The sequence below is a fragment of the Melanotaenia boesemani genome, chromosome 3 (genome assembly GCF_017639745.1).
Source record: "Melanotaenia boesemani isolate fMelBoe1 chromosome 3, fMelBoe1.pri, whole genome shotgun sequence".
In the NCBI taxonomy this organism is placed as follows: Eukaryota; Metazoa; Chordata; class Actinopteri; order Atheriniformes; family Melanotaeniidae; genus Melanotaenia; species Melanotaenia boesemani.
The window spans coordinates 3,698,768-3,987,125 of record NC_055684.1 but is presented as its reverse complement, the minus strand read 5'-3'; the positions used below and the strand labels follow the sequence as shown (position 1 = coordinate 3,987,125).

General features: G+C 40.1%; 1 protein-coding gene across 1 annotated transcript; it reads right to left on the bottom strand.

Moving 5' to 3' along the window:
• Positions 1 to 61,281: 61,281 nt before the first annotated feature.
• Positions 61,282 to 233,089, bottom strand: LOC121637467 (contactin-4). The gene is made up of 24 exons (XM_041981668.1): positions 233,023 to 233,089; positions 138,672 to 138,734; positions 128,622 to 128,767; positions 121,153 to 121,276; positions 120,772 to 120,947; positions 114,789 to 114,884; positions 111,026 to 111,229; positions 110,189 to 110,291; positions 109,919 to 110,103; positions 105,428 to 105,570; positions 105,206 to 105,335; positions 104,769 to 104,919; positions 96,132 to 96,259; positions 95,408 to 95,580; positions 87,308 to 87,425; positions 81,507 to 81,665; positions 79,468 to 79,617; positions 78,837 to 78,907; positions 76,191 to 76,425; positions 75,969 to 76,081; positions 66,140 to 66,320; positions 62,776 to 62,888; positions 61,744 to 61,912; positions 61,282 to 61,481 (listed from the first exon to the last, which is right to left on the bottom strand). Exons 3-24 carry the CDS (start codon positions 128,680 to 128,682, stop codon positions 61,396 to 61,398), a joined length of 3,069 nt encoding a protein of 1,022 aa, XP_041837602.1. The 5' UTR covers positions 128,683 to 128,767; positions 138,672 to 138,734; positions 233,023 to 233,089; the 3' UTR covers positions 61,282 to 61,395.
• Between the last annotated feature and the right edge of the window lie 55,269 nt (positions 233,090 to 288,358).

Genomic DNA, 288,358 nt, shown 5'->3' with positions numbered 1-288,358 from the left:
AAGTCATACTCACTTCGTGTATAGCTGGATTGCAAACATGGTTTATGTGGTGAATTGGACAATATATTCTGCAGATGTTCATCCAATCCTTGCACTGATGTTTGCCATACATTGGCTTGTAATAGGTCAACAGTGGATCCTGGAAGTGAGAATAACAGGGATTTTCCTGCAAAATCTCTCCTCAAAACGAGACTCAGCTTTTTGTTTGTTTTTCCACTTCCCATCTTCTTTGACAAGTAGACATCTTTTCCTCTGCAGGTGTAGTCAGTGAAGTCAGTCCCCACAATTACAAACTTTTGGGCTTCATGAATCAGCTGCAGGGGGTGAACCTCTTACAGACTAATTTACAAATCAGTCTGTAAGAGTCTGTAAAGTATATCTGTAAAGGTCTGTAAAATTACATAGCACAGTCTATGCAGAAGTTCTGACATGGGAGCCATGAATTGCCTTAGAGTGGTGGTTGGCAACTAGTGGCCTGCAGGCCAAAACTGACACTGATGGGGAAAAACAAAAACAAAAAAACAAAAAAAACAAACAACAAAAAAAAAAAACAGATTGCAAGAGTTGTCTCAGTTGTGCAGAGACATGAAGCTGTTTACATCACTTTGTTAAAACAACAGTGTGGCCCCTTTAAGAAATGAAGAGGAGAATAGATGCACAGTGCAGGGGAGGGGAGGGGGAACATCGGAGTAGATAAAGTTGCTGTGAGAATCTTCCTGTTTAGCAGTGAATGTTTTACTACCAGCTTCAGCAATAAACGCCACACAGCTCTGCTAGTTCCAGCAGTCCTGTGTCTGCTTCATCACTGCTGGGTAAAATGAAGAAAGCTAACTCTGAAACTAGCTGCTGCTTCACCCTGGAGTAACCACCTCTCCTTCGCCCCCAGGGCTTGGTTTGAAAGGGGAAGCATAAAAGTTTATCAGCAGAGTTTTCGCAGACAGTGAAGGCAGCAGAACAGAGCAGCACTGTTACTAAACTGTCAAAGAACTGTTGCTTCAGGAGCAAAAGGACCAAATGGAAGACAAGGAAAATAACTTGTTGCTGTGGACACGGTGTTAAATTCACCTGGCAAAAAAAGCCACCCCAGGTTGAATTTTGATGTCTCCCTAGCCCATTTTCTTATCTACTTGCTGAACAATAAAGGACACTAGCAGTGTTGGGCAAGTTACTTTAAATTAGTAACTTAGTTACAGTTACTAGTTACTCCTTCCAACAGTAACTTAGTTACTTTGGTTACTCATTACTTTCAAAGTAACTAGTTACTAGAGAAAGTAACTTTTTTCCATCCTACTACAAGTGCAGTGCGCCATCTAGTGATATACATGTACAACTGCAGTAGAGCAGTGTAATAATAAATCAAACATGATAATGTCTCTTTTCCTCTCATTTATTTTATCCTTCTATTTTGATACTTTTCTATTGTTCCCCACCTTGTACAAATGCACACACATTATTTTGGAGTTGATGTGGCACATTGCTTGATTTAAAAAAAACTTGATTGTACCCAATAGTATTATGATGAAGCAGTGGATCAACACAACACAATATACAGTATGTTGAAACATTTGATTGATATATTTATTTTAGCCATTTAGACAAGTATAAAACAAACTTAAAGCAGTGCTAGCATTAAACTGCACCTGGGAGGATGGGGTACGTGAAGGTGGATGTTTGGTGTAGGAGAGGGAGGACGGTGTATGTGTAGGAGAATGATGTATGTGTGGGAGGATGGGTAGTGGAAGGATGGTGTGTGTGTGTGTGGGAGGTGTGAAGGTAGATGAATGGTGTATGAGAGGGAGGATGGTGTATGTGTGGGAGGATGAGTGGTGGAGGGATGATGTGTGTGTGGGAGGATGGGGTAGGTGTGGGAGAGTGTATGGTGGAAGGATGGTGAGTGTGTGGGAGGAAGGATGGTGTGTGTGTGGAAGGATGGATGGTGGAAGGATGGTGTGTGTGTGTGGGAGAACAGAGTATGTGAGGGTTGAATGGTGTATGCGTGGGAGGATGAATGGAGGAGTGGAAGGAGAGTGTGTGTGTTTGTGTGTGTGTGTGTTGGTCTGGGGGGGGGCAGGACTGGTTCTCGGGGTGTGCGGCTGGGCGCTGGGGTGTGGGGCTGGCCTCTGGTGGTGGCCGTCTGGGCGGGCCGGGTCTCCCCGGGTGGCGTGCTGGCCCTCGGCCTGTGGGGGTGGGGGGTGTCCCTGCGCTCCTGGGCCCGGGCCCTCTGCCCCGTCTGTCCCGGGCGGCCGGTGCCCGGGGGGGTCGGGGACTGCTGGCCTCGGCCCGCCGGGGCCGGTGCCCTGTGTCCGCGGGGCGGCTCCTGCTGGGGTCTCCTGCTGCTGCCTTCCTGGGCGGGCGAGTGGTCGTCTCTGTGGACCGGTCGGGATCTGTTGCCTGCGGGGGGGCTGGTGGCCTGGGTCTCGGGACCGCTGGCCTGACTCTGGCCTCTGTTCAAGTGAGGTGGCATCTGCATGATCACTCTGCATGGTCACTCCTTCCTGAACGTCTCCACACAGTCTTTGCGTCGCCGTGTGGCCGAGTTCTCCAACACATCCACACAGGTTTCTCTGCGCGTGTTCTTGAATACAGCAGTTTCACTTATATCTATTATCATATTTTTTTTTTCTTTTTTTAATTATTTCTGTTCTTATTATTATTATTACTCTTACTCTTATTATTATTATTGTTACTATTACCAACTAGCTGTGTAATGACCTACTGGCTAGGATGATCTTAGCTATATATGTTGTAAGTAGTATGGATTACATGGTCTTCTGTATGATGTTTCAAGTCCCCACCCGCACTCCCCACACCCTTTCTGTCCCTCTCTCTCCCCTCCCTCTTCTCTCTACTTTCTTGTCTCTCTCTCTCTCTCTGTCCCCTCCGGTCGAGTCCAGCATTAAGAGTCTGATTTAATAAAGTTTTTCATGTCATCAAGAGGGACTTTCTACATGTAGTATAAATCCCTGCTTGATAGAGTAAAATTGCCCAGCATCAGACGGCAGCCAGACAATCATTCTGTTTGCAACGATGCTGGACAAGACAGGTTAAAAAAAAAAAAAAAAAAAAAAAAAAGCATTAAACTGCACCTGACACCATTTAGCAAATGTAAGAATCAATAATAATACAAAACTGATTCCGTCGATTTTTCAGCATTAACACAGTGACTTGACTCAAAAAAGCTCAAAAACTTGACTCCACCAAATAGAAACAAAATCAATAATTAAAAAAAATCTGCCTAACAAACAGTTAATGTTAAAAAATATATATATTTCCTCCAGTCTGAGGATGAGAAATAAAACAACGGATGAAATTAATAACAGTGGATAAAGTGGTTTACTAACTTAAGTCATACATTTGGAAATTTCACTTCGAAATATTAACCTGCTTGACATTGTGGAGCATCCTGTGGAGCATGCATCCCAGCAGCACATCATATCAGTGCTAATCAACATTGCTAGTTGTCAAACCAATGATTGTACCTCAAGAGGAGAAGCTTCTCAAACTTCTGATCTGACAACCTGTTCCTCTTTGGAGAGAGAATCAGGTTTCCCAGGCTAAAGAGCCTTTCTACTGGGGCACTGGAGGGAGTGGCTGCATTAAGTTTAAGAGAGAGTTTCTTTATCATTGGAAATTGATTCAGAATGTCTATCCCTGTTGCTGCTGATTTAAGGTACTCTGCTACCTCAGCTTCAGCAGTCGCATAGGTGTCCTCCTCATTCTCCATAAAAGAGAAGAACTCATCCTCTTTGCTAAAACCTGGGCGCTGTGTTGTGTTGGTGGTGCTTGTACCTGGTTTTAGCTGCTCTTGCTCAGGGAGAAGTTTTCGACATTCTGCCAGCAGACTTGCCTTTGCAGCGTCCTTCCGGTCCTGACCATGCAACCACCGCACCTTGAATTTTGGTAGTGTTACAGCAGCCAGGAAAGCATCTTCACATTCAAGGACAGGTGCAAACCTTGTTTTGACTGCCTATAATGACATCAGTAAGAGTTCAAAATTATTGCATGACATAGGCATTGATTCAAGAACAAAGTCAATAAGCATGTTGTAAATGTATACAATGTATTTTGATTTGTAAATAATGTGTGGGCCTAGTCTATATGTTGCATTTATTTTATTTATTATTTGAGCATATCTCAAATGGTAACAGCATACACTCATGTGTTACAGATCAACCGCAAATAGCCTGTACACATTCAGAAGACCAACAGCATAATATGAATAAAAATGCAATTGAGTTATTAATTTCATTAAAAATAAACACAAAAGAAAATACCATGTCTTACCTGGATAACTGCATCTGGTAGCCCAACAAGGATTTGCAGACCATTTTTTACTTCCAGAGTCTTGGTCATCAGTGATTCCAGTGTAGGTAGAAGAGTTCCATAAAAACAATTCTCTTTTCCCTGAAGAATGTCCAGTGCAACACTAAGTGGATTCATGACAGCACAGTACTCTCTGATACACTGATGTTCCCTTTCGTTGAAACATTTCAACTGTAGTGTGGAAGAGAGGGTGTTCAGGTCCACCAATGGTATCTTTGAAATTCTCTCCAGAGCATCGTAGTACGAGTTCCACCTGGTTGTGCAAGGTACGAGTAGCTTCTTTGCAATGATGTCGTCCACAATCTCAGCAGCCACTGTGGAGCGACTGGCCTTGTTCCACAACCCTGCACATTTTGTGGTGGCACTTCTGTAGATAGCTTTCGTTTCAGGTTTTGAAAAAAGCCACTTATCCACATCAGTGCAAGAGATGAGGTTTAAAGTGTGTGAAGCACATCTCTGATGCGGAGGTAAAGAAATCGTGTCATCAACATTATCAGCACTGCTCTGCAACACATCCCCAACGGAAACAAAAGTCGAGTCATCCTCCCCTTCTTCCGAGTCGTCTGAATCAGGTGTCGCCTGGTACACCTGGAAGGCCTTAACAAAATTGGAACCGTTGTCCGTTACAGTTGCTGTGATTTTGAAGGATAGGCCATAGGATGAGTTAATGTTGTCCAGCTCACTTGCAATACTGTCATACGTATGTCGACCCTTAAATCGTCTGCATGCCAGGCCTGCTTTCCCACGCTTCATGTTCTGGGGATTTATCCAGTGTGCGGTTACACCAAGAAAACTTTTATTATGCGCAGTCCAAATGTCTGCTGTTGTGGAGACATGTTCCAGCTGACCAAATTGCTTTTTGAGCTCTAACTCCATGTTGGCGTATTCTTGGTCCAGATAACGGGAAAACGTCTTTCTGCATGGGGCTGGCGTAGCACCGTCTCTCCCTCGCAACGGGATTTTGCTAACTAGCTTTCTGAAAGCAGGGGACTCGACCGTTGAGATAGGTTGCATGTCTTCAACAACATACCTGGCAATCAATCTGTTTAGTTGTGTCTGGGTGATGGACTGTGAAACAGGCTTTGTGAAATTGTCGAGCTTTCGTTGTTTAGCTGGAGTCGACCGTCCTTCAGCGTCAGTGGAGCTAACGCCAACAGCAGCATCACCAGGGTGTTTTTCAATTAGCTTAGTAGATGAATGCTGTTTCTGAAGATGTTTCTGAAGGTTGGAATTGCTAGTCTTCGACGTGGATAGAGTTTTTGAACCTCCACAAAGATTACAGGTCACCAAAATATTCATGTTGTCTTTTGCTGACACAAAAGAAAAATAATGCGCATATTTCCATGATAGAAAGCCCACGCCTGGGCTGTGTTCACCTGCTGCCATGGTTGTTTTCTTGTTTTCATTCACCTGGATGTCGACTGGCGGTCACATGCTCTCTCTCTCTCTCTCTCTCTCTCTCTCTCTCTCTCTCTCTCTCTCTCTCTCTCTCTCTCTCATCCTTAAGTAGCGAATAACGAGTCTTTTTAAATCACAATAACGAGTTTGCTTTTTACAAACTAATTAGTTACAGCGCAAGTTACTGTAAAATTAACGTAGTTACTGTAACGCGTTACTAAATAACGCGTTAGTCCCAACACTGGACACTAGAGCCCACGGATTATTAAAATATAAGAAAGTAAAAACAAAAAAACCTTGTGTATGAAACACATGCATTATAAAAATAACATCTCACATGTTTTTATAATGTATTCACGATCTCATTCTTTTGGTCACTACCCACAGCTTGTGACCACACACACACACACACACACACACACACACACACATATATATATATATATATATGTAGACCGGGGATGGTTGGAACATGGGGGAGAGTTGGAACACCACCAATTACACCAGTGAGGAATGACACAGGAGTCAGATGATCATTTCAGTGTTTGCCCACTTCCCTCTCAATCTCACATGGCCGTGAACAAGGCTGAAAGCACATGTATGCTGATTTTATTGAGTAAAAACTGATTTTTAAGAAAGTTAGTTTTTTACCAACCAAAAAAAAAATGGGGGGGGGGGGGTCCTTTTAAAGCATGTCTAGGCAATGGAAAAGAAAGAAAGAGAGAGGTGTGCCTGCTGAAGTTTTTTTTAAAAAAAGCATCTGATGAGATCTCAAAGAAGGGAGAGTCAGTCAGATCAGGGACATGGAATCTCTCATGTAACATACTTCAAGGAGAGCTGCAAATCCCTGCAGAAGCTGAGAGACCAGGGATACAGTGATCTTCCCAGAGTAGGCTACAATAGAATAAAGAAAAGCAGAAGAAGAAGCAGCAGCAACACCCCTCCACCAATAAATAAATAAATAAAAACTTTGAAAGGCAATGCTGAAGATTCTGAGATCTCAGATGATAACATTTGTATTATCTCCATGGAGCATCTTGCAGCTCAAGGCCAAAGGAAGTGTGGGTAACATGTACCCAATGTAGTCTTTGAGCCCACCAAGCTTGCACTCCAGGGCTACCAACTTTTATTTGTCAATATTGTGATTCAGATTAAGAACACAGTCAAATAAAACATGCACACACTGGCCCTGTTTTTTTTTTTCTTTGTTTTTTATATGCAAAAAGTATATAAGCTAGATATAACACCTGTATCTTTTTTACACAAGTGCAGAGTGTACATTAAGCATCCCTACTGTTATGAAAGTTTGTTCAAGTAGACCTTTTTACACACAATGCCACACACTCCTGAGTTAAACATTGAATGTTTGAGCTGTAGTCGGTGAAAGACAATGATTTTGTCTGGATTTCTTTTTCCAATAAATCCATTTTTGAAGCATATTATATGGTGTGGCATCTGTTTATGCTTCTTTTGTCTAATTGATACAACTCTCCCCAGTATGTGTTACACCCATACTTGCCATCTCTGTTGTGAAGGACGTGGCTACAGTCCAATGTTTCGCTACGGCTACCGACCTGTGGTCAAAACGAAAAAGATTTCAATGTGAAAACAAAATGTCTCCAGACTCACTTTTTCAGATCACACCAGGCAGAACATAGCTGCTGGTCTGAGCCAAACAATAGCTACTGGGACCTGGGTGAAAAGAAACTAGTCCAGGGGTGCCTAAGTCAAATGTCATCTGCATGTCGATCAGCTCTGCAGAGACCTGATAATGAGCCAGTCATTTGATTCAGGTGTGTTGGAGAAGGGTTGCATCTAAAAGTTGCAGGATGGTAGATCTCGTGGACCAAACTTGGGCACCCCTGAATTACCACAGACATCGCTTCAAACGCCACTCTGGTTGCCTGGCCCCACCCTCTCTTTCTCTAATTGTGTTAAATAATCGAGATCTCAACTTCAGTCAAAATAATCGTGATTAGCATTTTTCCCATAATCAAGCAGCCCTAATATCTATACACTATTACTGTCAGATGTCTTATTCCCATTCATACAACTCCAAGTACAAAACCCACATCAGCGATCTCAAAACCGAACTTTTCTGTATCATCCAGCATGGCTCTTGTAAATGTCAGATCACTGTCAAACAAGTATTTATTAATGATCTGATTTTAGATAATAACATTGACTGTGTCTTTTTAACAAAAACTTGACTTAGCACTAATACATTAGTAATTCTCACTGAAGCTTTACCCCCAAATTCTAATTTTTTATTTTCTATCAGGGGAGGTAAAAAAAGACAGTGGAACAGCTTCAATTGCTCAACATACAATATCAGCACAAATAATCTCATCTACTAATTCTTCAACATTTGAGCGTCATTCGTTTTTAACAGCCTGCCTGTTTTATGTGTCACAGTTTACAGACCACCTTCCTGTTTTATTAAAGAGTTTTCAGACTTTTTTTTTTATCAGCCATACACATTAAATACAGTAAGATTTTAATAACTGGTGATTTAACCTACATATCTATAACAGCAGCAATCTCTACACCAGTAAGTTTTTAAAGGATTTTAAGCAACATTTAACACAGCCTACTCACAAAATCTGTAGAGGACACACCCTGGACCTGATCGTAACCTATAGTCTGTCCACTGGTGTGTCCTCTGTTGTCGACCTGGTTGTGTCAGACCACTACTGTGTGTTTTTTAACATCACCGGTTTTAGCCAACAGGAGACCTTGGTGAGAACTGTGAGGAAACGATATATTACTTCTGAAGTGGCTGCAAATTTTATTGACATTTTACACCAAACTCCTGCTTAACTTTTACCTGCATCATGTGATTTGATTGTAGATCTGATCTGATCTGATGCTGCATGTGAGGACTTTGCAGACCACTTAAGAAATAAAATCGATACTATCAGATCCAGTCTCTTTCTGAACCTATACTTTTACCTGAGGAAACACTGAAGAGTTTTGTCCTGGTTGATGCAAAAATGCTTGGTCAAGTTTTCTCCCTGCCTTTTAGACCCAATTCCCACATCACTTTTAAAAACATTTTTATAGTTTCTTTGAGTATGAACTTTTAAATATGGTGAATTGCTCTCTCCAGACTAGTGTTTTCCCATCTGCCTTCGCAAGGGCAGAGGCGAGGCCCCTTCTGAAGAAGAGTAATTTAGATCACACTGTTTTTAATAATTACCGACCAAACAATTTCACTCAATGGAAAAATAAAGGAATAAAACAGAACATATAATAGAAAATGGAAACTTCTTCTCATTTAATATTCTCACTTCACAATATGGAATCAACAGCAAAATGTTTTTTGAATATCACCAGCCGAAATCTATTATATGTAAAAAATATACCATTAATCAATTAAACTTACAGCTACATATTAGGGTGGCAGAATTCATGAATCTCAATGCCCCAAAGCTATTATCAAAAACATATAGACTATTATCTAAACTAGAAGACTCAATCTGTCTTCCAACTTCAAAATGGGAAGCTGACTTATTCAGTAACTTTAATAAAGATAAATGGTCACAAATATGTTTAAACACCTTTAAAATGACTAAGAATTCAAATATGCAATTAATACAATTCAAAATTCTGCATATAACTCATTATACAGGACAAAGGATGTTCAGGATGGGTCTGTCACAATCAAACATCTGCTCACACTGCAATGAAAACACAATCTCCATGCCTTGTGGTCCTGCACACCTCTCCGCAGGTTCTGGCTTCAGGTATTTGAAGACATGTCAACGTGGTTTAAATGTAATATTCCTGCAAACCCTATACTGTGTCTACTAGGTGTCAGGCGGATCCCAGGAAGAGCCAGACACAATCGCAGGTAATACTGAAACAAGCTTTAATAAAGCTTCCAGGTAACAGAGAAGATGTGAAGAATGCAGCCATAAAGCAGAATAACACACGAAGCAGTAGTCCAGGACTGGGGCTTATGTAGGGAGAAGACCAGGTGTACACTGATGATGATAGTGATTCACGGCAGGTGTGTCCAAGATGTCTGAAGCTGAGGGATTGTGGGTGTTGTAGTGTTGTGGCCAGTGATCAGAACTCAGGTGAAGAGGAGCGCACCCGTGAGGAGGGTGCAGGCATGACAGTACCCCCCCTCCGAGGCACGGCCCCCGACGTGCCTCGCCAAGAACCAGGAGGACGGCCCCTGGGACGGGGAGCTGGGCGATCAGGGCGAGCCCGGTGAAAGTCCCGAAGTAGGTGGGGATCCAACACATCCTCCCTAGGGACCCAGCTCCGCTCCTCCGGTCCATAGCCCTCCCAGTCCACCAGGTACTCGAGGCGACCCCGGCGCCTACGGGAATCCAGGAGGGACCGGACAGAATAGGCCACCGTCCCCTCAACCTCCAGAGCAGGCGGGGGTTCCTCCGGCGGTACCTCGTCCGACAGCGGTCCCCTGATCACTGGCCTGAGGAGGGAGACATGAAAGGAGGGTGAAACGCGGAAGTGCGATGGCAGTTGCAGTGTATAGGTCACCTCGTTTATCCGGCGAAGGATCTTGAATGGTCCGATGTAGCGGGGGCTCAACTTCCTGCACGGAAGACGGAGACAAAGATCCCGGGTCGACAGCCAGGCCCGATCACCTGGTTGAAAGACGGGGGCCTCCGAGCGATGGCGGTCGGCTTGGATCTTCTGGTGCCGGATGGCCATGTTGAGTTGGACATGCGTATCCTGCCACACCCGTTCCGCTCGGTGAAACCAGGCGTCCACGGCCGGTACCCCCCCCTGGTCAGGAATCCAGGGACTCAGTGGAGGTTGATGCCCCAGAACACACTGAAACGGCGTCAGGCCCGTCGAGGCATTCCTGAGGGAATTCTGGGCGTATTCAGCCCATGGCAGGAATCGAGACCAGTCGTGTTGGTTCCTAGAGCAATGTGCCCTCAGCATCCGTCCCAGCTCCTGATTGGTCCGTTCCGCCTGTCCGTTGGACTCCGGATGATACCCAGATGTCAGGCTCACAGCCACCCCCAGGCGGCGAAAGAAAGACTTCCAGACACGGGAGACAAACTGCGGGCCCCGGTCCGAGACTATGTCCTCTGGCAGGCCAAAGTTCCGGAAGACCTGGCCCAGTAAAGCCTCTGCAACCTGGAGAGCAGTGGGGAGTCTGGCAAAAGGGATAAACTTACAAAACTTAGAGAAACGATCAACCACCACTAAGATCACCGTAAAACCATCTGAGGCTGGTAGGTCAGTCAGGAAATCTACAGCGATGTGGGACCACGGTCTCTGGGGAACAGGCAACGGCAGGAGTTTCCCCGCTGGAGGTCGGCGAGAAGATTTAGTGGTGGCGCAAACAGAGCAGGAACGAACACACTGAAGCACATCCTCAGCCAGGCGGGGCCACCAATACTTCTGGGCGAGCAAGTCCGCCGTGCGTTTGGCTCCTGGATGACCCGAGGAAGCCGATGTGTGTGCCCACCTGATTACTCTGTTCCGGAGGCTCAGTGGAACGAACCGCCGGTGGGCAGGGCAACCGGGAGGCGCAGGAGACCTCCTCAACATCCGGTCAATATCTGCATCCAGATCCCAAAGGATGGGATTGAGGAAGATAGAGGCAGGCAGGATGGGCGTTGGTTCTGGGGCTGATTCAATCTGGCCATCTCGACGTGACAGTGCATCAGCCTTAGTGTTACGGCTGCCGGGTCTGTAAGAAATGGAGAAATTAAAGCGGGTAAAGAAAAGAGCCCACCTCGCCTGACGGGGATTCAGGCGCTTGGCCGCTTGGAGATATTCCAGGTTGCGGTGATCCGTGAAGACCTGGAATGGATGGTGAGCCCCCTCCAACCAATGCCGCCATGCCTCAAGCGCCAGTTTCAATGCCAGCAGTTCTTGATCCCCCACATCATAGTTACGCTCTGCAGGTGTAAGCTTCCTGGAGAAGTAAGCACATGGGTGGAGTTTCGGTGGATCACCCGAGCGCTGAGAGAGAACGGCCCCCACCCCAGAGTCACTAGCATCCACCTCCACCACAAATGCCAGATCGGGGTCCGGAAGACGCAGGACCGGCGCTGTAGTGAAGCGGTGTTTAAGATCCGCAAAAGCCTCCTCAGCAGCCCGCGTCCACACCAAGGCTCTAGGCTTGCCACGGAGCAACGCGGTAAGAGGGGCCGCCACCGTGCTGAAGCCCCTGATGAAGCGCCGGTAAAAGTTGGCGAACCCGAGGAACCGCTGGAGGTCTTTCACAGACTTAGGAGGTGGCCAGGAGGTGACAGCCTCGACTTTAGCCCCGTCCATTCGCACCCCGTCAGGGCCGATGATATACCCCAGGAAGGAAACGGAGGACTGGTGAAACGCACACTTCTCTGCCTTTACGTACAGATGGTGATCCAGTAGCCGCTTCAGGACCTGTCGCACATGCAGGACATGCTGGGAGCTGGTCTGGGAGTAGATGAGAATATCGTCAATATATGCAATGACAAATTTCCCCAACATGTCCCTAAGAATGTCATTAATCATGCCCTGGAAGACGGAGGGAGCATTGGCCAGCCCGTATGGCATGACGCAATACTCGAAGTGCCCTGTAGGAGTGCTAAAGGCCGTTTTCCATTCATCCCCTTCTCTAATGCGCACCAGGTTATAGGCGCTACGCAGGTCCAGCTTGGTGAAAACCATGGCGCCCCTGAGCTGGTCCAGCGCACTCGGCACTAGGGGAAGGGGATATCGGTATTTCACAGTAATGTTGTTCAGTCCCCTGTAATCAATGCATGGACGAAGGCCCCCATCCTTCTTGTCGATAAAGAAGAACCCGGCAGCAGCCGGGGAGGAGGACTGACGGATGAACTCCTGTTTCAGAGCCTCCTCAATATAAATCTCCATAGCGCGGTGTTCGGCTTGAGTGAGAGGATAAATCCTACTCCGAGGGGGTGAGGTGTTGGGCAGAAGATCGATGGCGCAATCCCATGCACGATGAGGCGGCAGCTGCGTAGCTCGGGTCTTGCTAAATACCGCCGCCAGGTCCTGATAAGCTCTTGGAACCGCAAGATCTGCTGCTGTGGACGGGCTCTCTACGGATGTGGACGCAATCTGGAGAGCTGGGACGGTCCTGCCAGGAGCTGCTGGAATCCTCACCTCCTTGTTCTTCCAGTGTATGACAGGCTCACGAGACACAAGCCAGGGCAAACCCAGAACCAGGAGGTGGCGGGATCGAGGAAGGACGAAGAAGGTGAGGTGCTCCTGATGACTCCCCAGTGTCAGTGTGACGGGTCCGACGAAATGGGTTACCGTGCCTCCGCTGATGGGCCCCCCGTCAATGGAGCGCACGGCGACAGGATGAGGAAGAAGGTGGAGAGGAAGATGAAGCCGCCGAGCCAATGCGGGAGAGGCGAGGTTGCCGGCGGCCCCCGAGTCAACTAGGGCTGGAACAGATAGACTCAGATTACCAGCGTGAATGCTGACGTGCACAATAAACTGCTCAGTGCTATATGTGGGAGGTGTCGCACTCACCCTGGGGTCGGCGGACCGCCGACCTCTCTTATCCCCCTTTCCTCTCGACACATGCGGGCAGCTTTGCAGGAGGTGATCCCCCTCCCCACAGTACATGCACAATCCATACTCTCTTCGGTGCCGCCTCTCCGCTGCTGACAACCGGGCGCGTTCCAACTGCATGGGTTCATCCTCGGAGTCCGGGTGGGTTGGAGAGCGGACAATGCGGCCATGTCTCTCTCTGTGGAGATTGTCCAATCTGATCGCCAAAGAAATCAGCGCATCCAGAGATAAGGTGTCATCCCGACAGGCCAGTTCCGTCTTTATCTCTGTGTTGAGGCCCTGCCGGAAAGCGGAGATGAGAGCCGGCTCGTTCCAACCGCTCGCTGCAGATACTGTCCGGAAGTCCAGAGCGTACTCCGCCACAGTGCGGGCTCCCTGATGTAAGCGGAGCAGTCTCTCACCCCCCTCTCGGCCCTCTGGAGGATGATCAAACACCGCCCGAAACAATGACACAAAACGGGGGTACTCAGAGAGATGGTTACCTCCTCTGCTCCAGACAGCTGTGGCCCACTCCCTTGCACGTCCTCCCAGCAGGGATATAACAGTGGCTATCCTCTCGCCGTCCCGAATCTCCGGTGATATGAGAAAAAGAGATCACACTGTAGGAGGAATCCGGCACAACCAGAAGAGTCCCCATGATAAACCTCGGGGAGCTTAACAGGAGAGGCAGCAGACCGACCAGCAGAAGATAAAGCAGCCGCACCCGCTGGTGGCGATGGAGTTACCGGTGTTGGCGAGGGCTGGGGATTTGGTTGGATACGCAGATGTTGAAGCAGATCTGTCATCATCGTCTCTTGTCTCGCTATCCGCTGTTCCAGGGCGGTAGCGACAGCAGTCAGCTGGGAGAGGATGACCGCAGGATCAGGAGGAGTAGCCGTCAAAGTGGAGGGTCCCTCTCCAGGGGAAGAACCTGCTGTGTCCATGTTGGTGTGTTATTATGTCAGGCGGATCCCAGGAAGAGCCAGACACAATCGCAGGTAATACTGAAACAAGCTTTAATAAAGCTTCCAGGTAACAGAGAAGATGTGAAGAATGCAGCCATAAAGCAGAATAACACACGAAGCAGTAGTCCAGGACTGGGGCTTATGTAGGGAGAAGACCAGGTGTACACTGATGATGATAGTGATTCACGGCAGGTGTGTCCAAGATGTCTGAAGCTGAGGGATTGTGGGTGTTGTAGTGTTGTGGCCAGTGATCAGAACTCAGGTGAAGAGGAGCGCACCCGTGAGGAGGGTGCAGGCATGACACTAGGTGACTTGGGTGACATTAATATGGCAATTAACTCTGCACACATGATATGCACAGCATTATGCATCACAAACAAAACTATCCTTGTGAACTGGAAAACCAAAAATAATCTGTGTATTCAGCAGTTTAGGAATCTCTTACTAGACCACATCAGTAGTGAGACAATGTCTGCCTCCTCAAAGAATCATTTAGCTGAATGTCATTCCCTCTGGTCGCCTGTGCTTAGCTCCATCACTTAAGGACAATGTCCAATGTACAGGACAAGTGCTTTACATAAAACAAAGGCCTTACAGATATTTAGAAATAGTAAAAGGCATCAACACCTAATCACAATAAAATAAAAAATGACATTAAAATGATTAAAAGCAAGATAAGTTAAAAAAGTTAACATGCAGATTTCATGCATAGGCGCATGAGAAAAGAAATGTTTTTAACCTGGATTTTAAAATGTCTACATTTGGTGAAAGTTTAATCTCCACTGACAGTTTGTTCAACTTGATTGCAGCATAACAGCTAAATGCTGCTTCTCCATGTTTAGTCTGGACTCTGGTCTGGACTCTGGTCTGGACTCTGGTTTGGACTAGTTGAGTCTTTGGATCTAAGAGCTCTGCTAGGTTTATATTCTCTGAACATATCACAGATGTATTCTGGGCCTAAACTATTCTGGGATTTGTAAACAATGAGAAGGGTTTTAAAATCTATTTTGTGACTGACAGGAAGCCAGTGTAATGATTTCAAAACTGGTGTGATGTGTTCAGATCTCATAGTCCTGGTTAAACTCTAGCAGCAGTGTTTTGGATGAGCTGCAGATGCTTACTGCTCTTTTTAGGAAGTCCTGTTAAAAGACCATTACAGTAATCCAGCCTACTGGAGATGAATGCATGGATGACTTTCTCTTGGTCTTTTAGGGAGACTAAACTTTAATTCTGTTGATGTTTTTGAGCTGGTAAAAAGCTGTCTTAGTGACAGCTTTGATGTGGCTGCTGAAAGTCAGGTCTGAGTCTATCAACACTCCAAGGTTACCAACTTGGTCGGTGATTTTAAGAGCCCGAGTCTCCAGGTGTTTACCAATGCTGACCCTCTTCTCTTTGTTACCAAACAGAATAATCTCAGTTTTGTCTTCATTTAATTGTAGAAAATTTTCCTTCATCCAGGTGTTTATTTGCTCCAGACACTGACACATTAAGTCTATTGGACTGCAGTCATCTGGTGACAGAGACACATAAAGTTGTGTATCATCTGCATAACTGATAATTAATGCTATAGTTCTGTAATATTTGACCTAAAGGGAGCATATACAAGTTGAACAGAAGAGGTCCAAGGACTGACCCCTGGGGGACTCTACAAGTCAATGCCACTCGCTCAGATTCATAGCTGCCGATCGTAACAAAATAACTTCGGCCTTCTAAATAGGACCTGAACCAGTTAAGGACCGCTCCAGAAAGTCAAACACAGCACTGAGATCCAAAAGAACCAGGGCTGATACTTGACCAGAATCAGTATTCAACCTAATGTCATTTAAGACTTTGACCAGAGCTGTTTCAGTGCTGTGATGAGGTCGGAAGCCGGACTGAAATTTATCAAGATTTCCACTTTCATTTAAAAAAGTCATTAAGCTGGTGAAATACAACTTTCTCAATAATCTTGGAAATAAAAGAGAGGTTAGAGACAGGTCTATAGTTGTTCATTATAGAGGCGTCTAGAGTCCTTTTCTTTAGGAGTGGCTTAATAGCAGCTATCTTTAGCAACTTGGAAAAAATGCCTGATGCCGGCGAGCTGTTAACTATTTGTAGGAGATCACTTTCTACTGAGGTAAAAACTGTTTTTAAAAAGTCGGACGGTATCATGTCCAGAGTGCATGTTGTTGATTTCAAATGCCAAACTGTTTCTTGTAAGATTTTTAAATCAACCATTTTAAATTGCGACGTAACATCAGAATTATTTTCGGGTTTTAGACACAGACTAGTTTTCTTGTTTGACTATGTGGAATTAATATTTTGCCTAATTGTTTTAATTTTTTGGCTAAAAAAGTTGGCAAATTGGTTACATTTCTCAGTGGAAAGGAGCTCTGGACTTATCTGTATAGGAGGATTAGTAAGTTTTTCAATCATAGCAAACAGAGGGCGAGAATTGTTGACATTCCTGTTAATCATTTCAGATAAATGCAGCTCTCTGGCCTTGCACAGCTCATTGTTATAGTTACGCAGGCTTTGTTTGTACAGCTTAGAGTAAATTTGAAGTTTATTTTTCCGCCATTTCTGCTCAGTTTTTCTGCATTCTCTTTTTAAGCTGGTGACCACAGTGGTATTTCTCCATGGAGTTTTCTGTTTGCTCAAAGTGCTCTTGATACTCATCGGTGCAACAGCATCCATTACATTCAAGATTTTCTGATTGAAATGATCCAGGAGTCCATCAACTGACTCTGCACTGGTTGTTGGTAACATAGCTATGGCTTCCACAAACTTAGCACTTGTTCTTTCATTAATGTACCTCTTCCTAGCAGGTTGGTTGGACTTTCTGAGTGATCAGTAAATCAAACAAAATACAAAAATGGTCAGACAAGGCCGAGTCTTTACATTGGAAAGAATCTTTAAATAAGGCAGCTTCTCCTCCGCCATTCCTCCCGTTTCCACATTTATTCATAAAACTAAAATGAGGGGGTGCTGTTTCATTAAGAACGGCAGCACTTGTGTCTTCTGTTCACCATGTTTCTGTCAGAAAAAGAAAATCTAAACTGTGAGAAAAGTCATTAACTAACAGTGACTTGTTGGACAGAGATCTAACATTAAGTACAGTAGCTTTATTAAGTTTACACTGGTCTGTGTTGTATTCTGAGTTATACAAGGCACAGTTAACAGATTAGATCAATTCACCCCACAAACTGACAGTATTCGATTCCTTATTTTACTAACTAACACAGGAATCCTACTGGGTCCAGGCTTGATCTCAGAACAGCTGTCAGTAGTCGGAAAACTACAGCAAGGACCCTGAACGCATCATGGCATGTTATCTTTGTTGTGAATTCTGCTGCTGCTCTGTGAACCTCCTGCACATCCTCCCGTGCCCTGCTCTGCTAGGACAGATGATCTAAGAGAAGGATGGGGAGGGGGAGGAGGGGGAGCCCTGTATTTCTTGGTAGATGGTGGTCGCTGGGGTTCAGACCGGGATAGAGACATCCTTTGAAGACCTTGGGTGATGTGGAGAAGAGGGTCTGGTGAGGGGGGAAAGCTTGGAGTTGATCGCCTCTCTGTGGTGTCCTTCGCTCTTATCTGTACACTCATGTTTGGGTTTGCCGTCCCAACAGCATGACGCAAGTGTGCACCTATTAATCTGCATCCAGTTAGATTTGGATGCACACCATCAGGTCTAAATCGCTCCTTACAGTTCCAAAAGATACTGAAGTTATCAATGAACTTTATCCCAAGGGTGATACATGCCTTTAATAACCATATGTTCAGGCCAAGAAGTCGACTGAAAAGTAGGAATGGGGCCTGAAATATGAACATGGTGTGCTCCAAACTGACACAGTCTCTCCAACAATAGAGAAAAGTCTTTTTTCAGGATCTCGGAGCCAGTTTTCCTCCTCAGAATATCAAAAGGCTCTGTGTGGACAATAATCTTCATACCATCTGGATGTGAAGACAGAATGGTCGGCAAGATCTCTGTCAGTTCCCTGACTGATGTATCAATAAGTGTTAGATTTTCCGTCTTTACCATTCTCACATGCTGTGTTATGGAGTCCCCAATTAGAATTGTGTCTATTTGTTTTTGTGCGGAGGCTCCGATAGCTTCTCTAGTCCTCCTGTTTGTGGAATTTTGGCCTCTCCTCCTGGTCTGGTTAGTCCTGGGCTGAGTTTTATGCAACACATCATATTTATTATGCAGTGAGACTTCAGGTGGTGGAGTGAGTGCTGGAGCTTTAAATTTCCTGCTGGATTTACCTCTGCGACGAACAACATCAGACCAGGTTCTGGCCGGGGTTTAATGACTTTGGTCTGGCACCAACACTGTTCCAGTAGGAGAGATCAGTCTGATGGTCTGGTTTGGGATTTTCCCCAGCTATTCCAACGTCATTTGAACCCATCCGACGAAGTGTATCAGCCAGGTCTGTAGCGGGAGGCTCCACATTCAACATGCCTTCGCGTATGAAGATTTGACTCGATCCATTTGACAACTCAGTAGCTTGTACAGAAGCTACAGTAGAGTCAATAAATTCTTCATTCACACAAATGTCTTGCAGTGTTTCAATCCTCTTCTCCAGCTGTGTTATCCTCAAAGAAAGTTGCTCACACTCACAGTGCAGCTCACTGATGCTGCTGGGTTAGGAGACATCATTCCACTAGTTCTCCGATGGCAATCAACTTAATTTATCAAAAAAAATATATTCGTTCCAGTAATTTATAGGTGACCAGGAGTCCTTGTTCCTAAATTTCTTGCCAGTAAAGATAAGAAAAAAGAAGAAAAAAAGAAGAAAAATGCTAGCAGAAAGGAGAGCAAAGAAGGAAGCGTCCACACAGCAGTAAAGCAGGAAGTAGGTGGAGGACTGTGACCTTGTCATTTTGGAGATTAGAAAATTGGGAGGTGTGCACGTCATGCGGGGTATAGCCGAGGGGGCCACCCAAGTGGCGTCCTTGGCTGCACCCTGTGGCAACTCGCCTCTCAGTTTTAATTACACTTAGACATCAGAACACAAACACAACACATAAACAACTTCTGGGGGTGTGTCATGTAGTGCATGGAGGGCGGGACTACTAATATGACCTTGCTCCCAGCATGATATGGTCACTGCCCCTCAGTTTTACTTACTTGGGGTCTGGGCTTTGCCTCTGTCCTCCTACTCTGTATGGCCTCTCCTGCCTGTCTTGCCTTGGGGGACCTTCCGGGGAGCGGGGGTGCCTAATGCCACTAGAGGCTCAACATCCAGAGGGAAGTTCGCTACTCGGGCCCTGGGCCATTTGCTTGGGCTGCCCTGGGTGGCAGGTCCCTGGCAGGGCCGGCGGCTGCCGATCTTGGCCCGCTGAGACCTGTGCCCCAAGACCGTGGGGAGCTCTTGCTGGGGCTCTGCCGCCCTTCGGGTGGAGTTGGAGTCATCTTCAGGGTGGGCTAGCTTGGGTTAGTGCTCCGGGGCTTCTGCTAAGGGCTGCTCTGGGCTGCACTGGTCTGCCTCTGACCCCATAGAGGTGTGGTCGCATTTGCATGATCTCACTCATCACTCTTCATCACTGATCACTTCTTATTCCTCATGCTTTGCATGCTGACACAGTCATTGAGTTGTCCAGTGGGTTTATATACTAAGAGATCATTCTTTTTTTCCTGTGAGTTAGTATCTGGTCGCTGTTGTGCTACTTTCATGCTATGTCTTTTTGATTTGGTTATTATTTAAGAACTCTTAATGACTAGCAGCTTTTTTTGTTTTTGTATCCTTTCTTCTTTCCCTTTTGCTTCTTTTTGCTATTGTCCATCATTTTCTGTCCCCTCCGGTCAGGTCCAGCAAGATTACATATATTCTATGATTCAACGTAAATAAATAAATAAATTAATCAGATTATCAAGAGGAGCCTTATACCCATAGGCCTCCCCTTAACAGAGCAAATTTGTTCAGCACGATACAGCAACCAGATTATCATTTTGCTTGTTATGATGCTAGACAGGACAGGTTGAATTTTTTTTTTTCAAATTACATTTATGATGCAGGTAATTTAGTTATTTGCTTTAATTTATAAAATAAATATAAACAGATACATCTCAGATTGGTAGCAGTTTATTTAGTGTTAAATAATTTTCTTTTCTAGTTGCTGGGTGCTCCTCCCTGAGCCGCCACCTTATTGTGGTGGAGGAGTTTGTGGGTCCTGACGATCCTAGCGGCTATGTTGTCAGGGGCTCATGCCCTTGGTAGGATCACCCATGGCAAACGGGTGTCTAGGGGAGGGACCAGACGAAGTTCAAATCACCCCTATGATGAGGAGAAAGCAAGGACCAAGGTTTCCCTTGCCCGGACGTGGGTCACCGAAGCCCCCCTCTGGAGCGAGGCCTGGAGGTGGGGCACGGAGGCGAGCACTTGGTGGCCGGGCCTTTGCCCGTGGGGCCTGGTCGGGCTCAGCCCGAAAGGGTGACATGGGCCTCCCCTCCCGTGGGCTCACCACCTGCAGGAGGGGCCATAGGGGTCGGGTGCAGTGTGAGATGAGCGGTTGCCAGAGGCGGGGACCCTGGCGGTCTGATCCTCGACTAGCCATCATGATTCACTGAGCAACATGAGAGAGGGGAAGGAAGCAGCTGCTGCACAAACATGGAGACTAATAGAGAGCTTCTAGAGCAGACACGTTGGAACTACTGCTCCTGGAGCTGGCACAGGGGAAAGATTTTCAAATGGCTTCACGAAAGGAAAGCAGACATAGTACTCCTACAAGAGACTCATTCATCAAACTCAACAACAGCCCAGTTTCCACATGTGTACTCAGCTTGTTATAATTGTAGGAAAAGAGGAGTAGCAACTCGTATTAATAGGCAGGTAAACTTTGACATAAATAAAGCAATCACAGATCCAGAAGGCAGATTTATAATAGTTACATTATCTATTTAAAATGTTATGTATTGCAAATATAGCTGGTTCAAACATTGATGACCCTTCGTTCTTTCGCTCCCTCTTCACCTCACTCTATTGTCACTCAGATAACACACTAATTATAGGAGGTAACTTTAACATTGTATTGGACAAATACAAAAGCATAAACTGTTAAACAGTACATGACGGATTTTGGTCCTTATGATGCTTGGCGCTCTCACCATCTCACACTAACACCGGTCACGTTATGGCTGTGCCACGGTTTTGTTCCGACCTGCGTAGCGCGGTGTTTTATACCGGGAGCGTGTCAGATGTGGAGCGCCCGTGAGCGCATTCCATATAACAGGATCTGTGAGATCATGAAATCACAGGAAAGGTGGAGAATCTTCTGAATCTTGTGATTCTCCACTTCCGGGATAAACGTCTCATCATCTAAGATGAAGAAAAAAAACAACAAATAAAAAACAACGCTGAGACCCACTGACCGGTTAAACACAGAATGTTTTCATGGTTCAGCAGTGCAAATCTGCACGGGGGCTTTTATTTTATTTTACACTGCTCCCGTGTCTGATTTCCTGTCTGCCCCTATCTGAACTGCGAAATTGATGCATTATGGGTGCGTGAAGCATCAAAAATAGACTTGGCGCGTAAATTTAGTGGAGCGCCGTGACAACGCACTTCTGGGACGCTTCTGAAACGTGCTGCGACGCACCCGGTATAAAACAAACCATTGACTAAAACGGCACATAAGAGCCATAAAGTGACACACACGCACCCAGTATAATTCAGCCTTAAAAGAATAGACCTTCTCTTCAGTTCACCATTCCTATTCTAGATTAGATTATTTCTTAACTAGCAGTTTGCTAATGAGTGACATGTCAGAAATCAAAATCCATCCCATTTGCATCAGTGATCACGCACCAAGGCAAGGCAAGAACAGTTTATTTGTGTAGCACATTTCATGTACAGGACAATTCTTTACATGTGCTTTACATAAAACAAAGGCATTACAGATATTTAGAAATAGTAAAAGGCATCAACACATAATCACAATAAAATATGTACCATCACCAGTATCATTCACTCTGAGAATTAAGAATAATAAACCAGCAACTAGAAACTGGAGATTTAATATGTCAGAACTTAAAGATCCTGAGTTTTTCATCCACTTTAAAAGAAGATGGTCCTTATATCTAGAAAACAACTTGCCAGAAACTTTAGCGTGTGTTCTATGGGAAGCAGAAACAGCAGTAATGAGAGGGAAAATAATTTCCTTCTCTTCCCATAAGAAAAAGAAGGAAACTTTGAGAATTTCAAAGTTAAAACTCAGAATTAAATCCTTAGAGGACACCTACCATGTCTCCCCAAAAGCACTTACACTGAACGATATAAGGAAAGCTAAACTTGAACTTAACGAAAAAATAGACTGAAAGACACAATTCTTGGTACAAAGACTTCGCATGGAGAACTGTGAACATGGAAATAAATCTGGAAGGTTCCTGGCTAATCAGTTAAAAACAAAGAGAAAACAACAATTTCCTCTGTTAAAGACCCAGACGGTAAGATCAACCATGAACCTAACAAGATCAATAAGATTTTCAAAAAACTCTATAAAACATTACATAAATCACAACTAAACAAAATTGATGATAATATTGATATTTTATAGTAACAGCAATCTCCCAAAATGAAAACATGAAAATAAAATGGTCTTGGATTCATCTCTTTCAGTTGGCAAACTCCATGAAGCTCTCCAGCATATGCCCAACAATAAAACCCCAGGTCCAGATGGTCCAGCTCAAGATGACCCAGGTCCAGTTAGTCCAGGTCCAGATAGTTATCCAGCAGAATTCTACAAAGAATACTGGACAACAATGGCACCAACTTTTCTACAATATGATATTAGAAATAAAGGAAAAACAAAAATACCTTCAAACACGAACTTAGCTAAAATTACACTACTATTAAAACCTGGAAGAGACCCCACACTTCCATCCAGTTATTGTCCAATTTCATTAATAAATATAGATCTTAAAATAATTAGTAAAGCTTTGGCCAGAAGGATAGAAAATATAACCCCTCTAATAATACATCCTGACCAACCAGGCTTTATAAAAGATAGACATTTCTCTATTAACATGCGTAGATTAATTAACAGATTATTCTACCCTACATAATCTGGAATCACAGTCATTTCTTTAGATGCAGAAAAAACATTTGACGGAGTAAACTGGAAATTTGTAATTGCAACAATAAACAAATTTCAGTTTGGGTCATCTTTCATAGACTGGATAAAAATAGCAAGATGAATGATCAATGATCAAACTTCTCCAAGCTTCTGTTAGCAGAGAGGCACCAGGCAGGGCTGCCTGCTTTCTCCTTCATTTTTTGCTATTTTTTTGAACCCTTAGCTGCTGCCGTAAGACAAAATAAAGAGATTAAAGGAATCCACACAAAAAATATATAACATAAATCTTTATGCTGATGATGTATTACTTTTCCTCCAGAATCCACCAACATCTCTCCCCCCAGACAATCACACTCATTAATTAATTCTCAACAATATCTGACTACTCTATTAACTGGTCAAAGACTATAGTTATGCCCGTTAAATGTGACTCACAAAACAAACCAAATATTACAATACAGTCTGGAAACATTAGATATTTAGGCATAAACATTTTCCCCAGGTTATCAGAAGTAACAAAGCTAAATTATGTCCAGATACCTAAAACAATAGAGAATAATCTCTCACGGTGGAGGCGCTTACCCATATCACTCATGGGGAGGATTGCCACCATGAAAATGATGGTTCTACCTAAAGTAAGCTACCTGTTTTCAGTGATAACCACTAAACCATCCTCCAGCTGGTTTAAGTCACTGGACTCACATATATCTAAATTTTCTTTGGAAAAACAAGCCATCACTTATCAGTCTAAAAACTTTACAACAGACTAAAGAAAGAGGTGGATTGGCGCTACCCAACTTTAATCACTATTTCTTAGCTAACAAGCTGCGATATAGCTCCAAATGGCTTAAACTTAGCGGTCTGGATGAACCATGGTTAGATGTAGAACAAGCATTATGTGAGGAGCTAGTTATCTCTGACCTGCAATTCATCAGCTCAGCCATCAAACCACATAAGTGCTTTAGGCTTGGTAGGAATATCTAAAAATAACCAAGTCTTCAATTATTCCAGGTAATCTTACACCTATCTGGAACAACCCTGACATCCTGCAAAACAAAAAGATGATTAACTTCATTTAGACCACATCCTTCCTTCATTTGATGCCAGAGCGTTGAAATACTAACACTTGGCCTCATTTATTAAGCTGGTGTAGGAACAAAAACTGGCGTACGCCAAATATAGTCAACTTTTGGGATTTATGAAAACCAAACTTGACTGGAAAATGTTCTCATCTCCATGCAAACTCTGACCCAGGTGTATGCACAGAATCTGGGAAAACGGGAAACTGCAACACCAATGGTACAGAATAAAATCAAGGAAATGATGTGAAATGTGAGACATTTGTGCACAATCCACTATTACCTTTCACACCACATGTTAGATATTAAATTTGTTTGCAGAAATGAATAAAGACACACATTTGATATTAATTCTAAGAGTCCGGAGTCGGGTTGCGGGGGCAGCTGCCTAAGCAGCAAAACCCAGACTTCCCTCTCCCCGGCCACATTCACCAGCTCATCCGGAGGGATCCCGAGGCAGTCCCAGGCCAGCCGAGAGATGTAGTCCTTCCAGCATGTCCTGGGTCTTCCCCGGGGCCTCTTTCTGGTGGGACGTGCCTGGAACACTTCACCAGGGAGGTGTCCTGGAGGCATCCTAACTAAATGCCCGAGCCACCTCATCTGGCTCTTCACGATGTGCAGGAGCAGTGGCTCTCCTCTGAGCCCCTCCTGGATCACCGAGCTTCTCACCCTATCTCAAAGGGAGAGCCCGGCCACCCTGCGGAGAAAACTAATTTCGGCCGCTTGTATTCGCGATCTTGTTCTTTTGGTCACTACCCACAGCTCGTGAGCATAGCTGAGGGTAGGAACGTAAATTGACCAGTAAATCGAGGACTTTGCCTTTTGGCTCAGCTCCTTCTTCACCACGAAAGACCGATACAGAGTCCGCATCACTGCAGATGCCGCATCACTGCAGACGCCACACCGATCCGCCTGTTGATCTCCCGCTCCATCCTTCCCCTCACTCGTGAACAGACCCGGAGAGAGCACTCCACCCTTTTCCGGCTGAGGACCATGGTCTTGGACTTGGAGGTGCTGATTCCCATCCCAGCCGCTTCACACTTGGTTGTGAATCGCTCCAGTAAGAGCTGAAGATCACGGCCCGATAAAGCCAAAGGAGCCACATCATCCGCAAAGAGCAGAGACCCAATCCTGAGGCCACCAAAGTGGATCCCCTTTGGCTGCACCCAGAAAACAGAATCGGTGACAAAGGGCAGCCTTGGTGGAGTCCAACCCGCACTGGAAACGATTCTGATTTACTGCCGGCAATGTGGACAAAGCTCTGACACCGGTCATACAGGGACAGCTCGTACAAGTGGGTCCTGCACTCCATACTACCAGAGTGCCCCCCACAAGAGTCCCCGGGAGACACGGTCGAATGCCTTCTCCAAGTCCACAAAGCACATGTAGATTGGTTGGTAAAACTCCCATGCCCCTTCAAAAGACCCTGAAGAGGGTATAGAGCTGGTCCACTGTTCCACGACCAGAACGAAAACCACACTGCTCCTCCTCAATCCATGGTTTGACTATCCAATGGACCCTCCTCTCCAGCACCCCTGAATAGACCATATCAGGGAGGCTGAGGAAAGGGATCCCTCTGTATTTGGAGCACACCCTCCGGTCCCCCTTTTTGAAGAGGGGGGCCACCACCCCAGTCTGCCAGTCCAGGGGAACTGTCCCAATGTCCATGCGATGCTGCAGATGCATGTCAGCCAAGACAGCCCTACAGCATTCAGTCTTAAGGAACTCTGGGCGGACCCCATCCACCCCTGGGGCCTTGCCAGGAGGAGCCTTTTAACCACCTCAGCAACCTCAGCCCCAAAGATAGGAGAGCCAGCACCAGCTACCCCCGACTCTGCTTCCTCATTGGTGGGATTGCGAAGGTCTTTGAAGTTTTGCCTCCACTGCCTCACAACGTCCCGAGTCATGGTCAGCAGTCCCCCATCCCCACTGTACACAGTCTTGACGGAGCTGCTTTCCCCTCCTGAGCCGCCGGATGGTGGACCAGAATCTCCTCGAAGCCTTCTGGAAGTCATTCTCCGTGGCCTCTCCAAACTCTTCCCATGCCCGAGTTTTTGCCTTAGCGACTGCCTAAGCTGCGCTCCGCTTAGCCCACCCATACCCATCAGTTGCCTCTGGAGTCCCACAGGCCAAAAAAGGCTCGATAGGACTCCTTCTTTACCTTGAAGGCATCCCTTACCCCCCGTGTCCACCAACGAGTTTAGGGGTTATTGTCACGACAGGCCCCAACGACCTTATGGCCACAGCTGCGGCCGGCCGCACAGCTGGGGCCGGCCACAACTGCGGCCAGCCACAGCTGCAGCTGGCCGCCGCAACAATAGAGGCACAGAACACAGCCCATTCTGCCTCAATATCCCCCGCCTCGCCCGGGACATGGTTGAAGCTATGCCAGAGATGGGAGTTTAAACTCTTTCTGACAGGGGACTCTGCCAGACGTTCCCAGCAGACCCTCACAACAGCTTGGGTCTGCCAGGCCTGACCAGCATCCCCCCCCACCATCTGAGCCAACTCACCACCAGGTGGTGATCAGTTGACAGCGCCACCTCTCTCTTCACCTGAGTGTACAGAAAATGCAGCCGCAAGTCCGACGATACAACTACAAAGTCGATCATCAAACCAGAGTGTCCTGGTGCCAAGTGCACATGCGGAAATTCTTATGCCTGAACAAGGTGTTCGTTATGGACAAGCCATGAAGAGCACAGAAGTCCAGCAACAAAACACCACTTGGATTCAGATCAGGGGCGCCGTTCCTCCCAATCACGCCCTTCCAGGTCTCGCTGTTATTGCCCACGTGAGCATTGAAATCCCCCAGCAGAACGAGGGAGTCCCCGGAAGGAGTGCTCTCCAACACCCCTCCAAGGACTCCAAAAAGGGTGGGTACTCTGAACTGCTATTTGGTACATAAGCACAAACAACAACCAGGACCTGTCCCCCCACCCGAAGACGGAGGCTACACTTTCATCCACCAGGGTAAACCCAAACGTACAGGCGCCAAGTCGGGGGGCAATGAGCATGCCCACACCTGCTCGGCGCCTCTCACTGGGAGCAACTTCAGAATGGAGGAGGGCCCAACCCCTCTCAAGGACAGTGGTTCCAGAGCCCAAGCCGTGCGTCGAGGTGAGTCCAACTATATCTAGCCGGAACCGTTCAACCTTGCGCACCAGCTCAGGCTCCTTCCCCTACCAGAGAGGTGACATTTCACGTCCCCAGAAGTAGCTTTCAGCTTTTTTTCTTTTGTTGCATTTGTTTATCATTCAGCTGAGAAGAAGGAAATTAGCGGTTCATGGTTCACACTGTCACATATTTACCTTAAAGTATTGTTTTTGGCAGGGCCGTCTTTAACACAGTACTCGACTGGTGGTAGACAGGGTTTATGCTTCAGCTATGCAGGGGCGGATCTAGAAAGGTTCTGATGGGGGGCCAGGCAGAAATACTGACCAGGGAAAAGGGGGCACAAATGAGACCTTTTTTTAGGTCTAGATTTTATGAAATATTGAACTAATTATTGCAACTAAAGTGATCATCTAATTTAAAAAAGTGAAGAAAGGGGGGCGCTAGCGAGCAGCCAATGGAGTAGGTTATGTTTTGGGAAGCTCTGCTGAATGCTGTCATAAAACTTCCAGAGCTTCAGCTAACAGGGCTAGCGCTGAACCCAAGAAGTCACCGACCAGCAAGCTAACCAAGACCATGACCGACAACCAAAGGCTGAAATCCTTGCTTCAATAAAGGAAGATATCTCTGTGCTGCTTAGGTCAGAGCAGAAAGATATACTTGCTCAGGAATTTGAGGGAGTGAAAAGAGAGAGATAATAAAGTGGTTTATAACATTTCACTGCTTCATTCTGATCTGGACTCTGTGAAAAGTAAGGTAACTGATATGGAGCATAGTCTGACCACATGCTTGAATGACGTATCGAATCTGCAGTCTACAGTCGGTAAACTTCAGGTAGAGATTAGAAGCCTACAGGAGAAGTGTATTGACTTGGAAGAATTAATGAGACGATCCAATATATGGATCCTGAATGTACCAGAGGAGCCCGACTCGAGCTCTCTGTCTTTCATCACGAAGCTACTGAAGGAGGTCTTTCACATGGACAGAGAAGTGATGATCGATAGATTTCATCAGAGCCCACAGTTACAGCGAGTCAGGGGGAAACCACATCCTATCATCGCAAAGCTGCACTGCCACCAGGACTGTGTGGACATATTACGCTGTGCTAGACAGACAGGCGGTAATCTGAAAGATGGCACAATGCCTGTCTCCATCTTCCCGGACTATCCTCCCATTCAACAAGGTTAAACGACTTCTGAGAGGTCAGCCGGGTGTTCGTTATGGAGTCATTCACCCAGCGAAGTTTCGCATCTCACCTAATGGAATTGAAAAAGACTTTCTGGACCCAGATAAAGCGATGTCCTACGTCAAAATGAGCGCCATCACTGCAAGTCCCGCTAATAACGGTGACTGGGAGCCCACGCTCTTTTTTCTGTTCATATTTTGTGGTGAGTAAAAGAGGACTTCAAACATAAGGTAAATTTGGACAGTACAAGCAAGTAACCCTTTTTTAGTTCTTTAGTTTTATACCAAATTGAGTACATGTATGCGTCTATGCATGTGTATATATGTGGTGTGTATGTATATATGTGTGTATATATGTGTGTATGTATGTCCATAAATATATTAGTGCTGGGCAACGATTAAAATTTTTAATCGTGATTAATCACAGCATGTAATGCGATTAATCGTGATTGTTACATGCAAAATGTGTCTCCTTTAAAAGAAGGCCTACTGCTATTTAAAGAAAATGCAGTAAATTTTGGTTTATAAACACTACTTTAGGGGTCTCCAACCTGCAACTCTGGAGCTGCAAGTGTCTCTCTGAACCTTCCACAATCCCTCTAAATAGGTGGCTAAAATATTTTATTAAAATCTATCTTTCTTGTCATTAGGTTAGAAACCAAGGACTGTTTTTTTTTGTTTGTTTGTTTTTTTTCCACAAACAACTACATTCCTCAGAAGAAAGTCTGAAAAATATGTAAACACAGATGATGTTTCCCCATGAACACGAACAAACGGCTCCTCTACTGAAAGCTCACATCTCACAGATTCCACAGCTGGAAGTTTCATCTCGCTATGACCAAGATTTACCAAACCAGAGGCAGAAGAAGGCCCGATTTATGCTTTATGTTTGTAAAAGTCAGAAAGCATGTCTTACCTTTGCTGCCTTGCATAAATTACAACCGCATTTATAAAAAAAATAATAACAATAAATAAAAAAAGTTTCTCGTTGTCTTATGGGAGCAGTTTCCCGTCCAAAAATCACGATTTTCTGCCATCTGCATGGGTTTTGTCAGGCAAAGAGAAAAATCGGTTTTTCTTCTTCTTTCTTAAATTCCAGACAGAAAACGTCTCTTCATTTTAATAAACCCGCTCTATCCTGATTACATCAGACTCACTGCTGCAGCAGGGAAGGGAGACAGGAACACCATTTTTCTGTCATTAAAGCCAGATGCCAGCAAAAAAAAAACTTAACACGTGATTTGAAAAAATTAACGCCGTTAATTAAGCGTTGCGTTAACGCGTGATTAAGAGTGACCTAGAAAAGCCGTTTACAGAGTTAGAACTTCAGTCTGCTGTGAAATCTATGCAAAATGGTAAAAGCCCTAGCCCTGATGGGTTCCCAAGTGAATTCTTTAAAAAAATTTTACCAATGAGTTAACTCCCGTATTATTTTCTCTATACCACAAATCCATCTTTTCTAGCACGCTACCTCCAACAATGCGTCAGGCCACTATTTCTCTTATCCTTAAAAAGAAGATGAATCCATTGGAGTGTGGTTTCTATCGACCTATTTCGCTACTAAATGTGGATAGCAAAATACTAGCTAAAATGATAGCTGAGCGACTTGAGACTGCACTAACCACACTGATTTCTGATGATGAGAGGGGATTCATTAGGAATAGACAGCTGTCCTCAAATATACGCATGCTCTTTAATGTCCTTTATGGTCCCACTCCATCCGAGGCTTCAGAGGTAATAATTGCTAATTTTTCTCCACTCATAACCAGCTTAAAGAAAGATCTGCAGGGGTCTCATTTATAACCGTTGCGTACGCACAAAATGGGGCCTGAAACTGGCGTACGCCTCTTTTCACGCAAAGGTTGTGATTTATAAAAAACAAACTTGACGTGAAAATGTGCGGTCTTTCACGGCAGCTCTGACCCATGCGTACGCTGGTTTTGGAGGCTGGGGGAATTGGCGACACAGATGGAGAGGTGGGGAATAAACAACACACTGCATCCAGAGTCCTCTTGTGGCAGCGTGGGGTCCTGTCACCATGTCTCCAATTAATTTTGCGCTCTGGCTGTATGACCGCAGATGTGATTTCGGCTCACTGGTCAGCGTGCATGACTTCAACCCGGCAAGAGTTCATAACCCGTCTCCGCTGTCTATGCGTCCTGCTACACTCTTCCACATCTAATTTCCCTAAATATCAAATATTAATAGATAGAGAATAGATATACTTTAAAGTATAAGAAGGATTCATAACAGCAGTGTTATATGCTGCACAGGTGAGCTATAACCACACAGCCTAAGGACCTTCCAAATAAATAGAAAGCTAAGAAAAATAAATCTCCTATCAACATATAATCAATTTGCCCACCAACGCATTCTCCTCCCCAGTGATCACCAAGGTGATATATTCACCAATGTTAACACTGATTATGACAAGGTGTGAGGCAATCAGGCTGATTGTAACTATTTAAATTTGGTGATGACAGGTGCTTAATGTTGCGAGATGGATGCTTTGGCACTGTTGGAAGACATTGCGAACCGGAGAATCAGGAGAGAACGTGTTTTCCGAGATCACCAGGATCTCTTGGCCCATGATGATGACTGGTTAATAAGCCGATTCAGGCTCCCGAGAGCATTACTCTTGGATCTCTGTGCTGAACTGGGTCCAGTGTTAGAAAGAGCGACCCGCCGGAACCATGCCATCCCTGTTCAATTGCAGGTTGTAACAACTCTGGGGTTCCTGGCAACCGGCTCCTACCAGCGTGAATTAGCTGACAGGTATGTTACCGCATCTAATGTAGGCTTTACCTGAACCCAAAACAAAATAATTGTATGGAATTATCCACAGGTCTGGGATATCGCAGCCAGCACTGAGCGCAATAATGCCTGCCGTCCTGGATGGTATTGGTAATATGACCAGCCAATACATCCAATTTCCCTATATTGCAGGAGAACAGGCCGACATTAAAAGGCAATTTGCAGCAATGTCCGGTTTTCCTAATGTAATCGGCGCAATTGACTGCACTCATATTGCTATAAGGGCCCCATATGTCGATGAATTCATGTATGTCAATAGGAAGCATGTGCATACTATCAGTGTTCAAGTCATATGTCAATCCAACATGATGTTGACAAATGTAGTTGCACGATGGCCTGGCTCTACACATGACTCTTACATCCTAGCGCAAAGCAGTGTAGGGAAGAGACTGCAGGCAGGCGCTGTACGTGATGGCTGGCTTCTTGGTAAGACAATAACTTTATATTGACAACCAGCTTAGCCAGATGCAGACCACTGATGCACTGTTTCATTGAAATGCAGGGGACAGTGGCTACCCCCTCCGGCGCTGGCTCCTGACCCCCTTCCCAAACCCCCAGAGCGCAGAGGAGACCCTGTTCAATACCGCTCACTCCCGTGCGCGCTCAACTGTAGAGCGCGCCATCGGCCTTTTAAAATGCCGGTGGCGGTGTCTGGATGCGTCAGGGGGTAGATTATTGTACCATCCCCAAAAGGTGTGCAGGATCATGAGGGCGTGTGGCGTGCTGCACAACCTGGCACTGAGGCACGGCATCCAACTACCTCCTGGCCTCCCCCCTCCTCGGAATGCCGACCCTCACCCACAGCCCCCTCCCAGACACAGGGAGTTCCAACACGGGGCACGGCTCCGTGAGGAGGTCATGCAGCGATTAAGCAGACAATAAGGTTCACTTTTTCACAAGCTCTTTTAATGTGTTTGAAATGTCGAACATAATGTCACACAAATTATGCAGTGTTGTTCTGATTTCCTTCAGTTCATTGATGGTTTCTTTTTGATTTTGCAGAACCGCATCTGTCAGCACCCGTCCTCCAGACACGCTGCACACTTGGGGCGCGCTGGTGCTGGGGACAGCTGGATCAGTGATGTCCACCGCCGCCTCACCCGGGCTCTCCTGACTTGGTCCCACCTCGCCACTTGCGGACTCAAGAGGACCTGAAAACACGAGCCCACTGAGCTTGTTATTGTACACATTTAATAAAATATACCATTGCTTTACCTGGCTCATCTGTGGCCGTGGCGAAATTGGTGTCTCCCTCCTTCTCTGATATAATGCCAGATACGCTCGTCTCCCCCATTATGAAGGCCATTCTCCTTTCAAAGGATGTTAGTTCAGGTGCACCCTTCCCACCTCCTGTGGCCAACACGCTGTGGCGATGGCTTGTTAGTCGCTTCTTTGCTTCCACCTTCAAATCTGACCACTTCTTTTTGATCTCGCCATGGTCCGCTCTGTCCCGCTCACAGAGTTAACTGAGGTAACTATGTGTTGCCACTCACGACACTTACTCTTATTTGTCACGCCACTACTGTGGCTACCAAACAAAATAATTTTTCGACTCTCCACCTCACTCACTAATGCATCGATTTCTGCCTCTGTGAAGTTGCGTTTTTTGGTTCGCTTCCCTGCGGTTGCCATTGTTCATGGATCACAACATGGATCAGCTGGCTCATTTTAATACACGCTGAGGTACTTTGCATTGACCATTTATGGTGGAAAGTGGGTGTGTAGTGGGCGGAACATGAGCCAAATTCACCTGCGCAAACTTCAAGGACGAGTGTGATTTATAAAGGGGAAATTGCTTGCACCTGTGCGTACGCACGGTTTTATAATTCAGAATATTTTATGGCGTACGCCAACTTCCGGTTTTGGGCGTAAGTACACTTTTAATAAGAATCCTACGCACAGTTTTATAAATGAGACCCCTGGACCTTTGGAATCTCCTGCCACTGTCTCTAGGGGGAAGAATAAATTGTCAAAATAAATATTTTGGCACATTTTTTGTTTCTTTTTCAATGCATACCTATTTTTCTAACCAGATTTTTTTTCTTCCATAGACAAAATCATATCTAGCTTTAAATGGAACAAAAAACCTCCCCGAATACGAAGAGATTTTACAACGCCACCGCCTACATGGTGGGCTAGCTTGCCCCGTTTTTCAATATTATTACTGGTCAGCTAACATCAGAAACGTGCTACATTGGCTTAATTTATCGCAGGGTGACCACGGTCCAAAGTGGCTACAACTCGAACATGCATCTTGTCCATCGGTCTCGTTACATGCTTTGGCCTGTTCTAGTCTGCCTCTATTAGAATCTAAATCTACATATTGTAACAATCCAGTTGTGCGACACCCCTTTAAAATATGGAATCAGTTTCAACCCGCCTTTTCTTTGACTGATATGTCAAAAAATGCCCTATTACTCAGGAATAATATGTGTCTTATATCCAAAATGTTATTATTACTATGATTTTCCTTTGTACAGTTTGCTCTCCTTGTTATGATAAACTGGTGCAGTAAGAATGGGTGGTGGATGGACTGCAGGATGCTGTTGTTTATTGTTAATCACTGTTTGCTATATATATATATATATATATGTAAAAATTAATAAAAAGAATTAAAAAAAGAGAAAAAGTGAAGAAAACTTATAAAACAAGCAACCAATGATCTATTTTATCAACAGGTGTTTACTTTGGGTGACGCTACTGCAGGACTTTTACCACTGCTTCACAAACACTCACACTTCAATAATAAAAGTAAAAATGTGTTTTTATTCAGGTCATCAATTTTCCCAGAGTTTCTTCATCAGTGTTGGTTGTTTGACTTCAGTCGTCACATCTGCTGGTTTTATGACAGATATTATCACCCAAGGCCGGCTTTACGCAGGGGCAAGAGGGGGCAGTGCCCCCTCAAACAAACATTCTGCCCCCTCAATCAAATGCGCCGAAATGGGCAAATCTCTCCAAACGCTCTCTCCCCTCTGTACTGAACTCTGTGTGTCGGAGCTTCACAGGATCCATTGTACTGTCTTCAACAAGTCCTTCCCACCACCACAGAAAACAACCAATCAGTGTTTAGTATGCAAATGAGTTGACATACAGCCTGATCTTGCGGTGTCATATTTCTCCCCCTCGTAGAGAGAGCGGCTGCTGAGCTCCAGCGGTAAAACTTATAGAGTAAAGCTCTGTTAAATGTGTTGTAGCGATACTGAATAAATACTTATAATAACAGACGTATTTATTGCATCTATTCTGTCAACTGGGGTTTGTTTCTGTTCTATTTAAACGCCTGTTAGTAGGAGCAGTGATCAATCACGCACGGGCCATAGATGTGACTGCCTCCTCGGTACTAGACTGAGGGAAAACGAGCTGCGCATATGAGACCCCTCAAGCTCCGCCCAGCCTTTAGTTCAGCATGCTAGTTTGAAGAAAAAAATAACAGAAAGTTTCACTCTACATTCCCGCTGCTTTCAGCAGTTCAGCTCAGAGCTTCATGTATGCCTTGTTGGTTCTTAAAATTTTGATGAAGGATCATTTAGTTTTTACTCATTTTCATTTATTATTATCATTATTTCCCCCTGAAGGTTCACTGCCTTATTTTGGTAGGGGGTTTAATTTTTTGCTCTGTTATTGTTGTGCTTGATAGTTATGATTCTTTAATCATTATGGTCTATATACAGACAGAAACAAACACACAGATAGTTGAGTTTATTGTTATTAGTTTCAAATTTATTCAAAATGCTTAGACATCTAATGGCTGTCCAATAGGGCAATTGTTATTTTGTTGGTTGTTAAAGCTTTGATAATGGATCATTCTTTTCTTTTTTCTTACTTCATTTTTGTTATTGATATTTTCTGTTCCCCCCCTGAGGGATTGCCACCTTATTGTGGTCAGGGGGTTTGCGTGCCTCAGTGACTCTAAGAGCTATACCAGCAGGAGCTTTGGTTTCAGGTGGGACACCCAAGCTGGACAGGTCTTAGAGTAGAGGCCTGACAAAGTGCAATCCATTTCTTTGAAGTTGGACTCCACTAACAGCACAGTTCCGTTAAAGAAACACTTAAAAAACAACAACAAGAAAATGCTGAAGTATGTACTCATAATGCCCCCTTCAAATTTATGCCTGCCCCCTCATGTATGCATTCCTAGAACCGGCCCTGTTATCACCATGGATGGTTGGTAAGATGATAATATATCAATTCTGAATTATGATCTAGAACATTGATTTAGAACAAAATACAAATGTATTTACATGCTGCATTTACTGACCTTTGGAGATCTGATGTTTACCCAAGAGAAGGTCAGTTAATAATAAATATTTGCAAGCATTGGCTTGTTCTGTTGATACAATACAGTAAAAACAGGCATATATATATATATATATATATATATATATATATATATATATATAAAGAGTGACAGAGATAAAGAGAGTTTGGTTGCATGAAGTGTGGACTGTATCCTTGAGTGAAATAGCTCAGACTGAGATGTATTTGCTCAGTGATGCCGCAATAGAATTTACTACCCTCACAGATGGCTGCTTCCCCGTAGCCTGGGGGAACATAGTCAAGTCTGAGCTGCTTCTTGTTAACTGTTACCCAGTAAGGTGTCTTCAGTTGTGTCAGTATTACAATTATCTAGGGAGAGAAGTATCTATTTCACTCTTCGTGTTGAAAATGAGCGAGAGGACACCTGAACGCTAGAAATGAAAGCTTAAAGGTGAATGGCTGTAGGTTTTGTACATCTTCCTGTGGCTTGCTGCACTCCCTTTTTTATTACTGCTGGCCTTGTTGTGGCAGTGTGGAAGACCCACAGGAAAGTTTTCACCATCATTTTTCTGTTAGACTTTGTTTTTCAGTCACATTCCTCAGTATTTTATTTATTTATTTTTATTACTGTTTTGCCTATTTTTCAATCTATTTGTTCTATTTGTTTGCTTGTTTTCTAGTGAAGTCTGGAAGTTTTGTCAGGAACTTTCAGAAGCTTTTATCCATCACAATAGGCATGATAAGATGAATCCAAGACCGTTCGATCAAATCAAACCTTTCAGTCAAGCTATTTTTCAGTGTCACATTTCTTTATGTTTGATCCATGAGGTAAGTTTGTCCCACAGGCTTCATCTATCATAATAAAGTGAAGCTACTGGGCTCTTCTGACCGCTCTCGGGAGACAGATGCCTCGGAGGAACATCTGTCAATCAAAGGCTGGCAGAGGCTTTGCTGCATTTCCATCTTTAATGAACCGCAAAGAAAGTCATGAATCTTATACAATGTCCTGATGCTTGGCTAGATGTGGAAGCAAGTGTACTGGTGTTGAGTGCAGGCATGCAAAGGAAATGAAAAGGAATCTCACCTGCAGTCATATACTGTGCATTTGCTTCTGTGTAAGAATCTCTTTGACATCCTTGTTAACCACAAAAAGATTTTAATATGCCAGGCACAGATGTGATTCCTGAGTCAGTTTTGTTAAAAGCATAGCTCAGAGCCAAAGAGGAAGAGGAGGAGGAGGAGGATGCCTCAAAGCCTTTAGAGTAAACAGTAATTCTTGCTGGCACCTGCATGTGTTTGCTGACGGGAGTGGAAGAATGTGAAATGTGAAAACATCCTTTCTCATTGTGCATTGAAGAGGTGCAGTAATAATCTTTTCAATTTGCAGAAGAAAATACTTTTTCAAACCTTTAAAGGTGCAAGAGTATCAAATCATTTTCTTAAATGAGAATAATTTTTGAGTTACTGTGAAGTCTTTTCAACGGCAGGTGCCATCTACATACAAAAATCTTTGAAGCAGTCTGCTTAGCAGGAAATATCTAAACATGCCAGCCCTGCTCGCCTAAACCTTAAACCTAAACTAAATTTCCAGAGTTCTTGAAATGTATGTATCTCACTGTAGATGATGAAGTGCTGACTGTCAGTTTGCAGCAGGAAAACTCATTAAGAGAGGAAGAAAGAATAGGAAGCACAACAAAACTTGGGCTATTCTGAGTCACCAAAAGTCCAGCACCATTTCGACATGGAAGACGATGATGTTAATTGGGGTCACTTCTTCTTTTTTGTCACTTGCCCACAGGATGAGAGGAAAGATTCTGCTCTAATAGGAAGTAAAGTAGGAAAACTGGAATTGTTTCATGGAATTATACCTACATTAACATCCAGCAAATCTCTGTTTGCCAATAACAAAAAGTACTAGTTGCCAAGTCCCAAACACCATGTCATTAATCTGTTTAGGCAACACTCAATTACTCCATTTTCTCGGAGGAGTGAGGAACAGACTGTGGCCTTAACTGTGGTTTCATGGTTTATAAATAGAAAAACAATTATTAAATTCCATGATTATCACTGTTGCTACACAGCCACACATAACACGCTGCTAGAGTGTCTTGCTTATTTCCCCCCACTCACCTTCAAAGTTCATTTGGGGCTAATGAACACGGCTAAGAGCTACATGCTCCCGGATGAATGGGAAAGATATTACATTGTTTATGTTCACCATATGTTTGGTGCACCTTTTCAGTGGGGACCAGGGAATGGGGTTACCTTCAAAAGAGACCTCTATGTCCTGCTTCGTCTTTGTACACGCATTTTTATTTTCGACAAACACAAGCCCCTGATAATTTAACCTGTGTTTTTCAAGTGACTTTGAGTGCACTGTAATAACTGCCAGCATTGGGGGTCGCCAATGTTCAATAAGGATTTTACATTGTTCATGTTCTTCTAACATATTTTTTACATTTATCAACGTGCAAAGGGCAAAAAACATTTTTTTTTTTATTTATTTGTTTATTTTGTTTGGATCCCCATTAGCTTCCACAACTGTGGTTGCTAATCTTCCTGGGGTCCAAAATCAGCATACAATTTTACAGTTTATTAATACATAAAATATAAAATTATTCAATAACTGTAAAAAACAGCAATATACAGTAACATTATCATAATGGAGAACCATGCAGAACAAAATACTCTTTACACAATAAATAAATATCAATAGTTCATCTCTAAGAATCTCTGCTTTATAATTTTCTTAAAAATTAATAGGTTTTGGATTTGCCTAACACTGGATGGGAGTGTATTCCATTCTATAGGTGCCCTATATAAGATGGTTTTCTTCATGTAATTAAATTTTGGGCTTGGAACTATGACCATGCTGTTACTGACTTGGCGTGTCACATACTCATGACAATGACCACTGAATAATATTTTGTCTTTAAAATAATTCTGTGTGTTATTTGCCAAGACTTTATACATGAACAACAGAAGACTACATTTTACTTTTGCTTTCACAGTTAGCCAGGACAGTTTATTATGCATCTTCTGGACATTAGTGCGAAAAGGACAATGCAAAACTACTCTTGCTGCTCTGTTCTGTGCGATTTGTAGTTTTTGTAGATAATTTTGGGCTGCACTGGACCAGACTACTGGGCAGTACTGTAAATGACATAAGACAAGACTTTGAACAACATTTTTTAATATATCGGTTGAGCAATATGCAGAGCACTTTCTTGCCATAGCGATGCCCCTGCCCATCGTTCTGACAATGTGATTTAACTGATCAGACCAAATCAAGTGGTTATCTAATCTGATGCCCAGCAGTTTAAATTTGGTGACCTGTTCAACCAAAGCACCATCTATATATAACTTTGGTGAGGAGACATTTGGCAACATATCTCGTTTGCTAAATATCATACACTTAGTTTTAGTAATGTTGAGTACCAGTCTATTCATTTTCACCCAGTCCACTACTGTGTTTAGCTCATGCTGTAGGCTCCCATCCAGTTCAGGTATTGTAGATGCTGCAGTAAAAAGAGTGACATCATCAGCATACATTACAACACTAGCCTTTTTGACCACATGAGGTAAATCATTTATAAAGATTGAAAATAAAAGTGGACCCAAACAACTTCCTTGTGATAGGCCACATGATGTTATTATACTGCTAGATAGACTACCATTAAAAAAGACCTGCTGTGTCCTATTGGATAGATAACTATACATCCAGGTCAATGCTGACTGAGAGAAGCCATATGCTTTAAGTTTAGCAATAAGGAGACTGTGGTCAATTACATCAAAAGCTGCAGTAAAATCCAAAAACACAGCTCCCGCTAGTTTCCTCTCATCCAAACATGTCAGCCATTCCTCAGTCATGTGTGCCAGTGCAGTATTTGTAGAAAAACCTTGTCTGTATGCATGTTGAAATTTTGTAAGCAAATTGTTTGCACTAAAATAGTACATTATTTGATTAAAAATTATCTTCTCCAAAATCTTGCTTAGTATTGGTAGTAAATTGATTGGTCTGCTGTTTGATCCAGTAAAACCTGCTTTTGGATCTTTAAGTAGTGGTATAATTTTTGACTGTTTCCAAAGCTCAGGAAAAGTACCACTTATTATTGACGTGTTAAAAATATGACAAAGAGGTTTGGCCAATTGTTTTGCCGCTACTTTAAGTATTTTTCCATCAAGATTATCTATACCTGAAGATGTATCCTCAGAAATGCACTGAAGCATCTTCTCAACTGCATCCTGAGTTACTGTTTTACATTCAAATTGGCAGGTTTTACCAGTCATTGTATCATCAATCAATTTACAACATGAGGGACTGTTAGGAATATCCATACCAGCCTTTAGTTTGTTAACTTTGTTTGTAAAAAAGTCATTAAAATAATTTGCAATGTCATATGGCCTAGTGATAAACTGCCCCTCACATTCTACAAATTTTGGGGTTGACTTTGACTTTTTGCACATCAATACATTTAACGTTTTCCACAATTGTTTACTGTCATTAGCAGCATTATTGATTTTTTGTTTAAAATAATCCCTCTTTTTACTATGATTTAGTTTAGTGACTTTGTTTCTCAATTTGCAGTAAGTCTTCCTGTCTTCAGATAATCCTGATTTCTGAGCAGCTGTTTTAGCCATATCCCTTTGAAGCATGAGAGATCTCAATTCACTGTCCAGCCATGGTACACTGTTACTCCTTACGGTCCTTTTTCTAAGAGGGGCATGCTTATTGACCAAAGTCATTAACTTGTCCATAAATATTTTTAAAGCTACATTGACTTTTTGTTCTTCACAAACGTCTGACCATTGCATATTATTGATGTTTGATATAAATACATCTGGGTTAAACTTTTTAAATGACATCTAATACATCTGGTTTTGAAGTGCAAAAATAAAGTGTTTTTTCACCATTCAGTTTAAGTGACTTCACTACTTATGGGTAATAATAAGCTCAAGATCCAATTATTGAAGGAAACATGCACATTTGTATTGAGCCATCCACACCCAAGGGTGGATACAGCTCCTTGTTTCCTCTCTGAAACACAAATTTACTATAATATCCCCAAATCAAGACTCTAAAACTAATAGCAATAACTACTGGACAGAAATAAATTAGCAGCGCCACCGGCCAGGGCAAATGTATTTGTATAGCACATTTCAAGTACAGGATAATTCAAAGTGCTTCACATAAAACGTTAAAAACATTACAAATGGTGCAAAGAAAACAGTAAAAAGTAAGACAAAAATAGCAAAAATCACAATAAAAAAAGATTTGGTGGATGGATGGATGGATGGATGGATGGATGGATAGATAGATAGATAGATAGATAGATAGATAGATAGATAGATAGATAGATAGATAGACTACAGTAAATAAAGAACAGATATATATAAGAAAAAAAATGCACACATACAGAGAAATAGAAAATAAACTCAATCCTCCTGTCCATCTCTGATACATTAAAATAATAAAAGCAAGATAAGTTAAACATTCACTGTGCAGAATTCATGCATGACAAAAGAAATGTTTTTAACCTGGATTTAAAAGTATGTGCACTTGGTGAAAGTTTAATCTCCACTGGCAGTTTGTTTCACTAGTTTGCAGCATAACAGTTAAATGCTGCTTCTCCATGTTTAGTTTGGACTCTGGTCTGGACTCTGGTCTGGACCCTGGTCTGGACTCTGGTCTAGACTAGCTGACCTGGGTCCTTGGATCTAAGAGCTCTCCTAGGTTTATACTCTTTGAACATATTACAGATGTATTCTGGGCTTAAACCATTCTTTGTAGACCATCAGAAGTGTTTTACAACCTATTGTGTGACTGACTGGAAGTCAGTGTAAAGATTTTAAAACTGGTGTGATAGCAGCAGCATCTGGATGAGCTGCAGATGTTTAATGCTCTTTTTTTATAAGGAAGTCCTGTTAAAGACCATTAGAGTAATCCAGTCTGCTGGAGATGAATGCATGGATGAGTTTCTCCTGGTCTTTCTGGTACACTAAAGGCTGTTACATACTCTGAGAAGCGAGCACTTTTTTCTTGTTCTTGAGGCCAAAATAGTGTCAATATTCTTACAGATGTGATGGGTACAGCCTGTGGCTTGTTCTCGACACATCAGCCAAGCAGAACTTTCTTCTTGTGGGGCTTCAAGAAGTATTGTGTGATTGGTCGGACATTTGAGGTGGGCGTTAACGTGGAAAAGAATGAAGCGGAAAGTTTTGGCTTACGCATTTTTCCTGATAGGTTGAGTGGATAGTTCATAAAAACACATGAGGGATTTAAAGACACAGACACCGCTTTGAGCACAACCCCGGCCTGAAACGGATAAAGTTTCTCGTTAAATATGAAATAACTCGGTTAGCTGTTGACTGGTCTGATCAGTCACTATTCAAGTTGCACATTAATTCCTCTTTGTTGGTTTATTTGGTTTCTTTTGTTAGGTCAATTTTGCTTTACATGTTAGTTTGAGGTTACTTTAATAAGTTGAGGGCACTGTTCTTTTTGTATAAACTTTTCCATGTCCTCCTTGTGTCTATATGCTGGACCAGCTCGGTCCCTCACAGTGCTCTATCCCATAACACAGTGGGTTTTATAGTGTATAATTTGAAGCTCTACAGATGAACATGAATGGCGGATTGAATAAATCTTTCAGTTCTGTGTTTGTTGGCTTCAGTCCACTGAGGTTAAATGTGCTGCTACTAGCAATTTGCAGCCCAGCCTCATGAGAAAATCTGTAATACATATTTATGACATAGTTGTAGTCATCAACTTGTTTCTTTTTCTTTTCCCAGCTGGTAACCCTGGCATGGTAATAAATGATAAATACACAAAAAATATTTTTATTTATTATTTTTGTTAATTTTGTTAAAGGGTCAAATAAAGACTTCAGGTTAAAAAACAGACTTTTCTCCCCATGTTTTTCTTGGGTTGGGCTATGGGGGCTCGAAAGTGCCTTGAGATGACTTTGATGTGAATTGTTGCTATACAAATAAAGGTGAATTAAATTTAACGTGTATTCCACATTTGTCAGCATTTCCAAAACATACAGAGGTCACATGACATTATCGGAGTCATCACAGCATAATCATGTGACATGGAAAACAAACGGTATTTTTGTCTTAGACGGTGGCATGTCAATATTTAAAAAAAATATCTAAACAAATATTTTGACTGGCAGATTTCAAAGTGTCCGCTCCAGATTACAGATATCTTAATCCTGACTGTCAGCTATCATATGTATGAAGTGCACAACAGTGTCAGCTGTTTTTGATAATATACAATAGTCTAAACACATTTCCAAGCTTTTTTCCTCCTCTCCACAGTCGAGCAATATGGCTAAGAAGCTTTGTTGTCCCTGCAACATCTATGACTCTTAATGAGGCTACAGACACTGAAAGTCTCAGTAATTGCATCTTTGAAGACAAAATGCTTTACAGAGAATGTGAAGCCAGTCCTTAGATTGGTAGTTAGAAGAGTACAGTCAAAGCCAGGATGTGATGATTAAGCACATCCTGTCCACTAAAAGATGAAGAACTGAGAATTGTGTTGATAGTGCAGAGGAGGTATCACAGTAGACCAGTTACAGAGAGGGAAGGACAGTCCATCCCATCTTTCTCTGTACATTCACATTAAACATTCCACACTCTCCTGCTCAGCAGATGTGCTCCCAAACAAAAGTGCTCCACATTATGCAAAAGACTCACTAAGACAGCCGATACTTCACCTTTCACACTTGGCTGGTTGATTTGAGTTGCAGAGGGGGCCACTCGTCTGTAAACATGTACTGAACTTAAAGAAGAAGGAGGAAACATCAAGGGGGCAAATAATTCATTTAAAAAGCTTCAGGCTGTGAAGAAAAGCAAACATGGAAAAAAAAAATTTTAAATAAAATGTGCTAGCCACCAGAATAAGTCACTGCCAAACGTTTGGTGTAAAAGTTTAGTAAACAGTCTGAGGCACCCGAAAACATATGGCAAGCAAATGAAAACACAGTTGCATTTCTTTCAGGGTTCGACCATTACTGATAACATTAAAAATGGTCTACAGCTGTGATGTACACAGGAAACATCATCACTACCACTGAGCAGAGTTCCAGTATCTGGTTTTTATTGTTGCTATTAGAAACAGCTGAATTGTAAGAAAAACTTTGCTAAAACGCCTCAAGCTGAAATAATTATTTTAACGATTCTTAAAGCAGAATAACAAAACTTTTGAAGGATGAAACTGCTCACTGAAAAAGGTCATTTCAGGAGCACTTACAATCAGATTATTATTGCTGCTGTGGCCTTGCTTTTAGGCTCAGATATTGACACTGAATCAAACGTGTACATCGCAAAGGTGAAAACAAACTGGTGTTGTCCCACTCTGGTGGGCCTTATGACATACATACACAACACAAGGAAATGCAGTTTTTTTTATAGAAAATTTCATGTTCAAGACAACTCAGAGTGATTTAGATAAAAATGAAAAACAATACAACAAAGTGCAAAAGAAACATTACAAATTGGATTATTACAAAAAAAGAAATAGAATAATAAAATACAGCATCTGTCATGCAGTCTGACTGTCCAGTTTTAACCATAAATCTCTCCAGCTGGATTTCTAGTGTTTTATCATGACATTTAGGGGCTGAGTTATGACGAGGGCAAAACTGCTGCGCTATTTAACATTTGCTGCGCAGTTTTGCTCTGGTTATGTTTCTACGATTAGCGCCTGATCTATTAAGACTGCTCCTGTTATCATTTGCGGAGCAAACAGCAGTATTTAAATGAGGATTTAGCGGCGCTGTTTGCTCTGTCATGTAAGGTTCTGGAGAGCAAGGAAACCGCAAACGCAAAATTAACTTTTATCCGATAGAAGTTGAGACAAATAAAGGAGACAAATAAAAATATTGCGGAAGTCGAGGAAAAAAATCTAAATGTCACCAGAAATGCTGCAATATAGTTTCATATTCAAGTTCAATTTATTTATAAGGCACACTAACAACAACCTTTAGGAACCAAGGTATTGTACATATAAAAACATGCAAGGAACAAATAAGAAATAATAAAGGTTTAAAAGCTATAAAGAAATAATAATAATAATAATAATAATAATAATAATAATAATAATAATAATAATAAAAGACAGGCATGATAAAGTCTTTAAACTTATCCAGCAATTCTAATATTGCAACGCTGGATCGTCTCCACAATCCTCTTCTCTGGCATTCTAAATATATTAATATAATAGAAAAAAATGCATTATCTTAGTCGCCTTTCATGGTGTCTGTGCCTCCTCCTTAAAATTATTACTGCAGCCATTGCGCGTATACTGTTGTGCCAATTAGCACCTGCTTTTCAGAAACGCTATTTTTAGAGCAAACATAAACACCGCAAACTATTTGCGGGCTACATGAATCCCACTGCTGCGCAAACCAGATTTATTTGCATAGTCTCCTCCCACTAATGTGCACTTTCTGGCCGGAACGCCCATAATGCATATGCAGTAGCTTCAGAAACGCAAAGTGGAGAGCGGCGCAGTTTTGCCAGGATAACTGACGCAGTTCCATGTTTGCGGCTTTGATAGATAAGCTTGGGCCGATTTTAGCGGAGCAAAGCCGTCTGCACCTGTTTTAGTACACGCAAAGCGTTAATAGATCAGGGCCTTAGTGTTTCTGTTCCCCAGGCTAAAAAAGGAACATTTCACTCTAGTTCTCACATCTCTACAAACTGATTTTACAATGTTGCTGCTGGTGAACGAGGCTCTGAAAGGTTCTGGTCCAAAATCCATATCTGATCTGCTGATGCTACACGAGACATCGGTAATTCTCATCTGGGTCAAGATTGATTTCCATCCTGAGAGTTCAAGCTAAACATTTATTTTTTATGCTGCTGATATGTGGAAAGAACTACCATAAAAACCTGAAGTCTGATCCAAACCGCAGTTCTTTTAAATCAGGTCTTAAAACTTCTTTATTTGCCACATCTTTTAATTAGGTAGAGTTTTTTCTCTTTGAATATATTTTCTTGTACATGTACAGTACATTGATGATGATGATGATGATGATAATGCTGTTTTATGTCCTCACTGTGTGTATTCTGTTGTCTGTTTCTATTTTCTGTTCTGTCTCTATTTTTTTGTTCTGTTTCTATTTAATTTCTCTTATTCTTGTTTAGTTTGTTTTTTATTCTCCATTCAGTTTTTCTTTTGCACCTCGCTGTAATGCTTTTAATGTTTTATGTTAAGTACTTTTACTTATCTTGTATGTGAAATGTGATGTACAAATAAACCTGCTTTGCCATCTGAATGGTGTGTATAGAAAACCAGAGTTAGGTTTGCCTAAAGTTGTACTAAAACACAGCTGTTATCATGAGCCATGCTTCTCCACATGCACATAACAATGAAGGACAACAAATCACCACCAAACTTAGGCAATTCATCACAATATTTAAAGTCACAATGCAGCATCTACTCTTTATATGCCTATGGTCAGGCCTGTGATGTCCCATGTCATGTGGTGGACAGGAAGTGTTATTTGGAGTGGAACAAATCATTTATGTGAAGTCAAATTTATTTAGAAATTTATTTATTTAAAAAAAAAACCCAGTTGGCCAAAGTGCTGTACAAAGCAAAGCAGATAAAATACCCAGACCATCATTAAAATAAAAGAAAATAAACCAATGTATCTCATAAAACAAAATACAAGAATGCATGTGGCATCTTATGGTGACATCTGACTTTTTTGTAAATAGTTGTACAAAAACTGCCTGAGAATAAGTGCATTTTCATGTAAATAGTAAGGCAGTGAAAAATAACACATTAACGACAGTAACTAATTTATGTAATTAATTGTGTTAAAATTTTTAACACATACGCAGCATCCAACATTAATGACGGCGAGACATGAAGGTGTCTGGAGACAATATGGAAAAAGTGAGTCGGCTGGCTCTATGCAGGACTTGAGGGCATCAAACCAGTGGGGGGTGAGGATGCTTTAACACCCGCACTTTTACCACATAAAAAAAAAAAAAAAAAAATCACGTAATTTGCACAAACGTCACTGCTCTTGTGGTCTGCGCCCTGCACAGCGTGGCAGCCACCTCTCCCCCTCCCTCTCCTGTTGTGAATCTCGATGGCTGTCGGTGGTCAGCTGATCTCCTTTTCTGCTGCTGGTATCGTTTCTCTTGTTGCATTTGTTTATCGTTCAGCTTAGAAGGAGGAAACTAGCGGTCCATGGTTCACACTGGCACTTGGACTTGGATTCCCTAGCTAAAATAAACAACATTTCTCATGTCAAATCAGATCCATGTCACTGTGACGGAAACAAGAGGATCTCTTCTCTAAATCATTGGTGCTGTGCAGATGTTGGACATACAGGTCTGATTATGTCACTAATGTAGTGAGGGAAATTATAAACAGAATCTGGGATATAAACTAGAGGAATTCTGCTCTATAATAAAGTAGCTGACAGGTGGTAGAAAGGATTTATGCTCCAGATATACTAGCGGGTCTAGAAAAGTTTAGGTGTGGACCAGGAAAAGGTTGGTGCAAATGAGATATACTTTTTTAAGGTCCTGATTTTATGTAATATTGAAGTGATTATTGCCACTAAAGTGATCATCTAATGTAAAAAAAGTGAAGAAAACCTCTAGTAAGCGTTGGTTTGCTCTTTCTGTTGATACAATATTGTAAAACAAGCAGATTTCAGGCAAAGTCAGGAATGGTGATTAATCATGATTAATCATGACTAATTAATTTGTAAGCTGTGATTAATCTGATTAAAAATTTCAATAACTTAACATCCATCCATCCATCCATTCTCTTCCGCTTATCCGGCGGGTCGCGGGGTCAGCTGCCTAAGCAGGGAAACCCAGACTTCCCTCTCCCCGGCCACATTCACCAGCTCATCCGAAGGGATCCCGAGGCGTTCCCAGGCCAGCCGAGAGATGTAGTCTGTCCAGCGTGTCCTGGGTCCGCCCCGGGGCCTCCTTCCGGTGGGACGTGCCCGGAACACCTCACCAGGGAGGCGTCCAGGAGGCATCCTAACCAGATGCCCGAGCCACCTCATCTGGCTCCTCTCGATGTGGAGGAGAAGCGGCTCTACTCTGAGCCCCTCCCGGATCACCGAGCTTCTCACCCTGTCTCTAAGGGAGAGCCCGACCACCCTGCGGAGGAAACTCATTTCGGCCGCTTGTATTCGAGATCTCGTTCTTTCGGTCATTACCCACAGCTCATGACCATAGGTGAGGGTAGGAACGTAGATCGACCGGTAAATCGAGAGCTTTGCCTTTTGGCTCAGCTCCCTCTTCACCACGACAGACCGATGCAGAGTCCGCATCACTGCGGACGCCGCACCGATCCGCCTGTCGATCTACCGCTCCATCCTTCCCTCACTCGTGAACAAGACCCCGAGATATGTAAACTCCTCCACTTGGGGCAGGACCCCATCGCAGAACCGGAGAGAGCACTCCACCCTTTTCCGGCTGAGGACCATGGTCTCGGATTTGGAGGTGCTGATTCTCATCCCAGCCGCTTCACACTCGGCTGCGAATCGCTCCAGTGCAAGCTGAAGATCACGTCCCGATGAAGCCAACAGAACCATGTCATCCGCAAAGAGCAGAGACCCAATCCTGAGGCCACCGAACCGGATCCCCTCCACACCTCGGCTGCGCCTAGAAATTCTGTCCATAAAAGTTATGAACAGAATCGGTGACAAGGGACAGCCTTGGCGGAGTCCAACCCGCACTGGAAACGATTCTGATTTACTGCCGGCAATGCGGACCAAGCTCTGACACCGGTCGTACAGGGACCGGACAGCTCTTATAAGCGAGTCCGGCACTCCATACTCCCGGAGTACCCCCCACAGGAGTCCCCGGGGAACATGGTCAAATGCCTTCTCCAAATCCACAAAACACATGTAGATTGGTTGGGCAAACTCCCATGCCCCCTCAAAGACCCCAAAGAGGAGAATAACTTAACAGCCCTAGTAAATACTTTATAACTTTATAATAGCTCTCCTAGTAATAGTTACTTTATAATAGTTTTTATAATAGACTATTCATATTTGCTTTCTAGTTGTACAATTAACATGTAAGGTTGTGCTGAAAAGAATGATAAAGTTCCCTCCCCCCACCACCCACACACACACCGAACACACAGAAAAGGACGCAACGGTGGCAGCATCGCACTCTCTGAACACTTTTCTCCAAGAAATTTGAGTGATTATGATATTCGGGGGAATTTCGACAATTTCAAAGCAGTCCATGAAAAACAAGGCATGAAGGATGAAGAGTCACAAGATTTTGCTTGAATTGACAGAAGTCTTGCTGTTGACTACTATACAAAAGAAAAAGACAGCCCTGTGTTGACCCTGATTTACAAACAAGGAAACAGCGTGGTGAATTTCACCATTTAATTATGGACCTCAAGGCTGATCCAGATAAATCCAGGACCTACATTAGGACAAATTCACTCTGGTGCCAGGTGGCTGCCTTTTTATTTACATTTCTATAACCTTTGAGTGAAGCATGGTAAAGAAAGGAAAAGTCAGACACAGCTAAAATGATCTGTTCCTTCATGTTGAAGTGTTTGCAGAATGCACTGTATAGCCTGCTCTCATTGGTCAGTCAATAAAACCCCTAGCTGGTTGGTTGTAGTGCCATGCGACAGGGACAAAAATTAAGGTTTTTCTATTTTCTTGTGTTGCATCGCAAGCCCCTGTGTGCACATATATGAGAACAAGTGTAACATTTCACATGCACAAATGTCACCTGTCGCTTGGCTAGAGAAGGGCAGCGATTTCCGCTTCATTGCGCAAGTTCCCTAGGAAATGAATGGCGAAGGAGCAACATCGCCTCCCGTGTGTCCAGCCCATAAGGCCAGACATTGTAGGCTCATGTTGTATATCTCAACTGCAAACTATATATATATATATATATATATTAATTTTATATTCTCCCCCCTTATTTTTGAGCTAATCAACAAGCACTGTAATAGATGGAGATCAAAATGTTTTTTTTTTATTTTCAGCTACAAATAAAAATTCAGGATTTCAAAGATATGAGCCTAGAATCCGTTGACACAAACACAGTGTCTAAAGATCAGTTTTAAATATCAAACTGCAAATTGGAAGAAAGGACACTAGAAGTACTTAGTTAGGAATAATGGTGCGTTTAATGCTCAGGCACACGCAAGATGACAAGCAGGCAGTACATGACAGGATATAAACTCATGTTTCTCTGATCAATAATTTACAGAGAGGGCAGCAGCATCCACATCCCAGAGGATGTCCAAGGTTAATGGCATACACGCATTAATGGGCTGAAATGCTAGAGGTCGCTTGACAAGCCATGATAGATTTGAAGACGTTATTGTTCTGGTGTGAGTGACGAGCACGCAGATAGTCCAGGGTGCTACGAGCCGGCGTGAAAAGACAAAATCCTCAGAAACACCAAGTGTCAAAAATGGTAAATCTCTTTTAAATAAGAATCACGACTACAGATTAATGAGATGATTTCCTGCTGTTAAAGCTCTGCAGTAGGTAATCAATAATGGAAGGCTGACACACTGGCTGCTGCATTTACTTACCAGGATTTCACATACAGTGTGGAGACAGGCTGCAACACATGACAGTAGATTTGACTTGAAAGAATATTTTCATAATAAAGAATGATATCAGCAGCTGTGCTGTTTGTACTGACTTTCGGAGTAAAATAGGCCACATTCACTGCTTTACTCTGTACTGCTGCTTACATCTGATTTGTCTCCATGTTTTCTTCATAGCTATTCTCGGATGTAACCAGTATCTGAGACCAATCTGAACTGACAGTCATGTTGAAAAGAGTTGTGTGCGGAGTGACAGTCACCAAAGATGTCACATTTCTGCAGCTCACTTTGAGCGCGCTCTGGTTTTCATACCTGCCCTCTATTTTTGGCTTGAACTTAGGTTTTTTCCTCAGAAACCAGTCAGGATATCAATTCCACCTCCTCACTGCATTTCTTAAAAGATATTTTACTCATTTCTTTGTTTGATTATTTTATTTTTGTCCATCAAATCTTTGCAGAACCAAACGTTTTAACAAAGGCCTGAAATGAAGTGATTGTAAATTTCATGTTGAGATTCTGATGAGTTAAACGTTTTTTTTTTGTTTTTTTTTTCTTTTCAGATATGCAAGGAGCATTTATTTTCTTCTGCATATTCCAGGCTGAAATATCTCAACAACTACTGGATCGAAGGAAATTTAATAAATGTCACCCTGAAATTGTTCAAATGGTTGAAATACTGAAGAGAGGATTCTTTGGAGAGTGTGGGTTCAGATGGGCTGGAACTTAGTTCTGTGGAATGCTAGTCACCAGTGAAATGCTAATATTATAATGTAAAAGGATAAATGTATGCATGCAGGGCTGCTGCTATCCATTTGGGGGCCCTAAGCACACCTGCTTTATAGTGTCCCCCATTTCAAAAATGTTATTAGTTATTTCAAAACATAATTTTACATTCTGTTATGTAATTTTTTTTAGTTGTACAAATAATTGAAGGATTTTACAGTCTTTCAGAAGGCTGTAAAATGTGTAACTTCAGATATGCTGTGATTATGATTAATCATAATTATTCTGGTTCAATTTCTAAGCTCAAATCACAGTTTCATATGTTAGAATTTTAAAAGAAAATTGCAAGAATGTAATAAATTTTTCTAGATCCAAATTTGCAATTTCTGAGTCTGAATCACCAATCAAACCAATTCGAGACATGCAGAACGATGGTTTGTGTGCCCAGTTGTGCAGGACAGATTAACGCTTATGAATGGCTGCTCTTGATAATTTAAGTACTTTTTTATTTTATTCAGTTTCTCTTTTTGTTTTTGTTTTTTTGTTTTTTCTTTTTTCTTTGGTTTTTTTTACCCCTCTGCTGTAAGTTGAAATATTAATTTCAAACTTCACAGGAAGAACAAAGAAAAAGAAAAACGAAACAGAACAGAAATGAAATGATATGTTATGGAAAGGAGAGGAAGAAAACTTGTGAGGCATTGTTGCTGTCGGCATTCCTAATTGCAGTGAACAACTTCTTTTTTCTTTTTTTCCGGGACATTTCCACCACGTTTTGCTTTATGCACCATGTCACATGCTGGCAAGCGGGAAAACGCACAATATGGCTGATTCAGCAAACTAGACATTATCAGAGGAAGAGAGGACCAAGGAAAGGGGTGTGTGGAGTGGTTCTGAAAAAAGGGCAAACTGTTTAGTTCACGTTTTCCTTTTCTACAGCCGGGAGTTAAAGGGAGCAGGAGCCCAAATAAGCAACTACACCTAAGAAAATAAAACCTAGAAACCCTGAGCTGGGAAATTTACTAATGACCTAAGACAAAAAAAAAAAAGAAAAAGCTCAAAACTGTCTATACACCGACCTGGCAACACCACCCACCAACTGTAGAGAAATTAGCAAATCCAAAGTGTCAAAATGTTAAAGCTTTGGCGTTTATTTATTTTATTTTTTTGTTGTTGTAGTTCTGTGTTCATTTGTTCATTTAAAGAAAAATGCACAAAAATAAGGCTTTTTATTAAAACACTAAAAACAGAAAGAAAGAAAATATACAACATACAAACCGTTAAGTCTAAAATAAAAGCCATGAGTGACACTAAATGAGGAACTTTCTGGGAGCCAACAGAGACAAATCTTTGACAAGAGTCGGATTTCCCAGCACTGACGCTTCCGTGTAAATGGAAAAATCCTTAATTTCACCCATTTAGTAAAGTTCCTCATTTTTTGTTTTAGCCATCACCTCATACCACACAGAAACTCAACGCACAACAGCAGTGTGATATTAACTAACACCACATTAATTACATTTTTGTGTGCGTGCCTTTTCCGCTTGTTGAATAAGTATATGATGAATTATAAGAACAATACTTTATCCTCTTGTGCAGTCAGGAATGTTATTTCTGATGTTTATCCAGATTCATAATATAAAAACCTTGCCTGAGTTTGGTGAATCTCCACTTGCTTGCAGCATAACAGCTCCACTATTCATCTTAGAAAACCAGGAGAATATTTAGACTTTAATAAAAAATAAATAAATAAATAAGAAGAAAGAAAAGTACAGAAAGAGAACTTAAAGTACATGACAGATATCAGCATCTCTTTTAGAAGTGAAGATGACAGTCATGGTGCTGTGCAGCAAAACATCCCACAAACATCCAAATCTTCTGCAATACTGAGGACAACTAGATTACTCTGATGGTCATAGCTGCACTTCTATATATATAAAAAAATTAAGGCTGTCAAAAATAATGTGTTAATGGCACTGTGGCACTGATAAAGAAGAGGAGCGCACAAATGAGACCTTTTTCCTAAGGTCTAGATTTTATGGTATGTTGAACTAATTATTACAACTAAAGTGATCATCTAATGTAAAAAAGTGAAGAAAAACACAAGTGAAAGTCGATTAACATTAAATATTTGTAGGCATTGGTTCTTTCTGTCGATACAGTACAGCATAAATGGGCATATTTCAGTAACTGTCGCAAATGGTGATTAATCATAACTAATTAATTTGTAAACTATTATTAATCTGATTAAAATTTTATTCATTTGACAGCCCTAAAAAGATACAGAAACAATCCTAAAACTATAAAATTTGTGCTGCTGCCCGCTCACATTCACATACATGTATCATAAAGGCGCCATATCACCACAAAGCAGCTGTTGTGTACCTGACTGGTGGAATGACTTAGCCAGGTCTAATGAGTGTGAGGGAGGGGCTGCAGACAGACATATGACATGCAGACACACCCACAGTTTGAGTTATGGATCATTCTCACGTTTCATCACTGATCACATGACTCATGGCGGGTGGTAAAAAGATAAACAAAGCAGGCGTATTGCTACGGGGCTCAGGGCTACAACTAAATGTTTTAAAAAACATGTGGGTTGTGCCTTTGGATGGTACAATCAACATCCTAAGAATGGAATTTTAATTACGAGACCGTCTGCTGACAAACGAGATGACTGGAACTATCAGAAACACTCCACGTTAGTCCGTTGTCAACGGACATGGGGGTTGGTTAGGAGTGTGTGGGGAGTGGTGTTTCTGGGGTGTGCAGCTGTAACATTGGGGTTGGTGCTGGCCCACACCTGGTGGCTGTGGTGGGGGGTAAGGAGAGTGGACCAGAATGTCAGATGCTACAACTGAGTGGTTAATTGTATGTCATACATGTAATTTCCATAAATTAATTTCTTAGCACATTAATTTGGAAAGCCCTAAAAATGACTAGGCTGAAATCTGTGTAAACTTTATAAGACGATAAAATATAACATACCTCAATGTTTTGCAACTTCCAAAATAGTAATTAGTGCAGCTGTAAACAATCTCAGTGTCTCATATCTTTTGGTGGTTTTGCCATTATTACTAGTAAAATAATTCAGTCAGGATTCATTGTTGAGGTTCAATAAAACCTCCTTACAACTCAGACAAACTCTACCTGCTGTAGCTGTTTGCTTGTGTAACATTTTGGCAGCATTCCCTGTCAAGTGCAACTCCAAATTAAACAGCTTGGACAGTCTATTGACTGCTGTAACATGTGCACTTGTCTCACTGCCTTTTTCTTGACTATCAGACCTTTTGATAACAATTTTGTTACCAAAATTACTACCATTACTTAGCAGATAAATGTGTTATGGATTAAAACTTTTGCTATGGATAAATTTATTTGAGTAACAGTGGTCTGTGTCTCCCTGGATTAGTTTTTCCATGGAATTCATGAAGTTCTGGGATTGTCTCTTGACAATGGCCACAATAAATTGTGTAACAGAATAGGTAAGTGAAGAAATGTCAGCATCCACAGACCACTGTGAAAAATGAAAGTAATGAGTGCAGCGTTTGTTAGTTTGAGCTTTCAGCACTGGTCTTCCACATAGAGCCTTTTCCCTGTGAACCTGGGAGGAGAGCTCTACAGGCTGCCTGTCAGCTGTCCCATGGTGCTTGGAAAGGGCTCCTGGTCTTTTTAATTCCCAGCCAATCTTCTGTCCATCAAACCACTTTATCCCTACTTTAGAGCTCAGCTCAGGTCCACACACTGTCACTTTTCTGACATATCTCACAGCCTGCACCTCGACAATACTAAAAAAATATTGTCAGCTCCTCCCCCGCCCCTGGCTCGCCTTCAACATGAACAACAAATCATATTTCCAAACCGGGTGTAGAAGCAGAGCCTCCCACCTATCTCTCCACACCTCATACTCTCCAAGATTGACTTCTTCTTGCCAGCATGTGTGTATAATAGTGATGAAACCCCCAAAAATGAGAGATTTGGGTTTAGCTAATGACAAACCACACCATGCTTATCAGGTGACCCAAGCAGTTTCTTGGGGATTGTCCCACAAGAGGCATCTCATGTTGATTATAATGAGCGGTGGTGGATTCTGCACAATGTGCATGCCCTGCAAAGGTACGGAAGGCGCTCCTCAAATGCTGCCATTCTCAGGAGATTTCCATGAATAAAGGATTAGCTGCAAGCTGTGAGTCAAGCTCTGGTTCTTCCAGTTGCTTAACATATTTAAGGCTGAATTTTTCACCAGCAGAACAGGCGGCTTAAAGCCAAAGAAGATTGTGCAGCAGTTTTGCACAGAGGAACTAGTCTGACAGGAGTATAGGGGACTGAGTTGCTAAAGCTTTCAACCAATATGCTTTATTAGGTTTTAATTTAGCTTGTGTCAAACAAGGTGGAATAAACTGCACAACTTATTCTTGTCCATTTGGAACTTTTTCTGTAGCTATACAAAGTCATGCCTTAAAATACATAGTCATATTTTCTTTACAGTGACTCAATGTCATCTCAGCACAGATCAAACAGCTTCCTGTGAGCTCTAGAGGAAGCCATATCGGTTCTGATTTTATCTTCCTGTGGTTAATGCATGAAGTGCCTGCATAATGAATTTATTTGGCTAAACCAATTAGAGAATACCTCTGATAAAAGATAGTGGCTCCCTGCAGGTAATTTAATGAGACAGTATCTTGAAAAACTCTTTGTTTGGTAGTTTGATTTCCTTGTTGTGACATCCTTCTTTTCTTTGAGCTGTTTAACAGCTGACACAACTCTAGTTTTGTTAGAATGACAGACTCCTGACAACTGGCACACTTTTAAAGTTGAAAAGAGCTCCAGCTCCTGGATCTTATTTACCTGTAGGTAGGCAGGTAATATGAGACATTGTGTGTATATTAAAGTGTTGACCTGTTTTTGCCTGCATTCATTGGTCGTGTCAGCTTGTAAACTGTCACATTAAATTATAGCTGATCTGTTTTTAATGGACAGGAGAGTTGCTAGCATGGCTGAATTTTTGGGGGATTGCACTCCTCAGCCTTATTCGCAGGGTCTCTCTCTCTCTCTCTCTCTCTCTCTCTCTCTATATATATATATATATATATATATATATATATATATATATATATATATATATATATATATATATATATATATACATGGTTCAGTTTTAAAGAAGCTGAGATGGACGAAGCTCACTTCCTCTTCGAACTACACATCAGTGGAACAGAATACCACCTAAAGTCATAGACCTGGGGAATTAAAATACATTCAAATCCTGTTGAAAGAATGGGTTGTGGAGATCAGACTCGTCAGCATTGATAATACATAAATTTTCGCCCGTCCATCCAACATTTACAGTTACACCCCATGTTTCATGTCTTTTATAGTGTGTACTATAGTTGTTTTCTGTCTGTGTGGGATCAGGCTTTATTTTTTAGCTGTATGTGTTATGTACTACTTTTATTTCAAAGCTCTCTGACCTTTATTACATACCATTTATATACCATTGGTTGGTGCAATGGCAGACATAAAATAGCCATATGGTTTATTCTGGCACATTCACATTTTAATAGTTATCAATGTGCACGTTCCAACTTTAATAAACCTTTAAATAAATGAAAAGAGGAAAAGGCTAAAACTACTACTGCAAACTAATTTTTAGTCGGTCCACTTGGTCCTGAGGGAGCTTCAGTAGTTCAGCCACAGGAGTAGGCTTCTTCCGGAAACATACTCACCATATTTGCCTGGATTCGCAACACCACTGCAGTTCTGCAGAAACGTCTACAGGCCAACTTGCACAGAAATAAAATCCCATCTCACAATGCACCATTCAAAGAAGACAAAACACAATAGATAATTAAAAGGTTTCAACATGAAACTTTATTCAGTATAATCTCACAGAGATATCTTAATAATACAATAGTATCACATTACTGAATTAAACTGCAGATTAAGTTAAAGAAGGCATGTTTTTTGTCATGAAAACCAATTTGGGATATCATCATTATTCTCATATTCTATATATTCATATTTAACTATTATACATTCAGTACGTACGATATAAATGAATATGGAAAATATGGTTATAAATGAATTTAAATAAAAAAATTGTGTATGAAATTTTAAGTGGTAGTTGTTAAATAGTAAATACATATTTAATGATCATGTCACAAAATAAAATGTCCTTAAATAACTAATACACACAACTACACATGTTGAAACCAGTCTACACTCTAAACTGCACCTTAAATTTCTCTTAATAACAAAATATTAGTCATATTTCAGTGTGGCATATGCATAATAAATAAAGTAAAAATGGTGTAATATAATAGAATAATTGTGTGACACAGTTGTGTTTATTGGATGAGTTTGTGTGAAAAGGCCTCAAGTAATATGAACTGATGGCTGAAATTTAAAATCCAATATTTTTTTTTTTCCAGTGGTATGAAGATGAAATCTGGTAGAAAACAAATTTCATTTTCTGCATAAATAAAGTACATCAGTGAAATGAAAATTGATTTTAGTTTACATGTTTCTGCAAAATATTCCCCAGCCATTAGAAATTTTGCTGTGTGTTACAATAAATATTTTAAAATCATTTTTAAAACTGCTCTCATCTGGTTATGTTGGGATGCAGTTTAGCTTCAGTAATCTTTATGTTTAATATTTCATCTAACGTTTGTGCTATAAAAGAACACTTAATGTGCAAAAGCATTCCTCATAAGAATTTTTTATTTTTATTTTTTTTCTGTATAATAGTTGTACACAATCAGCCCTAACATTATGAACATTTGTCTCATATTCAATGGGTTCTACTTTTGTTTCCAAAGCAGCCCTGACGTATCAAGGAATGGACTTCAATGCACCACTGTGGTTCCAGGCTCTATGCTGTCAGTAGTAGAGCCTGTAGATCCTGAAAGTTGCAAAAGATCCAAATTATTAGCTCGGCATGTCCCACTGATGCTCTATTAGACTGAAATCTGGGGAATTTAGATGCCAAAGCAACATTTCTAATTCACCAGAGTTCCTCAAACCAATCTTAAGACTTTTCCAGATAAAAGAGTACACTTCCTGTTTGGGATGATGGTCGGGGTCACAGTAACATTGAATTGGTGTAAAGAAAAGCCTGATACATCAGACCAGACCACCTTCTTCCACTGACCCATAGAGTACAAGGGTCAGTCGGCTCATCGTCTTCTGTGTACATTCAGACCCTTTTCCCCTTTAAAACAAAAAAAAAAAACATGTTTACTCAACCAAAGTAAAAATTTATAAAAAAAAAAAAAAACTGTTATCCCTTTTCCATTTTATTACTCAAAAAAAGAAGAAAAAAGAAAAAGAAACAGAAAGAAAAAAATGTAATTTTGGATTCATCATCTGTGACCAGTCTGCAAAAATATGACTGCTTAGGGTCAGTAGCAAATGCACATGCAGGCCAATCCAGAAAAGGCTGACATTTGCCGTTGAAAGCTGCAGCTGGTTGGACAGAGCAACACTGGGCCTGAACAGACAAGCTTATGTTAACTAACACATTTAGTAAATAAGGAATTAGTCATTAGTAGACACAGTTTACGTTACAGCAGCAAGTGTCCATAGACGGCATAAAAAGTTGGCCAACTATAAATGATCAGTCCAACTGCTCCGTATTCACGGATACAGGTGGACATTTTTATGGATTTCTCATTTTTTAATGGACATGTGAAACAAGATCTGGAAATATTCTGTGTGCAATTGCTATGATGATCAAATGAGTTCAACACAGCTGTAGATGTGTAGTCAACGCTACACAGATGGAGCAGCGATACTCGCAGGTCACTTACGTTGATGAAAAAATGTGAAAATGATTTAAGCACGCTATCCGTTTTTTCTGATTTTCTTTCTTTCTTTTGTGAGCATGAAATCTGAAAATATAAAATGGTCAGTTATTTGGTTTTTCATTTTGGTTAGAAAAAAAAAACATTTTCTCCTTCAAAGGAAAAAACTGCCTGAATGTATACAGACCCACCTCGACCCATCAGTTTTCTTTTGTCTGGACCACCTTGGGTCAGTCCTGACCACTCCTGACCAGAAACATCCCAAAAGAGCTGCAGTTGTGATGTAATGACTCAGCTGTCCAGCAATCCCAATTTATCAAAGTATATCCCACAAGGTCAAATTCAAAGGTGAAAACATTGTGAGTGTTTTCCCCATCTGTCAGTGATCATAATCTTATGGCTGCTTGGTGGCCAGTTTTAGTTTTACTTTTCTTATCTTCTATTTTACCTCAAATACAAAAAATCCTGTACAATCAATTCCAAACAAATTACTTACACTATTAGAACTAAAATACAGAATATAAGACTCTACATTTTGCCCTAGAAAAGGCTGCCCTTTGTAAAATGACCACATTCAGTTTTAGACTACTTGACAATCAGCTTGAAGTGCAGAACCAGTAAAGTTCGAGCCATCGACTCCTTCGCTTTGAATAAGCAGGTCTGTTTAAACATTTCACTGATACAACATGAACTTTTTAAGGCAAAGCAGGCTGAACTTATCGCAACTGGATTCACTGGGTCTCTGACATTAAACCCTTTAAACGTGAAGTCAAAAAGTTTCTGGATGTATTAAAGCTTTTGAAAGCTCGGCCAGGTTTATTTTATTTTATTTATTTTTTTATATTTTGTATACCAGTAACAGAAGGAAACCTTTACAGCTTCGTCATCCTGCTTATAACTTTATGGTACATATTAGCTTGCATTAAGAGTGTTGACCAGACAAACGGTCAGCTTTTATGGATTTGGCAAAACTTCACTCCATCATGTTACCTGTTAGCCAAACAGTTAAATGAAATGTATGCAAAGCCACTGAGTAATCTTAGTTAAACCAACATGTTTATAGCATTAAATAGCATGAGACACATGGATTATTAGAGTAAATCCAATAACAGAAATGGTCAAGCTGTTAACGGACCCATCTTTTCATTAAATATAACTGCTTAGGCCACATTAGCCATCAGTCATTGTAATGTGATTATGTTCACGTGTGTAATGGTCTGGGTAAGCTGATTAATATGCAGCTTTTCCTGCAGCGGACAGTTGGAGTCATCATAGCCAGACAAGCACAGCTGTGATTAATAACATTAACAATGAATCTGCTCCACTCAGGTGTGTGCACAGCCAGTCACGCTGAGGAAGGACAGTGCAGATTCTGCATCAGATTTAAAACTAAATTTCATCCATTTTACCAGTTTTGGCTCTCATAGATGGCCTCTTAATTTCTGCCCCCTATTTACAGAGTATGGTAATTGGGTTAAGTTTTAAGTCTTTGTTTAGGAACAGGTTTGATTTTAAGCCTCTTTGTTTGATGTTAGAAACAATCGTCATTATCTTCAAACAAAGCAGTTTTTGGAAAAGAAAAGATGGGAAATATTGTTTTTTTTCCTCTTAAATATGTGTTTCCAGTATAATGAGTAGGGTATCAGACTGGAAGTGATTGGGGTCATAACTAGTCATTGGCTAAAGACACTCTTCTTGCAGCTGATGCCAAATCGGAAGGACCCATACATTTGCTTTTCTATCACTACGAAGTGAGAGGACCAAGAGATAACTGCTCTATTTTTCCCTCAATTTTCAAATATCTGCAATGAGAGGATGAATAAAGCCAACAGGACTTAGTGTGCAAAGACCAACATTGCTGTTTTTAAAGTAGGAGGTTTTGACTAGAAGCTGCAAGTAATCTGAAATGCTTCAAATGAAGTCACTTGAGTCCATGCTGGACCTGCTATTAGCTTAAGGCTAGCAAACCAGGACAATATTAGCTGCACTTACATAACTTCTGAATCTCTTAACGGATGTCTGGTGGTCAAGGAACATCATGATTAATGTAGCTGCTAGGTTTGTGGATTTAAAAAGACAGCTAAAATCCTATATTTGTATCTGAGATTTAGGGTAAACAATATCACTATCATATCAGTGCATGCTGATGAGCTTGCTGTAAAGAAGCAGACATAGAAACAGCCAGAAAGCAAAAATCTCTTTTCCTAAAATGTCAAATTATGTTTGATTTTCTGACTTATAGCAACTTAGTTTTTATATAGAAAATACCAAGAACAAACATGTTGTCCTCACAAAATGAACAAATACTGTAAAATGACTAAACAGTAACTTCCAAACCGCATGTGCAGAAAGAGAAAAGTGCGAGTTAAGACATAAATTGTAAGTTGAAGCAAAATGGATGAAATTGGAGATTGGAATGAACAAACCAGGACACAAACCTGTGCTCTGGGTTACTTGTCAGTGTAAGATAGTTTAGTTTTGATAAACAAACAGCTGAGAAACATTCTAGTTGCTGCTGCTCATTCCAGAAATTTGACACATAGACTGTACATCCCAGTGTCCAGGGTTGAATGTAAAGGCATCAGCATAAGCTATAAAATGAGCAAAGAAAACATAAAAAACATAAAAGAGCAAATATTTACTGGAGCCGGACCCACACATCCTTCTGAGTTAAGACCTAAAAATAACAGAAAGAAAGGGGAAACAAAGTCAGCAATATAAGTATTTCTATACATTTTCATTTTTTTCTGTCACAAAATCAGTCATTGAGGAGAATGTATCAGGGAATATTACAGCTTTGAAACAGAAAATACTGTCTAAAATGTCAAGTACGTACAGTTCACTAGCAGAGTAACTGCCATAGCTCCCATCTCACTGCTTTTCTATCTAATACTGCCTAATAAAAAACATTTGTATGCTGCTGAGTCTTTGAAACTTACTGGACATCTTTGGTATGCGAATGGGACCACTGCTGGTGCCATCACCTCCTTCCGTCAAAGCTTTGATCTCAATTACATAGTCCTCTCCAGAATGGATTTGCAGTTCCACGCTGGTCTTATTGGTTTCCAAGACTGAAGTCCTACCATACCAGTTCTGACGATACGCAACCTAGAGGAGAGGATGGATCCGGAGCTGAAATATGGATTCATCAGCCCTGGCTGTGAGAGATTAAACCTTTTATTATGTTCATAGTGTTTCGAAAAGAGTTCCTACTCAGCTGGCATCCTTGAATAAGCATGGGTTATGAAAGATTGAATGACTTCTCAGCAAGCAGATGTGTCCTAAATCAACATTATGCAAGAAGATTATTTATTCCAATGACTCGACACAGAATGTTGAGTGTTGTAAAACAGGTTAAAACATCCTTATAAATGAAACACACACACACACACACACACACATAAACATTCAGTCATGCAATTTCATCTTTATTAAAACATCTGGTTTTGTCCCTGGCATGTGACACAGAGAGGTAAACTTTAAGTTAGGTTTTGAAAATACGAAAAATATAATCCATTTTGTCTACACATACACAGATTTAGCTTTGTTGAATTATTACACCAGTCGTGTCTACAGTTCATGTGCTGTGTGCTTCCATACAGCCATGCTCCACAAAAGAAGGATCATTAAATGAACAGGGCTGCATATCTCTGGAGGAAGAATAAATATATCTGTGCAATATCAAGACCCGTGTTTTTTTCCATAGAAAACATGCAAAGTGGATCAAAGAAGATCCATTGTTGTTGTAAAAAAACTGAACTCTCCTTGCAGTATGACACCCTTCATTTTATCACCTACAACAGATCTTTTAATTTCGAAAGACCAGACAGGGCCAATCCATAACGCAGCACTGGAGTGCTGAGGTCGATCTTTTCACTGCACTGAGAACGCCGTTTATTGAGATGACAGCTGCTGAAGCTGGATTTGTTTCCCCAGTTCTGGGGTTCCTGCCTTTTCACTGACAAACTCACCTTGTATCCTGTCACCTCAGACTCATTCTCCATTGCTTTGACATGTTCCCAATTTAGAAAGATTCTGGAGTTGGTCAGGTTCCACTCAATGCTGCCAGGAGGATGACTCGGTGCTGCAAGATATGCAATTACATGGATACAAGGTTGACAAATGAACGCCTATGCTGCTTTCATCAGTAGTGTTCTTTAACTCTGCAGTCAGCCATGATTTAATCAGCAGGTGATTGAATTGCAGCTGATTTACCTTAAAAAAAAGAGGTCAAGAAAATGCTCGTTGATTAGCCTTTTGTTTATGTGCGTAAAAATCTGCTAACAAGGAAGAGATGAAAAGTTCACCCTGAAGAAGCACACACGCTTTTAATGCATAAATTTTCAATAAACAGCATCAGTAGTTCACCCTTGGGCCCTACAGCCGTAACATTCAACAAAAAAGAATAGAATGGTCCTGGAGATGAGGAGAAAATCAATCAAAGACAGAAATACCACTAAAATAAAAGTCTTTCTTCTCTAATTTAATGCATCTATGCCATGAGTGTTGTTAAGGACTAAATGCACTAATGCAAATGTCACAAGGATAATTTAATTAATTTAAATGAACATGTCTTGAAGGAGAGGTCCACAATTTACTAAATTTGACAAGAAAAATGGTTTTTGGCACCCATTAGAGATACCTTCCTAATGCATTCCTACGTTTATTGCTGAAGTCTTGACCATTTCAACAATAATGTGGGTTATAGTGTTCTTAATACGACATCCCTGCTGCTGCAGAAGGATAAAACTAACAGAGTGAATTTTACATGAAAAAACTCACTTTTGAAAAGCGTTATTTTAATCCAATTTACACTGAATTCATATAAATGTCTGAATGCAACGACTGTAAAGTTACATATCCAGTATGCATTAGTTCCAACAGTCCGAAATGTTTTCCAGTGGTTACTTTAACATCTTAATATTATTTTAGGAAAGGTATGAACGGGATGATTCTTTAAAGCTAATTCAGAGATTTGCATGGAAATGTAATGGGTCTTTTAACATGTTTAAATTACTATTGTCTAATAACTACAATTTACTGTTGTACAGTTGAACTGTTAAATAGAATTTAATCAATTTTCTGCTGAAGTTCTTTAGGACAAGACAAAAATCTGGAAAGCCAACCTCCCTTCTTACACTCTAGTGTTCTAAATATACATTTTATCATACATTAGTCTGGTTCCTGGTCATGCCATCCAGCTGTGTATGTGACCAACTGGCTTTCTAAATGTTCTGTTTTCATCACAAAAATGCATCTACTTTTGAAACTAGAATTAAATAAAAAAGAAATGAATGGAAGCTGAAACAGATCTGGTAGCACACCAGCTCAGAGAATCAGATTCATACTCATTGGACTGAAGAGGCAAAGTTAAAGATCTCCCCCTGCAGTTTGTTTCAGGACTGTATGCACATGTAATGAAGCTTCACACAGTGGATTTACAGTATCTTATGAATGGCAAGCACCAAACTCTGGAGGTCAGACTACTCTGAAAACTAGTGTTAGAAGACTAAACTATTAACATACTGTTGTAGATTACTACCGATATCTGCCTCATTTAGAGACAGCTGGGATAAATGAATTTTCACACATGTGCAGATAAATATACGACAGTTTATTCCAGAGCTGGAGAGTGAAATATTCCACATGTAGAGCGTGTATTTATGATTTTACATTGAATCAGTTTAGTTTGGTTAAAATAAACCATGTTTTAACTGTTTGGTTCTTTTTAACTAACCAGAGATTTTGAGTTGTCTGTTATTTGAGAACACTGGTGATTTTTTAATTATTTCAAAAGTTTTCATAATGATTTCAAAAACTTGTAAGATTAAAATGAACACAAAAGGTTCACAATTAACTTCTCTGTGATTTGACAAACCCAAATTACACATTCATTCCTGCCTAATGAAACTTTAAAGTGGAAATGAAACAGTCAACCAAATTAACATTATTTACTAGACCAAGTCTTATTCGGATCAATAAATATATAATAAACGTGACAAAAAAGAAAATTTAAAAGAAAAACAAGTTTTATCTTTCATGGCAAGGGCGTCGCCATCTTGTAGTACTATAAACTGACGTCACGAGGTTGGTTGGTTTTGCTCTCCTGATTAGAGTCCCTTGTCTGCGTCAAAGTGAGAGATAACAGAGTGAATGATAGAGTCTGGTGAACCCAGGGAGAATAGAAAACAAAGAGTGGCACGGCTGTATTGCTCTTTGGTGTAAAAACGAGTTTTAGAGTTCAGGCCGAGGACAAAACAAACTTCTGCTGAAACGGAGAAATGTACTGCTAAGCTGGTTGGCAGCTCATTTTAGAGCAAAGCTACGAGAGCTCAAGCAAACTCATCCTGTTTAACTTTAACTCTGTAAATCCTCAAGAAAACATCTGCAGCAAACAAAAACCTAACATGCTAAAATAACGTCAGTAAAAATGTAACTGTGACTTACTACACTTAGTAAGGATGAGTCGGACTGAGTTTAATCTAGCTGCATATGAGTGCTCTCTGATGGTTGCGAAGGTACATTATTGCTGTCTTGCTAGGTCTCGTCACATTGCTGGAATCATCCGAACTTTTGGGAGTGGTTGATTCTTGCAGCGTGACACCTGACACGACTTTCTTCATGTTACTGTTGAACCATTTTCTCCTGTCTGTTGTCAAACGGTACCAGTCTGCTGCTACTTCATTAAAGCTAGTCAATGGCGTCATGCCAAATATCGCAATAACTTACAACATAACGCACCTTTTAAGGTATCATGAGAATTGATGATTATATACTTAGATTTAATATAGAGACACATACACACATCTTGCAAACATCTGGAGAGATCAGTTTTCTCAGGGCTGAAAGAGCAAAAACAAGAACAGATTCTAATTCTGATAATATAGTACCACTGTAAAATACCGCCGGGTGCAAGCCACTAAAAGTGTGGTTGAAGAAGAGTGTATTTTTACCTTAAAAGGCTGAAATTTAAATTTGCAGTTTGAAGTTCCACAACTACATTTTCACAAGATACCCACAAATTTAATAATTTAAATAGCTTGTAGATGAATGTCGACATATTCCCTTAATATGCTCGCAATGTTGTCATTTTGCTTTTGCATTTAGTTTTCCTTTTTAACTATGAATCAAAAGCATGAATACAATTTTAGAATAAAATGTGTGTGAACATGAAGCTCAACCTCCTTCCCATCTCATTAGCATCCCTGTCTAGTGTCATGGCCCGTAGGACATGCAGGCTGAGTCTGGCACATACTTTATGGGCTGCACTTGAACCAGTGTAAAAGGAGTATTTTAAGTCATCAAATGAAATACTGTGTCTGTGTTCAAACTCACGTGGTTTCTTGGTGGTGATATTTAAAGCAGGGCTGAGAGGTCCAGCTCCAGCGCTGTTCTGGGCTCTGACTGAAATCAGATAGACTGTGCTGGCTTTCAATCCAGAGAGCAGAGCTGAGCTGTTGATAACCTTCATTTTGTCTGCTTCACTCCGCTGAGAGCCCTCCTCCCAAAAGAAAACCTGGGCCAAAGAGACAAGGGTTACCACAGACTCCAGGACTGGTGTCTCCTTTTGTATTTAATCAAGCTGAAAGCTCAGCTTATCACATAATTCCTATTTACCTAAACAGTGACTGTCAAAATGCATCATACCACACTTATGTGCACATGTGCAAACCACTGACTTGTAAGAAAGCATCAAAGTTTTGATATAGTTCAGAGATGATCCAATTAAAAAGAAAAAAAACATTGAAAACCACATTGTTGCCTCTTCTGGATCAGTTGTGCAGATAAAAGTCCAGAAGAAATCCAACATTTTTAAATTCCCAAATGATTCTGCATCTGAAGATCAGCAATATGAAAATAAGTCAGTAACAGAAAAGGGACTTTGATATTGACAGAATCTGTGTTTATATGGAGATCATTTACAACCCCAGTATGAGATAGCAACACACCAGGCGGGAAAATGTCGAACAGATGGCTTGAGAGCAGAGGTGCTTATTTATTTGGCTGCACACAGGTTCTCAGGGATCTTGCTCGTGAGAGGCAGATTAGCTGCAGAGCATGGAGTTGCCGATAACAGATGCAACTAGGGTGTTTATTTCTTTGTTTGTTTTTCTTTTCATCAAAGCCCTGTTTCCAGATTCTTGAGAACAATTCTAAAATACCTGAAAAGAAGCCTTTTACAGCTTTGATACCACATCTGAATAAATTGGCTCAAAGACGGATGAAAAGGGGATTTTAGAAGACTTCAGCTGTCATGTTGAATCTTAGACAGAAGACAAATTTCCTGGTTTGAACGAAAATATAGGTTAACTAATTTATCCCGTGATGTCACAAATTTGCAACAAACCTATTCTGGTCTTTGTTTTATATATATATATATATGTGTGTGTGTGTGTGTGTATTTAGAGCTGGGCACCTTAACCTGATAATAACACGTTATTAACGCTTTTATGCATTAGTTAATTGACGTCTTTTTTTTAAAATCTCGCTTTAATGCAGTTTTGTTTTTTGTTTTTCATCTAAAACTGGTTCTGAAGTCTGAACAGAGAGACCACATGCCGAGGCTTGCAGTCCAATTATTCCTCCATGTCTGGTCCTGCTGCAGCTCAGCATGATCAAGAGAAGAGAACAGGTTTATAAAAAGTGACTTTTTCTGTCTGGCACTCAAGAAAGGAGACAAAGAACAGACATTTCTCTTTGTCTGTCAAAACCCATGGAAATGGGCAGAAAATAGATTTTTGGACAGGAAACTCCTTTTTTTCTACTAAATGTAGTGTTACCCTATTAGATAGAAATTTTGAGGCAAGGCAGCAAAGATTAGACATTTTATGAATATGTTTCACAAACGTGCAGCATAAATCGGGTCTTCTTCTGCCTCTGGTTCGGTGAATCTTGGTCATAGCGAGATGAAACTTCCAGCTGTGGAATCTGTGAGATGTGAGCTTTCAGTAGAGGAGCCGTTTGTTCGTGTTCATGGGGAAACATCATCTGTGTTTACATGTTTTTTCAGACTTAGTGTAGCTGGTCTTTCAATTATTTGTTGTCTTAACTGTGTTTGTTGGTGATAGAAATGGTTTTGCTGAGCTGGTAGCTGAGATTCTGGACTTTCTGTGGATACCACACATGTTTATAGTTACATCTACAGACCTGACTCTACACCTGGAAAGGAGATGTTAACCCTTAACTCCCTGTAGCGGAGGCTGCATGGATGGAAGTTATTGTGCATATAGTGAATATTTCTCTCTCCTCACCATCTAGAAGCTGTGAGATTCTCATCCTGCTTTCTGTCTGTTCACCTGATGCAGATATTCATCACATATTGTTCCTTCTGTGTTTAGAAGGAAGCAGCTTCACAGCTTTAAATTCATCCTGCTGACTTTTTACCTTTTAGTTAGTAAATCCTGAACATTTCATCCTTCTTTCTCATAAATATGTGATTTTATATATTAAGAAATAATAACTGCCTACCGTCATTAAAGGAATTTCTGATTCGTATTACTTCTTTAAATAGATCCAATATCTTTGTAAGTTTTATTAACATCAACACCTTATCTGAAATATGAACTTTAAGAATATTTAGAGTGACTCCACTTCTTTCTGTCCTGTGGGTTTTTTATTAATTTATGTATTTAGTTATTTCCATTACAGCATTTCTGGCTCTGAATCTGGGGAAATACTGTGTTTTTATAGTACTTCAGAAATTAATGTAGATGTGTCAGATCAGATTATTACAGTAATCTGATTACTCCCAGAGAACTAATTTTGATTGTCAAGTAAATGCACTCAGTGTTTTATAAAAAAAAAAGTCTAAATGAAAACGGCTTTAAAATAAAAAAAAATAGGTAATGTTACATAATTACCTGTAAATTAATTAATATCAAATCAAATCGGATTTAACCTAAATCGAAATAGGCTGTTGTGAATTATATCGAATCAAATCAATTCAGGAAATTAGTGATGATACCCCGCCCTAGTGATTAATGATTAAAAAAATAAAAAATTACACACACCTACAAAAAAAAAAAAGATAAAAATATATATATATCTTACTGGTACTTTTTATATTATTATTTTGTGGAAATTCAATGCAATTATTAAACCAGGTATAATAACCAGGTTTTCTGAATCTGGGTATGTGCATGTTCATGTAAATTGGTTATAATCAGCTGTCCAGTCACCTTCAGATGTTACCAGCAGGTTAAAAACTGGAAGGAAATATGACAACATACAAAAAAGACTGTGAATGTGTAAATTAATCTGCCACAACATCCAAGCATGGTGATTCATGGTTGATGTTTCATTGTGTGTTTCCAATTAATTAATTTACTGCAGGTTTGTTATTTAAGCATGTGAGAAAGTTTCTGTCAGATGTAACTCTGGCTGTTAAAGATGCTTTTTGCTCATCTTGCACACAACTTGCACACAACAAAGAACTAGAAGAAAAGTAATTAAAAGCAGAAAGTGGGATTACTGTAAGTGTCTAGATGAACTTAGACCGAGTATTTTATAAGATGAATGTGGCTAAGTGTGTGGATTTGTTGGAAGAACAGATGGAGGAAGATGGGACCAGATTCACCCCTACATTTTACTGATTTGATTAAGTCAATCACGCTGCACCAAATACATTGTGTTCCATTCAGAAAGTTTTTGTTATAAACTTGTAGAACAGGGACAGGCAACTCTGATCCTCGAGGGTCACTGTCCTGCAGGTTTTAGATGTTTTCCATTATAAAACATATCTGATTCAAATTAATAGGTCATTGTGCAGAATTTAACAATTTAATTTAAGTCCCAGATGCTTGTATGTTATTGGGAATCAGGGAATAGGGTAATTTTTCTTGTTTGTATATGTGTCTGGTGGTGATATTGGACAAGAGGATTTACACAGCAAAAGACAAGCCAGGGCTCCACTGAATATCGGTATATGCTCACAGATTCAGAGAGATTTGATTGGTCAGGATGAGGGGCTTTTACATGTTTGACCTCTTATCTCTACTTTCTCTCTACCGTCTATTCCAATTAAAGGTTGCAGGGGAGCTGGAACCAATCCCAGTAGTCACCAGGATATATGCTGGACAAGTCGCCAGTCTGAGCTCTTATCATGCAGAGCAGATTAAGTTCCATAACTATGGAATGAAAAATGAATCCGGAAAAGAATAGGGACATATGTAGACAAATATATAAAAGACATATTTTTTACATTTTTTTCATTTATAGATTTTCATAAAATTTCATTCTTATATTTTTAGTAGTGCTGGGCAACGATTAAAACTTTTAATCGCGATTAATCGCATGACATGCTGCGATTAATCACGATTAATCGCATCATTACTTGCAAAATGTCTCTTTCCTTTAAAAGAAGGCCTACAGCTATATAAAGAAAATGCAGTAAATTTTGGTTTACTAACACACATCACTGGTGTTTAACCTGCGACTCTGGACCTTCCACAATGTCTCTAAATACGTGGCTAAAATATTTTTTTTAAATCTATCTTTCTTGTCATTAGGTTGGAAACCAGGGACTTTTTTTTTTTTTCTTTTACAGCATTTTCCACAAATATCTACATCCCTTAGATGAAAGTCTGTCTATCCTCTTTTTATAAAGGTTTTATGTGTTTCCTTTATTTTAAAACCTTAAAAAATTAAATTAAAAATGTGGTTCTTCAAAAATAACAAATATCCTATGGTGGCTCTTCATTAAAAATATATATTAAGTTGCCTTTTTTGACAAGTCTCCTAACATATATGTCTCTAAAGGAGTTTTATTTAGCTGGCTGAGGGAAAAATGTCTCTTTGGATTGGAAAGGCTGCAGACCCCTGCACTAAACACATAAACAGGTTTAGCAGCAGTTTTCTCTTTAAACAGCAACAGTTAAAATATTTCTTCATATATATTTATAAAATCAAACATTTATGAGAAAGAAGGATGAAATGTTCAGGATTTACTAACTAAAAGGTAAAAAGTCAGCAGCATGGATTTAAAGCTGTGAAGCTGCTTCCTTCTAAACACAGAAGGAACAATATGAGATGAATATCAGCATCAGGTGAACGGACAGAAAGCAGGATTAGAATCTCACAGCTTCTAGATGGTGAGGAGAGAGAAATATTCACAATATGCACAATAACTTCCATCCATGCACCTTTATGCTTCATTATCCAGATTTCTGGATATAAATTCTCTAAACTTTCATTTTTTGTTTGACTGCAGTCTCCGCTACATGGAGTTAAGGGGTTAACATCTTGTTTCCAGGTGTTGTTGTGCTGTTTCTCTCTATATATATCCTTACTTTTTTCCAAATTTATTTTGTGCCACTCCTGTAATTCCATATACAACATAAGTTGCCATAGTGATGCTACCCAGTAAGAAGTGAACTAGTTTGTGGTACTCAAGTAATCTCAATAAGCTAATTGCGCTCCGTTGTCAGGGTTCAAATTACAGGGGAGCTAAGGGGAGCGTCAGGTTACTTTCAATGTTTTCTACAGAGTCCCAGATGTTTTTTTGAAGAAGAACAGCATTAATTTGTCAGTGCTGTGTGTTTACTTTAATTTAATACAATTAATTAAATCTTCAAAATGACGCAGGTCATGAAAGTTGTGTTTCCTTCATCACCGTGAACAGCAGCATTGATTGTTGTGTGCTGTGAGCGTCCATACGACCACCTAATACAAAAGCTTCTTTTGTGGTTGTCAAAAGAACTTTCTATGCCTGTTTTTTAATTAAAGGAGTTGCATGCAGTAGTTGCAAGTTCTTGGCAGTAAAATATTTTTGACCATGCTATACGTGGACTAAAGCCTTGTTTCCAGATGTGGGTCGGGTCGGTACGGCTAAGGTGCGGATATAGTTTGTAAACTGTAATCTCATTGCATTTCTACAGTCATCTGTAGGAGGTGGAGAATCAGCATGACGCCATTGCAGTGCAGCACCTTCCTTTAAAGACCCACTCCAGTGAAAATCATGTTTTTGATGTTGTTCACATGTCCATGTGGGTGAAAAATTTGATCAAAATGGCTTTTCTGAGTATTTCTGCAGTGTCAAAGGGGGAGGGCACTGAGCAGCACTGACTCCGCCCACAATTTGGTGGCAAATTGCTGGAAAGGGGCACAGGTTTTGTGATTCTTGCCAAAAACTTCATAATCACAATTTAAAGACCACTGAGAACATTTTAAATAGTTCCAAATAAGCATTGGAGTGGGTCTTTAAGTATAACCAGAAAAATGGCTCTTTAATCTAAACAAGGATTCCTGCCATTCCTGCTTTGTTTTTATGCCATGTTGCACATGAAGTGACTTTTTTTTTCAATGGTTTGTAGTGTGGCAACCTTTAGGGTTGGGTCAGTTGGTACTCCAACGGAAGGGTCCCAACAAAGTAGGACGGGTCAGGTCGTCTTTTATTTAGCTGGGCTGAGGCAGGTTTTGCATGTAAAAAAAAAAAAAGAAAAAAAAGTGTCCCGACCCACACCCGTCAGTGGAAACGGGGCTTAATATATCTGCCTCCAAAAATATGGTTCCTCAAAAGCCCTGGTTTAATTCAAGACCTGTTTGTAGTGCAGACTCGTGGTCCTGGACCAGACGACTTTCTTATGTTCTGGTACATAGAAAACAAGATTTGATGCTTTTGTTTGTATTATTTTATCTTAACGTGACTGAGTATCAGAACCCTGAAAAACTGAAGGAAAAAGATGAAATGTAATAATCTATTCAAGAGTTTAATTGTTGCTGTTCTTCGCTAACAGCAGCAGATCAATATATCTCCACTAAAGCAAAAGGCGCTTTGATCAAAAGATTACAAAGATTCAGGATGTGAAAAAGCTGAGAAGTTGTGGTCCATCTCCTGCTCTGGTGTGTGGCTGTGGTGGACGTGCCTGTTTCCCCGGCAACCAGGATCTTCACCAGCACTGTATCCGCAATCAGCAGCAGCAGCAGTATTTAGACCAGCTTGGCCTTCTAGTCATCACCAGGTTGTTGGTTTACCCAGTGGTAACAGCCTTTTCTGCATTTTTGGCCGTCTTGTCCTTCAGCCTGCTTACATTAACTTTTACTTTGCTCCGCTCAGAAACCCAGACCTGCCTGCCTGCCACACTCTCTTCATTCTGCTGCTCACTGCCTGTGGATTACAGTAAAACTTTATTTTATACTCAGCCCTGTGTCTCCGCTTGGATCCTGGTTTCACCCTGGACACACAACACAAGTGACCATTGAATGTGCTAAAGTATGTTTTCTTGACATAATTTAGTCTAAAAATGCTTTTAAAGTGTTTCCTGCTGCAGTATTTTGGTTCACATATGTTAATCTGACCTGTGAATGAAAGGTTACATGGAGTGGTTGATAAACTGAGGTGTCTGTTGATGATACATTTTTCTGTCAGCACTGAAATATCCCTTAGAGGTGGAGTCAGTGAAGCTGTGATCCCTTTGAAGTTAACTGTTACACGGTACACTTTTTATAGATTAAAACAATATTTTTGTTATATATTGTACAAATTAGAAATCTAATGGGTAAAAGACGGTCTGGAAACGACTGCTGCCTGTTGTAAGCAGGAATCCATTCTTTTCTGTTTTATGCTCTAATAAAATAAGTGTTGCAAAGCTCTGCAACAGGGTGGACAGGACATAATCAATGAGTACAGCTCTTAATCGCCCCCCCTTAGAGAGCAGAAAGCTGTAGGAGGATTTGGGTATCCTCTTCAGGGAGATTCTGGATTAGGTACAGATGGAGGTAATTTCTGTTAATTCTCCACCTGACAACACACAAAGTTTTATATTCCACCTACTTTCCAGGACTCAGGAAAAGTGAGTGATGTAAATTAATGTATTCCTTGTAAAGAACACACCTGCTTTTGTGTCTCTAAAAAAACAGAAATCTAAGAAATGCAGATGACATCCTCTTGTTTAAATTGCTGTCCTCATTTTAAAAGCAGCAACTCAGGACCTGCTTATGTTCACAGTGATGAGTGAGAAGCTAAAAGGTGGCTGCAAAAACAGTTCAGTCTGGTGGTGTTATGGTGTGGGAGATATGGTGTTTATGTAATTCCAGATATGACCACACTGTTTTCAACACATCAGCCAAAGTCTCTACCTACAAAATCTCAAAATTCCAAGCCAGCAAAGTGTGACTAGCTGAAGGTAAGAGAATTGATAACATACTTGTCTCCCCGTGATATGTGTTTTCACTCCATGGTACCAGTTTACAACCATGTATGACATGTGCATGCTCCGTCTTCATACACTCGGCTGGTTTTAAAGCACACCGGGTTCAGAACTCTTGGTTCACTTTGGGACCCTTAGTACCAACGTGTCCTGGTTTAACCAGCACAGCCTACCTGAGTATTGTTGCTGACCATGTCCATCCCTTTATGACCACAGTGGAGCATCTTCTGATGCTACTTCCAGCAGGATAATGCACCATGTCACAAAACTCTGATCATCTCCACCTGCTTTCTTGAACATGACAATGAGTTCACTGGACTCCAACGTCCTCCACAGTCACCAGATCTCAATCCAACAAGCAGCTTTGGGATGTGGTGGAACGGGAGATTCTCATGGATGTACAGCCAACAAACCTGCAGCAACTGTGTGATGCTGTCATGTTGAAATGGAGCAAAGCCTCAGAGGAAGGTTTCCATTACCTTTTTAATTCAACTACACCAAGAACTGAGGTTCTTTTGAAGCAAACAGGCGGTCCAACCTGGTACTAGCAATGTGGACCTTTTCTTCAGGGGGTGGTATACCAAAATAATATTAAATTCTTAATATTGTTCCTCAGGTCTCCAGTTTCACATAAGATGAAATGAAATGTAAGCCTCTAACATATGCTCTTATTTCCTTAACTCTAATACAAGTGAATGCATTGGAGTCATGAGTAAATGACCAACATGTTGTGTCTGTTAGTTCTTGTGCTGTTACCCCTCACCCCTAGGTGGTGTTGGAAGAACTGATGGATTTCCGGGTGAGATCCAAGCTGGAAAGATAGAGATACGTATGTGGTACGCTATGTGTTACTTTCAACCTTTGAGACATCTGCTATTAAAAAGGCACCTGTTTAACATTAAGACCTGTGTTTCATTCTGCCCAACACTACACATCAATCCTTAATTTTTCATATAATTAGTTATGTAGAGAAAACTTGCAGATTCTGTCAGGAGCCCTTTTGTTCATTACTCTCATTTCTTTTTTCCCCTCATTTATCGACACCTAGAAAATTGAACAATGAAAAACTATTCGGGGCACTGTAGTGCCTACAAAAAATGAGTTTTTTTTTTTTGTTTTTTCTTAGACAATTGATCAAAATACTTAATTTCAACTTCACTTTAATCTTGTATTTATTTATCGTTATAGAAAACAAGATGACATGAAAAAATTTGAAATTAAGTCCCTTAATGGCATTTGCACGTTAATAGTTAATAAGTTAATAGTATTAATATTAATTAGTAGAAATTAATAGATAAGTAATCTTAATTGTTACTTCACAAGCTTTACACATCTAAGTAACAAAAAGAAAAAAAACAAAAACAAAAAATGAAACACATTTTAAAGACCTAAAACTTTATTTGCTTAGGAGGTCAGTATTGTTATTCTTTTCCATATGTTTCCACTTAACAGACAGGAATCGTCTGGGCTAAATTGATTTGTTTTGCTCCCAAAAGTGATGCTTCAGACTCATGTCGTACAACAATATGTGCACCAGACAATGCAGTGAGCTGGAAGCTTGTCTGCACAGGTCAGGCCATCTGGGTATAACCTCCCATGTAAAAAATCTGGCTTTTAAAGAAGGATGCTATTTTTATCTCAATTTTCTGCTCACAAATCTCAGGAGAGTGTTTGCTGTAGATGGAAGTGATGTGTGATGTTCCCTCTTTTTCTTTTATTTCTTTTTCTTTTTTTAAAAAAAAAATGCAGCTCTCAGGCAAGTCTGGGCTCAGAGTACTTAAGGATATTGAAACAGCAGCCAGCGGACCTTTTCATTCCTTATCTCACCCACTGAAAAAGACGTGCCCGCCCAACAAACTCAATCGTCTAACATCACAGTATTTCCAAGTTGTCACCACTGGCAGGTATATTCAGAGGAAAGCCACTTTATTGTACTGTCAGTCATGCAGGGGATTAATGTCGGCTCCTTGTGTGAATATTCCTCTTGTCACTATTACTTCTTCTGTTCTTTCTCATACCTCATATGCAATGATCTCGCTGCTGGAACCCAGAGGAATTGGATCCCAGTACACCTCGATCTCAGAGGCTGACACAACCCGAGCCCAGACTCTGGATGGTGCTTCAGAGGGTTCTACAGAAGTAAGATGGATAACGCATAGATGGAATTAAGTATAAAAGTGTACATCTTCAGGAATTAACATCACCACTGTTATTTCTGTTTCCAGCACACAAACACACACCTTCCTCTGCAGAAAGCACTTTGACAACACGGCTGAAGGGCCCCTCTCCCATTCTGTTGAACACGCCCACAGTCACTTCAAACTGGCTCAGGGGTGCAATGCTGTCATTTCTGTACACATATCTGGATGCGTCAGGTGAAGTCAGTACTGTTTGGATCCAGGTGCTGCTGCCAAGTGGGCGGAAAGCCACGACATAGCCAAAGTCCTCTCCACTCTGCTGTTCCTCTGGAACTGTCTGGGACAGGATTGGAAAAGTAATGTCTTTGACCAAAGCAGCAGTAAGCAGAAGCTGAGTTACAGAACTGTAGTAAAAGAGGACCAGTGTATTAATGCAATGCCAAGGAGGCAAGACATCAACAGTGATTTTAACGAAAGGAACTGTTGCAGCCCATCTACCTGAGAAATTTATAATCTAATTTCTAAATTATATAGAGATTATCATTCTGCAAAGAGAATGATTATTTCCCAGTGGAAAACATTCAAGACAAGTATTAATCATCCCAGCAATGGACGTCCCAGCAAGTTCAGCCTAAGGTCAGACTGTGCAATGATCAGAGAAACTGCAAAAAACCCAAACGCTACATCTCAAACTCTCTAGGTCTCAAGTATCCTGTAAAATATTAAAGTTCATGACAGGATATTACAGTCTCTTGTCTGACAATATTAAAGTTCATCTTTACATGTAGAAAAGGACTGATCAAATATGAGGAAATGCTGCAGAAGTAAGCATCTTTAAAAGGAACATGGGATGATAACTTACGGTGTGCAAAGAGGCATCTGAATGGACCACAAGACTTCTGCAGCAAAGTCCCTTGGACATAATGACCCTTTCCCGCTAGTGCCCACTAAGCCTCACCTTAATTCATCTGACACCACAGCACCCTGATTTCAGTTACTATTCCAATAAAGGGCAATTGAGGATGCGTTCAGTGTGGGCAGAGTCGTCTTAGCAAGGCTACTAGTAAGTATCATAAAGTCATTTATTTGCGACACACACAGAACAACAGTGGAGGACATCGAGCTTGTGATTCATGTGCTGCTTGGTTTAATGCCAAAGTCATTATCCACAGTCGTGTCTTCGGGGTTTTAAAGATGGTGGGGTAGGGAGTCGCTCCCAGGACTGATTCCATATCATCAAATTCTGGCCAAGGGTTAGGTATAACTTCTATCATGATTTTCGGTCCAGCGCCGCATCTTCAGAACCCTGACGAAGTAGGTGATAAAAGTGTATCTGCTCACCCTGGGAAAATCCTGATAGGAAAACCTACAAATTGCTAGGGGATGGTGTTGGGCTGGGCTAGGTGGGTACTAGTGGGAAAAGGCCATAAGAGACCAAAGGGCTCGTTTTTGCTCCCTTTATGTAGTTAAATTTGCACATCCTTTCAAAAGGTATCAAACATCACTGCCCTGATACTTCCAAGCATCCTTTACATTGGCATGATTGTTAGGTAATACATCCACCAGAGGGCAGTGCAGAGATGAGAGTTCACCTCCAAGTTTCGTCAGTTTGAGACAACAACAACAAACATGACTACGATAGAGGAGATTGCGATAACGCTCATTCTCAGAAAGACACATAAAAGGAAGCATCATGGCTTCTTCTTTGGTGTTATTCCTTTTGCTGGTCACGCATCAACTACAGTATACTGCTGAACCCTGCCCTCATGGTTTGCGGTGGTACTATTCGATTTGCAACACTGGGGTACACATCTGTCCTGAATATGGACCACAAAATGTACATAAAGGACACAGAAAACTAACTAAAGGCTCTGTCTCCCTCTTTAACAGAGCATAAATTGGCCTTGAGGTAGGAATCTTTGTTTATTATGCACAACAGCACTTTGGAAAAAATCTGCGCTATCAAGGCAGAGGTAATGAAACCTTGCAGTCATTAAGTGGACCATGAACTTTGCTGTATACCAAAGTATTTTAGACAGGACAAGGAGTCCAAACATAGCAGCAGATCTACAACAGAATGCTGACAAAAAAAAAAAAAAAAGAATCAAGGTGTTGACATGATGGTAAATGGTAAACAGTCAAAGTCCAGACCTCTACCTAATCATTTGTATAAGCAAATGTCCATTAACCTCAATGATCTTAAACAATGTTGCGAAGAAGAAATTCCTCCTCGATGATGAGAGACACTGATAACATCATTCAAACAATTATTTCTTCAAGTTATAGATGTTAAAGGTGTTTTTACCAGCTGTTGAATCATGGGATTAACTTAGTTTCTTCTTTTTTACAGTGTATCATGTTATGAGCTGTTCTTTATCTGACTTATTTTCCATATTTCAAGATTTAGAAAGAGGAGGATCATTTTAAAAAAAATATTAGAAGTAAAAGAGGACACAGTTTATTCTAGCAAGTTCTTAAACAGTTTCACCAACAAAGCACTTTTCAGCACAAACTTGTTACCTTACTGTAGACTCACACATAGGAAATGTGCACTAGCGCTGTGTCTTTATTAAGTTACAGACCATGGGGAGTCAGCAAGCAGCAAACCAGAAAAGCTGCACCTTTAATTAAAAGCTATTCCACTGAAGCCAGGCCACAGCAGACACGGTACCGCTGCCAGAGTTCAGTTCTCATCAAAGGAAGGATGCTTTCTCACAATGGCTGCTCAGTCAACAATCCTCCACTTACCTCCCACATAATAACAAGTTCTCCTCGAATTCCCCCACCACCGCTCACATTAACGGGTGCAACCTTGGGAGCTAAACAGAAACAAAAGAAAGGTACTGAGAGACAGATGCAGGTGCTGAAGATTCTGTTACACCACACAGCTTTCAATTAGGCCATCAGACCCACAGTCTACAGCTTCTTACCAACACAAAACAAGTTAATCACACAGAACAGGCATTAGTTTTGTTTCTGACAGCAGCATTACCCCCGTTGTAGGGTGCCGTTGCTAGTCAGACACCGAATGCCGGTCCCATGTGAGACACAACAGGATACATGTTCCCCTGTGATTCAACCAGCAGGATGGAACTACTTAACTCAGCAGCTCAAAGAAAACTCGCTCATGTCGCTGCCTCATGGCGTCTTCTCTAATGCTGCTTTTTCTGCAGCTACTAATTAATACTCCCAACTTCCAGGGTGATACCATGACTGTTGACACTTTACTGTCATTTGGTGTCCTCATACTGTAAATGTGGCCTTGTAATCAAAGCACCGGCATGAAAAAATACATGACAAATAGCAGTTATGAAAAGTGACACTAATCAAACAGTTAGGTTCTTCTTTCCAAGTGGGAAATGACAAGCTGGGAGAATACCTGCAGCTTTGGTTCGAATCTGCTCAGACGGCATGCTGGGTTCTCCAACACCAACACTGTTGATTGCCACCACCCTGAATTCATAATCCACCCAGGGGGTCAAATCTCTCACTGTTGCTTGCATCATCTGTCCAGGCACAGAATCAGGAACTAGGATTAAAGAATAAGAAGAGTGTTTTTTTTTTCACATTTAATAATTAAAAAATCCAGTTTTACAGTTATTTAGCAGACACTTTTCTCAAAAGCAACTTACATCTGAAGGTGATGAGGCAGTAACGTTAGGGGTCTTGCTTAAGGACCCAAATGGAAGGTATTAATATATCTACCCTGTGGGATTTGAACTCGGGCCTCCCATATGGGATAGTGTTGCCCTGTCAACTGAGCTCTCCAGCCACTTATAAAGTAAAGTAAAGTAAAAAAAAAAAAAGCTTTGAAGAACATCAAACTGATGCGGTAAAATTTGCTCATCCTTAAATACTTTTCCAAATGGGCTACGGGTTGTCACCCGTCCCACAAAATCTGTTGTCAGAGTATTTTTGGCATCTCACGATGTAAATTAAAAACATGTTATCAATCAAATAAACAGAATTAAACAGCTGTTAAAGGAGGTCATCTCAGTTAATGTGACTAAAGTGACAGAGCTAAATATCCTGAAATAACTGGCTTTCAGTTTGAAGTCTTCAGCAAGATAAAACTTAGGTTAGAGAAGTGAAAAACAGGTTTGGCTTGAAAGAAAATATATTTTTATGCTTTTTGTGCTACAGCTTTTTTAAATTCTTTTTTTATTACTTCATTATAGACTCAAAGCCTTGAGCTACTTTTCAGATCTTTATATTTTATTTTCAAACAGCCAGACTTTGTTGTCATCGTTTTAAGTGGTTTTGAACAGTTTTCCAGACTCTGTGAAGGTCTTTAAGTGTCTGTCTTTGGCTGCTTTTTCACACCTTTTCAGTCCAGTTCCTGACTATTCATCCACCACTACATGTTCAGGATGAGGGAGCGAACTGAAGAGAAGATTTGATGCAATTGATTTCCTTAGTTAGGTAATTATTTTCTAATAATCAGCTTATATGAACTCAGTTTTATAAATTTATAAAATGAATTGACTTGTTTATTCAGCCACTTGACGCTGGTTAAGCTATTGAGGCGTTTTCTTTAAGATTAAATGTTTCTTAGATCAGTGTTGAAGCCACACAAAACAAACAACTTGATGAACCAATCTTAAATGTGATCTTTAGGCACTTTGTTGGTTACAGTCTGTCACAAAGACACATCTTTTGTTTCATTTTTTTCTGTTGAATCTATAAAAAATTAAAAAAAAAATAATACAGACAGAAAGAGTATTTGCAGCAACAATGTGATTCCCTGAGAGCTAGTAGCTGAAAACTTGGCATATCTCAGGTGGTATACAGAATGTCCCTAAAACATCTGTAACAACTGGACAAGTGGAAAACTAAAAACTATCTACAGCAGATGAACAGTATCTGAAAGAAAAGACATGACGCGGGACCTGTGAGATACTTCTGGACCTTCAGGTGATCCATCTACTGTTGGCCAAAGCCTCATCAGAAATAGTCTTCATAGAAGGGTGGCTGTCAAGAAGCCATTCTTAAGAAAGGGAAACAGAGAACTGGACGGAAAATCAGTGGAAACAGGTCTGTGGGAGAGATGAATCCTCCCCAAAACCCAGACCTAAACATTATCGAAGCAGTGTGGGATTATCTAGACAGACAACAGAACAAACGTCAGAAACATTCACAGAAGAGCTTTGGGAAGTCCTTTGTGAAGCCTGGACTGTTCCTGAAGCCTGCAGAAATTCCAAGAAAGCTTGAGTAAGAAGGTTGAGACCAAGCTGAGGAATAAAGATGCCCAGACCAAATATTCACCTCAAAGCTCAATCCCAGTTCAAAGTTTTGGCCTTATAGACATATTTAGGTAAACTTTTTCACCTTTTGTTCTAGTTTTCTTGGCAATATATAAAGAAATGAAGAGTGGCTCAAGACTTGCTCTTGTATTTGGCAGGTTTTTCAGCAGCTTACCTGTCCTCACAGTCTGCCAGCCAATAGAGAAGGGGGTTCTGGCCTGCACCATGTACATAGTGATGGGACTGTGGTTGTCAGATCCAGAGCCCCAGGACAGCTGAACAGTGGTATCAGTAATGTCAGTCACCAGCGGGCCCTCCGGGGCCCCAGGGGGTCCTGCATCAAAGAAAAGAAACAAGAGAAGACACCAGAATAAGCTTCATGGCACAACAACAGTCAGTATAAATGAGGTTATTTTAAATTAGTGTATTGGATTGTGGTGCAAGGCTCTGCCACAGGTAGTGAGTGACTCATAATTCAGGCTCTGTTAGGAGCTCTGGCCTCATCAATGATGAATAAAACAGTTCAGCAGGAACTCTGACAAACAACAGGGGGTCCTAGATGCAGGACACAAAGAGTTAGGAAGAAATGGAGACTATTTTCTTTTGTCAGGGAGGGGAGGTGGGTGCCGAGGGAAGCTGTTGCCTGCTGAAAGTGGACAGAGCTGGACGACAGCAGGTGGACACGAAATGATCCACTACAACTGTAAAAACTGGCTGGAGTTAAAAGTTCAAAGAATTGGAGTTGGCCTACTGAAGGGTGGAGGGGTGGATGGATTATTAGTTTGCAGACTGATCAGAAACCTGGCAAAGGAGCGTCACATCCAATACACAAACACACACATAGAAACAGAAAAGAGGAAGCAAAAAAAAAAACAAAACAACAAGAAAAACAAGGAATAAACTAGAGGCAAGGCTATGATATGACATGATATGAACTCTAGTTAGCCCATCAGCTGTATCACATCACTGATATGTGTGCAGGCATGGGAAAAATAAAGTATTCCTTCTTTCATTTTAAGGTTTAATGTGTCAGGAAATCTTTTCTAATCCAGTGGTGCTTACTAAGTCTTAAAATGAGGTAAATGTAACCTCAGCTAAACAATAACATATGACATTACATTATCATTCTTTATAGGACAGAAATTACACTGAAATGCAGAAGCATTGTGTGAAAAACTAAATTCCCCTCATGATTTATCAGCTGGTAAAACCACTGAAGCAACAATAACTTCATGGAATTATTTTCTGTATGATGTTGTCAGTCTCTCGTGGTTGTGGAGGAATTTGGTTCACTCTTGTACAGGGTCGTTTTATTTCATTAAGGTTTGCAGCATTTATACACAGCCCTCTTAATGACCCAACACAGCATTTCAGTCAAGTTGAGGTCTGGACTTTGACTGGACCATTGCAACACCTTGAATTTTACCTCCGCCAAGGTGGAGGTTGTGTATTCAGGGGCGTTGGCTTGGTCTGTTTGTCTTCAACATAACTAAAAAAGTTATGAATGGATGAAATTATCAGGAAAGCTCAGAAATGGGATAAGAAACAAGTGATTAGATTTTGTAGATCTGCTGCTATGTTTGGGATCATTGTCCTGTTGTACGAGCCAGTTTCAGCCAAGCTTTAGCTCCAAGACACATGGTCTCACATTTGACTCTAGAATACTTTGGTATACAAAGGAATTCATGGTTCATTCAATGTTTGCAAGGTGTTCAGATCCAGTGGCTGCAGAACAAGTCCAAATCATCATCCCTCCACTACTGTGCTTCATAACTGGTATAAAATGTTTGTTGTGATTTCTTTGTTCTTTCTTTGTCTCTTATGTAATAAGAACATTGTTCAATAAATCTTGTGGTTCTTTTAAATGCAACTTTGAAAAGCTATAAGAAAAAATGCTCTGCTGGGATGTCCACACATAAGGAGATTGGCATAAGTTTTGAATGTTTTTGATGTCTTTTCTCCTTGGAATTGCGTCTTCACACTTAATGCTGACAACGAGCAAACTATCAAAATTTCTGCTTTTATAGAGGTGCTTATACTTACTGTTGATCAGTATGAGCACCTGGCTGCTTCTTACCTGATGGAGTCAGGCTGTGTTTAGTTTTTCACTCACTTTTTCAAAATTTTGGTTTAATTTGTGTTAAAAAAAATGGCATAGTGTAACACAGGGATCCCCAACTCTGTCCCTCAAAACCTACTGTCTTACAGACTTTCAGTGTTTCCCTGCTGCAGCACACCTGATTCAAATTAGTGGGTCATTAGCAGACTTGTGCAGAGCTTGTCAGAGATCCATTTAATTTGAATCAGGCGTGTTGCAGCAGGGAAGCATCGAATACCTGTGGGATTGTGGGCCTTAGGGACCGGGATTGGTGATCACTGGTGTAACAAAGTGTTATCTGTGGTATCTAAAAGCTGTACAACCTAAAAAGGTGGACTTGACTTTTCCAGTAAGGCATATTGATATGCCTTACATAATTAAGTTGTTAAGGGCCATAACCATACAAATAATTCTGCTGTCAAAGAATTTTGTGAAATTGTCCATTTTTTATTATTATTTTTGTTTTTTTTACTGATAGGATCAAGAGTTGTTTGTTGTACTACAAACCTAAAACTGGAACAACACGACAGTATATGATGCTGTCCTATATGAAATACAAAAATGTGGGACAAAGAAAGAAAAAATGAAGCTGTCCTTATGGAACCATGGATCATCATTCTAGACAAGAGAACGGAGAGATAATTATACCAATGGGCAAAATTTATAGCCTGTTTGTTTTGATTTGGAATTACACTGAAATTAGTAGAAGTTGTAAAACAAGATTTAAAAAAGTCTGGAATTTAAAATATAGGTGTGAGATTTCCAAAGCCTTCCAAATCTGTAAAAAGCACTGCACCCTCGGAGGGACTAAACTACTCCAGAAAGAAGATAATTGAGCATTAACAACATTTGTCTTCAGATTACATCTTTTAACAGTGAATTAGTATCTAAAAGCTATACAACCTAGATTGGCTGCAGACTGCTGCTGATCAGAACGTCCCAGACAACATGTCAGTTCCCTGCTTAGAAACTAGGTGGACTGAAATTTCATCTCTGCTTTTCATACTGTATTTCTACTGTGCCTGGGCCTTGCTTTCAGAGTAATAACTGTGGACAAATTAAAGACCCACACATTTTCAAACAAATCTAATTTTGGCAGTGTCACATGGTGATCGGTAAAAGGTATGAAACTTTAAGCAGGACAAAAAAAGAGAAAAAAACAGCTAAGGCTGCTAAAGCAGAAAATACAATAACTGTTACATAAAAGTCAGAACTAAAATTCATCCATATTTCATTAACAGTTGCAATGCCATGTCAATGGAAGACAGGTAAGATTAAGACTAAACACTGTTAGAGTAGCTAGAAACTAAATTAGTATTCATTCATTTTCTGTAATGTATAGTCCGATTCAAGGTAGCAGGGAAGCTGGAGCATATCCCAGCAATTAACAGACAAGGGGCAGGGTACACCTGGACAGGTCGGCAGTCCATCGCAGGGCCAACACAAAGACCTTGCTGTGAGGTTGCTTTGTTCTTCTTTCCCATCCATCCATCCATCCATCCATCCATCCATCCATCCATCCATCCATCCATCCATCCATCCATCCATCCATCCATCCAAAAGACATCCTCAAGCATGTCTTCCTTGGGGTCTCTTCCTGGTGGGATGCACTCAGAACACCTTACCAGTGATGCTACCAGGAGGTATCATAACCAGATACCCGAACCTGTAGATCTGGCTCCTTTTGATGTGGAGGAGCAGCAGCTCTACTCTGAGCCCATCCCAGATGGCCGAGCTTCTCATCTTATCTCTTAGGGAGAGCCACCGTGCAGAAGAAAACTCAATTTGGCTGCTTCCATTCACACAGCTCATGACCATAGATGAGGTTAGGAATATAGATCCACTGACATGTTACTTTGCCTTTTAGCTCAGCACCTTCTTTACCATAACAGACAGTTGCAGAGTCTGCATCAGAGCCGAAATCCCCACCGATCCGCCTGTTGATCTCCTGCTCCAGCCTTCCCTTACTAATGAACAAGACCCTAAGATATTTGATTTCCTACACTGGGGGTGGGATCTTATTCTTGAGCCAGAGGGGACATTCTGCCCTTTTCCAGCTGAGGACCATGACATGACCATGACAGTCCTGCAGATATTAAATCTTTCCCTGCTCCGACCCACCTAATTCAGATTAAATGGCTCTACTCAACAGCTTGTTGTCAAGGTTTGGCCAAGCATGTTGATCCATTAATTTGATTCAAGTGTGCTACAGCAGGAAACGTCCAAGACCAGCAGGACTGCAGCCACTGAGAACCAACTTTGCCCATGGTCTAAAATTTGGAGGTGCACATCGTCAGCCTGGCTGCTTCACACTTGACTGTGAACATTGCTTTTTTAAAGACGCAGTACTAGAGAAAAAGTTTCAGATGAACCAAAATAAACTAGGAATCCCGAAAGCACTATTACTAATGAAGGATGGTAGCCAAAAGTTGGGATGGGATTCATGAAACTGAACTAATATTTCCTCTGAAGTAGTGAACACATGGCACTGAGCTGGAGCCTGAGCTCATCAGGACACTTTTACACTGATTATGATCATTTTGTACCTGCAGTGTTATTACATGCAAGTACTCTTCACACATCTGAGGGCTGCATTTCCCAATCAACAATACATTGCTGATTCTGTTTATTTATGTGATTATGTGTTTTCCTACTGTGCTAAAAAATTATATTATTAATAATAATAATAATAAATTTGATTCGTACTGCACTGTTCAAGGCACTCAAAGTGCTTTACATTGTATTTATTTATTCATACTTGGTGATGAGCTACATGTGTGGCCACAGCTACTCTGGGGCAGACTGATGGAAACTTGGCAGCCAATCCACACCAATGAGCATTCATTCACATTCATACGCCAAGGATACCACTGGAGGCAAGGAGGGTAAGGTGCCTTGCCCAAGAACATTTGAACTGCCAACTTTCCAGTCTTTGGACGACCCACTCTGCCACCTGATGCAAAAGTAATATGGCATAATTTTAACTTTATGTATAAATTTGTAATGTTCACTCAGGAGATTTTTGAGGTTTTACTTGATTTAAAAGGTGAAAAGCTGCTATGTTAGCTGTAAAAATCTTTCAAGATGATTGTGTTCTTACTGCTGCTTACTGCAGGTAGGAGACCAACTCTTTATAAGTACTTTACATAACCCCTATATATATATATATATATATATATATATATATGTTTACATTTAGTTGATGGGTGTGGATTAGATTCCAGTAATCTTTAGCATGAATACACCACTCAACTTAATTCTAATACAAGATAAGATTGCAGATGTTTATGATACTTATGTTTATGATACTGTTTTAACAATGTAGATCAGGGGTGCCCAAGTTCAGTGCTTAAGATCTACTATTCTGCCATCTCTTCTCCGACACACCTGAATCAAATGGCTGAATTCCCTCATCCACATGTCATTCAGCTCTACAGAAGCTATTCATTTGATTCGGGTGTGTTGGAGAAGTGAGGCGTCTAAAAGTGGCAGAATAGTAGATCTCGAGAACCGAGATGGGCATCCTTGTTGTAGATGTTTTACATAGCATACACAATATAGTGTAAAGTTTGTTAAAATCTTATCCTGGAAAGTTTTTCATTGTTGCATAAGATTTGTCTTTTGAAGAGCGTTGTAATTATTTAAGAGTACTGTACATTGTTTAGTTTTAAAAGTTAAATAAAACTGTAGTTACCAACTGATATCTTTGGGATACAGCTCTCATTTAAGAGCTGTGACAGCTTCATCTAAAACAAAAAACAAAACAAAACAAAACAAAAAAACACTTATATAAGTGTTGTCCTGAAAAAGAAGACATGAGAAATTTCAGTGGCACTACAAAACAACAGGTAGTTCAAGTAAGGAAGAAACAGGCATACCTCTGACAATTAAGTCTGCTGCTGCTGAAACTGTGTCAACTTCAGTGTGTACCATACACACATACTTTCCAGAATGCTTTAGCTGGATGTTCCTCAACATCAAATCACCTGCAAATCCCTGATGACACAGACACAGACATTGGTCCATCAGGACCTGAAGAGGGATATACATACATACATGCATATTTATATATATATATATATATATATATATATATATATATATAAGGGATATGCATAATCGACATAATCGACTAATTGACTAAGTAGTCAATTAGATGGTGTGCAAAGTCAACAATATTTTTTAAAAGTCAATGTTTTTTATGCATTTTTTTTGGAAGTGTTATGTCTCAGTGCAGAAACATGGTGCTGTTTACAGTGCTGTGTTAAAAGAACAGCATGGCCCCTTTAAGATCCGTCGAGCCGAACACCACACAGCTCTGCTAGATCCAGCAGAGTGCCATGTCTGCTTCACCAGGGAGTTAACCTCGAAGATAACTGCTGCTTGAGCCAGGAAGCAATCACCTCTCCGCTGCATCCTGACCTCGGTGTGGAGGTGGAAAGTTTTCACCAATAGTGGAGGCAACAGACCAGAGCAGCATGGTTACTAAACCCTTAGAATATTGCTTCAGGAGCAATAAGAACAGAAATAAAAGAAGTAACTGGTTTTCTTGATGTTGAATGCAGACACGGTGTTTAGCTCATGTTCGCTAATCAATATAAACACACCCAATAAAGGACACTAGAGCCCACACAATGTTAAAAATATAGCAAAGTAAAAAAAACTGTGGTTTACACACACTTTATGCAAATTACATCTCACACATGTTTTTCAATTTCCATTTAGAGATAAAGTATTTTTTTTTTATTATTGATGACATCATGGTGACAACACCACTAATCGACTGATCAATATTGAAGTTGACTTTAATAAAATTACCTAAAATTCCCATCCCTAATATATATATATATATATATATATATATATATACATGGAAATTAAAGTCCAGGGATCCCAGTGTCCTGCAAGGCTTCAATGTTTTCCTGCTGCAACATACCTGGTTCAGCCTAAACAGTTCTCCAACAGCTTGATGTCAATTTCTGCACGTCTCTTAACAATCCCATTAATTTGAGTCAGGTGTGTTGCAGCGTGGAAACATCAAAAAAAATGGCAGGAGTGGCTCAAGAGGTCCAGAGTTGGTAATCCCTGGAGTAGTTAGTGTAAATTGGATAGCAGTGTAAATTTACTGTAGTCTGACAAGACTAGTTTTTACCTGTTTGTTTGTTTATGTCCAGCATGTGTGGTGGCAATCTGGTGAGGATTAGCAAAATAATTGTGTCTTGCCTAAAGTCCAGTGGTAGCATCATGATCTGGGGCTGCATGAGTGCTCCCAGCACTGGCAAACTATGCTTCATGGAGGGAAACATGAATACCAACATGTATATGATATTCTGAGCAGAATCTGATCCTCTCCATTCAGAAACTGGGCCACATGACCCCAAACACACCACCAACATGACAACTTCCTTGCTGAGGAAGCTGAAGATGAAGTTGATGGAGTGGCTAAGTATGTCTGCAGACCTGAAATCAGTTGAGCACCTGTGAAGCTTCTCAGGTGGAAGGTAGAGGAGCAAAAGGTGTGTAACATCCACCAGCTGTGGGATGTGATGGTGGAAGACTGGATTAAGATTCTATTCCCAACCTGTGCAGTTCTGGTGAACTTCATGCCCGAGAGGATGAAGGCTGGGCTGAATAACATGGTGTCCACACAAAATATTGACACACTGTCACAATGTGGATAACCACTGTTAGGTGTACTCACTTGTGTTGCCAGTTATTTACACAAAAATGGTTGTATGTTGAATGATTTTCAGGCTACAGTAAAGCTACTCTGCTAAACAATTTGTATGCTGACTATTCTAAGTTACACCCAAGTTTTGTTTCTATAGGTTTGTTCTATGAGCAGGTAGAATAAAACTGGTGCTGAAACTGAAAGGGTGTACTCACTTTTGTGAAATACTGCATATATATCATGTATATATGTATATTGAATGGTTAGGCATGTCAGAAATTTTAACTGCAACTGTAAATGAATAAACAAGTAAAAAAAAATGAATAAATGAGCATAAATTATAATAACAAAAAAAGAGAGAAAGAAGTAGTCCTGAAAATCCTCAGAAGCACGATCAGTTATTTTCTCAGTCTTGTGCTGTAAGTTCTCCATCATAGAAAAAAAGCTTTCAGAATTCTTCAGTAGACAGCCAGAGAAAAAATAGTCTGACAGTCCAGAAAAACCAATTCATTCACTTTTACAAAGTAAGGAAGGTTACATAAAAATGACTTCTTTTGAAAGAGTTGTTTTCTCTGGATGCCGCTGCTGTGTTTACACTCATCCTGACAGCTCAGATGAATGACTGTGGCAAGAATTTTCAGAGATGCTTTTATGCTGTGTAAAAACACACACTAACAAACAATGATTTTAAAGGTTTTTCCCCTCCAGCAAAAAACAGCATTATCCCTCTTCGTTTTAAAAAATGTAAAAGGAAATTAAATAACTGTTCCTTGATGTTTGAGTACAACAAATCGGTTATTTTTACAATGAAAATACCAGGTTTGTATAAGGAGCTCAGTGAGTCTGGTGCACTCAGCTGGAGGGAAAATAAATCTTCGTCTGGGTTTGGGGTAAACTGACTGATTTGCTCAAACAGCCTGATCACCTCCATGCTGGAGAAAGTCCTCCATGTTTTCATGCTTTCTCTTCAGACATGCAGTTACATCTGCTGCTTTCTCTAAATGAAGTCTTCCTGGTGTTTGAGACATGAGCTACAGGAGCAAGCCAACACCTACCTCGGTGCTGTCATGTTCTTATCCAATTAGTTATTTCATACTTACAGGAAGAGAGTCACGTTGTGTGGTACCTATATTTGCTTTCTTGTAGAGAAAGTACATTGGGCCTCATTCACCAATATCTTCTTACGAATCATCTTAAATTTGTTCTTAAGTTGTACTTGAGCAGATTTTTACCCTCCATCAGAATCATGAACTTGTTCGTAGACCAGGCAATTTTTCACATCTTTCCTCTTAGATTAGTGAATAGTAAGTTGAAAGGACAGACCAGTTGGCTGTACTTTGCATAGGTAAATGACCAAAAAGTGCCCATAAAAAGTCAAGAATCAGACAGAGTTGAGACAGACAAGGAAAAATAGTGACAAAATGATGAATGAAAACAAAAATTAATAATAAAGATGTGCAATGATACCTGGTTTTCTTTATTTTTAAAGTGTTACTTGATTATAAATAACCACATGGTGAACTGTGAATAATGTACAACCGGCTTAATGTACAAGCAGATCATTAACTACTCTGATTATTATTGTATTTTAATGAACAGAACAGCAGAAAACATCACAAATGGAGATTTTTTTTTTTTAAACATGTTAGCAATTACAGGGAGTGCAGAATTATTAGGCAAGTTGTATTTTTGAGGATTAATTTTATTATAGAACAACAACTATGTTCGCAATGAACACAAAAGACTCATAAATATCAAAGCTGAATATTTTTGGAAGTTGGAGTGGGGCTTTTTTAGTTTAAGTATCTTTAGGAGGATATTTCTGTGTGTGCAGGTGACTATTACTGTGCATAATTATTAGGCAACTTAACAAAAACCAAATATATACCCATTTCACTTATTTATTTTCACCAGGGAAACCAATATAACAACTCAAAATTTACAAATATACATTTCTGGCATTCAAAAACAAAACAAAAACAAATCAGTGACCAATATAACCACCTTTTTTTGCGAGGACACTCAAAAGCCTGATATCCATAGATTCTGTCAGTGTCTTGATCTGTTCACGATCAACATTGCGTGCAGCAGCAACTACAGCCTCCCAGACACTGTTCAGAGAGGTGTACTGTTTTCCCTCCCTGTAGATCTCACATTTGATGAGGGACCACAGGTTCTCTATGGGGTTAAGATCAGGTGAACAAGGAGGCCATGTCATTATTTTCTCTTCTTTTAGACCTTTTCTGGCCAGCCACGCAGTGGAGTACTTGGATGCGTGTGATGGAGCATTGTCCTGCATGAAAATCATGTTTTTCTTGAACGATGCTGACTTCTTCCTGTACCACTGCTTGAAGAAGGTGTCTTCCAGAAACTGGCAGTAGGACTGGGAGTTGAGCTTGACTCCATCCTCAACCCGAAAAGGTCCCACAAGCTCATCTTTGATGATACCAGCCCATACCAGTACCCCACCTCCACCTTGCTGGCGTCTGAGTCGGAGTGGAGCTGTCTGCCCTGTACTGATCCAGCCACGGGCCCATCCATCTGGCCCATCAAGACTCACTCTCATTTCATCAGTCCATAAAACCTTAGAAAAATCAGTCTTATGATATTTCTTGGCCCAGTCTTGACGTTTTATCTTGTATGTCTTGTTCAGTGGTGGTCGTTTTTCAGCCTTCCTTACCTTGGCCATGTCCCTGAGTATTGCACACCTTGTGCTTCTTGGCACTCCAGTGATGTTGCAGCTCTGAAATATGGCAAAATTGGTGGCCAATGGCATCTTGGCAGCTTCACGCTTGATTTTCCTCAGTTCATGGGCAGTTATTTTGTGCCTTGTTTTTTCAACAAGCTTCTTGCGACCCTGTTGACTATTTTGAATGAAACGCTTGATTGTTCGATGATCACGCCTCAAAAGCTTGGCAATTTTAAGAGTGCTGCATCCCTCTGCAAGACATCTCACTATTTTTGACATTTTTTAGAGTCCGTCAAATCTCTCTTCTGACCCATTTTGCCAAAGGAATGGAAGTTGCCTAATAATTATGCACACCTGATATAGGGTGTTGATGTCATTAGACCACACCCCTTCTCATTACAGAGATGCACATCACCTGATATGCTTAATTGGTAGTAGGCTTTCAAGCCTGTACCGGTTGGAGTAGGACAACATGCATAAAGAGGACGATGTGATCAAAATACTCATTTGCCTAATAATTCTGCACACACTGTAGATGTTCGTAAGAGCTCGCCTGAGTTTTCGTGGGATTTGTTCTTAGCTGAGAACAAATTAAAAAGATACGAAGATTTTGGTGAGGGTTGGACTCTGCCAAGGCTGCCCTTTGTTCTGTTCATAACTTTTATGGACAGAATTTGTAGGCGCAGCCGAGGTGTTGAGGGGATCCAGTTTGGTGGCCTCAGGATTGGGTCTCTGCTCTTTGCGGATGACGTGGTTCTGTTGGCTTCATCGGGCCGTGAACTTCAGCTATCATTGGAGCGATTCGCAGCCGAGTGTGAAGCGGCTGGGATGAGAATCAGCAGCTCCAAATCCGAGACCATGGTCCTCAGCCGGAAAAGGGTGGAGTGCCTTTTCTGGGTCTGCAATAGGGTCCTGCCCCAGGTGGAGGAGTTCACGTATCTCAGGGTCTTGTTCATGAGGAAAGGATGGAGAGGGAGATCGACAGGCGGATCGGTGCGGCGTCTGCAGTGATGCGGACTCTGCATCGGTCTGTCATGGTGAAGAAGTAGCTGAGCCAAAAGGCAAAGCTCTCGATTTACCAGTTGATCTACGTTCCTACCTTCACCTATGGCCATGAGCTGTGGGTAGTGACTGAAAGAACAAGTTCGCGAATACAAGCGGCCGAAATGAATTTTCTCCGCAGGGTGGCCAGGCTCTTCCTTAGAGATAGGGTGAGAAGCTCGGTGATCCGGGAGGGGCTCAGAGTAGAGTCACTGCTCCTCCACATCGAGAGGAGCCAGATGAGGTGGCTCGGGCATCTGGTCAGGATGCCTCCTGGACGCCTCCCTAGTGAGGTGTTCCGGGCACTTCCCACTGGAAAGAGACCCTGGGGAACACCCAGGACATGCTGGACAGACTACATCTCTCGGCTGGCCAGGGAATGCCTCCGGATTCCTCTGGATGAGCTGGTGAATGTGGCCAGGGAGAAGGAAGTTTGGGTTTCCCTGCTTAGGCAGCTACCCCTGCGACCCAACTCCGGATAAACGGCAGAAAATGGATGGATGGATGGATTTTGGTTTTTTGTTTGTGTGTTTTTTTGTTTTGGTTTTTTTTTTTGTTTTTGTAAAATGGTTGATGAATGAGACCCATTGATGTTAGTCAAATGCCTGAGAGTCAAAACAAGGAGATGATGAGCATAGCTTTCCATAAAAACACGATACAATTTAAAACCATTGCTACCTGCAGCTCTAAAACACTTTAAATAAGAGGTTTTTAAGCTTTCATATAATGTAAAATTATAGCTAGGAGAAGGGTAGCTAAGCTTAGCTTAGTGTAAAATTGCTCTAATATATTTGTGTAATTGATGTTTTGTATTAGGCAAAAAATAAATAGTAAGACCATGTCATTATTTTATCATAGTTTTACTATTTGCTCCACAAAACCTAATTAGTGAGCTTGTGAACCTCTCATGAATATTTTCCATCTGTTTCTGCCGTCTTTACAAAGTACGAAACTATTATTTAAATTAAGGTAATTTATATTCCAATTTGGCTCTGACTAATACTAATGTTTTTTGCTTTTTTGTTTAGGTTTTGTGTCTTTTTCGTTACGTTGGTTAAAATATATTATTGCAGTGGCTCTGGGTGGAAAACAAAGGAACACAAAAGGAAAGGTAGCATTTTTCAAAGTAGAACTACGTTTCACAATTTTTATTTTATATATATTTTACGTTTTTCATTTTTACATAATGGAGAAGACAGCAGTTCTTACTTGTGATTGGACAGAACCCACGCAGATATTATTTTCAACCATAAATAACACTCACACTATTTTTTGGAGCAGATTCTACCAATTCTGGGTCAAACAAGTTTGACCAAATTTTAATAAATATAACTGGGCCTAATGGAGGTGGAGGTATGTCTATTAGCTGTAGTGCTGATGGATAAATTACTGTTTGTCAAGAAATTTCTAATTGCAACCCACTGCAGCTGTGTTATTTGGCATGTCTGACAGCAGTAGACTAACCCAGGAAAACACCAGAAGTACACAATCCACTATTGCTGAGGTGGCATGACACAGAAAATATACTAATTTTCTTAACGTTGTCAAAAAAATCTGGAAGACTTGTGCATTTCTTGCAAAAGAAAGAAATGAATATGAATTACACAGAGCTTTATTCCGTGTCAGTTGCCACTGTCTGTGTCTGTCGGTGTGATACTAAGGGGAGCAGTGGTTGACAGCTTAAAGTGACACAACGGAAAACGTTTGTTACGCTAGTTAATGCTAACAGACAAGAGACAATGGGCTCCGTGCTGCTGAGAGTTAATGACTAATTTGGGAAATATTGTCAAATGAAACATTTTTAACTTTTATCAGGGCATTGTTGTGACCAGAAAATAGAAATCATTCGGTCGGTGACACAAACAAATCACGTACGCATAACAAAACTGAGGAGAAAATGAACAGCCTTTGCAAAGGTTTTAAACCATCCCCTCACTAACTTCTGATAACCTTAAATTATAAAATTTGTGTTTTATATTACAGTGCTGATTGTCAGCTATTAAAAGCAGCTTCTGCTTGATGAAGCAGTTTACATTAAAGCACTGATGTATAGCCAATATGAAAAACTAAATCTCCAGATCTCCAGGTAATATACACTTATCTGTAAATGTAGACCAGTGTCTAGCATTGTCAGGTCCAGATATCCATGCTGCTGTGCATGTCACCAGGTACCAGGTAATTAAGACTGTCACCTCAGTAATGGCCATAGGATTTGTCTATAAAAATAATCATTTATTCACCAGAGCAAAAAATACTGGTTTTGTAGATGCCAGTGTTGAAATATATCATAAATCCAAATAAAGTAAATGTAATTTATTTTTTTCTGTTTATTAATCATAAGAAATAAAACAAGTTGATTTATTAGCTTTAAATATTTGAAAAAGCAACTAGCTAATTTCGCATATCTCATTTACACAGCTAAGCTGTGTCAATAATAATAATAATAATAATAATAATAATAATGCAGAGATACAACAATGGGCATCAAGTTCTCAGCAAGAAAGCAGACAAGCATAGTCCCAAACATGTCAAACTCATTACTGCACATTTTATATCTAACAAAAATATTTGACATACCCCTCCGATCATCTCAAAGTGCTCCTGCCGACTGAAATCAATGGCTTTACCGTTGAAAAACCACTTGAAAATGGGGCTCAGGGATGAATCACTGGACACTTCACAGGGCAACACGAGACTCTGCCCCACTGTGGCATCTGAACTCAGAGGTGGAACAATGATCTTTGTGGACTCTGCAACGATACGGGAGATAAAGGAGGAATAATTTGTTACTGTAGGAGAGACTGTATCCCTATAAAATGAAAAAGGTAATAAAGCTTAATTTTCCCTGAATGGTGAGACAGATTCTGGTCTATTAGCGTAATTAAGTGCTCTTAAATAACTTCACTCAGGAAGAAAAAGCCCTCTGAAACTCAGTGATGAATTTTTAAACACACTGCAATCACAACTAGAGAAAAATTAAAGTACTCCCTCTATGAAATCATTATTATTTTAAAAATCCAAATCTGGAAATGCTACAGGAGCCCCTTTTAAATGAAATGAAAATTTTCTTTGGTCAGAGCTGTGGCGGTGGTTTGCCTCACTCTGCTACATGAGCAATAACTCAAAGCTGACAAAACCATGGATGAGTTATATGTCTGTCAAAAGCCGGCGGGAACATAAAACGGCTTTATATTTCATTATCAATTTCATGCTTCAGCTATTTTTTTTTTCTTCCCCACTAACAAATGTTTAAAACCTTGGGTTAGAAGACAGTAAAAACATGTGGCAAAAACAAGAATACCTTTCACCACCACTGCCCCTGTGCTGCTGGATGCTCCAAAATGGTTTCTGGCCACACATATGTACCTGCCTTCATCAGATTTGGAGATATTGGTGATGCGCAGAGTCCCGTCCTCCAGGATCGTCTGTCTGAAGAGAGCAACAGCAGACCATTTCTTATGTCTTTAATCAACTGACTGGTGATAATAATCAAATGAAGTAGTTTTTTGCTTTGATATGATTTTTTATGATTTATCAAACTATCTGAACCCCTCCCGCCCATTTCTTTTCTTTCAGGATAAGGCTTTAAAATGTGTTTCAAAAATCTATTTGCACACTTCAGAAGATAACCGTTATCTTTGCTGAAGCAGAACAGATTTGCTATGGGGTCAGCATAGTGTAGACAGCACAATAGCTTAAATGCACATAGTAATTGAACACACGCAACTGGGCACCAGGTTAAGGGTGGGAAGGTGATAAGAGCAGAGCAAAAGCAAAGAGGGGCAGTTTGAAAAGGGATCTATACTTGCAGACTGATCCCTCTGCAACACACAGAGATGGGATTTACATTCCTGAGAGGCTGGGCCGCCGAAAAGGGGGGTCGAATGAGAAGGATTCTAGGGGCCCAGAAGGGCCCTCAATGTAACTGTAATACTAACAAAATTATCTAATACTCACTGACAAACTTACAATCATGCAAACACTTTAGTTACAATGCATTAGTATCACTAAGTTTCTTTGTTTTGGAAACATTTATGAACACCCACCCCTTTCTATGTTTCAGTCCACCTGCTTCATCAGCTGCAAAGCAGCCCACAGACAGGCAGCGAGTGGAGGCTAAGACGGCAGGACGCCTCAAAAATTGGGAAGTTAAAAAAAAAAGAAAAAAGCTGAGACTGGAGAGAGAACAGAGGGGTGGATAGTACGTCACCCAGTTCTTTCAGAGGTGAGGTGGTCAGTTAGTTTGTCTAACTGAAAGCTGTGGAACATCAGCTTGTTGTCTCTTCTAAACTTTGTTCATATAAGCTAGCTCACTTTGCTCCCATATTAGCTCATATTTCATTCATTCATGGATTTTATTCATTTCACTGTTGTATTAGTCCAGTGTTTCTCAATCCTGGTCCTCGGGGACCACTGCCCTGCATGTTTTAGAGGTGTCCATCTTTAACGCACCTGACTCAAATGAATGGCTCGTTAGCAGGCTTGCAAAGAACTTGACAAGCAGTTCAATGAATCTGAATGAGGTGTACTGGAGTTGGAAAGAACTAAAACATGCAGGACAGTGGTTCTTCAGGACCAGGATTGAGAATCACAGTTTTAGTCAAATAAGCAAGGCAGTCAAACTATTTGCCAGCTTCTCTGCTAAAATAAACCACGCATGTTTAGACACAAGAGCAGCCGAAGCAGATGCTGCCAGACCCTCCATCCCCGCCCCACCTGAACATGTCCAGGTGGCCCCTGAGGAAGGAGGTGAGCAGCTCAGTGTTGAATTAACAGATTATTGTGGAGAATAAACATTACAGAAAAAAAATCGTTCTGAATTAATAATAACAAATAAAAAAATTGTATTTATTTTAGAAGGATTTGAATGGTTCAGAAAATCCTCAGCTATCACTGTAATGTAGGTTGGGTCAGTGGTTTGGACTCAACAGAGACATTTCTAGTGCAGCAGACTGGATGACTGCTTTCAATCCAATTAGAGAATTTACATTTTCTGGATATCAGAAGATTAACTAGCAGCAACCATATAGCATCATGTATGTTTTCCCCACTAATATAATGCTTCACCTGCGAGTCTACAGATTTGGAGATAAGTTGGACTCCCTCATGTCAATGATGTGGATTATTGGTAGTCAGATCAGTTTCTCTTGACATTGTTGGTAAAATCACTGAACACACTTTTAAGTAAAACAAAATAGTGGGAGGCCACCAGAAATGAGAATTGTGATACTATTGCAAAGGACACTATATACTCAGAACAACTGATAGAATAGAAAGCTGGACTTCAGTACTTGATAAGTGATCTTCCAGGGAAAAAGCTCCACGTTGGGCTCTTGGTGAAAAAAGCTGAGCAAGGGCCAGAATGGGACTGCAAGAGCTTGACTCAGCAATAGTGTACCTTTACCGCTCCTTGATATCTTATTACACAAAGTTCTACCTTTTAAAATGTGATTATTTAAATTTAAAGACAGCTCCCACAGTGGTTTGCTTGTGACCGCATAATACAAAATACCATGTGCGGTCCTGGTAGTTTTGGTTTCTGAGCCTACCTAATTTATTTTACCATTTGCTTCTGATTTTTTTTTTTCTATTTATTTTTATTTATTAATTTTTTTCTTGCCTCTTGTTCAGTAATAATGTTCAATGATAACGCTCACTATACAATAAATCTGTAAAAAAATTGGCTATTTTGTTTTTCATGGTGTTTTAGCTGAGATTTGATTTGTTTTTCCACAGATTATAAATGCATTTCATTTTCACAGAAGAGGTTATTTTGTATTTAAGTTTTGTATTTTAAGTAATTGATCTTGAGATAATTAATTGTTTAAATATTTAAAAAAAACTTAAGTTTCTTTTCATGGGGCTCAAAATCCATGGCAGCACCACTGCTGAGAGGTAACATCAAGGAATCCTGCGTATAGAGGAATTTCACTTGGATAAATGCATGGGTGGAAGTTTGATGAGAACACCAGAGAACGCTTGGATAAAACAATGATTACCCTGAGGAATCCATGACTGTGTTGTGTGAGAGTATCAGCTGGTGGCTTACTTATACAAACTACTTTTCCTTTTTTGTTTTAATCACAGGGAAGAGGAAGATGATGTTGAGGTTGATTTTGGAAGGGATGCAATGGCTTTCTGTAATGAAACTGAAAACGAACAAACAAATAAACAAACAAACAAAACAAAAATAGCCCCAAAACATTAAAAATATGTCATGATCCATAGACAAGGGTTTTCATTCTGCTTTGGTTTAGTTCTTGTTATATCTCCCTTTCCAGTTGGTTTTTAGTTTAGGCTGTCTTTCTGTGTTGCTGTTTCTGGTTTTATTTTGCAGAATTCATCCCTTGGGGGGAATTCCATGAAGCTGGATTAAGGGAAAGCCTGGCTTATCTTGATGAGTCTGGCTCATTTAACCTAGAGTTCCGTTCCATCAACAGAGCTTATGTGAATGCCCGCTGAGTAACCATGGTAACTTATGCACCAGAACTAGCCTGCTCGGAGGCAAGCTAACATTGAAGCTTAGCTTAGCTGTGTCTCAAAGGTCTGATGGGCTGACACAGACCCCTAACAGAAAGTTCCACCTCGTAAAAAAGCAATAAATCGGGCTGCTCCAATATAACTAAAGAAACTCAACTACTACTGAACATGAAATTAAATGAAACAGAACATAGCATTCATTAAAACTAATTAATACCTTATTAACCCCCCTTCCCAATCCAATCCCCACTGCCTCTGGTTGGCTAACCATAAAACTGGGATCAGCTGAGCCCCGTCCATACAGGCCGAGGGTATTTAAAGAGCGAGATAGAGAAAGGGAAAGCTGATCTAAAGAGACAGACCAGGGGTGCCCTGCTCCGGTCCTCAAGGGCCACAATCCTGCAGGTTTTTAATGTGTCCCTGCTCCAAAACCACCTGATCAAATTGATGAGTCATTGTGTAAAACTTAATAGGCTGTTGGATCTGTTTCATTTGAGTCAGGTGTGTTGACGCTGGAAACTTTGGAAAATCTGCAGGACAGCGGCCCTCGAGGACCGACTTTGGGCACCCCTGAGATAGATGGAAAAAGATATAGATAGAGACAGGGTTCCTTTTTGGTAATCATGGCTTGTCTTTTATTGATGACCCTGCAGAGGGCGCACACTTAATTCAAAGCGCATTCAGGCCACCAGACCCACGGGTTTTCAGGGGGAGGACCCCCACCAGAAGCAGTGGTCTCTGACGTTGTCTTGGTAGCTACAGTGCAACATTTACAGTTTAACACATTTAGAATAAACACATTTCTTCAAAAGATACCTCCCACTCTGAAATATGTTCTGGTACTTTATCTTCACCTGCTGTCAAGTACGCTTTGGCTGGTAAGATGCTGCTGTTGAGATGTAATAGTGCAGAATTAATAGATCTCACGCACATGCACAGACGCGCACACACACACACGATAATATATTCACAGAAATTATGCGTATTGATTATTAGGTTATTCATAAATTGAGCAGGGCCAGTACATCTTATACAGAGACACTTCAGCTGCTATGTAAACAGATTTATAACACTAAAGGAGAACAGAAATAAATGAGGACACTGAAATCAACATATAACAACTGACAGCAGTAACATGAGGTCAGGAGAGGTGTCATGATAAAAAAGAAAAAAAAAAGAGAAAAGAACATGAAATAAATAATATAATAATATATATTTATATATAAATAATATCCAAATAATGTTTCTCACATGTTTATCATTGTTCATCAGTTTACAGTTTATGGCTGAGTTGTTGTAACACAATATCAAAAAAATCTACAACCCTGTCCACATACAGCCTTATTTGGTCTTCCAAAAGAAAGAAACAAGCAGCCGAAAGTGTCACAAACCCGGAGATTGGACTCAAAAGAATCAGGATTCCAGTGAAAGGTAAGTCTCAACATCCACCTTACTGGCAGCAAAACAACGTTAACTTTCTCCATCTGATATCCAGTGGCTCGTTTCTCAGGCTTGAAAACACAAATGATTCATGCAAAGGTAAATCCAGTATATTTTATGATAGATGGCAATCTTCCTTGACATTTTATTTTACTCATTGTAAGTTTTTTATTTTTTTCTCGTTTCTAGTATTGCATCATAAAGAAATCTATGAAAAAAAAAAGAAAAGAAAAAGTCTGAATGAACCCAGTTAAAAATAAATACATACATACAAAGTCACTGTAAAGCTTCCTAAAGTGATTCAGTTTTAACATCATGAAATAAATGTTTTTTTTTCTTTTTTTTGCAAATTATTGGAAAAAATTAACAAAATTTTTAAAAAGCTGTTTGTGATTAAACCTTGTTAATAAGTGTGAAATGTAAATGAAAACACATTGCAATTATTTGCAAATCTCACCCAATGTTTTATTTACCAAAGGACATAGAAAACATATGAAATGTTATACGTAAGACATTATTCTATGTTTGTGGTGATATAATTATTTATAATTATAATTATAAAAATAATTCCTTATTAGAATTATTTTGTTTGACGTGATCTTGATTTGATGGCTACAGTGATGACAATAATTATTATCTATTTGTTATTATCAACCTCAGCTTCTCTACACATCTGTTCTGTCCTGAGTCGCTCTGGTTGTTTTGTGTGTGTTTGTGTATCTTGTAAAAAAAAAAAAAAAAGAGTTAAAAAGTAAGAGAGTTGAGTATTTTATCGAAAATATTAGCTCCTCTTGGAATTGATGGCTTCAACACATCTCCATATTTAATCTCTATTTAAATGGAAAACGTTTCATTTATATTATCAGCCGCGTTTTAAGTATCGGTTACTACATGTATGTACCGGTACTGTTTTAAAGTATATGTGTAGGAGCAGTGTTGAATAAAAAAATAAAATAATCAAACAACAGAGTCGTAGTGTACATAACTTTTAGCCCATAGAAGCAAAAGTCTGTGCACATAACCCCTGTAAAGGGGTATTATAACAATAAATATGGGGTGGATTTATGTCTCAACCAGAGAGAAAAAAATCACTTGAAGAATATTAGCAGGATCATTTGTCAGGCCAGAGCTGTGTTTACAGGCATCTATTTTCAAATAAAGATACAGCTCTCAACAATGCAGCAAATAAAAGTGTAAGGACAAAAACCTCTGAAATGTCATTGCTGCTTGTCATAATCATTGTCATGAGCTCTTGGTTTAAGTGAAGGCAACTCAGACGAGTTTAACCATCACTCTAGAAGCTCAAGCTCATCTAAATTACAATGGAAACACAGTGGTAGCCAGTTCTGAGAGCCTTCAATGATAGAAGCATCCATAAACATCCATGAGCTCATCCTGCTTTACAGCCTGGAGTGGTTGCTTTGGCACCTAGTTCAACATAGACTAGTGTGAAAGCATGTAATCATACACATAAATGAGGCCGATTATGCTCCCCTGTTATGACCTTTGGATTCAATAAATCAAACAGAAATGCGGCAAACAGCCAGCTAAAAAAAATAAGATCAAACAATTTTATATGGCTCCCAAGAATAAATATGTATTCATCGGGGCAGGCGGAGGCCCAGGGAGCATGTCTGACACATGGTGCATTGCACTGATTTATTGACAAAAATATCAAATGCTGAGTGATGGAGGCGAACTGAGAACATGACCTGAGGGGCAATGAGGTGCAAAACAAATAGAAACGTAAAGAACTATCTGCTTTGTAGACAAATTCTGTTCCAGGCTTTGAATTTCTATTCTTGTCTAAATGTGCTGCCTCTGTAATGCCTTGGTAATTTTTCTCCCTTTTCTCAAGAGCTGCCCATGAAAAATGTGATAAATAATCAATCTCACTGGTTTCATAGGAGCTGGTGAGTTGCAGAGAAGTGTTTGGGAATATGCCTGCACACACTGATCATAGACAGGGCTTAAAAAGCAAGCAGGATAGGAAAGAAAACAAAAGATTTTAAACTTTATCTGACTCCTACGATAACCAGCATGCAAATCAAATCATATGCAGATTAAACAACGCTCTGGTCAGATTCTTTGACAACCTTTTTCATCTTTAAAACTGTGTTTTGTTTTGTTTTTTTTTTAAACTAGTCCTGTCCAGCATGGTAGCAAACAGAATGATGGTCTATATATATGTGTGTGTGTGTGTGTGTATATATATAGAAGAGAACTAAAAAGGAAAGAAAGCAGGAAGAGGAAACAAAGATACAGAAGATAGAAGCAACAACCCCTTAATCCAACCTAACAGCAGACAACCAGCTGCTACACCTGCACAGAAACACAAGACAATTTCCTACAGCTTTTACAAGTAAACTAAGCTGACAGTCATCAGGAGTTTGTAAAAAATAAAAATAAAATGACAACAATCAAAGTACCAAAGACACACACACACTAGAAAAAAAAAAAAAAAAAAAAAGCTTTAAAGGAGTCATCACCCGGAAATGGCACTTTTTCAAGTTAAAACGTGTATTGGTGTTGGACCGAAGTGTTAACTACCCTGAAAGTCTTTCATTTGAAGATGGTCGAGGTTTTCCGTCTGGGCTCTTTGTTCACAGCAGAACCGCCAACAAGGGGAAACTCTCGCAAACACATGATTTAATTTGCTCCTGGGATTTCATCATCACAGGAGGCTATTTGAATAAGCCAGCCCCTCTTCCACCCCTAAAGTCGTGCTTTAGGCGTGGGATGATATAATAATATAAAGTCACGCTTTACTGCTGACTTCCCTCCCATCAGTACATCTAAAAAATCAGCACATCATCTAAACTTCATACTTGATGCAATCTCACAACAGTAATGAAGCAAATTTGAAACTGCATCACTGACATGCTGAGTTTCTTGTTTTAAAACTACTAATTTCCATAACTATCATTTACAGACTGTGTTGTTCTTTCTTTCAAAGCCTCTGTCTGTGTTAAAATGTTATAAGTCACTGAAGTTGCAGCCTGACAAGAAAAAGGAGGCAAGGCTCTTAGAGAAAACTAAATTTATTATGAAAGTTATTTATGCAGCTCTGAATTGTTGTGGTTTTTTTTTACACAAAAGACTTGCTTTCCATTTGATGTCTGCTGATGTATCTTAACGTACAAAGAGAACAAGATCGGTTGTCTTGCCTTTCTCTCATCCTAATCATTTACTAATGTTTTACGTTGCATCACAACTCAATGGAAGAACACAAGCATCAGTTCTTTAACAGTTCTAAAGGAAACACATAGGAATGGCTTGATGATGAAGCTCTGGGTTATCAAGCCTTTAAATGAAGGTGGAATTGCAGCATGACCTCAATCTGTCTACCATCTGGCCATTTTGTTATTTCAGCTCTTTAATAACCTGCTCCAACTGAAGACGTCACGTCTGATGAGACAATGCCAAACCGCAGGCAATGGACATGTACCTGAGAATATAAATGCCGATCAGCTGGTGGCGCTATACCTCTGTTATGCAGTCATAACAAACTTCAGGGGTGACTGAGTTTAATTCCTTTCCAGATTTACATCAGCACTGTGCTCAAAAACTCAAAAGAGGTGCAACCTGGGGAAGAGAGGGGCAGAGTAAAGTTGAGGTTCCACCCCCTATGACCAATTCCTATGAACAGGGCTGTAAAGACTTGATTGAAAAGGATGCTCTTCTACTGTGTCCCTGTGGTATTTTGATGAACACCTGTCGTAGACTTTAAGAAAGACCTCAGGGTTAACGTATAAAATGAAACAACATATGTCAACATATGGCAAAAATGGTTCTTGTAGCTCAAAGTTCTTGCCTCAAACCTTAGATTTTGACAATGTATAGCCTGAAGTAGATTTTTACTGAACGGTAAATTGTTTTTCTCTGTGGTGTTCACTCATAAAGGATTGATCAATATTGTCATACGTATATATATATATATATATATATATTGACTGTCCTATTGAGAAAAGGTATACCAACTGGGTGCCATGAGTGTCTGCAGTTTTCATTGTCCTACCTCTCGCTGTCCCTCAGGGGCTCTCCCGCTCTCCACCAGGAAATTGTGGCCCTGGGTGAAGCATTGGGGCGACACTCTAACACCACCTCCCCCCCTCTCTGGATCACGGTGGACTTTTTCACAGGTCGTTGGTTAAAGTCAGGTGGCGAGGCTGAGGAAGAGACCCATGTTGAGGCCATTTGTCTCGCTTTGTGGAGACTCCACAGCTGTGCATCAACCAAAATGTCAAGTGCATCAGCAGCAATTACAGAAATTAGATTTCACCACCAATCTGGCTCATTGTTTGAGGCAATTATAGAAAGAAAAAAGTAAAGGCCATGGCTCGGTGTGGAGCTAATTCAGTCTATTTCAAGGTATTCATTTACATCAGGTAGGGGGAACTCTTATTCTGCAGACAACACATTTACATAGGTTTTTACCTGCAGTTTAGAACTTACCTACAACTTTGAGCTCAGCACTGGCATAAATGGATCCATGTTCATTCTCTGCTACACACTGATACATCCCTGAGTCTGACAAACTAATCTTGGATATGGTCAGTCTGCCATTTTCAACATGGACCCTTCCCTGACAAATCACACAGAGAGATGTTTGGCATTTAAAATGCAACGATTGTTTCAACCCTGAATAAAAATCAACAAGTCCTTCAAGTTTCTTACCGTTGCTGTTAGTAGCTGACCATTCTTCAACCATCTATACGTAGACCTGGGCTTACCAATGGCTTTACATTCCCATTGCAGGTTAGCATCAATTGCCATATGAGCATCTTTCAGTGTCTGAGCCCAGTGTAGATGTTCCACATCTGGGAAAAACACAGATAATACAATAATAACAAATATAAAAGCATTTCCTCAAATAAGAAAAAATAGGTGGATTAAGGATAGATAAAAGACAGAAAAAGACAAGCACCTCTGGGGAAAAAGTGCAACTGCTTTGACATTTGGACATTAAATCAGAATTCAGGTTGAAAAAATAAAGAGTGAGTTTTCAGAATAGTTAAGCCTTGATTATTTATTTTTAAGCAATTCTGCTTACTGAATCTAGTTCAGAAACTCATTCCAATGTGGTGACAGGCAGGGCAGAAGCATAGATGGTTTGAGTTGTTTACTAGCAGAAAATTATAAAAGAAAAGGCTCATAAAGCTGTGCCACTGTCTAGTCTAGACAAGCTTAAGTGTTTTGATCTTAATTCAAGCTGCAACAGACACAACGTGATGAGCGCTAAAAATGCAGAGTTACATCAGCTGTCTGACTGATTGTAGGCCAGACGTGCTGCCACCATTTGGACCATTTGCAGAGGTTTTACTCTGCTGGCAGTTCTGCCTCTGGGGCAAACTGTAATGGGCGGAGATGACAGTGGCTGTACAAGGTGTGGAGCAGTTATACAAAGTAAGGCAGTGGTGAAGCACAACTTAGTACTTTATAAAACACAGCGCTTAAGTACCACACTGGGGTGCTAGTACTTTATTTATATAGTTGCTATTTTTGATAGTTTCACTTTTATTACATTTACTTTATATTCTCATAGGTATTATGAGTAATTTTGTGACATCTTGTCTAATGTTTTGCTATAGATTAATATATATTGATGTAATGCTGAAATGTCTGCTCAAACAACTAACTGAAGTACTACTATTGAACTTATTCAGCTACTTGTATGAATGATTATTTTCCATGTGATGTGTTCCTGACACACACACACACATATATGTATATATATATATATATATATATATATATATATATATATATATATATATTTCCTGTCTTTCCTCTTAATAATTGGATAAAGGATATCTGGGCTGTTGGTTGGCCAGTGTAATCATCAAGCAACCAGACACAGATCATTTTAAAAATTAACAACAAATTATTTAATAATGAAATTTCAAGAGTCACCTTAATAATAAGGACTCACAGGTTTTAGTACAATAAGAACAGAATTGCAAGAAATAGTATCAAAATGTTTAAGTTGAAACGTTATAAACTTTAGTAAATGTACACTTTCATTGAGGGACTTTTATTTACACACAGTGTATTTGTGTTTTGTGATTAAGGGCCCTGATGAATTATTCTGCCAATAGTGAAGTGACTAAGTACAAATGACAGATCTTTTTTTATTTATTCATTAATTATCTTTACCGCTTAGTCCATTTCGGGTCGCGGGTAAGCTGGAATCTATCCCAGCATTTTCAGCAGGTGAGAGGCAGGTACACCCTGGACAGGTCACCAGTCCATCGCAGGGCCAACACAGAAAGGGACAAAAGACCATTCACGCTCACTCCTAAGGAGAATTTAGAGTGACCAATTAACCTAACCTAACCTAACCTAACCTAACCTAACCTAACCTAATGCTGGGAGGAAGCCGGAGAGAACACGCAAACTCCACACAGAAAGGCCACTAGACCCCCAGGTTCAGACCGTCCCCCCAGCCGAGGCTCGAACCAACAACCTTCTTGGTAGACAGCCAGACCTTTAAAGTCCTTATCTACTTTCAAGAGCAAGCTAAAGACTCAGCTGTTTAAGAAGCATTTCCGCACTTAGCTTAACTCTTCTGTCCAGCTCTTTGGCACAACTCTGTGCTGAAGAAACTGTGTGCACTTACGCCCAAGATGACACTGTGTGATGAAATCGTAATCTTGTTATTAAACAAAGGACTATTGTTGGGAGGGGGACGGGGAAAAAACAGAATAAAATTAAAAAAGCACTGCCTCTAGCACAACTTGGCAGCTGGACTCACAGCAGTCTGACTAGCCCTTAATTATGACATCCCCTCCTGTTTGATTTCTTGCTTGTGTTGTTCTTACTCTCAGATGTAAGTCACTTTGGAGAAAAGTGTTTTCTAAATGACTGTAGTAGTAGTAGTAGTAGCAGTAGTAGTAGCAGTATTAGTACCTTATGATCCGGCAGAACTAATGCATACCATGGTAACCAGTATATTAATAGTATGTTTACCATGTTGTTCAAAAAACAGAAAAAATCTGAAGCTGAAAAGACAATCGCAACACCAAATAATCTGATAATTGATGTTTGGAATTTGGATTTTACATCTTAAAGGTAAGGTAACTTTTCTTATTCGTCAACACTAAAGAAATCAGATGTCATAGAATACAAAACAAATCTATTGATTTAAAGCTACCTTGATGCTCCGAGGATGCTGGCAAGTCAAGTTCAACATCAGCTGACTTTCTGCTGTTCAGCACAGTTACAGCAGATGTTCATTAAAAATGTCATCGTAGGTTACAAAGTGACATTAATATTAACATGCAACCCACTGGCATTGTTTCAGGAGCGGGGTTTCAGGAGCTCATGATTGAACTGCAGCCTGAATGTAAAATTTGCCATTATAGTGTTATACTAAGTACAGCTGTACAACACTGGAAAGTAAAATGTTTTAGAGGATATTAAAGGATAAGACACCTGCTCTAACCACAGACGAATGGAGATTGCTGGCCACACATGCTTATGTGACAGTCACAGCTCACTGCATTTAAGACTCATGGGAGCTTGACAGGTATGTCCTGGGCACCAAAGAGCTGATGGGGAAGCCACACAGCTGTTCAAGCTGCAGAAAGCACCACCAGCACACAGGATGAATTTAACTTCTGCAAAGGGATTGTCTGAAAAAATATCTGTCACTTCAAGATGCAGAAAAAGTATCTGACAGTCTACTGAATGAGGCTTCATTAAACCTTAAGATGCCACATGTATTTACTTTGAACCACAGAACACAGATAATAACAGCTAGATGAACGGATGAGCAAACAGCCGAGGGGGCTCATCTGAGAATTAATGTAGAAAGAGTTACTGGCTACATACGCAACAAGTACATAATCTGGATGAAACGCTCATGTACAGATGAGAACATCACATCACATCAGAATAGAATTGATGTGCCATCCAGTAAAGTTTTCAGGTATATCTTATTGTTATTGAAAATAAATACACTTCCTAATATTTTTGGTTACTTTAATTTTTTACTGCTTCTTTAGCTTAATTATTTAATCCTGCGCATTCCCACATCTGCCCTTTCCACACACAGATAAACAGATAATATATTTCATTTCAGAATCAAACTATTAGAACAATAATTGTTTAAGTAACATGAACATTGTCAGTAAGATGGTGTAGTTGCAGCCGGCAGATTATAGATTCGCAGGTCTTCGCCCATCTGGTTGCAAAATGGCAGCATGAACATTTAATGATTTGTAGCTTTTAAATTCATGACAGGTGCGGGAACCAACAGCAAACACAAAGTAAACACTGATGTCTGGGACTGAAATAAGCAGTAACACATCTAAACCTGAACATCATTTTGTTATTCAGCTCTCAACAATTTAAGTTTTTAGTAATTAGTGATTTTGCACAAAAATGACTTTTTGCTTCTCCTGTGAGCTGATTGTGGTAACAACGTTGATCTCTAGCATGTTTCAGAAATTTTGTAACATAGTTTACTTGTGAGAAACCTAAAGGATGTTCCCCCAAGATGGTGGATAAAGCCCTGGTGATGTCACATGTGCATTCTCTAATGGATATGTCTGACCACTTCAAACTCAACACTCACAACAAAACGCTTCTTAAAATCCTGTTTTACACAATTTAACACAAGTCATCTTCATAAAATTTGGTTTGTTTCTTTTTTTTTACTGTGTACTGTAGAACTTAAAAGTTATTAATGAAATGTTTAACATAAAATTGTCTTGCCTTCAAATCAAACCTAAAGTATGATGTTGATATTAATCTTTTTCAGCTCCTTATCAACACACAGAGGAGGACAGGAATAGGTGAGAGACTGACTCATGACTCTGCCTTCGCCCACTGAGAACAATTACTGATCACAGCACTCCCCTTTACATAAATGAGTCATTACAAATCATAAAGTTTAACAGTAAGTTGCTTTTGATTGCATGGAGGTGGCTGAATCATCTTGACACACTAATAATCAAATTTTCCTCTAAAGGCACTGCTTTCCAAGGAGCTTGTGTACAGCGGGTGATTTTAATGTAATAAACACAAAAGATAATAAGCTAAATGATTCTGCACATTATGCTGTTTAACCTTGAGAAAAGAACTCTTCCTTTAGATTATATTCTCACGCTGTGTGGCTAAGCTGAAAAAGAGAATGAAGGTAAGTCAACTCCAAAAGTTTCATACTTTGGAATATGAGCTGTCCTCTGGCAGCGTTTCGTCCACGGCTGTTTTCAGCAACGCATTCGTACACGCCCGCATCCTCTGGGCGAAAATAAGGAATTTCCAGGGCCCCATTGGAAGGGTTGATTTTAATTTTGCCAGGGAGAGGATTTCCATCAGTTCTTCTCCATGAGATGGAAGGCACGGGACTGCAGAGGAAACACGCAGAAGGTCAGGCTGACTACAAGGACTGCTTCACCAAGCCCACAACGCACCAAGCTGTCCGACACTTACTTTCCTAAAGCAAAGCATTCCAGTTTTACTGATGATCCTTTGGAGACATGAAGAGTGTCCGGGAACTGGACCTCGATCTTTGGCTCATATTCACCCATCACCACTACATGAGACAAAGTAAATCATATACATTAAAAATTAAAAAAAGACATGAGTACACTTTCCATGTCATTTAACAAGTCAATCACCCAACTACACATTACTTAAGACTACTTATCATATACAGAAAAATAAAAAAAAACGAATAAAAATAACTGAAAACATGTATTAAAAATAATAAATCCCATCCTAACTCTAACGTACAAAAAGATTTATATTTTAAAGAAAAACACACGCAGAAAAAACAAAATAAAGACAACAGACATTAATACATTAAATTCAGTTCGAAGCAATGTTAAAAAGTTTGGTCTTTAGCTTTGAAAATAATAACACTCACACAGAGCACAAATGTGTGTTGCTGCTGTATACAGTTGTCTCAGTGGATGGATGAGTTTGTATTACACATCTGCTTCAGAGCAAATCTGAAGTGGTACACAAAAATGGTCCTGATGGAGAGTTTGTAGGGGTGTCAAGCTTCGAGCTGTGCGTGTCAGTGAGTCTGCATGCATTCTGGTTATGTAAATACACGCTTCCCTGCAGATACAGATGTTTCCTTGCATACATAACTCCATGTAGTTCAAAGGTTTAAAGCTTGTAGTAAAAACCTCACTTATAAGCAAAAGCAAAACCAGCGTCACGCTCGAGACAAACGGTTTATCCCCTTCTCTCATCCTCCCTGTAAATGTTTGCATCACTTCAGTGCACAAAACAATCAGAAAGTGAACTGGGACTGCTCACCGTCCCTCCGCACCACCACAGGGGTTGGAGAGCTGAACACCGTGGCGTTGGTCATCATGTTTCTCACTGCACACGTATAATTCCCTGCATCCGATGGTTCCACTTTGGCTATATACAAGTTGCCTGTCTTCTGAGAGATGAAGCGGCGGGCGTCCTGTTGCAGGAAGCCACGCTGCCCGTTGAAAACCCATGAATATTTGATCTCTGTTGGAAAAAAAGAGTTAAACAACAAACAGATCATTAATTGTGGATCATGACACATTAAGAAGTCTACTTTGCAGCTGCATTCCCAAAATGGCTGGACAGTAAGATACACTGATTCAGTTGCTTGGCCTCAACTGCAGCAGAATGACGGTGTTGTGGATCTCTCTGCTGCTGGTTGGAAGCATCACCTGTTTTCCTCTAGAATCAGGAGGGCCTGTGTGGTACCCTGCTCCATCCTCTGGAGGCTCTCAAGATCCCCATGATAAACCTGCTGGACCATCTGGTTCTAGTACTGCTGGACTTCCAGGTTTTTACTTCAGAGTCACAAGGCTTTGCTTCTTTTCCTCACTCATGGAAGATATCTTTCATTTTTAGGAAATCGATGAAGAAAGATAAAGAATAACAAAGTAAAAAGTTGTTTTTGCAGATGCATCTCGATGCAGACATAGATGATTCTGAATCAACATGAAATCATTAAAAAAAACATAACAAAACACTGTTCTTTAGTTGCTAATTAATAACAATGTTGAGGAACTGAAAAGGTGGAACTCAAAAATGCAGAATGGGAAATTCTCATCATGGATGTGTGGTGGAAACAGAAGTTGTCCTGTATTAACCAACAGATGAACCAGTTTTTCCTGTTTGTCATGACGTCTCCACTCAGAAAGTAATAGTAGTCAAATAGTCCCACAGGGAAAAGGATGCATTAGTAAGAGAGTGGTAAAACTTTTCTACGTGAAAGACATATCAGCCCAATCCACCCAGTAACCACAGCAGGGGCCTCATTTATCAAGCTTGCATAGGAACAACAACCGGCATACGCCAAATATAGTCAACTTTTGGGATTTTTTTATGTTCCTACCTTCACGCAAACTCTGCCCCAGGCGTACACACAGAATCTGGGAAAACAGGAAACGGCGACACCAACGGTGCAGAATAAAATGAAGCAAATGATGTGAAATGTGACACCTTTCACACCACATGTTAGATATTAAAGCTGATTGCAGAAATGAATAGAGTGACACATTAGATATTAATTCTCCTAAGAGCGCATGCTCAGGGAAAAAAGAAACAGGATTTTCTAGAAAAAAGGAGATGATATTAATAAGAACCTCAACCACTAAAATATGTTCTGTCATTGTAAAACAAAACTTCCATGTTATAAAACACATCCAGCTAAATAAGGTGCCAGTCTGCTGCCAGCATGTAGCAGTCAGTACGAAAAGTAGCTTTGGTCCTTCATTCAGCAGAGAGGGACCAGACTGGAGGCTGGAGGCCTGGAAGCAACGCTAATGAAACACATCAGAGGAGGATTTTATTTTATTTACTCTTACACAATGTTCTTGTTGTCCCGATTTCTGTCAAGACGGTCTTTATTTCCCGCATTTCCTTGTCCACCTGGTGATTGTGTCCCTCTGCACCGCCCACCCAGCTGTAGCACCCAGCAGCTAGTAAGAAATATTATTTAACACTAAATAATCTGCTACCAATCTCAGATGTATTTTTACATATTTATTTTATAAATTAAAACAAATGACTAAATTACCAGCTTCATTACTGTCATTTAGCAGATGCTTTTCTCCAAAGCGATTCACCACAGAAAGATTCGAACTTCGATGCGCCACATGACAGACGGATGCTCTACCCACTGAGATATCCAGCCACAACATCCGATGCCTCTGATGTGTGTTACCTTCTGACACTACGATGACAGCATCTGCCACCTGCTGCCACTATTTGCCTTTCTGACACCAGTAATGCCCACCCCGTGCCCACCAATTAAAAATTTTTACGTTTGTCAACGTGGTCCATCAGGATCTCTGTCTTACACCCTGAAAAATTCCACTTTTTTTTGGTCATCTGTGATTTTCTTATTTCTCCAAATGGAAACCAGGTGAATGAACATCTAAGAGCAATGACTTGAAAATGTTGGATTCATGTCATCAGAAGAAATGTAAGCATTATTTTTTTCCTCATGCTTGTTGCATGAGGAAAAAATTGTTTCTGCAGCATAAATCTAAATTTATTTTTATTTTTTTTTGCACCAGAACATCACCCTCTTGCTGCTTTCCTAACTTTACTACAGTGTGTTTTATGCATCCTGTTGTAAATGTTGACTCTAGACTTCCTCGCTTTTATCACTTAGATTAATAAGGGCAGGTGTCAAAATGAAGAATGGAGTGGAAGGGTAAGAATATTAGTGTAGAGGTCTAAAACACACACATGCAAGGCAGGGGAAAGAGATAGACAAGTCTGCAGGGGCTGCTGAATGAAGTCAGCTATTTGTGCCCCCCCCCCCCCCCCCCCCCCCCCCCCCCCCCCCCCCCTCGAAGTCAATCCATTTGACTGGGCAGGCGCTAAAAAGTTTCACTTGCTTCCTTGAGGGAAAACTGTGAATTAAAATCATTACAAGAAAAGTCAGGGCAGGAACTGACAGACCTTTCATGATTAGAGACTATCAGAGACGGGGTCTGTTTAAGAGCTGCAGTCTCACAGCAACAGAGGACTTGCAGGCACTTAATCCCATGTCCTCTGACAGATTTTAACTCTCGCTGCAGCTTCTTTTAGGCCACTTACATATTGATTGTTCAGAAAAGCTTTAGATGATTCCTCAATGAGGTGTGTCGCAGATTTCCTCAAGTGTTGCATCAACAAGGATTAAAGAAGGTTGGACATCATAAACCTTGTGGCATTTAAGGAAAAAAAACACAAAAAAAAACTATTTCTGCCATTTTCAATTTTAAAACACCTCAAGCCAGCATTATCATGTTGTCCAAATCCCATCGAACGTGTGACTGCTCCATTTAAGGAGGGGGGAATAAAGAGATGGAAGTATTTAGTCGGGGGGTGTTAAATAGCTCTAGAGTGGATACCCACATGCCCAAAGGTTTGGTTGGAAACAGAGAGTGTAGAAAGGCTGGTACGCTGGCGTGAAATTGCAGTGGTGGGCACTGAATAGCTGCAGGAGTGTGGACCACTTTGAGGGATAATCAGCAACGTGCAGACATATGAACTGACTCACAGCTGTGCCACGGATAAATGCTCTCTTTGCCACAGCAGCCATCAGAAGCCTTTACTGCCCAACAGATAACCTGCTCACATGAAAAAAAGCGTGTGTATATAGTGTATATATATATATATATATATATATATATATATATATATATATATATATATGTATGTCTGTATGACACATGAGGAGGTGTAGCACAGCACTAGAGATTTTCTAGATGGCAGCATGGTCACAGATCTTAGGGGCAAGAAAAGTGAGCTCAAGGTTAAGAAGAGTGAGGCTATGGGTCTGGGCTGATGAAGCGGTGGATGGTCATAAAAAGTTTCCTGTCTGGCAGATAAGGAGAAGTGAGTGGAGAAACAGTGTGTCAGAGCTCAAAAGGAACCGCAGCAAAAGGAGGTGATAGGGTATAAAAACAAGAGTCACAGCAGTGTTAGAGAAAGATAATAAGCACCAGAGTGAGAAGAACAATAAAAATTGCTGAGGCCAGCAGGAGTGGGAAACTACAGCAGACAATGCAGAAGAGTTACAGCTGGAGTTCAGTACCTCCGTGATGGGGAGGGGGGCCACAGAGCAGGACCACGGCTTGGCCTTCTCTCACCGACACTTTGTTTCTTGGCTTCCTGCTGAAGTTCTGCAGAACTGTTGAGCATAAAATAAACCAATAACGTTAATAATTAATAATTATTAATAATGTGATATCCAACATATGAATGAGAAAAAGAAGATGTACTTTCTATTAATTGTAGGGTTTTACATGACATAGCAACGATCAGGGGCTCATTTATCAAACAGTGCATAGCAAAGCAAACTACAGGTAAGAAAAAATGGAAATGGGGTGTGCGGTGCACAAAAACTTTCAGATTTATCCACGCGTGCACACAAACGTCCTACACCCTTTATAAATTAGAATCAACTCTAAAGCGGGCACACATGAGGGAACGCCTTCCCACGGCCACACGGTAGCTATAAAAGGTCAGATGAACGGCTGTATTGAATATTCATCACATCGTTTCCATGATGGCTCGGGAGGAAAAAAACAGATTTTTTCGTGGTGTAAGACAGAGATCCTGATGGACCACATTGAAAAACGTAAAAATGTTTCATTGATGGGCATGACGTGGGCATTATTTGGGTCAGAAAGGCAGAACAGTGGCAGCAGGTGGCAGATTCCTCTCAGCAGGCAAGACACGCCAGAGGCATTGAAACTTGCGGCTGGATATCTCAGTCGGCAGGGCATCTGTCTGCCATGTGGGAAATCCAAATTCGAACCCCACAGGTGTGAATCGCTTTGGAGGAAAGCATCTGCTAAATGACACTAATGAAGCCGGTAATTTAGTCATTTGTTTTAATTTAAAAAAATAAATATGTAAAAATACATCTGAGATTGGTAGCAGATTATTTAGTGGTAAATAATATTTCTTACTAGCTGCTGGGTGCTACAGCTGGGTGGGCGGTGCAGACAGACACAATCACCAGGTGGACAAGGAAATGCGGAAAATAAAGACCATCTTGACAGAAATCGGGACAACAATTTAAAAAAGCATTGTGTAAGAATAATTACATAAAAGGAAATCCACCTTTTGTGTGTTTCATCAGTGTTGCATCACTTCTAGACCTCCAACCTCTAGTCTGCGTCCCACCAGCATCCAGTCTGCTGGAATGAAGGACCTAAGCTACATTTCTCACTGACTGGTACATGCTGGCAGTAGACTGTCCACCTTATTTAGCTGGATGGATTTGCAACAGGTCAGGTGCAGTGTGACCTGGGCGGCTGCCAGAGGCGGGGACCCTGGCGGTCTGATCCTCAGCTTCAGAAGCTAGTTCTAGGGACATGGAATGTCACCTCTTTGGCGGGGAAGGAGCTTGAGATGGTGAGCGAGGTTGCGCGGTACCGGCTAGATATAGTTGGACTCACCTCGACGCATGGCTTGGGAACAACTGTCCTTGAGAGGGGCTGGACCCTCTTCCATTCTGGAGTTGCTCCCAGTGAGAGGCACCCTGATGGACAAAAGGGTAGCCTCCCTCAGCCTTCAGGTGGGGGGACAGGTCCTGCTTATGCACCAAGTAGCAGTTCCCACCCTTTTTAGAGTCCTTGGAGGGGGTGTTGGAGAGCACTCCTTTCAGGGACTCCCTCATTCTGCTGGGCAACTTCAATGCCCACGTGGGCAGTGGCAGCGAGACCTGGAGGGGCATGATTGGGAGGAACGCCCCCCCTGATCTGAATCCGAGTGGTGTTTTGTTGCTGGACTTTTGTGCTCTTCATGGATTGCCCATAACAAACACCTTGTTCAGGCATAGGAGTTTCCACATGTGCGATTGGCACCAGGACACTAGATCGCAGCTCGATGATCAACTTTGTAGTTGTATCGTCGGACTTGCGGCCGCATGTCTTGGACACTCGGGTGAAGAGAGCGGCGGAGCTGTCAGCTGATCACCACCTGGTGGTGAGTTGGTTAAGGATGCCAGTCAGGTCTGGCAGAACCCAAGTGTGTTGTGAGGGTCTGCTGGGAATGTCTGGCAGAGTCCCCTGTCAGAAAGAGTTTCAACTCCCATCTCCGGCAGAGCTTCAACCATGAGTCCCCCAGGCGGGGGAGTCCAAGTGGGCTGTGTTCAATGCCTCTATTGTCGACCTTGTGGCCCAAGGTCATCAGTGCCTGTTGTGGCGGTAACCCCCAAACTCTGGTGGACACCAGCAGCAAGGGATGCCATCAAGCTGAAGGAGTCCTATCGGGCCTTTTAGGCCTGTAGGATTCCAGAAACAGGATGCCCCCTGGACGCCTGCCTGGTGAGGTGTTCAGACACGTCCCACCGGAAAGAGGCTTGGGGAAGACCCAGGACACTGGACAGAGTACATCTCTCGACTGGCCTGGGAATGCCTCAGGAACCCCCCGGATGAGCTGGTGAATGTGGCCGGGGAGAGGGAAGTCTGGGTTTCCCTGCTTAGGCAGCTGCCCCCGCGACCCGACACTGGATAAGCGGAATAATGGATGGCTGGATTTTATAACATGGAAGTTTTGTTTCACAATGACAGAAGATATTTTAGCTTTTTTCCCCTGGGCATGTGCTCTTAGTCGAATTAATATGGAATGTGCGTCTTTAATCATTTCTGCAAACAGCTTTAATATCTAACATGTGGTGTGAAAGGTAATAGTGGATTCTTCACAAATGTCTCACATTTAATATCATTTCCTTGATTTTATTCTGTACCGTTGGTGTCAATGTTTCCCGTTTTTCTAGATTATGTACGGCTGGGTCAGAGTTGCTGTGGAGGTAGGAACATTTTCCCATTTTTGGTTTTCATAAATCCCAAAAGTTGACTATATTTGACGTACCGCTGGTTGTTGTTCCTGCGCAAGGTTGATAAATGAGGCCCCTGGTCTTAAAATGAAATAAATGCAATCTCAGATTACACCGTTCAAACTGCAGACACTTAGATTTAAGAAGCACCTTTACCAGCAGTAACATGAATGAATCAGGTTAGATGATGTTGTCAGTGTCTCACATCATTATGGAAGAATACTGGCCAAATATTTACAAAATCAAAGCAAACATTCATTTGTTTTCCATTAGTTTGACACAGTTTAGCTGTCAGATGGACTCACATTTGACTTTGGTATACAGAGTTCAGGGTCCACCTAATGATGGTAAGGTGTCCAGGTCTTGTGGCATCTGTCCAAAGGACATTGTTCCAAAATCTTGTCGTTGACTTGAGTTGTTTTTTTTTTTTTTTTTTTTTTTTTTATGTATTCATTTCATTCAGTAAATCAAAACAAAATTCAAAATGAAACATGTTTTCATCTTCATTAAAATTTTGAACAAAAAGGGAGCAGCAAGAAGTAAAATTTAGTGTTATCTGCCCCTTTTCCACTTAACCATCAATACAATCAAGATTTTCAACAACAATACTTAATTAGACCTAAACAGCTACCATTCACAAAACTTTGTCCCAGGGAGTTCAGTCCAAAGTCAGACCAAACATTCCTGGAAAGTTTCTTGATTTTTTTCCACTAGTGAATACTCTTGTTCAGAGTAAAATGAATGCTGCAGAGTTTTCTGTTTTATAGAGAAGCTCACACTGATGATGATCTATTAATCAAGTGCATTTGATCAGCAGAACCTGGCGGATACTGAACCTCTTAATTTCTAGGGATGGAGTAAAGCTGTGTTGAGTTTTTCAGTCACTTTTTCTGCATTTTGACAAGATTTCCACACAATGACTCAGTCTTTCTTGAACAGTTTATTACATGGTGTTTATGTGACGTGTCAATTATTCTTGTGCAATGTGCAATTTTAAAATTGCACATTTTAAAATTTTTTCTCTACCTGATTGTAAAGAATATCCTCGGAGAACATGTGCTTTGACATTGCTTATAAGTTAAACCTGAAATTCTCTTGTCAATATCCCTGCACCTGCAAGAGATCAGAGATCTGAGTGCAAAGTTTCAGGGATCAAGCTTCAGGGATTACTTTCACCTTTAATTAAGTGCTGATGTGCTTCATGAGAGAATAAATAGCAGGGAGACATATTAATCCTAAAGGCTTAGAAATACCAGGTCTCAGGAGGGATCAAGCAAATATCAGCAATGGTCAAATCAGAGCTCAGCCAATTAAAAATCCCCCACATCAACACATGCTTTCTGTCCTCCGGTATCCTCCGCCGGCATTACACACTAGTATGTTTATGTAACACCGTCTATTCTATCCTTGAAAAAAAAAAAAAGACTGATGCAAAAAAATCTCCCAGCTTTTAAAAAGAAGTTTGTTTCATGACCAGAAATCCTTTTAAAGATTTAGAGGCAGGTAAAACATGTTTTAGTTTTAGATCTGATGTAAATAGTTTGGTTTGTCACTTTTATATAAAATACTAAATAAATTGATTCAGTATTTTAGTTTTCACTGATAGAATAAAATAATTTCCTACATTTAGTCTAAGGAAGAAATGTGACTGCTTTGTGCTGTGTGAGGATATAAATCATCATTTTGAAATAATGGCTTTAACCTGATGGTGAAGAAAGATGAAACACAGAGGATCACCAGAGTCATTAGTGTTCTTCCTCCAAAGAACAATGAACAGCAGAACCAAATTTCCTGCCAGTCAAGATAAGGCTTTATTAGATCTTTCCGTCTGGAGGAAGTGGAAGTCAAAGTGGAGCTTCCACCTTCTGCTGCAGAGGCAAGAATCTTTCATTCAAAACCTCACTGACATTTCTGACGAGGCTGATTATGATGTGACCTTTCTCTTTTCTTCATTTGTTTATTTATGTGGCCCATTTACAGGAGTAAATATGACCGACCTTAAGTTACACTTGTTCAACATACCAGCTCAATAGAAGGGGAAATTGCCTTTGTTCATGTTATTTCTTTTCATCCAACTCATTCACTTTATTTTCTTGCTTTTATTTAATCTTACTTATGTATTTATTCTTATATTTTTTATATATATTATTCATCTTTTATTTAATATTTAACTGTATTTTATTTAATTCTTTTTTGTTTTTATTTTTTATTTTGTTTTATATCATTATTCTTAAAGTCCGGCATTAGGAGGTTACTTTGTTTCTTATAAAAACAGTTGTAGTGGATGATACTTTGTGAGCCACTGATTTTTTTTTTTCCAAGATAATAGAGGAAATAAAGACATAATGAAAAAAAAGAGTAAATAAATAAATAACATGATGCTAAATTATAATGACTATTTTTATCCATTAATTTTCAGATTTAATGTTATACAATATATCAAATAAAACTAAAAAAAATCTTCAAACATATCATTATTTCTTGATTAAGACATGAAATTGCATAGTTTTAGTTGTTGAATGTTATACTTGATGTTTGACTTTGTAGAGAACCACAGTAAGTCGGCTCGTCTCTGTTTAAAATGGTAAAACATCTAGAGCTGATTGAAAACCAAAGAGCAACTCATGATGCTGGAAAGTCTAAGACAAAAAGGGAAAACAGCTGGTTAACAATTAATTAAACTCAGTTCCACTTGTTCATGTGCTTGTTGACATGAATTTCTCATCAGCCAATCACATAGTAGCAACTCAACACATTTAGTCATGTAGACATTCAACCAGATCTCAGTCCAGTAGAGCAGCTTTGGGATGTGGTGGAACGGGAGATTCTCATCATGGATGCAGCCGACAAACCTGCAGCAACTGTGTGATGCTGTCATGTCAATATGGAGAAAACCTCTGAGGAAGGTTTCCACCACCTTGTTCCATCTATCACACCAAGAATGAGGACAATTCTAGCAAGGTGGACCTAATAAATTGGCCGGTGAGTGTTTATACATTATTTTGGCGCTAGTCACTAAGAGTTGATTTTCAGTACTTTATGGTCTTTTATGGATAATGGATATGGATTGATCAGCTAATAACAGAAATTAGCGGCGAGCTGTATTTGTTAAAAATGGTTTGTGTTTTATCAAGTCAAACACAATCTCAGAACAAAAACAAAGAAAGGGAAAGGATATCTTCATGTTCGTAACAGTAACATTTAAAACTCAGCTTGAAAAACTACTCACATGCAAACTGGACTTTTGCCTCCCTGCTGACGACGGTCCCAAAAGCGTTGGTGGCAATGCACTGATACACGCCTCCATGATTGATGAAATGAGGGTTATTGATCAAAAGGTTCCCTTCTACAAGGCTGTAGTTTAGATCTGAATCTGTGTTTATATCCCGCCCGTCCACTTTCCACCTGTAGTTACAGTAAATCAGACTTTTTTCATTCAGCTTCAACTTCCCAAACAAGTTCAGAAAACATCAATGTGGAAGAAACTTCAAAACAGAGCTAAATCAGCCAAAAACATGCAAGGTTATTAAACAAAAATTTAAATTAAGTTTGTTGTCATTGCCACAGCACATTACCTTGCAGATAATTAAAGTGCGGTCAGGGTACTTACCTATAATGTGGGGGTGGATTCCCCTTTGCTTTGCAATTAATAAACACCAGCTTATCACCAGTGCTCATTGGGAAAATGCTGTCACTGGGCTCCTGTGTGAAGACGGGGCCGTGGCGGGCATTTTCTGTCAAAAAAAGAAAAGAAAAAGAAAAAAAAACAGCATTAGTTGTGCAATGACATGAAGCGAGTGACACTGAATTAATGCAAAAAGAAATTACGCAGCACTCAGGAAATTGTATGTAAACTCTTATTATAATCAGCTGCCAACACAGCTGCTTGAGCAGATCCTGCTTTTATTAAACCCTCTTGTGCTTGTGTCTCGAGGCAGATCTCACATTGATGAGAGAGCAATTAACAAGATAACCCTGTATCATATCGGCCAACTGGCACATTCTGCACCCTGCAACTCAGCCGTGAAATAGTCTTTTATTTACCTGTCCTCATGAACAAGATTTTTATTCTAATAGAAGTGATTATAAGAGGGTAAGTGCTGATGAGGTGACAACACAAAAGTTTTTCTGAATCATTTATGCTTTACAGTCCTTTAAAAATAAACAACAATAATAATAATAAAAATAAAACTGTAAGAAAAAGAATTGATTATTTCAGAAAGTACACAACTTTTATTTTACTGTTTTTGCCAACCTTACTTTCTTTTGGATATTACATAACTTACATTTAAGACTCGGTAAGCCTTGCTAACAGAAATAACTCACAAATTGTCAAAGGTTTAATGGGCCTTAAAAATAAACATTATTGATCATAAACGTAATTATTTGCACTGTAAAGTATTGTAGGGCGTCATCAGCAGAGAGAGACGTCACATCCACTTCCACCATCTGTTGTTTCAGCTAAGGACCGATTTTCTTCTTTCCCTGCACGAACTGAACAGCTGAGATGATGTAAAGATCTAAAAATATTTGAACTGCTGAGCTTGATGCGTTCTGAATGCGTGCTCTGTCAAAAATAGAAGCCATCATTAAAAAGAATAAGAAAATAAAAAAAAAAATAGACTTGGCATGTATGTTTAGCAGAAGCGTTTTGACATGCACCGCACCGCCCAGTAGGAACCAAAACATTGAATAAAACAACTGTGAACAGATTTGGAGGCCGCGGTGCAGCCGTAACATTAACCAGTGAATGAGTGAGTTTTTGCTGAAGTACGCCCACAGTTTCTGCACATGCTGTGTATTTGGTGCATGTCTGTGTCACAGCACCATTTACAGGTCTGGCATACGTACCACAGGGTTTCTAGTGGTTTTATGTGGACATTTCTTGTAATTTCTCCATTTTTGTGTAAAACTTGTTAAAAACAAAATCAGTTTTGTCTAAGTGTGCATGTAACTATGAAGGTAAAAATGTGCCAAAATGAACAAACTTGTAGATTTGATGTGAAAACTTGTAGAATAAAATGTGAGAAGTTGCGGTTCAAAAATCTGAACTTATATGTCAAAATTTTCTGCTGTAAAGAAAACTCACACACACGTGAACTGAATTTGAAGTTGCAGACAAAAATAGTCCTATGTTGCATATGTTCGCTTACTCCTAAACACACAATGGGGCAGTCAAAATGATGGTTAATGAAGTAACTTACCGCAGGTTGGTGCGCCATAGCGATAGCTGCCAAGAGGTCCGACGAGAGAAACTCTGGAGACGTTGGTCTCACGACCATTCACTCTGATTGGCTCAACTATTGATGACCCACGTTGGGCTCACGACCATTCAGTCTGATTGGTTAAGCCCCGAACCCCACACCGCACCCCGCCCCCCTCCTCTGCTCTCACATCTTCACACACAAGTTAGTTTTGGCACAAATATCTCGCAAGGAATGAGCCAAAAGTCTGGCCACAGTTTTATCACGCTGTGACTCGCGAGAGCACATTTGTGACTTGCAGCAGCAGATTCAGGAAGTTGTAATCGCTAAGTTGAGGTTGTAAAGCAAAATGAACACTTAAAAAAAAATGTAATTACAAGTAAACTATGGAAGATAATTTGTCAGATGGACTATTTTTTCTATGCAACTTCAAATTCAGTTCAAGTGTGTGTGAGTTTTCTTTACAGCAGAAAATTTTGACATACAAGTTTAGATTTTTGATGCGCAACTTCTCACATTTTATTCTACAAGTTTTCACATTAAATCTACAAGTTTGTTCATTTTGGCACATTTTTACCTTCATATGTAACCTCGGTCTACTGGTGCATAAAGCTTGTTATACACTTCACAAGGACAGAGAACCTGGTTATTTCATACTCCACAAATCAGCTCAGGATCAACTTCAGACTGTGTAGTACAACTGAAGGTCACACCTTACTTTGGTTATGGAATTCTTTTAATCAACTTTCAGGGCCTACATGGTCAAGCTGAAACCTAATTCTTCTTCCTGGGCTCTTTTTTTTTGTTTGTTTTTTATCTTGTCTTGTCCATCATTGTCTTGTTAAGCACAGTGATGGTCTGGCTACGGTGGCCGGGAAGTGTAAAACAATACTACACTGAGTGAAACACTTTGACATTTTCATATTACGAATTTACATCCAGCGAGGATGCACATTTACGTCATAGAAACCATATTTACATTTTCAAACAAAACTAGGATGCCTAAACACCTTTACCAAGGACTAAGCACCTTTACCAAGGACTAAACACCTTTACCAAGGACTAAGCACCTTTACATTTCAGAAAAAACAACTGTACAAAATGTGAAGCAATTTACAATCTTTGATGCAAACTCTATGTGCAACTGCAAATCACTTTTACAAAGCTCTGAATACATTAGGTTCAGTGCATCTCTGCTCTGTCTGGTCTTAGTTTAATGTTTTATTGTCCATTATCCCTGACAAAAAATAAATATTCAGTATGCATCGGTGCTATAGATACGAGAGACACATCAAAAACAGCTATCAGGTCTATAGAATTCCTCAGCAAATTAGATGAGAATGCATTCTTTTTCAATCTTTTAAGTTTTTCCAGGAGCACAGTCCCCTCATACATCATATAATGTAAAATGGGACAGGTTTAGAGCCACCAGGACTCTTCAGAGGCTGGGCAAGGTGGCCAAGCTGTGAAAAGAAGCAACTCGAGTGAAACTTTCTCCTGAGACTGGAGTGACAGTTCAACTTTCAGCACAACAGTGAACTGAACAGAGCCAAGAGAGCTCGAAAGCAGCTTGAGGGAAAGTCTCTTATTATCCTTCAGCTACGCTAAAGCCTCTTTTTAACCACAAAAGAACATCTGTTAAGAGACCTAAGGAAGGCAGTTCACAGGTGCTGTTAACAGAAGTTTAAATCAGGTCTGCCAGCAAGCATGGGGTAAACCACAAATCTAGGTGAGAAAAGCCTTTAGAGACTTACCTGAGAGAGGTGGAAGTGCCAAAGGAACTCCTCAAAAGTACAGGAATAGTATGCATACTTTTGTTGGGTTATCAAGTACCAATCCTTATTTAAATTTACACCTAAAATCCAAAAAAGTATCCAAAAACCCGAGCAGGAGTTGTGAAATGAAAACACAGACAGAAACAGATCTGCGCTGACTTACACGTAAAAAATAACTGGAAAGATGGACAAGCGACTCAGCTGCCTAATTGAGTTATGCTTTATTTCATCATTATTTCAAAGCAAGTGGGATAACTTTGTTAAGTTGCTTACAGGGGAGCTTGGATAATCAGAACAGTGCTCTTCTCTGGTTATAATCTAATTAGTACGGAGCCTGTAAAGCTGTTGTCTACGTGAGGTTGCTCGAGTGGGTGCTCGGTCAGGCTTGTTGTTTTGGTTGGATCCAACCAAACCATCAATACACAGGAGTAATTAACTGACAGTGCACTAATTAGTCCTGTGAAATCTAAAATTTCTTTCCTAGATGCACACTCACACACCGGCACCCGCCCTCTCTGTCCCCTGATATCAGGCGTCACAAGCTGAGATGCACACTGCTCAGGAAAAATGACTCCTTTTCACTTGAGAGGATGAGATCTTTCTTTCTTTCTTTCTTTCTTTTTTTTAATATTATACAAATCTCTAACCTTGACTAGGACAAAGAGTGCTCCCTCCCACATCATCATCATCATCATCCTAATGAGAGTGGGAGTCTTTGCCTCAGGTAAGGGCCTTGTTTCTCTTGCCACTGAGGGAGGTGCTTCATATTCTACCCTGCCTGCAGTGTCCTCTAAATTAAACAAATTAATGAACCTTTAATAGCTGGGCTGCTTCACCTGGGAAATGATTGGGTGCTTTGCTTGTCTGCTGGAGAACAGGCTCACCCTGAAATCACACCAACTACATTGACCACTAGCAACATACGAACTGGCACATATATTCAAATAACAATTAATTAAGTTTCGTGGAAAACATGCAAATGCAGAGTCTATAGCAGGTATGCAGAATATATGCACTGTATATGGTGAACCTTCATCTCCAAACCCTCCATTCTCTTCTCTGCATCTGCAGAGATCATGATATACCCCAGTGAAAATGCTGACTTGAGATGAGATGCTAAATCAATGGAAATGGAAGCATAAATATAAATAACAATAAAAGAGACTCCACTCCATATGCTGTATAAATTTCACAGTATTTGTGTGATGGCTTGTAAACGGTTGGCTTGAATATGGCTGTCAACAGTAAATCTCTTGGCTGCACAAGTTATGCAACCAAAAGGTAAAGTGACGGCTCTTAGCGAGATTTTAATGCCTGAGCTGTAACTCATGCAGGTATGAGAAAACCAAAGACTAATGTTATTCTGCTCGTCACTCAAAGGAAAAGAGAGCATCAGCATACTCCGCATCCACATCGTCAACGAAGGAGTACAGAATAAACGAGTGTTAAGAAAAGAGTGAATGTGTTTAACAGCGCGTGTCCACAATTCATGTAAGTGTCAGCAGATGGACATAAAGCAGGGAAATTGCATAATAAAAGAGGGAAGCATAAAAAGAAGAATGAGTACTCTGCCATATGTTGGTTTCCTTGTAAGTCTAACATTGTGTCAAAGTGGGAGTCAGATGGGCTCTGAAAGAAAAACTATTTGAATTCTCGCTGTAGCAGCAACTAATCCCCCAAAACTCTGAGCTGTATATTTCATCATTTTTCCATTTCAATTCACTTTATTTCAGTTCAATTCAATTCAGTTTTATTTGTACAGTATTGATTTAAAGTTTTATGCCACATAAATTAAAAAAAAGATTCTTCACAAAATCTTGTTTTTTTTATTATTATTATTATTTTTTTTATCTCAGAATGATTTTGTGTTGTTTTAAAGTAAATAATAAACTGAAAATTGCAGAAACGTGGACTGGACTTAAATTATCGATCAACCAAAGAAATAAAATGTAAAAAAGTACTTTAAAAAAATGCTGAGTAATTTAAACTATTTCTAAGCTCTGAAAAGTAAAAGTGCAAAGTTGCACACAATGAATAAAACCAAATGTGTTATTAGAAGTCAACAGCATCATGCATGAAACCCCCATCATCACCATTTTTCATGTATTCATCTCATTTACATTGATTTACTCAAGTAGATTAATTTATTTAATCTTTTACACTCCGACGTTCATATGACTTATTAAAGATTAGTATTAACAACAATAATGAGTTAAAGCCCCTAAATATATTCTATTAAAACCAATGTTATATTTTATAGTTTGATCTAATTTTAGTTAAATCATGGTTGGAAGTGTGGGGGAGCTGAGGAGAGTTTGACTCACACTCACCTGAGGCATGAAGGGGGATCTCTAAACCTCATCCATCTTACCTCATCCATCTTCAGGTTATATTTTAATATATTTTCCACAAGGTTCCAAATGTTTCTTAAATTAAAAGAATGGCATTTGTCCGTGTTGTTTAATAATTGATTACATGTATTTTTCTGCAGGTACCTGTTGTGTTTCTTTTTGCACTGTTGACAGCAGCGTTGTTTGTTGTGTGCTGTAAAACACCCAAACGCAACCACTTCAGCTAGTTTTTACCCCGCTTTTAACTCCTTTATAAACCCAGTTTTTTCAGCTTACCAGCCTTTTTCAGGGAGTGAAACAAACTCAATCCAAGGGAAGCCTTCTGGAAATTTAAATCACAGACCACAAAACATCTAGGCTCTAATGAGGAGTAAGGCTTTAATGTGTTTTTTAAAAACAGTTATCGTATTTATTTGGTTTTGTGTCAGGTTCTTTTCATTTACATTTTTTTTTATTAGAATTGTTTTGTTTTTTTCCTTATGTGGGCCAAACAATGGAATTCCTATTGTATCTGTATTTATGCATCAACTGTTTAAGTTTCCTTTAGGAAAAGTACCATTCATGGAAAATTCCTTTTACTCAGGTAATTTCTATTTATAGAATTTCTCTCCTTTACCTAAATTAAAGGAGAATATTTTGGAGAATTGTAATATAATGAAGTTAATATGATCATTTTCACTAGTGGCAAAGCTAAGGAATCTAATGGATTGGACCAATGTTTCCTTTGGTTTCAACCCCCCGATTTGGAGCATGCAGTCGTACCCCTCATTTCCACCGGGCGCGTGTGTATCACATTACAGCTGTGCCGTTTTAGTAAATGGTTTGGTTCCCTCCGGGCGTGCCGCAGCACGTGTCAGAAGCATCCCAGAAGCGCCTTGTCGCGGCTCTCCGCTAAACCTTACCTAACTTACCTAAACTGAGTCTATTTTTGACGGAGCACACACCCAGAACGTGTCAAAGTCAGCAGTTCACATAGATACGTCAGACACAGGAGCAGTGTAAAAACTTCTGGTAATTTTCAAAATAAAAGCCCCTGTGCAGATTTGAACTGCTGAACCTTGTAAACATTACGTGTTTAACTGGTCAGAGGGTCTCAATGCTTTTCATCATGGACGACGAGATGTTTATCCTGGAAGTGGAGAATCATAAGATTCTCCGACTCGCCTGTGATTTAGTGATCTCACAGATCCAGCTAGGCGGACTGCACTTACGGGTGCGCCACACCTGATATGTTGGCAACAGCTGGCAAAATCCAACTCTAGAAGAGCTGCCATCTCCCGCAACTGTGGGGTGGGGTATATCATGATCTCTGCAGGGGGGTTGGCAGAGGACAAGATCAGCATGTACCTAGAAGTCAACCATCAATGAACTCTGAGTCATAAGGTCCACAGCTCTTGCAGCCTTCAGCTCACCAGGCTATTATGACACAATATTACAACTTCTTCCACCTAAACCACAGAAGTCACACTCATTAATTTATCTGTACCTATGGTTTGGAAATGCTCTGTTAAACTCTCCAAAGCTAAATTGGAATCAGATTTGAAATGTTTTTCACATTTTCATGTAAAACCTGGGAGTAGAACATCCAGATACAGAAGCTATTAAAATTATGATCCCGCTGGAGCCTGCTATCGCTCCCCTTGTAATGAAATGATAAGGTAAACATGCAAAAGAAAAAGCAAACCCTTCCTGGGAAAGATGCATGCATATCAGGTGTGTCATGAAAGGCGACTTGTCTTGGCATCTCACCAGCAAGGCAATCTTTGAGTGACAGAAGGATTAACAGTTCCCATGGCAACAACATCTTCATTTTCCAAGGTCAAAGATTCTCCGTCTTCCCATCCAGTTGCCAGAGAGTGGAGAATTCTTCCAGGGCAAATGCTCCTTTGTTTTCACTGGGAAAAGACAAAGAGGGTACATGAGTACCGTGGACATGAGGAGATCCAGTCTGCATCAAGCCTCCTGGAAAAAAAAAAAAAAAAAGGCTTGGGCTTGTGGAAAATCGGTGAGCCATTAATAATTCATTCAAATGAATAAGCAGAGCTTAAAGTCCATGCTGTAGGATGAGCCAGCAGCTGATACCGAGGGAGCTGATATTTAGTGTATACGAACATATTGCAGCTACACTGTCTCCATGGAGCAAGTGAGGAGAAAAAGAAGGAACAGCAACAGATGAGCAGAGCTTCCTGCCAGCGGTAGCATTACGCTTCCTCAAACTGATGGCTGAATGTATTTTTGGAAAATACATAGTATGTTATGAACACAGCATTTGTCAAAAGAAATATCATTGAATGAAGACAAACTATTTAACCTGCGGTCAAGAAAACCAAATACACGTCTTGGTTAAATCATGGTTTTAGAAACTAAATGATACTTTGCCAAACGTGTTAGGTTATGTATAAAGATGATACAAAAATAGCTTTGGTTTTGGATTGTATTTTAACATGCATGCTTGGACGTAACATTGGCACATGTTCTTAAAACCTTGTAAACTCATTATTGTCATTTTTAGTGATCTCCATTTGAACAAGTCAGTTTCCAAGTTCCAAGTACAAAAAAATATTCTGGAATGCCTCAAAAAGTTAGAGAAAGCTCACCAGCCATGATTTTAAATCCAATACGGCGGCTCTGCATATAAAAGGTAATGATAGCTGTAATAGTTGTAAGCTAAAAACTAATTGGAAGCATGTCTGTTAGTTTGTGATGTTTTAAATAAGTTGCATGTTGTCCAACATCTATCAGACAAAATATCAGTTGTTTGTATGTGCAAAAAAAAAGCATAATATGTTGCTTAATATGAGTTTACACTGCCAACAGCTAGCTTAGAAGCATTTCAGCTTATTTAGCTTTTAAAACGCTTGAAACTACTTTTCAACTTTGCTTTTACTGCTTTTGAAAAACGGGAGGCCTATTTCTGGACACAGTGAAGCATTTTCAGCTTATTGGTCTAATAGTTTATTTCAGGATATAGACTTTAACTTAGCAGGTGACAGCTAGCATGACTTCCAGTCTGAGAAAACTTCTGGTTTCCTCTGATGAAAAAATGTCTAAGCATGGTTTGTTTGAAACATCACAACTAAATTTTAATAGTGTGTCAAGTTTAGCTATTTTTAAATGCCTTCAAAAACAGAAATTTTCATAGATAAATTTTGTCATGTGCTACATAATGTGGGCTACAAATGGAGACCTATCTTTGCTTCAAGTGTTGTCAAAATGGCCCAATAAAACGTTTGTACAGTATAAGCAGTCTCCACAAGGTCTACAATAATCATTCAGTAGTTTCACTGACCACTTTGAAACAGAAGAACACTCAAAAATAACAAAAAGAAAACCATGAAAACAATTTATTCGCCGGGCAGTGACACATTTTGTTAAGGCCAACAGCATTAGCAATGCCACTGCAAAAATGATATTACCTTCAATATACGAAGAAAACTTCTGGTATCTGGTATATTAATGATGGTTTACGCTTCTGTACCTAATGCAAGTAAGGCTAGTTAGTTTTGGAGCATGCATAAAAGAAAACTTCTAATTGGAATGGAGCCAGCATTATTACACCTGTGCTTCTCTTACTTTAAGGCAGCTCTCTATGCAGGATTGTGATTGTCTTTGCAGCCTTAATTCTGGTGAATTTTTTCTACATGATTTCAGATATATGAAATTATTATTATTTTTTTTTAACATCAGACAGTTAATAATGTCCAGGGAGGAAAGTGGAAATCATCCTGAGTCTTTGCACATTTGCATCATGACCACAGTACGTGTCGAGATCAGATGCAGCTCTGACTCTAAAATGGAGTGCGGTCATTGATGCAAATTGCTGCAGTGGGGCATTGAGGGTTTTAAAGTATGGTATTTGCTTCTGTGAGCTTTGTGTCATGTCTGCTGATGCAGCTGTGACTGCTGACTGTGTTGATAAGGAGACAAATCAACCAACTAGACCATAACAAGCATGTTATTTTTCAGAAGGATGGAATGCACCCGGCCTATCCCTATACAAAAAAAACTCTTAGAGCATGTTTGAATCCTTTGTGCTTAATATTCTGTAAAAGAAAAAGAGAAATTGATTTTCAAACCTAAAGAATTACTGGCAAGAAGAAATGTTTCAAGTTGAATGTTCATTGGTTAACACCCTGTTGATTATTGTTGTAGCTTTACATTGTTATTCTGTTATGCTATTCTTCTACATCTTCTTCTTTGTCCTGTTCTGTCTTTAATCTGGGTTACACAGATGCATGTAACAAAACTAAATAAATCATGAATAAAGAGAGAGGAAAACAGGCATTACTGGTGCAGGGAGGACGTAGTAGATTTACTCTGCTGTAAATTATTTATTCTTACGGAGCTCAATACAGATCATCCACGCTTCATCTTGTCATTCATCGCTATTGATTCGGTTTCTACTTTTTTAACCTTCTGACTTTTTGTTTGTCATTCTGCCCAGACTTGTCACAAGTCTCAGTCGATTATAGGACTGACCCATGATAGAATATTTGCTAGATGTCTTTCCTCATGAGACTGCCTGAGTTGATATTTTCCTCTTCCAGACAAAACCAAAGCGGGAACTTTATCCATGTAAGAACAGGTGATATATTCTTTTAGCTTATGTGGGTGCTGTGAGAAATAATCCATTCTTTCAGTAACATTTGTGTCATGTGTTTCTAAACCTACTTTGGAGTCTAAAGTAATTATATGTTGATTAAGGTGCTGGATGAAGAGTCTAAAGAAACGACCGAACTGTACATATGGTAATTACACTGAGATAAAGGTTTTTATTTTTGGACTCTAAGAAATTCTAAATCAAAGTGAAGTGTTTTCCAGACATGGTTTTCTGTAATGAATGTTGTTATTGGCCAACATCAATGTGTTTTAACATGAGAAGAAGAAAACTTTGACTCCAATATAAAAACTGAAAATACTGTTGCATGTTAATGATGTTTTGGTGCTTTTCACTTAAAGAAGCTCATACGTAAAGATTTTAGACCGTCTTTCTCACCCTATTGGGACACTGTCCGATTTTCATAACGGGAAAACTACCTGTAATTATGTGCAGCCTTTAGTGGTCCTGAGAGGAACTGCAAACAAGGTTTCAAAATGGCATCCTTTATGATGTCATTATAATGCAGGGTTTAATGTCTAACCCTACTCAATTGATGCTATTACCCAAGCGAGACAATAGTTGGAGGGTCATGGAGGCACATTCTGAGAAAGCAACACAAAAAGAGGCAGCGCAGTAGATGGTGGTGGTCTGTGTGGCCAGAACCATCTACTGGTTTCTCCTCCTTCTCTTTGTTGCTGGTCATAGGTCAGCTTTACTGAACAACACTGTCCCACAGTTTCCAGTGATACTGCTTCGTTTGCCATGTCAGGTTACGCACCTGCAAGTAAAAGATGCAGAGGACGAGTAGAAGGCTCTGTCTGTATGTGCACTTAGCATCAAGCATGAACGAGCCCTAACGCTGCTGAGGAGATCCCGTGATCCCGCGCCGAGTAGCTACACTGTACTTTTTCTCCCTCCTCTTTATTCTTTGTGTATGAATAGTTTGGTGCTTCTCGTTTTCAGAATTATGAGGCTCGTTTATCCCTCTTTCCAATCGTCTCCACCTCCAACAGGTCGAGGCAGATGTCTGCCCTTCCGGGGTCTGGTTCTGGTTCTGCTGGAGGTTTTTCTTCCTAATAAAATGGACTTTTTTTTTTTGTTTTTTCTCCACTGTTACCTGCAACTCTGTGCATGCCCAGGATGAGGAAGTGAACCACAGAGATTCTTTGCAATCTGTTGGTTTTCTTTGCATGGCAACTATTTTGTATTATAACTTTGTGGATTTATTTTAAATAGGTTATAAGTGGACTATTAATTGGATTGAACTGGACTGTATCTGTAAAAGTGTCTTGCGATGACCTTGTCATAAATTGGTGCTATACAAATAAAGTGTAATTGTACTGAACTGAATTGAGGCTCCTGACTAAAACTGTTCCAGGTCAACAAACACTCTCACTTTAAAGAAAACAATCAATGCCCAAATACATTAGTCAAATCACTCACATATTTTTATTTCTTACAGTTTAAATGATGAAATCTGCTACTGGCAAGCTCTATGTACCCGTCTCTGTCTCATGCACACCTTTTGATCCACCCACACTGGATCAGAATAATGTCTGTTGGGCTATACTTTTGCATATTAGACTTAGTGACTTTCAGACTTCTTCAAACCCTTTTAGCAACTTTTTCTTGTTTTTGAAAACACGCCGACTAAAGGAGTCAACCTTTTGAAAAACCTTAATTATGTTTCTTTCTGTGTGAGATGGTGCTTTTCTTCTTCATCTCATTTCAGTAAGTGCAGGGGAGCAACATAGGTGAAAGGGAGAGTGACGGAGATGAAGGCATTCTTCAGATGAATGAAAATTTTAGCATATGCTCACAGCTACAAGGAGAACACCTGGAGAGGTTTTTAATTTTGAGTATCTTTTGCTGATGACACCGCTGTGGTGGGGCTTACCTCCGAGGGGTGGAGCGGCTCTGTGTCTGGTGTGGGGACAACATCCTGGTCCTAAACACCACCAAGACCAAGGAACTGGTAGTGGATTACAGGAGGAAGAAAATGGACATTCAGCCTCTGTACATTGGCGGGGACTGTGTGGAGAGGGTGGCTGCCTTCAAGTTTCTGGGCGTTACCATCCAGCAGGACCTGAGCTGGAGCGCTAACACCACTGCTCTGGTGAAGAAGGCCCAGCAGAGAATGTACTTTCTCTGACTCTTAAAGAAGAACAACCTGGGTGAGAAACTGCTGGTGTCCTTCTACCGCTGCTCCATTGAGAGCGTTTTAACATACTGTGTCTGTGCCTGGTTTTCCAGCTGCACAGCGGCGGACAGGAAAGCGCTCCAGAGGGTGACCACCACAGCACAGAAGATCATTGGCCGCCCTCTCCCATCTCTGGAAGAACTATACAGTTCCCGCTGCCTTAATAAAGCAGAAAACATTTTATGGGACTCATCCCACCCTGAATACTCTCACTTTGCACTGCTGCCTTCAGGCAGAAGATACAGGACAATTAAAGAAAGGACAAATAGACTAAAGAACAGTTTTTATCCAAGAGCCATTGTAGTTTTAAATGCTGCCATAATTTGAGTGCTTTTTTAATGCAACATTCAACTTTTCTGTGTAATATTGGGGAGCCATGAATGAATTAGTTGGATGTATGGATGTGTGTGTATGTGTGTGTGTGTGTGTGTGTGTTTAACTTTGCACTTCTATCTCAGTGATTTATTTACTTGTTTTTATTTGATTTTATTTATTTATTTACACATGCACCGAGTAGGACTGCACTCAATTTCGTTGTATAATGTACAATGACAATAAAGTTATTCTATTCTATCTATTCTATTTTATGTACATGCTGTCTTTTTGCATATTATTTTCGCTTTTGTTACTGTTTGTAAAAATGTCTCAAAAACTGAAATGAACAAAATTAAAATATTTTGTGTGGTTTGAAAGGACTTGGTCCAACTTTTTTACACTTTTGATGTTCATAATTTTAAGGGATAAAGCTTTGGCACCTGTTTATTTAAAAAAATATGTGTAAAATAAACTGGTGATCTTCTCTTTTTTTTGTGGTTACTGCACTTTTGTAGCAGTTTCTTTAGTAAGTATGGACAAAATTCCTAATTTATCAATATATGGCATATAAGGGTTGTATTGATGTTTAGCAAATAAAAATGCTCCAAAAATGTGAAAAATGTTCTGGCAGACTTGTTCATTAGTAGGTTTTAATGGTTTAAATGAATTAATATGATCATTCAAAGGGCCTGTGACATAATGTACGCCTAAAGATAGAGATGAATACTTAGCACATAAGTTAGATATTTATTGAATATTGCTACCCAGCCTAGGAATATATCAGTATGAAAATTGGAATGACCTAATCAGTCATTTTCTAACCCTAGTGAATTTGTTAGACCACAAACTCATTAATGCTGTTGCTTGAACCCAACCAGCAAGTGACAAGAGGGTCTTAATAAAGTGTTGTGTTATGGACTGAATGAAACCCAGGAATGGAAAAACAAAAACATGTGTTGTGGTGTTGCATTGGAGAATTTAGAAGCAGAGCAGGATGGTCGCAAACACAAAATGAAATTCGACCAGATGGAGATGTAAATATTAGTGGACGAGGCAAATAAAAATATTGCTGGGCTCCAGCGATGAAATCTAAACGTCACCAGAATAACTTCGACATGAAAGAGTATTTGCTAAATGGTAAATGCATTTGGTAAAAGCACCAGAACACCAGAGGAGGTAAAGGGGAGGTGACAAGATGTAAGACAAAGTTTCAAAACAAGTCGCTTATATTAAACCTCAGCAAATCAGACGGTTGGGGGCTGCACAGGAGATGCCTCTGACCAATATTTACCAACTGGTGCAGCTCACTTACTGTGAGGAGCAGATGACTGGACTACTGGCTGTGATGCACTAGAGTTGATTGCAAAGCAAGGTATGTGACAAAACAAAAGGTTTTACTGCAGCAGTGCCAAGATCCAAAAACAACAAACGGCCTGCCACTCTCGCTACAACAACCGTTGCCGTTCCTGTAGCGGTAGCTGCCGTTTCTTCAGTGGTCTCAGTGGTTTGCCACTGTGGTCGCAAACTTTTCACATTAGTGCCAACTCCTCATTCGTATGCAAATTTCATACCAACCATCCATGTTTACAACAAAAAATGTGTAGGTTTGCACAGATTAATCTGTGCTGTCAAGTGTGGAAATAGAGGACGTATATGAAACCATGCAGGCTATAAGAAATCCGTCTGATCTTTTGCGCTGGTTTGCAATGTGCTTTGGAAACATGTGATAGTAATTTAGGCTAATGGTAACAATAAATGTGTCACTGCAAAAGTTATGTTTAATTAGATGTAGTGAAGTTAGTTAGTGTTTCAATGGATGGATGGATGAGTTGACCAGACATAGGCTTGCCATTCTTTCTTATACCGATCTACAACGGGAATTGCAGGTTCACTTCCAGCCTTTTATAATCGGCCGGTCATTCTTTTCTTGACATAACTTTCCAGATGTGTTCCAGTTTGGTATTAAACAATCAATGCAATAAACATGATGTAAGCTTAAGATCAAGCCTCTTCATTGTCATACTACTTTCTGCTACCTTCAAATGCCAGGAGAGGGCACATTCTTTTAGGGCAGGCTAAAACCCAGAAAGTTTGTTCTTAAGGATTAAAGATTAAGTCCTTTGTGTATTTGGGGCATCATTTAGCTGTTTTGTGTCATTAAAACATGAGGAGAAGTAAATTTCGACTACTGTACTGCCTCATGTGGCACCTTTTATTACGCAGGAGGTCGCGCTGTGTGCACTAATGGAGGCACATTGCAGCGCGCACTCGGCAGCCCATCAGCGTGGAGCTGTGGGTAGAGTGGTTGTCTTGTAACCTGAGGGTTGTCGGTTCGATCCTCAGCTCGTTGAGCTCATGTTGAGGGGTCCCTGAGCAATGGGTCAGCCATCAGTGTGTATACGTGATGTATATTGTGAAGCGCTTTGGTAAAACACTTTGTATAAATACAGACCTTTTCCCAAAAGCAGAACTCATTCATAGATACCAGTCAAAGACCTATCAGTTGTCAATATGAGGAAATCAATTATGAATGAGTGATGAGTGGATTGTGAGGATATGGGAGTGATTAAAGTCCATTGCAGAGGTTGACTAACAAGCCCCTGAAGCTTCAAGTAATTAGCAGACTTGCTCTGCCAGATGATTGATGTTAATTTGTGTTCAGAGTAGGCAGCTATCCACTCCCTCTTTAAGTTGATCTACTTCATTTTGCACACCTCCAAATAAACACACACACACACACACACACAAACACGCACACATCTCCTACTAATAGATGCTGGTAGCATTCAGCCATACAGGTATTTATGCATTGTATGGAAATGCACAGGTCAGGATCCCAAAAGGTATTTAAGTGAAGGAATGGGCACTGTTCACCTGCCAGGCAGCATAACTCTGTTTTAATGATGTATTGGCCCTTTTCATCTTTGGGGAACATGTTACTTGGTCACCATCCAGAAATTTAAAGAAGCTGCTCGTGATCCCCATGATGAATTTACATAGCCTAGTAAAAATACAACGGTAATAATTCTTGCGCTCCTGGATGGTTGGTCACAGGTGTTGAAAATACCAAATGGGATGAGGCCAAGCTAATGGTGCCTGGAAGGGAAACTATCTGTCAGGGATAATCCCTACTACAGTAACACCCAGGCAAAGATAATATGCTTCCCTCTGCTTTTCTCCCTGGCTTGTGATGTAAGGATAGTGGCAGAGAAATGATTAAATGAGGAGTTGATATTGATGCAGATAAATATAAGTATTCAAAGTGAAGTGTTACCTATTTTGTGAAGATTATCTTCTCACTCTGGAGCAAACAAATCTAGCTCAGAATAAAAGGGGCATGGAGGGTGTCCTGGGACTATGCTGAGCCATGTTCTGCTTCATTACACTCTGAGCAATTGGTTAAACACGTGACTAAAGAAATTAATTTCAGCAGCCTTGTGTGAAGTAATTAAGACTTTTCGCCTTTTCTTTCTTTTCTTTCTTGATGGGGATGGATTCTAAGAGAAACGTAAATTCCAGCATTGCACTAGAAAAACATAATCTTGATCACTCCTGTGATTACTCCATCAGCTAATATTGATTTTAAACTATTTTCACAGCTTTGTTTCTCTATAGAAAATGTCACATAATAAATATCCTCATATCTTCTTCTGATATCAGATTATAATCTATGCAAACCTTTAGGCCCATGGGACCACAAGCAGCTCAGGTGATAAACTGCCACCTACTGTGCAACAGTATATCAAAGACTAGAAAAGAAAAAAGACGACTGAAAGCTGATATTCTGTCAGTTCAGTGCAGACTCAGCAAACAGTATGTGAAGTGTGTTTTTGAAAAGACTAAATGTGGGGTCTATACTGATAAAAGAAGACACAAAGAACTTAAACTTTTGTTATCCAGCTCTGCATATTCACAAAACAGAGAAATAAACTTCAAATTTCAGAATAGTTTATAGCTATAATTCAAACATAAGAAATTAGTTAAAAATTTATGCTTGATATTTTATCCTCACTGGTTACTTCCACCTGTTCACCTGCTTTTCAACGCACATAGTAAACCAGCCAATCACGTGGCATGACCTCCATTAAAATGGAGCATGTAGACACGGTCAAGACAACTTTTGGAAGTTCAAACTGAGCATCAGAATGAGGAAGAAAGAGGATTTAAAGACCCACTCTAGTGAAAATCATGTTTTTTATGTTGTTCACATGTCCATGTGGCATCTATCGGATGCTAGAGGACATATCTTGTGAAGATTTTGATCAAAATGGCTTTTGTGAGTATTTCTGCTTTTAAATCATTGTAAACCAGTGGCAGGCAGAAAGAGGCGAGCTCCGACAGACCCACACTTACATGTGACACTGTTTCATGCAGTTTGTTTGATTATTAATTACAGTGTGTGTTGAATCTTATTTTATCCCTGTAAGCTTAAAACACTGGACTGTACTTTTGAAACTTAAAAAAGGGGTCATTTAGTTTAAAGTCTAAATGTGAATTTATCAGCAACCTTAATCAATAATCCGTCAGGTATTAGGGAGAAGAATAAACGTGCATTTCCAGAGAAAAGGAGATGACTGTGTGCTACCACAGCTCTGGAGAAACAGCTTTGGTCGCAGTCATTTATAGCAGGTAATAAATCACGAAGGCCAACGTCAAGCATGTTTCCCACTGACTGAGTACTCACCGAGTAAGTGGAGTCTGCTCACTCTTGCTTTCCCAGTCAAGACACAATCACTCCCTTTGCCAGCTAAGAGAGAGAAAGAGACAATAGAAAGAAAGGATTGGAGATACAGAGATAGAATGAGGAAAAAAGAGAAAATACAGAGAGAGATTATAATAATAATCATTATCCAAAATAAATTTAAAGAGAATTTAGCAATGGTAAGAATGCATCCTGGAGGAAACCAGGTTTTAGGAAGGTGGTACGTGATTAACAAACGACAGCATCAAATGTAGGTTACAAATAATTAAAAATGAAGGAATAGTAAAGCAAGTGCGCCTGGGTAAATATTTTAACTTTATCAGCATACATTCCTAATTATATTTCATAAAAAATAATTTTACAGCTGGCTGTTAAAACAGTTTATACTTAAATACACTGCCTTAAATATGAGTTTGTTCATCTAGCAGTAAAATCAGAGGCTCATTGCTCCCTAGTTTAAAGAGAAAAGCTTGTGTGGGGAAAATGTTCTTGAGCAACAATTCTCCAGCTTTCTGAACGTCTTTCAAAGTTATTCTTTTGACATTGGCTGCTTTAATTCACTCATTTTCAGTCCAGTCCTTGTAGCCAGCCACTTTTATTAGAATTTGGCTTTTGTTCATTCATTAATTTCGTTTGTTAATCCACTCAGCACCTCACCATGAATAAATGAAGCTGAAAAAAAGCACCCACCTGTCAGCAAAGGGATCAACCAGTGATGTGTCTACACATTACAGACAATTCAGCAAAAACAAGTTTGTTTTGTTATTTTAAGTGACTGCTTCGAGCGGCCTGTTGTAAGGACATTATGTGTTCATGTTTTTTTTTTGTGCATTTATGAAAAATTCAAAGACAACAGATAATAAGACAGATAACACTATTTTTGTACCAACAAGGTGATTCCCAAAGACCTGACATGACCCTCAAATGTTGAAGAAGCTGGCAAAATGCAGGACAAAATAATCTAGCAAAGACCTTACACAGGACCTGAAAGATGCATCTGCACATTCTGTTGAGCTTTACTGTTTAATGAAGCTTCATCAAAAATGGTTTCCATGGGAACGCAGCTGTCCAAAAGCCATTCTTAAGAAAGGGAAACCGGGAGAAAAGGTTGAGGTATGTCACATGACTGAAGAACTGGACAGAAGATCAGTGGCTCCTTCATAGAGCCTAGACGTCAACATTATTAAAGCAGTGTGGGATCATCTGGAAAAAGAACGGAACAAAAGGCAGAAACATCCAAAGAAGAGGGTTCAGGCTGAGTCGAAGGATAAAGACATTAAAAGCAAATATTGACTTTCAAGTTTATTAGAATTATACAAACTCTGTTTTTGCATTCATACACCACATTTCCATCTAAGTTTGCACATTTTAATAAATTGCTGCTCTTTTTTTCATTTTTTCCTGTCAACATAGAAATAAATAAGAGCTGGGTAAAGACTTCTATACTTACACATAGAAACAACGACAGCCTTAAAAGTGCTGTGATCAATTATTCATGTCCTGGCTCAAATGAAAGGTCTGTGATTTAGAATTTATAATAATTTACAATTAATCACTATTGCATGTCTTGTCATTTTTAGAATAGAATATATTTAAACACAATTTAAACAGTGCTGAAAATACACATAAAAAGACAATGTGCCCTTCTTTTCAAGGTTTAACATGTAATGACTGCAAACTTATCCAAACTAAAACTAGATCACAATGTTCATACTATGTGATTCACAATATCAAGTAAATCACCATTTCTGTGGTGAACAGCAATGCTGAGGGTGGCTACTTCGAGGTTGTTACAGGTGAAGCTACATGGCATTTGTTGCAGGAAGCTGCAGAGACATTTCACTTGTTTCAAAGCAATAAGCTTCTCAGACATAGTGGCCAATTACGTGAATGTCAACAAGGAAGGAAGTGGAAGTGCTAGCCAACAGCAGCAGTGCTAACCAGCTGGAGAAAAGAACCAGAAGCTTCTGGAAATGCTGCATGACATTTAAACTCTACTGGACCTGATGAAACCGATGCTAGCCTTTCTGTGATATTATAGCTTCAACCAGCTAACAGCTTTGCTAAAATACTCATTGAGTTTTCTGAAAAAAACTAAACTTTACACAATTTTGTTGTTTGTTCCCTTTCTTCTGAGCCATGGAGACTTGGCAGACTTAGAAAAAGTCATTTAAAAGCTACTTTGAACTTAGAATAACTTGTTTATCTGTGCGATTTTTAGCCTTATGATGATGTCCAGCCATTTAGCACCAACGTGTAAAACTAGTTTTTATTGTGTCAACAATTCTGACCTATGTCAGGTGTAGCCACTTTTAAAAAATGACAGCAAATGTTAAGTCCTAATATGACTAAAAGCAGTGCCTCTGGCCATGTGAAAGACCACCCAGTTGATTAAGCTTGACAATACATTAGTCCCACTTTTTAAATAAAAGTGCACATCCAGGAGATGGCATTTAATAGGAATGAAATTCAGATACTACAATTACTTCCAGACAGACAACAAGTAATTATAATGATTTAAAAGTCTGCACTTGTAACACAGATGCTACTTCCTCAGCATAATTTGGTTTCCAGCGAGACAAACTAAAGCAGAGCTATCACAAAAAGCAGATTTTGCTGACGAATAACGCTCTGACCATGGCAAAGAATTGAAAAACAACTGATATTCATCAGTTTATTCAGTAAACATAAGAGATAAAGGTGCCTTTACCTTGAAAAAAGCATAAAATGTGCACAGATCTTTGGTGTTGCATACCCTATCTGAGCAAAACATTGCTTTGAAAAGCTTCAAATGGAGGCTCATTTGAAAGAGTGGAAACTTAAAGATCTGAAATACATTGAAATTCAGTGCAGAGCTTACTGGAAAATGACACACACTCGCCTCTCTTCTGAAATGCTTCATGCATTGTTCATGTTTGCATTTTAAAACAGAATTATTCTGGCAGATCAGGGCTTTGTTTAGGAAAACGTTGACTGGTTTCAAGGTGAATCCTTATACACATTCGGTTTACAAAGTTATCATTTTTATAGACAGAAGTTGCAGTGAATGTTTTTGCACTTTATAACATTCAAACTGTTTTATCACCTTTTTTTGGCAAATCAAATTATTGTCTTTATTTTCTCTGCATTCAGAAGTTGGGGAAACTCAAGCATTATTAATCAAAGAGACACCCATCTCGACTATTAACACTTTTTTTCAGCTAATTTTAACCAGCAGGTAGTTTTTTAATGAAAACCATCACCGCTTATTAATGGCTCCATTCTTTTCTGCACATTGATGGAGCTCACTAGATAAATACATCATGAAAAACAACATAATTCTCTAATTAAAGCTTAAAGGGAAATCATGTTTTTTCTATAATATCTGCTAATGCTCTTTACGTTTTTCTTTAAATATTTAATTTTGTTTCACTTTTAGAACTATCAAATGTTCACAGAATTTTCATTTTTTAAATTATTTTCTGATGTATGCGTAGCCTTTGTGCAGTTTTCTTTTTCATGCGCACTCTTGTTTATTTTTGTAGATGTTCCCCCACCAATGATGACAGCAACAGAATATTTCTGACTCAGTCAAGTAGACAATATTAATGAGTGTTAGATGAGTTAGATAAATAAAATAAAATGTTTTTTATTAGAGATAGGTAAGTTTGGTCCTAGAGGGCTCTAATCCTGCAAGTTTTAGAGGTTTTCCCGTTTCAACACATCTGATTAAAATGAATGAGTCCCAGAGTAGAAACTGATAAGCTGTTGGATCCATGTAATCTGAAACAGGTGTGTTAAAGCAGAGTAATTTAAAAAATCTGCAGGACTGTTGCTCTCTAGGACAAAATTTTCCTACCTAAGGATTAGATTAAATTACTTTGGTCTCACTTTTCATGCTATTCAGCAAAATCAACTTTGTATGTGGAGGATCTTGATTTTACCAAGTGGGTTACAATGTAATAAGAACAAGAATATGAATACGATGAATAAGAAAACCTTTATTAGTCCCTCAGTGGGGAGATTGCTTTGTTGCAACAGTATAGGTTCAGTAAGCAGAAGCATGCAGGTGATTTCAAACAAGAACACACATACTGTATAGACACAAATAATAAATAATAATATGTACAGTATATGGTCTGACAGGGTGAGCATGTAAAGTATATAAATATGTACATAAACATGTAAATAAATATGTAAAGACAGTTTTCATGTGTTCACTGTAAAGTCTGACAGCTGCATGGAGGAAAAACCTGCAGTATCTTTTCATCATACAGTGAGATGCATCTGTCTGTCACTGAAGCTGCTCTCCAGAGCAGATATGGCGTCCTGCAGGGGGTGGGACTCATGGTCCAGCATGGACATCAGTTTTTCCAGGACCTGTTTGTCACCTACCTCCTGCACTCCAGAGAACAGTCCAGGACAGAGCTGGACTTCCTGATGACTTTGTCCAGCTTCTTCCTCTCCCTGCCAACATGCAGGATGGCTGATGCCACCACAGAGTCATAGAAGGTCCTCAGGAGTGCCCCTTCACTCCGAAAGACCACAGTCTCTTCAGAAGATAGACCTGCTCTGACCCTTCCTGTACTGTGGTTCCATGTTGTGGGTCCAGTCCAGTTTATTGTTTAGATGAACACCCAGGTATTTACAGGTCAACTCTTTCAATGTCCATTCCCTGGATGTTCACCGGTGAGGGGACAGCAGACCAGCGCCTGCAAAAATCCACCACCTCCTTGGTTTTCCCTGCATTGATCAGGAGGTGGTTTTGTTAACACAAGTCCACGAATTTATGCGTCAGTCCTCTGTAGTCCATGTCGTTATCCTCAGTGATCAGTCCGACAATCGCAGAGTCCTCTGAGGACGTCTGCGGAATCACCTGTCCGTGTTGTGTCTGAAGTCTGCAGTGCACAGGGTGAAGAGAAACTGTCCCCTGGGAGACACCTACGCTGCAGGTCAGCAGGTCAGACACAGTCCTGGGCTCTCACAAACTGGGGCCGAGAAATCAAAAACCATGATTCTCACAGTGCTGCCAGGCTTGTCCAGGTGAGGTAGAGAATGGTGTAGCAGGAAGAGAACCACATCCTCCACTCCGATACCAGGCTGGAAGGCTAACTGCAGTGGATCCATGGAGGCAACCCCAATAGAGCTGAGGTGTCCCAGGATCAGTCTGTCCAGTGTCTTCATCAGATGGGATGTGAAAGCCACCAGTCTGTAGCAGCTTAATTCTCTGGCATGTGATAACTTTGTCACTGGTACCACACAGGAGGTGTTCCAGAGCTGTGGTACCACCTTCAGCTTGAGGCACAGGCTGAAGACATGCTCCATAATGCCACACAGTTAATCTGCACAGGACTTAAGAAGCCTGGAGCTGATGCCGTGTGGTCCAGCAGGTTCTTTCACCTTGATCCACCTCAGCTCACCTGGGCTGCTGTAAACAAGAGGAGGGGCCTCTGTACTGGGGGGTGGAACGATGGAAGTCTTGTCAAAACAAAATGTGAATATTGAATGGTGAATATATATGTGAACATAAGACTGACTCCCAACAGCTATAATTTTTATAGCATTTTAGTTTATGTCAACATGAGTGAGAGGAACAGTCAATCAAATATTTAGGCTTTTATACTGAAATTTTTCATCAGTAAAATGACAACCACATGAATTATAACACAGAAGAACTTTTAGACACACAATGACAGTGTTTTTATGATTCTCCAAGAATTCCCTAATCCCATACCCTAACCATCACAACTGACAAAGAAGCCTGCTGTTATTGCATCTCCCTACTGGCTCCCACTTAAATATAAAATAGATTATAAAATGCTTTTGTCAACATCCGAGTTTCTGAACTCATCGTTACTCGATATCCAGACGTCTTAGATCTTCTGAAAACCTGCTTTTAGCTGTTCAACCATTGAGGTTTGTTATTCATGGAGATTATAATAATGAAAACTGAGGAAAAGCCTTCCAGTACCAATGAAATGTGGCCTCTTTATTAACAGTTTAACAGGACATAGTTGCTTTATTGTCTCTTGTACTGTTTTTCAAATCAAAACAAATTGCAATACAAAGTGCTTTACATAAAAATATCCTATCTTAACCTATGAAGATCCCCAGAGCAAGAAGCAACAAGTCACATATATGTCATATACCAGCAGCACAGATGATTTGTATGATTTCCTATGAAAAACAGTGCAGGGATATTTGTACATATTCCAATCAAACTCTAAGCCAATCAATGTCTAAGTCACTGGAGGGGCTCAGTTGTGTTGTCTGCAGGAAATGTCTGGATCTGAAACGACAACAAAAAATGCAGAAAATGCAGAAAATGATGTTTTGTTTTGTACACTATGAACGCTTTGTTTTCTGATAAAATCATTTTTTGTTTTTTTTATTTTATTTTTTGTTTAACACCAGATAATTTTAAATGAAATCCACTGACTGTTGGATTGTTTCATTTGATTGTAATTTTATCTTCTTGTCACAATCTGTGGGTTTTGGTTTGGTTGAATATTCCTTTTCCCAAATGGTTTTAAGGTTTGAGATTATCTCTGCGTTCATTCCCTGTACTAGTCTTTTCCTTAGTTTCTCTTCCTGGTTGTCTCTGGATCACAGTTCTTGTTTTTATTTTGTAGTTCATCCCCCTTGTTTTACTTACTGTAAAACACACCAAAACACACACACACACACACACACACACACACACATACAAAATTAGCACACCTGGTTGGATTTTCTTCACCTGCTGCTTGTTAGATATCCTCAGTATCTCTACCCCTTGGTCTCAGTTACTCTTTGCCAGATTGTTTGCCATTTTCCTGAGCTGCCCATGTTCCTGTTGTCCAGCCTTGTTTGCTGAAGTTTTTGTCTGGATTAAACCTATGTTCCAGTCATCCACCTGCTTTCTGTGTCCCTGCCTGTGTTTGGGTCCTGCCTCCTCCACTCCTCATGACACCCATTATCGATTTACCACTAATAGTGGCAATAACGAGAATTTCACTAGGACACTGAATAATCAGCGAGGCGCTCGCATTGGATGGGATTCTGATTCAGATGTTCTCACTTGATTAAATTAACATGTTCAGTGGTTATCAGCCCATTCAAATGGGACAGTGGGCAGTTATAATTTGTACATCTCATTTGATTAGCAGCATTGATACAGGAAGACTCTTGATCCTCTCCGACTGGAATCCAGAATCCACATTTTTAGGAAACACTACATAAACTTTTAAAATTAAAACTATGATTTGGGTCAAAACAACAATGAAAAGGCTGCTTCTCATTCCCAATAGGCCTTTAACAAATTATATAAATTGAAAACAAAAGCTAAACAGTCTTCTGTACTGTGCAAAAGAATGTCTAAAGTCTTATTAGTTCATTACAGCTGTGGTTTCTATGGATGCTGCTACATGAATGGCATGTGCCATGTGTTCTATTTCAAAATAGCATCGGCCAGCATTATTAGGACTTAAATAGGCTTCATCTATGTTTTTACATATAACTAAATGACCTGAGCTGTCATGCAACTCATTTCTTATCCCGCCAACTGGGGGCGCTGTCAAATATGGATAGGCAAGGCAGTTTATTTGTATAGCACATTTCATGTACAGGACAATTCAAAGTGCTTTACATAAAACAAAGACATTACAGATATTTAGAATAGTAAAAGGCATCAACACATAATCACAATAAAATAATAAATTACAATAAAATGATTAAAAGCAAGATAAGTTAAAAAAGTTTCCGTGCAGATTTCATGTATAGGCGCATGAGAAAAGAAATGTTTTTAACCTGGATTTAAAAATGTCTACATTTGGTGAAAGTTTAATCTCCACTGGCAGTTTGTTCCATTTGTTTGCAGCATAACAGCTAAATGCTGCTTCTCCATGTTTAGTCTGGACTCTGGTTTGGACTAGTTGACCAGAGTCTTTGGATCTAAGAGCTCTGCTAGGTTTATATTCTCTGAACATATCACAGATGTATTCTGGGCCTAAACCATTCTGGGATTTGTAAACAAGCAGAAGGGTTTTAAAATCTATTCTGTGACTGACTGGAAGCCAGTGTAAAGATTTCAAAACTGGTGTGATGTGTTCAGATCTCTTAGTCCTGGTTAAAACTCTAGCAGCAGCGTTCTGGATGAGCTGCAGATGTTTAATGCTCTTTTTAGGAAGTCCTGTTAAAAGACCATTACAGTAATCCAGCCTACTGGAGATAAATGCATGGATGAGTTTCTCTTGGTCTTTCTGGGAGACTAGACTTTTAATTCTGTTGATGTTTCTGAGCTGGTAAAAAGCTTCTTAGTGAAGCTTTGATGTGGCTGCTGAAAGTCAGATCTGAGTCTATCAACACTCCCAGGTTACGAACTTGGTTGGTGATTTTAAGAGCCTGAGTCTCCAGGTGTTTACCAGTGCTGACCCTCTTCTCTTTCTACCAAACAGAATAATCTCACTTTTGTCTTCATTTAATTGTAGAAAATTCTCCTTCATCCAGGTGTTTATTTGCTCCAGACACTGACACATTAAGTCTATTGGACTGCAGTCATCTGGTGACAGAGACACATAAAGTTGTGTATCATCTGCATAACTTTGATAATTAATGCTATAGTTCTATAATATTTTACCCAAAGGGAGCATATACAAGTTGAACAGAAGAGGTCCAAGGACTGACCCCTGGGGGACTCCACAAGTCATGGCCACTCGCTCAGATTCATAGCTGCCGATCGTAACAAAATAACTCCGGCCTTCTAAATAGGACCTGAACCAGTTAAGGACCGCTCCAGAAAGTCCAACCCAGTTTTCCAGCCTGTGCAACAGGATTCTGTAATCTACAGTATCAAACGCAGCACTGAGATCCAACAGAACCAGGACTGATACTTGACCAGAATCAGTATTCAACCAAATGTCATTTAACACTTTGACCAGAGCTGTTTCAGTGGTGTGATGAGGTTGGAAGCCGGACTGAAATTTATCAAGATTTCCACTTTCGTTTAAAAAGTCATGAAGCTGGTGAAATACAACTTTCTCAATAATCTTGGAAATAAAAGAGAGGTTAGAGACAGGTCTATAGTTGTTCATTATAGAGGCGTCTAGGGTCCTTTTCTTTAGAAGTGGCTTAATAGCAGCTATCTTTAGTGACTTGGGAAAAATGCCTGATGCCAGCGAGATGTTAACTATTAGTAGGAGATCACTTTCTACTGAGGTAAAAACTGTTTTTAAAAAGTCGGATGGTATCATGTCCAGAGTGCATGTTGTTGATTTCAAATGCCAAACTGTTTCTTGTAGGACTTTTAAATTCACCATTTTAAATTGTGACATGACATCAGAATTATTTCTGGGTTTTAGACACAGACTAATTTTCCTGTTTGACTGCATAGAATTATTATTTTGTCTGATTGTCTGAATTTTTTGGCTAAAAAAGTTTGCAAATTGGTTGCATTTCTCAGTGGAAAGGAGCTCTGGGCTTATCTGTATAGGAGGATTAGTAAGTTTTTCAATCATTTTCGCCCATTTAACAGATTAACACCTGGATCAACAGTTGCATTCATCGCCCCTTTGCTCCTGATGGGTTGTGGTTAGCACCGAGGTTAGCACCGTGGTTAGCACTGCTGTGAATGTGATGTATAATGTAACGCTTTGGGTATCATTCCAGGTACAGAGAAGTACTATATAAATACAGATCATTTACCATTTAATATAGGTGTTCCGCGCTGTGGCTGCTGCCTCAGTCTGCCTGATCCTGTTTGTGCTTACTTGTTGTTGCTGTCTAGTTTTGGACTGGTTGTACTGGAAGTCATTTCGTTGTACCTGTGTCCTGCACTTGTATAATGACAAGTAAAGTATCTTGAATCTAAATTCAATGCAAAATGCTCCTATTGTATAAGAACTACAACTCCATACAGGAGTGCCATGCAGATGAAAACCAATAAACGCCATGATTGTAGTTTTTTCATTTTTGAGAACAGCTCTTAAAATGGGGGTATGAAAATATATTTTTCTTTTGGGAATCAAATACCTTATAAAGCTGAACTACTTATTACACTACTTCTAAATGATAGATGGTAAAAAAGGTAAATATGATGGTTTATTTAAGATAAATAATATTTTATTAAATAAAGTGAGTGTAGCCTGGTACATCTTCCGGTTTTACATTTGTAAAAAGGGTCATAAAATCAAAGGCTTACTAAATTTTCAATTACATTGTGCAGTGGCAGTGGTAATTATTCAGTAACTAAATGATCTGTGGTGAGAAAACATAAATATGTGGATTAAATTAAGATATTACAGCTTTCACATGACATCTCTGACTGACACCAAGAGAAGCCATTAAGAAGGGAAGAAAGTAAGATGGGGGAAAAATAAAAAAGCTTGTCCCAGAACAGCCTGAATATAGCATTATACCCATGAGTGGGTTCTGTCCATGTGATACATAAAGCAGCGTCATACATGTCACTGATTATGACTGTAAACTGACTTGTATAATGAATGTTATTATGGGGCAAGTGGTAACATCTGGTTAGGATGCCACCTGCATGTCTCCTTGGTGAGGTGTTCTGGGTTCATCCAACTGGAAGGAGGGTCTGCTAAAGATCCAGGAGTTGCTGGAGGGGATACTTTTCTCAGCCAGCCTGAGAATGCTTCAGGATCCTCTGGGACAAAATGGTACAAATGGCCAGATGAGCTAGAGGTGTCCAAATGAGCTGGAAGGAAGAAGTGGATAAGAAATGGGAAATTCTGCAATTTCCAGATAAGCAGAAGTAAATGGATGGATATTAATAGTGAATTGATGCACATGCACATGCAAAATTATGTTATTAGAGCGCAAAACTTTCACAGTTTACCAGAAACTTTGTCAAATGTATGCATATTATCTATAGTTTGCCATAGCTGTTAAAATTTATCTGAGTAATAAGCAGGAGGAACAAATGCACTGGCAGCACGGGAGCATGGATCTCTCCTGTTGCTGAAAATGTGAATTGGGATTACCTACAAATAGGTAATGAAAATACGTTGCATATACTGTATGCATACGATGCACACATACAAAAAAAACACACGCTTATACATATACATGAGATGTTCTCTACAAGCGCTGCCCTGATCCTCACTAGTCACACTGAGGAAACCAAAACACTGGGAATTTAAATCAGAGATGTTAAGCTGACAAAAGAATAAAAAACTAAATAAAACTGATAAACAATTAAAATAAAGGTAAAAATAAAATAAAATAATATAAAATAGGACACTAAGAAAAATAAATAGAAAAACATGGAATAAAAGACATGGGTTAAATACTAAAACAAGTTAATTAAAATTTGTGAAAATTAAAAATGTGTTTAAAAAATGTAATTACTAAATAAATAGGTAAAACACAATCTCAAAATAATAATAAAACCAAATTTAACATAACAAACTTGGAGAAAAATAAATGTAAGTAAAATTCTGATTATGAATACTGAAAAGACAGTTAATTAAAAACTTAAGTAAAGAGGAACATCTTTTCTTTTAAAGCTGTCAACACTCCCAGCTGCTCTCAGGTTGTCTGGAAGTCTGTTCCACAGGTGATGACCAGAAAAACTAAGAGGCCTCACAGTTCTTATTCTTTATTGAACTCATCTTAGAAGACTTATTTTGTTTTTTGGTTTTTCCGTTTGCTCATGTGTTTCCAATCTGTCTATATACCTCCAGTTTTCCTTTTATTTTATTATTATTTTGCAAAGATCAGATTTACTTACCAGGTCACTAGAAACTGAACTACTTCAACACTATTATTCAAAAGCATTCTGAATTTGCTGAACAAAATCTACAAGTATATTTGACATATATTAACCGAAGTACACTCAAAGTACTTTGAAGAGCCCGATGTGTAGTGTAACCCAGCCAACATGACATGAGTGAAGGTGGCAGGGTTTGAATCATCAAGGGAAGCCTCAGCATTTACAGTAGAGGAGGCTGATGAGGTGGTCAAAAATCTCCTTAACCGTAGGGGCAACATGTAAAGATTCTCCCCAGAGAAGCTCTGTACATGTTAAGACTGTCTTACCTTGCATGTCTCTTTAATAACACTACCTGCAGAGACCCCAGAGGTGGTCCCTACTTTCAGAAATTGAGACCATAAGGTGTGCTCCATTTATTGGGGTACCAGCTTCCCTGTGAACGTTTATTCTTGGATACTGTAATAGAGGCTCTGAACAGATATTGTCCAGAATCTGGACAGTCCTGAAATGGTGTTACATGCGTACAAAAAACTTTCCAAGTTGACCTTCATCTCCTCGTGCCATGAGTCGCTGCCTAGTGCCCACAGCAAGAGAGTCAAATTACGCCAGCAGTACAGATTATGAATGATTGGGAAGCCTTTTTTGCTTTCATCAAAGTGCCACAAATGAATATTTTATGGTTTTAAATAGAGATCAGGCCTTTTCATCCCCTTTTGATTCCAGCTGAAGTAATGTATTTTGGTGCAAAAGAATCTACATCTAATTTACAGCAAAGAAATAAATTCATCAACAAAGCTCACTACAGTAGATATGGATGAATAAGACTGGTCTTGCAATCTTTCACAAACATAATAAATAATAAAAAAATAATTGCTGATAATAAAAGACCAACTGTTATAGTTCAAGAGAATGAGGTAAGAAAATTGACCTACTGTAAATGCAGGACAGCAATAGAGATGAAGCCAAGTAATAATAAATGATCCAACTTAGGAAGGAAATAACTGATAATTCACAGTGAGAATAAAGAAACACACAAAATGAAGAGTGACACGAAAACAATCCAACAGTCAACTGCAAACCATGAGTAACCATTACACCCACATAAAACCATGTCTGTTATACAGAGCTACAGACAGTAGAACTCTTTATAAGATTCAGTAGTCTTACAATAGTTTACCAGAAATGATACATTTAGTATTACCCCTGACCTTTGCATTATCTCCATTCATCTCCCCCATGTGCCAGATTATACTTCCAGTTCGATATTAGATGTTTTGCAAATCTACGTTTCCCTATACTTTGAATTCTTTATTCTATTCTGCTATTCTACAGTCATTTACAGTTCTACAGTTTTCTTTGTTTTGGATTTATTTGAAGTAACATGGTGTGAAGATCTCAACTAAAAAGTTAATTAAGGTTTATTTGTCTTGCAGAGTCACAAAGTGCTTCATAGAAAGTCTAAGTCACTAAAACAGATCAAATTCAAAATCAAATGAGAGATTTAAAATAAAATACATAACATAGAAAAATGTAAAACCAGTCCCATAAAAGCCCAAGACTAACTAAAAGCTTGTTATAAAAATGTCTTTAGCTACTAGTGGCAGTTTTCCATAGTCTGGTGCTGCTGCTGCTTGGAAGGATCAGTCCCATCAAATCCTAAAGCCAGGAACCATTAAAAGATTATGATTGATAACAGTAGAGATCACCTCAAAATTCAAGTCCATATTTTTGTTTCCTGCACTATTATTTGTAGTTGTTCTGGTGTTAGTTGCATAGCCATGGGAAAGTCAATATATAAATGTTTCTTTTATTCAACTACATTTAAAGTTTTTATTCAAGCATTCAGAGGTTTTGGTCATTTGTTTTACTGCCTTAAAGGGAACAGAATAGACCACTGTGCATGAGGACTTGCAGATGCACTTAATGAAGATATATGTTTGCCATGCACCAGACGCTGTAGGCATCATCATCAAGGGAATCCCAGTCCTTACCAATGTTGGAAATCTTGCCAAAGCCTGCTGCTTACTCCTTGGGGTGACCTATGCACTTAACCTCCAATACCCATCGAAACTTGCAAAAACATTTTAAGCCTTTTAAAGACTTTTTGTTGGACTGGACACACTTCACCCAAGACCAAGCTCCAAGTTTGCTGCAAAGAAAAACAGGTTGCTATCATAGGCTGGCCCTGAAACAGCTGTTTTGCTGCCTGCTCAAAACTGTTCTGACTGTTTTGAAGCCAGATGACTGAAATTTCTTACAGTGTTTTATTGATTTTCCATTAGAAAGGTTTTATCTTGCTAGTGAATTACCTGTGTAAACTGCTCAGTGAAAATGTTTTACAAACACTAAACTGTTTTACACACACTAAAGCCTTATGTGGTTGTATTCGAACAAAGTTCTTCCTGGTTTCTCTCCTTAATTTGTTTTGTTTGTTTGTTTTTTGTTTCCATTGTTTTGGGCAGTGATGTCAGATGATACCGAGTTGACAGATTTATGTTATGTATGGCCAAATAGAATACATGTAAACATTTAGCACTTAGTTCAGGTATTAAGTGAAATTGCGGCGCTTAAACATGTTCTGGTGCACTAAATGCTGTTCTTAAAATTTCTATGAAGCTTGTTACCATTTTCATTTGGTAATTAAATAAAGGTTTGAATACTGAATTTCTATCAGCGCTAATACTTTTAGTTAATACTATCAAAATATAAAGAGATGGTCAAAATTAATATAATTGAGTACTCAAAATCGTATCAATTTGTTAAATGTTATTTTTTATTGAGTAACGTATATTCATAGTTGGTTTTACTAAATTTATTAGTAGTTTATGACAGACTCAGCTTAATATATCAGCACACAGAGAAGTGCATATTATTAAGTATTCCCAACTCAAAATATTAGTTCATTTACTAAACTTAAAAAAATTGCTTGGAAAATGTTGCCTTAATTTTTTAAATTAAGATCTAAGAAACAGTTTTAACAGTGCCAAAATAAGTCATAAAAGTATTTCCATAGCAGCAAAGGATCATAGCACAGTGAAAACTGAGAATCGGGAAAGTGTACATTATGTTCCTGCATCATTGATTCAGTAGTTGTTTTTATTTATTTATTTATACCTTTATTTAACCAGGAAGTCCCATTGAGATTCAGAATCTCTTTTACAAGAGCGACCTGGCCAAAGTATATTGCATATGAATTATAATATGGTGCAGAGATCATTGAAATCACTCAGTTCAGCTTCATGGTTTGGGGGAAACTGTTGAGGACTCTATCTGCTCTTGAAACTTTTTCCCAGAGGGCAGAGGGGAAAACAGTCCATGATGGGGTGGTGTGGGGTCCTTGAGGATGCTCTGAGAACTGGACATTCGGGATCAGAGGGAGTAATGTCCCAATAATCCTCTCTGCTATCCGCATCTCTCTGCACAGAGATTTCCAGTCCGAATCACTGGAGCTGCCTGACCAGACTGAAACGCAACTGGCCCACACACTTCTGTAGAAGGTAGTGAGGATGTGAGGGGGCAGGCAAGCTTTCCTCATCCAGACTCAGGAAGCACAAGTGAGGCTGAGTTCTTTTCAAAGAGCATTGATGTGCTGTGACCAGAAGAGAGTGTCTATGATCTTTACCCCCAGGAATTTTGTACATTTGAGCATCTCCACAGCTGAGTGGTTGAGGACTGGTATATGACTTTGCAGTGTCCTCAGGACGTCGACAATGTTTCTTTTGTCTTATCAACATTCAGGATTAGATTAAATTAGATTCTTTGTCATTCAGAGTTGTGCTTACCGACTCAATCATCTTAAACCTGTAATTTAACTTCACCCAAAATACCCCAAAAAACAACTGTTATAATTTTGTTTTCAATATTATTTTTTGGGGCCCACATAGACTTCTTATCTTATACCACTGATTTTCAACTGAAAAGTGGTTTAAATTCACTCATTATATATCCTAGAGAGATGAAAATTGGTAAGATTATTGTCCATGTCTAAAGGACTATTATTAGAGTACAACTACCCCAAAAAAAAGTTGGTTGGCTGCCCTTTTCCTCTGCCTCCTTCATGGCCTTTCCTGCGGTGGGCTGCCTCTGTCCTGTTCTCTGTGGTGGCTGCTGGTTGCCTGGGCCTTGGACCCTCTCGGTCTGCCTCTGATCCTTGGAGGTAGCGTGATTGCATTTGAATGATCACCGCTAATGCTTAGTACACACACCTACATACACACCCACACATATACTTGTTGTTGTCATGGTTTTTACGGTTTTTCTTCTCACAGGTGTCCCCATAGATGATCTGCTGTGTTCTCCTAGAAGCCTTTAGGATGTTAACTGTTTGTTTCCAGGTGTAGCAGCTGTTTAGTTTCTCTGTTTTGCTTTAAATGCAGTTGCTGTGGTTTGTTTTGTTTTACCTTTTTTCTGTGTTTTCTCTTCCTATTTCTCCTCTAGCCACCATTTTCTTTTTGCTGTTTCTCCAGTCCAGTCCAGCAGTTATAAGCAAAAACATATTTTAAAAATAATAATAAAAAGTAAAATTTAAGATTCAAGGGGAGCCTCATATCCCAAAGGCTCCTCTTAGCAGAGTAAATTTGTTTAGCACAATACAGTAGCCAGACCATCATTCTGCTGCCATGATGCTGGACAGGACAGGTTAAAAAAAAATAAATAAATAAAAGAGGGTCAACCATGTATAAAAGAGCACCTCTCTTCATGTTACTCACTTATATTAATTGATGTAGCTTTGGGCTTTGTTTGCAGCTTTGGGGAACATTTTCCAGGTAGAGGAAACAAATATATTGGATTACATAACAGAAATTTCTGGAGCAAACATTACACCATCTGTTACAAAACAAAGATGAAAGCATTAAGGTTTCAACAATATGATACGTCCTAAACAGACCTCAACATACACAATGGACTACTACTAAGAAAGAAGTTTTCAGGATTTCCAGAGGACCAAAAACACAGAATATGTGTCGAATGCCAGACTATGTGATGGAAAAATTCTTTAAAAGGATTTAGAAGATTTGATGTACTTTCCAAATTAGGTGGTACTGATCCTGAAGCGTAAGCAAACATTTACTTTGGTTCCTTTTCTTTTGTTTTACTCTAAAACAGTAAAAGATAGAAGTTAAGATGGCATCTTGGACAAAATGATATTAAAAGGTCTTGGCAAACAAGTCCATTTTTATTCACTAATTTGATTATGAAACAAACATTTTGAACTGAAGTCCCCACAATTGTATGCCACTTAAATTAAACAAGAAGGGAACACATTGATTGTGGCTATTTTTCTTTAATTTCACTTTTTTAATTTACTTGCCATGGTGTTTATTTTGATCATTATTTTGAAAAATAAATGAGAGCAGTTTAAAAGATAATTTATAACAAACTGCTATTAATAACTAGGATGAGTAATGAAACAGCTTTTTATGTACTTTTTTTGTGCAAAGAGTTGTACGAGATTAGAAATTATTATTTTCTAGCTTTACAAATAAGACATAACTTGGATATCAGTTTTGATTGGTGGAACCCAAAAGTTGGACATATGACAACTGTTATTGTTTAGATTTCATTAAAGACACAGTTAAAGAAATTCAAAGATTTGCATGGAAATGTGTTAAACGATAAAGCAGGTGCTTAAAACATGTTAAAATACAGAAAAAACTTATTTGTATTAATTTGCGCAATAAAACAGTTGTGGGGCAACTATGAAGATGTCAGTCCAATGTTGACTTTTGTTTTATCTCTTAATCTGTCTCTTTTCTCTGTTTGTCCCATAATGTCCTCTTGCATTTCTTTGATGAATCAGCCATGGTGAGTATTCCAAACAGCCATTGTGTTGATATCCAGTTTGCATGTGATGAGATGCATAAAGCAAAACTCATTTGTAACGTGATGCTTCAGACTGAAGAAAAAAAAAAAAAAGTTGTGGAGCGTAGTTACTTGGCTTCAGAAAATTGCTAAGCAATGACAGCTCCAGGAATTTACATAAAAACGCCACTGTCAAAAATACATATTTTAAACACCAGAATGTTGCATAGTGCCGCTTTAAAATCAGGGCTAGATGGCACAGGCAGTAGGTACTTTAGTGGAGGAAGCTGCCATGGAAGGTGCTCAACCACAACAAAGGCTGAGCATCGAACTGGCAACCCTCAGTCTGCAAGACGACCACTTTTCCCACTGAGTTCAGTTCAGTTCAGTTCAGTTAATTTGACATTTGCAGAAAAGAAACCACATTGGAAAACAGTTGCAAGGAACTCAAAGTGCACTGTCAACATTTAACAGACAAAACAAAACTTTCGAAACACAAGCCTAAAAGTACAACACATGCACACATCCTAAAACACATTGAGCCATGCCAATGTATCGGTTACATGGCTGTGAAAATTAAAGAAACTAGTGACTAGTAACAAAACTAGTAACAACAATCTGGTTTATATTCCCTGAAAAAAAATATGGATAGTAAAAATTCTAATTGTCTGGTAACTTGAGAAAACAACTACCAGCCACCATGGCTGGTGATAAAATAATTTACATTTAGAGCCAATTTAATAACCAATATTAGCTTATTTCTCATTAGATCTAAGGCTTCTCTAGTTAATATATATATATATATATATATATATATATATATATATATATATATATTTGTTGGAATTGATAAATCCAAAGTTGAGCCAAGCGGTTAGCAAGCAAGCTAACTAGCGCTATGGAATGATGTCACGCTGGACTACATCACGCCGACAATGATGGGACTGAAAAAAAACTGGAGGAGTTTGAAGATATAAAAAAATCTTTAAACTTTATTTCGGAGGAAACTGCAAATATATCAAAACAGCAGTCTGCAGAAAAAAAAATGATGAAAATGAAAAGAAGATTGCAGCTCTTGAAGATCAAATTGCTGGTCTGGAAATAGTCTGTACTTATATAGCACTTTTATCCAAAGCGCTTGACTCGTCGCATTCACCCATTCACACATGATGCAAGGCATTCAACCACCACCCATGAGGAGCAATTTGTGGTTTGGTGTCTTGCTCAGGGACACGTCAGCATGAGCTCTCCAGGTTGGGATCAACCCTTGGGCTACAAGACGACCACTCTACCCACTGCGCCATGCCGCCCCATATGAATTATGAACATCAATAATGATTCTGTTTGGAACAATATTCCAGGATGAATGACATTATCATTACTGGCCTAGATATTAAGCCCCGGGCGTATGCCAAGTCGGTCTCCCCGGAGGCAGAACCAACTCCGCCAGACATGGAATCGACACCGCCACCAACTGCAGAAGAAGAAGAAGAAGAAGAAGAAGAAGAAGCACGTATATCCTCTACTTTTTAACAAAGACTGCCTGTTGACCTTGAACGATGGGCTAAATGGGCTGCTGCCATCAAACAAGATAACTGAAATCTGACACATAGATACCACACACAGACACAAGAAGTGACAGGGGTGGCAGGTAAGTGAGCGCTGGTGGCAGGTAAGTGACGCTAATGCTGTAGGTGACGTAGTTCCGGGGGAGACGGCAGATTCAAACTAGGCGCGCCCAAACATTTCTACTTTCATTCGATTGTATTTTGTGCCAACTTAATCAAAATATTCTTTAAAGTAGGACTATAGTGTCTTTAAAAGGTACACTCTGGAGCACAGCGGGGAGGATTTGGCCAGCCTGACAGATTTTATAGATCGTTGTTACGACAGAATCGTCATGGGGAAACCAAACAACACGTCAACCCCCTCCACCGCATCCAAGTCCAAGAGACAGCGAAATGAGGATTCACCTGGAGCTATTTCACCAACGGGGAACGACTCAACAGATGTTCTGATCTCCATAGATAAGAAACTCAGTAGTTTTGATGCGCGTTTGAGTCTGGTAGAAATTCTCCACAAGGAGTTCCAGGCGCTAAGTGAATCATTAGAATTCAGCCAGAAGCAGGTGGAAAGTCTGGCTGCAGAAAATGCCGGTCTCAGAGAGACGGTAAAATCCCTCACCGAGGGCTTGACCCGTCTGTCAGATGAAAATAAGAAGATTAAGGAAACGGTGATCGACCTGCAGGCGCGGAGCATGAGAGAGAACCTGGTGTTTGCAGGGATTCCAGAGCAGACGGAGGAGGACCCCGAGACCACGGTGAAAAACTTCATCAAAACCCACCTGAAGCTCCCGGAGGAAACGGTGAAAAACATCTCCTTTCACAGAGTCCATCGGCTCGGCGGGAGGAAACCCGGGTCCAGCAGACCAAGACCCATAGTAGCGAAGTTCGTCAGCTTCAAACAGAAGGAGCAGGTGAAGAACCAGGGCCGCGAACTGAAGGGGACCAACTTCGGAGTAAACGACCAATATCCGAGAGAGATTCTGGACCGACGGAGAGTCCTGTTTCCCATCAGAAGGAAATCTATGGCTAATGGCGCTCGCGCTGTCATCGTGGTGGATAAACTGTTTATTAATGGACAACTGTACCGCGACCCGGACATCACTCCGTGGCTCTTCTGATCCCAGGTGCTGTAAGTCAATCTCTCCAAATGATCACTCTTAACTCGCCATTATAGATCACTGACAGTAGAACACACTGCTCGTCTCACCACAGCCTCTACACCTAGATCGATGTATTTTTTTCTGTTTCACCACTCTTCTCACTTTTCACTTTTCACTATCTTTCTATTTCACGTCTTCACTGTTAATTGTAATCCAGCTCGTAATATCAGCAGCGCACGCAACACCGTCAGGACGCACAGCCGCACCATACATGATACATATAAACACTCGCGTTTACTGTATGAGAGAACACGCATTAAGGTAGACTACATATACGGACATTTAACATACGGACAAACGCGCGCAATCAGGCTGCATGCAGACACGCGCGAACACGCAAGAGGGGCGCACAAAGACACACGCGTCAGTAACACGCATGAAGCATTAAACCGTTCACAATAACCATGTTAAAAATCGTCTGTTGGAATGTAAATGGAGCCGGTTCCAGGGAGAAGAGGTTGAAGATCTTTAATAAATTACAGGAGCTGCAAGCTGACATTGTCTTACTACAAGAGACTCATTTAACAAACTCAACCATAGATCTTCTTAAAACAGCTCAGTTTCCTCATGTTTACTCAGCCTGTTATAATTCTAGGCAGAGAGGAGTAGCTACTCTTATTAATAAGAGACTAAATTTTGACATAGATAGCACAGTAGTGGATCCGGAAGGCAGATTTCTGATAACTTTATTATCTATTTGTAATATCAAATTATGTATTACCAATGTGTACGGCCCCAATGCAGATGATCCCTCCTTTTTCCACTCCCTGTTTGCTACACTCCAGAATTATTCAGATAACAGAATAGTGCTAGCTGGTGATTTTAATGTAGTCTTGACTGAACAAGATCGCTGCAGCACATCAGGTAGTCATCGAGTCTGGCAGTCGTCAGAAACTATCAAACAGTACATGAAGGATTTTGGTCTTTGCGATGCTTGGCGCTCTCACCATCCTAAACTAAGAGAATACACCTTCTTCTCTTCAGTTCACCACTCCTTCTCTAGACTAGATTATATTTTAAATAGTAATTCACTAATGGGCGACATTTCAGAGACTCAGATACATCCAATCAGCATCAGCGATCACGCACCAGTTTCATTCAGTCTGAGAATCAAAAATAATAAACCAATTGGTAAAAGCTGGAGATTTAACACCTCTTTATTGAAAGATCCTGAGTTTATTGATTATTTTAAAAAAGAATGGTCAATTTATATAGAAAAAAATGACATGCCTGAAACTTCAGCGTGTCTCCTTTGGGAAGCAGGAAAAGCAGTAATGCGAGGGAAAATAATTTCCTTCTCCTCACATAAGAAGAAGAAGGAAACAGCAAGAGTTTTAGAATTAGAACTCAGGATTAAATCATTGGAGGAGGCTTACCGCATTTCCCCCGAAGAGCACACAATGAATAATATAAGGAAAACTAAATTGCAGCTTAAAGAAATTATAGATAAAAAAACACAGTTTTTAGTGCAAAGACTTCGCTTGGAGAACTTTGAACATAGTAACAAATCTGGAAAGTTTTTAGCAAATCAACTAAAAACAAACAAGGAGAAAACAACAATCTCCTCTGTTAAAGATCAAGACGGAAACATCAGCCATGACCCAGACAAGATAAATGACACGTTTAGAAGCTTCTATAAAACATTATATGAATCACAGATTAATCCAACAGATGAACATATTGAACAATTTTTAAACAACATTAATCTACCAAAACTAAAAAATGAAAATAAAATAACTTTAGATGCACCTATTACTGTAGATGAACTCCACGAAGCTCTCCAACATATGCCCAACAATAAAGCCCCGGGTCCAGATGGTTACTCAGCAGAATTTTACAAGGAATTCTGGACAACGCTAGCTCCTACATTTTATAATATGTTGTTAGAAATACAGGAAAAACAAAAAACACCGCAAAATATGAACTTAGCTAATATAACACTATTGCTAAAACCAGGCAAAGACCCCACACTTCCATCCAGTTACCGTCCCATATCTTTAATAAATGTAGACCTGAAAATAATTAGTAAAGCTCTTGCCAGAAGGATAGAAAAAATAACCCCTCTTATAATACATCCGGACCAGACAGGTTTTATAAAAGGTCGACATTCATCTACTAACACGCGTAGACTAATTAACCTCATAGATTACTCTACTTTACATAATCTAGAATCCACAATCATTTCTCTAGATGCAGAAAAAGCCTTCGACAGGGTAAACTGGAAGTTTCTATTTGCAACACTAGACAAATTTGGCTTTGGACCTGCTTTCATAGAGTGGATTAAAATATTATATAATAACCCAAATGCATGTGTGAAAACCAACGATCAAACTTCTCCAAGCTTTCGCTTACAGAGAGGCACCAGACAGGGCTGTCCACTCTCCCCCTCACTTTTTGCCATTTTCATAGAGCCGTTAGCAGCTGCTATTAGACAAAATATAGAAATTAAAGGAATCCAGGGCAAAAACATAGAACATAAAATAAGTCTTTATGCAGATGATATATTACTTTTCCTTCAGAACTCACAAACATCACTCTCTGAGACAATCACAGTTATTAATAAGTTCTCATCAATATCTGATTATTCTATTAACTGGTCTAAGACTACAGCCATGTCCATCAACTGTGACCTACAAAACATCCCTAATATCAAAATACAGACAGGAAACATTAGATATTTAGGTATAAATATTTCCCCCAGATTATCAGATTTAACAAAATTAAACTATGTTCAGCTACTAAAAACAATAGAAGATGATCTCTTACGGTGGAGGCGCTTACCCATCTCACTAATGGGGAGAGTTGCCACCATTAAGATGATGATTCTACCTAAAGTTAATTATTTATTTTCAATGATACCCACTAAACCCTCCACCAGTTGGTTTAAATCTCTGGACTCTTTCATATCCAAGTTTCTTTGGAAAAACAAGCCGTCACGTATCAGTCTTAAAACCTTACAGCAGACTAAAGATAGAGGAGGACTGGATCTACCAAACTTTAATCACTACTTTATAGCTAACAGGCTGCAGTACATCTCAATGTGGCTCAAACCCAGTTATCTGGATGAGCCGTGGCTAGATGTGGAGCAGGCTTTGTGTGAGGACTTAGTCATCTCTGACCTGCCGTTCATCAGCTCAACCATTAAACCATATAAGTGCTTTAAAAGCCTTAACATCCGTTTTTCCTTAATGGCTTGGTGGGAATTCTGTAAGATAACCAGATCTTCCCTCTTTCCATGTAGACTTACACCCATCTGGAACAACCCTGACATCCTGCAGAACAAAAAGATGATAAACTTCACTCAATGGAAGACTAAAGGAATACAACAGTTAGGACAGATAATAGAAAATGGAAACTTTGTATCTTTCAACACAATTGTCTCACAGTATGGAATCAACAGCAATAAATTCTTAGAGTACCACCAACTAAAATCAATTATATGTAAGAAGTATACCCCTGTACAGTTAGACTTGCAGCTTCCTGTCAGAATAGCAGAATTCTTGAATCTTAATACTCCAAAATTATTATCAAAAATATATAGATTACTTGCAAAGCTAGAAGACAGGATATCTCTCCCAACTTCAAAATGGGAAGATGATTTATCTAATAACTTTGATCAGAAAAGATGGTCACAAATATGTTTAAACACGTTTAAAATGACTCAGAATTCAAATATACAACTAATACAATTCAAAATTCTCCATAGAACTCATTATACAGGACACAGGATGTTCAGGATGGGCCTTTCACCATCAGATATCTGCCCACACTGCTCTGAGAACACTTCTGATAGCTACATCCATGCGCTGTGGTCCTGCACACCTGTCCAAAGGTTCTGGATTAAGGTGTGTGAAGATCTCTCAAAATGGTTTAAAACCAGTTTTTCTGCAAACCCCACACTTTGCCTACTGGGCGACGTGGGTGACACTAACATAGGAATACACTCCATAAACTTGGTCCTCGCAGTCTTATGCATCGCAAAGAAAACTATCCTTGTGAACTGGAAAGATAAGAATAATTTGTCTATCCAGCAGTTTAGAAATCTCCTGTTAGATCACATCAGCATTGAGACAATGTCTGCCTCCTCCAGGAACCAATCAGATGACTTTCATTCCCTCTGGTCCCCTGTGACTGGCTACATCACCTAATGTAGGTGGAGGATTGCTGCTTCGCTGGGATGGGGGTGGATATGGGTGGGGGGTCCCTGGTGGCTTCGGGTCTCCGGTTGTCTCCTGGGTGGGGATCTCGGCTGCTCCGCTGCTGGGTCGGCTGGGGGTTCCGGTCTGGGCGGGCGGCATTGGGTGGGCCCCGGGGTGGGGCTGCCTCGTGGCGGTGGGGGGTGGCTGCCGGGGTGCCTGGGTCGGTGTCCGTCGGCCCCTGGCCGGGTGGCCGGTCGGGCCCGGGGTGGGCCGGGTGGGGGCCCCGGGCTCTGGGGTGTCGGGTCTCCCCCCTCTCCTGGGGGTGGGGGGTCTGCCGCTGCTGGGGGGGGCTGGGCCCGTCCGGATGTGCCGTGCCGGGGGTTGGTCCGTGCCCTGGTGCTTGGTCGCAGCCCCGGAACCTGGGTGGGGGTGTGTTTGTATATAGGTGGGTGTGTGTGTGTGTGTGTGTCTGTAGGTATGCGGGTGTGTGGGTGGGTGTAGAGGGATGTGTGTGCTGTATGTGTGTGTGGGTGTGTATGAAGGTCTAGGTGTGTGCGTGTATGTGTGTGTGAGTGGTGTGCGGGTGTGTGTGTGGAGGTCTATGTGGGATGTGTGTGTGGGTGTGTGTGAAGGTGTGTATATATGAGTGTGTGCACGTGGAGGTCGAGGTGTGTGTGGAGGAGTGAAGGAGTGGGTGGAGGCGTGAGTATGTATGGAGGTGCTTGTGTGTATATGCAGGTATGTATGTGAGTGCGTGTGTAGTGGTGTATGTGTATGGAGGGGTATGAGAGTGTGTGTGTATGTGGGCACCGGTGTGTGTGTCTATAGGTATGTGCGTGAAGTGTGTGTGTGGAGGTATGTGCACGTATTGAGGTGTTGGTGTATAGAGGTGTGTGAGAGGGTGTGTGAGTGGCTGGGGTAAAAAAAAAAAAAAAAAAAAAAAAAAGTGTGTGCGTTTGCAGGGGGTTAGGACGTGTCCTCTGGGGGGCGCCCTGGCCGGGTGTTGGGGGCGTGGGCCTGGGGTTCCCTTCCTTTGCCTCGCCCCCCTCCCACTCAGAAAGAGGAAAGTGGCCCCTTGGGCTGGTGGCTGGCCCCTGGGGGGGTTCGTGGCGTGCCTGGGTTGGGGTGCCTGCTCCGGGCCTGTGACGCCCTTCGGGGCCGGCGGGGGACGGGGGCGCCCTAAGCCACTGGCGGGTCGTCTTCCAGGGGGGAGGCTTACTCCCCTCTGGACCTACATCTCCTGACCCCTCCCCTCCCCCACTCTTCACTACATACACAGGTAGGGCTGTGGGAGGTGTGCTTGTTGCGCTGGGCGGGGCAGGGGGGTCATCATAGTGGCCCTGTTGCTTCGCCGAGCGGCAGCATGCCTCCCAGCTTTTAATTCCACTTAGTCACTGAGCACAAATAACATTTGCAACATACAAACACGTTTTGGGGGGTGGAACATGCGAGGTCAGGTGGGTGGGACTGCTCAGGTGGCCCCACCCCCTCCTCAATGCAGTTACTGCCCCCCAATTTTAACCCTCTTTTTTTTAATTGCAAACAGCACATAATATATTCCATCACTAGTGGGGGAGGGAGGGGGGATGGGGTCTTCAAGCGCCCCTGTCTCCATGGATGGCCCGGGGGCGGGGCGGGCCGGGTGGCCTGTCGCGTTGGCCCGGGGCGTAGGCGGGCTGTCCCGGGGGGTTTTGGCTGCTGGCCCTGGGGGGAAGGTGCTGTTTTGGGGGGGGGGAGTGGGGGGGCGGGGGCGGGGTGGGGGGGTTGGGGGCCTGGCTCGTGTCTCCTCGCCTCCTGGCTGGGGCTGTCCCCCCGTGGCGTGGGGTGGCGGGAGGATGGTGGTGGGGGGATGGTGGTTGTGTGTGTGTGTGTGTTGGGGGGGGGGGGGGGGTGGGGTGTGGGTGGGAGAGTGGTGTGGGTGTGGGGGGATGGGTGGTGGAGGGATGGTGTGTGGGAGGGTGGGGTGTGTGGAGGTGGATGCGTGGTATGTGGGAGGGGGGGTGGTGTGGGTGTGGGAGGATGAATGGTGGAGGGATGATGTATGTGTGGGAGGATGGGGTATGTGTGGGAGAATGTATGGTGCAGGGATGGGGGAGTGTGTGGGAGGATGGATGGTGGAAGGATGGTGTGTGTGCGGGAGGATGGATGGTGTATGGGAGGGAGGATGGTGTGTGTGTGGGGGAGTGGTGTATGTTTGGGAGAGTGGGTGATGGAGGGGTGGTGTGTGTGTGTGGGAGGATGGGGTACGTGAAGGTGGATGTTTGGTGTAGGAGAATGATGTATGTGTGGGAGGATGGGTAGTGGAAGGAAGGTGTGTGTGTGTGTGTGTGTATGGGAGGTGTGAAGGTGGATGAATGGTGTGTGAGAGGGAGGATGGTGTATGTGTGGGAGGATGAGTGGTGGAGGGATGATGTGTGTGTGGGAGGATGGGATAGGTGTGGGAGAGTGTATGGTGGAAGGATGGTGTGTGTGTGGAAGGATGGATGGTGGAAGGATGGTGTGTGTGTGTGGGAGGACAGAGTATGTGAGGGTTGAATGGTGTATGCGTGGGAGGATAAATGGAGGAGTGGAAGGAGAGTGTGTGTGTTTGTGTGTGTGTGTGTTGGTCTGGGGGGGGGGCAGGACTGGTTCTCGGGGTGTGCGGCTGGGCGCTGGGGTGTGGGGCTGGCCTCTGGTGGTGGCCGTCTGGGCGGGCCGGGTCCCCCCGGGTGGCGTGCTGGCCCTTGGCCTGTGGGGGAGGGGGGTGTCCCTGCGCTCCTGGGCCCGGGCCCTCTGCCCCGTCTGTCCCGGGCGGCCGGTGCCCGGGGGGGTCGGGGACTGCTGGCCTCGGCCCGCCGGGGCCGGTGCCCTGGGTCCGCGGGGCGGCTCCTGCTGGGGTCTCCTGCTGCTGCCTTCCTGGGCGGGCGAGTGGTCGTCTCTGTGGACCGGTCGGGGTCTGTTGCCTGCGGGGGGGGCCGGTGGCCTGGGTCTCGGGACCGCTGGCCTGACTCTGGCCTCTGTTCAAGTGAGGTGGCATCTGCATGATCACTCTGCATGGTCACTCCTTCCTGAACGTCTCCACACAGTCTTTGCGTCGCCGTGTGGCCGAGTTCTCCAACACATCCACACAGGTTTCTCTGCGCGTGTTCTTGAATACAGCAGTTTCACTTATATCTATTATCATATTTTGTTTCTTTTTTTAATTATTTCTGTTCTTATTATTATTATTACTCTTACTCTTATTATTATTATTGTTACTATTATCAACTAGTTGTGTAATGGCCTACTGGCTAGGATGATCGTAGCTATATATGTTGTAAGTAGTATGGATTACATGGTCTTCTGTATGATGTTTCAAGTCCCCACCCGCACTCCCCACACCCTTTCTGTCCCTCTCTCTCCCCTCCCTCTTCTCTCTACTTTCTTTTCTCTCTCTCTCTCTCTCTCTGTCCCCTCCGGTCGAGTCCAGCATTAAGAGTCTGATTTAATAAAGTTTTTCATCAAGAGGGACTTTATACATGTAGTATAAATCCCTGCTTGATAGAGTAAAATTGCTCAGCACCAGACAGCAGCCAGACAATCATTCTGTTTGCAACGATGCTGGACAAGACAGGTTAAAAAAAAAGAAAAAAAAAAAAAAAAAAAAAAAGACATGGAATCGACAGAACTGCAAGTAATCTCATTCCTGGATAGTAAAGAGATCACTGTGCATAACAAAGACATTGAGACTTGTCTCTAGCTCCCTTGAAAAAAAAAACAGTGAATCAAAAGTTATAATCATGAGATTTATGAGCAGGAAATAAAGAATCTGGTGATGAAACAGGGAAAGAAGCTAAAAGGGACAAACATCTACATTAATGACCATCTAACAAAAAAAAGAAAAAAAAGTAGACTTAACAAAACAAGCCAGATTCCTCAAAAAACAAAACAAAATACAATCAACATGGACATTTAACTGTCGTGTTTTCATTAAGCTGAATGGCATAGCAGACGAAGCAAAAGTGTTGGGGATTAAAGACATGAGCGAACTAAACAAATACAAGTGCAACTGAAAAGGTAAATTCAATTAAAAAATAAATAACAAATGGACTACTGCTATTCATCTTCATCTGACAGTGAATCTTCAGTAGACAGGGAAGATGGAAGCTTACCATTAGAATCTCTTGAACAACATGAAATTACACATAGTTCTCTGGGTGATGTTGACCTGGACAACAACATTTATAATAATGCAATTGATAATTGTAAATATTATCATGACCAAATGGTGACTGATCTTTATATCCAACACCAAAGTAATAAATTGTTATCTATAATACACTTCAATAGTTGAAGTCTATATGCAAACTTTCAAAAAATCAAAGACAATATAATAATTTATGCATTCCTTTTGAAATAATAGCTATCTCTGAGACCTGGCTGGACATTTAGAATTTCAAATTGATAATTATGAAATGTACCATACTAACAGAAGTAGCAAAAAGGGCAGTGGCATCAAAATCAAATGTTCAAAATGTTAAAAAAAAAAAATCAAAATGTTCATCAAAATCTAGCAGGAAAGATGATAAGAAATATGGCAACGGTAATAGATAATATAATGGAATGTAAAACTGTTGAAATTCAATTGGAAAACTGAAAGAATATACTTATAAGCTGTATTTACAGAGCACCTGGTTCATGTATTGATTTATTTATTGATAGTATAGAAGAAATATATTTAGACATCCAGACATTACTGGATTTTGTAAATCGGCATGAAAGCGCAAAGGACTGAGTAGGTATGGCTAGATATCCAATATAAATATACAAGTCCATATAGTGGTTCTTTGTGGGCATGTGAATTTATTTTGACATAATCTAACCATTGCCATAAGGACTTCTGGGGCAAATGGCAATTTCAACCATTTGTAAGAAAAGGGAGAAACAGAAAATAGATGTACACACACATGAACATGCCTGGCATGCATGGGTTTGTACACCTCTATATACCTCATAAGGATTAATAATAATTAAGAATTCACTGTTTTTCTCTATATGTGTGCACACCGGCACACCAATAACTTGCATGAGTGCCGACACCTGTATGCCTTAAAATGCTTAATTGAGTTGATGTAATAGGGAGTGGGATTAAATAAGTTGTCTTCTCCCCTCTCCTTTTCGAGCTACTACAACATACATATATATGAAATGAGAACATGTCTTTGATATTTTGTAAGACACTTTTATTCCAATTGTTTCTTTTGCTTAGTTTTCTCTACCCAGCAGGTGTTAAGGTCATAATATTCAAAAACATAATTTTTTTTCTACGTACGATGTATTTATTTTCAATGCACAATATATTTATTTTTCAATGTACAACACAGTTATTTCTATGGCTCAAAATAAAGTAAGAAATCAAAGTGATGATCCACAGTTTGTGCCTTCACAGACAATTGGAGGCAAATTTCGAGGATCACAAATTGCGAAGATGAAGGCTATGACAGAAGTAAGATTTTAAGAATTTATTGATGCCTGAAAAATTTGAAGGAAACAACATGATTGAGTTTGTAAAGAAGTTAAAACGGGAGAAGCTGGAGGTCGACGGTGAAATCAACACTGAAAGAGCGCACCGGGCAGTTGGTTCAAAGCGTCCCGGATAAATAATAGTATGTTTTCAATACTATAGTCAGAGGCAAAGGGTGCTTCGAGTCACCTGGACAAAAAAAGGAGTCTAGATAATCACCAAATCACATATTTTGACGAAGACTTTACCACCTGGATGTTTCAGTAGAGCACAAAATACAGACAAGCAAGAAAACAACTCCAGGAAAGAAGGATCAAGCCTTGCGTAATGTTTCCTGCAAGACTAAAAATATTTGAGAAGGATAAAAAAACCGAGGTGTCTGACAACCCGCAGGCACCCTGGTCCAGAAGCAGACATTACTGGATTTTGTAAATCGGCATGAAAGCGCACAGGACTGAGAAGCTATGGCTAGATATCCAATATAAAGATACAAGTGGTTCTTTGTGGACATGTGAATTTATTTTGAAATAATCTAATGATTGAGCCACTAAGAGGTCAAATTTTCTCAAGATTGCATTATATAATTATGATAATTATATAAACATAAATCATGTGACTTTGAATATGACATCGATCCTAAAAGTTGTGTTTTTAAATCTGTTAATGACACGTAAAAATGATACTCTTGATGAGTTGAATGACAATGTGGGGCTGAATAACACATTTCCATTAATACATTTCAACTGTAGAAGTATGTACGCAAATTTAGCTAAGATAAAAGATTATTTAATATTTAAAATATAAATATAATTTGACAGCCTTATCCAAGACATGGTTTGTAATAAAGAGGAAGGTATTGATTTCCATAATAAGGGTTATAGGTTACACACACACACACACACACACATATATATATATATATATATATATATATATATATATATATATATATATATACACACACAACACAACAGAATCATGAAGAGGGGAGTGGGCATGGCCCCGTTTATTGACAGTGATTTGAAATGCAGAGAGGCTCTAAATATGACAACTGTTATTGATGATCTAATGGAGTGTGTGACTGTGGAAACTGAAATAGAAAGGAGGCGTAAAAATTGTTGCTAGAGAGAGAAAGAGAGAGAGATGCACGAAGCAGGAGACAGAGCAGTAGGAAGAGGGGGTGTCGAAACACAGGAAGTTGCTGTGAGAAACTTTCTGTTTAGTGGTGAATGTTTTCACCACACAGCTCCAACAGAGTTGCTTTGTCACTGCTGGGTAAAGTGAAAGCTTGGTTTGGAGGTGGAAGCAGGAATATTTAGCAGCTGTTTCTGTTGAAGTAGTGATTAGCCTCCATTATTCTGTTAAATGATGGCGGCAACAGATCTGGGGCCTCATATATCAAACTGTGCTTAGCAGCGCAAACTACAAGTGGCTACTGCGGCAAAAAAGGAAATGTGGCGCACTTTAACTTTGAGATTTTTGAAAGTGTGCCACGCACGTCCCACCCGTTTTCGTTTATGAATCAGAATCAACTCTAAAGTGTGCGCACGTGAAGAAACGCTTTCCCAAGCCCACATGCTGGCTATAAATGGTCAGGTGAACGCCTATAATAAATATTCATGACATCATTTCCATGATGGCTCGGGAGGGAAAAAGAGTGAAGAAGCGTAATTTTTCGGCCTGTGAGACAGAGATCCTGATACACAACGCTGACAAACGCAAAAAATGTTTAATTGGTGGGCATGGCATGGGCAACACCTGTGTCAGAAAGGCAGAATAGTGGTAGCAGGTGGCAGATCAAGTCATCGTAGTGTCAGAAGGAAAGACGGCAGAGGCGTCGGACGTTGCAGCTGGATATCTCAGTCGGTAGAGCATCTTCCATGTGGGAGTTTGAATCCCACTGGGGTGAACAGTAACACCTTCCACTTGGAGCTTTGACAAGATGCTAAAGCCAACAGTTAATCGTTTTTCAGAAAAGCGTCTGCTAAATGACAGTAACGATGCCAGTAATGTAGTCTTCTGTTTTAATGTATAAAATAAATATGTATCTGAGATTAGTAGCGGTTTATTTAGTGTTAAATAATATTTCTTTATAGTTCCTGGGTGTTCCAGCTAGGTCGGCAGTGCTGCATCTGTGACTGATGAGGGTGAGGCTTGAGACTCCACACAGCACTGCAGCAGCCGTGTCTTCACAGGAAGTCCCGCTGGTGCAGAGGGACATGATCAATACTAATAACAATGTGGCCAAGGAGTTGCAGGAAATGGAGGCTGTCTTGACGAAAATTGGGACAACAATTAAAAAAGCATTGTGTAAGAATAAATAAATAAATGAAATCCACCTCGTGTGTTTCTAAGTGTTGCATCACTTCCAGATGCTCAAGTTTGTCACACTCTGCTAGATCTCAGAATAAATGACCAAAGCTTACTTTTTGCATTTTCTCTTACTCACTGGTAAATGTTCAAATGAAATCAAATCAAGCTTTATTTATAAAGCCCTTTTCATGCGCAAGGCAATACAAAGTGCTTTACATGATGAAGAAATTTAAGCACAATTCAATTCGGCACAAAGATCCAATAGAACCAGGACAGAAAGTTTCTGTGAGCCTAAATTAAGTCTAAGGTCATTAACAATTTCTAAAGGGGCCGTCTCTGAACTGTTTGTCCTAAAGCCAGAGTGATCTTTTTTCTAAAATCTAGTGTTTATTCAAAAACTCATGCAGTTGAATAAAAACAGCTTTTTCTGTCATTTTACATAAAAAAGGTAAGTTGGATACAGGGCGGTAATTATCAAGAATGATTGGATCTAAATTACTCTTCTTCAGAAGGGGCCTCACTACTGCCCTTTAAAAGGCAGCAGGGAAGACGCCCGTCTGAAGAGAGTAATTTACTTTGTTTAAAAGCTCAGGCTCAAAGAAACCATAAAATGTTTTTAAACGTGATGTGGGAATTGGGTCTAAAAGGCAAGTTGTTGGATTTATTTGGAATAAAACTCGATCAAGCATCTTTGCTGCAACTAGGACAAAACTCTCCAGTGTTTCCTCAGGTAAAAACAAAGCTTCAGGTCTGTTAAAATCAACATGCCGTTGAGATAAAAGACTGGATCTAATAACATTGATCTTACCTCTGAAGTGGTCTGCAAAGTCCCCACATGCAGTGTCTGATGCAGGCATGGAGGACTTGTTAAAATCTGTGTTTATTAAAAGATCAATGGTTTTAAAAAGGAATTTTGGTTATCTGCGATGAGTGGTGCTGCTGAGTCAAAGGCTGATTTTAATTTGTTGTTAAAATGGTCAAAAATAAAATCACACTATGCAGGTAAGATCTGAGCAGGAGTTTGGTTTAAAATTTCAATAAAATTTGCAGCCACTTCAGAAGTAATACATCGTTTCCTCACAGTTCTCACCGAATGAATGATGCTCAAATAAGGAATAGTTTTTCGATGAAATTATTTGTACTGATAACGATTGTTGAGCAATCGAAGCTGTTCCACCGCCTTTTTTACCTTCCCTGATAAAAAAATAAAAAATTTAAATGTGGGGGAGATGCTTTGGTGAGAATTACTTAAGCATCAGTGCCAAGCCAAGTTTCTGTTAAAAAAGAGACAGTCAATGTTATTATCTAAAATCAGATCATTAATAATAAAAGATTTGTTTGACAGTGATCCGATGTAAAAAAGCCACGTTGAGTCTTGCAGGAAAGTTTGGTAGTAAGGTTGTGGATATGGGTTTTGTACAAGGGGCTGTATGTATGGGACATAAACATCTGACGGTCGAGGTATGTGGATGGACATGTCTCTACTGTCTACTGGTGATGTGTACTGGTATGTGATGTGTCTGAGAGGAAGTTTTACCTGGGGGAGGTGTATCCTGGCAGGACCGTCAATCTGAGAGAGCTTTGCAGGACTGGAGGGTGAAATCAATGTTCATGGTGAGAAGATGAGAACTTGTGAGATTTGGGTGTAAGCTGTCTGATTTGAAAGGGTGTGGTCTGTTGTAGAATGTGGTGAGGTTGTTGATGTATGGAAGACTGATGGAGTGACAGTAACCTTTTAACCAGATAGGAAGTTGGCAAATGCGGCTGAACTTGCATCGACAGCAAGTTGGTGCACACAAGGGAGGCTTCACAGTTTAAAAGGCAAATTCACAACAGAAGTTTTTAGAGATCAAATTGAGCTAAAATGTGATTTTACCACAAAACAAATGAATGAATTTGCTTTCCCAGAAGGCAAAGTTGCTCAAGGGAATATAATTACAGGGTGTTATTGCTTGATCACACACAGCCGGCTTATATCCATCTACTGTAGGGCTGAAGCTGTAAAACCATGAGATCTGAATCTTAACTTTCCTGAAAGCTGACAGTCTTCATTAGTTAAATCATGAAGAAAAGTCCAGTACTGTTGAGAAATTATACATAGATTAATGTGTTAATATCCCTATTATTTTAAGTGCAGCGTAATCAGTGGAGATTAAAGCAATCAAAGATAAGAAACATCAATGTCAACCAACGAGCTTATCCTAAAAACCACATTCATGTGCATGGTGTAATTAAAAGTTGGTATGTTTGAATTGTGAAAAATGATATTTTCAGATGAAATGCAGTTGCAGCCATCTGAGTGACATAAAACAAAATAAATTATTTTTGCTGAAAAAAGGTTAAACCATAAATAAGTGATGCTGTAACACCAGCATCATCACACCGTATAGTGTCATCACAGCTACTCAGGCTTCTGTCAACACTGCCTGGCCATCGTGCTGCTGCAGCAATTGCAGCTGTCAGTCACCTGAATAATGTGGGAGACAGCAGCAGTATATCAGACAACGGTGAGGGATTTTATCATTCTTCCTCCAATAGGTCATACAACAAATGAATAATTTAGAAGAGGTGGGCTGTGTGAAGCAACTGCTTTTCTTGACAAGGCATTGACTGAGTATTGTCATAAACGGTTTCAACTTCATGGCTTCCTGAGCATCCCCCACCACCCGCAATGTGGAAATGAGTCTACAAGGAGTTTGCTTGAGCCTCACAGTGAAAGGCTTCAACAGCAGCAATACAGAAGAGGAAACCCGACAATAGAGGTACAACATTAAAGATTCATGCCATTTTGCAGCTTCCACTGATGAAGCTTTCCCCTGAAGTTCCCTTGGAAGAAGCTTGATGAACAGAGCAGCCTGCACTTTGTTCTATGGAGATTTGAAGCATCAAGCATCAGGTGAGTGCCTGCTAGAAGGATATATGCACAAAAAAAAAAAAAAGAACTGATCACATAAAGGTTTGTTGCTGTCGGGTCTTTATCAATGGCTTTTTGTGAATTTTAGTTTTTGGCACCAGCACTGGGCTAAAATGCCTGCACCTCCATTGTCAAGAGAGAAGGATTAGAACCCACAACCTCTGCAAACCCCTCTATCCTAAATTTAATTTGTAAGGATGAAGAGGTCTTCAAAGCTTCTTAACACAACAAAGGCCAGTGGATTTGGAGGTCTAAGAGACGGTCAACATCATTTGATCACAATCCTCCTGCTTAGCCCTTATTTCTATTAACACACACGTAAAGACACTCTCGTCACAACAGGGTGTTTAGTCTGTCTGGACCTGAACATGTTCCAGAGCATAAACATCACTATGGCATTATGCATGAATAGAAGTAACAGTACATGAAAGACTGCCGAAAACATTTGATACTTTACTTTTTGCTATAAAAAACACGAAATACATTATAATTTTTTTAAAAATTAATCAATGATCAATTTAATATTTTCATGGAAAAACAACATGTGCAGTCTGGTAGATTACAGAAGAAATACTAAATCTATCAAATCAAACAAACCATATATATATATATATATATATATATATATATATATACACACACACACATATATATATATACACATACACATATATACATATATATATATATATATATATATATGTATATATATATATACACATACATACATACAATCCAACAAATAATTATATTGTAACTGTGAGCAACTGTTTTCCTTCCAGCTGATGTTGACCTTTGTGCCCATCCAGACTGAAAATGAAACGTACATATGAGACGCAGGTGCTGGCTGATCCACGCTGGCTTATATGGTTAGATATTAATTTCCATTCGTTTAGACTGTAGACATTTAAAGATTTAAAAATTCTTTGCTGTAACACGCTGTAGACTCAAAAATGGGGTTTGGCATGTTAACACTTTTTTTTTTTAAAGTACATTCCTCACTGGTATTGAATACAAAGACAGAAGAGGTCACTAGTTGTTTGTAAACAAATAAATGCTTTAAAATCCAAAGATTTTTGCACTTTTGTTCATATAGATGTACTTTTAATATAAAAGTGTGCAATAAACCAGTTCTTCATTGTCACTGAATCTTGTGCACAGCAGCGTGATTAATCGTGATTAAAAAGTTTGATCGTTGCCCAGCACTAACTGAAAACCAAACCAGACTTAAGAAACTAAACTTAAAAACTTTCTTGTGTTTTAATTTTTATAAGATTTTATAAGATTAAATTTAAGTTTCTACAAATATTGGTTTCACAAATGTTCACAAATGTTGGTTGTACACCTTAATTATTTTTGGTGCAAGTAATCGAATCTTTCTATCTAATTTTTTTCATTTCTTTGGTTCTGCCAAATAATAATATTTATACTGTGTTTAATTAATATAAGCAAACTTATTAAATGATTGTGAAATTTTGAGCAAAATTTATTGGTATCAATATCATTATCGGTAAACTTGTCCTGGATTTACTTGGTATCGATACCAAAATTTGCAGTATTGCCAAGCCTTAATTAACACATTAAAATAAACAGAAAATACACTGAGAATTTTTTTAGAACTTTTCAATCTATAAAAAAACAAAATAATTTTTTTTGAAAGCAAACTTTGTTGAGATATTACGACTCTGGTACCCACTACATCGGCCTCATCCCAATGACCTGTCTTCATTACTGATTAGATATGCATGTATACGTTTTAACAGTTGTCATTTACATGTAAGCTAATTACTAATGGGAATCAGTGGGTCTCACTGAGTTTTCATGCAAAAACTGAAAAATCTCTGCAGGACTGCAGGATAATTTGGTGGAAGATCAGTCAGTAAAAGACTCACTTCCTGGGCTCGGGTACTGAGATGTCATTGTCATGTCACTGAGGCAAAATACTCCCATGTCATCTTTTATAAATTGCTTTTGATTGCTTTTAAATGTTTTACAGCCAGGCTTTGAAGCATATTAATGCCTATGGTGTACAAATGAACACGTTTATTTATATACCACATTTCACTCAAAGTGTTTCACATAAAACATTAAAAACATTATAATAATGTGCAATAGAAACATTAAATAGGAGAGTGACAAAAGAGAAAAATGAGTCTTGATTTTCTGCAGCTACTTTTAGTCTTTATATACTGTCTCATTTTGATTTTCTCTGCTAAAGATGAGGACCTCCCAGATGTGATGTCCAGTCAACTGGACGGTCACACAGACACGTACTTCTTTCAGAGAGAGGAACTTTTAAGATCTGTTTCTTTCTTTTGTTGTTGTTGTTGTTTTTTTTTGGTTTGTTTGTTTGTTTTGCTCTGAAGATTTAGGATAGCACCTGAAAGCAGTGTCATATTACTGCATGTTAAGTAAATTAATACTGCAACTTATATATGTATATGTGTATATATATATATATATATATATATATATATATATATATATATATATACCAAACTGCCCTCTCAAGCACCCCAGTGGTTTCACTAATTTGGCTCCCACTGGGTTCCAGCCTGACTGTACAAACCCGAGAGGTGAGACACCATTACTGCCAGGTCTCAGGCTACTTTTAGACTACATTGCTGAAGAAAGAATGCCCTGACACTCTGGGGGTAATAAGATTACTTTCTACATCTGGAACAAGAGTTGTATACTCAGACAGCTGTGCTCATTATTGAAGATCTACAATGACATGTGTCAGTTGGGGAAAAATTTAAGTTGGTGGTTGCAGGTTTCACACAAACCCTTGCAGTGAATTCTTGCAGCATCGATGTGTGAATATACCATGAGAGTGATGCTGTGCTGAGGGTTGCATGTGTGCCCTTGCTCTCCCGGGTGCCTGATCTAAATTTGGTTACCCAGCCACCTGGATCCTTTATCAAGTACACAACAAGCTCACTACCTGTCATTTAATACGCATCTTTGTGGCAAGCTGTGAGAAAGAAAGAAAGACAAGGAAACATTTTTCATTACAAAAAGTAAAACACATCGTTGGACCATCACAGACCCAAACGGAAACTAAAGAAGTCAGAATGAAAATTCTGCATGATTAAAAAAGTGTACACAGTGCAAAGTGGTAAATTCTAATTAAAAATGTGATTTGAGATGGAGGAAAAAAATAGCCAAGAAAAGAAAAAGAAATAATAACCAGGAGAAAACGAGAATGTACATGAGACAAGATAATACTTTATTGTCTGCATGCGCAGAAAATTGTACTGCAACACCGAGTCCACAATCATCACAGACAGGACAAAAACAAAGAGTCTATAAAAATCTATTAAAACAAGAATAATTAAATCCACATGTAAGAATGCTCCCCCCCCCCCAAAAAAAACAAAAAGAAACAAAAAAAAACAACATCTGTTGAGCATTTACCAGTTGGAGGCAACTGATGAAGTAGAGGGACTTCAAAACTGACGCGGTGGTTGCAGCTTTCTGCTGGATAGGTAAGCTAATTCAATCTAACAATGAAGTTTATTTTGGCGTTATGTTAGAAACAGGGCTGGTGGTCCAGCAACTACTTTATCCTCCCGTTTAGGTCGGATCATTTACTGTTACTTGCTATATAAAATGGCAGAAACGGCTAATTTGTTAGTTAGCCTACAATAGAAACACTCCGTTGCAACGGTTTTCAGTTGTTGTTACTCTTCACAGAATTCATACCAGTAGGCGACTGTGTGCTTCTTTCAGATGTATTTTCTGAGAGCTTCCCTCCTGTTTCATAATTTATTTCAGCTAATTTGTCAATGGGGGTGGGGGTAGTTGTCCTCCTTCTAATCAGACAAAATAGACCAAAGTAATACCAGTTTCTCATCATGGTTTAATCACTAGAACCACAAGAATTCTAACGCAAAAATATCTCTCAGATAATAATTATTTCGAATCAATACATCACCCACCTCCCTTAATAAATCAGCTGAAATACATGTTATTAAACACAGAGTAATGATACAGAACAGGATCTTCCTCTCGTAGTGTCGACAGGTCCACTGCCCCTGCTTTGACTCTTCCTCTCCCTCTTTCTCTCCCTCTTCCTCTCCCTTCATCAGATGATCTCTGAGTCTGCAAGTCACGGAAAACGATTTCACACGATAACATTAGCTATTAGCAGTAGCTTGGTACCAAATACATGGAGGGCTGTTTGTAACTTATCGGCATAAAAAAAAAAAGAAAAGAAAACAACAAAAAAACAGAATTTTGTATCGTTCTGTACCTCATCACCAGACAGGACACTCAAACTTCTGCCAGATGTTGACATTTTTACATTTATGACTCCGGGGCTTCCGTAGTTGTATTAACACACTTACTCAGTGAGGTTCCAGTAGAACTCGACTCGGTTGCTCGCATTACATTAGCCCATCACTAGATAGGAGTAATTCTTACACGCTGGGGCTTTAAATTGGGCTTTTGTTCTTTTTCATACAGTGAATATTAAGATATTTCACCAAAGTAACAAATTGCTACCTGCAACTTGACAAACCAGTATGGAAATCACAAAAATCATTAGGATTAATTTTGCATAATGTTAATACACCCAATGCTGTTGGTGGAGCTTACCAGCAGAGCTTTCACCCTTGTGGTGAGTCAGCTGACTTTATTCACTGGGGGAGAAAAAAAATGAAAGTACACAACTCTGTGTCAAAGAAATACACTGACCAGCAGCTTAACTGACAGCTTCATGCTGTCAAACCTACTGAAAAAAGCTATTTCTGAAATCTGAGAAGTCAAGCAAAGTCAAGTGTATTTCTGTCAATATAACAGACAATGTCCCCATGGGCTTTACAGATCTAAACAAGCAACGGTTCCTAAGCCCCACAAAAGTAAATAAAAGAAGGAAAACCTTTAAAAACTTTAAGTTACAGAAGAAAAGTGTAAGAAAAAACTACAAAAAAAGAAAAGAGAAGAAATTCTATGTGCCTCACACAACAGAACAAATCTGTTTCACCGTGATTGTCATGCAGCAATAATAAAGATCAAAGGCTGCTGAAGTCACGCAACACTATGGCTCAGAAACAGCAGCTTATAGACTTCTGCTGTTATTGTACATGAATATTATGAGGCCACAGTTAAAATAGATGTTTCTGCATCTAAGACACCAAACAATACCCCCATGAACTCTGCAGAATAAGCACTCTGTATTAATCCTAACAGTTTGCAGTGGTGAAATAAAGGCAGGGTAAACCTCCCTGATAGTTAAGGTACTCTAAGACATGTGCAAAAATCTACCATCTATATACTCTTATCTCGTCTTTTAAAGATCATTAGAACGAGACAATTTATCTGTTCTAGTCTGTTCCTTCCTGATCTTTTCTATAAATTTTGAGTCCAGCCTCCTGAAGTCACGTCAGAACAAGACTTTCATAGTGTACAATTATTATGAATAAACAAGACCGTTCATGAGATTAAACGTTATGTGCTGTGACTTCTCTTAAGCCATTTAAAATCAATAACATGTACCAAATTAAATGAGATGAATAAAGTTACAAAGTTTTAGGCCTACATAAAAGTTACTTTGATTTGACATAATGCTATTTTTTATTAAGTGTTGAAATGCAGCCTGTCCTGTTCATCTGGTTTTCAATCTTTTAAATATTAAGAATACTTTCAGTAATGGAGCTGCTGTTGCAATGGTAACAACAAAGCCAGGATTGTTTAGCAGTCAGGGAAATGGTCCAATGATCTAATCAACTGTGGATTTTGCCACCATGGTCACAAAGGGGAATTTTTCCAACAGACAGATTCTGGACTGTTTGGTTAGCAGGTGAGTTACTATATATATATATATATATATGTCAGTGCTGTTTGTTTTTTCTGTGGTATTTCTTAGATTTGTGTGCTTTTTTGTAACTTTTCTGAGTTGTAAGTAAAAGTTACAAAACAATTTCCCATAAGGGGTTATTAAAGTCGGCCTATATTTTGAAGTCTAAAAGTCTGACATTCACTCTTAGATCCATTGCAGCATGAGTTGTTTGATAGGTGGCAGAACACAGCGGTGCTGGCATGGGGATGCAGTTTTCCTGTTGAAAACAAAACGATCAGTTTTTGAGTGTAGAGGAAGAGGTTAGTTTCACGGATGTATTTTTTTCTGAATTTGAGAACATCCTGTGACTTTGATTGGCTAGACCTCATTTAACACAGACTTACTCTAAGATTTGAAGCTCAGAGCCTTCACAGCTCAGACTGCCAACCCTTTCACTCCAGTGGCCTCCAGACATTCTTCATGTTGCTGCCCCATTAAACAAGCTCAGCTCTTAATTGCAGTGGCATTTTATCTGGAACATACATGGGAGCTGTGTTACTGCAGTCAGCAGTCTACAAGGCTCATTTTTACATCCCTGTCAGTGCTTTAAAACTCAAAAAAGGAATTTCCTGTGAAGATACCTTTAACATCCCTTTATCACTTTAACTAAGGGCAAAATTGACATTGATGATCATTACCAAACAAAAACACTTTTGATTGCTAATAACTCTGAATTTCTATATAAATTTTGTATAGCTCTTAAACAGTTTAGAGATATACCCCTTCTTTAGCCCCTTCTGTCGTTCAATTATGAGCCTTCAAATAGGCACTGAGGTCAAGGTTCAAATGTCAGTTTTTCAAAAAAGCCATTCAGAGGTTTCATAATGATTTATGTTCTTCTCCATATGAATACCATATGAAAGCCAAAGTTTTATTTTTCTCATTTAGTTGACAGAGACCATCAAAGCCGTATTTTCAGAGAGCATGTGCTAGACCTGCTATGTAAGACGAAGCTTTCTGTTTTTTTCCTTAAATTTTTTGGGAAGTATATTTCAAAAGGAGTCACTTTAGAGTTTTAAAAATATTCACAATCAAAGCTTGAAAGAAGGCCTAAAATGCTGGATTTAGGGTCAGCACACAGCCAGGGTTACAGCACAGATTATCATATACGTACCCATCCAAAGGCTAACATCAACAACAAATGTGAAGAAAAAATAAAAAAAAATGACAAAAGTTTTATTGAAGTGAATTTGGATTGCAAAAAAAATATTTAAACATGGCAATAGCCTTTAGTTTTCAACAGGACATAAAACATTTACAGTATTTGCTTGTGAATAAGTAATCAAATGATGCACTGCTGGGTTTGAATGCAACGCACTAAGTTCAGTTTGATTCAATAAATAAAACAGGATCTAATGAGGGATGTGGTCTATAAAGACCTGTATAATCAAATTTTGATCATGTTTTTATAGTAATATAGTCATTATTGTATAAACAAAGAAGAAAAACATGTATATTTCTGAAATATACATGAAAATAGACAAAGCCTAATACTGCATTTTAATTTAATGTTAATTTGAAATGAAACATAACCCACTGGAACGTGGCATGGATGTAGCAGCCTCCATAGCAACTGCAGTAGCGAAACAAAAACAAACAAACAAAATAAAGACTATTTAATTTTTCTGTCCAACAATTTAATACATTTAAGGTCCATTGGGAGCGAGAAGCAATCTTTTCACTGCTGTTTTGTTCATAATCACAATTAAAATCTCATAAATTTCTGTAGTTTTTTTTTCTGAAAACGTGACATACTACTGAGGACTTGAGGTCTGTCGGCAGACTGGATACTGTCATATGTCTGAATCAGGATTCCATCCAATGTGAGCACCTCATTGGTTGTTCAATGTCCAACTATACTTCTTATTACCATTATTAAAGGTCCCATGTTATAATTTTTTTCAACAATTTCATATGGGTATCAGAGGTCCAACAACATTGTTTTCAAAGTGTATTACCCCAAAAACAGTATCCACTAACAGGGGCAGTGGTTTCATTGAAAATGATCTGATGATGTAAAAAACAAACACAACACTTTAATAGTGTGCCAAATTCACTTAAATTATGATAATTATTGAAAACACATTTCCTGCATTTTTTGCCTTTTTGTTGCCAGAGCCAGAAAAGTCCTGCAAACAGCACAACAGAGTACCTTCAGTGACTTGGACACTGATTGGCTCAGAATTTTGTAGAAATATGTACAAATATCCATGCACTGTTTTTCATAACAAATCGTATGAACCATTTGTGAGAGCAGCTTGTAAACACCACTGATCAAGTGCTGGATCAGGCAGGGCAAGACAAGGTTTTTGTATTGCACATTTAATTTACATGGTCATGGTCATGGTCTTGCCCTGCAGCATAGAGCAACACTTTTCACCAGATATCATAACCAACTTCTTTTCTACTGTCTGACCCACTTTGGACCTGATAATGTCCAAAACATTAGAGAAGTGGGTCTTTGAGTAAAAACCATGCATTCCTTTTGCCAGGGGGGCATGGCCAATTCATAATCAAAATATTGACATGTAGATGTGTTCAGGATGGGACTGACATCATACATGGCCATTTTGGTTCAGATATGTTGTTTTATGCGGAAGTTATATCACTTTCATTTTTCATGGCGAAACATCAAACTTTGGGATCCCGCCCTGGATATGCCCTTACTCCTTTGAGAAAGTTTTTGATAACTTTTAAAGACACATGCCTTCTGAACATCGTGCGCAATTTTGGTGGCGGTACGATGAGATCTCTAGAAGGAGATAGAGTTTAAGCGACGTGAGTAAAACGCCAAAATGGTGACTTTAACCCCAAATGGCCAACTTCTTGTTGGTGTTAGGCCAATATTTCAAGAGGATTTTTTTGTTTGGCTGAGCATTTAGAATATGTGCATTGATTTTCATAAAGATTGATGACGTGAAGTGGCGGGGCACCATAAATAGTTGGCCCTCTTGTTCAATTTTGCGCAAACAATCCCGGGCACCCCAAAATACGTAAGCTTTGGGGGGAGGTAGGCAACATTTGAGTTTTTGAACATGGTCAGGTCCCCTAAAATGCAATTTATTTTTAAGGATAATTAAAACGGAAAAAACGGAGCAATTACAATAGGCCTTCGAACCGCCTTCGGTGCTCTGGCCTAATTATAGAGATCAAAAGAAGACAACAGTCTAGACCAGGGTGTCCAAAGTCATTCCTCGCGGGCCACTGTTCTGCACGCTTTCAATGTTTTCCTGCTTCAACAACCCTGACCTAAATTAAATGGATCCAACAGCCTATAAAGTTTTGCATCATGACTCATTAATCTAAATCAGGTGTGTTGGAACAGAGAAACATGGAAGACCTGCAGGACTGTGGCCCCAGAGGACTGGAGCTGGACTCTCCTGATCTAGATTAACAGTCAAGTCAGGAACACATAACAGCAAAATTACAAAAGTGACCACATATATTTTTTTTCAAAAGCAGAAGCTTGAATCTCTGTGCTTCAGAACACTGATATTTATCACTTCTGTAAAACCTTGGATTATCTTTAAATGACAACTTTTTGTCGCATCTGCAAAGGGCATATGGAATGGTAGAGTTTAGCAAAAGGCTGTGGTCATAAAGGAAAAAAATTGCAGTTGTAAAAAGCTGCTACAAACCTGTAACTACCATCTGACCTCTACACACTTTGTTTCTTAAATTAATGAAACATTTACTCTAAGACAACCAGGATGTGACAAATACCCCTTAAAAAAATACAACGGTCGTTGGCGATGAATTTGTCAGATAAAGAAGGAGCCAGAACCTGGATTAATGTTGGCTTTGCATTCTCAAAGTGGAGAGCACTGCAAGAGTTAAAGGGGCTACAGTTTGACTCAGAGCTAGCTGTTATTGTCCTGGACAGGTAAGGAACAACGTATAGGTGAAATTATAAATAAATTTTCATTTTGAATTCATTTTACAAATTACTATGGCTTTTTGCAAAACAATTGAAAATCTAAAACACTAAATGTCAGGCTCGTAAAGTGTTCATAACTCAAATAAAAGTAGTTTCAATATTCAACATAGTATATCTCCGGTTGAGAGACATTTGTTAATGGAATAAGAGAAGAAGTGACTATTTAAACTTGAGTGTATTCAAGATTCTTCAGAAGCTTCCGACACAATAATTTGTGACTTTTAATTGTGGTCCAAGATATAAAAAGAAAAAAACAGTGGCCAAAACGACCCACCGATAACAAGGCTGTAAAGCCATCGTACTCTTGTGAAATAATGCTGGATTAGTCACATGTCAAGTAACATGTCATGCCACGTAAGTAGCATGAGTTAGATTTTGCTTGCAGCAATAGATTACCAGAATGAGGAATAAAAACAAAACAAAAAACATTTCAATGCACATGCAAAAATGACCAAGTACTATATGAAGTAAATAACTGAAAAATACATTTTCTAATCATGTGGCTGAACTCCAGTTCTACCACTTTGGATGTCAGCTAGTGACAGCAGTCATACATCTCATCATAGAGTTACAAGAAGTAATCTGTTCTGCTTCCTTGAATATCGTGATGTAGCATCACATAAATATATCACATTACATCAAGGTAACCAAGGCAGTAGCTGCAGACTATCACCAGCAGCATTCCACATGGAAAAGTCCAGGTGAGAAACTGTGAGACAAGATGGAATAAGGCTAGCTAAGCTGAACTTTCAAATGCTATTAACCCAGAACCTTGACCACTGATATATTGGGAAAACACTTCCTATGTAGCACTATGTGCTACATTTTATAGTGATTACAACTGTATACAGCACTTCTGACATTAGACAATGTGATGACACAAAAATGGCCAAAACGCCCTCAGACCTTTGGTGGATTTAAAAATAGACTGGTGAATACATTTCATTGGCTGTTATTATATCACGAAGGTCCACCAAAGTAAAGTTTATGAGCGATAAACACTCATTTATTTCAGATTTCCCTCTGCTCTACAGACCTGTTGATGGAGATGGGATGTGAGTGAAGAAAGGGTCTGGATTCAGACTCTTCAAGTTGGCAGTATGAAACACATTAGTTCCAGGACTTATGCACTACAGTCTGTTTTTACAACCAGGTCAACACTAAAGGGGATGTCAGGTCACACAGGTCACATGCTTCTCTAAGGCATTAAGTGGGTTCAAAGCAACACTGACTGAGCCAGCTGTGCATCTGCCAGCCAAGTCCCCCTCAGTGTCAGAGGAGAGAGTAGGAGGAAGCAGATAAAATATGCACTTCAGTTAGCAAGTTTCATGGCAACAGGCATATTAATTAGAATTTCTAATATGCATATATATGATGTACACTGCAGAGCAGATCATAGATGTTTGAGGTTTGTTTACTAAACACGTTTTAGTAAACAAACTAAAATGTAGGCTGACCATTAGAGATGGATAATAAATAGAAAAATAAATCAGGATAAAATATTAAAGGGAAACTGCTGCTTCAATAGTTTTATCCTCGTTTCATGTGCTTCTGCCCACTGTGGCTTTTTCCCAGACTCGACCCTCCACTGTTTTCACAAGTCTGAAAATTGTGTAACTTACAACTGACATAATGTGTTTTCAATTTTCAGAAATGCCTGTTTTAGATGTTATCAAACCTGAATGCGAGTGATAAACTGACAAAAGCTCCACAAACATACCTGAGACTGCCGTTCTCTGGCTGGATTTGTGTCTGAACCAAGCTCTGATCTCTGCTGTTGATTTTCTTTTATGGCACAGTTATAAAGTGTCTACATCAGCACCTTACTTCTTTCTGCCTCTGATAAAACCAGCAACAATTCACTTTCTTTTGTTACACTGAAAATTATCTTTTTTTCTCTCTCTCTTTACCATTTAAACGTATCTGTCTCCCAAACAGAGATATGATATATGGTAATGGAACACCAAAAGGCATGGTTCTGATGGCTACTTCTAGCAGAAAGTTCAAATAATTTCCAACTAGTTTCCTGAACATGACGATGTCAAGTCAAATTTATTTATAAAGCAAATTTAATACAACCTCAGTTGACCACAGTACATATAATACATAGTCGAAAGGGAGTGAGAAGAAGTATAACTTATAAACTCCCACCCCTTCTTCTTAAAGAATAATTAACAATAATAAGCTTCGTGTTTTATAACTTGTCTAGAAGCTAAGACCTGATGTTGGTAGTTAAATAATTAGTATGTGTAGAAAGTATGCATTAGTATGTTAAGTAACATACACAAACATACACACCCCTACGTACACTTAGTCATATAATCACATACCTATACATATGTACATCCATACACATACATAGATGCACACATACATACCAATACTGTATACCTACATACATATACATACATAAATACTTTTATACTTGACCACATACATATATATCTACATTTACATATGCATATATATACCTATAGTATATATATATATATATATATATATATATATATATATATATATATATATATATATATATATACACTATATCTTCACATACAGTACACATACACATATACACATATGCACATGCAGAATAAAGAAGAAACAGTAAAGATGCCCAGTAAAGACAGAATTAAACCCAGCACAATGCCTTCATTACACTTGCTGCTACCAAACACCTCCCTCATCCCTATACCTGTGGAAAATGGTGTCTTTGAACCTCATTTTAAATTGTTTCATGAGTGGACACTGCTTTATCTATATCTATAGCTTAATCTATAGTGACCTTTTTCCATATTTTCACCCTAATAACGGAAACAAAAACCTTTCCTGATTATACAAATTATAAGTATGGAAAGACAGATAGTGGACATTTCACAGTTTTTTTTTTTTTTTTTTTTTTTTTTCCTAGGGGAGGAAGACTATTCATGGAACATGCAAGCAAAGCATGAATAAATCAGCTAATATATGCACACACCTTAAGCATTTAGTAAATTTACCATTGTACTTGTATGGAAACTATCTCTAAATATTCACTGTGAATTTATCAGAAACTGAAATAAGTCTAAATTATACACAAAGTAACCAAAAACAACTTAGAAAAAAAGCCATCTCAAAATAATTCAGAGTGCACGACAAACTTCAAAATTCCTCAAAGGCTATTTTGCATTTCAGAGACAAATAATCTGAGAGGCTGAGGGGCTGGTGAGCACACAAGCTAAAGCTTGATCCCATGCAGGGTTTCCAACAACACAGCAGGAGCTCTCGTACTGGAGAAAAAAAGAATCAACTTGACTTGAGCAGGCATAACTTGAACACAAGCAAAGTGGATGGTTTTAAGCAGTTAAATCTTTAATGCGGGGATAAGTTTTAGTACATGCTAGTGTAAGCCAGTTTCCCGGAAAGCATTACTTCTCCTTATAGTCACAGGCTAGTCTGTTAAGTCTTTAGCTGGGATGAGATCATACTTCCACATTGGTAACAATTTCCGTTCTTCCACATTCACGTTTGGTCAGTTTGTTTTGCAGCAGCTCATTTTGAAAAGAATCATGTGACAGACTGAAATATTCCTGTTTATTGGACAGAATTATTTATTACAAACTGAGAAACATCAGCATTTGTGAAGCTACTGTATAGCCAAACATGATTTAGTTTCAAGCAGTTTTCTTGCAGCTAGAAAATTTTCTTTTGGTCATTTTTTTGTAAAGTGGTTGACCCAATTCTGTCTTTATTCTTAATGAACCCCATAAAAGATCACCTGGAGGACGACGTGTGAGATTTAGTGCCATGTTAAGTCAAACGGCGCTCTTCTTGTACAGATGAATAAATCAAACTAATTCGGAAAGCACCACAGATGTTCATTATGCATACACCATAAACCCCCTGCCAGAAGGAATTGGTCAGTTATTCAACACCATATTAAAGATTTTTCATGATTTTTCATAAAAAGGTTTTATGAACCACACTGAAATATCAGCACCAATGCCAAAGTTTTACAGCTGGTTTTCCCACAACTCTGTCAAATCTCAGTGGTAGTACAGTAATATCTATTGGATGTTTCTTCAGCAAAGCATCTACAAAATGACTTGGCTGAGCCCACTGCAGTGTGTACAATCATGCTAACACAAACAACACATCAAACGTCTTGATGGAGGAGAGTGGATCTTCACTCTTGACTGTTAAATGACTAGATGGGTTTATTTGAGTATTTTGGGAGATATATAACTTGATTTGCATGAATAGGGAAAAAAAAATTGTTAAAAACTGGATATAAAAATTATTACTCGAGAGAGCAACAGTCAGTCACTTCCAGCTTGCTCATGTACCATGACACGAAGCAAACATGGTCTGAAACTAGTTTAAGTGAATTCAGCAGAGTTCAAAGGCCTCCCCAATAAGCACATATGAAACCAATAAAACATGCTGGTGAATCTGCATGTTTTGCTATAATCATGTCAACGTGAAAAGGTTCCAACATCCTGTGGAAGACATGCTATCACCAGAAATGATGCAGTTTTGAAAGCAAAGGTATGCCAACCCAGAATCCGTATGGTGTTTCCAAGCGGCAACGTACGCTTGTAAAATGTGAAGCCTATGCGGAAGTGCATAAAATTGCAGTTCACCCCTCACCCACTAGGGGCTGGCTCCAAAACAGAGCAAATCCCCATAGACTCCCATGTTAAAAAGACCAACTTCACAACAGAAATAAACATGTTTAAAGCCTGGCACAAAAATCCATTTTAGGATTAATAGGTCAAGTTTACCTTCATGACAACTGTGAGGGGCTTGATTTTTTTTCTAACTCATCCGTTTCAATGCTATTTAATCTTGAAATTCGGCATAGTAAGGGGCGTGTCCTTTTGATTGACATGTATCCAATATCCGCGGAAAGGGAGAGTGTAGCACAAACGCGGTTTATAGCGTGCCTTAGCTTTAGCCTGCTACCTCAGTTAGCTGGTTAGCTACCGGTGCTATCATTTAGCTCTTAGCTACAGGCAGCTTGGAGTTTGATGGTTGTCAATCATCTATACCCACCTTCACAGTCCCCCTCTCAGCTTGACCTCTTTGCCCATTTTTGGATTTTTCAAGACTAACGACACGCATGACGCTATCAAGATAGCGATGGTGGGAACGCCCAATGAGCTTCACTTTTGCGCTTCTGAAACCTACAGGTGACATCACGGAGGCTCCGTCCATCTTTAATATACAGTCTATGGGTGTTTTTGGTAAAGGAACCCTGAGTGTTTTTATCATATGGCCATAGATCACAAACCGGCAAAAGCTTCATTTTCTTATCTTCGTTATGTTGTGGAGTACGGTAATACTGTATTGTCTTCATTATGTTTCCCACAACACACATAACTGGGTCACTACTAATAATAATACTGGCACCATTCTCAACAAGGTAATCAGTGAAATCTAAGAATGCAGCAACTGACCTTCAAAGAGACTGAAAGAGGCTTATAAGGAGCTCCAGGATCTTAATAATGATAATAATAATAATGATAATAATAATAATGACAATAATAATGTTATTATTAATGGATTCAAATTTTATATTGCTGCAATATTACATAATAATTAGCCTATTTTTCACTTCATTTCAGCCTGTACAAACATAGTAAATGTTTGTACAGGCTTATACCAAAATCACTGAGGCTACATCTAGCATTTATTTTTTTTAAAACACCAAAATAGGGTTTGTGCCAACCCCCTGGTTTTCCAAAAAACATGAGAATGAATAAGTCCTTATTAATTTTACTTCCAAAATCTAGCATATTACAAAAGCCTGTGTGGGGCTGCAGAAATGTAACCATGTTCAACATCTCAGCACAAAACCAAGATTCAAGCTGTGATTTAAGAGTGCAGAATTAATTCAGTTGAGTGCAGTTGAGTTGAGTGCAATCCAATTATAATTCAATTAAATGAAATTAATGTATAGATCCTTTTCTTTTGTTCCTTCAAAAAGAAATTCCTTCTTGGCTCTCCGGTGCGATGCTAAGGGAAGCACAAATGCTCTGTCACCGCCCCACTCACGTGCTCTAATACACACAGTCTATATAAATCATAGCAGCCAATTAAATGCTGCGCTTCATCTCTGCATGAGGACAACCATTTAGCATTTGGTAAGAGGAAGGCACTGCAAGTGGAGGGGTAACTGGGGGGGTAGTCTTTCAAAGCACTCTTCCGGACATGACCACACAGCTGCTGCTGCTGCTGCTCAGAAAATGCAGTAACGCCAAAATTAGTATGCAAAGCTTTTGTCCACTGAACATGGCGTTTGCAGCCTGTGACAAACCGCAATGAACTGAACAGGGTCTTATCAGCAGCACAGAAACTGGGAACGAGCACACACTCTGCTGAGCAGGAAAGTGTGGTGAGATTATTCCAAAGGGGGAATGGGCTCAGTTGCCAAGGCAATGCTTTGTGTTTGTTTATGTGTGCATGGATGTGATCATGTACGTGCATGTGGTTCTACCTGTCAATCTTTTCTTAATTTACCTCCAGTAAAACCCACATACAACTACAATAGGTGCACTGCACACCAGGGGTTTTGAAAATATTGAATAAAAACTATCAGAAATTAAAAAGCAGGGTGCTTCAGGCATACAAATGTGGGTGTTCCCTGCAGGAGGAAAATGTAATACCAGCAAACATGACATGTGAGATGCACACCTCTGCATACCTTCAATAAAAGACAATTGAAATGACAATAAGACTTACTTCATTGCCTCTAATAGGTGCAGAAATTGATGTAAGCCTCAAACATAGAAGCAATCTTTTCAAATCCAATTATGTAAAGCTGGCAGGTTTCCCTTTCACAGTCTATGATCAATTGCACAGCAGCAAAAAGGAGATATGATCCACAATATGTAAGTCTGTGGTGCTAAGACTCAGGGAACCAGGCTGAAGTGTTTTACAGAAACAGTATAGAGCAATATTAATGAAAGAGTAGATCATATAAATACATAAATGACATATACAGTATGTGCCAGCAATTTATCTCCTTGCCAACAACACAGAAAGAAGTGTGTTATTTGTGATTTTTATTACGTTTTTGTTAGATACCCGTACAGTTCCGCGATCACCTTAAGGTTTATTGGTGAAATTAATGTGTTTCTTCAGCTATTTCATAACAAATAATAGAGAAAATACTATTCTATTCTATTCTATTCTACAGTCATTTAGCAGACGCTTTTATCCAAAGTGACTTACATTTGATACTAAACTTAAATTTGCTCACCAGATTCTTGTTAAAGACATAGTGATGACTTTTTTTTCTCAGTGTTACTGTAACAGCTGCTGATGCTCACATGCATCTGTATTTTTATGTTTTTATTAAAGCACATGCAACTGTGGCAGTCACTGTTACCGCTCGCCTGTCAGAGCCTGCTGAACAATTTGAGGTTTTGTATCAAGCCCAATTAGTTCACTGGCAGAATTTATTGGAGTGAAACGGCCCAATGCAGAACTTGAACCATTTTCTGGTTTAAAAGAAAAACAACAAGAAAAGGAAAAAATGTCAATCACACACATGTGGCATGGTGACAGGGAATAAGTAAAACAAGGTTGTTTCACACGACTGCCTCACTAGAGTATTAGTACTGGCACTTCATTGCTAAATGCTCTCCTCCACTGCACTTTGCTGGTGATGTAGCGCTTGTTATCGAGTTAGAAGAAATTCAAGCTGGGACAGATATCAAAAGCACTCTTTCATCACCACATGGCAAGAGGGTTGAGAAAAAGCGATATTTTACACTACCTTTATCTGAGCTCTCCGGTGAAATCTCACTCTGTGTTGCAGCAGTGGATGAATGGGTGGAGAACATGTTACCTTTTGCTACTGAGAGCTAAGATATATGTTAATCAGACAACAGAAATCATCTGACAAATCTTAAATTTGTCTGGCATAGTTAGAGATAGGAAAAGTACACCATGTGCAGGATGAAACTGTTGACAGGAAAGGTGTTATTCCAAATTTCACAATAAATCTTAACTATAAAAGGCAACAATGTCAGATAAGAACAACAGCAACAGTAACATTTATACTTCTGAACATGAGACTGCAATTAAAGAAGGTTATGAAGGCAAGACATGCTATGCCTGAAATTATTTATTTTGAGATCACAAATGAATTATTCAGCTACCACTAGATCACAAAGTTTTAATGTGAACACAAGTCAGAGATAACCTACTGCAACTTATCATGAGATAGAACTTCAGATTTAGATCTGCTTGGAAGTTTTTAACGGCTTGTTTGTCACATAACGGCCTTTCTGAAAGCTAACAAAGTCTTATATGTTTTATCTGAGATTATAAAATCAATTAACTTCCTATCATGAGAAAAAAAAATTGTTATCTCAAGATAGCAAAAGAGTCAAGTCATTATCTTCAGATTTACGTCGTCCACCAACATCTGATGGCTAAGGGACACTCAATTGTCTAGATCAGGGCTACTAAATTCAGTCCAAAAAGGGCTGCAGTCCTACAGGTTTTCACTGTATGCCTGCTCCAACACAAGTGACTCATATGAGTAATTTTGGATCCATTGAATTTGAGTCAGGTGTGTTGGCGTAGGGAAACATTGAAAACCTGTAGGACTGAATTGCATATGATCTAAATAATTGAGTGTCTTAACCATCAGATGTTGGTGAACCACTGATTCTTGACTTGAGGAGTTGGCTCTCCTGTGTGCTGCTGTTCATTTGGGAAATGGTTCCACAAACCAACAGAATAAGTTATTAGCACTTAAGTTGCTTGCTATTCTGTGGAGGGGTGATAGGGTCTTGACGTACATTTTATTATGAGTTTGTGCTGTTTGAAGAAGCTACTTTTTCTTTTCAAACAATCCATGCCTACTGTAATGTGCATTTTTTTTTGCAGGGAGAGGTCATATATAAACCATTGTGGCCCACAAACGTCTTAGGTCATTTTATTATCATAACTCTGCCAAATTAACAATTAAAAGTTAATTTTACCAGTTTACAATGGCATCTAGTGGCATTTACAGGATAGCATTCCCTTCCTACCCAATTATTCAAACTGTGCATTAACAAAAATAGTCTCAAGATTTTTTGTAAAGTGACATATAGGGCAAAGATTTGATTTTCCTTACTTGGAAATTTAAACATATGAACACATCTAGAAAATAAATTCTTTGTGGACTTCAGTGAACGTCCTGCCTTTTGTTTTGATTGTTTTGTTATTTTAAAGCAGTGTTGTTTGCTTGAACATTATAGACTTTGAGGTTTGTGCAGGTTGCTTTAGGTTTCATAGCTACTGTACTCCATTCCTGTAATTGGATTTGATGAGACTGAGGTGTCAGTGACCTTTGCTCCAAGCCAGAGGTTTAAATTGGATGGCTGGTCACCTTTAAATCATCAGACAGTGTGATGTCAGAAAAGATGGCAGCTCACCTACAAAGCAGTTTGTAAACCAGAAGAAGACGACAGGGGCTCTAATAACTCAACAAAGCAATACTAATCCATGCAAAAATAACTGCTCCATTATTTTGATTTCTTATGCCGGGTTGAAATTCCGATGGTCATTTAGATGTACCCCTCAATGTTTCTCTGTAAAATTTGCTATTCTAAGAAGTGAATCTGAAAGCCATTGCAGGAGATGGAAATGGCAGAAATCCTCATGCAACCCAGGAGTATTTAACATGCTTCACAGTTAATGGCCACCACATGAATGTTTAAATGTTTCAAAAGGTTATCTATCCTGTAGCCCTTTCAAAAGGTTATCCACCCTGCAGTGTTAGAGCCATCACCTGTTGCCGTTTCTGATGTAACGCAGTGTTGTGTGTCTGGCCCCACATCATTTATCAACCTTTGGTTTCCCCAGGAATAGGTTTGAGTACAAATGCACTGATTATTGCACTAATATTATAGAGAACAGAGTAAAGGCCCATTTATGCTCCCTTACATACATAAATAGGGATGTCTATTTCAAACGTTGTCATACATCGCCGTCCTCGTACTTCCAGCATTGCCATGGTTGTTAAGTCAATTCCTCCACTAGTGGGCAGTGCTAAGTTCAGAGCTCACGTACGAGCTGACGTCGGTTTCAGACAGAGTTTGGCACGGTAATGCGTTGCTATAAAGTTTCCAACTGCCCAACACACCCAAACACAAACTGTCCATCGATCTGCATATCCCGTCTTATGCGTTAAAAAGCATAGATGGGCCTTAGAGAGTCTGTTAGGTGCCTCAGCCACAGGCCTCTGGCTGGTGGGCAGTGGGTCACTTTTTGGTTATTCAACTGATTAATTGATTGGTGAAAGTAATATTGGAAAAGTATTTCTTTAAAGTTGCTTGGATCATAAGAAACACATCAATTGAATATTGAAGGAAATAAAGAAAGTAGTATCATTTGGTTGTGCAACTGTCCAGGTAGGTCATCGATCTTGTTACCACAGTTTTTTCCCTCTACTTGGCAGGTTTTCAACAGAACCATGGCAATGTGATACTGTAACATCCATGCACATGTTAAAAATCATTATGTACATGTAAGATTCAGTAGTATCCCGAGTACTGTCACCGCCGCAGCGAGTACTCTTTCTTCCTGTAGTATTTTGGTAAAAGAATGTTGTAGACATTTCAAAAAGTCCTAAACAACTTGTGGAACAATGGTATGTCTCCTTTCAGTGTAATCATTAAGGGGTGTTTTCCAAAATACGTTGTGGTGCTTGAGCTGCCCCCAACTTTAACTATTGTTTTGGTTTCTTGTTTTTGGTTGAAGCAAGCAAGCAAAAAAAAAGAAAGTCCTTAAAACCTGAAATACTTTTGTGATAAGTGATCTTTGTTTATTAGTTTTGGTAGTATAATGTTTCAAAATGATAGGTGGTTACAAAATGCTGTAAAATTTAGTGTCATTTTTTAATTATATTATGATAAAATAGATCTACTTATGGATGCATCAATGTACAATAAATTTGGCTTTCCTACTTTGTATATAGAAACCATTTAAACCAGAGAATTATAATCAGTGCTGGACTGGCCATCATGCATACCCGGTGGGCCGACGGTGATTTTAGACCGGGATTTTTCTTTTTTTTATGCTACTAATGGTACTGATAATAAAAGGTATGATACCTACTGGTACACAAATCGGATAGATCGACCCACTAGTCATGATTGATTTTGGGCTTGACCAATTACAGCCGAGGACCCATGCCCCCTCCCTCTTGAGCCACGATTGACATGTCAGTCTATGATCAAATTTTTGCTGCTAGTGGCAGAGTTTCCTCAGCAGTGTCAGAATCGGCCACAGGTGATGGAGGTGGCCGGCAGTGAATGAGGGGAAGGGGAGGAAGGATGAGATACTGGTGGCGGCCGCCGGTACCAGTGGTGGGGAAACTGAACTTCTGGTAAGTGATGAACTATAGTATACACTGGGTCAGATATAAACCAAGTTTGTGTGTAGTTTGTTTTCGTTTTGCTTGATACCTCTTAAAATATTCGGGAGTTACGAGTAGGCCATTTAACAATTTAGCTTGCTATACATGCTAGTTAGCTAGCATGACGGGTTTCTCTACTTCTAAGCGGTTTCTATCATAGACATATGTAGACGGTGCGTTGGTGCTGTATGTCAATGGCGCCGACATATTGATCCTGGGAATTACTTTTAACTGTAAAAATGGAGAACTGTTTTTTAATCTATAAATAAATAACTTTGGGTACTTGGGTCACGTGTGAGCGGTGGAGGTGAGGACCCAAATGCAGGCAGTCAAGGCAGGAGGCAGAACAGTGCAGGTGATTGCAGTGGTTTTATTTCCTCAAACTCAGGACAGGGAACCACACACGACAGGGATAAACTAAATAAGGATCTGACAAGGAGTAACTGAAAACCCAGGACTTAAAGACACACTGACAATTTAAACACAGGTGACATGCATTAGTAATCAGACAAGGTGCACTAACGAACGGAAACCAAAGAAACACAAAACTAAGCCCTGAACACCAAAAAACCAAGAACAAAAACTAGAAACATGACCAAAACTAAACACAAAGTCAGAACCGAAACCATAAACCATGATAACTTGTTAGTCATACAGGAGCCTGTAATGTCTAGCCTATATCATTAGGCTACATGTGAGATCCTTCAGTTCCACTTCAGACATAATCTGACTGCATGTGAAAGATCCTGGAACCTTTTCAGTATTACAGGGTTTACTATAATATTTACTGTTGGTGGTTTTCACTGGTGCATTCCTTAAAAACTTTTAATTAGTGCTTGTTAGTTTTTAGAGTACGATCTTTCAAAATACTGTAAAATCTACATTCTGTACCATTTTTATTTAACTGCATCATGATGAAATAGATCTACTTATGTAACTACAACCAGGCTAATTAGGCTTTCCTACATTATATAGGGAAACCTTTTAAACTGTAGGAATATAATCCAAGTATCTTTTTTTTCCCTTTTGATCACGTTGTTATCTGTGAGCTCTTCAAAAAAATCAACCAATTGTTTCAATCTCAATATGTTACACCAGGAGTGTGAAAGAGAAGAGATGGAAGAACAGGAGAAAAAGACTGAAGAACAAGCAAGAGACATGGAAGAACAGGTGAGAGAAATGGAAGAGCAAGAGAGAGAAGAAAAGGAGAGAAAGCCGGGGCATAGACTACTTTACTCGCCCCGAGCCGCCATGTTTCAGGTGTTCTCATATCACCACCCACAGCAGAACACCAGCAGGGCAGTTGAGGAGGCTAAGCTGCCTTATTTATATATTTGTTCCAGTGTAAAGACATTTTGATACATTCTGTACTTATTATTACTTGTTATTTTATGTGTGTGTTCTTTTTTTATATCACCTATGCTTCTGCTACTGCACCTGTACTGTTGCAACAAAGCAATTTCCCCTCTGAAAGACTAATAAAGGTTGCTTAATGTTACTTATATTATTATTATTAGTTTAGCTTTAAGCTGTATTCCTAAAGTGATATTTTTAATCATCTACATATCTCCAGGTTTCCACTAAGTACTGTATAGAATAATGGGACATGGAGGATGGTGTTGGTTTGGGTTTATGAGACAAGTACACATGAATAAACAACGCTGTGTATAAGCAATCTCATAAGAAAGTTATTTTTCATTCATAGGTGTGGTCGTCTTTTCATCAATACCTGGAAGACCAGTCTCGGCTCAAAATGCCTAGGCTGATTTTTTGTCCCAGTCCAGCCCTGATTATAATATTACTATTGATTATATTATACAGGAAAAATATCAACCACATCAACTCCTGACTAAAACCTGGTTAAATCTAATGAGACAGAAAAGCTCTGAAGTAAACATAAGATCGCCTGACCGTCAGGCGAACTGACTGACTGACTGAGGAAGAACAACCAGAATAAACTGCCAGTGTCCATTTACAGAATCAAGAACATTCAGACTTGCTGCATTTTTTTTTTTTTTTTTTTTTTTTTTTTGGTGTAGAACTGCTGGGCGTTAGGGCAGCAGACAAAACTGAACTCCTCACAATCACAAGGACGGCACAAGAAGAAAGCCATTGGTTGTCCTCTCTCATCACTAAACCACAGTGTGAACACTTGCAATCTTCAGCTGATTAAATAATATCACAAAGAGCCATTACCTCACCACCATTTGTTCAAACCAGGGATCTCACTCCGTTCCAGTTTGGAATGTCCAGTTCGAACCAGGATACAAACTCTGGTTCTCGGGGACCATTGTCCTGCAAGTTTTGGGTGTTTAGCTTCTCCAGCACATCTGGTTCAAAGTAAGTGGATCCAATAGCTCAATGTCATGTTTTAAACAATGACCCACTCATTTGAGTCACGTGTACAGAAATACGTAAACTACTAAAAGCTTGTTGATGGCCTTGAGTTTGAGATCCCTGGTTTAAACCTTCTGGTAAACATTAGAGAACAAGAACCTGGTAATAACCTGGTAATAAATCAAATTAATGAGTCATTGTGCAGAACTTTAAAGGCTGTTGGATCTATTTAATTTGATTCAGGTGTGTTGAAGCAGGGATACATGGAAAACCCGCTGGATTGCAGCCCTCGTAGGACTAAATTGAGTAGCTGTGGTTTAGGGAGTTGTTGCTATATGTATATCGTGCAGGCTAAAATCACAATCAAAATAAAATTTTTAATATATTACTCAGCACTAGCTGAAATAAAGAATTAATAAATAAGATGATAAATGCATTTCAGGGGGTTTTGCATAGAAAAAAACACATTTGTCAAAACTTTTACAAAAACAGCCATGATGGGGCTCTTTCAGTTACAACAATCAAAATAATAATAATATAAAAAAAAAATACCTCAAAGTCCTGGAGGGTCTGACTGCAATGCAAGAATTGTGCTCTTATTGAGTTGTATTTGATAAGTATGATTACCCAGTGTGGGTTGGACTCCGCCAAGGCTGCCCTTTGTCACCGATTCTGTTCATAACTTTTATGGACAGAACCTCTAGGCGCCAGAATCTCTAGGCGCAGCCAAGGTTTTGAGGGGATCTGGTTTGGTGGCCTCAGGATTGGGTCTCTGCTCTTTGCAGATGATGTGGTTCTGTTGGCTTCATCGGGCCGTGATCTTTAGCTCTCACTGGAGCAATTCGCAGCCGAGTGTGAAGCGGCTGGGATGAGAATCAGCACCTCCAAGTCCGAGACCATGGTCCTCAGCTGGAAAAGGGTGGAGTGCTCTCTCCGGGTCTGCAATAGGGTCCTGACCCAAGTGGAGGAGTTCACATATCTCGGGGTCTTGTTCACGAGTGAGGGAAGAATGGAGCGGGAGATCGACAGGCGGATCGGTGCTGCGTCTGCAGTGATGTGGACTCTGCATCGGTCTGTTGTGGTGAAGAGGGAGCTGAGCCAAAAGGCAAAGCTCTTAATTTACCGGTCGATCTACGTTCCTACCCTCACCTATGGTCACGAGCTGTGGGTAGTGACTGAAAGAACAAGATCACGAGTACAAGCGGCTGAAATGAGTTTTCTCCGCAGGGTGGCCGGACTCTCCTTTAGCAATAGGTTGAGAAGCTTGGTGATCCGGGAGGGGCTCAGAGTAGAGTTGCTGCTCCTCCATATCGAGAGGAGCCAGATGAGGTGGCTCGGGCATCTGGTTAGGATGCCTCCTGGACGCCTCCCTGGTGAGGTGTTCCGGGCACTCCCCCTCGGAAAGAGGCCCCAGGGAAGACCCAGGACATGCTGGACAGACTACATCTCTCGGCTGGCCTGGGAACGCCTCGGGATCCCTCCGGATGAGCTGGTGAATGTGGCCGGGGAGAGGGAAGTCTGGGTTTTCCTGCTTAGGCAGCTACCCCCGCGACCCAACTCCGGATAAACGGCAGAAAATGGATGGATTGATGTAAGTATGGTTATAATGAAGGCATCTGTCCAGTCATTTTTAAATCATTCTGCAAAATTACTTTTACTTAAGAAGCCAGTGATCTGCTCCAGACATCTGTCACCTCTGTAATCTGTATTACTTTGCTTTTTCAACCAGCACTTAGTTTGTTTGGGCATGTGTGTTTGGCATAAATGTCTGGAAGGTGAAGATGGAGAACATAAATGTGTATACTTTGCCTTTTCTTTCCTTTTCTTCCTCCACTGGACTTACCAATGAAAACAAAGCAAACACACATACCAGAAGTCACACAAGAGCTGTGTCCAGAGAAAGCTGAACTTATTAACATCTTTTGCTCCTCTTTGCTGTAAAGCATCACAGAAAAGCCCGAGTAAAGAAATGCAGTGTATGCGGTTTTCTGACAACACCTTACAGGATTTCAGCCCCCTGAAATTTACATTTTGTTCCCTTTTGCTACCTTTTGCTGCCTTTTGCTGCTGAACAAGCATGTAAGGAACGGAAGGCCTTTGGAGCTAAAAAATATTAAAAAAAAAGAATAAGCCTTTTGTAAAAAAAAATAGGGGAACTTTTCCTTATTAATAAAATGTCAAATACATGCCACATATTGACAATTTCTTGGAAAGTTTTAATATTTGTTTTGACATATTTTGTTTCAAGGCATAACCATCAGATAACTACATAAACTAAAACTAAAGGAGCAAATTTTAAGAAGTTTTCTTTTAGCCTACAAAGTTAGGAAGAGTTGTGCACAGTCGGTCAATAATTACAGCATGAGGCATTGCATGAAAATGAGACTATCATACAAATTAACGCTTTCTGTGACAAAAACAAAAACAGCTTAATCCAATTAGATTAATTCTTTGTGCCAAAACAGTGATTATTTTATGATTTGCATATCAATATGATTTAATTTATTTTCAAGGTGAGAGTCAGCAGTATGACTATCAATGTGTCTGTATTCATAGTCAGGAATCATAAGAGATGTAATAGATCATTTGCTACAATTAAAGAAATGAATGCAAATGATTTTCTAACATATCAAAAGATGTAGCAGTAAATAGTATTTCATAAAAAGTGCCTTGCTGTGTCACATCAAGACTACACACTCACTGGCTACTTAATTGGGGACACTTTGCACCTTGTTTCCTTCAGAACTGCCCTAATCCTTAGTGTCATAGATGGAAAAAGGTGTTGGAAACATTCCTCAGAGGTTTTCTCCATATTGACATGACAGCATCACACAGTTGCTGCAGGTTTGTCGGCTGCATCCATGATGAGAATCTCCCGTTCCACCACATCCCAAAGCTGCTCTACTGGACTGAGATCTGGTGGCTGTGGAGGCCGTTGGAGTCCAGTGAACTCATCGTCATGTTCTAGAAAGCAGGTGGAGATGATCTGAGCTTTGTGACATGGTGCATTATCATGCTGGAAGTAGCATCAGAAGATGCTCCACTGTGGTCATAAAGGGATGGACATGGTCAGCAACAATACTCAGGTAGGCTGTGCTGGTTAAACCAGGACACGTTGGTACATAGAGACCCAAAAGGGGGCCAAGAAAATATCTCCCATACCATTACACCAGCAGCAGCCTGAAGTGTTGATCCAAGACAGGATGGATCCATGTTTTCATGATGTTTCGAGGAGATTCTGAGTCTAGCTTCTGAAAATGGAGCTGAAATGGAGATTCATCAGACCAGCAACGTTTGGTGAGTGTGTGTGAATTGTAGCCTCAGTTTCCTGTTCTTAGCTGGAGGAGGCACCCAGTGTGTCTTCTGCTGCTGTAGTGCTGATTGGAGCTTTTCTATCATATCTAACCAGTCTGCCCATTCTCCTCTGACATCTGATATCAACAAGACATTTTGGTCCAGACAACTGCTGCTCATTGGATATTTTATCTTTTTCAGACCATTCTCTGTAAACCCTAGAAATGGTTGTGTGTGAAAACCCCAGTAAAGACCAACAACCATGCCACGTTAAAAGTCCCTTAAGTCCCCTTTTTTCCTTATTTGATGCTTAGTTTGAACTTCTGCAAGTCGTCTTCACCATGTCACATGACTAAATGTGTTGAGTTGCTGCTGTGATTGGTTAATTAAATACTTGTGTTAACAAACACTCGAACAACCATACCTAATAAAGTGACCAGTGTCTATTGTACACACACAAACAAAGTTGCATTGATAAAGCTATCTGTACAAATGTGTTCAGCAAAATATTGAAGTTGACTGTTCTTTGCAGTGGTGGGTTTTTATTATTTTTTTTTTTATTAAATTTTAATACAGAGCAACTCTTCCAGTAGGAACAACAAGCAACCAACTCCTTCAAATCTCTTTGTTGTACTGAATATCATTGAGATGCAGACACAGACAAGCCATCAGAGACAAATTCCCATTCGATATTCATAGTCCTTGAGAGCATAATGAAATTCTTATCTTTCTAAACATGCATAGATCTCGGTAAGCTCTCAGTGGAATTAAGAGCTCTTTGACCAGCTGTACATTCGAGATAGATCTATCAAAAACCGCTTGTCATTTCTAACTAAGGCTGGAATGAGTAATGTTGAAACAGCACTGTGCAGAAGAAGTGACAACAAAGATTGACTTGGAGTTTTCATTAAAACAGAAACTTGTATTTATTTTACTTTTTAATTTCAGTCATTTGATGATGCAAATTATCTAAATGTCTCTATAAGAAAAAAACAATTAGAGTCATTCGTTTAATGATGCTGCTGCTGGTTACATTTGATGAAATGTTTGTCAACAAAAAAGCAGCAAAGTTTTAAGTCATCTAGAAATTTGAACTCATCAGCGGTGAGTGATGGGAGGATGATTACAAGTATAGAAATGACAAACAACACAGTGACATCATCTGTCCATATTAAGATAAGCATGAGTGAGAAGTGAGAAGCTTAGGGGAGGCATTCAGCAGGATGCTGATTTGAATATGATTAATGAAGGGCCAGGTCTTTAAATCCAATCCAGCTCCCACAGCCAGTCTGTCCCAGATAAGCCACAACTCAAAGTTGCTCCTGCTGCCACAGCTCACACTTTCCATCTGTTTTTTTTTTTCTTTTGTTGCCCACTGCTCAGAACAGAGAGGCGTCCAGGTCCTGTCTAAAGCACAGACGATGATGCAGTTGCCTCCTTTGTTACGCTCTATTCTGTCTGCTCTGAAAAACCTGAACCAGTAATTTCACCTTATCATGACTATTCCTGAATAAATCAAAAGACAAGATAGTCTACATGAACAGAATTAAGTCCAATACAGAACAGCAGTGTTAAATACCAACAAGTTCCTTACATTAGGAAGTATTTTAGTACTTCATCCTCATGTATTTGCAAAATGCTGTTTTGTGGCCAGTGTTCAGAGTGCAGTAAGTAAAACTTCATCTGGGCATCAGTCCAAGTATTAGTTTTTCCTAAACTCCAACAGAACATGTCAGTATTTCTCTAAGTCACCAGTTAAAATTTCTCAATTATTAAGTGATCAGTAAACAGACAGCTTATTGATTGGCAAAAAACTGTGTTTCATTGTTATTTAAACCAAATTTACTTAGGTACAATTTTTCTCCAGTGTAGCATCTGTTTGTTTTATATGGTGCATTTACAAGACGTAAGAATGAAGACTGATTAATGTTTCAGTCCTATATATTGTAGCGTAATGCCTCGATATTAATATAAACCTCGACGGTAGAAATTAATATCAAACCAATTAAAATTATAACTGTTTTCCTCAAATTAGGGCACCACTCTTCTGTATACTGATTGAGTAATCCACGGTCCAGAAGAGAAAACCGTGAGCAAGGTTGTAATAAAATTGATTTTAATTCAGTCTAATCCTCATATCTGAAGTGGCGAATTCAACGTCTGAAGGGACCTTGATTCCATCCAAAATTAACCACAGAAACGATTCTAACTTTCAAAAGTGTAACCATTTATTACCACCGATAATCAATTAACAGCAAGGATAAATCAATGTCAGAAATTATGAAATTATCAATATCGCTTTAAAGACACTGCCGGCCTTCTGTTGCGCTGGGAGGGTAAACCAGCTTAAAAGACAATAGAAAGAAAAAGTACAATGAAATAAACAAGGGTAAAGAAGGCAATCAAATTAAATCAGGGATTATAAAGAAATTGATATCTGGATCTTGCACAGTTTGGAATATGGGAAAATTAACTAACTAATGAGTAGCCATTAATTCTAGTTGGAACCTAGCAAAGTAGATGAGAATTTAGGAAGACAATTTAGAATAGTCAATTGAATTAAAGGAATGACTAAATGAATTTTGGAGTGGAGAGTGAATAAAATTCAACATTTCAAAGACACCAGCTAGACCCAGTTGGAGGCTCGGTTCGGTCTTACTTGGCGCAGGTGGTAGGGCCTACAAGCGGGGTTCGGGTAAGACGTCAAGGTGGACAAGATCCCTGAAGTCGTCTGGTACCTGGCAGAAGACAGCCCGTCCGCAATGATTTGGATTAGCTTCCAAGACGAAACGGGTTGATTCCCACTTTCCACTGGCACAGCGGTGGCAATTAGCTGGTGTGGTTCTGGAGGCTTGGAACCGTAATCAGAGCCTTGTTGTTGGAAATGTCCACAATTGAGCGTTATGGATCAGAACGCTTCTGGCAGAAATTGGCTCTGAAAAAACTGAACTTTGGACTGACTTCCCAAAGTTCATCTCAAAAAGGAAAACAATTAAAAATGCAGCAAGTTGGAATATCTCTCGCACTGGATACAAAAGTTGTATATCTTGGTTGCGTGGCAACGGGTTTGGCTGCTTTGAGCAAAAATGATCAAAAACATTGACGAATAACACAAAACGAAGTTGAACGTTCTAAGACTTATTCCATGGATTTGTTTCTCGTACAGATCTGTTTAATAGGTACCTATTCTTTTCTCCTTCTCCTCTTTTCTCTTCCTTTCTTATTCGTCTCTCCTTATTCTTCTAAATTAAAATCTCTGAGTTTCTGGTAATATCCTCTGGCTAAGGCGGGGTTTGGCGTGGTTGGGCCAATCGCAGTGTAGAATATTGGCGCGGTTGAGCTTAATTTACATACAAATTCCTAGACACTTAATAACTTAACTTTTGTGTTTTAACTGCCCCAACCCCACCCCCCCCCCCCCCCCCCCCCCCCCCCCCCCCCCCCCCCCCTTTCTTTTGTCAGGTGCTGCGGCCGGGGGCAGCCGCCCCATACCTGGTGGTGGTCTACATTCCCTTTCATGCAGTGCAGTGTGATTGTGAATGTTTACACGGGTGGTTTAGGATGCGGACCTTAGATTCATCAGCCACTATGCACCGCTGTTGTGTGATGCCTCCTTCTCCCATATGCCTTTCCAGTATTTTCAAGTCTCCAGCATTGGCGGGTCTGCCTTGTTGTCATTACCCTGCCACTGAGAGTACACTTTAGCTGATTGAGTTGAGAACAGCCGGTTTATTCGCCTTGCTTCAATTCCTCTCGTGTACCTCTTTGGGCGGGTGGCCAAGGCTTGGAGCCGTTGTTTGGCAGTTTGTAGTGCTTCAGGTATGGGCATTTGGCTGTACCTCATGGGTACCTGTTTTTTCATTGCACCTTTCTGGAGCTCTGATAGTTGGCTCAATTCTCCCCCTAGCCGTAGCATTTGTGTTGTACCTCGTCAATCTCAAGCTGTGATAGCAGTTGCCGTCTGTGGATGTTGGAACTGTTGTGGAAATTTCATATATTCCCTTTAATATTGTGCTATACTGATCACTCTCAAGGTAAACAGATTGTTTAAGTTCTTGGTAACAGAGATTAATGCTGAGTAGCCTGTGGCTATCGTAAGTTGATGCATTCCTTAGAGCAGTTCACACTGACCTGGGGACTTATCTGGATACTAGCCAGATATCTTCAGGATGACCCAGCAGGGCATCCTGCCTTAATGTCAATGGGATTGTTTATGTGCTCAATAAATGCAAAAGCTCATTAGGTTTGCTGAAGTGTCTAATCCTGTGTGAGGAACAGATAGTCTCTTTGTTTTTAATCTTACACGATATATGATGTGCTGTGACGTGATCATTGTGCTTAAAAGATGCTGCCTGTGTGTTTCAGATTCTCTTCAGATCTCTGTGCTGTCAGACCTCTGAACAGTCTCGCGAATTGCAATTCTATTCTTTCTATTCTTTGTATTCTAATTCTGTGTTCGATAAACTTGTAATCATTTTTCACTTCAGAACCAGACTCCTCATCCTTGACAGAGTAACTTTTTGCCTCTACAGAACGTTAAGCTACTAGTTGTTTGGCAGTGAGTGTTAATTGTGAGTTTCGAAGATTCCATATTTCCCACATTCTCTGTATGTAACCCCTCTGATTAGGGTTACTGGAGTAGTAGCATTCCAACAGATCCTTGTTCTCGGCTGGGATGTGAACCTGGGTGTCCTTCGTGGATGTCGAAAGACTTACTGAGCTACCCAGCCGCTTAATATTATTGTTATTATTATTATTGTTATTATTATTATTTAATATATTGTTATTATATATATATATATATATATATATATATATATATATATATATATATATATATATATATATGTATGGCCTGTGCCCCGTGGCTTTGATTTGTGCACTAGGATTGCCGCTGATCACCCGGGTCTCTGGGCTGCCCTTGTCTGCTTCAAGCCTCCGTAGAGGCGTGGTCACATGATCACACTCATCACTGATCACTCCTTATTCCTCATCCTCTGCATGCTGACACAGTCATTAAGTCGTCCAGTGGGTTTATACACTAAGAGCTACTTTTTTTTATTTATAATTATTTATTTATTTTTGTGTGTGTGTGTGTGTTTCTGGTACTTTTGTTGTTGTGATTATTTTTTTTTTTTTTTGGCTTGGTTATTTTTTTATGAAAAAGTGTACTGAGGTCACTTTTTAGGAAATTCTCTCTTGTGTTTCTGTACAGGTGTAGCAGTTGGTTGTCTGGTGTTAGGTTGGATTGAGGCAGCGATTCTCAAAGTGGGGGGGCGCGCCCCCCCAGGGGGGCGTGGCGCCATGAGAGGGGGGGCGCGAGGCTTGAGGAAAATGCAGTTGTGGAACTAATATTTTTACAGTAGACAATACGGACTTTTTTCGGGGTTACACTCATCAAACCAGGTTTCCATGGTAACAACCATAGCGACACAGTAACAGTAACAACACAGCGAGCGGAAAGCGGGAGTAGCCTCGGCCTTCACTGCACAGACGAGAGGCATGGAGAAATATGTAAGAGGAATGAAAAGAAAAACAGGCAACAATTCAGAACCTATGACGACAGAGAAGGGAGATCATGTGAGGTCCACTGATCAGCAGCCTAGATCCAAGACAAGGAAGTATAACGACAGCTACCTTGCTCTTGGATTTACAGTGAATACTGTGGGAGATGAAGAGAGACCTGTATGTGTGTTATGTCTGAAAACACTGGCAAGAGACAGTATGAAGCCCAATAAATTAAAACGACATCTGGAGACATTACATCCCAGTTACAAAAGTAAACCCCTCGAGTTTTTTCAGAAAAAGCTTGACGATTACCGCAAGCAGGAAAGTCACCTAAAAAAAAACGTCGACCACCAGTAAAGCACAACTGGCCTCGTACAAGGTTGCGTACAGAGTTGCTAAGTGTAAGAAACCCCACACCATTGCTGAAGAGCTCATACTTCCAGCTGCATTAGATATGGTCTCCGCTATGATAGATGACAACTGCGCAGCAAAACTGAGAGCTATCCCTCTGTCCAACGACACCATTGCAAGACGCATATGTGACATTTCAAATGACTTGGAAGATCAACTCATTGAAAAACTGCAAGACATCCGTTTTTCTTTACAAGTGGACGAGGCTACAGATAGCAACAAAAACTGTCTGCTTATTGCTTATGTCCGCTTTGTGACATCAGACTCGCTGAGTGAGGATCTGTTGTTCTGCAAGTACATCGCAAACAGGGCAACGGCACTGGAAGTATTTAACCTCATTGACGGATACTTGACAGAACATGGACTGAAATGGGAGAACTGCGCCGGTATTTGCACCGATGGAGCGCAGACGATGGCAGGGAAAAAGTCAGGTCTGCAAGCTTTGATCAAGAAGGTCTCGCCAAACGCACAATGGACGCACTGCATTTTACACAGAGAAGCGCTCGCAGCAAGACATATGAGCCCTGAATTAAACGAGGTGATGACCGATGTTATTAGCGTTGTTAATTTCATCAAAACAAGACCGCTGAAAGCACGGATGTTCTCTGCACTTTGTGAGGAGATGGGAGCGGAGCACACAGCTGTGTTATTTCACAGCGAGGCTCTGTGGTTATCGCGGGGCAAAGTTCTATCACGAGTGTTTGAGCTCCGTGAAGAAATCCGCGTGTTTCTCGAGGAGGAGCGCATGTACGAAGTCGCAGCCAAGTTTGCTGATGAGCGCTTCATGATGAAACTGGCCTATCTCAGCGACATATTTGGGAAGCTGAATGACTTGAATCTTCAGCTACAAGGCAGAGACCAGCACCTTCCTCACCTGGCAGACAAGATCAGCTCCTTCACTAGGAAGCTGGAGATGTGGGACAAACGTCTTCAGAAGGGTAAATATGACTCATTTGAAAATCTGAGTGAGCATGTTGAAGCCATGGATTTGGATGCTTCTGTCATCATCCCATGTCTAAAGGAGCACATCTTTTCCCTGAGGGGATTCTTTCAGAAATACTTTCCAGACAGCAGTGGTCAGTATGACTGGGTGAGAGATCCCTTTAATGCTGCAGCACCTGCTGATTTCAGCACTGCTGAAGAGGAACAATACATCGAGATGACATCTGACTCTTCCCTGAGACTCAAGTTTGCATCACAGACATTGAGTGAATTCTGGATTGTTGTGGAAAAAGAGCATCCCCTCATTGGACAGAAGGCTGTGGGTATTTTACTTCCCTTTGCCACTTCCTACCTCTGTGAGATAGGCTTTTCTGCTGTTGCCTCTTTGAAAACAAAGTACAGATCTAAGCTCAACATTGAGCATGAATTACGAGTGGCAGTAACAAAGTTGCTACCTCGTTTTGAAAAGATGTGCAGTGAAAGCCAGGCTCACTGCAGCCACTGATCCTGATGACAGACTCAAAAGAGTGAATCTCACTTACCAAATACCTGCACTTTTTGTTTGTCAGGACTTAATTTTATTTCTTATTGTTAAGCATAATGAAAAGCAACGTAAGCCTATTCAATTTAACATTTATTTGTTTATTCAGGGAAATTATAAATGTTACTAGATTTGTCAGTGTTTTGAAAAAGATGTTTATATTTCAAAATTTTGATGCTGTTAATATTTGTTGCCAAAAACTTGCCCTTGTTCTTCTTCGACACTTTGTTCTTTTGAAGATAGCAGTGAAGAACTGGTCATCAGATTACAATTGTAATACACAGTCTTCATAAATGTTTACTATTCTTTGTTGCACAAATTAAACTTTATTGTTATAGTTTTGAAAAAGTTCTGGCTGATGGAGCAACATGGAGACAAAATCTCCCTAAAACTGGTTGGCCAAGCACTTTTTTCCATTTCATTAAAAAAAGGTTCTGAAATGTTTGCGAGGACCACTTTAGTGGTATCTGGCATTAATTGAGAAGTGTGCACGCAAATGTGAGCACCATCATACTTGTATGTATGGAGGTTTTTCTTTTTTCCATTAAAAAAGTTTAACCCAAGCGTTAATTTTTACATTCTCATCGAGGAGGGGGGGCCTGGGATGTTTTCCTCCTCCAAACGGGGGGCTTGGAAGAAAAAGTTTGAGAACCACTGGATTGAGGGGTTGTTGCCTTCTGTCTGTTGTATCTTTCTACTTTCTAATTTCCTTTTTGCTCTTCATTATTCTCCTTTTTTCCCCACCAGCTCCACCACCCTGCCAATTTCAGTATTGTACAGAAACTATGTTGTAGTTAGTTTCTCTATCTCCAAAAGTAGAAGGTCTTAAAGTGTAATTCCACCTCCTACTTTTTGTGTAACTCCACCCACTGCCAAATTTGAAAAATGCCTGAAACTGCAAGGGAGATGTGGAGTGATCAGGGGGTGGAGAGTGGGTGGGTCAGGATACACAGATAAAAATGATTGACAGACAGCAGCTCAGCTCACTGGTAGGATGCAAAACCAGATTCACAAAGCAGCTACGCCACAGAGTGGTTTTTGGGGTGGAAGACTTTCCCCTCTCCCCATCTCCATGAACCAGGTGGTCCTGAAGTGTATCAGTCTGAGTTGTTAGCGCTGTTAGCTGGCCTGTCAGAGTTGGCAGCTGCAGGAAGTGCTGCTGGAAGTTGCTGCTGCTACAATTTGAGCTGCTGTCTGTTGCCAGATGAAGGTCAGCAGGTAAAGAATAAAGTTCGGCGTTACTTTTGCAGCCCTCAAAAGTACAAATCTGAAACTAGTCTGAAACTAGCAAATCTACACCATATAGGTTCACATCTCTCCACATGCGTTGGTGGGCGTGGCTTTCTAACACTTTTCAAGGACCTGCCTATCTCCATCTGGAGGGAGGGGCTGTGGGGTTTTTAAACATTTCTCGTGACATACAGAAGACATCATGAAAAACAAAACCTGGTTTTACCCATAGGGTAAACCAGAGCTATTTTTACCCACAAAATCCTGTTTTTTAAATAAATTTAAAAAATACAAATTTTATCAACAGTATATGTATTTTTCATCACAACTGAGTAAGACTGTGTTGTTTGCAACTCAAAAAACACATTTTTGGGTGCACTACTCCTTTAAGTCTTAGCTGTGCTGTTAATGTAAAAATATCATATCATTGGATTTTGAAATGAAAATGATCTATTGGTAGCCAGTCACTCGGGTCGATTAATGTTTTTTAAAAGAATATATAGAATAGAATAGAACAGAATAGAATAGAAATACTTTATTAATCCCTTTGGAGAGTCCTCAGGGAAATTTGGGTACCAGCAACAATACAACACCAACAGTAAAGCAGGATAAGCACTAAGATATAATATATACAGGTATAAAGTAAAATAGAGGCAATAAGGTGCAAGAAAAGTATAAAATATAATGCAATAAAAAAAGATAAGTTAAATAAAACAATATAAACAAGCATTGCACACAGTAGAGGTGGTACAGATTCCCAGTTCACTTATTGCACGTATAAGTTATTGCAACTGTTTGTATGGGTTATTGTGCATGTGTTGTATCTGCACACCTCCCTCTCCCCCCTCCTTCTCCCCCTCCTGCCTAATGCAGAGTTGTACAGTTTGATGGCTCGGGGGACAAAGGAGTCTCTGAGCCGGTTGGTCCTACTCTTGGGGAGGAGCAGCCTGTTACTGGTCAGGCTTCTCTGTGCACTGATGACAGTGTGCAGAGGGTGACTGGCATCATTCACAATAGCCAGTAGTTTTTTTAGTGTTCTCCTCTCTGCCACTGTCACCAGGGAGTCCAGCTTCATGCCAACCACAGAGCCCGCCCGCCTGATGAGTTTTTCCAGCCTGTTAGCACACCTTTTTGTCATGTTACCCCCCCAGCAGACAACAGCATAAAAAAGCGTACTAGCCACCACAGACTGATAGAACATCCACAGGAGTTTCCTGCAGATGTTAAAAGATCTAAGTCTTCGCAGGAAGTACAGACGGCTTTGGCCCTTCTTGTACAGGTGATTTGTACAGCATGTCCAGTCCAGCTTGTTATCCAGCCACAACCCGAGGTACCTGTAGTTGTCTACAATCTCCACCTTGTCGTCCCTGATGGTCACTGGACTAGGTTGTGGGCTGGACTTCCTGAAGTCAATAACCAGCTCCTTAGTCTTTGAGGTGTTAAGCTGGAGATGGTTCATCTGACTCCAGGTGACAAAGTCACTGATCAGATTCCTGTACTCGTCCTCTCCATCATCCCTGATACACCCCACGATGGCTGTGTCATCTGCAAACTTCTGGATGTGACACAGCTCTGAGTTGTAACAGAAGTCTGAGGTGTAGAGTGTGAAAAGGAGGGGGGCCAGCACTGTCCCCTGGGGTGCTCCGGTGTTACTAATAACAGTGTCAGATGTGGTGTCCTTTAGCCTGACGTACTGCGGTCTCTCTGTGAGGTAGCTACCAATCCAGGACACCAAGCAGGGGTCCACCTGCATCTCCCTCAGTTTGTCCAGAAGCATCAGGGGCTGGATTGTGTTGAAGGCACTTGAAAAATCCAAGAAGAGGATCCTCACTGTGCCCCTCCCCTTATCCAGATGAACTTGGACACGGTGTAGGAGGTAGAGAATAGCATCCTCCACACCCACACCTGCACGATAGGCAAACTGTAGGGGGTCCTGGGCCTGTTGCACTTGGGGCTTGAGGAGATTGAGGATGAGCCGCTCCATCGTCTTCATCAGCTGGGATGTAAGTGCCACCGGTCTGTAATCGTTCAGCTCACCAGGGCGGTTTTTCTTTGGAACTGGAACAATACAGGATGTTTTCCACAGGGTAGGCACTTTCCCCAGCTGTAGACTGTGGTTGAAGACATGCTGGAGTGGTTCCCCCAGTTCATCAGCACAGGTCCTAAGCAGACGAGGAGGCACTCCATCAGGGCCAGCTGCTTTCCACGGGTGGAGCTTCCTCAATTCTCCCCTCATCATATAAACCACCTGAAAGAAGGTTTTTGTACATCCAACAATCTCAAGGCAGGTGGGTTAAAAGGTGTAACTAAAGTTACCCTTTAAAGAAGAAACCTGCATGTTTTTCACTGTTTTGTTTGTGTTTGTAACCTTCTTTTTTTCTTTTTATAAATGTATAGGACTGAAAACTAGACCATCATGCTCCTCCTTTAATACAGAAATCAATCTTTTCATTGACACACTACAGATGTTACTTTACTATAGAAAAGCTATAGAAACCTTGTCTTTATGCTCTCACTGAGCAAAAACCTTCAGAGCTTTCTGTCACACATGACACATGGCTAAATTTCCAGCACAACCCTCCTGGTGAAGAAGTGCTGCTAAATTTACCTGTAGAATCTTTTGAGAGATGAGAACCAAAACAAAGAAGATTTTACTCCTCGTCAAATTCCACAACAATCCAAGAAAAATTTAACAGAATGAATTTTATCTTGAATTATTGTCTGGTTGATTGCTCTTGATTTACCACGCAGAACAGTATGTGGAGTTGAACTTTATCTTTGATAGACCAGAAGGGAAAGCATCAACATCTAGAACGAAAATGTGGGAGACATTTAAAAAAGGTTGGCAGTGTCTTGGCTTTCCAGATATCATGACATTAGCCGTGGAGATGAAGTGCATCACAAACATTGCATGATGATAAATTTAGCTGTTTGGTACTTTTGCTGTCCTGGCGTGACAGCTGCTCACAGAGATGCTGCGATGTTTTGAGGACACTAAGCCAGTTCACCATTTTCTCATTTCATGTTATCCCACTTCATCCCATCTGGTGCATGCAGTCCAGTTCTTGTATACTCCAACACGAGCAATGCTTTGAACGTCAGCGATCAAATGTCTGCTTTCAATATTAAGATTACATTTTCTCAGCATCTTTAAAGCAAAGCGTTGGTGAAAACTCAGGGTGTGTTATTACATGAGTATGTATAAGCTGGTTTGACAGAGGGATTAGAAAAAAAATCTACAGCCAGCATAAGGCATAAAGCTCTGCAGTAGATTTAAATATGATAGATGTCCACTGTTGAGTGATTTTATTGCTCCACTGGATAAATCATAGCAGACAAAACAATTTGCAATAGTATGGCAGGTACAGTTAAATATTAAAAGCTTTCTGAGAGTGACTGCACAAGACTTGTGTAGTAATGCACTCAGCTGAAACCAAATATGTTGTTCCCAGTCAGTCTTAAACAGCAAATACAAATATGTTCTTATGACACACAGCTGAGCATGATTGTCAGTGTAATAAGCAGCTTTTACTGCCCGTGTCGATTATAAAGGCCACCGTCAATCAAAAAACATCTCAGAATTATCAACCACTTATGCATGTTCGTCCTTTTTAACTTTCAAGCCTGATTCAACCATCACAACTCAAAAATTATCGTAAGATTTATTTGTACTCAACAGCATGTCTGATTTAGAAAATCAGGAAAATCAGCAGTTTCTTTTCTTTTTCTATTTTTATTTTTAGCAACAATGAAGGTAAGAACTTGTTTGCTTTTAATATTTATGATGTGGTCTTTGGCACAAATAACAAGGCTATTGATCAAGTTTTTTTCCATTAAACCAGTAGGAGTAAAAACAGTTGCTATAGCCTGACATGTAGCTAAACAGCAATAACCAGGAAAATCTTTTAAACTAAACTTAGAGCAAAGTATTACTGCTCTCTATAAATAGCTATTACTCCAGAAAATGAAGGTAACTGAATGTATGTTACTGCCGTTTTACCATCAGCTCTACTTCTTTGCATTCAGGACAATGCAGCTGAAAATATAGATCATGCTATAGCTACACTATGTTGCATACTATGCATATGTAAGCATACTAAATATTGATTTTTGAACATGATATTGCTATGAAAAGATACAACTGTAGTTTCTACACAAAACTGGTTAAAACAAGACAAATATATAAACAAGCTAGAAAAATTTATGGCATAGCAAATATGTACATGCCTTCTAATAAATTTAATAAAAATTAAAAAATAAAAATGAAAATACATTTCTCTTGCTAGTGCCTTTCAAGTCACCCAAGGGCATCTTACAGATAACACAAGCATAAAATAACACTACGATCAGAAAATGACATCAGTCAAAATTAAAACAAAGCATCAGCCTAAGAACACGTGTAGCTCAGTGTCCAGTCAGATGCCAGTTTGAACAGGTGGGTTTTGAGTTTGGATTTGAATGTTTTAATGAGAGTCTGACTCATTTATATGAAACATTTTTTTTTCTCCTACCAGTTTAGTGCAGCACTTTTATACCAGTTAGCAACTATCACAACCTTTAAGTACAAAATTCAACCCATGCTTTTCCTCTGTGGTAAATAATGGTACAATTTGCAGTGCGTGGTGTCATGTAAAATTTAGTAAATAACTCTGCATGAATTATGTAAATACTCTGCTCCAAAATTTGGGGTCTGGAAAAGAAACTCCAAGAAAAACATTTGCAACAAGGTTTTTGCACAAAAAGGACTTTTTCCACAGTTCCACAGCACCGCATCTCACTAGAAAATCCCAACGGATGCTTCTTCATGCCAAAACAGGCTTTTCATTGGCACAATTCTCTTATAATGTAGGAGTAGTCAACACTGCTGAAAAACTGTATGTATACTAAACACTGGTTTTTGAACATGGTATTTCTACAGTAAAATACAACTTTAGTCTCTCCTTCTAAAAATAAATTTAAAACATTATTTAAATAAGTTTTCCCGTGTTGAAATACATGCTGCTCAATCTTGTCAAGATCTAGAATTACACTGACATTGAGTGTTTACTCCCTTTAACCAGCGGATGTACCTCAGAAGGAAGCACAGTCGTCTGCCAACCGGAACATCGGTGGTTTGATACCAGGCGTTCCCTGACTATATGCCCAAGTGTCCTTGGGCAAGACACTAAACCCACAGTGGCCTCCCGATGTGTCTATTGGGGTATGAATGTGAGTGATAGTAGAAAGCATTTAGTATGAGTGTGTGTGTGTGTCTGATTGGGTGGATGTGACATGTAGTATAGAAATGCTTTCAGTGGTCAACCTGACAAGAAAATCATTAAATAAGTCCATTTACCATTTAATCATTTTGCTGCTCTAAACAAGAAGGTCATTTATCATCCCTGTTCCCCTCTAACGGTAATTCTACAAAATCAAGATGCGCAACAATAAAAAAATGGCTGAAAAATGTTAACAACATTTCTGGACTGTGTCAAAAACGAAATACTTTTGCTTTCAAAATCCCTTGAAAAAAAAAAAAAACGAATCGTGACCGCTTTCTGATTTTCAAATGTTTACAAGGATTTTCAAGGTTTTCAAGCCTAACCTTAATTTATAATTTAAATGTAGCAATTACTGACCAAGAATACATAAAACATTAAAAGACAAAGAATAGATTTAGTAATATAACACAATATAAAATGTAAAATCTAAAAAGGATATAAACATGACATATGAAAACATGGCTGTTTAAAAGTCTAAAGTTTAACTAGATTCAGATCAAAAATAATAATTAACAGAAAAAGAACCAAACCTGGAAATTTTTCTTTAGATTCCTTGATTAGCTGCTCATAATCACACACAAATTTAAAATATGTACATACAAATTTAATCAGAAGTAACAATAAACAATAAAGTAACAAGTCAACAATAAGACCATGGAGGACAAGAACAATGAGAAGCCACATAGGCTGCCCACGTAAGTACAAATATAGGCCAAGATATTTTTATTCTGGATGGAGACAAAAGGAATCCACAGTGATCATGTTTCTGCTTGTGAGGCTCATCACTTGGCCGACTGGCATCTTAACTTTTGGATTTCTCTGTAAAACAAATATATCCAGGACATCTGACCTTGTTAGTGTTGCCAAAGTTTCCATGTGTGCTCTTATAAAAGTACAAGAAGCATAAAAACTTCCTGGAGAACTTTAAGTGAAACTATTGCTGAGTTCTGCCAAAATATCTGTGGCCTTCACTGAAACAGTACACATGAACTCATCTTGTGAAGACACACACACTGCACAGAAGTCCAACTATCTAAAAAAAAGATGCTTAATGTTTCGAAAAAGCCTTTAAAAACCGTTGATTTATTCTCAGTGTCATATTATTCCAATAGTTGATGGGCAAATGCACTAATGGGTCTTACCCCGCTCCATCAGCTCTGCTTCTGGCATTTCTTTTGGTTTTGGATTACCGACCGTAACAGTGACCGTAATGTAATGTAATGGATTATTTTTAGGAGATCATCACTATTTATGCATACGTCAAATGCGCCTGCGCATAACTACATCTGTAGGGCAAAAAGAAGATTGTTGCATGCTGTTCTATACCCAATAAGCGCATATCATCTTAAAGACTTTGGTAAAATGTCCTATAAAGAGGTGGATCAGAATAAGCTGAAGAAAGACAATATTGACAAAAGTCATTCTGATCCTAAGAAGACGTCTAAAGCAACTCTATTCCTAATTTTCATGGCTAAACCAGCCAATCTCTTCAGTGGAAAAAGTCACAAAGCTGTTAAGTAAGGGACAGAACTATCATAGGCCATCTTCAAGTCACTGCTGTCAGGCACAAACCTGTCCAAAATGCGTGATTTTCTTTTTCCTTCATAGATCAGTACTATTGGTCACCCTTTATGTCTGTCTGTAGTTTTACAAATATTTAACCAAAGATATATGATTAAAACACAGTACAAAGTTTAATGACATTATGTCCAGTTATTACAAAACCATACAGTTTTTTTCATTTCTTAAAAAATAACAGTTTTGGACGTAGGAGGTTTGCACCCGACAGCAGCAAAGTGGAATTTGGGAATCCTTCATTGGTATTTCCAACACTAAATTAAGACAATCACACATTATGATCATATTAAATCTCTCCACTTTATCTAGCATCCATGTAACATGTCACTAGAATCCTTTTAATTGGCTAGATGACATATTTGTCCAAATCAACATAGCTAGTAATTACCAATTTATTCAAATGAAGAGTTAATGCATTTATTGAATAAGTGGGTCAATGGTGCGTTCACTGAAATGCAGTAAAAATGGTTGGCGCCAGTGCAGACCATGACTATTTCACGGCAGTGGACTCATGCTGCATCTTACTCAGGCCGCTGTCTCTCAACTTTGTCTTCATGTCCACAAACGGGCAACAGTCCACATCTTTGGTGTCAGACGGACGACTGGATATAAAGTGAGTAGTGCATATCTGGTGCAAGGGTGTAACCTTCCTTTTTTCCAGCCGAACGCACAAATCCTGGCTGCTCGATGTTTCTGCACGTGTAACCGGTGAAAACTTTTTTCATGATTGTGTGCCTTCTTGCCTCAATGATTCGAACAGTCAAATGCACAACAACTGTGTGGCATTGTTCTAATTTCCTCTGTAAAGATGAACAAATAACGTAGTTCATGGCAAGACTTTGGGTGAAGTGTCTGTTTTAAAATATAGTTTTACTTTGTGAGCTGTAATTTCTTCTTAACAGCCCATTTCTTCTGTTTTCCCATGTGCTGTTAAAGAGTTTACCCATAGATAATAGTTCATTTGTTTTTGTATATTCCATATTGTTTTGTAGTTGGTTCTTTTTTATTAAAGCATCTTCAGGCTGGCAATACCTTTTCAAAATGACCAAGCAAACTTCTCATATTGGTCATCTTAAATTACGCCACGCCCCTCTCTCATAAACTGACCTGAGAAAAATTGGGGACATGTCCGGTAGTTTTTCCCAGTCACTCAGCTTCAGGAAAATTTGGTATATATTTCTTGGATGATTATGGTAGATTATAGTTTGCCTTACGCAAAAATGGAAGCACAGAGGATGCAGTCTCCATAGCACTGCACTCTGCTCCCTCCCATGGACTGCACCAAGTCCTATGCCAAAATACTGTTGAGACACATACAACATGATCATCCTCAAACTCACTGATCTTGGCCCCTGTCTGCAATTGGCTGCTGAATTTTCTGACCAACAGGCCCCAGAATGTCCAGTTAGTCCACAACAGCTCCTCCATTTTCATCCTGACTGCAAACCCATACATGGCACCAACACCCTCATCAAGCTCACAGACAGCACCACAGTGATCGACCCTAATAAGGACAATGATGAGTCAGCCTTCAGGGAGGAGGTGAACTGTCTGGTGGAGTGGTGCAACAGCTTGCTCCTGAACACCCAGAAAACAAAAGAGCTCATTGTGGACCTCAGGAGAAAAGCTGACACTCATCCACCTATCCACATCAACAGTGTATCTCTGGAGTGCGTTTACACCTTTAAGTTTCTTGGGACCCACATCTCTCAGGACCTCTCCTGGTCCATAAACTGTTTCGTCTTGGTAAAGAAGGCTCACCAGTGTCTCTGTTTTTCTGAGGACTGTGAGGAAAAAACACCTGCCCTCAGATATCTTGATGGTACAGCAGTAGAAGCTCACCGAGAGCATCCTCACTAACTGCATTACAGTGTGGTATGAGAACTGCTCTACTGCTGACCAGAAGGCTCTTCAGAAGGTGGTAAAGACAGCCCAGTGCATCACTGGAGTTTCACTTCCTGCTATTGGTGACATCAATAGTAAGGGTTGCCTCAGCAGGGTGAGCAACATTTACAGGGACTACCATCATAAAAGCGAATATAGAATCATCCTGCAAATGAAATGTTTGCCTTTTTGCCTTCCAGTAGGCGCTACAGGAGCGAGAAGTGAGAACTTTTTTCTTAAACTCAAGGCCACAAGAACAAAATAACGTCAATTTTGCTCTCGCGGATGTGAATGGGAACAGTTCTCGACACATCAGCTGAGCAGAACTTTCTTCTTGTGGGGCTCCGAGAAGTATTGTATGATTGGTCGGACATTAGAGGTAGGCGTTCTTAACATGGAAAAGAATGAAGTTGTGGTTTCCGCATTTCTGCTGATATGAGGTTGAACGGATAGTTTTAATGAACAGCTGATTAAAGTGGTGAGAAAGTATGTAAAGGTATACAACATGAGGGATTTGAAGACACGGACACCGCCGGGTGTACAACCCCACCCTGCCACAGACGAAGTTTCATGTTAAATATATAATAACCCGGTCAGCTGTTCATTGCACATAAAACACAGACATCTCCCCTGCAGTTATCCCTCATGGAGTATGAACTGACCGGACCAATACAAACACTTTTATTGTTCTTGAGGCCTTGAACAATGCACAATGCAGTTTGTTTCTTCTAATCTACATAGTTTGGTTAACAAAAGTTAATAAGAAAACCTTTCAGTTTTTTTTTTTTTTTTTTTTTTTTTATCAATTCACCAATAGTTTTTTCATGTTGGACAGGGTTTCCCCTCTAATCTTTGAATAAAAATCTTCCTGAATTTGGTGGAAACAACATGAAAGCATGGATCCACACTGTCTAGTATCAACAGTTAATGTTGCTGGTGCTGGTGTAATGGTGTGAGGGACATTTTCTTGGTCCACTTTGGGCTCCTTATTACCAATGTGGCCTGGTTTAACCACCACAGCCTACCCAAGTATTGTTGCTAAGCATGTCCATCCCTTTACGACCACACTGTAGCATCTTCTGATGGATACTTCCAGCAGGATAATGCACCATGTCACAAAGCTCGGATTATCTCCAACTGCTTTCTAGAACATCACAATGAATTCACTGGACTCCAACGGCCTCCAGCCAACTGAACATCTGTCTCAAAGATATTTTGAATTCTAACAAAGCATTTATAATTCAGTCCAGCTGCTGTTATACTTTTAGTATTTTAACCCATAAGAGCCCGACGTGACATATTTGTTACATACAGTCTCTGAGACATTTTACTTCTATTTATGGTATAAACTTTGCTCAAAATCCTGTTGAACACAATTTGATACTTGTCTTCGGTCCCCTAACAGATACACAGAAGCAGAAAACCACATTATATTATTTTTAATATATCACATGGTAATAAATAGTAGATATCGCCCCCCCCCCCCCCTTCCCCCAAATAATGTTCATTTTTTGTTACATTTTCTTAAAGGGCCAAAAAAAGACTGCATATTAAAAGATTTTAACTTTTCTTACCATTTTTTCATGGGTTGGGCCTTAACGGGATAAATGTAAATATTGTTTTTTAAGTTGAGTGTATTTAATGTACTTCTTTATTCTTTATTTCAGACACAGGGGGATCCATATCACACACAAAAAACTAAATAAATATAATAAAAAAAAAAAAAAACATGTGTGAGTATTATTCCAAATAAACATTTATCACACAAATCGTAAATGCATAATCAATCATTTATACTGCTCTCTCATTATCTGCCTAAAGGTTTTTATGTTACCAAATTACTTATGTGTAACTGCAATGCAATGAAAGTAACACAATAATATAATATGCATAACAACTGCATGCAGAGCATGTGATATTTATTATATTTTATATATATATTACATTATATATCTTTGATAAAGTAAAGTATCTATAGGTTTACAATCTAACATTCCTATCAAACATTTGCAGTGAAGCAATTAAATTTCCCTAAATATGCCTTAAATAAGTAAATAGTTTGCTCCAACACAGATGGTTAAACAAAAGGAATTCCATCTTTTTACTCAATGTGAATTTAGGGCACATAAAGTTATTAAAAAAATGAGATGCAAGTTTCTGCATCCTCAGTAACCGACATGTTATTCAATCTTCACTGGAGACACGTGAGGTTTTACAACAATGTGTCTTTCCTCTGCATTATGTATAATGCACAAGCTACACATTGCAAATAATGCAAACAGAGGAAGCAATAAATATAAGGTTTTGGTAATGACTGTCTGTCTCACTGAGATTCTTGAACATGCACATTTGTATGAGAAAAAAAGAAAAAAAAAAAAAAATATATATATATATATATACATATATATATATATTATATGCACTTCCTCTAGCACTACATGAGCACTACATGACAGCAACTGGGTCCAACTGGACTCAAAGCTGTCTGACAATCACTTGTCTTGTTTGAATTCATGCTTGTGTTGTTCTTACTCTCAAATGTAAGTCGCTTTGGATTAAAGTGTCTGCTAAATGGCTGTAGAATAGAATAGAAAGTAACTTGCAACTAGCATCCACTTTATGAAATTCTGTATGAGCAATCTCAACAAAAACCGACGTTTACAACCTAAGGCAGATAAAATCAGTTAATTTCTTTCTCTAAAACTGCAAAACCGTTTTTCGTTTCAGTCGGTATAAAATTATTTTGAAGAACACAGTGAATAAATTTGTTCTTCAATCTTCCATTTAACTCTATAATCAATACACAAACAGCAGAGGACGGTGCAACGCCTTATATGACATGTTTCTCAGGGTGGAGGTTCTGCAGACCTGTCGAGTTCTCATCGCTGGGACTGTACACTCGCACAAAGTAATGAGATCATCCTCTGTGAAGTGATGCTGAAAATGAATCATCTCCTCCCTATCCCCTAATGGCACGGTGGGCCCATTTCTCCTGAACCCTGTACTCTCAGGCCATCCATCCTCCACCACCACGCAGTGCAACAGCTTCACTCATCACAGCCAAAGCTACAGCCCCCTCTGCCACCCAAACCCACCAACAAAAGCACCTGACAGGAAGCTTGCATTTAATCCAATCATAGCCATACAGGTCGAATCCAGCATGAGCTTTCCTGTAAGGGGTGTAATGATTTTCTCCCATGCTTATTCACTTGAGGCTTATAGTCAACCACAAATTGCTACAGCAAAGGTTCAGTTATTGTTTGGTCAGGTAACCATCTCTATTTGTTGATAAAGGTGTGTTAGGAGTGTAGATACACAGTAATGCCTTTATATCTTCAGGACATGTTTTCTATTAAGAGAAAGTGGCAATTTCAGGTTAACATAGTTTTCTTCTGAGAAAAGTATAAGAGCATTCCTGTGGGTAATGAAATAACCATGCGCAATAAGTGGTGGGGTTGAAGGATGGCCATGGACTTTATCCATTAGACCTTGCAGCCCATTTTTATGCTGCCCTGATATTAGGAGAAAGCACACTGATGAATTCCTGCTGGAAAGGCTTTTTTTTTCTGGGAAGGCACAAACATAAACAATAAGAAAAAGGAGGCTGCAATGTGGCCATGAAGATAAGGCTTTATCTATCACACCTCGGTTTGTACATATAATAGGAAAAGAGAGTTTAAAGGTTTAGAATAATCACTGATGTCAGGAGCTATTTTTCACCATGCAAAGGATATGAGTTGTCTTGGAAATATGATGTGTTGAGGATCATGCTGAGAGCAAAGCTGGGGCTGGGACCGCTGCCTGGGTAAGTCAGGGGGGAGATGATTCAGGTCACAGAGCCAGATGACTGACAGTGCCACAAGCGACAGAATCAACAAAGTCAGGCTGCAAGGAGAGACACCTAACAGAGAGCAAACAGGCCTTTGACCACGCAACCTGCTCTTGAGAGTAGAGCATATCACACTGGTCTAAAAGCAGCCATGCAAACTCAGAGGCCTGTGCTGGTTACTATGTGTATGACTCACTCTGGTCACAAGTATTCACATGAATGAACCTACCCTGGCCATTTGACATGCAAATTTTCTTAAAAAAAAAGAGCCAGAACAGCCATGCTGTCGAGGTACTAGTTTATTGCGAGAGTAAGCAGCTCATCACACGATTGGTTCATTGCAAATCCATTTAGTGTGCAGCGCATTAATCATGCTGCAGGCTGCCAAGGTTCACCATCTATGCTGCTCTGTAGATTACAAGAGAGGGGTGTTGGAAATCCTGCTTAATAGCGAGGAAGCTCTCATTACCATCCCCGCATTCATTCATATCTCCTGTGTTGCATGCGGTCTTACATACTTTCAAAGATGCTTGATAGAGAGACAAGGGACTCATTTAGTATGTGCAGAAACCTGTAACCGAGTCTCCTCTCTAAAAGCTTGGCAGTGTGTTCGCAAAGTTTAACAGTGTATTAGTGGGCCATTTGTGCAAATAGCTTGCTGTATAGTAGATATAGATATCATTATGAGATTCTCAATCTCTGCATCAAACTTTAATGGGTTCTCTCAGGATTACATTCCTCTTGCAGAACTGCAGAGAGACGTTCTAACATTTTGTTCACATTTAATGTGGTGGTAACACACTGCAGAATAACTGCTTTTTCAACAAAGTGATGTGAATGAACCAAGATGTACAGAATTGCAAATAACATCCACAAACACACACACACACACACACCCAACAACATTTACTGCTCTGTGCCAAAGTGTTCAATCATCTTTCATTTCATTATTGTTGTTTTCCCCAAAAAGCCTGACTTTCTTGTAATCTTTTATAAACAGATTGAGCAATAGTTCTCCAGAATGGAAGCTGAGAATGGTGATGCCTAATTTAAACGATCGTCATGCTCATTTTGACATTATAATTTCATTTTTCCCATTATCAAGAGAAATTTGCATTTTGTTTTTCTGGAGATAACCGCCAACTGTGACTGGCTATAACTAGATAACAACCTTTGTTTACCCACATCACAAGATGATCAAGGTGAGCTTGAAAATTAGTTGTTAGAATTGTATTAATTTGCCCAGATATATAACCGGAAGTTAAGCCATGTGCCTGTTCACCTGTTCACTTTCTGGGAATGGCTTTTCTAAACTCTAACAAAGGAAGGACTTCTTGTTTTTAGTATAGCTTTTTTAAAACCAATTAAACAAATTTTTTCAAGGTAAAATTATTTATTTCATTATAACAACCCTCAAGAGAGTTAACTTTTTTTATCTCAACTCAGTTATGTTTTTTCAAAATTTTCAACCAAGTCCTTGTAACAGCTGAATAACCAGTGATCAAAAAATCAATCAGGTATGAATGTTACGGCCGCCTGCGTGCCGGCCCACAGACAGGACAAGACTGCAGCTTCCCTGATGACTGACAACAGGTGCCTCACCAGACGCCGGATTGGTCGATATACTCCCTGGGTTCCAATCGGCTGGCCAATGGCGTCGCCCATGCGCCTATTAAGCCTCATCGTCCACTTCATTCGGCTGTGGACAGCGGGACACAGCTCGCCAGACTGGGAGTGCTGCTAAACTTGGTGGTTGTGGAAGTTACCCTGTGTGGGTTTGTTTGCTAAATTTTGGATAATTAGTAAGTTATTTGTGTTTGAGACTGACGCATCTTTTCCCTGCTTGAGATGAAATAGCTTTTGTTTGTTACAGAGCTTTGATTTCTTTCTAGTATTCCGCCTTAGAGCATGTAACTGTTTTTTTTAACATTTTCTGTTTGTTTGTAAGAGTAATTGTTAACCCTTTTATTGGGACACTTTCTGTTAATTTTGTTATAGTAGTTTTTAACCCGTTTTGGGACACGTTTAGGTTGTTTGTTGTTTTTGAGTTACCAGTGATATTATTTTGTGGTAATAGACGACACCGGATGGTCGTGTTTGTTTCTGAACCCAATTGTGTGACTTAATAAATTGTATCTTTTTATTTGAATCCAGCATTCGACTCGCTTTGTGCTCCGGCCTTTTACACCTAGTAATACGAGGATGTAGCAATGAAAAAAAAGCATCTAACTCCAGGGTTGGTACAGTGGTGTATGTACATAAGAGACCATATAAAGTTAGCACCAAAAAATGTAAATTTTTGGTGAAATAGTAGCCATGTTTACATGGACGCAAGTATTCGGATTCCTGATGGGGACACGGGAGCTTCATAAAACATGCCAGTTCGAAGAATCTGATCCGCTCATTTGGATCAAAATTTCATAGCAACTGAGACGGGTGGGTTATGCCAGTTATTATGCCAATCAGTGTGCATGAAAAGACATTCCAAAAATCAGGAAGGCATTATCTGTGCATGCTTGTTACATGAACTGTACATCAACGAAATCCTGCACTTTACATTGTGGCTAGCCGAAGTCATGGCGGGACTAAACCCGAACTGGTTAGTATGTGATACAGAAATATTTCTCGAACTTTAAAAGAACATAAAATTATTAAGGGGGGAGAAACTGAAATTTGTTTAGACTGCAATAAATACACACACACACATCATTGTTTGTTTACATTTTCTGCTGTTTCCAGGAGTACAAATTTCTACACCTCAAAGTTATTTATTCTGTTCAAACATCTGGTGCCTGTAAACACATGATCGGAATGACTTTTGCCGGGTCAGTGGAAACAGGATAGGTCTCATCAGAAAGGTAACCTGAAGAAATCTATCACATGTAAACATGGATAATGCTTCTTGACAATAAATCTTATACTGTTGGAAAGTGTCTTTATTTACCTTTGTGGTTTCCAAGCAAAAGTATTCTATAAGGCACAATTAGGTTTTTACCATATGAGGTTCTTAATGTCTTGGGTGCCTTTAAGACTGGACTCAGCACACAAATATCATATATGTAAACATATGTGTCCCCACAGGATTGCTTTATTCAGGACTTAAGGAATGTCTTTGTCTGAAAGGTATATATAGGTGCCTCACACGTGGTTTTAGGTTTTCGCGTTACAAGCAACCTGTTGCAACGACACAAAGCTTGCTCTCATTCCTGTAGTTGCATCCATGAAAAATGACAATAACGCAATTTGAGAGACACAAACTAGAGAACCTATCTCAAAACTTCATTTATAATTACAGCTAATATGATAACAATCCCAACATTATGAAGAAGGATGGTGTGAAAGCATCATTTTGAGAGAACAGAACAAAAGACAGCCCTTCTAGAAGCCTGGAGAGCTATTCCTGAAGATACCTTTAAAAACCATACAAAAACTCAACTGCACTGAAGAATTAAGGTGATCATACCAAATATTAGTTTTTGCTGTACATACTATATTTGCATCTGCCAATAAATCACTACACCTATTTCATATTTTCCAGGCAATTTGTAAAAAGGAGGTTTCAGGTGTAAACAGGTGTTCTGCATTCATCAAGCATCAAAAACATACATTCACGAATCATTGTGAATTCATAGTTTTCATCATCAGATAGCGCCTCAGACATGATATGATGGATGGAGGTGCCAGAGGGAAAGTAATCTCTTTAAACCGTTTTTAGCTGCTGTAAATAAAAATAATAAAATGTAAATAAAAAATAAAAATACAACTTACTTACTCAGCCGACTGAGTCACTTAATGTAAAAGTTAATTTAAACATGTATATTTATCATTAATAAGGACACTAGAAAACCTTATGTTTACTGCCCAATGGTAACTCAATCATAATAATATGGGTTTCACTGGAGCCTTGTTTTTACCCACCACAACATCACCTTTGTGACATGGTCATTACAGAAGTCTATCAGTGGGATAAATGCTTGCAAAGAAAAAACAACCTACACTTTCTCCAGCAACAATTACGCCAGAGAGCTGAACACGAATACTCGAGCATGTACATAGAAATGAAGGGTCCCAAATTACAATATTGATCCCTTCTACATTATGTCTCCACATTAAGCAAACGCCTCAGTAACAAAGGCAGCAGAACGACAGATTCGTACCTCACTGTGTCTCAAGATTACGTTGGTAGATTCTCTGTCATCCAGGTCATGGTAATCCTAAGAGCTTGAATGAAGACAAGTGGATTTCTTTTTCTTTGGTTCCTAAAGACATTTCATCTTACATCTGAAAGGCGTCTTCAGTTCTTTATAAATTAAAGGGAAGAAAAGTCCAGTTGCCCTATTCGAGCTGTTTGGAGTGCTTATGACTGTCACTCTGAGTACACGGCTCCAGTGAGAATAAAGCTGATACCACATCATGAATGGTTTTTAGCTGCAGGTATCGATACAGAGACGCTTCCCAATCCAAATATTACAATTTAAACATTGCTATAAAGAAAAAAATCACAAAATTCACAGTGTCCTGAGTTGGGCTAAAATACCATATCATCAAAGTCAAGGCTTTATCAGATCAGTAAACTTTTATAGTATACTTCAGGGAAATTTGGAAGCACCTAAATATTTCCTGAATGTCATGTGTTCAGGCGTGTGCAGTGTTAGTAGCACAACTTTAAAAGAAAAGAAAAAGAAAAATAACATGCACCTGTCATAGTCTGTGAGTTTTGTTTCTGTGGAGTAAAGGTGTTAGATTTCTGTTTCTAGTGTTGTTTTATATGGTTGGTCTGTCCCTAACATTTCTGTTGGGCTTTCATGTGTTCAGGTTGGGGTTTTTATTATGTTTTATGACTCTTTCATGGTTCTTGCTCTCCAAGAACAGCTGTACCGCATTGCATTGGCCTGCATTTTCACGCTTTAGCTTACATTTTCCTGTTGATTAGTCCTGTTCCCGTTATGGCGTTTACCAACAGATGACAACGTCTGCACATGGTTTTAATCTGTTCTTCATAGTTTTTTCCTGAATCTGAACCATTTCCATATTACTGACATAGTAATTTCAAACTTTAACAGTTCAGGAAGATAACCTTCAGTTTCAGTCTCATACCTGCTTTTATGAGGGGCAGTATAGGACAAAATACATTTTTAACTCTCACACACACCTCTGAAATCATGCATACAGGCTATTACTACAAGCACACATAAAATCAACTCTCATATACTACTTGAGCAATATATTGCATATACACAAGTGAAAATTCACACATACCCCACACACATACATACAAGACACACTATACGTTTGAATCAGTGATATCAGTACTGTATGTGAGAGGTTATACGTATGTGTGTGTGAGCTGACACTAGTTTGGATGAGAACCACTAGTATGTGTGTGTGAGAGGTAATTTTGTCACAGAGAGCGCATGTATGTGTGAATTTTCCAAGTATTTATGCAATATGTTGCTTGTGTGTGTATATGAGAGTTGATTTTATGTGTATGTGCAAGTAATTATAGTAGTATATGCATGATTAGAGAGATGTGTGTGAGAGTTAAAAATAAAATGTGGTTTGAGATTCACAGCTGGCTCTGTAGATGGATCAACTGCAGTGTTTCCCCCAGGTCCATAGCCTTGTGGGAGGAGAGGCTTTGATGACCAAAACAAACTCTTAAAAGGCCTGCCAGGGTGAACAACCCCTACCACTGGTTTCCTGCCACTGCAGCATCCTGGGCTTTAAAAAAATAAAGAAATAGACTGAGTCATGCTCATGTTTAAGTCCTCTTCACCACACACCACGACAGAACCACAGCTGAGGCATCAGTGATGGAGTTTCAGTGGAAGATTTGTTCAGAACCTGAGGTCAATTATTTCCACTCGACTGTCCTATGTGATCTTTCGCTTTAAGCTTCAGAGTGTGGAGTTAAAAAACCAGCATGTACATTTCAAATCTTTACTGCATCATATTGTGACTTTGTGCAGACTGTTATTATCCATGATTACGTATTTAGGCTGCAGGTAGAATTTATTTCCACTAAATTGTTTTCTGAGCATACAGTCATTGACCTTCAGCATTGCTTCAGCAGACCTGCAACAGACACCTAATAAAGACTCAGAAATAAAATCAAACTAAGTACAGAAATTAAAAACAAAACAATAGATAGACAGTCTTGGTCTGCTTCCTGATAAACATCACTGAAAAAATAAATCACCCCATGACATTATTTATTTCTAAGGACAGTATTGCATAAAAAATGAAAGAAAATAATCAGTAGCTCTCCAAAGAAACACATGCTGCCTGTTCAAGAAGATTAAGCTCAAATCATGAGTAAGCAGTGAGAGAAGGCGGTCGCCCTAAATCAAAGCGAAGCAACTAAAGGTTATTTATGAAAGATGCCAATACCATAAATAATGGCTCTACAGTCAGATAAAATGCATAATTAATCCTAAAATGTAATCTCACCAAAGCCAACCAACAAGTAATTATTTATAAAATTGTTTTTAGGTTTACAAGAACAACATATAGACTTTCTTGTAACTAGATTATTTTTAACTTGTGAAGCAGCAAAAGAAAGGAGAAGAGATAAAAGTAGCTCCCAGCTCACGGTGGCACAGTACATGGTAATTCCATTTCCTATCCTTCAAAGCAGTGAAAGTGAGGGCTCTGATTTATTCATAAGCTGGGCTTCTTCTGCCAGGGAGCATTAGACAAAGGCAGATCACACAATGGTAACAATTCTGCTGGGAACAGCAAATTACAAATCAAAACAAATCAAACCACCATGTGAACAGTTTACTGTGCTGCTCTGCTGTGCAGGTTAGCAATGTGCTGCAGCTGCTCCACCCAACAGCTGAAGAGCAAACCTTTGTTACCCAGCAGTTGAACACATATTTTGTCTTGACTGCTGTTGGTGGAGTTGTTTTATTAATTCTAAGTCTACAGTATACAACACTCCTCTGTGGCTTTAAGGTTTCTTGCAGCTGCATGTCAGGAATAATTCAACATGTTTCAGGCTCCATCAAGCTTCCTGTCAGTCTGTATCAGAGAGTGAAGGTCACCTCTCCGTCCTGCTTACCTGGCCTCATGCAGCCTAACCACATGTCCTCGTCTCTGAATCTCCTCTCACTGCTGTGGCTCTATTTATTTCTGTCAACACTCACAGAATGTAAAAAAAAGGCTCACAGCAGTTTTGGCATGAGTTTATAGAGTGTAAGCAGATTTTGATGTTTCTGTATCAAGCCGGGTTTCAGTTCTGGTGTCTCGCATGAGGATTTTCAGTTTTTCTTTGTTTTCTATCAACATACATCTCGGCTGGGAATTCTTCATAGTTCGAACATCAGTTTGAATGTGAGGAAATTTCAAACATCACTTCTTCTTCAAATTCAGGAAGCGTCCAACAATAAACCACTGTAGCAGAATAACCTAAACTTGTCCCCAGTTAGCAAGCTGTTTTGCACATCATTAATTAATTAATTTGCATGTCATTATGTACTCAACCGGAAAATATACAGAGCTGTTCTGCCGACAAGCATCATACCAAAGCGACATATTACTATAAACCTTGCAAATCTGCTTTCCACAGATACCCAACAGCGACTAGACAGGAAAGTAGCAGCAGGTGGACATGGCAACATCAGCCAACACAAAGGAGGGAGGGGGCTTGGGTATTTAAACAAGGGTCAAATTATTCTAAGTAATTTCTAATTCTATATTTGCTTGAAATGCCCGTCACTGCTTCAGAACTATTTAAATATAATTTAAGTAATGAGAAACTTGGGCTGTGGGAACGCCAAGATGGCAGATAATCTTCTTTGTTTCTCAAAATGAGTTACCCCCTTTTCATAATAAGCCTAGTTATTTATAATTTAGATATAATAATTGTTAAGTTGATATAAATTTTAGCAAATGCCTCTAATAAATAGAAATGCTCACAATCTTCCATCCATGTAAGATGACAGATTTTGTATTTACAAGGTGGTTGTTTCAAGGTGCTGCGTCTCCTTTAGGAATAAGCCATCACTTTTACAGAGAAAGTCATCAGTAAAAGCCAACAGAACTATGTCACAGTATGCGCTGGCTGCTGGCCAAGGGAGTATTTTACTCCAGGAGCAGAGGCAACTGACAGATGCCCGAGCAGCAGCACAGCATTCATCAAGGCATCTGCAGCCTGTGAATACAGAGGTGGCCTCTGCTATTAAGACTGCCAAATCTCAGGCATGAAAGGAGCTGGATGAAGCAGTACTCCAGTATCACAGACCTGACCCCACCAGACAACAGGCGGCTCTGGGTGTTAAACCACCCCATCCGCCCCATACATCACTGTTATCTCCATCACCCCTGTGAAGATTAGCCTTCAGCCAGTGTTACCTACCTGTTCTGGCTGCTTCAGCAGAGCAACTTCCCCTAGAACCAGCGAAGATGGTGATAAAAAAAATAACAAGGTTTGGTCTATATTCTGAAATGTGTGGAGGTGAAGTGATGTGCACAAGTTTATTCTTCAAATAAATTCAGCACAAGATGAAACATGATTGAGTGGTTTGCTGAGTGCTGCAACTATTCCTCAAGGTCTAACTATGAAAACCTTTAACCTCTGACAACCATAGTAGCTTAAAAGTAGGCTACAATGCAAAAGTCTTGAGCCACCTCATTTCTTTGTATAGTCATCTGAAAACAGGAAATATGCACAATTTTTAAAAAAAGTACAACAATAAATAGAAATGCAATTTTTAAAGCAAAAACAGAAATGATCCAATTCTAATAAGCTTGAAAGTCAGTTTATGATATGACCATCTTCATTCTTTAACACAGTCTGAACCTTCCTAGACAGGCTGGCTTCTCTTTCTTTAAGAGGTCTTCAGGAATAGCTCTCCAGGCTTATTGAAGGACCTTCCAAAGCTCATCTTTGGATGTTTCTGTCCAGATGACTGCTTCTTTAATGTTGAGGTCTGAGTTTTGGGGAAGATAAGTCCTTCCATCTGGCCTCATGAGGTCCGGGTTCTGGGGAGGATACATCCCTCCATCTGACCTGTTGCCACTGATTCTCAGTCCAGTTCTTGTGTCATTTAGGTGTTGTATCAACCAGATAGCGATAGATAGATATATCAGCTAGGTAATAACACTATGTAATAGTGTGACGTCATAGTCACACAACACCTTCCTTAAATTATAACGAAGCAGAATATTAAACAAACAGTGTCCAGAAATCCAGAAGAAATATAAAGATGGTTAAGTGCCAGCATGACTAGGTTCATTTTGTCTATTCCAATTGTAGTTTTTGATCAGACAAAGAGTGTTTAAAGGAGTTTTTTGCTATTGGGCATCAGGAGACGTGACCAGCCGGACAAAAGTCTGTCAGATTGCCGTGTTGGTTACGCCTCCGGGATAAAATCAGCTGATAAAGACACGACACATGTTGGATGACAACAGATTGTGGAGTTTTAAGCTCCACCCTTTAAGGAGGGATGGATAAGACTGGTACCCCAACAGAAGGGTTCCAAAAAAGTAGGACAGGCAGAATCGGATATTCCCAGTTCTTATTCCCTTCCCCATTCTTATCTGTGGACACATAGAACCGACCTGTCCTGTAGTAGCCCAGAGACATGGGTGGAGACAGGGCAAAAGTGCCCAAGATACCCTTTAAAATGAGTTGTATGTGTAGATACTCTTTTTTTTTATGTTGACATGATTCATAGGTCAACTGGCTAAAAATATAAAAAAAAATATATATATAAAAACCATAAAAATGCTAATTTCTCTGGAAATGGTTAGGTACAACAACTGAACCAAAAGTGAATAAAAAAGCAGCCAAGAACCAAAGAAAAACATTTACACTCATTCAGAAAACCTGGAAATTGATGCTCAAGGCCACTTTAAAATATTACAACAAAGTCTGGCTGCTTGGAAGCTAAATCAGAAGAAAAGAAAAATAATTATGGCTCAAGACTTTTGCACAGCACTGTATAATTCAGTTTCCATTCTTATCATTTAAACTCTAAATAAATTTCCCTTTGGTATTAACACAGAAAGTGTTTAGCAGCTTACTCTGTTTTCTTTACTGTTAAAGTGTTAAACCAAGCAGATATGAATTGTTGGTGAGCTGCATTGTCTCCTCATTGTTTTGAAAATGTTAGCCTGGTGGCCCAAGTCTGTCTGCTCCTGTTATTATGTGGTGATGAGGACATGAGGGGCCCATATGTATTCTCCTGATGACCCCCCTGAGAAAAATCGACAGGGCCTGTACGACGTGGCAGGTTTATTAAGTCAGTGCTTAGAAATTAAGCCCAAAGTGGCATATTAATCATCATTCCACTGGACTAAGTGACAGAGACGTGTGATTATTGAATACAATTTGACGGGACTTCATTTTAATGAAAATGGTAATGGCAAATTTATTTTCCTGTGGAACCTTTCTGGGTGGGAGAACAGTGAATGAGTGTGTGTGCTTGCTGTTGTGTGTTGCAATTCCCCTCCTCGTGATCACTGTATAACAATAGGATAACATGCCTGTATGGCTCAAGACATCAGACAGTCACCAAGTACAGGGCTACAAGCAGGACACGTGCACGCGCGCACGCCCCTACAGTTACCAGATGAAATACAGTAGGTGGGCGGTTTCTGTCACGTTTTGAGATTCATATTTCAGAGAACGTCCTGATCCGAAGCGCAGTTTCAACAAACTGAAGACATTTTTAACGAGCTTTAATCATCTGAAACTATTTGAGTAGTTTTGATGGTGAAATCGGTTTTGCTGTGAGGAAACATGATATTCCGTCGTTCTGAGACAAAATCTGATCCCTCTCTGCAGGTGTCTTTTGCGCTTGAGACTCATCGTTTCGGACGAGAAAAGCGCGCATTTCATTTGCAACTCTAGCATCATCCTTTACAGATATGTCCAGTTATCCCTCCTCGTGCGCATCTTCAACTATCTTGTCTTGGTGTTAATGTAAATCTCTCAAGGAGGACAAATGAACCGTCAATCCCCGCTCTCGTGCGCTGCAGCCTGCTGGAATGCGCCATGGACATGATGCCTTACAAGCTGATGAGTCGGAACTTCTTTAGAACTGCGTTTAAAATTGGGCCATTAGTTAGTCTAAAGCTCATCAAAAGGCAACGTCTCGTCCTAAAACAGCTACACGGCTCCTGCGCAAACGCACGTCAAAGGAGACCCAATGACTTATCTGCGCGTCTCGGCGTGCACCAGGACACGCGTACGGGATGACCGACACAACGAACTGTACAAAGCTGGCACAAAACTACGTTGCACAATAACTCAGATGGATGTCTTACCTGTTCAGTAGAGAAGAGGAGAAAGGATGTCTGCCTGAGCCGCGCAGTCTGCGCCGGAGTTGGAAGGACTGAGACGCACTGAACTCCAAAGTGCTTCTGTATTTATTTATTTATTTTTTTTCTTACCACTCCAATAGAGGAAAACCAGATTCAAACCACTCCCCTCTTATCAAACTATTCTGAATTGTTGGAAAAGAGAAAGTATGAACCACATGACCCCAACACCTGGGTCATATAGAAATTAGTTTCATTTCAAATCTGATGTAATCTCCAGTTACAAAAATACACTGAATAGGTTCATATTTTTTCTTTCTCCATAATAACATTTCAAGTTACCATATTTTACTGTGGCTCCTTTAAATCCCTCATTTCATTGACCCCTCCCCCCCAACTACACACACGCACAAACCTGGATTTTTTAAATAAATAGGTAAGAGCCTCCCAAATTATATTTGATTTTGTTTCAGCTGGCAGGTTATTTAACCTTAACTGATGCAATAAATTCTCTTACATGTTCCCAGTGGCGGATCTAGAATATTTTACATGGGGTGGCAAAGAAGTGGCAAGAGATGTGACCAGGACATCCTGGACATCAGGACATGTTCGGTGCATTATATACATAAATAAGATTCATGAAAACACTTGAAAGCATTTACTCTATCATGGCCCCAATACAGAGTCAACGATTTTGTGGCTGTAAATGAATATTTGCAAATGATATCAGAGTTTTTATTTGTCACCTCAAATTATACTAGAGGCTAGTCACATGCACATGCATATACATTTTCCACGTAGTGCAGTAAAAAATGTGGTTACCACCAAAAAAAAAAAAAAAAAAAAAAAACCTGCTACTACTGTGTGCAGCTGGTTTAATCAGAAAGTGTTGTACGGCCACTCACGGTACACAACGAACAAACAATACCACTATCCACGGTGCTGAATGACACATTCAAACCTGCATCGTTTGAATGATTTTATTAATTAAATTGAATAAATGAATAAACACACAACGCCAACAAATTAATGTTATTCTTTTCAACAAACATCAGGGACCTGATTGAAAAATGAAATGTAACCAGAAAATGGACTATTTTAGGACTCCTCCTTAAAGTATCAGCTGAATGTCTTTAGGGGAGCTCCTCTGCCATTCAGGGGAGCCAAGCCCCCCTTAGCGCCCCTGTAATTTAAACCCAGTTTCTCACCGTCTGACACCGCCTACCTGAGAAATGTAAGTTTGTGAGTCTTTAAAAAAGAATCTGCATGAGTGTAAAAAAGATTTTGTATTTGTTGTTTGTTATTTCCAAACATGTACATAGATGAAAAGCTCTGAAGTTGCAGGTGTGGGTTTTTAGCCTTGACTTAACACTTCTAGCTGAATGGGTCAAAGTCAAAGTCATAGTCAGCTTTATTGTCAATTTCTTCACATGTAAAAGACATACAAAGAAATTGAGATTACATTTCCCACTGTCCCACAGTGAAGACAGGACAGGATATTTCAGAACTGAAGTAACCATTAAAAATAAAAAGTGTACTGGCTCAAGAAATATCTGATATTACACAATGATAATAAATAAAGTGCAAAGATTTAAGGCACAATTGATCCTAAGGCTAACTGTAATAATAACAATAAGGGGTTCACAGTTTGATTTGAAAGTAGCAGCAAAGCTGTATGTATAAGTTGTTGTACTATGTACAAGCATAGAGTTGTATGTATATGTTATGTATAGTAGTGCAAAGGCAGTCAGTAAAAGCAGCAGAGGTGTGCAAAGTGGCATAGTGCAAGACAGTCATTAAGTGGATAAGATGATTTTAGAGTCCAGAGTGTTTTTCTTTGGGGGGTGTTTAGCTGGTGGAAGGAGCTGAGGGTGGAGAGGGGATAGAGTTTAGCATCCTAACCGCCTGGTGGATGAAGCTGTTGGTGAGTCTGGTGGTATGGCAATGGAGGCTCCTATGCCTCCTACCAGAGGGCAGGAGGCTGAACAGGTTGTGTGCAGGGTGGCTTGCATCGCTCACAATTGTGTTCGCTTTGTGGTTGAGGTGGGTGATGTATATGTCCTTCAGGGAGGGGAGTAGTGCACCAATGATCCTTCCAGCTCTTTTCACTATGCGCTGCAGGGCTCTCCTGTTGTATTCGGTACAGCTCCCGCCCCACACAGTGATGCAGCTGGAAAGGATGCTGTCAATGGTTCCTCTGTAGAATGTGGTCATGATGGGTGGTCGGGCTCTTGTCCACTTGAGTTTGCGCAGGAAGTAGAGGCACTGCTGGGCTTTCATCCCTTGTGATGCAGTGTTGGTAGTTCAGGAGAGGTCATCACTGATGTGCACCCCCAGGAATTTGGTGCTGCTCACTCTCTCCACAGCAGCACCATCGATGGTCAGAGGTGGGTGTTGGGTGTTGCCTCTCTGGAAGTTGACAACAATCTCCTTGGTCTTGCTGACATTCAGCAGGAGGTTGTTGTCTCTGCACCGCATGGTCAGAAGATCGACCTCTTTCCTTTAGTGAGTCTCGTCGCCCTTGGTGATGAGACCAACCAGAGTTGTGTCGTCCGCAAACTTCACAAGGTGATTTGTGCTGTAGGTTGTTTGCAGTCGTGTGTCACCAGGGTGAAAGGCAGGGGACTGAGCACACAGCCTTGGGGAGCCCCTGTGCTCAGTGTGATGCATCTTGAGGTGTTGTTGCCCACACATTCTGCTTGTGATCTTTGACTGAGGAAGTCCAGCAGCCACTTGCAGAGGAAGGTGCTGAGGCCCAGTTTGTCCAGGTGCAGATGAATTGTTATGGTGTTGAATGCTGAACTGAACAGGATGGTGAGAAATGAAATGTCCAGTTAGAGAGCAGATGGCTTCCTGTCCTCCAGCACTCCTGCAAGTTTTACATCAGCTGACCGATACTGCAAGAGAAACCAGTCCAAGCACAACCAATGATTTCCATGTTTCATAAAAGAAAGTTCAAGGTTAGGTTGGTGGTTGTACTGCCTGGATAGCTGGCATACTGTAACAGTCAGCATGATTCACTGACATTTTGTCATAAGCTCCTAGTTTTTCAAATCGACACAAGAGGTCAGTATTTGTTTAAAAAGTGTAATAAATGTTGTAAAACAATCTATATATTAAAATCATTAAATAACACGTTGGATTGAAGCAGTGAAACAATCGTCCAGATTAAACCACAGTTTTGTTCAGGACGGAGTTTCTGCAGTACGAGAGGTATCAGATATTGCTGATTCAGGACCCTCATTTTCAGTACTGCGTTCCGCTTGTTCATTCATTCATCATTCACATTTTCAACTTTTGCAGTGTCATTTCATGTTAACGTACCAAAATGGTTGTGGTTAGGGTAATGGTATTGGGCAGGGTTGTCATTCTCTCACAGAATAGCCAATAGGGCAGCTGTGATTTCTATCGTTTTAAAGACAGCGTGAATTCTTTTATATTTCTTATTCTTGCCAGTTTATATTAATGCAATGTAACCATTGTAAACAACTAAACCATCATTGGCAACAAAAAAAAAAAGAAAAAAAAAAAGAAAAAAAGGGAGCAACCAAAAAATTAATTTGCAGTCTTAAACTGATCAAACTGACCTGTCATTGGTGTAATTATAACAGGAAGGAGAAACCGGTCAAGGCGGCCGTCTGCCTTGACTGGTTCGGGTGGAGGTGACAGGAAAGAGGGATCAACAGGCCCCAAAACGTTTATCCAGGGAGACCTGCTGGGGGAGAAAAAGAGAAGATAATTTATTTAATTCGGATCATATGAAATCAAAACCTCTGATTTCAGAGCAGTTAAAGACAACGATCTTCAGAAAAATCCAGTAATTCGCTTTGAGCAAACATTTACTGAAAGTGATAAGAACTGTTTTCAAGAAGGAAGAAACCTGAGTGGAGAAAAGAAAAGTCTTTAGAAATAAAGCATAGAACAATAAACCTCATAGGTTGATCAAGCAAATGTAGCATTAGGCCCTAAGACCTTGGTATCACCAGAGGGTGCCCCCCCCCCCCTATCCTATCTGCACTGTTTTACGACCCAGAGGAAATTCCTGTCCACCATCAGATTGTTGACCTAACACTGAGTTCCCAGCCTACAGGAACTTTGCATTCAGAGGAGACTTGATTTGCCATCCAACCTGGAAAACTCTAACTCATTAACTTCAAAAAGAAGGAACACTCTTAAGATGAGTTAATTCAGGGCCGAGTGTCAACCGTACCAGGGAACATCTCAAACCTTTTGGGTGATTAACAACATTTAAGGTCATCTTCCCCAGAGATTCGCACATGTAAATCAACCTGAGATGGACCTTAAGACGCCAGACCACATTCTTCCCACAGATGGACTTTGTCAAGAAGTGTCAGAAATAACAACCTTTTTCTTGCAGGACTGTTTAACCCATAGTCTTTAAACTGCCTTTAATGTTTGAATTTTGGTAATAATGAATGTTTAAAATGATCACACATCTCAGGAAAGTACAAATGGTAACTTTGAATGGACTCTCTGCGATGTACCGTCACAAAGTTACAATTCAAGGAATTCTTACCATGGATCAACATCTCCTCCTGCTGGCCGATTTAAGGTTTGCCATCGGGATCACAAACCAAACTTTAAACAGTTTACAGAAACTTTTATCCATAAATATCCAGAACAGAACGGATAGTGTGTGATTGTAAATATGAACTTCATTTACAGGTAATGGATTGCCAAAGTATATCTGTGTTTTATTAACGAAATGGTATAAATGTGTTTATATCTCATGTTTAACTAACTGCCTGTAATAACTGGAAGTTGTGTGTGTTTATCTTTCAAACAGGATATTCATGTGTTTTATGAAAAGATTTTTACAGTGTACTTTCTGTTTGAACTGGCATATGGGAAAATAAGTTTATTCTTACATCAACAGTTATTAAGCGTCTAGGCCTTTGCAGTGGCGGCTGATGACAATTTTTTTTTGGGGGGCGCAAATTTTCTTGGAAAGTTGACACTTAAAACTTAGCCACTTTAATTTCAATACAGTTACAGAGTTAGGAAGAAAAGAAAAACGAAGTCTGTGTATGATCAAAGTTTGTCACCTGTTTTATTTTTGAATAAATGGTATGTCTGCCACATGCACATGTACATTGTTCAGTATATTAGTCTTTCCAACAAAAACACATTGAATATAGAACTAGATACACATGGGGGGAAAAAAAGGAACATTTGTTTGTCCCCTTAGGGAAATCCAATGGGCTATATGCATAGCTCCAGTACGTTCTGAACCTCAGACAGTCTGACCTCAGAAAATGGCCAGACACACCTGGATTAATCAGTTCATACAGGAATGAAAGACAGAAAACAAAGGAGCTGTCTGAAGTTAAGGAAGTACTGGAGCTATGCATGGAGCTCACTGTCTGGTAACCAGTGTATCTACACAGCACACTCACTTGTTGTCCTGTTACACATACACACAAAGTTTTTGGCAGTACGGCACTACTTAAACATAAATTTGGCCCTTCTATCCTTCTGTCCTGCAAATCTCTCGATTACTTTTTGGTTAAAGTCAGGCATTTCACTAACCACTCTCTTCTCCATTGACAGCATGGCCAGTGCATTCAGTCTCTCCTGAGTCATGGTGTTTCTCAGGAAGGTTTTGACTCTTTTCAATGTCGAGAAGCACCGTTCAGCTTCTGCTGTGGTCATGGGTGTGGTGATGAGGATCTTAAGGAGTGTTACAGTCTCTGAAAATACCTTCTCCAGATTGTTCTCCACAAACAAATGGAACAGATCCACGGCACCACGGCAACACCTGAACTCATCCTGGCTGTAGATGAGGCTGAGCTCAGTCTTCAGCTTGCTTCCAGTCAGCATTGGGTAGGCCTTCAAGGTGCTGTCCAGTGCATCTGCAGGAAATGCCTTGTTGTACTGCTCAAACATATCCCCCTGCAGTAAGGTGGCACTGAGGAGATGGTTTGTGAAGGCAAAGCGCTCCTTAGCATGACCTAGTATGGTATCACAAACCTAAAGAGAAAGAAATGACACCAAAACAAAATAGATAACAATAATTAGAGCAAGATAGACAGACAGACAGATAGTTACCTTTATTTATCCCAGAAGGGAAATTGAGTTGTTACAGTAGTCCAGTATTAATAGAGTAAGGCAAGGCAAGGCAAGGCAGTTTATTTGTATAGCACATTTCATGTACAGGACAATTCAAAGTGCTTTACATAAAACAAAGACATTACAGATATTTAGAATAGTAAAAGGCATCAACACATAATCAACACATAATCACAATAAAATAATAAATTACATTAAAATGATTAAAAGCAAGATAAGTTAAAAAAAAAAAAAAAAAAAGTTACCGTGCAGATTTCATGCATAGGCACATGAGAAAAGAAAAGTTTTTAACCTGGATTTAAAAATGTCTACATTTGGGGAAAGTTTAATCTCCACTGGCAGTTTGTTCCATTTGTTTGCAGCATAACAGCTAAATGCTGCTTCTCCATGTTTAGTCTGGACTCTGGCCTGGACTAGTTGACCAGAGTCTTTGGATCTAAGAGCTCTGCTAGGTTTATATTCTCTGAACATATCACAGATGTATTCTGGGCCTAAACCATTCTGGGATTTGTAAATGATCAGAAGGGTTTTAAAATCTATTCTGTGACTGACTGGAAGCCAGTGTAAAGATTTCAAAACTGGTGTGATGTGTTCAGATCTCTTAGTCCTGGTTAAAACTCTAGCAGCAGCGTTCTGGATGAGCTGCAGATGTTTAATGCTCTTTTTAGGAAGTCCTGTTAAAAGACCATTACAGTAATCCAGTCTACTGGAGATGAACGCATGGATGAGTTTCTCTTGGTCTTTCTGGGAGACTAAACTTTTAATTCTGTTGATGTTTCTGAGCTGGTAAAAAGCTGTCTTAGTGACAGCTTTGATATGGCTGCTGAAAGTCAGATCTGAGTCTATCAACACTCCCAGGTTACGAACTTGGTTGGTAATTTTAAGAGCCCGAGTCTCCAGGTGTTTACCAATGCTGACTCTCTTCTCTTTGCTACCAAACAGAATAATCTCAGTTTTGTCTTCATTTAATTGTAGGAAATTCTCCCTCATCCAGCTGTTTATTTGCTCCAGACACTGACACAATAAGTCTATTGGACTGCAGTCGTCTGGTGACAGAGACACATAAAGTTGTGTATCATCTGCATAACTTTGATAACGAATGCTATAGTTTTGTAATATTTTACCCAAAGGGAGCATATACAAGTTGAACAGAAGAGGTCCAAGGACTGACCCCTGGGGGACTCCACAAGTCATGGCCACTCGCTCGGATTCATAGCTGCCGATCGTAACAAAATAACTCCGGCCTTCTAAATAGGACCTGAACCAGTTAAGGACCGCTCCAGAAAGTCCAACCCAGTTTTCCAGCCTGTGCAACAGGATTCTGTGATCTACAGTATCAAACGCAGCACTGAGATCCAACAGAACCAGGACTGATACTTGACCAGAATCGGTATTCAACCTAATGTCATTTAACACTTTGACCAGAGCTGTTTCAGTGCTGTGATGAGGTCGGAAGCCGGACTGAAATTTATCAAGATTTCCACTTTCATTTAAAAAGTCATGAAGCTGGTGAAATACAACTTTTTCAATAATCTTGGAAATAAAAGAGAGGTTAGAGACAGGTCTATAGTTGTTCATTACAGAGGCGTCTAGAGTCCTTTTCTTTAGGAGTGGCTTAATAGCAGCTATCTTTAGTGACTTGGGAAAAATGCCCGATGCCAGCGAGCTGTTAACTATCAGTAGGAGATCACTTTCTACTGAGGTAAAAACTGTTTTTAAAAAGTCGGATGGTATCATGTCCAGAGTGCATGTTGTTGATTTCAAATGCCAAACTGTTTCTTGTAGGACTTTTAAATTCACCATTTTAAATTGTGACATGACATCAGAATTATTTCCGGGTTTTAGACACAGACTAATTTTCTTGTTTGACTGTGTGGAATTAATATTTTGCCTAATTGTTTTAATTTTTTGGCTAAAAAAGTTTGCAAATTGGTTGCATTTCTCAGTGGAAAGGAGCTCTGGGCTTATCTGTTTAGGAGGATTTGTAAGTTTTTCAATCATAGCAAACAGAGTGCGAGAATTGTTGACATTCCTGTTAATCATTTCAGATAAATGCAGCTCTCTGGCCTTGCACAACTCATTGTTATAGTTACGCAGGCTTTGTTTGTACAGCTCATAGTAAATTTGAAGTTTATTTTTCCGCCATTTCCGCTCAGTTTTTCTGCATTCTCTTTTTAGGCTGGTAACCACAGTGGTGTTTCTCCATGGTGTTTTCTGTTTGCTCAAGTTGCTCTTGATTCTTATCGGTGCAACAGCATCCATTACATTCAAGATTTTCAGATTGAAATTATCCAGGAGTCTATCAACTGACTCTGCACTGGTTGTTGGTAACATAGCTATGGCCTCCACAAACTTAGCACTTGTTCTTTCATTAATGTACCTCCTCCTAACGGAGAAGCAGGTTGGTTGAACATTCTGAGTGATCAGTAAATCAAACAAAATACAAAAATGGTCAGACAAGGCCAAGTCAGTGACCGCAGCAGAAGAAATATCAACACCCTTTGAAATAACCAGGTCCAGAATGTGACCTCGAATGTGGGTCGGTTGTTTTATATGTTGCCACAAACCAAACATGTCCAATATGGAACAAAATTCCTTGACATTACCATCCGTCATGTTATCTATGTGAATGTTAAAATCCCCAGTTAAGATGAAATGGTTACAATCAGTAGAGATAACCGACAATAATTCAGAAAATTCATCAATAAAATTTACACAGTGTCCTGGACGTCTGTAGATGATTAGAAATAGGATTTTAGGAATGCCCCTTAAAATAAAACTAAGATATTCAAAAGAAGTAAAATCACCAAATGACATAGAGAGTAGAGAGAATAGCACACAGTACTTAAGTGCCATAAACTAGGAATGAAAATAGTAGTAAAATATACAATATAAATAAAGTGGAATAAAAATATAAATAAATTATAAATACAGAGTGGAATAAAAATTGAAATAAATAGAATATGAATACAGAGTGGATTAGCAAAGTGCAGTGGCAAGATGATGGAATAATATTGATGGTATAGTGGTAATGTCACTGATAGTAACTGTACATAATAAAGAGATATAGTAATAATCAACAGAATATAATAACAGTATGTGGTGCTTATGGTAGCAGCAATAGTGTATAATGAGAGTAATAATATTGATAATATGAACACATATGGGACATATAGTGTAGTTGTAGGTGTAATATATGCAATATATGCATGATAACTAAATATTTACTAGCAAAATATACATACAATGAGTATAGCTATCAAATATGAATATGTAAATATGACTATGGAAATAGGATGTGCAAGATGATACAAATACTGAATGATTATATGATATATAATATCAAAGCGACCATAATTAAGTATATGTTGCGGTATTAGTACAGTGCAAATGGTTGATTTATTCCAGTTGTGTAATCATGACTCTGGCAGAGGTGACTGAGTTATGGAGTCTTATTGCTGCAGGTAGGAACGATCTCCTGTACCATTCCTTAGAGCAGCAGGGTTGAATAAGTCTGCTGCTAAAACTGCTCTTTAGCAGTTAATTTTAAGCATCCAAAACATGAGCTAATTCTTTTTAAAATGTGACATGACTTTTTTACAGCTATGTTTTATGACTTAGAATTCTAAAAAGTATTAGAAAAATTGACTGGGGCATCATTTTATGTTCTAATTTATCTGTATATTTATTCTTATTTATTTGTAAATAAAAAAAAAATGCAACTATGCAATTCTGCAATTAAAGTCCTTTATCTTGCCACAATCAAAGTAACTGACTGATTCCTACAAACTACAGAACACTTACTTCTTCTGCAATCCTCTGAAGCTCATGAGGGCTGACGGTTCGGCGTTTCTTTGCAGGCTGAAGGCCATCGCTTTCCTCAACCATGGAATGGAGAGAGTTTCTGTGGATGACAAAGGCCATTGCATACAATAAATCTGCTGTTATAAGATACTGAGAGCAAATAAAAAATAAATATAATTAATAACAGGATCACTCATCCTACCTGATTTTTTGTATGTCCTGCTGAAACTGCTGGATACACCTGCTGATGTGAACGGAATCAATGTTCTTCTTCTGAAGTCTTGCATAGAGGATGTCCACATGTGGCATGATGTAGTGGAAGAGCTTCAGAAAGAACTTGAATTCCTGATCCTCCAGTAGCATGGAAAAGCCCCCTGCCTCTCTCACTGTGCTTGTGTCAAAGTCTCCGGAGTCTCTGATTCTCTGAAAGCACTGGATGAGATCCTCTCTATGCTCAAAGACAGTGTTGATGGCACGACTGTGAAAGTTCCATCTGATGCTACTGGACGTTGGTAATCGATGGGCAACTACTTGGTCAAGGACAGAGGTACGCTTGGGTGACTTGGAGAAAAAGCTGCTAAATCCAGTAAGGTCAGAAAAAAAAATTCTAACCCTGGAGATGTTAGATGTGGCTTGCTTCATTATCAGGTTGAGCTGATGAGCATAACAGTGGATGTAGTGAGCATTAGGGTACTCATCCTTGATTTTCTTTTGAACACCTGCTGTGGCGCCCCTCATCACACTAGCTCCATCATATGCCTGGCAGATTAGTTTGCTTTTTTGGTCATCAGGTAGGATGGCGGCAAGACGTTCCTTCAGTGCTGTGGCAATAGAATCTGCATTCGCAGAGTCGAGTGGAATGAACTCAAAAAACCTTTCCTGTATGTCGTTTCTGTTGTCGATGTAGCGCAGGACAAGCACAAGTTGTCGCTGTGTAGCAATGTCGGTCGTCTCGTCAACTTGGATAGCAATAAAATCTCTGCTCTGGGCCTCTTTGATTATCTGTTCCCTCACAACGCAAAACATGCAGTCCAATAGCTCATTTTGCACCGTTTTTGAAGTGCCTTTGAAGACAGTGGCATTCTCGAGATGCTCTTTAAGGATGCTATCAAGGGAGGCAATAAAATCCACTAGCCCACGAAATATTCCGGGGTTTTGGGAGTTCTCGCTCTCATCATGGCCTCGCAAAGCCAACTCAAAAGCTCCGCAAAATTTGACACAGTCAATAATTCTCGACAAGATATGTCGATTTTTTGTCACTTCTTCGTTGTGCTTTCTGATTCCAATTCTGTAGCCTTCATCAAGTTGCTCAGCAATGCTAAGCCTGCCGAAGAAGCTTAGCTTCATGCTGTTTTCTAGATGTGTCTGGGTGATTTCGTGTCGTTTGCATTTCTCCGACAGGTGTTTCAAGTCAGTTACACCAGTCCTTGTCCACAACGTTTCGGTGGTGCCGACACTTTCAAACAGCAGACAAGGGAAGCAGAAAAAGGCGTTACTCACGGCGCAACCGGCAAGCCAACTCCGTTTTTCATAGTAAGAGCGGGAAAAAGCCCGGGTATAAGCTCTTCCGCGGTCGCCGCTTTGTTGCTGTGCTTGCAGATCAGGCTGGTCAGCCCCGAGCTCCTTTATCCTCTTTTTCTCCTCGAGAGAACATCTTGAAAATGGGTGCTCTTGTAAATATTTTACAGAATTAATTCGCTCGGGAATTCCGGTTCCACTTTCACATGCCATCTTTCTAATCGTACGCTACTACAGACTCGTCTCCAACTCACTCTGCTTGCTACTACGGATGTATGTCACACTGGCTTAAAATACAGGAGTGTATAATTGACCATGACATTGTCCAAACACACTGAAGCAACATAATTCAACTATTCTAATTGGCTGACGATGAAAAGTGGGCGTATCCGGGGCGCACCGAGCTGCGCCACAAGCAGATTTTTAACGAACCAATCAAAACGCAGCCTCCAGTGACGTTTTAGTCAAAAGTTTGAGGCTGACAATAGGGATTCATTTGACCGGCGCCCCCGCAACCAGGAAGTGTTGTTCAATGAAAAATCATTAAAAAGAAACACTGTGTAATGCGCTTAACATGCACAAAAAGCTAAAAAAAAATACATTATTTTACACATATCTTCATCCGAAATTATTCCTAACAGTTTGTTTTTTTTAATTGTGTAGTAACCAGGAATATGGACTCTTTGTAGGTGAGGGCGGCGCCCCAGCGCCCCCTGCTGGCCAGCCGCCACTGGGCCTTTGTATGTAAATTAAGCTCAACCGCGCCAATATTCTACACCGCGATTGGCCCAACCACGCCAAACCCCGCCTTAGCCAGAAGATATTACCAGAAACTCAGAGATTTTAATTTAGGAGAAGAGAATAAGAAAGATGAGGAATGAAAGAGAAGGAGAAAAGAATAGGTACCTATTAAAACAGATCTGTACGAGAAACAAATCCATGGAATAAGTCTTAGAACGTTCAACTTCGTTTTGTGTTTTGTTAGTGTTATTTGTTGATGTTTTTGATCATTGTTGCTCAAAGCAGCCAAATCCGTTGCCACGCAACCAAGATCTACAACTTTTGTATTCAGCGCGAGAGATATTCCAACTTGCTGCATTTTTAATTGTTTTTCCTTTTTGAGAAGAACTTTGGGAAGTCAGTCCAAAGTTCAGTTTTTCAGAGCCAATTTCTGCCAGAAGCGTTCTGATCCATAACGCTCAATTGTGGACATTTCCAACAACAAGGCTCTGATTACGGTTCCACGCCTCTGGAACCACACCAGCTAATTGCCACCGCTGTGCCAGTGGAGCGTGGGAATCAACCCGGTTCGTCTTGGAAGCTGATCCAAACCATTGCGGACGGGCTGTCTTCTGCAGGGTACCAGACGACTTCAGGGATCTTGTCCACCTTGACGTCGTACCCGAACCCCGCTTGTAGGCCCTACCACCTGCTCCAAGTAAGACCGAACCGAGCCTCCAACTGGGTCTAGCTGGTGTCTTTGAAACGTTGAATTTTATTCACTCTCCACTCCAAAATTCATTTAGTCATTCCTTTAATTCAATTGACTATTCTAAATTGTCTTCCTAAATTCCCGTCTACTTCGCTAGGTTCCGACTAGAATTAATGGCTACTCATTAGTTAGTTAATTTTTCCATATTCCAAACTGCGTAAGATCCAGATGTCAATTTCTTTATAATCCATGATTTAATTTGATTGCCTTCTTTACCCTTGTTTATTTCATTGTACTTTTTCTTTCTACTGTCTTTTAAGCTGGTTTACCCTCCCAGCGCAACAGAAGGCCGGCAGTGTCTTTAAAGCGATATTGATAATTTCATAATTTCTGACATTGATTTATCCTTGCTGTTCACTGATTATTGATGGTAATAAATGGTTACATTTTTGAAAGTTAGAATCGTTTCCGTGGTTAATTTTGGATGGAATCAAGGTCCCTTCAGACGTTGAATTCGCCACTTCAGATATGAGGATTAGACTGAATTAAAATCAATTTTATTACAACCCTACTCACGGTTTTCTCTTCTGGACCATGGATTATTCAATCAGTATACAGAAGAGTGGTGCCCTAATTCAAGGAAAATCACAGTTATAATTTTAATTGGTTTGATATTAATTTCTACCGCCGGGGTTTATATTAATATCGAGGCATTACGCTACACAAGCAACTAGAGATTAGTGGCCAGCGATTTACCAACTGGAGTCAGATAGACCAGCATAATGGTACAAAGAGAGAAAAAGCACAAAAAACTAAATTAATGATGTGTAAAAATTGCAAAAATCCACGTAAGTAAGAGAGAAGAAAGTATGTCCATATGTATAGTATGATCCCTTTTGCAGCCTGGTTCCACAGAAGCAAAACTAAGGGATTGTTCAGGATCACCTGACCCAGGACCACATGCCATAACAAAATGGAAGGTTTTTAGGTTAAATCTTAAAAAGTTGAGTGTCTGTGTCCTGAAACCAAACTGTGAGCTACGTAAGAGATAACCAAAGACCCTCCCTCCCATTCTACTTTTACAAACTCCAGCAACCGCTAGTAATCCTGCATTCTCCGAGTGAAGTTCTCTGTTGGGAAAATATGGTACAGTGAGGTCTTTAAGATTTCATGGAGCTTTGTCACAAAGGGTTTTGTATGCGAGGAAAGGGTTTTTCAGTTCTATTGTCATTTCATTTCCTATCAGAACTCTCGTGGTAGTATTTCAGATCAGCTCGAGGCTTTTCAGAGTTATTGGAGCATTCCGTTGGTAATGAATTGTGTTCGTTCAGCCTAAAATATGCATAGACTTATTATTTGCATCAGTCTTACACAGGATCTTTTTGATTTTCACAATATTTTGCATGTAGTCGACGCCATATTACATAGTCAGTTTATGTTGAACACTGTATAAAGTTCCTCTTTTCTATGTAATGCCATCAGAATAACTGAAGCTCAAGGACAAAAATTTTAGCTCCAGCGTTATTGAAATGTAGGCTTTATATATCAACATAACTGCACGTTATTTGTTTAGCAATGGAAATTTATGCTGTGCTGCCAAATATTTTCTTAAATGATCATGCAAAATGTGACAAGGCAGTGGTCCACACACAAGAACTTTATGATTTTGTCTGAAAATTCTGATTTAGAAACTGACTTTTTGAAAAGCAGGATTGCTTTGTTTTTTTTCTTTCTTTGAGCACTATTACAAATCATTTACATTTTAAACATTATTTTACATTGCTAAATCACATACCTAATAGGAATATGGAAAAACTACAAGGCAGGAAGTCATCCTCTTGCATAACAAAGTGAAATGTTGCATAAAACTACAAAATGAAAAACAAATTACTAACATACAACAAGACTTGGGTCTGAGATCAGGCTGAGGGCCATTTCTCATCCAAACTTGTAATGAGCTGGGAGCTCCTCCTTTTCTTTCCACTTGGCAACCCATAATCAGATTGGTCAGATTTAATATGGACGTGTTAACTAGAGTGAAAAAAAACAAATTCTTTCACATGCTAATGAAGGTCAAGTCTAAACTGGAAGTTTAGATAAAGCTTCTTAACAATAAGAAATCTTGAGCTTTGTGTAGTACTAGTTTCCTTTCAGACATCTTTTCCACAAATGGTGAAATTATTTAAAGAAGTGCAATGTCATTTATTGGTTAATTCTCTGGGTGGAAGTTTGAAAGTATGCACACATCAGTATCAAGAAAATGCAATCTTCTGAATGTCTTTATTGTCAGAGAATGATGTTTATAGGTGCGCACGGTGAGGCTTCAGTGCTATCAACAAGATAACTGACCATTGTTTTTCTGAATTGGTCTTATATCAATTAGTTGAACTTAATGGAATTAAATGTGATATGTGCATATGCTATTGTGTCATTGATTGCTGGTTTCTGAACTGTGATATCAGCAAACAGAATAACTGTCCATTAAATTAATATAAATATGATCGATACGTGCATGTACAAGTGCAGTTTCCAGGGTGTCCTCTTACATTTTAACAAGCAGCACTACACCCTTCTTCAATCAGTCAGACTTTACATAACACCTTTCATATAATTTTGTTACTCAAAGTGCTGTACAGAAATAATGCAAAGAAAAAGACAGGTCCTCTCTCTCTCTCTTTCATTCTCTTTCTCTCTCTCTCTCTCTCATGTGTTCTCATACAAACACACACCCACACACAGAAATAATCTGATTTGAGCCCACAGTATAAAACTGAACTGAGGAAGTGCTCAGTAGTTACATTTACATGGACAAATATTTTATCTGTCCCATGAAAACAATCTGATCAGAGATTCCAGTCACATCCAGTTTACATGGATGCTTGTTAAAGTGATCGGATCAGTCGTGTGTTTACATGATGGAAAGTTTTCATGTGATTTTAACACTTTTAAAATGCACAACGTGCACTCATTTAGAGGATTTAGAGATTTTTTATTTTGAGCCTTTTGACCATTAAGATGCTCACCTCCGGTTGAGTGAACGCTGGCGTGTCTGTCGCTGCTGCTAAAATTTAAAATATAAATAAAGCAAACATTGTTTGGACAGCAGTTGATGGTGTTATTGGCCGGCAACTACGGAATTATCGGTCTTCATGAGATATTGACGCTGGCTTTCTGTAAGCAACCCGTGGCTAATTTTCTGACAGATTCCTACCTGGGACCTCTGGCTTGCTTTTCTCTTCACAAGAAGCGATGTGGATTCTCCAGACTATATGCTGGTTTGCAGTCGGCTGGCTCCTTGTGTCTCTTGTCCACCTGCAAGCAGACGCACTCCTCCAGTATTCTGCTGCTGAACTTTTAAAATATCAGCGCCACACCTGCACCACCTGGTCTTGACTTCCACCCAGACATCGCCTTTCAGCCCCGTCGGAGATACATTCACCACGGATCACGCGGTAAGCTCCAGTACAATGACTCTTACTCCATAAAATCAACTTAGTCCACTACTCACCGTCATCCCTGTAATGCTGGCCGGGGTGTTAATCACAGTGTCCTGGCCAGCCTGCATAGGTCAGATAATCCTGCGGCCAAGAACAATTCCACCACCATCAGCTTTGGGCTCCTTAACATCCGCTCTCTCAGTAGCAAAGGACATCTAATCCAAGATGTTTTTGTGGATGGAAAGCTAGACATCTTGTGTTGGTTGGAAAAGTCATGCCTGTCCCTGCTGCTCCCGTGTTCTCCTCGTTTGAGAACTCTGCCTCATTGCTGCCTGAACCCTCTCCTACAATTGTTGCTACCATCTACCGTCCTCTTAAACATAATAAAGACTTTTTAAATGACTTCTCCAATCCCGTTACACCTTTCTCATCTCTGACGTCAAACACAATTATTCATGGTGACTTTAATATTCATATGGACAATAATAGTAATGCTCTGTCCAATAACTTTTCATCCTGTCTAGAAAGTTTTGGTCTGCAACAATACATTAATTTCCCAGTTCACTGTAAAGGTCATATCTTGGATTCAGTCTGCTGTTCTGGTATCACTCCCGTTGACTGTAAACCTCACATGCTGCCTCATTACTCATTACTTTCTATGTCAACCTCCTTCTGTCCAGAATCATTCTCCCCTGGACCATCTCATTCCATTGTGTTAAGGACATCAACATTGAGACTTTTTCTTCTGAAATCATCAATTTTCTCAGTCCACATGCCAACTGCTCACCTGATGACCTGGTTTCCCACTATAACAACAGTCTCCATACTCTTCTCCAATACTCATGTTCCACTGAAAACCAGATCTATCTCTTTCACCCGCTCTGCACCCTGAAGACGACAACTGGAACGACTCTACAACAAAACTGGACTCACTATACACAAAGAAATGTACAATAATCATGTAATGCTATACAAGGACAGTCTCTCCTTAGCAAAATCTGCTTATTACTCTGGCGTAATTCAGTCCAATCAACACAACTCCAAAACTCTCTTCTCTCTCCTCACCAATATTACAAATACTACCTGTCAGCTCCATCCAATCCCTACAGCTTTTGTTAAAACCTGCCTCTCCTCACTTTCTCCCCTCATCACCAACATCATTCACTCCTCCCTAATCTCTGGAACCGTCCCTCTTGCACTCAAAACTGCTACAGTCACGCCTATCTTGAAAAAACCTGGCTTGGACCCCACGAATTTCAATAACCTTCGTCCGATTTCCAATTTACCCTTCATTTCCAAAATCCTCAAAAAGTCTGTTGCTTCTCAACTTCATACCCATCTTATCACTAACAATAGTTATGAGCAGTTTCTATACGGTTTCCATCCCCTTCACAGTACTGAAACAGCTCTCCTCAAAATCTCCAACGACCTTCTCATAGCTTCAGATTCTGGTTTACTATCCATTCTCATCCTTCTTGACCTCACCGCAGCATTCAGCACCATCTCTCACAGCATTCTCCTCGACAGACTGACATCCATCGGCATCACTCACATCCCCCTCGCCTGGTTCACTTCTTACCTTTCTGAAAGCACACAGTTCATTCGACTGAAATTCAATGTATCAAACTCTTTCCCTGTCTCTGCTTATGTGCCCCAGGGCTCAGTCCTGGGGCCCCTCCTTTTCATTATCTATATTCTTCCACTTGGTTACATCTTTCGCAGACACAATATTAATTTTCACTGCTACGCAGACGACACCCAGCTCTACCTCTCTACCAAACCATCCTCTTTACTTCCACCAACCTCCCTCACCACCTGTCTACAAGAAATTCATTCTTGGTTTTCATCCAACTTCCTCAAACTCAACAATTTTAAAACAGAAGTCCTCCTGGTAGGCACGCCCCACACTCTCTCCAAATCTAACAGTTTTTCCATTTCCATAAACAACTCAACTGTCCTTCCTTCCCCTCAGCTAAAGAGTCTGGGTGTCGTCCTTGACAGCACTCTTTCCTTTCACTCCCACATTAACAGTATCACCCGGTCTGCATATTTTCACTTGAGAAACATTTCTCGTCTCCGTCCCTCTCTCACCCCCCACACCACTGCCATCCTCGTCCACAGTCTTGTTACCTCTTAGACTGACTACTGCAACTCACTTCTCTTCGGTCTCCCCAACAAATCCCTCCAGAAACTGCAGCTCCTCCAAAACTCTGCAGCACGCATCATTAAATGGACCCCTACTACTCACCACATCACCCTCATATTGCAATTCCAGTCTGTTCACTTCACTCCTCCTCCTCTCTCCAGCTTCTTGTCCCCCCTGCCCGCCTCGTCACCATGGGGAGCCGAGCATTTAGCCGCTCTGCTCCCCATCTCTGGAACTCTCTTACCCCTGATATCTGTACCATAGACTCTCTTCCTCTCTTCAAATCACAACTCAAAACCCATTTGTTCAGACAGTCCTATGTCATCTAGTCACACACTCACCATTTTTATGTTGTCCTCTGTTCTGTTTTGTTTTGTACTTATTGTTTTTAACCATTTTTTTGTTTGTTTTGTACTTATTTTTTTTAACTATTTTAATGTAATTTTAAATAAAATTTATTATTATTATTAATAATAATAATAATAATAATTCTTCATTTTTCAGCTTACAACAAAAACCTTGTATTCGCCACAGTCCACTTTTGTTTTGCTGCTGCTTTTTTTCCAGGTTTTACCCAAAACTGATCTATCCAAACCCCCATGTGGTTCAAGCATGTGCAGAAACTACATACACCAGATAAAGCATCAGAATGAGTGAATCTGCTGATATGATCATGAAAATGTTTAAGTGACCTCTCTGGGTTGGATTAAAAATTCTTTTGGAATTAGGCTGATCAGAAAGCTGAGGTGGTCACAAGAAGCACTTTTATTCTGATTGGACATTTAATTTGATTAAAAGTGCTCCATGTAAACACAGCTACTTGGGAAAAATTATGATGAAAATAAAATAAGAAATAAGAAATACATTAAAAACACACTGACATAAATAAACTGCTCAAAGCAATAAAAGGAACGCTTAAACATCACATCTTAGATCAAGACAAAAAAAAAATCCAGTTGAAAATCTTAATTCATTACAAAGTAGAATGTGTTGAGAACAAAATAATATAAGAATAATCAATGGGAATGAAAATCATTAACCCATGGAGGTGTGGATTCAGAATTATAGTCCAAATAAAAGTGAAAGGATCAGATGAGGAAATTCTTCGAGACAATTCAGAATTAGGTTCAGTAGTGTGTTTGACCTCCACATGCCTGTATGCATTCCCTAAAAAGTCTGGACATGCTCCTAATGAGACCAGAAATGTTCTTCTGAGGGATCTCCTCCCAGACCTGGATAAGAGCATCAGGCGACCCTCTGGAAAGTCATATCATCTACAGTCATGCATCAGAAGGAATCAAGGTCCCCTTGCAGCAGTATGTGGTCTGACAATGGGTTTGAGGATCTCATCCTGGTACCAGGTACCTCTGGCCAGCACATGGGGGTTTGTGTGGCCCTCGAAGGATATGTCTCCCCAAATCACTGATTCACTGACAAACCGGTCATAATAGAGGATGTCAGGGGCAGCAAAAGATTCTCCAAGGCGTCTCCAGACTCTCTCATGTCTATCACATGAGCTAAATGTGAACCTGCTCTCATCCATAAAGAGCACAGGGTGCCACTGGCCAATCTGACAGTCCTGTTGTACTCAGGCAAATGCCCATCGGGCTGCACAGTGTTGGGCTGTGAGCACAGGCCCCGGTTGTGGACACTTAACCCTAATTCCACCAACATGGAGTCTGTTCCTGACAGTTTGAGTAGAAACATGCACATTATTGACCAGATGGAAGTCATATGGTAGGGCTCTGACAGTGCTCTTCCTGTTCCTCTTTGCACAAGATGCAAATAGCGGCCCTGCTGCTGGGTTGTTGTCCTCCCACACATCTCCATCGCCCTCCAAATCTCCTGGTATACTGGCCTGCCTCCTGGTATCTCCTCCATGCTCTCCACACTGTGCCTTGGAGACACAGCAAGCCTTCTTGCCAAAGCAAGCATTGATGTGTCATCCTGGATGAGCTGCACTACCTGAGCAGCTTCTGTGCGTTGCAGACACCGCCTCACGTTAGCTGTGGCTGCGAGGGTCCTGGCAAAATGCAAAACATGACCAAAAGCCAGCCAGAAAGGATAAAGACAGGGAAATGGTCTGAGGCAAACACCTGCAGGACCATTCCTTTATAGGGTAGTCTCGCCTCTCATTTCCACCTGTTGTCTGTTCCATTTGTACAACAGCAGGTGAAATTGATCCACAATCTGTGTTAGATCCTAACTGGACAGAGGGATTTCCCAGAAGTGAGACTGGCTTTGAGTTACTATGTAATGATTATGTGTTTCCCTCTTTTTAAGTTGTGTAAATTAGGGCTGTCAATGTTAATGTGTTTGTGAAGCGTTAAAGCAAATTCCTTTTAATGGCACAATTTTTTAACGTGGGATCTGCATAGTTTCAGGAAGTGATGCAAAAATAGGTTGTGGTACTGAAGCAGAAATGGTCACAGAATGCAGCTTTTACATGGACAGTTTAGCTTTAAAGCTCTGCAAGATGGTTCTCTGAACAAGACTAAGGTCATTTTTATCCGCTGCCGATGTGACTTGAGCGACCACCTTAGTGCGTCGTGTCTCCGATACCACCTGCTGTGCAAGCAAACAGCTGATTGATTCAGAGAGCCTCCTCCTCATCTAAAGATGGCCTGCAATGGATAGCTTTCAGCAGAGACGTCCCAATAGTTCAACAAACAAGTCATTCAACCTCAGGTGAGTTAATATTCCAGGTAACTAAAGTGCTTTATTGTATAAGTGAAGGATCACCACATGCAATATAGAGTGCAAAGGATAAAATGAACTTGAACTTATTGGAAGGGTGGGGATTGCCGGTGGGAGGATGTGGTGGGGAAACATTATTAAGTTGTTATAGAGAAGAACTTGAAGAGAACATCCATTCTTTACACAAAGGCAGATGATACAAAGCACTGTGTCACACTGTGCTTTGTTGGTTTTTCATTGCATCTAAAATCACTTTGACGCATATTGGGGAACATAGGATTTGCATTTCTTTTCTTCATGGTTTCCAATTCAGATGAGAGAAGCTTCAGCCTTGTTTAAGTAAAATACTATAAATCAATTTTAGCATCAGTCATCAAGCAATTTACTAACAGAGACCAGAATGAGAGATCTAATATATAGAAAATCATATACTTCCTAGCTGATCCTGTCAAGGTTTACCAGACTCGATATGAAGCATCTGTCCATTGCCAGTTGCAGATCTGATGGGTTTAAGTCTGAGCTTCAGCTGGGCCAAGCAGCTCCAGCATTGTCTTGGCTGTAGCCTTTAGTTCCCTGGAATTTGGAAGGTAAGTCATTGGCCCCGTGTCAACTTCCATGCTTTGTGGAGGAGGCTTTCTTTGCCAGTCCCTCTTTATCTGGAATTCTCATTCTCTGTGTTGTCCCTGCTGCTGCTGAGAAGCACCCTCAAGCCAGAATCTCTCTCCTCAAGCTCTTTGGGTCTTTTTAAATGCTGAGTGGCAGACTGACTCCAGGTAGGCTGTCGTGTCATTTTACTCTGAGTGACTTCTGTCGAGCAACTGGACCACAACAGCCTGAATGATGGAGTGCTGCTGGGATGGTCCTTTATTTAACAGGTTCTCTGTGGATGATGTCAGAAGTTTTGTATGAGAGATGCAGTCTTGGTCATTTTCAGTACTGGTGAATTTTAGCAGGAGCTCTGGTCAATGCTAAGTCCCATTTTTGAATTCTTGTGGATGTTTTCTAGTTTTCCTCCTGGGTCCAGAAAGAGATCCTTTGACTTCATGGCTCAGCTTTTGTCCTGACACAAAATATTGGACAGGATCTCATTATATATCAAAAAGACTCTCATATCGGATTTTTACTTCACATTTATCGTTGCCAAGAGCAGTCACAAAAAACACATTTTCATCTCACAAAAACAAATGAATCTTTATCATTTCAGTTGCTTTTTTTCTTTGTTTCCTTATTTTGGCCATTGAATTAGGGCTAAAACAGACCCTGCTGATGTAATCTGCATTACCTGTATGGCTTTGCTTGTCCAAGGTTTGGATTGTAGGAGTATTACAGTTTTGATCATGATTAGAAAACAACAGGCATACAGCAGCCTGCTGCTTTGTAGGCATATCACTGACAAACAGATACAAAAAGGTGAGTAATATTCAACCTGCCAAAATTTAGGGATATTCAACTTTTGAGGTAAAATTTATGGAAAATTTCAAATGCTAAACTAATGTTATATCAGTCTACTGATATTATATCAGTTTAGCATGTTTTAACCACTTTTATCTGTGTTTTTATTTATCATTTTTAAAGACATATGTGTGTTTTAAATTACTTTTATGTGTTTTCAGAACATGCAGTTTTGTGACTTGTCTTGTAGGTCTTGAAGTTCTTGTCATAGCCTTTTAAACTGCCCTGTGGTGATATAAAGTTATTTAAATTTAACTGAATTGAATTGAATGTAGGACATATGAACAGAATCATGTAATGGTAATTCCATAATCTCAAATAATATATTGAAATTAAATCTATCAACAATAGTGGGTATATCACAACATAAAATAACTTGTCCTGAGTGATGGCTGTATATCCTCCACTTCTCTGTGGTGCGTCAGCTGCTCAGATGTGTGCATCCTTATAAAGTCTGCTGACTCGTTATGTTTCATGATTCCATCTGCATGAATAGAAAAAGTCATTAGAGGTATGGAAAGGCAACATATGTTGCTGTGGCATCCACTACCAATGCTGGTATAATACAAAACCATCTCAGCAAATGTTGAGCTAGTCATGGCAGACATTTGGCATTGTTTTTATTTATTTATTTTTTTCTTTCCACCATTATAGCAGCAAGACAGTTGGCAATCGTTTTCACACTTGTCTCAAAAATGTCCACTTTTTCAGAACTCTTCCATTTGATTTACTAACACACAGGAGCACAACTATAAACATTAACTGGCTAGCTTGCTGGTAGCCTGAAAGTGTTTAAATCTCAGATGCCAACGTTTTGACTGTGACCATAACCGCAGGGTGACTGAGAAGAACCTGCGAATGACCAAGTCCCTTTTTTACGTCTGCTAAATGCACACATATGAATGTATTTTTAGACTCTGGTTGATCGTTTTCAAGATTCATTCCAATTCAGTTTCAACACTGAAGGGAAAAGCTGTAATGACAGTTGCAGCCAGAGCAGGTAACAAAGCAAAAAGCTCTGACACAATAAAAACCCAATTACACATAAAATGAAGTTGAGTGAACTCACCTTCAACTTCTGAGCAGATCAGAATGATGTTGAGAACAGTTGTTTGCTTCAGCTAAAGCATCATCCATAGAACTGCAGGCCAACCTCACTGCTGCCAACTCCTCGGTAAGAAAAGTAGCTATTGGCTGTCCTAACAGTTGCTGGAAGTTCCTAAATGACATCATCATCTAATTTGCATAATCAGCCTAGTACATATAGTTTTAATGGATGCTGCGGTAAAGAGGGATGACGTGGGAAAGGCAAAAATTGATGAAAAGACCATTTAAAAATGTTTAGAACAGCAAAAATAATTAAAATCATAATTCTGTCAATATTTTCTTTGTTTTTTAGATCAGTTTTTTTTTTGTCCAAAAATCCAAAATCCCAATTTAAATCAGTATAGAAAAAAAGTGAAAATGTAAAATAAAATATCATTTTCTGAATAAAAAACAAACAAAAATTAACAAATAATGTTCAGTCAATTAATGGTTTTGATAACAAGTTTGAGATTATTTGTATTAAATTAAAAAAATGCGGCATTCATGTCAATTTCCTGCACCTGTGTTAGACGTCCATGTGAATTTCAAAAATTTACTGAGTCTGAAGTTCAGATGTTAAACTGTATATTGACGTCCAAGTGGGGTCATGGTTAGACTTCAAAATAGAACACCTGTTTTTCAGGTCGTGTAGACGTCCAGAATTGGTCATGGACTGATGGACGCAATATAGACGTGATCTGCACGTCCATCAGACGTCTAATGTTTAGTGGGTAATTGATTAAACACTGAATAGTTGTACATGTGCACTTGAAAGTTTGGAAGAAGTTGAAAGAAATTAAGCACTAAAGGTTCTAGTGTATTTTAGGTTCATTCTGACATTTTTAATTAAATGCGGTTTTACCCTGGTGGATATAAGGCATAACAATAAAGGTAAGACATTTTCTGACTATATTTTACCAGCGTGAAGCATAAATTGGGCCTTCTTTAGCCTTTGGTTTGGTGAATCTTGGTCATAGTGAGATGAAACTTACAGTTTTGGAATCTGTGAGATGTGAGCTTTCATTAGATGAATCGTTTGTCTGTGTTCATGCAGTCATGTGGACACAGGGAGACATAATTTTTTCAGAACTTGTGTACCTGGTCTTTTAATTGTTTGTTGTCTCAACTGTGTTTGGTGGTCATAGAAATAGTTTTACTGAGCTGTTAGCTGAGATTCTGGATTTTCTGTGGATATCACATATGTTTATAGTTACATTTACAGACCTGACGTTACACACATGTAGCGTTTAGCGTCATTAAACGTTAAAGATGTTTAATAAAATTATTAAATTTAATAATTTCATGAAATTATGTTATTAATTTCCTCGTTGGGCACCACCACACAGATAGCTTTAGCCTAATCTAATGGCTGTGTGGACACCATTAGAGTACTAAATTAATTAATTTAATAAATTAATTAATTCAAGCTAGTCAAATCAATCAGTATCAATCAATCAGTCTCAGGATGCTACTAACGTGAATTCTTACGTCGAAGGGACCCATAACATGGTTCAAAGGAGGAGTTCACAATAACCAGACCAGTTTAGGATAAATATGAAATATTTATTACTAAACTATTCATGCATAAATAAAAAGGTTCAGGACTGAAAAAGCATCTCTGAATCCTATAAGAAAAAGAGGAAAAACTGAATCTCATCTTTTAAAGTTTAACTAAGATGTAGAACTACTAGGTCACTGTCAGACAACCAACCATTCTTGAGCAGAAAAGCAGAGAATTGATCCGAGCAGGACTCGTCCGGTTCTGTTTGGATCGAGCCGACTTACGACCGTGGTAATGACTCTCCTGGGCTAATGAGGAAGTTGGCAGGTGGTTTGGATCCTGAACGACTTCCAGGAAGGCCAGAAGATGCGTCACGTGGTGGTCCGAAGGGTCCTAAAGTTTTGGTCAGAGCAGTGTCTTTGGGTCTTTTCTGATCAGCCTCAGTAATCAGGTCAGACATGACAGGCTCCACGTCGCTGGGTTTAGTTGCTAGGATTTTCTCAGCATAACCAGGTATCTGAGAAATACCTGGGTATATCTTTCCTGTTAAATCAGTAAGAGTGTTCTCTACTGATTCAAAGCAATCTCCACAGCTGGATGTTTCAGATTTTGTAGGGGAAGCCATGTTGTTCTACACAACAGTGGTTTTAAAAACAGTTTGGTTAATTAGCTTGAGAGTGACTGATGGTCTGTATCTATTTTTCCTAAATAGATAATAAAAGAAAGCTACCAAAATTCACAAAATGTATCTCTGAGGAGAGGTGGTAATGCACTGATTGCTGCAAACCACTTCCAAAAGATAGATAAAATTTGGGAAAATTAGCAAAATGATTTTGTTTGTCTAATTAAATCTTAGCTTTGTTTAGTTTAATTAATTCATGTATATCGTACCTGATGATCAGTTCCTGTTAAGGATGACTGACTGGTAGTTAGTTACAGAATTTCAAATTAAAAAACAATGTTTCTCAGATGTTAGACTACAGTCTTACCAGTACAACTTAATGAGAATTGGTCAATCTAAAATCAAATCTGCTTCAAAACAGGGAAGAACAATGTTAAGGATTCGACATTTAACTGGAATTCAGACTTCCAAAATAACATTTCACTTCTCAATGCAATCAACCAAACAGCGAACAGATAACAGTTACACCAGAGGAAAGCAGGCACGAGGCCCAAAGGCAGTTGTGTCTTTTTGTTAAGGGGGGGAAGGTGAAGGACCCCCACTGACATCCGCCCGCAGCAACGCGGAGAATCGCGCTCTTTGCTGCCAGAGCTATAAGCTCATATACTTACTAACAGTGTGTTGTAATTGTGTCTAATTGTGTCTGCCAGTAAGAAACATGTGACATGTTATATTTAAGGTATATTTCTAGGTCAACTGGACTCCAGAGGGAATCCCTTGCTTGTCTGTCTTTGGTCTCTTTGTTCCTGTTTTTCAGAACACATGCAGCCACTAATGGATGGATGTCACAGGAAGACTGCATGTAGTCAACCTGTGACTGCATCTGACCCTATTCCTGCAACTCCAGCATTAGTCAGCAAAAACTGTGTATAGTAAGGGGAGGAGTTGTAATATTTAAGTTTTCAGGGACAGAGAGTCGATGTTCTATCTGTAGCGGGCACCAGGACATTTCTTATGTCTGTTTGTCAGGGAGAGGTACATGAACCCAGAGCTCTGTTTGCCCATTTCTAAATACTACTGTAATTAATGAATATTTGAACAGGAGAGAAGCAGCATCTCCTCCCGTGGGCTCACCACCTGTGGGAGGGTACATAGGGGTCGGGTGCATTGTGAGCTGGGCGGCTGCCAGAGGCGGGGACCCTGGCGGTCTGATCCGCGGCTGCAAAAGCTAGCTCTAGGGACGTGGAATGTCATCTCTCTGGCGGGGAAGGAGCCTGAGCTGGTGCGCGAGGTTGAGGGGTTACGGATAGATATAGTTGGACTCACCTCGACGCATGGCTTGGGCTCTGGAACCACTGCCCTCGAGAGGGGCTGGACCCTCTACCATTCTGGAGTTGCTCCTGGTGAGAGGCGCCAAGCAGGTGTGGGCATGCTCATTGCCCCCCAACCTGGCACCTGTACATTGGGGTTTACCCTGGTGGACTAAAGGGTAGCCTCCCTCCGCCTTCGGGTGGGGGGACGGGTCCTGACTGTTGTTTGTACTTATGCACCAAATAGCAGTTCAGAGTACCCACCCTTTTTTGGTGGGGGAGGATGCCGGTCAGGCCTGGCAGACCCAAGCATGTTGTGAGGGTCTGCTGGGAACGTCTGGCAGAGTCCCCTGTCAGAAAGAGTTTCAACTCCCATCTCCGGCAGAGCTTCAACCATGTCCCGGTAGAGGTGGGGGACATGGGCTGTCCGAATGGGCTGTGTTCCGTGCCTCTATTGTCGAGGCAGCCAGCCGCAGCTGTGGCTGTAAGGTCGTCGGTGCCTGTCGTGGTGGTAACCCCCAAACTCGTTGGTGGACACCGGCAGTAAGGGATGCCGTCAAGCTGAAGAAGGAGTCCTATCGGGCCTTTTTGGCCTGTGGGACTTCAGAGGCATCTGATGGGTATCAGCGGGCTAAGCGGAGCGCAGCTTCGGCGATCACTAAGGCAAAAGCTCGGGCATGGGAGGAGTTTGGAGAATGGAGAATGACTTCTGGACAGAGATTCTGGTCCACCATCTGGCGGCTCAGGAGGGGAAAGCAGTGCTCCGTCAACACTGTCTACAGTGAGGATGGGGGGCTGCTGACCTCAACTCGAGACGTTGTGAGGCGGTGGAGGGAATACTTCGAAGACCTCCTCAATCCCACCAACACGTCTTCTGATGAGGAAGCAGAGTCTGGGGTAGCTGGTGCTAGCTCGCCTATCTCTGGGGCTGAGGTCACTGAGGTGGTTAAAAAGCTCCTTGGTGGCAAGGCCCGGGGGTGGATGAGGTCCACAGAGTTCCTTAAAGCTCTGGATGCTGTAGGGCTGTCTTGGTTGACACGCCTCTGCAGCATCGCATGGACATCGGGGACAGTCCCCCTGGACTGGCAGACTGGGGTGGTGGTCCCCCTCTTCAAAAAGGGGGACCGAAGGGTGTGCTCGAACTACAGGGGGATCACACTCCTCAGCCTCCCGGGTAAGGTCTATTTAGGGGTGCTGGAGAGGAGGGTCCGTCGGATAGTCGAACCTCGGATTGAGGAGGAGCAGTGTGGTTTTCGTACAGGTCGTGGAACAGTGGACCAGCTCTACATCCTCTTGTACGAGCAGTCCAGTCCCTGTACGACCGGTGTCAGAGTTTGGTCCGCATTGCTGGCAGTAAATCAGAATCGTTTCCAGTGCAGGCTGTCCTCTGTCACCGATTCTGTTCATAACTTTTATGGACAGAATTTCTAGGCGCAGCTGAGGTGTGGAGGGGATCCGGTTCGGTGGCCACAGGATTGGGTCTCTTCTTTTTGCGGATGACGTGGTTCTGTGGCTTCATCGGGCCGTGATCTTCAGCTCTCACTGGAGCGATTCGCAGCCGAGTGTTAGCGGCTGGGATGAGAATCAGCACCTCCAAGTCTGAGACCATGGTCCTCAGCCAGAAAAGGGTGGAGTGCTCTCTCCGGGTCTGCAATAGGGTCCTGCCCCAAGTGGAGGAGTTCATGTATCTCGGGGTCTTGTTCACGAGTGAGGGAAGGATGGAGCGGGAGACCGACAGGCGGATCAGTGCGGCATCCGCAGTGATGCGGACTCTGCATCGGTCTGTCGTGGTGAAGAGGGAGCTGAGCCAAAAGGCAAAGCTCTCGATTTACCGATCGATCTACGTTCCTACCCTCACCTATGGTCACGAGCTGTGGGTAATGACCAACAGAACGAGATCGCGAACACAAGCGGCTGAAATGAGTTTCCTCCGCAGGGTGGCTCTCCCTTAGAGATAGGGTGAGAAGCTCGGTGATCCGGGAGGGGCTCAGAGTAGAGCCGCTGCTCCTCCACATAGAGAGGAGCCAGATGAGGTGGCTCGGGCATCTGGTTATGATGCCTACTGGACGCCTCCCTGGTGAGGTGTTCCGGGCACGTCCCACCGGAAAGAGGCCCCGGGGCAGACCCAGGACACGCTGGACGGACTACATCTCTCAGCTGGCCTGGGAACGCCTCGGGATCCCTCCGGATGAGCTGGTGAATGTGGCCGGGGAGAGGGATGTCTGGGTTTCCCTGCTTAGGCAGCTGCCCCCGCAATCCGACTCCAGATAAGCAGAAGAAAATGGATGGATGGATGGATGGAGAGAAGCAGTCTGTTTTTATTGACCTGCAGTCCACTATGAAGGAGAAGAGAAAAACTCAAGGAGTCAGAAGGTGATTATTAGTACTCTAAGTCTGTAGGAAAAGAGTACCCGTCCAGTTAGGGTTTGAGGGAAACTAGTATGTATTCTTAATGTTGGAAAGTAATACTTTTTAGGGGTTTTTCTTTCTTCAGACTTCAAGCATTGGCTGCACAACTGAGGAGATACAGAGAAGAAACTGTGACCATGAAAATAAACTGGCTGTTCTCCACTAACCTAGCTAAAGTGTACATCCAATGGCAGGGTAATACCACACACACAAACCCACCAAGGCTGGAAACTGAACAATACTGGAAAAACATATGGGAGGAGGAAGCATCATGTAAAAGTGGAGCATAGTGGTTAAAAGAACTAAGAGTGAACCACAGCTGCCTTTCTGAAGAAAGCCCAGTTATCATCACAGCGGCAGATATCCAGCAAAGAATTTCAGGCATGAAGAACTGGTCAGCACCTACTGGTTCAACATGCTAACTTCACTCCATAAGTGCCTAGCAGCACAAATGAACCAACTGCTAAAGGAATGGGACCCACCTTGAATGGTTGACAAAAGGGAAGGACAGCCTTGATACTGAAAAATCTCCCAAAGGGAACAGTCCTATCCAACTATTGGCCAATAGCATGTCTCTCCACAACACGGAAGCTCCTGTTGGGCATCATAGCGACTAAAGATACAAAAAGATACAGAAAGGCATTGGTAAAGGTGCCAGAGGAGCAAAAACACCAGCTGCTGGTTGACAGAACTGTTGCAAAGACTGCAAAACCAGACAGACAAATCTGTGCACTGCCTGGATTGATTACCCTGAAGCCTATGACTCAATGCCACATACATGGATCCTGAAATGTCTGAAGCTGTACCGGATCAACAACACTTAAGGAGGCTTCGTTGCAAACTCAATGCTGCTGTGGCAGCCCACCCTTGATATGAACTTTGAGCCACATGCACAAGTGTCCATCAAATGTGGTATATATCAAGGAAATTCTCTGTCTCTGCTGCTGTTCTGCAGTGGCCTGAACACCCTCAACCTATTAATCAAAAAGTCTGGCTATGACTACAGACTCAGGAATGGGGCCATCATCAGTCACCTCCTCTACATGGATGACATCAAGATGTATGCTGAGAATGAGTAAGACATTGAATCAATTGATCCACATCACCAGGATCTACAGCAGGGACATAGAAATGTCATTTGGACCGGAGAAATGTGGCCGAAAGGTAATAAAGAGAGGGAAGTCAATCCATACAGAGGGCATTGCACTTCCAGAGGGCAGAATAGCAGATTTTGAGAAGAGCTACAAGTACCTTTGCATACCACAAGCAACTGGAAACTAGCCACAAGGAAAGCTGCCACTGTCAAATATCTGCAACGAGTAAGGAAAGTCCTGAGAAGTCAGCTCAATGGCAAAAACAAGATGCGAGCAATTAACAGATATGTCCTGCCAGTGATCAGATACCCTGCTGGGATAATAAGCTGGCCAAAGGAGGACGTTCAGACCACAGATGTTAAAACATGGAAGCTGTTCGCCATGCAAGCAGGGTTCCACTCCAAATTCAGCATCCAGAGGCTATACACTAAATGCATTATACAAGATGAAAACATCCAAGCTCCATGAATACATCAGGAAGATGACCCCAAGGGATGAAGCACTGAGTGAGTGCCTCAGGCAATGGAACCTGGAGAATGAAATGGAGAAACCATCATGGGAGGACATGCCCCTACTTGGAATACACCACCGACAGATAGCTGAAGTGGCGGGTATGAACAAGTCCTACCAATGGCTAGAGAGAGCTGGACTGAAGGATAGCACAGAGGCGCTAATGGCAGCACAGGAGCAAGCCTTGAGTACAAGGGCAATTGAGGCCCAGATCTACCATACCAGGCAGGACCCCAGGCACAGGCTGTGCGAAGAGGCCCCTGAAACAATTCAGCACCTCACAGCAGGGTGCAAGATACTGGCAGGCAAAAAATACATGGAAAGCCACAACAAACCGGCATAGTGTACAGAAACATCTGTGCAGAATATGGAATGGAGAACTCTAGGTCACAATGGGAAACACCTCCCATGGTGGGAGAGATTGATGGAGGAAATTATACACTAGCTGCAAGACAATCTGGCAAGGTCTAGTTGCTCCTGCAAAAATGAAGTCGTTTTGAGGGCAGATGGAAAACAGCTGTGGAAGCAGGAGCTGATCGAACTCCCTCCAAAGGTTCCTGGAACCTGCTCCGCTCCACCAAAGGCTCAGGAAAAAACACAAGCAGCATTATTGTGACAAAATTAAGTTTTACTATTACTCATTCACAGAATTACACATATACACCATGACTGTACTCCCTCTCCATCTGTCATGGGGTCTATATTGATCCATGAAATCAGGTGTAACACAGTAACCACTACCTTTAACCCCTTAAGCCCGACGGACCCACCGGTGGGTCCAACAGGTGTAAACACAAGTTCATGTGTGTAAAAAAGTTACTTTAGTGATGTAAGGATATTTTATTCATAATGTGTCGCAAAGAAGAATACCTAATGCCACTAAATCAACTCTCCAAGTGCATTTAGTCAACAAAGTATTTGTTTAATAACAACTTTAAAATACGTATGTCACAAACAACAGTTAACACCCGAAACAAAACGCAACGCAAAGCGTGATCCGTTCACTCCACCCCAATATATTGGGTATCAAATGAAACTAGAAAAGCTGCACTTTCATATAATACCAAGCATAAAAAGATATTCGCCAAGCACCTCACGTCAGTCCCAAAAAAAACACAAAGCTAACCTTCGCATGTTACAGCTACCCTTATCAGATAGCCTGTTTATCACCAAATACAGCACCAAATCCCAAAGCTATTCTCACAAACAGCGATATTTTTTATTTCCTTACCTTTTTGTGGTCATTTTTAGTCTATCCACATTGTTCTTCTACCAAAACATAGTAATCCATAATTGTGAAAATGCGTCATGCACTAACATGTCATATGCTCCCATTCACAGCCAGTCTTGTGGGTCTTGGCAGTGTAAATAAAGTTTGGTCATATTCTACATCTAACGAGCTTTCCAACGATATCTTACACTTGAACAAGACGTTATTTGTCAGGTATAAATACTTGCGCGTAAACAAAGGAGCATCATTGCCATTTTGCTGCAGTTACGCACGTGGGCGCATCGGAAAGAGCGAATATCGAACAGCGTTCAATTCTTTGCTTCATTTTGACTTTTTATCCATTTAGAACGAAGGATAAAAGCCATGAACATATCCAAATTACAAAAAACCAAATACACCACGTTAGAAGCTCTGGAGGAAATAGAGAGACATAGTGATGTGAAGATATCCAGTTCTGAAGACAGCGGTGATAATATTTATGACTCAGACGAGGAGGATTTTTTTTATTTCATTTTTCATATTCATTTTTTATACTAAATGTACATAGTTTTCTTCACTGTGTTTTGCTACTACATTTTGCACGTTTGGTGTTTCTTTTTTTCTATTTTTGACAGTTTATATAGTCCACTACTGAAATAAATCTTTTTCAACTGGAAAAAAAGTTACAGCTCATTATCTTTTTATTGATTTTATATTTTGCAAGAACCAAATGGTGGACTGTAAGCACACAGCCTCCTATAGTGGTGTTTTGTAGGCAGATTTTCTTCCAATAAGTAAAAAAAAAACCATTTGGCACAATTTGGCACAGTTTGGGTATCCAAGTGGCCAAATGGAGAGTCCGCCTGATACTATCTACACTAAAACCTGCATAAAAGCTATGAGCTTTGTTTCATTCTCATGAAACTTTGTACAGTTGTAGTCAAGAAGTTGCTGAATACATGCAGTGGTATCTTTATGCACAGAATGATTTCTATCATGATGTTTTCATCTGTGTAAAAAAAAAAAAAAAAAACAATTAGGCGAGCATAATTTTTTATTTTTACCTATGGTTTATCACATCAAATGGTAAAAACAAAAATAGTAAATTTAGCCATGATTCTAGGAGATATGAATAAGTGAATTCTAACATGGAGTTAGAACGTCACCTAGTGGACGTTCTTCAAGGATTTTTGGTTTCCTTTTTTAGGCAGACTCTTAAGGCTTTTCGGATACTTTTGAAGAAAGTTAATCCAGAAACATTAAAAAAATATAAACTATATAAATGTGTGTTCATGTTTAATGAATGGTTAATGAGTAATTAATCTTTCTTTGTTGTTTTACTTTTCAGCAAAGTTATTAGTCTTTCCTCATAAAAATATGTGCTATAATGCATCTCTGTAGGGTTGGATAAATTGGGAAAGTTTAATCTCTAAATCTACAGGCGACGTTCAATAAATCTCCACCCTTTTGTATGTAAAGCCTACCTCCGCGCCAAAATCCGCTTTGATTGGATAACAGCATAAGGCCACCTTAGCCCAGTAACTACTACTGGAAAACTTATTAACTAACTGTAGAGCAGAAAGAAAGAAGAAAAAAAGGCTTTGAGCAACAAAGTTGTTCCAAAGACAATCCATGGATTAACATTAGAACGTTCAAACTTAGTTTTGTCTTTTGTTCGTTTATTCGTCTTCATTTTAATATTTTCGCTCACGTTTAACCTGGAAGTGTTGCTACACAACGAACATAAACTTTTTCTCACACAGCGCTAGAGATATCCCGTTTTCTGATTTTTATCGCTTTTTACTGTTTTGGGCAAACTTCTGGAAGTCGGTCCAAAGTTTGACTCAGAGCCAAGTAAACCAGAAGCATTTGACCAGTAACACTTGGTTTATGGACAAACTCGCAAAGGACATCAGCTCTGGTTTGATTCCTAATCCCTCTGGAATTACCGGTTGTTGACCCCAGCATCATAAGCTCTCCTGTGGGAAGGAGTGGAGGCCACGGTTTATTTCGGACACCAAACCAAGACGTTCTGGACGGACTGCCTTCTGCAGAACACCAAAAAAAGTCAGGGAACATGCCACCTCGGTTTCTGGCCACAAGTCTGCGCCACACAAGGCCTCCTGATCACCCAGCACCAAGTCATAATTTTCTGATTCTAGCTGGTGTCTTATATAATTAAAATTCACCCTTTTTCATTTTCTTAAAGTCCAATCTGATCTAAGTAAATCCAATTTTTGTAATCGGCTACATCTAAATTCCCGGAACAAATTCATTTTAACTTCTGGACCAAAGTTAACTAAATTCTACACACTAATTTAGTTAAACTTTCCCATATCCCAACCAAATATGGTATAAAGATATCATCCTTCCATAAAGTGTTTATTTTTGTTTAATTTAATTGTTTTAATTTAATTATTTTCCTGACTTTATTTATTTATTTACCTCACGGCTTCCACAGGAAGCTACATTCAAGTTAGTGATTAGTGATATTAACAATTTAATATTTTCTCCATTTCATGCTGTGTACTGTTAATTTGATTATTGGTGGTTAATAAATTGTTGCATTATTTTAATTAGGCATTGTTTTCGTGGTGATTTTTGGAAGATATGGTCCCTTCACTTGTACCACCTAGAGAGAGAGTCTTGATAAGGACTTTGTGTCACGAATGGCAGGGGTAGGAGGAGATGAGGACCCAATTGCAGACAGGAGGCAGAATCGGTGCAGGTACAAGAAGGTTTATTTCCAGGATCCAAAACAGGACAAAACAGAATACTTAAACCAGAGGGAACAGGCAAACATGAAGGGTGAATGATGAGGATCCGACCAGGAATAACAGAAAACCAGGAGTACTTATACACAGAGGGAATAACAAGACACAGGTGAAGTGGATGACTAATCAGACCAGGAGACACTTTGACCATCTGTTGAGGAAAGGAGGTTTTGGGTTAGGTCATAAAAAATCCTAAGGTCTTCTGGTTCTGGCTTGGGGTTTCCACTACATTAGCATATATGTATAATCAACACATCATAAATATGCTTTCAAGATCACATATATTTCTCACGGAGATATCTTTTAATATTACAAATACCATCAAAAACCCCTTCACTTTTCTATGGATGGACTGTCATCTGCACCTTGTTTTTATCTAAATTAATTTGGTTATATTTTACTTTTTCAAGATTTTACTACATTCTGCTAAACTTTAATTATTAGTATTTCTCCTCTGTTTGAGGAAGGTAATTAGTTTGAGGTAAAGTTATTTTTATACATTCAGTTTTCCCAAAGAAAAGCAACGATAGAAAAAAAGGTGGAACACATCAAAAAAAAAAAAAAAAAATGCATTAAAAACATATAAGTACAGAATGGGATTATGATAAGATAATGTTAACATTAAAAACAAAAGTTCTTACAGGTACATCATTTGCAACATTACATCGTTGCAACATTTACAACATTTGCTGAGATTTCTTTCAGTAAGACAGAGAAATAATCTGTTTTGTTGGAATAATATGAGGTCATCTGCTTCTTAAAAATGTGTCAGTGCTGTTCAACCTCATAATTCAATGGTGCATTACAAATACTCTCATAGTACAAAAATAAGAAATATTACAGAATTAAAAATAAAGCTTTCAAACAAAGCTGTGGCAAATTTTACAAGCTTTTTCTTCTCTCCTTAGAAAGGAGTCCTCCTTCTGAGGACCCAGGTCTGCAAAGCAACAGAAGGAGAGAGAAGTCATTATCGTTACAGATAATAACTCCAGAGGCCATTCAGGTAAGGACAAATCCCACAGGAGGGTATGCCTGCAGTATGCACATCATTATCAATATAGTAAACTCCCTGGAGAGGTTCCATCCTCCCAAAATAGTAAGGAAGCAGTGAGGGAAGATCACAGTTTCATGATCTGTGGAGAATGTATTCCTGGATACTGAGCACAAACTACACCAAGGGCAAATATGCAGTTATCAGAAACATCTACATAATTAAAGTATTCATTTCATGTAATTACTGCCTAATCCGCTGGGGCACCAAGTGCTATATTATGAACTTCCTGATATTGAACAACCTCAGCAAGTGTTACAGAACACTAGATGGTTTCAGTCATTTGTGTCACAGTCCATGAATGAATAGAAAAGGAAGATGGGGGAGGACCCAAATGTAGAAGATGGACAGGAGGGAAAAAATAAACTTTAAAGATAAATTGCACTTACAGTAGGAAACCATGAAATCCAAAGAAAGGAAAAGAAACCCAATAATGAGCAAAACATGTGGCAGTATAGGGCTAGATCACTGAAAGTTCATATTGATGACAAAAATTAGATTTAACTTTGAAAAATTAAAACTTAAAATAGACATATTATAAAAATAGGTCCATCCATTTTCTTTACTGCTCATTCCAGTGGGAGATTTATGTAATTTATGCACATATGCCTGCACACAACAGCTCCCAGAGGTCAAAAGGCTTTTTACATCATTGCCGTTGCATGATCAGTGCAAATCATCTTTAAAGCTCCGGTAAAGTGTTTTATATTAAGGTGAATCTGAAGTAACTGAAGAAAAGCAAATTATTGGAGATTGCCAAAAGTTATTCTGGTCTGATTTATAAAACCGTCTAAAGCAACTCTAGTTGTGAATTTGCTGGCTAAATAAGCCAACCTTGTCAGCGGAGAAAACACGACCAAATTCAATCTTTCCATCATGTAAACACACAACAGATCGAATCACTCCATATATCCATATAGCATCCACATAAACATATCGCCTGGAATCTCTGATGAGAATGGTTTCTATTGGATAGATGACATATTTGTCCATGTTAGCATAGCTAATAATCGGCAATTCATTAATTCATTAATTTGTAAAGTCATTGTATTTATTAAATAAGTGTGTCAGTGAAGCTTAAACTGAAATACAGGTGCAAACCATGACAATTTGACAACGATGGACTCATGTTGCCTTCAACTCGTGCGTTAATGTGTTATTAACGGATTATTAAACTTATTACTCATGTTAAAATAAACATCAGAATTTGGCATTACCTCAGTGAACAAAGCTGATTTTGGGCCTGTGGGTGCCTTGTCACAATGGCAAACTGAATCCAGCAAAAGCAACTTCATCCTCCTTATTTATGAAAATTCTGACAGTTTTCAAAGCTTAACTTTTAGAGGATGGCCTCACAATGGCCCTTCTGATAAATCACACAATTAACAAACCCAGTCATCACATATGACATTCTGATACACATTCCTTACCAGCTGATGACGGTAATGAACCAAACTCTTGCGTGTCCACCACCAAGAAAACGGGAAGAAAATTTTGTTTCATCTGAGTAATACTTTTTTAATGTTTTTTTGGGGGAGAATCGAGACAACCTGTTGGCCCTTTAGATGGGAAGTTTGAAATTTTTAAAACCAAAGACAGAACAATCAATAAAAATGTTGCCATTTGCAGACAGAGCAGAAAGGAGTTTTAGTTTAACCAAAGCACCTATGTCAAGCATGCATTTTCTGAGGCTGCAACTTCAGGTTTAACAACTAGCTTTTGGCAGACGGCAAACTAGTCTGATAAGACGGGCCGTGAACAATAATGTGTGTTATCTTGGAGGCTATGGCCCAAAAAGGTTAAGAATCACTGACTGCGCCCAATGTTGACGTGCAACCTATAAATATGTTTGGCCTAGCTTGTATCGCTGCACATACAATTTCTGAGACACTTTGCTTCAATTTATGGTATAAACTTTGCTCAAAATCCTGTTCAACACAATCTGATATTTGTCTTCTGTCCCCTAATAGACACCCAGAAGCAGAAAACCACTTTATAATATTTTTAAACTATGACATGACATGGTAATAAATGGTAGGGATCAACCCCCCTCCCCCAAAAAGAAAAATTTGACTTTCTTACCATTTTTTCACAGGTCGGGCCTTTATGGGTTAAGATGATTGTTATTAGCTAATCAATAAAGAAAGATTATTTTCAATTATGTCAGTGATGAAATTAATATATATAGTCCCTATACACACATCCGTTTCACCCCTCAGAATGGAATGACATTTGGAGGAAGCACTGATGTTGAGAAACCTACTGATTTTCATAAGATAGATTGTAATACCTGCAGGCTGCAGGGGGGAGTTAAAAGGATGAGGTAAGATAAAAGCAGCATCTATCTCTCTGTGTGTTGGTGTGGGGATATGGGTGGGAGGGAGGGGTTAGGAGGGAGTGGGGGGGATGGGTAGGACAAGTTAGGGGCATCATGGTCTCCGACCACATTCAGGGCAGCCAGGGCCCTCCTGGGTGTTGTTTCTGTTTCTTTACAGGTGTAGTGTCTGGTTGACCTATTTTTCCTGTTTGTGGATGTTTTCTATCTTTTGCATCTCTGTTTTCAATTTCAGTTTTTTACTCTCCGTTCTGTTCTGTTTTCTTTTTTTTTTTTTTTCGTCCCCTCTGTCAGGTCCAGCATTGATATGTAAATTTAGCAAAACACAAATTTAAAAGTAGAAGCACTCAGAGAACACAGACCTCCACCAAGCTATTATAATTGTTTTGCCAATGATCGTTGGCATTATTTTAGAGTGAGAAGCTCTAATGGCAAAATTATTCCTATCTCCCCTTAGTAAAGAAGACTTTAAAAAATTCTGGTTGTAGTTAGTGTTATGGATCACCCCCAAAATCTAATCACTTATTCCTTATTCAATTTCTGAGATTTCCAGAGAATTTCATCAAAATCCCTCAATAACTTTTTAGTTATGTTTATAAAAGACAGACCGACAGACTTGTCGGAGGTAGTAAAAAGTAATATCAAGAGGAGCCTTCATAAATATCCATAAAGCTCCTTTTGGCAAATTTCTTTGGTTCAAAACAGCAGCCAGACTACTTGCTCTGTCACTGGACAGGAATAGTTAAAAAAAAAAAAAAAAAAGATCATTTAGATCTTTGATTAATGAGTGAACATTTACAATTCTTAATGCTTTAAAGTCGCAATCAGTTACAACAAAGCTGACTAAATACTCCAGTAGATATGTTAAGCAACATTATTTAAAGGTAAGACAACCAACAGAACATAATTAATGCAAATCTACATACAAAAGCAAATAAATGAAAAGTAAAATGTGCGGCAGCCAGATAGTGTATGTTTCTTTGTTCTACCTGCATAGGCATGAACCTGAGTGTTAGGTCAGATATGAAAGAACATGTGGGGTGAAACAAATCACAGCATCCCTGCAATGTAAACATTAAAAGAGCTTAAAAGAGTCATGTAAATGAACAAACGGAGAACATGAATACAAAAAAAGTAAAGCAGTCTGACACTGTTCTGAAGCCAGATTTTTTCCCTGGCTTACACCATGCAGCCATTTCTCTGGCTGTGCTGAGTACACATACAGGCAGCACACAGCTGCAGAGATCCATCCGTGCAGTTACAGAGACAGAGAAAAGGGAGTAAAATAGAATCAGACCTGAGGGGTTTCTTTGGACTTGATTTAAACATTCGGATTTCAAGTTACAGTTTAAGATTAATTACAGGAGATGTGGTTGAAGGCATATGTTCTAGTTAAAAGAGGCATGTAGAAAGAAAAATTCCTTAGAAACTTATTGAAGGCTTTCTGGTTTTGAAATGGTTTAAGAAGTTTTACAAGGCAAGGTAAATTATTTTTTATTGCAGATTTCATACATACATAAGGCAACCCAATGTGCTGTAGCCGAATCTGGCGTCATAGATGAAGCTGAAGTTCAGAAAAGAATTATCTTGCCTCCTCATCTTTATATCAACACTGGTAGATCTCTACCTTCTGAAGTCTGCCTACTTTTCTCGCATGCATGGATTTAATCTAATAGTGAGCTTCAAATAAAATCTGCTCTGTTGTTAGCTTCACAAAGGACATCTATACACTGTTCCTCAGCCTCATACAATATAAAAACTCAGAAGATATACTTTATTATTTAAAGGCAGTGTTCCAACACTAGCAAGCAAAAACAAGATGCAGCAAGAATGAGATCTTTGAAATTTAATTCGGCTGTGGGATCATTATATTGTATTATATAATAATATTTTTTACTTTATTTATCACAATTGAGAAATTAGGCTAAATATTTTATGCGTCTGTTAAAGATTTTACTAGAGAGCAGCCATATATCTGCACCTAGTGAGCAGTTGGGGGTTAAGGGTCTTGTTTAAGGGCCCACAGCGGTTCACCTCTGTTGTGACATTGGAGATCTTGAGCCAAGCACACTTCTGTAACCACCACGCTTCTGTAATTCAGCCAAACCCGTAACATAGTGTGCTGCCACTGCTTGAAATGATTGCAAATCCTCGGCAAGACAGGAATGCTCAGTACTGGTCGGCTGGCCGCTGGTTGCAACAGCTTTTACTTGTTTCTTTTCTTTCCTAGTGTTTTAACTATATTACAGTGGAACAGCCACTTCGGCTGGGGCCAGGTAGGTTACACTAATGCTGTAGGTGACGTAGTTCTGGTGAGACGGCAGATTCAGACGCTCAAACATTTATGCATTCATTCAATTGTATTTTTTGCCAGCCTATTCAAAATATTCTTTAAAGTAGGACTATAGTGTCTTTAAAAGGTACACTCTGGAGCACAGCGGGGAGCATTTGGCCAGCCTGACAGATTTTATAGATCGTTGTTACGACAGAATCGTCATGGAAAAGCCAAACAATACATCTACCCCCTCCACTTCATCTAAGGCTAAGAGACGGCAAAATGAGGATTCACCTGGAGCTATTTCACCACCGGGAACGACTCAACGGATGTTCTGATCTCTATAGATAAGAAACGCAGGAGTTTTGATGCGGTTTGAGCCTGGTAGAAATTCTCCACAAGGAGTTCCAGGCGCTACGTGAATCATTAGAATTCAGCCAGAAGCAGGTGGAAACTCTGGCTGTAGAAAATGCCGGTCTCAGAGAGTCAGTAAAATCCCTCACCGAGGGCTTGACCCGTCTCTCGGAGGAAAATAAGAAGATAGAGCAATCGGTGATCGATCTGCAGGCGCGGAGCATGAGAGAGAACCTGGTATTTGCAGGGATTCCAGAGCAGATGGAGGAGGACCCGAGACCACGGTGAAAAACTTCATCAAAACCCACCTGAAGCTCCCGGAGGAAACGGGGAAAAACATCACCTTTCACAGAGTCCATTGTCTGGGCAAAAGGAAACCTGGGTCCAACAGACCAAGACCCATTGTAGCAAAGGTTGTCAGCTTCAAACAGAAGGAGCAGGTGAAGAACCAGGGCCGCGAACTGAGGGGGACAAACTTCGGAGTAAACAAGCAATATCCAAGAGAGATTCTGGACCAACAGAGAGTCCTGTTTCCCATCAGGAGAAAATCCATCGCTGAAGGGTCAAGGTCACACAGTTGACAGATGCAAATGCACCCGGTGAGGCAGTGGAACGCACATGCATGCTTCAGTAATATTGATGTAGCGCTCTTTTTATTTGTCGGATGTCAGACACTTTGAGGTGTGCTACTTGGAATGTGCGCAGAGCTGGTACAGGGGAGAAGAGGTTAAAGATTTTCAAGCGGCTGAAAGAGAAAAAAGCAGACATTGTCCTCCTTCAAGAAACTCATTTATCAAACTCAACAATAGATATTCTTTCAACAGCCCAGTTTCCACATGTGTACTCAGCTTGTTATAATTCTAGGCAAAGAGGAGTAGCAACTCTTATTAATAGAAGGTTAAACTTTGACATTGAAAATACAATCACAGATCCAGAAGGCAAATTTATAATAGTTACAATATCTATTCAAGATGTGAAGTTATTTATTGCAAATATATATGGTCCAAATGTTGAAGACCCCTCCTTTTTTCCACTCCCTCTTCGCCTCACTCTATGGTCACTCAGATAATAAATTAATTGTGGGGGGTGATTTTAATATTATACTGGACCAACATAGTACCACAGAAAGTCATCGAGTCTGGAAATCCTCAGAAACTGTTAAACATGAAGGATTTTGGTCTTTGTGATGCTTGGCGCTCTCACCATCCCACACTAAGAGAATATACCTTCTTCTCTTCAGTTCACAATTCCTATTTTAGATTAGATTATTTCTTAACTAGCAGTCTGCTAATGAGTGACATGTCAGAATCATTCACTGTGAGAAAAAAGAACAAAAACCAGCAAATAGAAACTGGAGATTTAATACATCATTACTTAAAGATCCTGAGTTTAGCAGCTACTTTAAAAGAGAATGGTCCTTATGTCTAGAAAACAACAACGTGACAGAAACTTCAGTGTGTGTTCTATGGGAAGCAGGAAAAGCAGTAATGAGAGGGAAAATAATTTCCGTTTCTTCTCATAAGAAAAAGAAGGAAACTTTGAGAATTTCAGAGTTTGAACTCAGAATTAAATCCTTAGAGGAGCTTACCATGTCTCCCCAGAAGATCTCACACTGAACGATATAAGGCAAACTAAACTTGAACTTAATGAAATAATAGATAGAAAAACACAATTCTTGGTGCAAAGACTTCCTTTGAAGAACTTTGAACATGAAAATAAATATGGAAAGTCCTGGCTAATCAGTTAAAAACAAACAAGGCAAAAACAACAATCTCCTCTGTCAAAGATCCAGAAGGAAATGTCAGCCACGACTCTGACAAGATAAATGACACTTTTAGAGAGATCTATAAAACTTTATATTAATCATTTAAACACAACAGTTGACAATATTGACCAATTTCTTAGTAACATCAATCTTCCAAAATGAAAACATGAAAATAAAATGGTCTTGGATTCCCCCCTTTCAGTGGGCGAACTCCATGAATCTCTCCAGCATATGCCCAACAATAAAGCCCCAGGTCCATATGGTCCAGGTCCAGATGGTTATCCAGCAGAATTCTACGGAGAATTCTGGACCCTGCTGGCACCCACTTTCTACAATATAAAATCAAAAATAAAGGAAAAACAAAAAATACCTCCAAATATGAACCTAGCTAATATTACTCTACTATTAAAACCAGGAAAAGACCCGACAATTCCATCCAGTTACCGTCCAATTTCATTAATAATCAGCAAAGCTCTGGGCAGAAGGATAGAAAAAACAACCCCTCTAATAATACATCCTGACCAAACAGGCTTTATTAAAGGTAGACATTCCTCACTAACATGCAGACTAATTAACATAATAGATTATTCTACTTTACATAATCTGGAATCTACAGTCATTTCTTTAGATGCAGAAAAAGCATTTGACAGAATAAACCGGAAATTTTTATTTGCAACATTAAACAAATCTGGGTTTGGGTCATCTTTCATAGACTGGATAAAAATATAACAACCCAAATGCATGTATGAAGACCAACGATCAAACTTCTCCAAGCTTCGTTTACAGAGAGGCACCAGGCAGGGCTGTCTGATTTCTCCTCACTTTATACTATTTTTCATTGAACCCCTAGCTGCTGTCATAAGACAAAACAAAGAGATTAAAGGAATCCATGCCAAAAATATAGAACACAAGATAAGTCTTTATGCTGATGATGTATTACTTTTCCTCCAGAACTCACCGACATCTCTCCCTCAGACAATCACACTTATTAACACATTCTCATCAATATCTGACTACTCTATTAACTGGTCTAAGACTATTATTATGCCCATCAACTGTGACCTACAAAACATACCCAATACTACAATACAGTCTGGAAACATTAGATATCTAGGCATAAACATTTCCCCCAGGTTATCAGAACTAACAAAGCTAAATTATGTCCAGCTACTTAAAACAATAGAGAATGACTCATGAGGAGGATTGCCACAGTTAAAAGGATGGTTCTACCTAAATTAAACTATATGTTTTCAATGATACCCACTAAACCATCCTCGAGCTGTTTTAAGTCACTGGACTCACATATATCTAAATTTTTATGAAAAAACAAGCCATCACATATCAGTCTAAAAACTTTACAACAGACTAAAGATAGAGGTTGAGCTACCCAACTTTAATCAAATTTAAATTAAGGATTAAATTTCTTAGCTAACAAGCTGCAATATATCTCCAAATGGCTTAAACCTAGCGGTCTGGATTAACCATGGTTAGATGTAGAGCAAGCATTGTGTGAGGATGTGTTTATCTCTGACCTGCGATTCATCAGCCTACCCATCAAAACAGATAAGTGTTTTAAAAGTATCAACATCAGTTCCTCATTAATGGCTTGGTGGGAATTTGTAAAAATATGCAAGGTTTTCACTTTTTCCATGTAAGCTTACACCCCTCTGGAACAATGCTGACATCCTGCAAAGGGGGAGGAGCAGCGACCCTTCTCTTAGCCCCTCCCAGATGACTGAGCTTCTCACTCTATTTTTAAGGGAGAGCCTGTTGTAACAGTCATAATTGTGGAATGGCCCTTCAAGAACACTTCGGTTGTCCACTAATAATAAGGTCATCCAATAGCAGCCAGGAAATCGGAATGCAACCTCATGGACGATGGACGGACATGTTAGGAGTAATAACCGCTCATTCATTTTCCCAACTTCATTGTGACAGACAAGTTGTGTAGCTTCTGTTTTATTCATGTATGATAAGACAGTAGCGTCCAACCAGGCTGGGTAAGGTTGATGAATGTTTTTATTAAAGAAGATGCACTGTGGAAGACCCAATACCAGTGTGTTTGTCAACACCATGTTTACTTTATATGTCTACTGAGCTAGTTTTCACCGTCACACACGACCCGTAATTTTTACAGTAGATAAAAAATAATTTAATTTAGGTCTGTATTTGCAATCTCATTATTTTGGACACTGCTCACAGTTCGTGACCATAGGTGAGGATAGGAATGTAGATCGACTGGAAAATTGAGAGCTCTTAAGAATTTCCTCTTTACATTTGAAGCACTTAATAGTCACACATGTCCTCATACAGCCTGCAGTGCATTATCTTACTGCACTGCAAAAATGAGCTATCTTAATATGAGTAAAAACTTAAATTGAGAAGTTTCAGATTTGGATTATAATCAAGTGAAAATTAAGTGAAATGATCTGTCCATGCAGCTGTGTTGTACTGAACAAATTTTATTTTGCCAAGAGGAGCTTTACTAAAGCACCTACAATTTTTATTATCTGTAGTCAATTCCTATCATTTTGAAGGCTCAAAATTAAATGGGCATAGTATAAAAATAATTAAAATAATAAAATGTTATCTTTATTTATTTATTTATTTTTAGTTTAATTTTATTTTTTATACTTGTATCCAAATCCTTGGCAGGTAATCCCTATGTAGAGTGTTCGGAACCCACAGACAACACCAACTGCATCAGTTTCTTCTTGTTTCTTATGTTTTGCCAGCCATTTGCTGCAGATTCTGTTTGTAGATCTTTCTGCCTTCACCAGGTTAAATAAAAAAGGACTCCTTTGGAATGAGGTCATGTGACTCTCTCATAAAAGAGAATTGAATTGTTTGCTTTTACAGACTACATGGGGCGTTTCTTGATTATTGTTTCATCAAATCATTGCTTCTTGCCTGAGTCATGTTATTGCTTGATTCTTGAATTTGTAAGTTCTTCTTTAAAACATTTAAAACAGCACAAAAGTTTGTCATCTTACCCCTTTGGAATGAGTGTGAATGTCTCAACCACAATATACCAACCAGCTACATTTTATCTGGATACAAACAGGAAGACATGTTTGTTGTAAAAAAGAGATGAAAGTTATATTGTATTTATAGAAGATAACATTTTAAAACAAAATAATGCAGATAAAAGTGTTCTGGAAGATTCTATAATCAGCAGGTTAATTGGTGACAAGCAAGGGTGTCAGGATTGGGTATAAAAGTGTCTATTAAACATTTAGTGTTTAAAATCAAAGAAGGGCTGTGGCTTACAATTTTGTGTCAAACTCTGACAGAGAATCATCAATAAGTTCTAAAAAAAAAAAATATGTGGGGCACCAAAACAACAATCATCAATAATGTCTTCTTTCTCCAGAATAACCCCATATGAGAAGCAGTCTAAAAGGAGCAACGATATAACCAATACACTGCCATACTTGCTGACCAAAGATATGATGCCCATGACCACTGTGGAGAAAGACGTGTTCAGGAAACTAATTAAAATCCAGACTGCAGGTACAAGCTCCCAGGCAGATTTTTTTTTTCACCAACTGCTCTGTCCCAGCTTTACGAAGAGTGTTGTGGGAAGTCTGAAAATGCGCTGAGGGGTGTTAAACATTTTGCCACTACCACCGATCCTTGGTCCAGCCGAACCTCAGAGCCATACATGAGCCTCACCATCCATAATGCTGATGAGGAGTGGGCACTACAAAGCAATTGCTTGCAAACATCGTACTTTCCAGAGTACCATACTGGCGAAACAATCAGCCAAGGGCTGGAGGTGTCATGATCTATGGTGTGAGGTTTTTCCAGCCGCCCTGAAAGCATCATCTCCTCCAGCTCATTATTAGGGCTGATGCGCTCCACCTGTCCCAAGCACTATTATACAGCTCTGTAACATCCCTTCAGTACCAGATCGTCTTGGTTCTTCCCTGCACGTATACAGCCTTAATTACCCTGCCTGCCTGCCTGCCTGCCCGCCTGACATTGTCCTTACTTTGGACATGGATTCCGTCTCTGCCTGCCCCCCGTCTGGTACTCTGCGTTGATTGTTTATTTGGATTACTTGGCTCATTGACCACTGGCTTGTCTAACTGGATTGGATTTCGGATCACGGACTGATTATCTGCCCCCAACGGGAACCTTCAGACACTGCCTCTGCGGTCTCCTCCTTCTGGTGCTCCCACCTGCAATCTGTACTCCTCCACTAACTTCTCCTCTGTTCAGCAGCTTTCCTCCCACAGTCTCCCTCCCGGTGGCCCTTCTCCAGTTACTGGATTCTACACTCTGCCCCACGTTGGATACCCACTGCTGGTACGTGAACTCTCAATCCCTCTCAGAGTCCTCATCAACTGCCTGCTTCCTAACCTCTGTCTCGTGTGTCCACAGACCTCTGAGCGGAGAAAGATCGGATTGCACTATCTCATTATTCACTTTGTACAATAAAGATTGTATACCTATCTCTGGGAAACTGAGTATTTTTGAGTCCAACCATCTGAAACATGACAGGAGGATGCTCTTGCATCTTGGGGCTTCACCGAGGACAGATAGTTTACATTACAGACCAAGCAGCTAACATTGTCAAGCCTGCAGCACTCTAACGGTGGACTCACTTCCAGTGTGTTGGTTACCAGCTGCATGCAACCATTGTTATTAAATGAACATTTTAAACTTATCCTAATCGATTTTACAAGGCACATAAACGTTTTGTCAGGCTGATGTGCTTTTTTCCCCTCCCCATTATTAAGTATAATATAAATATAGCCCGTACACACTAGTCAACTGTCATTTAGGTGTGTAATGATGTGTGGGAACTATAATGCAATAATAATTACTTATCACTCAGTTTAACATAATCATTTGTCTTTGCATTTTGTTTTCTTATGTATCCTCAGAGAGAACTGTTAAAGACAAGAGGAGCAAAAGAGGTATGACTGTGTGCAGTAAAGTTGTCAGTGAATTTTCTTTCTCATGTAAAAAGAAGGCTCTCACTGTTATTCAGGAAGAGCTCAAACTCCTAAAGCACAGGTTGATCACTGAATCACCCACCAGCTAACCGTCCGAGCATGCTTTTAGCACTGGTGGCAATATTTTGTCTTGCTACAGGGCAGGTTTGAAGCCAGATGCTGTGGACAGATCCCCTCAACACCTCAACTGCGCCTAGAAATTATGTCCATAAAAGTTATGAACAGAATCGGTGACAAAGGGCAGCCTTGGCAGAGTCCAACCCGCACTGGAAACGATTCTGATTTACTGCCGGCAATGCAGACCAAGCTCTGACACCGGTCGTACAGGGACCGGACAGCTCGTACAAGCGGGTCTGGCACTCCATACTTCCGGTGTACCCCCACAGGAGTCCCCGGGGGACATTGTCGAATGCCTTATGCAAGTCCACAAAGCACATGTAGATGGGTTGGGCAAACTCCCATGTCCCCTCCAAGACCCCGTAGAGGGTGTAGAGCTGGTCCATTGTTCCACGACCGGGACAAAAACCACACTGCTCCTCCTCAATCCGAGGTTCGACTATCCGACGGACCCTCCTCTCCAGCACCCCTGAATAGACCTTACCAGGGAGGCTGAGAAGAGTGATCCTCCTGTAATTAGAGCACACCCTCCGGTCCCCCTTTTTGAAGAGGGGGACTACCACCCCAGTCTGCCAGTCCAGGGGAACTGTCCCCGATGTCCACACGATGCTGTAGAGTCATGTCAGCCAAGACAGCCCTACAGCATCCAGAGCCTTAAGGAACTCCGGGTGGACCTCATCCATTCCCAGGGCCTTGTCACCGAGGAGCTTTTTAACCACCTCACCTGGAGCAACTCCAGAATGGAAGAGGCTTCAGCCCCTCTCAAGGACAGAGTCCAAGCCGTCGCATTGAGGTGAGTCCAACTATATCTAGCCAAAACCGCCCAACCTCGCGCACCAGCTCAGGCTCCTTCTCCACCAGAGAGGTGACATGCCACGTCCCTAGAGCTAGCTTTTGCAGCCGAGGATCAGACCGCCAGGGTCCCTGCCTCTGGCAGCCGCCCAGCTCACACTGCACCCGACCTCTATGGCCCCTCCTGCAGGTGGTAAGCCCACGGGAGGGGAGGCCCATGTCACCCTTTAGGGCTGAGCCCGACCTGGCCCCATGGGCAAAGGCCCAGCCACCAAGCACTCGCCTACGTGCCCCACCTCCAGGCCTGGCTCTAGAGGGGGGGCCCGGTGACCCACGTCCAGGCAAGGGAAGCCCTGGTCCTTACTTTGTCATCATCATAGGGGTGATTTGAGCCGCACTTCGTCTGGTCCCTCCCCTAGACACCTGTTTTGCATGGGTGTCCCCTACCCTGAGCCGCCACCTTATCGTGGTGGAGGAGTTTGTGCGTCCTGATGATCCTAGCGGCTTTGTTGTCAGGGGCTTCATGCCTCTAGCAGGGTAACACCAGTCCACTATACAAAATTATTGTTATTAACTTTTATTTTACTTTACAGTTGAGTATTTAAATGTCTCAGGGCCTTAATTGTGACTTTTGTGTTTCGGGTTGTAGTACCTACTTCTACAAACATTGTTTGCATATTTACAGTGTTGTTCTTTTTCTATTCTACATAATTTTATGTTAATAAACTATATTCTAAGCTCAACTAGTGAATCTTTTGGTTTCTTCAGGTCACAGACATAATCAGGAGGCTTTTCAAACTGGCATCACTACTGATGATAAATATTAATCAATATGGGGAATATTATTTTGATAATATTTTTCGACCCACAAATCAGCAGTCAATTAATAGCTTTGTCACCAGATAAAGTATGTTTAATGCTAAGAGCAAATAGTGAGGAGGCAGTAGTGTGTTCTTGATCTTGGCCAAAACACACCTGTACAGGTAAGTCTGTACTGACTCTCCATCTCATGGATTAAGACATCCAGACCCTCAGGAAATTATTATTATTAGGGAGTAAGGATCACCTGAAGTCAGCTAAAGCCAGCTGGTGAAGGTATTTGTCTGGCTCTCTGACTACATCAAAATTCTAGCTCCTGCCCTTCCAACTCCAGCAACTTGACATGAGCAAGTGACCTCTGCAACTCAGGTTGATCACTGACTAGTTAATAGTAGCTACCCTCTTTGATCTGGGGGAAATAAGCTCCAAGTAGTTGTTTTAAATTTGGGCTACACTAACCCATAAGAACCCATCATTACCTCCACCAAGGTATAGATGTCTGTCTGTTAGCAACGTAACTCAAAATGTAACGAATGGATTTGATTAAATTTTCAGGAAATGTCAGTAATAGAATAAACGCATAGGTGATCACATTTTTTTAAATGATTCTTTACTAGTGGAAGAAAGGAATAATTTTGCTATTGCAGCATTACTTCTAACGCAACAGATAATGCCCAGAATCCCAAGCCCTAAAATCACTAAAAGTTAATCTAATCAAAAAATCAGTACAAATAAAAACTATGACATAATAGTTCTGACATAGCAGAATTTATTTGGACTTTATTTCTCATTCCAGGGCTCTGTAGTAACATATAGTAGTTAAGTAGATACTTAATAAATGATTAAACTTTGTACATACCAATTATCAATATCAGTGTCGACTGATACCAGCTTGATGAGATGGGTATTTTATTCATAGAGGGTTTTGGGCTCAAAAGCCAATATACAGTATATGAATCAGAGCCAACCTATAGGCTAGTAAGTTTTGCTTTTGTTTGGCTAATTTGCACAGTTGACTTTATTTTTCTGAAACAATTGAGTGTGATAAAAGGTAATAACTGAGTTATCTTATTATTCTGTTACATTGTTGATGTTATTTTGTATTATTTACATACAAAAAGCTTGAATTTAAATTTCTTACTTCTGAATTTAAATTTCTTACTTCTGCCAATAAGTTTTGTAATTAAAAAAAAAATTGTTTGACAAAAATTTTTGTACTGTGTTTAATTATGATCATAATGATGATCAACAATTAAAGGCAAAATCATTAAATAATTGTGAAATGTTGAGAAAAATGTTTCAGGATCTGTATCAGCAATACTTGCCCTGGATTTACTTGGTATGAGATCGATACCAAAAGTTTGACTGGACTGTCACCAATGATGTGCACACATTGATAGTGAAAGGCACAAACATGGTTCAAGATGGCTGGTCATGCGATTTCTAAAACCATTTTTATGACAGCCAATCAGCAGCCACGCTGTAGAACACATGGTAACGCCCAATGAAGCTAATGCCAGACCACATACTTAAGCGTAAACGCATCATAACATTCACCAATCAGCATTCAGGAAAATGGTGCTTACCATGACTGACCTGGAAAGTGTCAGCACAGTCTAATCCCGGATTAGTTGAGTTTACTAGAAATTTGCGTGGAAACCCATTACCTTAAACCACTCTAGTTTTTATAAATACTGAAACATGTCAAGTTATATCAACATGTGCGATCACTAGACTTTACGCAAACCCATTAGTTACTTATCTAATTTTCTTTATACTCTAGGTGTTTGAACTGTCTTAAATGATATTTATGCATATTAATTAGTTCTTTCATTGAACTTTGTCATACACCTTCCAATGATGACAATTTTTGAATGCATCTTTGCAATAGATTTAGAGTCCAGAACTGCTATCTGCAGAACTGAAAATGTGATAATTAGAGATGTGACGTTCATGAACAAACTATTCTTTTGAACGGCTCTTATAAATAAACGATGGTAACCGAGTCAAAGCTGTGAGCTGTTCATTTGTGAGCCATTCTTTTTATATACAAATTTTTCACACTTGTGACATCATAGAAGTCTGATGTCCAACACGCTCCATTCATGTGAAGCATCTATGGGCAGAGAGTATTGTTTGGAAAAAAATACTGGAAGTTCTAAACAAAACTTTTACTAGAATATGCACTGACTGCTGAGGTTTATCCTTTTTTAATCTATATTTTTCTATAATTTTTTAAATCTTGTATAGTAGATTTTATATAGATACATATTTTGATTGTTTGTCATTCTTATATATTGTCAAATTTTGTAAGAAACTGTAAGAACAAGTCAGACTTTTGAATAGCTTTTTAAAAAGAACAGCTACTCCTTTCAAAGAGCCATGAATCCCATCTCTAGTGCCAATATTAGTAACCACCACCTCTTTGCCTATGATGCAAGATATAAAGAATGGGGTGGTGGTGGGTTTCTTTTCCTGTCCATTTCACTCATGGTACCAACTTTAAAATTCAAACAGGGCAAAACTTTCTAACATTGTCTAATTGTTGACATAGCACAAGAATTAAAGCACAGAACTCAAATTTATAGCACAGCAACCAAAAAAGGTTAAATTACAGCTGAATCTGAATTTCCCATGAGCCTTTGTGTTCCAGATATGTTAAGTTTTTAAAGTAGCCCCGCCCCCTTTGACGGAAACATAACATGTTTAGTTTTCTTTGCTGATCATTATTATTACACTGCACGATGAAGGAAAATAATTTGATTCTTCGTTTTAGTAATGAGACTCTTTTTTATACGAAACATAAAATGATAATTCAACAACACTAAAAAGTTTATGTTCAAATAAAATCTGGGCTAAGAGTGCAGCTATATTGCAGCCTAACTGGCAGAACCAAACCCCTAAAGTTCTGTGCTGCTGGGCGAGCTGCAATGTTCTTCCTGTGTTGTCTACACTGTGGCTACTGATTGGCTCTATTGTAAAAAGTCAGCATCATGGTTTAACTCTTCACCTGACTGTCAGTGCAGTTGTCTATCATGGAGATCGGGGTTCAAAAGCCAGTCTTGGAACAATGTTTTTCTAAATGCAAAACATTTAACTAGTCTATGACAAGACATGAAATTTCACACTTTGTTAGAATCAGTAAACTGAATTGATGAGAGCATTCCAGACACATGCATTAAATACTTTTTAAAACATGAATATTGGAGGGTGATGATCTCCTGACAACCATACTTTCACCAGGCCTTGAAGAACTTTTTCTCCCAAAAAAGGGTTCTCTGCATTAAAGGGGTTTCTATAGGAACCCTTATTCTTACAGAGAACCCTTGAAGAACCCTTGATGGACCCTTTCAATGAAAAAGGGATTTTCAGATGCAAATAGTTCTGGGTAGAACCTCTACCCAGAACCTCAGAGAACCCTTTTGGAACCCTTATTTCTAAGAGTGTATAATGAGTCATTTCCTCCCACTCAGTGTGTGAGTTAGATGTCTGAGGGAAGAGACAAATCAGAGATGTTTTTTATATTCAGACCTGTTAATCAGGTCTGACCTGTCTGTAATAAGTGACACGCAAGCCTGGCTTGACATGTGCTGCTGTGACAAATTGCTTTACATGGGGGCTCTTGTTTTTTTCTACTTCATGAAATCTCTGGAGAATGGCTTCACATGCTTGTTGTAAATTCATGATACTCCCAGCCTCAGATAATTTTTGGACACTATTAAACATCATCAAAGACTAGCTTTCTCCAAACAACTGCAACTACAAAGAATAAAATGTCTGTGATTGTGAGGAATCCCGCTGCCCTTTGTCACCATCAGAGATCCACTCGGTAATGTGTCTGTCACATCCGCACCCGGCTCTGCTGCGGACACACCCACTCCAGCCAGGCATCATCGTAGCCGATCCCCTGAATACTAACCTGTTACACCTGTGTGCAATCTGGCCACCAGGCTTTAAATATCCCAGCTCCCCGTTCATTACCTGTCGGACCTCGTTTCCACGTAGATGGACTCTCCTCCTTGCCCTTTCCCGGTCACGACTTCACAAGATCTCCGTTTCGATTCCAGTTGGACGTTCCAAGATCCTCCTGTTCAGTTAAGCTTCCTGTTCACGATTTGGAATAAATCTGTTCTTACACTCGGCTTGGTCTCTGTCAGGTCCTTCTTAAAACAGAAGGTCCGACCATAACCGAAAGAACAACGGATGGCTTCCTCCACGAATCACTTTTCCGGCGATCCCAAACAATGCAGCGGTTTCCTGCTCCAGTGCTCCCTCCACATCGAAATGAATCCTGGCAAGTACCCCACGGATCGGGCTAAAATAGCCTACGTTATTTCCCTGCTTTCAGGACCAGCGCTTCAATGGGCGGATGCACTTTGGCAGCAAAACAGCGCGGTGACGCAAACCTACGCCCCCTTTACACGTCACTTTCAGGAGGTGTTTGGGATTCCCCCCGGGGATACCACCACACAGGAACGCCTGTTTCGCCTTCGGCAGGAAAGCACCCCCATCACCGAACATGTGTTGATGTTTCGCACCTTGGCGGCAGCCAGTGGATGGAATGAGACCGCTCTCCTCACCCATTTCCGAATGAGCCTGGAACCATCACTCCGCCTCCAACTCTCTTCCCAGGACGACACCATCGGTCTGGAGAGGTTTATTCAGACAACCATTCAGGTTGCTCACCGGAGGGAGAGCTGCTTTCGGGACCTACCACCCGCCACTGCTGCCACAGCCACGGAGGGCTTAGAATCCATGCAGGTGGATTCTGTACGCCTTAACCCCACTGAGCGCCGAAGACGCCTCACGACTGGTCTTTGTCTATACTGTGGCCAGGCTGGCCATCGTATCAACACCTGCCACGTTCGGCCCCCACATCCTCGGGTGAGTCTGGCCTCAGCCTTTTCTATCTCTGCAAAACCCCTTACCATACCGGTCACGTTGTGGTCATCTTGTGGTTCCCTGACAGTCACGGCCCTCCTCGACTCCGGGTCCGAGGGGAACTTCATCTCCGACTCCCTAAAGCACCGCCTTCAGATCAGATGTCATCGCTGCCCGTCTCCCCTCAGCATCCAGACCATCACCGGTAAAAGACTTACTCAGCGATCCATTCACTTACAGACCCCACCTTTGTGTCTTGGTGTGGGTTGCCTCCACAGAGAGGAAATCCAACTTCTGGTGTTGGATCACTCCCAGGTCGATGTCATCCTCGGACGGCCGTGGTTAGAGCAGCACGCCCCCATCCTTTCCTGGAAAACGGGAGAAATTCTCCAGTGGGGTTCGGATTGTTATCCACACTGTTTTCCCCAACTACCACAAGCCACGAGGATCACGATAAGTGCCACCACAATCGAAAGCCCTAACCTCCATTCGGAGCAACATTTCCCCACCGAATATGCATCATTCCAGGATGTGTTTTGCTCCCGCCGAGCAGCGCAGTTGCCACCTCACCGTTCCTGGGACTGCGCCATCGAGCTGCTTCCCGAAGGCAAACTTCCAGCTGGTCGCATATATCCATTATCCATACCTGAAACTAGAGCCATGGAGGAATATATAGCGGAAGCCCAGGCTCAAGGGTACATCCGACCCTCCACGTCACCGGCTGCTTCTAGCTTTTTCTTTGTAGAAAAGAAGGACGGCGGACTGAGACCATGCATCGACTACAGATCCCTAAATCAGATAACGGTGAAATTCAGATATCCCCTGCCGTTAGTTCCTGCTGCCCTGGAAACCATGAGAGATGCTAAAGTGTTCACAAAGTTAGATCTCCGTAGTGCC

Coding starts and splice junctions, on each gene's coding strand:
- LOC121637467 (XM_041981668.1), bottom strand. CDS start 128,682: ATGAAGATGTTGTTGCCATGGGAACTGTTAATCCTTCTGTCACTCAAA. Junction 114,885..120,771: donor GGCAAAAGTCCAGTTTGCAT/GTGAGTAGTTTT, acceptor TATGCTCAACAG/TTCTGCAGAACTTCAGCAGG. Junction 66,321..75,968: donor GCGAGATCATTGCATATGAG/GTATGAGAAAGA, acceptor TCTTTGGCCCAG/GTTTTCTTTTGGGAGGAGGG.